At 33.3% G+C, this 243,793-nt stretch overlaps 2 protein-coding genes across 15 annotated transcripts; both read right to left on the bottom strand.

The window, feature by feature from the left end:
- Positions 1–897: 897 nt before the first annotated feature.
- On the bottom strand, positions 898–151,971 carry LOC127711645 (uncharacterized). 14 transcript variants are annotated; one of them, XM_052217754.1, is made up of 15 exons: positions 151,886–151,971; positions 129,857–129,957; positions 129,295–129,480; positions 123,912–123,983; positions 122,157–122,228; positions 114,489–114,502; positions 26,016–26,193; positions 22,492–22,689; positions 17,685–17,750; positions 12,324–12,392; positions 11,277–11,324; positions 8,131–8,199; positions 7,303–7,386; positions 5,056–5,124; positions 898–3,757 (listed from the first exon to the last, which is right to left on the bottom strand). In XM_052217754.1, exons 2-15 carry the CDS (start codon positions 129,948–129,950, stop codon positions 2,451–2,453), a joined length of 2,526 nt encoding a protein of 841 aa, XP_052073714.1. In that variant the 5' UTR covers positions 129,951–129,957; positions 151,886–151,971; the 3' UTR covers positions 898–2,450. The 14 variants fall into 14 exon arrangements, with proteins under 14 accessions (XP_052073714.1, XP_052073713.1, XP_052073722.1 ...); XM_052217753.1 differs by lacking the exon at positions 151,886–151,971 and adding an exon at positions 144,367–144,447; XM_052217762.1 differs by lacking the exons at positions 114,489–114,502; positions 122,157–122,228; positions 151,886–151,971 and adding exons at positions 30,699–30,761; positions 34,195–34,210; positions 144,367–144,447 and having other exon boundaries at positions 26,016–26,207; positions 123,937–123,983.
- LOC127711647 (uncharacterized) lies at positions 82,078–112,733 on the bottom strand. The gene is made up of 10 exons (XM_052217768.1): positions 112,405–112,733; positions 105,243–105,290; positions 103,613–103,669; positions 102,639–102,695; positions 98,044–98,112; positions 96,968–97,051; positions 89,827–89,895; positions 88,147–88,194; positions 86,801–86,869; positions 82,078–83,757 (listed from the first exon to the last, which is right to left on the bottom strand). The coding sequence occupies exons 1-10, from the start codon at positions 112,634–112,636 to the stop codon at positions 82,457–82,459; spliced, it is 2,034 nt and encodes a 677-aa protein (XP_052073728.1). The 5' UTR covers positions 112,637–112,733; the 3' UTR covers positions 82,078–82,456.
- Positions 151,972–243,793: the final 91,822 nt, after the last annotated feature.

Here is a 243,793-nt window from a genome sequence, read left to right as displayed (position 1 = left end):
CCATAGTGCGTCAAAATTTCACGGTCGGGAATAAGAAACAATTGTTTAAGTTACAGGCCAGACGCATATTCCGGTATCTAAACAGATAAGCATGCGAAAAACATGAGACACACACATATCGTAACGATCAATTCATTCGTTATTGAGAGTGTAAAACAATGTTGGAGTATTGTTTGTGTCAGTAGCAAATTTCAGCTAATGAAGTTTGTATAACGTGAATGAATTTTACACTTTATAAATTTGGTGAGTAGGAAGTGCTGTATCGAATTTTCATACGAAACACTCAAACAAAGTTGAAAAACAGGAGTTAATAAATAGCTGAACGTCATGTGCTATATATGACCAAAAGTAGCCGCAACCAGTATTTGGTCAACTTTGCATGAGGGAGATGGAACAAATTAGGTTTTAGATTATTTATAAATACATCAACGGATAATTCAATAATTCAATGCTGTTAATCCTGTCCAAGTCGAAGCACTGATTAGCATGCACGAGCGTAGCGTATTAAGAAAGATATATGTTACTACTTAGAAACGAGGAGTTTGCAATTGGAAAGCTAATATTATCGTGTATGTAATTGATTTTTGTTTTGATTCGACCGTCTATGTCAATGTCAAGAAAAGATAAATATGAGAAAGAGACCAGTTTTTAGTTACGGTTGTCTCCCTACTCTCAAGTTTACTGGGATATTTAAGATATAAGTACTTACTGAGATATGGGTATTGAGTAATATTTTGCAAGTTTTTGGTTTGCTTTTTGAAAAGGTTCTGTATAAATTCTGCTGCATTTGAGTACTAAAACAAGTCGACCAGTAGAGGTGCACAATTACTACGCCGTTGAATACCGATTTTTGTTATATCAATTCAACAAACATTTTGTCGATAAACAAAAGTCCAGTATTTTTTTTTTTTTTTTTTTTTTTTGCTTTTTTGACTTTATAATAAGTATGCTTAAAAAAGTCCAGTATTTTGATGGCTTCTCCTAATATGTTCCTATTAGTCGTATGACTCTTGACGTGGCTTGGTATTTGTACATCCAATGTTCGGGTTTTTGGCTTACGGAGTTCCAGATGCAGTTGGTCTAGCGGTACGATTCGGAGACATATCTGGTTTTTATTAGGTATTTATATTGTTTTAATTACTTGTATATTTAACTTATTTTGTACTTTATCGGGAAAGTGTGTATGATTGTTAAAAACTATAAAAAAAAATGAAGGCGTCTTTGTCAGTTCTATATGTATGTTTGTTTGGGATTTTTTTAGTCATTTTAGTTGTATTTCTAAGGTGTATGTTTACACAGTTTTGGCTGCTGGATCCAAATTATTGACATTTAACCAATTATATCTATTGAGGTTGCTCACCCAATCTTGTCAATGTAACGGAACAATAAAATACAGTCATACAAATGGGAGGTTTAGCTAGCTATACAACCAGGTATAACTCAACTTTTCCATCGAAAAATGCCTGTACCAAGCCAGGAATACGACAATTGTTTTCCTTTTCCTCTGTTGGTTAATATAGTCTATCGATTTGAATTTGTCAGCTTTTGTGGACTTTTTTTAAATTACCTTGGAGTTCTGTTTATATTTGTTTCTCATAAACCTAATGCGTTTATTAAAGGACTTATATCTAATTGGAAGTAGCTGTGTCTTCATACTCCTAGAACAGTCAATTGTGCGCCTACAGCTGATGATTCTCATTGCTGGCAGGATAAAGTCCATGATCCATATTTAAACCCTTGGAATTTAAACAATCTAATAATATTTATATAGACTGTAGGCAGTTGACCTCAATATTAAATTCTTTAATAGAAAGAAGCTTTGTCTATGCTACGAGTATGCTACGCTGTACGATTTTGATTTATTACGGTTACCTTTCAATAAAAATCGTGCTTAGTGGTAGTCTTTCAGCAGAGACAGAAACGCATACCTTATACGTTGCTGATTATTGTGAATAATGATCTACAATCAGGATAAACCATCGCATTTCAGTTTTACCAACGCAATTTGGAGTCATTTTTTTTATTCAAATACATTCTAAGATATTGAAGAATTAATGATTGTTTGTTGCTGTTAAAAACCACTTTCGACACTCTTAGCTATATCATGGCGGTTAGTTTTCTATTAGTAGACGTAGTCTGAAAAAGTGTCATACATACATACATGTAGGTGATAAATTACTAAGAAAGGATAAAAGTACCAATTGGTAACGATAAAAAAGATACTTAGAAATACATCAATGCATTCACTGTGTCATCAATATCGCTTGACAAATAACACCAATGTGTTTAATTGTACACCGAAACTTTCGCCTAGAAAGCAGGCGAGTTTTGGTTTAATTTCACATTTATATACATGTAGGCTAATGTTCACCAAGTCATCTTGTTCTGATAAAATTACTTTGTTTAATTACGGTAGCCAAATTTCTTAATATTCCATTTAGTTTGTTAAGCTACATAACACGACACAATTTTCCTTTTTTTGTCAGTTGTTTTTCCATCTCCTTCGACTTTTTTCTCATTTGTTCTAGATACATGCGATGATCAGAAAATACTTTATCCATTTCAGAATGTAACTCGTTTTCCTCTCTCTGTAATTGTTGTTGGATGGTCATATTTTGACGATTTCCTTCCTCGTTCATTTTCTTCGCAATTTCTTGAAGTTTTTCGTCGATTGATTTCATTTCCTCAACTGCTGAATTCATTTGATCATAAAAGTCGGTGTTTTTCAATGCTAACATTCGCTGGTTCTGTTTCGTTTTAGTTTCTTTTACCATCTCTTTAAAACCTTCCTTAACTTTTTCATAATTATCTTCTGCCTCTTCCTTCTCTCTTTCTTTCTCATTTAACAGGATATTGGCTTTGAAAATTTCGTTATAAAGTTCTTCAATTTCTTCGGAATCAGGTCTCGGAGTATTGCTTTCATCTTCACCTTTTTTAAAAGACAATTGGGAATTTTTCATCCTTTTCTTCTGTTCCTCAAGCTTGTGTTTACGTTCTGCTTGCATGTTAAATTCTTCTTGTTTTTGTTTCTTTTTTTCTCTATTTATGTCAACTTGTTTTCCGTACACGTGTTCAATTTGCTCAATTTCTTTTAAGTTTTCCATTTCTATTTGTTTTCGTGATTCACGTACACTTATTTTAGCGTCTTTAAACATATTGTTTGAAAAGCACATGTTCTGATTTTGTTTGACAACAGTGTCGATCAAATTCAGTAATTTATGAACCATTTCCCCTTTATTTTCCGCTGTAGCTGAATTGTTTAGAGCGAAATAACGCCCGTGGCATTTCTCAATGTACCCTGTTAATGGCGAGCCCGATTCTTTTATATAATCTTCAATAGTATCATTTTGATTTTCCAATTCATCCATTTTAGTAAATAGAATAATCGAAAAAGCTTCCATTTCCTTTCCAAATATATCAAATAACTGGTCAAGGGATTCAATTTCTTCTGTAGTAAATCTACCAATCTGGAGCACAAGTAAAAATATATGTGGTCCCGGAAAAGTCATATGAACACAATTAAGTATATTTTCTTCAATTTCTATAGGTGATAATTTGGTATCGAATAATCCGGGAGTATCAACTACAATGATTTTGCGATCACCTATTTCGATTTCACCACGTTGACACTCTTTAGTAACAGACAAGCCTGCCATTTTCGATTTGAAGTATTTCTTTCCAAGGATAGCATTACCAGTTGCACTCTTACCCGATCCTGTTTTTCCAACCATTACAATTCTTAGTTGTTTGAAGTTGTCTAAAATTTACAAATATATGTTAATAAAAAGGAACTTAATGTCTTGATGATACGACTAGAAAGTTCAACATGACCTCATCATTTAAAAAAGGTAATGATAAAAAGAAACCATTTATTTACGAAACATTAAAAAGAGAATCCTAAAATTAATGTTAAAGCAAAACTTAGTCCAATGGAAACCAGATATCATTTTCTTATACAAAAGAAGTGTCAGCAATTATATGTTGCTTGCGTCAGTGGACATGTCTAACGTACATATCATAATAGCAAACAACTGCATGTGAGTAATCAATGATTATATTATTCAAATTTGAAAACTGCAGATGATAATTTCATAAATTAACATTTAATTTTTGCTCGTTATAAGTTTTTTCTACTGTTTTAAACTGTTAAGGAACCGAAAATATTCTTTTTCTAATTGTAGATCTAGTAAGTACCTTTGTGTGACCACGAAATACACATAATTTGCTGTAATCTCATTCTAGGAAATATTTATACTCTTCTCATATTGTAAGTAATGATATGAACGAAAAAATAAAAAAAAAATTAAACTTGCTTAAAGAGTAGTCCCGCTAAGACTCCTTTTTGGCCCTAAAATAAAGCGTATTTACAAGGTTATCAAAATTTAGCATAAAAAAATACGCAAAACTTATTTATCATATACAAGCTACAATGCATGTACATTAGTTAAATGTTAGTTTCATTCAGCTTCTCCCTGAGTCAATTTAATCTTATTCTTCAAAATATGCATCTTTGAAAACCTGACTCAGTCTACCTTATTTTAGCCAACACTATCTCTGATTTATTTTTTACATATACCTGAAATCCCCCTGTATCCACATGATGATATGTCAGTGTAATAACTTCAGTAATGACATCCATGTGCCAATGCTTTTTTGGGTAATGATCTTGTCAATGATGTAAACATATCTTATGTGGATAGCAATGATTTCTATAAAAATCCTATGCTTATGAATACGATTTGTCAGTCAAAAATTATGAAGATCACTTCAATAAATAAATACAAGTGTTTTCAGATAACCCTCTTCTTCTCTCGCTGTAGTAATACACATACATTTTGAACCTAGATCCTCAAAAGTCATCTATCTTGTAACGGTAGTTTTCTATGGATCAAACGATAAACTTTCTTTACAGATTTGGCTATATATTTGTCAGTACATGTCACATTTTTTAGAATTTAAAAGGAGATTCCAGGAAATTGTTAAGGAACTAATGTTGTATTGATATTTGTATTTGTCATTGTACTGTATTGTATTTAATTCAACTCCTACTCTCACCTATATCTTCATAAATAGGTTCTTCACCGGGCTTTTTTTCAGAAATGTCTTTTGATACATTGACATAGCCTGAAATAAAATAATACTTTAATAAATAAATGTGTAGAAATAAACGCATTACACTAAAGGATGACGTTGAGCATGTCATGCAAAATCAGATGAAAAGTCGCATTGGGCGAGTATGTTTTCAAAGCGGAGATAGAAAGGTATTGTGAAAGATATTGTCTTGATTCTAGATCTTTATAATTTTTCTGTGAAATATATACACAACTTGTTCACAGTTTGACTGATGGATTATGAGTGTTCAGTTTAACGTTTCCTTTAACACAATTGGTAATGAGAGTATATTTTATATTTTATTGGTGGACTAAAAAGGTTTACACAGCGAGAACCACATGCTTTTGGCAGGAAAAGTTACAATCCTAGTCAATTAAGATCGTAGTCGAACATACCATGCAGAATCAGGTTTCAAACTGGTTTAAGGTGTTGACATATTGCGAAGACGCACGTCTTATTTTGAAAAGTGTATTTTCCATGTAGATGGCGCTTGCTTATTTTTGACGCTGAGTTGTTGTCTCATAGGAATATACACATCTATATATATTCCACCTTCATGCCTAATATATCATGTACTGTGTTACAACTCTACTGACGAGGACAGGTAACACTAGGCCACCGAAAACTGAACTATTAGTTCAGTCTAGGTTGCCGTGTGGTCTAGAGCGCCGGACAACAGTGCAGGCGGTATTGTTTCGATATCCCAATAGAATGAGTTCGAATCCCGGCCAGGGAAGAACAAAAATGTGCTTCCGCAAATTTACAGATCTAACATTGTTGGGCTGTTATTTAGACGAATTATATATATATAAATATATATATAACATTTTCCAAAATATCAAAAAAGTGAATAAGTATATTTTAACAAAACGCATTTGACTAACAGGTCGAACAACAAATGTTCTTAAACCCTGCTGACTGCCATTGGAGATTGCCAAATAAACGGATCACCGATGTAATAAATGGATCTTAATTGTAAATTTAATTATAAACAGAAAACAATAAACTTGCGGAAAAGATGATATACCGCAAACAAAAGGTGCAAAGGTTTTTGTACACCATATCCGGATTTCGACAATTAATGTCTCTTCAGTGATGATAGGAATCGAAACGGTATTTGGAAAGCCATACAATTTACATCAATTTAGGAAAGACTCGTGAATTTCGAGGAGTCAAAATAGGGTGAACGGATCATATAAACCCGAAGGCAAATATAATACAAGCCCAAACGAAAAAATATAAACAAGTCTAAATTGAAAACAACGTTCAAACCTATGATTGCGTTGGATAAAAACCGCAATTTTTATACGTGTGCATGCAAAACAAATTTCTTGTTAGAGGGGTCTAAATACAGCACAAACAACATTTTCCAAAAGACCAAAAAAGTGAAAAAGTATATTTTAAGAAAACGCATTTGACTAACAGGTCGAACAACAAATGTTCTTAAACCCTGCTGACCCTTGATCCGTTTATTTGGCAATCACCAATGGCAGTCAGCAGGGTTTAAGAACATTTGTAAGCAGTGTATGCTAATGATTTATCATAAATTCAACTAGGTATATATTAGAGTGTTTAGAAATCAGCTTCAAATTGTGAAAACATTTCAAATATTGTCTAAATTATTTCTGAAAGCAACATTTATTTAAAGAAACAAAAGCTCTGTCTGAACTTCATGAACTTGGATTCATTTCTACTTTGCTATTTCATATATCTCTCACAAAGGAAGTTGGAATACAGAGTTAACGGTTTTGCTTATTCTTTTTCATACTCGTGGCTTTCATCTTATTCATTCTTTTTCAGCTTTGCTTTTTTGAAAGATTGCTGTGTGATTCTTTATTCTACTTTTGCTAGATGTATAGGGGGGGGGGGGGGGTTGAGCTCTCACAAAACATGTTCAAACCCGCTGCATTCTTGCGCCTGTCCCAAGTGAGGAGCCTCTGGCCTTCGTTAGTCTTGTATGTTTTTTTCTATTTCAATTTATTTATATGTTTTGAAGTTTAGTGTGACGTCCATTTTCATTGAACTAGTACACATTTTGTTAAGGGGTCAGCTATAGACTGCCTCCGGGTGCGGGATTTTTTTCGCTGTGTTTAAGACCCATTGGTGGCCTGGGCAGTTTTTTGTTCTTTGGTAGAGTTGTTGTCTCTTTGACACATCCTCCATTTCCATTCTCAATTTTATAACTTGTACCTTTATTAATCTTGGGATTAAAATCCGCGTAAGCGTAATCGTAATCCGACGGTTTTCCAGACTGTTTATCATATGATGTCGGGTCTGAAAAAAAATTAATATAGAAAATAGAAGATTGGAGAGGTTTAAGGTTGATAACACACTAGATAATAAAAGTATAACGACACAATTCGATACTAGAAGCGGAGAAACGTCTATAACCTTGCAATGTTGCTACTTGATACGAACGTAGTTGCTCGACAAGTTAAATGGTATTATTAAAACATGTAAAACGATTACAAAAAGAGATATTTTGAAAAGAGAGGGTAAATTTGTCTTGCAACAGGCCACATTCAAACTGTTTTTAAATTATTTGTTGGAAGATAACTTGAACACAAAGGTGAGGGTTTACTTTTTCACATTAAATATCAAGAGTTGCATTTTAAGAAAGTACGAACTAAGTCATTTAAGATCAGAGTCAAACGCATATTGCCGAAGCGGGGCACAATTTCTCATCAGTGTTGACTGGCTAGTGATCACTTTAGAAACTACTTAAACCTATTTATAAACAGTACATACAAATGATTTAGAAAAGAGAACACCTTTTTTAATGAGTTAGATGTTTAACTGAAGATTTGAGGAATCCTCTGGTAGCGATTCAATCATTTGAATAATTGATAGCAATTATTGGTGAACGCAACATTGAAAGGAACAAAAACTGTTTCTATACTATTATTTGCTCGATCCTACGCTGTTAAAGCTATATACATATCTAAACACAGGCATACTGGTGTGATTTCACTAATTTCATATTTTTGCGTATTGTTTTAAATAAACTATAACTTATACCTTCGTAAATCTCCTCGGAATCGTAATCCGATGATTTGTCTAACTGTTTATCATGCGAACCAGTTTTGTCTGAAAAAAATCTTTAATATAGAAAAGTAAGGTAGATGATAGAAGGTGAGCGATATTAAAGGTTGTAGACATAAAATTATTAAAACACAACCACTCGATGCAATAACGTCTACATGCTGCAATATCTCGACATACCACAAACAAAATTCTTGTCGGAATGACTGATGGAATGCTTAAAATGCCATTAAAAAAGAAATGTGTTTTTAAAACAGACAGCAATTTTACCTTGCAACAGACAACCTTCAAAATCCTTAACGATTTGTTGAAAAGAAACTTGAACCCACTCTTTCGGATGAAACACCTCGAGTTTCACTTTGAAATTTACGCTAATGGTAATGTTGAATGCATTCAGTTTGGTAGGTGCCATCAAGATTTGGTTGCCCAACATGGAATATGTGTACCTCAAATGAATACGAATGTCTCGCACAGCATTTCGAATTTTAGATTTTGACATCACCGACTATGACTTATCTCAGAATTTACCGGAGCTACTTTTGCAATCAATCATATGACATGTACAGTCCTTGGATGGTGTAAACTTCCCACTAACTCCATACACCATTACATCATTCACCCTGTGCTATTACACCATACACGTGACACCTTTGCACCATACACGTTACACCTTTGCACCATACACCTTTGCACCATACACCTTACATATTACACCATAATGCAATTTGATTTCAAAGAAAGCGTACGACTACAAAATTATTTATTTATTTAAAAAAACGAATTTTGATCACAATATTAATATATTTTGTAAATTAATGTATAAAATTAAAAATCAATATTTTGCATAGTTTTAAATGTCGTACACCATTCATTCACACCATTCGCACGTTACACCATTACACCATTCCCCTTACACCATACAACATAGCACCATACACCTTCTACCATTGCACCATATGCCATACACCATTACACCATACACGTTTTTTTGGGAAGTTTACACCATCCAAGGGCTGTACATGACAAGCTAGTGCAAACACATGTAAGAAATTTCTATGGGTTAATCATGTTTATGTTATTATGAATTTCAACCCTTGAGATTTGTTAGATACAAACAGACACAATTATTTCGATTCTAATAGGACAAATACGGTAATTTAAAAACTGAAACGAAGGTAAGATTGCCGTGTGTATGGCTGTTCTATTTTACCCCCTGTAAGATAAAAGCTACACATTTCAAATAAATCTAAGTCTTACATGAATTATTTCTCAACTAAGCACTAGAAAAAATGTGTTCAATTCTCATAATTCTTAACCCAAACCTATTTTTCCGTTGGCTACTATTTACTGTCAAATCCAGAGTTGACATGTCGTAACTAAGGAGTAAGCCGCCATGTTGACTTGCTGAAATCCACAAATGTGCAAATAATGCAATGGAATAGAAAATGAAACGACACCTACCTCAAAACTGCATTTTAATGCAATATTATCCGAATTTTGGGCGTATACGTAACGGAAAACCTTCAGCTTGAGAGTTTTCATTCGTATGACGTCATGTTATGACATGACGTTAATGCGCCAAGATTATTCATGAAATTTCGCGGAATTTTATTTTATTTTGATTTTATACATTTTTTAAGCTCTCGTGCATTAATTCTTTTTGTTATGCATTATAATAGGAATAACGGTTCTGTAGTTTCTTTTTCAATTTCAATTTGAACATAACGAAATCGACATAGTGTTTGCACATAGGTTACGATACATGTGGATTTACGTGGGAGGTAAATAGTAACAGCCACCAATATGCACATCTCTGAGCCTGCGCTAAGTATAGATATATCGAGAATTTAATCACGGTGTTGTTTACAAAGCGAAAGAAGCACGTCATATTAGAATCACAAACAACAGTTCAAATGGATTACTAAAAAGGGCATTTGAAATCAAAACAATATGTACCTAAGCGCGTTAAATCCAAAACACTAAAAATTTAAGCGCCTAAATCCCTTATCACATAATCTAAAAAAAAAAACTTAACGTGCTAAGTTAATAAACGTGTTACTGTGCTGATTCAGTGGACTTTTGGGTATCACAATATCAATGGCTAAAACAGTATACAAATTTGCAGTTTGAATTTTTCTCCCACAAACTGATCAACTGGTATAAAATTTTTAAAAATTGCTTAAGTGAAAAGTTGTTCGTATGAACATAATGAAGTGAGAGCTGTGAAATAAAAAGTAGTACTTACCATCCAGCTCCAGTTAGTTGAAGGCTTTGTCATGAATTTCAAACAATATAATGATTTACTATAATATGAGTATCTGAATTAGAAGGTCTAACACACAATAGACGCCTCCTCAGGTGTCATTTACCGTCCACGCACGGAGCCCCATGAACAATTTACTCCGGCCACACACACCAACATTGCATACATACGCAGGTGATTGTGGACAATATAAATTGTATACGATTCATATTCAATGGTTTTTCTATGACAAAAGAATAATACTCAACAATTTAATGTATTGCCTTCAATTAGGACAGGTTTTTAATGAGATTTCCTTTAGGATTTTGTTATTTTATCTGACAAAAAAAAATGTCGCTGTCCATCGTTACACCATATAGGCGTCAAAACAAAGAACTGGAAAGGGAACTACGAAAAAAAAAGACCACACTTGAAGGCAGTGGTAAATATGTTATGTCTGACCAAATGACAATACCAATATAAATTATGATATGGTAATATTAATTATACAACTGTTTACAAAATTTTGAATTGTTTGAAATTCTTAGGATTTTTGTTTACCACATGCAAATGATCTTATCTGTATTTGGCAAAACCTTTTAGTAGTTTTTTGTTCTCAATGCTTTTTAGCTTTGTAAATTATTTGAAATTTCAAATGTTTTGATTCGAGCGACACTGATGAGTCTCTTGTACACGAAATGCACATACTATTTTGAATCATATCAATGTCAACAATAATTTCAACAACAATCTTTATGAACTACCACTAGCGCATTAACCAAAGTAAGTAAGGGAGGGTCAATATAATTCTACTGGACAAATATAAGCACCGATACAAATACATTTATCTAAAATATTAACTATATAATTTCTTACATACTTTTAGCAGTAACATAGTTTCGTTCTGGAAGTGGTGGCGGTGCATCACCTAAAACAACGTGGAGTTTTTTTTTACCACATGAGAAAAAAATAGACATAAGTTGATATATAAATTGAAATGAATCTTGCATGTTGGGTCCTATTTCGTAGACGCGCTTGGGAATTTCAGGAAAAATTGTGTGTATATTTAACATACACTTGTTTTTCCTTTTTAGTACATGTTACGAGCATTTTGAAATTAAAGTAGCGTATTGAAAAGCCTAATATAGACGTATACTATTTTGGCTTTTGATTGATTTGTGTGGAATGTAATAATTTAATTTCATTAACATATTCAAATGAATATGGTATGAAAGTTTCATCTTATTTCATTGTATTGTTTTTTTCAACAACTATTTTGCAAGTTAATACTTGTTGATCCTTTGCACCTGTGCTTTTTCTATTTTACAAGGAACACAAAAGCGAAGCGGGGCACAATCTCACATCAGTGTTGAATTGCTTGTGATCACTTTAGAAACTACCTAGACCACTCGGCTACCGAGGCCCTTCGGAATTATTGAGATGTTGATATATTCCAAAGACGCACGTCTTATTTGAAAAAAGTGTATGTTGCACTCCCGATACCCGTTTTTTGGTCATAAGTTGATGTAGAAACATATTATCTTTAATATATCATTGGTCACCAGTGATTATGACATTTGTACAATTTTAAGAGCCATCTCTTTACTATTTACAAACGCTGGTCCTTAGTCTATTTATAAGCAGTACATACAAATGAGTAATAAAACAGTCCACATTTTTTCATAAGTTAGATGTTTAACTGAAGATTTAAGGAAACCTCTGCTTGCGATGAAATCATTTGAATAATTGATAGCAATTATTGGTGAACGCAGCATTTAAAGGAACAAAAACTCTTTCTATACTATTATTTGTTCGTTCCTACGCTGTTAAAGCTATATATATATATACATATCTTAAAACAGCCATACTGGTGTGATTTCATTAATTCCTTATTTTTTGCGTATTGTTGCAAATAAACTACTTATACCTTCGTAGATCTCCTCGATCTCATAATCCGATGATTTATCTAACTGTTTATTATGTGCACCAGTTGTTTCTGAAAAAATAATCTTCATTCGTAAATATAAATCAACATGCAGACATCTTATACGTTCAGGTATTTCACATCCAATATTTTATGGTAATATTCTTTACAAAGCACAAAAATGTCGGCATTCACCTCAATAGGCTGTTGTCTGCTCTTTGGTCGGGTTGTTGTCTCTTTGGCATATTCCCTATTTCCATTCTCTATTTTATTCAATAAAGAAAAGTAAGGTAGATGATAGAAGCTTTAAGATAAGTCGTGTTAAAGGTTGTAAATATACAAATTAATAAAACACAACGACACAATGCAATACCGTCTACAAAGCTGCAATATCTCGACATACCACAAACAAAATGCCTAGTCGAGATGACTGATGGAATGCTTAAAATACCATTAAAAAGAATTGTGTTTTTAAAACAGACAGCAATTTTATCACCTTCAAAATCCTTAGCGATTTGTTGAAAGGAAACTTGACCACACTTTTTCAGATGAAACACCTCGAGTTTCACTTTGAAATTTACGGAAGCAAGGGCTGCTAGTGGTTGAGTTGAATGCATTCAGTTTGTTAGATGTCATCAGTATTTGGTTGCCCAACATGGAATATGTTTACCTAAACTGAATACGGACATCTTGCACAGCTTTTTATTATACCCCACGCAATTTATTGCGTCGGGTATAATGTTTTTGACCTGTCCGTCTGTCTGAAACCACACAAAAGAATTTCATGAAACTTTGTAGATAATAAGGACATACTATGTAGATGTGCATATCGACAGGAAATTATGATTCAATTTTTTTTCTAGGAGAAATGCCCCCTTTGAACTTATTGGCCTCAATATACTACAGTCCGTCAGTCCTGTTCTTGTCATCGCAACTCCTCTGAAACCACACAACAGAATTTCATGAAGCTTTGTAGATAATAAGGACGTACTATGTAGATGTGCATATCGATAGGAAATTATGATTCATTTTTTTTCTAGGAGTTATGCCCCTTTGAACAGAATTTTGAATTTACTACTGGAAAAGTTTGTAATCGCAACTCCTTTAAAACCACACAACAGGATTTCATGAAACTTTGTAGTTAATGAGGACATAATATGTTAATGTGCATATCCACAAGAAAATGTTTATCAGTTGACTTTTGTAGAGCTATGAGTCTTTGAACTTAGGAATCTGGTGAGATTTTGTTTGTCAAGTGACAATGTGGGGGCGTGGGGTATGTGAGCGTGCTCACATAGGTTCTTTAATTATATTAGATTTTGACATCTTCGACTATGACTTATCTCAGAATCTTTACGTGACATTACAATCAGGATAGGTATTTGGTATCGTCACTAGTAAACCAAATATGAACTGAAATGTCATTTTGATCTTCAAAGCTGTTAAAAGATTAAAAAATGAATTGCTAACTCTTGTTCTTTGTATCTATTTAGTACGATTTTAGTACTGTTACGACAATTCACTTGTAGTTAATTAAGACTGTTAAGTCTGTATTCGGACAATTGTCTGAAAACCTACTGAACAGTTTGATTGCAATACAAATGTCGGAACAACTCTGACTTTAAAGTAGGAAAATATCAAAAACAATTACTGAAACTTATAAAAGACTTGACGGTAGGAGAACTAACTATCTAAGTCTGTTAAGATTGGAGTCGAACGCACATTGCCGAAGCGGGAATGGCTAGTTATCACTGAAGGTACTACTTTGACCACTCGACCACCGATTTCCTTCGAGATGATTGCGATGTTGACAAATTGCATAGACGCACGTCCACCGAATTGAAAAAGCTGATAAATGAAGCTTAATTTTCATCTAGGGAAATAAACTCATCATAGATACCAGTATTTAAATTTTGTATTTGCGCCATACGTGCGTTTCGTCTACAAAAGACTAATCAGTGACGCTCGAATAAAAAAAGTTAAAAAGGCCAAATAAAGAACGAAGTTGAAGAGCAAAGTTTTGCCAAATACAGCTAAGGTAATCTATTCCTGAGGTAGATTGATTGATTGTTGGTCGCTTAACGTCCAGTGGCAAATATTTCATGCATGTTCAGGACGAGAACAAGTTAACAATAAATACAATAGGTAGGTCTTGTAATAGAGGCCATCCGGGATGAAGGTCGGGGACATTTGGACTGCCACTGGAAAATAAGGGTTTTTGGAAAGGGACAGAAATTTTGCCTTGCATCAGGCCACCTACGGACCCCTCAAAGAGTTGTTGCAAGGATTCTTAACGTGCAGAGAGCGTGGCACTCTCTACACGAGGCATCGGAGTTAACGTCCCCATTCTGATCGGACGTGGCTGCAAACTTGTACATCCCGCACAGCCAAACGGACGCCTCACTTTGGCAAGAGTTTTACTGCCGGTCGGAAGTAGACTAAGTGACCATACTTCTATTCCCCAGTCACCCTTTTGGGTCCTGAGGTAGAAAAGCCTTAGTATTTTAGTTAATTTTAGTTAATTTATAACTATGACCATATCAATGATAATTCATGTCAACGTAGAAGTGCTAACTACTGGGATGGGAAGATATATTTATTGACGTGGGACATGCCGTTACATGAATGAGGGAGAACATATTATTTTCAAAACCGGGGATATTCATGATAGGAAACTGAGGCTCTGGAATATCGTAACAGCTAGGAGATATTATGTGTTACATAGTGTGATAGTGACCTACTACGATATATATCCCGATGGTCAGTAAATTCCATATGGGGGTGACAGCGAAGCTCGAATCCCCATTAGGAGTTAACTGACCCAATATATATCGTATTAAGTCACTAGCACACTGTTTAACGAATTTATAATAACAACTATCTAAACATGTAGTACTTAAACTAGTGGCATATCAAAGTGATCAGGTTTTCAATATTAAGAACCTACTTCCATTGGTAAATACAAAACAAAAATGCCAACAATAACAGCTTGTTAGATTTTAATGTGTTTTATGAATTTATTTCAATCGTCAATCATCAATTTCTTCGTCTGTTGAAACTTTTCAGATTTTTCCTCAACACCAAGTTGTTTTCACAAAGGGACGTAACACCACTACTAACCGTGTATTGAAATAAACCACGCCTACATATGTTGCTTCATAGAAATGGAAAGTCTCAATTTTGACAAGCTGAAATACTATAAAGTATAATTAACAGTCCAAGATAGTTTTTGTTTATTAAATTATTTAAGTTTCGGTTGAACACCACCTGACAATTCGAAATTTTTTCAATGAGATTATAAAAGTAAGCAGTAATGTCAAGTATTTGTGATTTTTGATTTCTGATTTTTCACTCTACATATGCACGTAAGGGTTTCGCAATTGTTTCAAATATGCTGGACGAATAATTATTAAATTTCGTACTAATTTGGCATGAATATTAACTTTAAACTCATTTATTGATCATTATTATTGAATTTAAGTTTTTTTTTCTGTAATTCATCTACAGCTATCACTTCCCTGTCAACACTGCATGAGTTGTGAGTTCGAACCCCGTTCGTGCGTTTGACTCCAACTTTAATTGATAAGACTTGCCAGTTTTTCTGGCAAAGGTTGGTCGTTCTCACCGGATATTCCGACTTCCGCCACCAATAAAAACCGACCGCCATGATGTAATCAAGAGTTTTTAAAGTGCCGTTAAACACAATCAATCAATCAATTCATCACGGATTTGAAAGTTGTCTTTCTCAACGCATTATGATTGAACAATGGACGGAGTCTAAATGCTTCTATATATATTTTAAAATATATAAAAAGTATTATTTTATTGATCTTTAAATGTGTGACTAGTACCCAAAATAAGTTAATAATGCAATACATATTTGATGTGAACGCAATTTTCAGTTATCAACAAAACATGTAATATATTCCATGATGCAAATAATGCATTTGATTTGAAACATCAACAAATCGACTTTTTTCTTATTTAAATTTGATGAAGGGACGTTATAATCGTACTACACGACATATTTTTTTTCTTTTTTTGCATTAACACATTTGCTGTCGCACCTTGTCTGCTCGTAAATGAGAAGCTGCTCTAGGAATTGTGTGAACCGATCGCGAGAAAAAGACTGATATTTGTGGTGTGTTGCTATTCCCAACACGGAAGCAGTTAACATGAACCCTCAATCATCGCGTTGATAAAGATTAAAGAGTCAAGCGCTATTTATTGAGGAATATAAGCTTAATATCAAGATAATTGTGTTTATAAGATGTAAAATGATTATTATTGTGGTAAGCTAGTTAGGATTTTGAATAAATTATGGTTTAAACAGTACGATATAATATAAAGAGATAGGTTATGCTTGTCAATAAGAGAAGTATCAACCGAGTCAAAGTGACGCGGATTTAATCAAATATTGGTCACCGTACGACCTATAAGAATGAGCTAAACCCATACCGTATAATCACCAATAACAGGCCACGGCATGCCACAAAGTGTGACAATTCAAACGTCAACATTCAGTGCCTGATTTATGGAAACACAAAAAAGCGAAAAACAAATACAACAGACAGCAACCAACGAGAACCACTTAATCACAGATTCCAGGCGTAGGACAGGCACATACAGAATTTGGCGGGGTTAAACATTTTTAGGAGTGTTCCACTTCTCGTCCCCTAACCTGGTACAGTTGAGTAACAGCAAAAAAAATAGAACAACGGTACAAACCAGCTGGGCATAGATTGTAGATTGAATCATCATTTTGACATAAAGCACAAAAACAACTCACATAAAGACAAAAGACACAAAGTACTCGTATTGCAGGAAATCAGGCGAATAATTACTCCCAATTGGAATAATGACTGATGGTCCGAGGACACAATTATCGTCCTTTGGTTTTCGTTATCTACGAATATAGTCCCTAGTGTGTACAGTGTATAACTTTTTTTTTCATACACTTTCCAAATTTATTTCTTGATATTTTTTGCATGAAATACTAAGTAAGGGGATGAAATTACATGCTGAATCTTTATGTTAAGTAGTGATTTGGTCCTGTTAAAAAAGGTCAAAATTAGTATGACTTACCCACTCAAACTGAATTTTAAACCCCCTTAACATAGAATTGTCCATATTTTGAGTTAGAGCTGGTAGTCTTTTCTATAATTTTGATATTATTTGTCCCAATAGTAGTACACTACACTGTAAAAAATCTTTTTGAGATAGAGCAGGTGCGATTTTTTTTTTAATTTGAGTTTATTGTCTAAAAGAAATGCACTACGAAATAACTGTGTTCTCGTGCAGCAAAATTGACATAAAACGCTCCATATATGTTGTCTTCATAAAAATTAATTAATCGTAGATTACCTTCCTTTGAAATATGTTCACTCCTTGCATCAAATCTGTTTTGTGATGTTTCAATATGTGCTTGAGCTGCAGTTTTTTTTAAAAACAAAATAAAGTGACAGTTAATGTAAAGCATAAAATATTGATAACCATAAGTAGACTGGAGACGTCATTTCACACTATCAGTATGTATATTATGGAACGCCACAGCTGTCTTATGTGGAACTCTGATATTACTTTATGTTGTTTTATTATTACTTGATGATATTTTGTCTTTACATAATATGGTTTTGACATTACGTTATGATGTTTTGATATAATTCAATATGGAATAGTCATTACTTAATGATATTTCGATATTACACGATATGGTTTCGTATTGACTTGAAATAGTTTTGTCATTACTTAATATGGTTTTGTCATTTGATATCCCTAAACCACTTGGTCCTGCCGTTTTTTTCCTTAGTTCTCAAATGGAAGCAGTTTTATAATAGATTCGTAAAAGATTTCACGGAACCCTGTGTCTCGCCTGATATTGCTGCTGATAGTGTAAAAGCGTAATGTTAACTGTACATTTGTCGGTACATTTATCGGTAAAAACAAAATTTAAATAAAAATGTTTTTCTGTAGATGCTTTATCTTGATCTTGAAGAATAACTCGTATACAAGTTTTATAACAATTCATGGAGGTTTACAAATTTATCATGTCAAAACAGTTTAATTCGGTAATATTTAATGCAAAAAAAATCCTGGTATAAAAATAAGAAAATGTGGTATGATTGCCAATGAGACAACTTTCAACCACATTCCAAATGACGTAGAAGTTAACAACTACATGTGACTGTGTGGTCTTCAACAATGAGCAAAACCCATACCACATAGTAAGCTATAAAAGGTCCCGAAATGAATATGTAAAAACAATTCAAACGTGAAACCTAACGATCTAAATGATGAAGACGCCGACGCCACTACCGTCGACGGAATATAGGTTTGTTGTGTCTTACTGCCGCTACATTAATTTCTCAGGCTCGACACAAATCAAATGACTTGTACTTTATTGTCAACACATGAGATACTTTAAATCAACTCACAGTAAAGTTACAGGGAAATGGGGGGGATTGGACTAAGCAACAAAGCATCAATTCTATAAAATAAGAATTCTCCGGTTTTTTTTTAGCGTGTATGATCATTTAAACATATACGAATATCAATCTTTTATTTTTTAGAATTGCATTCTCTGATATACCTCGCACTAATTGAAAAAAACAAACTTTTTGGAAAATCTGTTTCACAGTTGACGACGGATATGTTCCAGTTGTCGTAACCACAATCCCGTCATCTTTTCTTCGAATGCGAACTACCAAATAAAACCAAATCACTGGGTTTGTACTTTCACGAATAACACAACGGGTGCCATTTGAGCAGAATCTGCTTACCTTTCCGGAGCACCCGAGATCGCCCCCGATGGATTTATATTACCCAGTCATACCGATCTATTGAGTTAAGCCAATTGAAACTGTTTTTTACATTTTTTTCTTATGTTGTGCTGTTACACTACAGTCCGATGTTAGGTTAGGGTTTAGCGCTCAAATACATGCACATACAAAACTCCACCACGTGCACTTTCTTTATGTGCCTGCCCCAAGTCAGGAGCCTGTAGTTCAATGGTTGTCGTTGTTTCATGTGTGTCATATTTGTTTTTCGTAGGTTGTTTAGTTATAAATTAGACCGTTAGTTTCCTCGTTTGAATTGTTTCACATTTTCACGAGGTGGCCTTTTGTAGCCGACTATACGGTGTGTTGAAGGCTGTACGGTTGCCTATGATTGCTTACATCCAATTTATTAAAACTCTGGTGGATAGTTGTCTCATTGGCAATCACACCATATCTAACTTTATTTCAATTTCTATGTTGTGTTTTGTATACTGTAACATTGTTTATCTTTTGTACGTATACCCCTGAGCCCTCTTTTCGGAAGCCCGAGCAAAAGCCCTTGATCCGCGATAGAAAATTTAAATACCAACTCATATTAGATAACTCGAATTTCAACTCGAAATATTAATCTAAATGAGACTCAAATTCGAGTCTAACTCGAACTCTACCTCAAAAGGTGACTCAAATTCAAAGTTGAAGTCGAATTATTACTCGAACTCTACCTTTAAATGTGACTCAAACTCGAAGTTCAACTCGAAACTCAATGCTAACTAGAACTTTAATTCTAATAATGGCTTGTATTCTAACTCGAAATCGAAGACTACTGTAACTCAAAGTTTAACTCGAACAGTAACCCGAACTTTAATTTGAACTCTTACTCAATGGATGGCCACACTCATCCAAGGCACATAAAATATGGAAATCTATTTAAAAATAGAACTAGTTTTTTTCCGAATTGGTCACGTGGTTTTACCTCATCAAGTAATGTGATAACCACATCAAAGAATGACAGGACCACATCAAATACTGAAACAAACACATCATGTAGTGTAAAATCGTCAAATTTTGAAACATCATTATGTAATGTTAAAGCCATATAAAGAATTGGCAAATCATCATTACGAAATAACAAAACCACATAATGTAATGAAATAATTACGTTAAGTCACATACACATCAAGTAATGTTAAAACCTAATTGCCTAATGACACAACTACATTAAATAATGGTGAAACCACACCGAGTAATGACAAAACCATACTAAGTAATGACAAAATTATATCAAGTCAATACGAAACCATATCATGTAATATCGAAATATCATTAAGTAATGACTATTCCATATTGAGTTATATCAAAACATCATTACGTAATGTCAAAACCATATTATGTAAAGACAAAATATCATCAAGTAATAATAAAACAACATAACATAGTATGCGAGTTACATATAAGACAGCTGTGGCGTTCCTAAGTATGTATTAACTGTTTCGTAATAATAAATAATACGAAAAACACTTTTGCTGCGTCCGAGGCACTTTCCTTCATAACGTTCAAAGTAAAAAAAATGGTAAGCAGATTTGTATTGATTAACAATGTGCTGTGTCATCAAAAGAGGCCAGATAAGATCAGATTTGCCAGTAGTTGGAACTCATAACGTTTACATGTCATTAATTTGAATGTTTCCTCTAGCTTTAGATTTCTTGCGTTAAAACTCTTTAACACATATTTTCATGTAGCATGTTTAACTGTTTTGAATCAATGGTAAAACACTTTATTGTAGATATTTCGAAACCTAAAAAACACATTATTTTGTATCTTCAGTTAGATTCATAAATCAAAAACATATAACCTTTTTCAACAGTAACATGACATTACAATCGTCTGGCCGATTTGTCATCCTCCTTATAAGTGACTTCTTTTAAACAAAACGGAATGTTGGATATATGTTTATAGACAGCAACCCCTGTGTTGGATCAGTTCCATTATTTTATCTACACATTATGTGTAATCGTATTCAGGATCATTTTATATTTTTTGGAGTAAAATCAGGACATCAACGTACACCATTTTAGTGTTACTGAAGCCTCATACTCGTCTTTTGTAAATCAACCTTGCCATGTACAAACACTTGACAAGGACTGTAGCAGGAATCATTCTTAATCCAAATGTGTGGACAACCACAGCGTAGCATTTAAAAAATCAAATTAGATGCTTTCAAACATTCAGGACTACGCCGTATTGGAGTATTTAATTGCTACATTCCTAACTACTCCGTTGCTCCGTACTAGATGATTTTATAACTTTCATAATTATTTGAGACATTGAAAAGTCGTACTTTATTTTGTATTTTAGTTATTTACCATTTTTGGATTAGTACTAGAATAAAAGTTAGCATCTGATTCTTTATCTATTTTTTTAAAACATAATCAACTGGTTTAAATTGACTGTTCGAACCAGCACAGTAAATAAGCTACAATATGCCTGTTGTGTCTCTCAAAATACGACACCTTGCGACAGTGACAACGCCTAAAACCAGATGTTGGCTTTGCTTCGACACAAAGTAAATTGAAAACAACCTGTCTTCATATATCCTGACTAGGAAATTCAACAAAACATCGTTCGCAAATGTTATCTTGACACTACGCAAAGACGACACCGAAAAAGAACTCCAGACAGAAACGGAATTTTAAGTAGATCCTGGACAGCCTGCCGAAAATTAGTATGATATCACACATATTGATGAAAATCCTTTTTTATATTGTACCACTTTTCGAACCATATTAAGAAAATATGTAAAAAAAAGTGGTTGGATATATCGATTTAAGAAGAGATAAAGAATTAGATGCTGACTTTTATTCTAAATGTATAAAACTACTGGAGCATTCACAGAGAAACGTGGAAAGTTCTGTAAGTTGGTATAGACTCTCTGGTCAGATTCAGAATTCCAGTTATTGGACGTTTTCAGCAACTGCTCACAGCACAGGAAAAGATTATACGAATCCGGTACTAACTATTGCAGTCTCATCGAGGAGTACCTGAATTTCCGAAGAAGACCAGGACGATGGACAGTCTTGAGGACATGGACACGTGTAACCTTTTATCAGACATTCGACTGTCCACAGCGGACAAAGTGGTCATTGAAACACTACTCGAGCGTCTCTTCGCCATGAAAAAGGCTAAATCCACCAAAACAAAGAGCAAGAAAACCTTCTACTGCGGAACCTGTACTACACTTGGACTCTTCAGAGACTTGAGCACGAAGAATAAAGAAATGTTTTCTACATAAGGGTTACTAGTAAACAGAGATAACATATTAAAGTAAACAATTAATCCTTTTGTGGACAATACCTTAAATGTTATATTATTTGTCAAATGTCTTTATATGTATGTACCTGCAATACTTTCCTTATCTGTTTTCTCAACATAGTAGTCAGGAATCCATCCTTCTGAATTACCATGAACAACCCATATCCAATTTCCATCACTTGTTACATGTATATGTTCCACAACATCACCTTTTCTAACATTAAGATTATCCGTGTCGTATTCGGATTTGCTTTTGAAGGCCTGTTTCACTATGTACATTTTTCCTTTAATAAAACATGTTTATAAAAACATTTTTCTATATTATTTTTTGTTTGCATCTTTAAAATTTCCTGTTTTTATCTTTTTTTTCCTTAATCTAACAAATCCAATTTAAACTAAGACGGCCCTTTTTTAACTCTAAAGTGAATGGATTTAAAATGACATTATATTGTATATACAAAGTCAAGTTATAAATAGAAAAGTACATTTTTACATGCATTGTTTCACACCTTCATTGTTTTTTGTTTTTAACATTTCCTCTTCTTGTCGTTTATATGAGGAGAAAGTCCTCAATAACAATAAGAAAAGCATTAACAAGACAAATCAATATATTAGTAAAGCCAACGTTCTCAATTTAAATGTAAGGTGTTAGTCAGTCTTTTGCATTTTCCAAGAAATCTGTTCCAATTTTTGTTTTTCTCTGAATTTGTCCTAAAAACCCATATTGGGATACGATTTCTCGCAAATTTCAATATTATTATTCAATTAAGTAGCATATAATTTCCCGCAATTTTATATATTTGACTATTGAAAAATATAACGACAAGCACTAAAGCAACAAAAGGATAATTTGTACCATTTCTCTTTCAACGTGTTCGATACTCTACAGCTACATTTGACTTTGATATCGAATTATCGCTTTTGTTTTCCTATTGAAATATATAATTTTTAATTCATTAAGTTTTATTGTTTGCATATGATGCCATCAAATAAAAAGCTTTTTAGTATGGCCAAGATCGAGGACGATTCCCTTTTCTAGCTTATCTTCAAAACATTTGGTGCGAGAAATTCGGTAAACCTGGTGATTATTTTTTCGAGCCTCAATCATGAAGAGAGTGGCATATGGTTTTACAACTTGATATGTTAAAAATAAATATCGTAGAAGATGTTTGTCATTGCGTCAAGTAGCTGTTCCTAAGTAATAAAATTGAAAATTATTGCCCTATTTTGATTTAAAAAAGAAATTAGTGTGGCTGTTTGATAAGTTGCTTACGGTTTCTTCCTCTTTCACAGGTAACATCTGCCTTATATTTGATTGATACATGGAGTTTGGTCAAGGAAAACGGTGCAACAATATTAAGAGCGCAATTAAAAATTATTCGACGAATATATTCAGTGCTCTTCAACATTGTGTTTAACTGTTATGATTCGAGCGCCACTGATGAGTCTTATGAGACGAAACGAACGTCTGGCATTACAAATGATAAGCCTTGTATATTCGATGAGTTTGTGTTATACATCATCGAATGCAAAATGGACGTACTTGTCATAGTCTAGCTTGTATTTAGGGATATAACACCCCACTTTTTAACCGTGCATGAATTCAGAAAACCTTACATGTTTTAAAAACTGTTTGTTCTTTTCTAACTTAAAGAGTAAATGAGATTTCTCTGCAGAATATTCACAGAAATGGAGATGGAACAGAAAACTAGAATTCGGTCTGTAATACAGAAATATATTTAAGTATCAGGATAAAACCACATAATAATTGCATATACGTAATATGTCAGCGTCCAAAGATCGTACGGATGTGAACCGAACCAAAAAGCGAACTCAACTTGTCACAATTCACATAAACTAAAAATCTCTTTAATTTCTACAGGACTTGGAAATTAAAAGAAATCCATACTTATTTTGGGTATGTGTAGGACGGGAAACAGGTACTTGAAATTGAAAGTGCATAAAAAATCACCTATAATTTAAGAAAGTAACACATGATATACTAGTTGAAAAATTGATTTTAGTCTGAAATGATCATTTTAGTCTCATATTTGATTTTTAACATACCTAAACGTATATCCAAATTAAAAAAGTCTAAATTAAACAATTTATGATGCATGTACTCGATAATGTGTATCAGCATTTTGTCTGTATCATAGTCTAGACGCCATTTAATTAACCATCAGGGTGACCTACGAAGACTGTCGACGGTCAAATATAAACATAAATATAGATATAAATAGATAACAAACACGTGCAATTGAATTTTTCTAGGTCTGGTCGATTTCATATAAAAAGGTTTAAAATATGTTAATCATCGTTTTAATTTTACAAGAATGAGTTTTTGTGGATCGAATCTGTCAACCAAATGGTTTACCCTTCTTTCACTTCTAATATTGACGTTCTTTTCCTTTAAATAGCTTAAGACGACTAGTTTATGCGTTAATAATCTCTAGTTAAGGGGTTAAGTTGAATGGCAATGTTTCTTAGCTTATTTTGACAAAATTTAGCCAAACTCGCTGCTAAAAGCGAATAAATATTTTACTATTTCATTTACATTTATTATTGAAAAAAACAAATCCTTTTTTTATATATATCGTAGCGAATGTCCCTGAGATCATCTGAATAGTCTGAACAATAAATGATACGTATATTATCTACTGCTGTAAATTCAGTAATGATCAGACAATTCGTTTACATTCAATTCAAAACTGTTCAGCAGCTTTCCATACAGTTCAGTATACTGTTGATGTATACAGGTGAATAACAACTACTAAAATGACTGAACATAGACTATTGTTATGCTGCTGTAGTCTGCGCTTATTTATTACGTAATCGTGACATCCTTAGAAATCCAAAAGAAATCCAACCAGCAGAATAGTTTCATAAGAAAACGACCGTTCATCTTTTATTTCTTTCGGGGAGGGGGCAAATAGCATTTTTTTCTTGGGACAAAGAATTTGTTCTAACTTTAAAACAGGAAGAGGAATAATTTTTTGAAACTCAATATTTAATATTTGTATCCATGATAGTCAATGGAAACAGACTTTTTTTATCCCTACCGAAACAAATATTTTTTTCGAAGAAACTTTTATTGAAAACAAATTATAACAAAAAGAACATCTCCCTCCTACCCCACCCTGAAAAAATAAAATATTATCGGTGCCAACAGAAAATGACAGAGAAATCTTCATTTTAGTTCTATGCAATGTACATTTAAATAAATTAGATATGCGTTTTCTCATTTGAACAATTGTCATTAAAACCAATGTACAGATGAGAACAAAGTTAGAATCAAGACAGTGTTCATTACATGAAAAGTCTTGTAAATAGGTTAACAGTATGCGACGTTTGGTGTGAAAACGGCATTAATCAAGTAAGCTCAGCAAATTTGGTTAACAGGCTCATTTGAAGTAGCACTTGTAAAATACGTTATGTATGACATTTATTTCGAACTAAAAACATTCTAGTCAGATCATTACGTTTCATTACTAAATTTAGGTTCGATTAGTATAAATAAAAAATTTGGTTCATAATTTTGAACAATAAGTATGCAATTTGTATTTTATTTTCTTTCGTCATTGTAACATTATTAACATTAATGTATTACTTTTAAGTGTGCTGATTTCTGTTGGTTCAACAAGACTAGTTTGAATCCATCCTTCGGTATCACCATGCTCTACCCAATGCCAACCTTCTCGACTATCTACTAGTTTGACAACATCCCCTTTTTTAACATTCAGATTGTCTGTGTCGTAATCGGATTTACTGATAAAATCACATAACACCTTTAATAACGTTCCTGTAAAATACAAGATTTTTCCTAATATCAATTTGAAGTTAAAAATCGAGACAGTTTCTTTAATCACAGTTGCTAACCTAAACGGCACCAATAAAGTAAGTAATTTAAGTTTGAAAAACTGCCAAATTATAATCAAATTCATGGTAATAAAACTGGTACATTTATAGATAAAAATAAAACTTATCAATAATAATCACTCTTTATAAACAAATCTTTCTATAAGAAAATGATGTAAAGCTACTTTATCAATCGAAGACTAAAGATAGCTTCAATCGGTAATTTATTGCTCCATTGGTCATGATGATGTTGATCAAATCTTCTCAACACTGTCTACATTAGTAAAATTACCAGTACGATATATGCAGTAGGTAACTCAGATCAAACTCTACTGTATACAATTGGCTGCTGCTTGTAAGGAAGCTTTTAAAATAAAATACTGTTTTTGTGAACCTGTGTTTGCCTTTTTGTCCCTTTTTTTCTTTTTGGAATTATGTGTTTCGATTTCGCCCCTTGATACATCTATTTTCTGTTTTTTAATCGTCCCGTACATTTTAAAAGTGGTAGACTTTTTCAGATATGGAAGTCATACATTTTAGTTGATAAGTCCATCCAATCGACTTATAACTTTGAATGTTCCTTTGGTATCTTTCGCCTTTCGATAAGGAACTGACAACGCCATAGCAAAAGACGACGAAGAAACAAACAAACTATTACATGTAAAAACTAAAGACTACGAAACACAAACCTCATAAAAACTGGGGGTGCTCGAAAGGGTAAGGGTAACTTTGACTCAATTAACGAAAGAAGTACATGACAGCAAGAGGAGCATAAAGATAATAAGAAGTTGAAAATCAATACCATGCAAAAATAGGAAACGCGAAAATCCATACAACAGTCTACCTAATGTAACACAGAAAACTCAACACTGATCAACTCGAACATCTATAAAAATATGGGGTAATTCTCAGTGGCGTCGATAGGATAAACAGACCTTACTCCTTCAATGGCACATTCCGTGTTGTTAATGCTAAGTAAATATCCGTTAACCAGTCGCATCCGGTGATGTCACAATCGAGATCGGAATTATGACTATGGTAATCAGAACATGTCAGCGGAACAAAATCATGCAAGCGTCAATAAACCTTCAACATTTTATTCCACACTTTATACGACAAGACAACAATTTTGTACAGTGAAATTAAATGTACATCTTTCAGTATATCTTTAAATAATTGGTGCTTGAATGGGAATTATATTTGTTTTAGTTGATCGCTGATTTGTTCTGTCTTGAATCGAAGAATAACATTGATACAGTAACAATTAATGATAAGTAAAGTTTTAAACTTAGGACAATGAATTGTTCAAACGTTTGTAAGCAACCAAACCAGAAACTAGTAAACAAATCATGAACAGACGTATGTAGTTTATGAAGTGTTATTTTAATTTTCTATCAAGTAGTCGATACCACTACTGGTAGACTCTAAGTCCACGAGAGTATCATCAGCTCTGTTTTCCGCGCTTTGGTACTGACATGATTTGTAATATACTGGTTTTAAATTTTCCGTGAAAAAATTAAGAAATAAATGAGAAACTAAGATTCAAACTACCTCAAGCAAATTGACCTAAAATAAATTTGGATATTCTATTCAATTTCCCTTCCGACATATAGCTCCTCACGGTTACAGTATATTTATATACCCTTGATTTTCAAATGATTGACATTAGGCGTTCTTGGTGAAGATAGTCAAAGAAAAGCGCGTCAGATTTATGTAATATATATAATTAATAAACACCCTTCTACTGGTTAAGATTGTAACTTTTATATGTCATTTTGTTATGTACGTTGACTGAGTGCTCAATTTAATGTGTATCCAAAATCTGTATTCCAATTAATTGCAAATTTATGGATGTTTGAAGCATGAATTCATACACTGTAGGTGACGAAGACGTTGCGTCAAACAGAAGTTTTTAGTATTATCCTTATTTGAACAATGCTAAACAATAGTAAGAACTGTTTTTGCTACAACATTACAACATTCATATTTTGCTTTGATCTAATTTTAGATGTTTGTGCCCTGAATTGGCAGACACAAATGTACAGTTCTTACAAGAAAACTAGAGGCTCTCAAAAGCCTCTGTCGCTCACCTATATCTACTGTGGTTTTGGAAATCATGCAAAATAAGGTTAAAATCATAATGAATAGTATTAGATACCCTAATAATGATTGAGGTCAAGTTTTGTTTAATTTTACCAAGTAGTTCAATTAAAAGCAGACGATTTTTGAGAAAAAAAAAACATTTACAAAAATTACCAATTAATTGCAGAAAATAACTTTAAAGGACAATAACACCAATAAGATGTCAATTGACGATTTTGGTCATGTTGACTTTTTTGTAGATCTTTCTTTGCTTGATATCTTTGCTGTTTACAGTATATCTCAATTTATAATGATATTCAAGATGATTAATAATTGCAAAATAATGCTTTCATGAAAGTCTCCCAAACGAACACCAATTGAATACACCTCCTCTCCAAAATTTATTTCACCCAGGGCCTTATGAAGCTGGAAATGCCTTTAAATGTTTATTTGGAAACATTCACCCCATATAAGTATGCTGAAAGAGACGATATAATTATGGTTTATAGAAGAGAAACTGAATAATTCTGAAAATGGAAAATATCAAGCAGAAATTTATATAAGCACCCCCCCCCCCCCCTGAAAACAATTGCACCCTCCCATGGAAAAAAAATCAAGTCATCCCACTGTAGTCTTATTATAGTTACTGAAGACCCCTTATCATTATTCAAATTAGTTTTTAAGTTGTGACCATTTGAAATTGCTTTTTTACAATTTCCCCATAGTATTCTATAGCAAACTCCTATGTTCTATTTTTAGCCATGACAGCCATGTTGGTTGGATTGCAGGGTCATCGGATACATTTTTCTAACAAGATTATGGCTCAGTGTAATTCTATTTGGCCGAGAAGATTTTTGTAAAAGATTACAAAAATTTATTAAAAATTGATTATAGAGGGTAATAACTCCTTAAAGGGTAATTTACAAAAGTATGAATTATTCTAAATACTAAGGATTTTCTTATCCCAGGCATATAACCTTAGCCGTATTTGGCACAACTTTTTGGAACTTTTGGTCCTCAATGCTCTTTAACTTTGAACTTGTTTTGGCTTTCGAACTTTTTTGATCTGAGCGTCACTGATGGGTCTTATGTAGACGAAACGCGCGTCTAGTGTATTAAATTATAAGCCTGGTACTTTTTGATAGCTATTATTTGTGTGTGTCTCTGTCCTGTATGTTCTCCCATTTATTTGTATTTTAGTCCTGTCATGTAATCTTTTCATTTTAATGTTATGTTTAACATTGCCATATGAGCGGGAGGTTTGGCTAGCCACAAAACCAGGTTCAACCCACCATTTTTTCTTAAAATGTCCTGTACCAAGTCAGGAAAATGGCCATTGTTATATTATAGTTCGTTTCTGTGTGTGTTGCATTTTAGTGTTGTGTTTCTGTTGTGTCGTTGTTCTCCTCTTATATTTACTGTGTTTCCCTCAGTTTTAGTTTGTAACCCGGATTTGTTTTTTTCTCAATCGATTTATGAATTTCGAATAGCGGTATACTACTGTTGGCTTTATTTACAATTTTAGTCAAGTGACTTATTAGTTGATCTTACTTTGCTGAATGTTATTGCTTTTTAAAGTTTATCTCCATCTATAATAATATTCAAGATAATAACAAATTGCAGGGCAGATATATAATAACCTGATGAACATTTTTACCCAATCTCAAATTTGCTCTAAATGCTTAAGTTTCAGAGATATAAGCCAAAACCGAATTTTACCCCTATGTTCTATTTTTAGCCATGTCTGGCCATGTTGGTTGGCAGGCGGGTCATCGGACACAATTTGTAAACTAAATACCCTAATGATGATTGTGGCCAAGTTTGGTTAAATTTGTCTCAGTAGTTTCAGAGGAGAAGATTTTTGTAAAACATTACAAACATTTACGAAAAATTGTTAAAATTTGACTTTAAATAGCAATAACTCCTTCAGGGGTCAGTTGACAATTTTGGTCATGTTGACTTGTTTGTACATCTTACTTTGCTGAACATTATTATTATCTCTATCTATAATAATATTCAAGATAACAACCAAAAACTGCAAAATTTCTTTAAAGCTATCAATTCAGGGGTAGTAACCCAACAACGGGTTATCTGATTCGTCTGCAAAATTCAGGGCAGATATATCTTAACCTAATGAACATGTTCACCCAATGTCAGATTTGCCCTAAATGCTTCAGTTTCAGAGATATAAGCCAAAAAATACATTTTACCCCAATGTAAATTTGGGCCAGTAGTTTCAGAGAAGATTTTTGTAAAAGTTAACGTCGACGTCGACGGACGACCAGTGATGAGAAAAGCTCACTTGGCCTTTTAGGCCAGGTGAGCTAAAAAGTATGTTAGTACAATTGCCTACCTGTTGACGAGCTATCGGCTTCTTTTTTAGCAGTTTGGGCTTCATTAGATTTAATGGATACCTCTGAAAAAAGGACGTCAATAAATACAAGTTATATCTTCATTTTTGATATGTTTAAATCATACTAGTCATCATAGATACCAGGATAAAAGCTTTGTTCGCCAGACGCGCGTTTTGTCTACAAAAGACTCATCAGTGACACTCAAATCCAAAACGTTAAAAAGGCCAAATAAAGTAAGAAGATAAAGAGCATTAAATGTTATAACCGCACTCATTGAGATCTCAACCGGTTTTTAGTGGGATTCGTGTTGCTGAGTTTTTAGTTTTCTATGCTGTGTTTTGTGTACTGTTGTTTGTTCTGTCGTCGTTTTTTCGTTTTTTTGCCATGTCATTGTCAGTCAGTATTTGACTCACTAGTATGAATTTGAATATCCGTTTGATATCTTTCCCCTTCCTTTTTCATCGCTATAATACCTTACTGTCACAAATCATAGATACCAGGCTTGTACTTTTGTGTGTAAGATATTTCTTTATATAATCGCAACCACGTCTTTTTTGTGGATTGTGACATTACCGAATACGAATCATTAGTAGATGTTTACATCCGTTATCAACACAGCGGAAGCAAAAGAACAAAAACTGATAGGTACCTAATTTTAACCCCAGTTTTGGTAGGGTTTATGGTGCTTTATCTTAAATGTTATTTATTATGTTTGATAAATGTTTATTGTATATGCGTTGTTCTTTTAAAAAAAAACTGAAAGTTGTCTGTTTATATGGCCCCAAAATCCCTGTCTTATTTAGCTTTAGAATGTTCTTTCTGTAATAATGTTTGAAATGCTTTAATTCAATAATGTTTGCTACTCTCGTCTATCAAGTATCTGTCCCTGGGAGTACCAATTTAACTGCTACTGATGCGCATTTCGACAATAAATGTCTCTTCAGTGATGCTCAAGGCAAACATTTTTGAAAATCCGAAGGGCTTAAAAATTTAAACAGACATAAAGTATAGCCACAGCAGGGAAAGGAATCAGAGATTCGCATAAGAAAGATATATTCCCTAAATTAAAATATTTTCCAAAATTTTGTTAGAGCAATTTTTTATCACACAATATCCGTATTTTCATGCCAGTACAAAAGTATTGGTTTCTGGGCTAATGATATAATCGGGATACACAGTCCATTTACAGAGGCATAAAAAATGTGATAGTAATAACATTAAAAAGTTTTGTTTAATTTGGCCCAGAAGTTAAATTAAAAGCAGATTTTTGAAAAAAAAACATTTACAAAAATTACCAATTAATTGCAGAAAATAACTTTAAAGGACAATAACACCAATAAGATGTCAATTGACGATTTTGGTCATGTTGACTTTTTTGTAGATCTTTCTTTGCTTGATATCTTTGCTGTTTACAGTATATCTCAATCTATAATGATATTCAAGATGATTAATAATTGCAAAATGATGCTTTCATGAAAGTCTCCCAAACGAACAACAATTGAATACCCCTTCCCTCCAAAATTTATTTCACCCAGGCCTTATGAAGCTCGAAATGTCTTTAAATGTTTACCTGGAAACATTCACCCAATATAAGTATGCTGAAAGAGCCGATATAATAATGGTTTATAGAAAAGAAACCGAATAATTCTGAAAATGGAAAATATCAAGCAGAAATTAATATAAGTACCCCCCCCCCCCCCCTGAAAAAATTGCACCCTCCCATGGAAAAAAATCAAGTCATCCCACTATAGTCTTATAATAGTTACTGAAGACCCCTTATCATTATTCAAATTAGTTTTCAAGTTGTGACCATTTGAAATTGCATTTTTACAATTTCCCCATAGTATTCTATAGCAAACTCCTATGTTCTATTTTTAGCCATGACAGCCATGTTGGTTGGATTGCAGGGTCATCGGATACATTTTTCTATCAAGATTATGGCTCAGTGTAATTCTATTTGGCCGAGAAGATTATGTTGAGAAGATTTTTGTAAAAGATTACAAAAATTTTTCAACAATTGACTATAGAGGGCAATAACTCCTTATGGGTAATTTACAAAAGTATGAATTATTCTAAATACTAAGGATTTTCTTATCCCAGGCATATAACCTTTGCCGTATTTGGCACAACTTTTTGGAACTTTTGGTCCTCAATGCTCTTCAACTTTGTACTTGTTTTGGCTTTCGAACTTTTTTGATCTGAGCGTCACTGATGGGTCTTATGTAGACGAAACGCGCGTCTGGCGTATTAAACTATAAGCCTGGTACTTTTTGATAGATATTATTTGTGTGTGTTTGTCTGTCCTGTATGTTCTCCCATTTATTTGTATTGTAGTCCTGTCATGTAATCTTGTCATTTTAATAATGTTATATTTAACATTGCCATAAAAGCGGGAGGTTTGGCTAGCCACAAAACCAGGTTCAACCCACCATTTTTTCTTAAAATGTCCTGTACCAAGTCAGGAAAATGGCCATTGTTATATTATAGTTCGTTTCTGTGTGTGTTGCATTTTAGTGTTGTGTTTCTGTTGTGTCGTTGTTTTCCTCTTATATTTGATGTGTTTCCCTCAGTTTTAGTTTGTAACCCGGATTTGTTTTTTTCTCAATCGATTTATGAATTTCGAATAGCGGTATACTACTGTTGGCTTTATTTACAATTATAGTCATGTGACTTATTAGTTGATCTAACTTTGCTGAACGTTATTGCTTTTTAAAGTTTATCTCTATCTATAATAATATTCAAGATAATAACAAATTTCAGGGCAGATATATAATAACTCGATGAACATTTTTACCCAATGCCAAATTTGCTCTAAATGCTTAAGTTTCAGAGATATAAGCCAAAACTGAATGTTACCACTATGTTCTATTTTTAGCCATGTCGTCCATGTTGGTTGGCAGGCGGGTCATCGGACACAATTTTTAAACTAAATACCCTAATGATGATTGTGGCCAAGTTTGGTTAAATTTGTCTCAGTAGTTTCAGAGGAGAAGATTTTTGTAAAAGAATACAAACATTTACGAAAAATTGTTAAAATTTGTCTTTACAGAGCAATAACTCCTTAAAGGGTCAATTGACAATTTTGGTCATGTTGACTTGTTTGTACATCTTACTTTGCTGAACATTATTATTATCTCTATCTATGATAATATTCAAGATAACAACCAAAAACTGCAAAATTTCTTTAAAACTATCAATTCAGGGGCAGTAACCCAACAACAGGTTGTCTGATTCGTCTGAAAATTTCAGGGCAGATATATCTTAACCTAATGAACATGTTCACCCAATGTCAGATTTGCCCTTAATGCTTTAGTTTCAGAGATATAAGCCAAAAAATACATTTTACCCTAATGTAAATTTGGGCCAGTAGTTTCAGAGAAGATTTTTGTAAAAGTTAACGTCGACGACGACGACGACGGACGACAAGTGATGAGAAAAGCTCACTTGGCCTTTTAGGCCAGGTGAGCTAAAAAGTATGTTAGTACAATTGCCTACCTGTTGACGAGCTATCGGATTCTTTTTTTGCAGTTTGGGCTTCATTAGATTTAATGGATACCTCTGAAAAAAGGACGTCAATAAATACAAGTTATATCTTCATTTTTGATATGTTTAAATCATACTAGTCATCATAGATACCAGGATAAAAGCTTTGTTCGCCAGACGCGCGTTTTGTCTACAAAAGACTCACCAGTGACACTCAAGTCCAAAACGTTAAAAAGGCCAAATAAAGTTAGATGATAAGGATCATTGAATGTTATAACCGCACTCATTGAGATCTCAACCGGTTTTTAGTGGGATTCGTGTTGCTGAGTTTTTAGTTTTCTATGCTGTGTTTTGTGTACTGTTGTTTGTTCTGTCGTCGTTTTTTCGTTTTTTTGCCATGGCATTGTCAGTTAGTATTTGACTCACTAGTATGAATTTGAATATCCGTTTGATATCTTTCGTCTTTCTTTTTCATCGCTATAATACCTTACTGGCACAAATCATAGATACCAGGTTTGTACTTTTGTGTGTAAGATATTTCTTAATATAATCGCAACGCCGTCTTTTTGGTGGATTGTGACATTACCGAATACGAATTATTAGTGGATTTCTACATCCGTTATCAACACGGCGGAATCAAAAGAACAAAAACTGATAGGTACCTAATTTTAACCCCAGTTTTGGTAGGGTTTATGGTGCTCAATTTTAAATGTTATTTATTATGTTTGATTGATGTTTATTGTATATGCGTTGTTCTTTTAAAAAAAAACTGAAAGTTGTCTGTTTATATGGCCTCAAAAACCCTGTTTTATTTAGCGTTTGAATGTTCTTTCTGTAATAATGTTTGAAATGCTTTAATTCAATAATGTTTGCTACTCTCGTCCGTCTATCAAATATCTGTCCTTGGGCGTACCAATTTAACTGCTACTGATGCGCATTTCGACAATAAATGTCTCTTCAGTGATGCTCGAGGCAAACATTTTTGAAAATCCGAAGGGCTTAAAAATTTTAACAGACATAAAGTATAGCCACAACAGGGAAAGAAATCAGAGATACGCATTAGAAAGATATATTCCCTAACTTAAAATAATTTTCAAAATTTTGTAAGAGCAATTTTTTATCACACAATATCTGTATTTTCATGCCAGTACAAAAGTATTGGTTTCTGGGCTAATGATATCCTCGGGATAAACAGTCCATCTACAGAGGCATCGAAAATGTGATAGTAATAACATTAAAAAGTGTGTCCAGGTACATATTTAACAGCGCCATTTTAATTGCAGAAGCTGATAGTGAAATATTTTATCCACAATGATCCAGTAGCACATATGTATGCAGGTTGAGATTAGATTAAATCAATCTGTATAACGAAAATTGCATAAAAATGTTTACAAGGATGAGCAATTTTGACTATCATTTAAAGAGTATATATTGTCTATAGTCAGAAATAGACTTTTACTTTTACATTTACAATTGTTGCTAAGTACTTTTATAAGTGATTCAAGAACCAGTAACAGGTAAAACGTCTTATAGAAAATAATCATATGTATGACACATAATATATAGATATAAGAAGATGTGGTATGAGTGCCAATGAGACAACTTTCCATCCAAGTCACAATTTAAAAAAGTAAACAATTATAGGTCAAAGTACGGTCTTGAACACGGAGCCTTGGCTCACACCGAACAGTAAGCTATAAAGAGCCCCAAAAATTACTAGTGTAAAACCATTCAAACGGAAAAACCAACGGTGTAACCTATATAAAAAAACGAGAAACGAGAAACACTTCAGAACCACATCAACAAACGACAACTACATAAATCTATATTTATGAATAAAAAGACATTTAAGATCGTACAATCTTTGATTGTAAATAACAGAGGTCCAGATTTTCAATCAAATTAGCAAAATTTGATGAGGAATGCAGATAACTAATGTTAATGTTCATTTAAAAGAACATATCCATAAGATTTTAACTTATAAATATTAATACTTTTAAAAGGGAGGATTATTTTTGCTTGATTTTTAATGTTTTTGAATTGGCATTTTAAGAGGAAGTAAAGTGCATTTTCTGAAGGAATCTAAAATAAATGTTGCTTTTTTATATTTTAGCCGGAAAAAACATACGGTGACATTGATATTTTCAAAGCATTTTCTAAAAGCTATCTTCTCCTATTTTAATTTACAATTCTATCATTTGGTTTAGCTTTTAATCAAATAATGATGTTTTTCCTGTTTAATCCTATAATCCATACAAAATGTGACATTTTGTCACACCTGTAGCTTGAGAAAATGCACGATGACCTATCATTTTTATTATATTTTTTAATATATCACAGTATATACTACGTTTTGGCAAAGTATGAACAAATTCTATCATTTTTAATTTATACTCCCATACCACCTTAACGTATACATCAATAAGACGATCAACATTCAATTTTGCTATTTTATTTGCCTAAAAGAAAACAAAAACTACATTTCTATTTAAAGGCCCATTTATTTACAAATCAAAACAGACAAAACCATTTAAAGTAACTTTTACATATATCATCCCATTGTTACAAGCTTACATTGTGTCAGATTTGGCGAAGATTAATAATGTATTCTAGGAAAACATGGTTCAGTTTACAATTGAATTTTGTTTTGTAGTAACATTCAGTAACTGCGGCGAGTATCCTTAGATCGATGTTTTAATTTTTCTTTATTTTAGTTGTTTTTGTGCTTAGTACTGATCTAATGAGTCAAGTCATTTTCGATATATTTTCCAGTTTGTTTATATATCATGCTGTTATACTCCTGGCCAGAGTTAGGGACTGGATTGATCGATGTCAAACATAATCAATCCAAAGACTTCTTGTATTTCCTTTCTCAAATAAAAATAAAACCTGCAAAGTAGTGATTTTCATGTGTGTGCTGTCCACTATAACTGTTTTTTTTTAATTATTTTTAAGCATAAATCGGGCAGTTGCCTCTCTGGAATCATTTCACATTTTCTCCTTCTATAGGAATAGTTTTTCGCTTACTTGTGAGGTCTGTACGGTTCCTTACAGTCTTTTAAATTCTCGTCCTTTAACATTTGTGGAAAGGTGTCTCATACCACATCACTTTATTTCATTTCAAAGGATTTTATAACAAAAGAAATTAGATGAAATTGTAAGAAGGTAATATCACTTACTAAAAAAGTAAAATGCAAGGTAATTACAATAAATGTAGAATGTTTCCATGGGACAAAGATGATGCCCAAGCTTGCATGTAACGTTATAAAGGGACATAACTAGAGAACTTTGAAATTTAACACTCAACTTCGAGCTTGATCTGAGTTTTGTTGTAATAAGCATTTTTTATAAGTTTCATAACATTTGGATGAGGTAAAAAAAAATTAGAGAACGGAAACGAAAAATTTCGTAATTTTTCCATTAGTGTCATAAGTCAAGAACGGTAAAGGTGACGCCACCCAAATTCGAACTTGATATGTGTTTTGCAGTAATAAGCATTTTGTATACGTTTCATAACATTTGGTTGAGGCAAGCTAACGCTAGAGAACGGACACTAATTTGAGACGTACATACGGATGTATGGACGGACAATGGTAACACGTAATGCCCCGCAGCAGGGGCATAAAAACTCATCCATTGTGCATTCGAAATCCTACTCGCAGTGATATACCACTCATTCTTGTATCATGATTTGTATTTAATTTGATTTTATCTAATATTGGTGTGCTGTTTCCGTTTTCATTTTTCTGTATTTTATCAAGAATTTAAATACAGGTAAAATAATGATAACTGTAGGAGACAGTAGTTTACCGATCTGCAAATCTCGTAAATCGGTTGAAAGACAAATGAAGGTTATAAACAGACCTGGTACAGCGACATGGTAAGCGTCTCCTACCATGAATGCATATCAGTACAAAAAAAAGGACACAATAGATAAAATTACAGATTCAGTCTGTAGTGAGTTGAAAAACCGACATATCTGTAACCAATTTGTTATGGTTATCGTAAAAATATGTTGTGTCGATTTAAGTCGTTTAACCTCATAACTCAACTGGAACAGTTTTGTAGAAGGAACACACTCCTGCACAGTTTCAACATGCACAAGCGTAACTAATTATTAACTGAGATATGTAAATAGCATACGACGGATCCATAGATTATAGTACTACTGAACAATGGAAAGCTGACATTTGGAAAACATACCTTTAGATTTTCTTGTTCTTACAACATGTAATTTCGGAAACCATCCCCATTCTTTATTTCTGAAGCCACACCACCAATCACTGTTATTTTTTTTAGCTACACGTATAACTTCCCCATGTTTTAAAAAAAGCTGTTTTGTAGGTCCTTCGTCGCAGAAAGCGTCAAAAGCTTTAACAACTTTCCATCCTTAAACAATAAAGTAAAATCCTTATGGCAAACGAACAGTATTGTTAATTAAAGTTCAATTTAAGATCCAATTGTATCATAAAGTTCTTTAAGTACTTATGAATCATTTGCTATCTTTATTCATTTTTTATCAGGATTCATTTTTCTTAGCAATATGGTGAACATTAACAACATATCTTTATACGAGTCATATTTTTCTTTCACACAATAATATCTGTGAAAAAAAAAATCAAAACAAATCAATAATCGACATTTTATAAAGCATTCATGCTGAGTGAGTTACAATTTCAAACAATGTTCATCACATTACTCAGTCTTTGTATAACCACAGATCTGCAAGGAAGCATGAATTTACCTTCAACTTTTTCACAATCTCTATCGTTCTTGCATTCTGTACATTCTTCATCTCTCTCCTGATTTCGACTATAACAAATGGCACATACCCACATCGTTATTCTACATAAATAAACAATTTCATAATATATAAACATTGATAAACGCTAAACGAAACTAATATGTATATATGTACAAAGCAGTTATTTGAGATATACTTAAGCAGACCACAACTAATTTTACAGTGATTTTTTTTAAGTTTCGCTGGGTTTGACATGAAATAGATTCACCTGCTAGAACATTATATTATAATTTACATAAATATACATATTCAATGAAGATTTATCGATATTTTTTTCTCCTGATACCCGCGCAAACACCCAAAGGGTAGACATATGGTTACATAAAGGTCGAAAACTATTTTCTACCCTACTTTCACTGTAGCTGATTAATGTGAATGTCCCGACTACGATAGCGGTGGTGTATTGTCGATCTTTTCCCTGTCCGTCCGAAAATCAAATCGTATGTGTGTCCGTTCCATAGTAGGTTCAGGTTTCAATTCAAGTTATACTCACATCATATTGAAATATAGAACAATGGCTCATTATGATGTGAAAGTATATGCAAAGTAACGTTTTTGAACCTAACTATACCAATTTATTGAGTTTACGAGCTTTACTCTTTTTTACATGGATGTGATAACCGTCTTACATGAATTTCTAATTTCCTGTGCTGTTTTTACAGTCAAAATGTGTTGCATATGAAATTGAATTATTCTTGGAGCTTTAACCTTGCGAATATAGAGTGGGTATAGCATTATTTGTTGAATTCGTAATTAAAACTGATTTTGATTTTTTTCCTTTCGAGAAATGACTGAATTCTAGGTTACATCTAGTACATTTAAGGTTTATCATTTACGGGTATTACTACAACTGATTCACAAATGGTCAATTTCTTTGTTAAATTTCCAAAAACAATCCAAAACAATGTTGTGCATAAACGGTAGAAAGTGCGGTTGGACGATGCCATACACATGTCGAAATTTTTTATTTCTTTGTCAAGCTCAAAGATCAAGCAACAACCATGAATCGAACACCATCACGAACTCTTAAAGCTGTTGCGGAACTCATGTACTACGAAAGGATCAGCAGTTTGAGAGAAATGATATTTTAAAGGAACCCTTTTAACTTCAGTTATATGTTATTTTTTTATATAATTATGTTATTCGAAAAAAAATTAAAACATCTAGTACGCAAGTAAAATTTGCTAGATAGCATTATTGAACACGAAAGAAAAAAAAATAAATGTGTACAACATCTTCTCATTAAAAACATACCATTTAATAAAAAGATTTTTATGATTAAAATATCTCAAACTGATCACTAAGCCTCCGTTTATGATTGGTTGGTTTTATATGCTGTCTCCCTGATTTATTTCATCCCACTTTTACATATTGCAAAAATATCGCTTACTTGTAGAAAATAATGAGATTGATTGATTGGTGTTTAACGCCACTTTAAACACTACTGTGCTATATCGTGGCTGTCAGTTTTTATTATCGGAGGAAGCCGGAGTGCCCTGAGAGAACCATCGACCTTCGGTAGGAAAACTGAAAATCCTAGTCAATTAAGATTAAAGTCGAGTGTACCTGCCCCATGCGGGATTCGAACTCACAACCTCAGTGTTGACTGGCTAGTGGCAGAGTAGTTCGACTACTTAAATCACTCGACCACCGAGGCCCCAAAACTACTGAGAAATGTCATGTATATTATATTGTAATGAATACCATAATACACGCAGTAATCGTCATCAACAACAACAACAACAAAAAACGAGGAAAAAGAATATATTAAATGCTTTTAAAGCTTCATAATATATATAATGGCTAACATTTTGAGAGAAAATTACTGCAAAATAAATGGACGTTTTTTCTATAGACTTACATGTAAGGAACTCGATGGTAACTGTTTTATCCGGACTACTTTAGTAAAAAAAATATCAAAATGGCGCTTTTTGTCAACAAGAGAAACGAAAAACTATGTACGTCAGAATTATATTATTATATAACATAATTATATTTTAATTGAAGTGCATGCATCCATAAAATATGTGTGATTAGCATTCCTACTTGTATTGATTAAAAATATAGACACCTTAAACTACCGTACCGTTAAAAGATCATACAGATATATATCGATTTTGTTCTATTGTTGGTATTTAAATCCTAATTTTGACGTATAGTCGGTAAATTGGTGTACAGAATTTTTCTAACATAATATGTTAAAAATTAAAAAAAACTAGATGTGTCGGAACCACACAAACATGCATTGGCACTCATACCACATCTTCTTATATCTATGAAGAGTGACAGTGTACTAATTATATAGGCAAAATTTGACTTTTAAATATATATTGCCTTACTGAGTATTTTTGTGATTTAAAGTGTTTATATATCTATTATAATCTAAATCATATAAGGCATAACGAAAAAAAATGTTTCTCTCTAAATATCATAGTTTTTATGATAATAGGCAACAAAGGAAAAAAAAAATGGTATAATTTGTCAATTATGGGCAATAACTCCTATAAGAATTTGCCTAATAGTTTTGACGTATATGGACAATTGGTAGAGCTCATTATTCTGAACAATTTTGCTCTTTTCAATTTTTCTCTATTTATAATGGTTCAAAAAATAATAGACAAAACTTGCATTTTACCCCTATGTTCTATTTTTAGCCATGTCGGCCATGTTGGTTGGTAGGCGGGGTCATCGGACACATTTTTTAAACTAGATACCCTTATGATGATTGTGGCCAATGTTGGTAAAATTTGTCTCAGTTGTTTTAGAGGAGAAGATTTTTGTAAAAGATAACAAAAATTTACCAAAAATAGTTAAAAAATTGATTTTATAGGTATAGAACCACTAATTCAGGCCCGGTCGGAAAGAACATACAAGAAAGTAGTACATATTTTAAACAAAATAGTTCCTACGCATAGCTGTATCTTTGTCAATAGTGGGAATATTTGGGTAGTTTTAGTATCAAATGAAAGCTTTGGGACTTGGGATCACTGTAGAACCCTTGTTGAAAGTTTATTTGAATAATAAAGAAGTATATGAAATTTTGATAGGAGGGCTCATTTGGCCTGTTGTTCAGATCAGAAGTTCCTGTTTCTGTACTATCAAACTTCCGGGAACCAGTATGCTCTAATATGCAATTAAAGGTATGTTGATTTTTTCAGCACAAGTCAGCATAAGGTACAGTTTTGACATGAAATAACTGCCACTTAATTTGAACTTAAGACAAAGTAGCCATTCATGCTTGAAATTGCAGAATTTAACATAGAAAGCAATGGGGCTATGAATTAGTGGTTTTATACCTATTACTGACAGGCATGTTAAATTCTATTTTTAGAAATCATACCCTTTACAGTGAAAATTGGTCACATTTGTTGTCAGAAATCATGTTACATTATTTTTTTTATGTGACAATTATGTTAGTGTCAAATTACAGCCCTCAAATTGCTACAATAAGGTATTTTAGCCTTTTTTTGGTCATTTAGCATGCACACAGTTAAGATTTTACCTGAAATTTAAATTTTTGGATTATCTAACACTGAAACCAATGAAACTTGTATATTATGACTAGTTTATAGTATAAATATTGTTTTTGGTCAAATTATCTAGTGAGTGTTCATGTTTTATTGTGTTTCTTGGTGAGGTATTTATTTCAAGGAAAATTGGTGTATACTTATATAGGAATTCCAAAATCTCACTTGAAATGCTTTTTATAACCATTTTAGCAAGTTGTCTATCTTGGAGATATACGAATTGCTCTTGTTGATCCATGTTTATACATAAAAGTATGTTTTTTTTTACCAAATCACTATCCTTTTCCAACATGTAGAAAAAAGGGGGGATAAAATTATCAATTATATTTTATGTTTGGACCACTGTATTTATATTCAAGGAAGAATCCCTGATAAAAATAAGACATATAGGTAAGAACACTGTTATTTGAGTAGATATTAACAAATCAGAACTGGTAAAAATTGAAAAAGTGTCATATCTGTCACTATTAGTATCCATATGTAGTTTTCTTTGTTTAACGCATATGTTACTACCAGTCCAATTTGAGCTTGAATTCAGTGATATATTGTTTTGACAAAAGCTTTATGTGTTTTTCTATGCTAGAAATAGATCATAGAAGGAAATTAAGTCAAGCAGAAGTCAATTTACAAGTTTGGTGCTGTTATAGGTATAGAACCACTATATCAGGCCAAGTCGGAAAGAACATACAAGAAAGTAGTACATATTTTAAACAAAATAGTTCCTACGCATAGCTGTATCTTTGTCAATAGTGGGAATATTTGGGTAGTTTTAGTATCAAATGAAAGCTTTGGGACTTGGGATCACTGTAGAACCCTTGTTGAAAGTTTATTTGAATAATAAAGAAGTATATGAAATTTTGATAGGAGGGCTCATTTGGCCTGTTGTTCAGATCAGAAGTTCCTGTTTCTGTACTATCAAACTTCCGGGAACCAGTATGCTCTAATATGCAATTAAAGGTATGTTGATTTTTTCAGCACAAGTCAGCATAAGGTACAGTTTTGACATGAAATAACTGCCACTGAATTTGAACTTAAGACAAAGTAGCCATTCATGCTTGAAATTGCAGAATTTAACATAGAAAGCAATGGGGCTATGAATTAGTGGTTTTATACCTATAAAGAGTAATAACTCCTTAAGGGGTCAATTGACCATTTTGGACATGTTGACTTATTTGTAGATCTTACTTTGCTGTACATAATTGCTGTTTACAGTTTATCTCTTTCTATAATAATATTGAAGATAATAACCAAAAACTGCAAAGTTTTCTTAGAATTACAAATTCAGGGGCAGCAACCCAACAACGGGTTGTCTGATTTGTCTGAAAATTTCAGGGCATATAGATCTTGACCTGATGAACAAATTTATTCCATAACAGATTTGCTCTGAAAGCTTTGGTTTCAGAGATATAAGCTTAAATCTACATTTTACCACTATGTTCTTTTTTTGGCTATGGCGGCCATCTTGGTTAGAGGACCGGGACACATTTTTTAAACTAGATACCCCAATGATGATTGTGGCCAAGTTTGGTTGAATTTGGCCCAGTAGTTTCAGAGGAGAAGATTTTTGTAAAAGTTATGGACGACGACGGACAACGGACGCCAAGTGATAAGAAAAGCTCACTTGGCCCATTGGGGCAGGTGAGCTAAAAAGTCTGTATAACTGTGATTTTCAACAATTTTTAAAGTCAAATACCTGCAATTTCAGCCAAAATCAGCAGAGCGGAACGAAACTTAAACTCCATCTGTAACACATCATGGTTAACTCACATATCAAAAATCAGCCCAATATTTCAAAGCGTTTAGAAAAAAAGTCCAGATAACTGATTTTGAACAATTTATCAAAGTTCAAAGTCCCTAATTTCGGCAAAAATTAGCAGAGTGGAACGAAACTAAAACTTGTTCTGTAACTCATCATGGTTAACTTACATACCAAAAATCAGCCCAATATCTGAAGGCGTTTAATGGTTTGTTGCGGAATGACAGAATAACAGACAAAGGTAAAACTATATGGCCCCCACAACTTTGTTGCGGGGCCATAAAAAGTTTTAAGTATGATATCTTTTTTATCAAAACACAATATCGTGTAACAATTCAGAAGTATCAGATCGTAATTTTCGAAAAAAAACCCATTAGTCCCCCTATTTATAGGTATATCGCGAGAATGATAAATTGATTGGCTACTATAACACTGTCTTTATCGCGTCAGAAAAACGATATATATAGAAACTGTAGAATTATAGAAGAAGGAAAAGCTTACGTCTTCGGTATAGATACTGATACTATTAGTTATACGGTGTGCTAGTGACCTAATACGATATGTTCGAGCTTCGCTCTCATCCCATATGGAGTTTACTGACCCCATATATATCGTATAAGGTCACCAGCACACCGTGTAACGAATTTATCTTACCGACTATCTTAACATGTGGTATTTAGACTAGAGGCCCATCAAAGTGATCAATGTTTCAATATTAAGAACCTACTTTCATTGGCCTATACAAAAACAAATGCCAACAATAACAACTTGTAAGCTTTTAATGTGTTTAGTGAATTTATTTCAAACGTTCATCATCAATTTCTGTGTCTGTTGAAAACTTTCAGTTTTTCCTTCAACCCTGTGTTGTTTTTACAAAGGGTCGTAACACCACTACTAACCGTGTATTGAAATAAACCACGCATACTAACCCCATATGAAATATATACGGTCTCCACGCGGTTGATTTTAACCAATCATATTGATAGAAATGTATAGGAGGTAAGAAATTATCAATATTTCAACTTTAAATCATGCCAACCATCACAGATATTTAGATAAATATCCCGTTTAATCTTTGTAAACGCATATAAACTAATGTAACAAATCGTCGCAACAACAGTTAAGCTAATTATTCATAATCCAAGGAACTACATAAATTTGGACATAGAATATCTCCTAATTTTGCATAAATCTTTCCGACTTAAAAAGCATCCACAGAAAAGCGCATAATTTGAAAAAAAAATGTACCATAGCTAGATTCAAATGTAATGGAGAAAGTGGGGAAATTGGAAGATACGGAGATATTCGCAGTGAGACATGTGAAGACTACTTTTAAATAACTTAGATAAAATATAATGAATAATAACAAAAATATCGATCTACAAGGAAAATTCATCGGGCGAAGCCCATAAAAACTGACAAAACTAACGCCCTACTGTATCCAGTCGTTTCGACTAGAAAACAATTGTCATATTTCAGACATGGGTAAAATGACTCAAGGAAAATGGTAGGTTAAACCAGATATAATAGCTAGCTGAACCTCCCATTTGTATGACAGTTATGTATTGTTTCGTTTTATTGACAAATCATGTGAGCAACCCAAAAACAGACAAAAATCAGAATTTAATGAATAAATCGTTTACTGTGAAAGCATATATATATATATATCTATTTAATGACTGAATAATAGTCAACGATAAATATTACGGGGCGATGGATCATATAATTATGATACAGTACACTACAAAATCATATATAACAAGTCTAAAAGGGTACATAAAAATAATAAAATAATGAACAAATGTTAGATATTTCGGATAGTTCGGATAATTCTGTTTGTTTTAACATACAGTCCCGCCTTTTCTAACCTTTCACGTTTGATCCGTGCCAATTGGCAAATTATTGCCAAGCACCCAAAATTATCCAGGATTCTTCCCAAACCTCCTGTCTTAGCATTTCGGAGACCAGCAAGTCTGAAAGACTTATTTGTGAAAGCTGATGTCTCCTCTAATAAAAGCTGTTTAACTGCAGGATGGTGCAAGTCGTGTGGTAACAGACGATATCTGACTTGCCAACAAATAATGAATACTCAAACATTTACTTGGCACTCCACTGGGTATGTGTACACTATATTTTGCAATGTAACATGTGTAACTTGCAAAACCCAGAATGTTGTATACCTTCTTCAGTGTCGATGTGGCATGCAGTATGTTGGCGAGACAGAACAGCCATTTAACAAACGCATGAATGGTCATCAAGTTTGAGATCACCTGGGCACGCCCAAGCTGATCTCAAAAACCTTACCATTACTATCATAGACCACAATGAGGGTTGGTCAAGGTCCGACAGACTTTCTCGGGAAAGGTTTTGGATAAGAAAGCTAAGGACAGTTTCCCCAGAGGGCATAAATGAAACAAACATAGAATGAGTCACTCATTTTCCCTACCATCACTCATTTTCCTACTATCACTTGTTTCCAGTAACTCAGGCTTCCGTACTGAACTCTTACAGTTTTAGGAATATATTCCTCCTCCCAAACATCAATATTGAAAAAATTTACCAGCGTATTGATTATTGATAATTTGTATAGCGATCAAGATTATTATTTCATGTCAAGATAAGATTCATTTTACATCTTACTGATGAATAATATTAGTTATCCGAAATATCTTACATTTGTTCATGATTTTATTAATTTTCGGTGATGTACCCTTTTAGACTTGAATTGAGGTAAATTATATGGCCTTCCAAATACCGTTTCGATTCCTAACATCACTGAAGAGAATTAATTGTCGAAATCCGGATATGGTGTACAAATTTTTGTACCTCATGTTTGCGGTATACCATCTTTTCCGCAAGTTTTTTGTTTTCTGTTTGGTAATAAATTAATAATTAAGATCTATTTTGTTACATCTTGTGATCCGTTCTTTGGCAATCGCTAATGGAAGTCAGCAGGGTTTAAAAACATCAGTTGTTCGACCTGCTAGTCAAATGCGTTTTGTTAAAATATACTTTTTCACTCATTTGGTCTTTTGGAAAATGTAGTTTGTGCTGTATTTATACCCCTCTACCAAGAAAATAGTTTTGCATGCACACGTATGAAAATTGCGGTTTTTATCCAATGCAATTATAGGTTTGAACGTTGTTTTCAATTTAGACTTGTTTATATTTTTTCGTTTGGGCTTGTATTATATTTGCTTTCGGGTTTATATGATCCGTTCATCCTATTTTGACTCTTTCAAAATTCAAGAGTCTATCCTAAAATGAGGTAAATTATATGGCCTTCCAAATACCGTTTCGATTCCTAACATCACTGAAGAGACATTAATTGTCGAAATCCGGATATGGTGTACACATTTTTGCACCTCATGTTTGCGGTATACCATCTTTTCCGCAAGTTTATTGTTTTCTGTTAAGTAATAAATTAAATATGATCTATTTTGTTACATCTTGTGATTCGTTTATTTTTGCAATCGCCAATGGCAGTCAGCAGGGTTTAAAAACATCAGTTGTTCGACCTGCTAGTCAAATGCGTTTTGTTAAAATATACTTTTTCACTCATTTTGGTCTTTTGGAAAATGTTTTTTGTGCTGTATTTAGACCCTTCAACCAAGAAATTTGTTTTGCATGCACACGTATAAAAATTGCGGTTTTTGTCCAACGCAATCATAGGTTTGAACATTGTTTTCAATTTAGACTTGTTTATATTTTTTCGTTGGGGCTTGTATTATATTTGCCTTCGGGTTTATATGATTCATTCATCCTATTTTGACTCTTTCAAAATTCAAGAGTCTATCCTAAAATGAGGTAAATTATATGGCCTTCCAAATACCGTTTCGATTCCTAACATCACTGAAGAGACATTAATTGTCGAAATCCGGATATGGTGTACAAATTTTTGCACCTCATGTTTGCGGTATACCATCTTTTCCGCATGTTTATTGTTTTCTGTTTGGTAATAAATTAATGATAAGATCTATTTTGTTACATCTTGTGATCCGTTTATTTTTGCAATCGCCAATGGCAGTCAGCAGGGTTTAAAAACATCAGTTGTTCGACCTGCTAGTCAAATGCGTTTTGTTAAAATATACTTTTTCACTCATTTGATCTTTTGGAAAATGTTGTTTGTGCTGTATTAAGACCCCTCTACCAAGAAATTTGTTTTGCATGCACACGTATAAAAATTGCGGTTTTTATCCAACGCAATCATAGGTTTGAAAGTTGTTTTCAATTTAGACTTGTATATATATAAGGAAGGCCATATAATTTACCTCAATTTAGGATAGACTCTTGAATTTTAAAGTGTCGAAATAGGATGAACCCGAAGGCAAATATAATACAAGCCCAAAGGAAAAAATATAATAAGTCTAAATTGAAAACAACGTTCAAACCTATGATTGCGTTTGATATAAAATTCTATATATTTATATATAAGTGTTAATGAATATGGTGTTTATTGTGAAATTTTGGTTTTAATGCTATATTAAATACATTTGGGATTTCAAATTGTTGTTCAAATTTCTAGCCAAAGTATAACTGTCATTAAAATAGTTCCTAAATTGATGAACTATACTAGATAGATACAGATTCATGTCTAAGTTAGTTAAGCAGCTTGTCGGGTTTTTGTCTCTTTGAGACATTCCCCATTTCCATTCTCAATTTTATTGAGATTAGGTTAAATCAATTTGTATGACCAAATTGCATAAAAATGTTTCCAAGGATGAGCAAACTTGACTAACACTTAAAGGGTATATTGTCTATAGTCAGAAATAGACTTTTACTTTTACATTTACAATTGTATCTAAGTAGTTTTATGAGTGATTCAAGAACTAGTAATAGGTGGAACATCTTATGGAAAGTAACCATATGTATGACACATAAAGCTTTATTTATGAATAAAAAGACTTTTTAGGTATACATCAATAAGACGATCAACAGTCAATTTCGCTATTTTGTTTACCACTAAGAAAAAACTATTTCTATTTAAAGGTCCATGTTTAATCAAATCAAAACAGAGAAAAACAATTTTAAAAAACTTTTACATGCATCATCACAAATATTACAAGTTTACATTGCGTCAGAATTTGCGTTTTTTGGAAGCGTGTCTTAAACATCATAATGCCGATTTTGTCGCTAAGGAAACAGGAGTTAACATGAAGAGTGTAGTGCTTTTTTTAGGTTGAAGAATCCTTGCAACAATTCTTTAAATGTGGCATGATAGAAGGCGAAATATATGTTTCTATTTAAATTCTTGTTTCTAGTAGCTGTCTGCATTTTCTCCGCCCTCCAACCCAGTCGATCTTTTTTTACAGAACCTTATTACTGTGCAATTTAGATGTGACGTAATACTTTATTTTTTTCGTGAATGTGATCCTTTCCGCCGTAATTGACTTGAAAACCATGGCTCCGTGTTGAAGGCCGTACTTTGACCTACAATTGTTAACTTTTTATACATTGTGACTTGGGTGTAGACTTGTCTCATTGGCACTCATACCACATCTTCTTATTTATATTAAATGTATGAACACCAATTGTGTTAATAATTATGTCGATACTTATGATTTGGCATGTTTTCTTAAGAACGTTTATGGTGTCATATATACTAAATCTGTTTGAGGTGTCCTGATTGATAATGTATTCTAGGAAAACATGGTTCAGTTGTCAATTGAATTTTATTTTGTAATAGCATTCAATAACTGCGGGTATCCTTAGATCGGTATTTTGTTTTATTTTTAACTCACCTGGCCCAAAGGGCCCAGTGAGCTTTTCTCATCACTTGGCGTCCGTCGTCCGTTGTCGTCGTCCGTCGTCCTCCGTTAACTTTTACAAAAATCTTCTCCTCTGAAACTACTAGGCCAAGTTTAAGTTTAATCAAACTTGGCCACAATCATGATTGGGTATTTAGTTTAAAAAATGTGTCCGACGACATCGGCTACCAAACAACATGGCCGCCATGGCTTAAAATAAAACATAGGGGTAAAATGCAGTTTTTGGCTTATATCTCTGAAACTAAAGCATTTAGAGTAAATTTGACATCGTGTAAAAATGTTCATCAGGTTAAGATCTATCTGCCCTCTAATTTTCAGACGAATCAAGAAACCCGTTGTTGGGTTGCTGCCCCTGAAATAGTAATTTTAAAGAAATTTTGCAGTTTTTGGTTATCATCTTGAATATTATTATAGATAGAGATAAACTGTAAACATCAATAATGTTCATCAAAGTAAGATCTACAAATAAATCGAGATGACCAAAATTGTCAATTGACCTCTCAAGGAGTTATTGCCCTTTATAGTCAATTTTTGAACAATTTTTCGAAAATTTTTGTAAACTTTAACAAAAATCTTCTCCTCTGAAACTACATATACAAATTCAACCAAACTTTGCCACAATCATCATTAGGGCATCTAGTTAAAAAAAATGTGTCCAATGACCCCGCTTGCCAACCGACATGGCCGACATGGCTAAAAATAGAACATAGGGGTAAAGTGCAGTTTTTGGCTTATATCTCTGAAACTAAAGTAAAAGTATAATGGTTGCATTATTTCATGCATCAATTGTAAACAAAAATATTAGTTGAGCAACACAGGCTCCTTGGAGCCTCTACTTCTTTATGTTAGTTGTTGTTGTGCTTAGTACGAATCTAAAGAGTCAAGTCATTTTCGATTGATTGTCCAGATGATAGATTTTATATCATGCTGTTACACTCCTGGTCAAAGTTAGGGACTGTATTTATCGCTGTCAAACATAATCAGCCCAAAGACTTCTTGCATTTCCTTTCTCAAATTAAAAACCTACAGGGTAGTGATTTTCGTATGTTTGCTATTCACCATAACTAGTTTTTTTATTACATTTTATCATAAATCAGAGAGTTAACTCTCTGCAATCATTTCACATTTCTCATGACGGGGTCTGGTATACCTTTCTATAGGATTTTTTTTTGCTTGTTGGTCTTTTATGTTCTCGTCCTTTAACATTAGTGGAAAGTTGTCTCATACCACATCACCTAATTTCATTCAAAAGGGTTTTATAACAAAAGAAATTAAATGAAATGGTAGGAAGGTAATATCACTTACTAAAAAGTAAAAAGCAAGGTAATTAAAATAAATGGAGAATGTTTCTATGGGACACAAATGATGCCCCAGCTTGCATGTAACGTTATAAAGGGACATAACTAGAAAGCTTTGAAAGTGAAGCCACCCGCATTTGAGCTTGATCTGAATTTTGTGGTAATAAGCATTGTGTATAAGTTTCAAAACATTTGGATGAGGTAAACAAAAGTTAGAGAACGGAAACGAAAAATTCCGTAATTTTTCCATTAGTAAAGTGTCATCACTCATGGACGGTAACGTGACGCCACCCAAATTCGAACTTGATCTGTGTTTTGTGGTAATAAGCATTGTATATAACTTTCATAACATTTGCTTGAGGCAAACTAATGCTTTAGAATGGAAACTAATTTGGAACGTACTGACGGACAAGGGTAACACTCCGCAGCGGGGGCATAAACACTCATCGATTGTGCATTCGAGATCCTACGTGCATTGATATACCACTCACTCTTGTATCATGATTTGTCTTTAATTGGATTTTATCTTATATTGGTGTGCTGTTTCCGTTATCATTTTTCTGTTATTTTTTTTTATTTAATTACAGACAAAATTACGATAACTTGAGGAGACAGTAGTTTACCGATCTTCAACTCTCGTAAGTCGATTCAAAGACAAATCAGGGTTATAAACCAACCTGGTACCGCGACATGGTAAGCGTCTCTTACTATGAATGGAGATCAACAATCAGTAAAAAATTAAACACAATAGATAAAGTTACAGATTCAGTCGACTATACTAGTATCTAGTGAGTTGAAACACCGATATATCGGTAACCCAATTTGTGATGGTTATCGTAAAACATATGTTGTGTCGATTTTATTCATTTCACCTCATAACTCAGCTGGAGCAGTTGGCAAGGAGCCTACTCCTGCACAGTGTGAACATGCACAAGCGTAATTTATTAACTGAGATATGTAAATACCATACGACGGAGCATAGGGTTTATGAAAAATGGAAAGCTGACATTTGAAAAACGAACCATGAGATTTTCTTATTCTAACAACATGCAATTTCGGAAACCATCCCCATTCGTTATTTCTGAAGCCACACCACCAATCACTGTTATTTCTTTTAGCTTCACGTATAACTTCTCCACGTTTAAAAAAAAAAGCTGTTTTGTAGGTCCTTCGTCACAAAGCGTCAAAAGCTGTAACAACTTTCCATCCTTAAATAATAAAGCAAAATCATTAATGCAAACGAACAGTTTTTTCTTTATAAGTTCAATTTAAGATCCAATTGTATCATATAGTCCTTCAAGTACTTATGAATCATTTGCTCTCTTTCTCCATTTTTTATAAGGATTCATTTTTCTTAGCATTATGGTGAGCATTAACGACATATATTTATACAAGTCCTATCTTTCTTTCACACAAATATATACTATCTAAAAATAAACGTTTTATGAAGTATTTATGCTGAGTTACTATTTCAAACAATGTTCATCATGTTAACCAGTCTTCGGATAACCACAGATCTGCATTAAGGAAGCATGCATTTACCTTCAACTTTTTTACAATCTCTATCGTTCTTGCATTCTGTACATTCTTCATCTTCCTTCTGATTTGAGTGATAACAAACTGCACACACCCACATCGTTATTCTACATTAATTTGAAATTTTATAATATATAAACGCTGCATGAAAAACATATGTCTTTACGTACAAGGCAGTTATTTGATATATACTTAAGCAGAAAACAACTATTTTAACAGTGATTTTTTGGTGTCACTGGGTTTGACATGAAATAGATTCACCTGCTAGAACATTATATTATATTTCAAATAAAATATACATCTCCAATTAAGATTTATCGCTATTTATTCCCCTGATATCCCTGCAAACATCCGAAGGGTAGAAATTTGGTCTTACACAAATGTCGAAAACTATTTTCTATATATAAAGAAGAAGATGTGGTATGAGTGCCAATGAAACAACTATCCATCCAAGTCACAATGTGTAAAAAGTAAACAATTATAAGTCAAAGTACGGCCGTCAACACGGAGCCTTGGCTCACACCGAACAGCGAGCTATAAAGGGCCACAAAAAGACTAGTGTAAAACAATTCAAACAGGACAACCAACCGTCTAATCTTTAAAAAAAACGAGAAACGAGAAACACTTATGAACCACACCTACTTTCACTGTAGCTAATTAACGTGTATGCCCCGACTATGATAGCAGTGGTGCATTTTTGTCGGTCTGTTCCCTGTCCGTCCGAAATTCCATCATATGTTTGTCCGTTCTATAGTAGGTTCAGGTTTCAGATCAAGTTATAGTCAGTTCATATTGAAATATAAAACACACGCTCACTATGGCATGTATGATGTGAAACCATATGCAAAGTAACGTTTCTGAACCCAACTATACGGTTATATTAATTTTACAAGCTTTACTTTCTTTTTGTTTACATGGTTGTGATAACGTCTTACACGAATTTTTAACTTCCTCTGCTGTTTTTTACAGTCAAAATGTGTTACATATGGAATTAAACAATTGAATTATTCTTGGAGTTTTAACCATGGGAATGTACAGTGGCTATAGCATTATTTGTTGAATTTCCTAAACAATGTTGTGCATAAATGGTAGTTGGTACGGCTGGACGATGCCATACACATGTCGAAATTTATTAATTTCTTTGTCGAAAAGTCTAGTAGCCAAAAAATAAAAATAAAAACAACACTTCATTAATTTCATGCGTCAGAGGCGCTTTTCTGATCAACCTTCATCAGGAGAGCTCAAAGCCGAAAATATGAAAGCCAAGGATGTATAAGATCATAATCAGTTGAGGAGATATATGACCGAAAAATACCTAAAATAATAGACAGATCAATCGAAGGCCAATTGTGCCAGAAGGCATTGAAACATGAGTTTCACGATAATTTTTAATTTATAAACGGACAATTTCTGAAATGTTTGTTATAAATCATATCAGTACCGAAGTCCTGCATACTGAGCTGATGATACGCTCGGGACTTATAGTCCACCAGCAGCGATATCAACCCAGTGCTGTAAAAAAATGAAATCAAAACTTTATGGTTTCATGCGTCTGAAGCGCGTTTTTGGATTTCCCTCCATCAGGAACGCTCAAAGCCGAATACATCTTTTTAGGAAAATTCCTAGCTCGTAAAGTTTTGTTAGTCTTAAAACATAGTGTTTATACAAGGCCTAAAATCATGGTTAAGAACATCTTATTATTAGTTCGTTAGGGTTTCATGGCCTTTTATTCCCCCGAATTTTAGAAAAAGATAAAAAGGATCAAGCAAAAACCATGAATCGAACACCATGGTCACCAAAACAAAGACGACAAAACTAATAAGAGATTTTTAAACATGACACAGACCAGCAAAGCATGATCAACTCATGTACTACGAAATGATCAGCTGTTTGAGGGAAATAAGTATTTTTATAGGAACCATTCTGACTTCTGATATATATTATTTCATATATATCATTTAGAAAAAAAAATTAAAACATCTTATACGCATCAGGGGCCTCGGTGGCCGAGTTGTCTACATAGTCGAACTACTGTTTCACTAGCCTGTCAACACTGAGGTTGTGAGTTCACATCCGGCACGGGACAGGTGCACACGACTCCAATCTTAATTTATAGATACTAACATTTCTACGCGAGCATGATAAATTGATTTGTTACTAACACTGGCTTTATCGCGTCACAAAAATGATATATATTGAAACTAGAATTATAGTAGAAGGAAAAACATACCTCTCCTGTATAGATACTGATACTCATCAATATTTGAACTTTAAATCATGCCAACCATCACATATATGTATATATATAGACAAATATCCCCTTCAATCTTGCTAGATGCATATAAACTAAAGAAAAAAATCTTCGCAACAACAGTAAAGCTAATTAATCACTATCAAAGGAACAAGAAAAATTTGGACGTAGAATATCCTCCAACTTTGCATAAATTCTTCCGACTTAATTGACTTATCAATATTCACAGAAATGCGCCGAATTTGAAAAAAAAATGTACCAAAGCTAGATTCACATGTAATGGAGAATGTGGGGGAATTGAAAGATTCGGAGATCGTCGCTGTGAGACATGTGAACATTACTTTTAAATAACTTAGACAAAGAATAACAACAAAAATACCGAATTACAAGGTGTATTCATAAGGAGAAGTCCAGAAAAACTGACAAAACTAAACGTTAGACTTTATCTACCAATAACTGGAATTAACTGTCATATTCCTAACTTGGTCCACGCATTTACCAAGGAAAATGGTAGATTAAACCTAATTGTATAGCTAACTAACTGAACCTCCAAATTGTATGACAGTTATATATAGTTCCGTTTTATTGACAAAATTATGTAAGCAACCAAAACATTCATCCATCAAAATTTAATGGATACATTGTTTACTGTAAATGACTGTTTATCGTGCTTACTGGATCTAAATTCATGTTTTATTTGGATCACAGCTGCTTTCTGTCGGACAACTACATGTATAAATATTCAATAATGTTGTCTTGTCATAGCCTGTTTGTCTTATATATGTTATTTCCGGTTTAAAATTTGATAGTTTAGATATTTAATCACACTTTAGAAATACTAAACTTAACGTGCAGTTTTGATCATATCGCTTTCTGGAAGTTTTTTTTGTTGTTGATTTTTGATTAAAATCTAAGAAAGGACTAAAAAGTGGGTACCTGCAAAGTTCGAAATTGAATAAAAACGGAAAGGAACGAAACGAAATTTATTAAAACGAAACGAAATATGACGAAATAAAACGAATTTAAATATAAAGAAATAAAACGAAACGAAATATGACGAAACAAAACGAAAAGAATATCTTTTGAAAAACTAGATATAATATGAAACAAGAGGCTAACTTGTTTGATCTACAGAGAGAAAATAAGAAATATGTTTCTTTAAATCGAAAAAATAATAAGTAAGACCTGATTTTGAAACACTTTAATTGTCTAAATAAATTAACCATATGCAAAACTTACTAGTTGACTTTGTAATTACTGCTCTAAATAATTTTATTGTTTTTTGGCTTTTAACTAGCTTTCAGTAACTGCGAGTACTCTCAATTCGTACGTTCGTGTTAATTTGACCTGTTGATACAATTTGTAATGTATTTTTGTTATTTGATGTTTACTTATTCAGTGTTATGTCTAGTCTTACTATTTTTAATATATACCACCTTTGATAAGTGTTTAGTATGACGATAAATTTTCACTTTTGTTCTCGTACTAGGAACAACAAAATTATTTATTTTGTAAAAATTATTTCCATAGTCCATGCATACCTTACAACAAAATAATTTTTATTTACCTGTTTACGTTTTTTTATTTGACGGCATTATGTCCAGGTTATGGTAATCTTTCTGATATTGTTAAACATCTAACCCCCTTGTTTTATTAATTTTGTATTTACATTGTGTCATAGATCAAATTTATTCGTTCAGTGTATGTTCACTAGTTTTTGTTGATATGTCTTTTGATTTAGTTAAGCCATTTCAATTAATATTTTACAGTGTGTCTTTCTATGTTGTGATGTTACACTATTGTTTCAGGTAGGGTGAAGGTTGGCGCCTATTAAAACGTTTAAATCCGCTGCATTTGTTTGCACCTGTCCTTAGTCATGAACCTGATGTTCAGTGGTTGTCGTTTGTTGATGTGGTTCATAAGTGTTTCTTGTTTTTTTATATAGATTAGACCGTTTGTTTTCTTGTTTGAATGGTTTGACACTAGTCATTTTTGGGACCCTTTATAGCTTGCTGTTCGGTGTGAGCCCAGGCTCCGTGTTAAAAGCCGTACTTTGGCGTATAATGGTTTACTTTTACAAATTGTGACTTGGATGGAGAGCTGTCTCATTGGCACTCATACCACATCTTCTTATATCTATATCCAGTTCATGACAATTTCAATAGTTTCTGACCTTAGAGTGATCCAACTTGATACCCACAGAATTAAGTTCTCTTCACAGCTTAACAAACCATATATATAAACGCATATAGTGCATATCCAGTTATATTCTGTCCAATTTTACGTAAATATACTCTTGTGTCTCTTGATTCACCGATGCATACTTCATAAAGTTCACTAGTTTTTGTTAATATGTCTTTTGATTGAGTTAAGCCATTTCAATTGATATTTTACAGTGTGTCTTTCTATGTTGTGATGTTGCACTATTGTTTCAGGTAGGGTGAAGGTTTGCGCCTATTAAAACGTTTAAACCCGCTGCATTTGTTTGCACCTGTCCTAAGTCATGAATATGATGTTAAGTGGTTGTCGTTTGCTGATGTGGTTCATAAGTGTTTCTCGTTTCTCGTTCTTTTATATAGATTAGACTGTTGGTTTTCCTGTTTGAATGGTTTTACGCTAGTCATTTTTTTTATAGCTTGCTGTTCAGTGTGAGCCAAGGCTCTGTGTTGAAGGCCGTACTTTGACCTATAATGGTTTACTTTTACAAATTGTGACTTGGATGGAGAGTTATTTCATTGGCACTCATACCACATCTTCTTATATCTATAAACCCCTAACGGGAGGGATTGTGCTTGATTTTCATATGATGAAGACATAATGTTTCAAGGTTATTAAGGTCTAGAGCTGGCATGTCAGTAACTGCTAGTAGTCCTTTGGTATAATGTATGTTGATTAATGTCATTTTGTTTAGTTTTTTTTCTGTTACCTATTCTAGCATCTGACTCCGACTTCTTTTGAACTGAATTTTAACTGTGCGTATTGATGTGTGTTTGTTTATTTCATATTGTCTAGAGGTATATGAGGAGGGTTGATAATATGTTTAACCCGCCGCATTTTTGCGCCTGTCCCAAGTCAGGAACCTCTGACCGTTGTTAGTCTTATATGTTTTTAAAAATTTTAGTTCATTTATTGGTTTAGGAGCTAAGTGTGACTTCCATTTTCGCTGAACTAGTATACATTATTGTTTAGGGGCCATCTGAAGGTCGTCTCCGGGTGCGGGGTTTTCTCGCTGTGTTGAAGACCTATTGGTGGCCTTGGGCTGTTTTCTGCTCTTTGGTCGGGTTGTTGACTCTTTGACACATTCCCCGTTTCCATTCTAAATTTATCATTCATTAAATATAAATGTTCAAAAACAAAGGTAGCATAAAATGAAATTGAAAAGATTATGAAGAAAAATTCAAAGAAAATTGTGCGTAGTTTTTGCTTAAAATATGTATAGTATTCAGAATAAGATTAACAGTCATGAGTAAAACCATTAAACTTGCGAAATAGCATAGCAGGAAATTGATTTGAGCGCATTTAATATCAACCGAAAAAACACGATCTCAGCCGGACACTATACCTAACGTGTTACATGACATGTTGCAATGAAAAAGCAACCAAAATAGTTTACCATTAAGATTGGTCACTTCAACTTACTAATATGTTTATCGGTGATGTGAACTGTAAAAATAATATATCAAATTACGGTTTAGTTTAAACAATGTGTTTTTTTTCAAATATATTGAATTAGATAAGGAAACAGGCTAGGTATCTCAAAGAGAAGGAAAAACATTGCATCTCAAACATATGACAACACAAAAAGATATTTCATTATCAAAACTACGTCACAACTGAATCGTTAAAATAATGAACATGGTGTTGCTCATATAGTTAAAACTGATGGCACGCATTAATCAAAATGCCCACAGCCACATATCTATAGATGGGCGCTTAATGTACAACGGCAACTATTACATGGATATTCAGGCTGGGAAAAAAATGTTTATGTTGAATGAATGTACTAAGCTTTTACAAGACTGAGTTCGATATTCAATGTTCTACTTCTAATCATTATCTTGGCTCCAAGCTAATAATATTTAGGCTTACTCTTTAATGCAGCGTGTGTAACGGATAAGCAGTGTAAATAAGATACCAATATAAAAAAAAACGATCTGATCCGATTGGAATCAAATTCAAAACCTCCTACATAAGAGGCGAGAACAACGTTCAATGCGACACTATTGATTCAGTATTTCACCTACTGTACCAATACGTAGACTTGAAATCAATAAGAGGCAACATATGATCGTCATACAATCGATAAAAGACTAAAGATGATCGTTCAAAATATACGTTCAATGATTCTATCTGCCGACATGGATGCAGATTGAAAGCCGTAAAGCAATACAAAAAATCTGAAAGCAAATTTGAGTGAATACACGTGCAGTTACCAATTTTGGTTGATTGAGTATTGCTTATCTTACAGTACTGTAGCAAATATTTACATACTCAATCTTCCCATATCATTCGGCTTACTGCGAGTTGATCAGTTTTCACTGTTACTCCTAGATGATGGACCCTTTATCAAGCAAGTGACGTCTGGGCAAAAGTGAAGAACAAAAAACAATAGTGAAAATGGACAGAACTATCCAAGCTAGAATTCTTTTTTTTCCATTACGACCAATAAATTCGAAATTCGATTGTTATATTTTTATGAATTGTGAAAACCAAAAAGTTCTGAATGAATAATCAGTTACGCTCAGCTTATATTAGATATTTTTTATTATAAAGTAAAATAAATCAGTTAAATGTAGCTTAAATAGGTTTAAATTTTTTTTTCAAAAGATGCTAAATCTTAAAAATTTCAGGATACTGATAATTTATCCTCGTTGCCCAAAAAAATAACAAATAGATAATAAGGTTTTTGCAATATTTGGCCATAGCTTTATCTTGAGTAAAATATAAACTATAACATATATGGTATATAATTCAATCTTGCTCTGAAATATATTTATCAATGTCTGTATTTAATATATATGTAAATTATAATGTGGCTACCGCAAATTGTGGCAGATCACTAATATGAATTGTTTTGTAAATATGTGTCTCATAAACCAACTCAATGGCTGGGTATTGATTGTTGTAATGTATATTTTTATTATGATATTGTATAATGTTCAATCAATATGTGACACAATAATAAAATAAAAATGTATTTATAAATATATTTAAGTAATATGTCTGGTACGAGGAATTGACTGATGAGCCCTAGTAATCAGAGGCTACCATTACTCACTGAATATATGAATGTTTAATCCAGCGCAGCGAATTGTGCCGATCAGAGTAACAACATGATCTGGTTGGACAACCGCCATTGAAAAGAGGGTGTGGGGCTGCACAAAGCTGTGCTAAATACAATTTAATATATCGACTTTCAAGTTACTTCCTAGTAACTTACTTGTAAGGTCAGATATAAAATGTTAACATAACAGTTGTATTTTTTTACAGTCATAGAAGCTTAAATTAATGCCAACATTACTGATGATCATTTCTAATCCTCCCAGGAGGGTATTTAAGAAAATGTTATTTCCCAAAAAACGTCAAATGCACTCCATTTTTCATTAGGAATGATTCATTAGCCTTTTTATCAGGGTAACGGATGTAACAACCATCTGTTTTGGTTAAAAATGGTATTTATCCTCATTCTACATTTTTCTAAGGCATTAATATTGTCAGGGTAACAACAAAATATTGAAAGAGGTGTTGTATGTCTTTAAACAAATCGGAAATTAAATAAAATGATTTAAAATCCACAAGTTTAAAGTCCGTTATCAATTGGCACAAACTCGAATATCTTAATTTGGGTAGGGGGTTGTTCACTGTTGGGTATTTTACATTTTTGTTAATTTGTTTGATCGCAACCTCGCTTTGGTCTTTTCAAAATACGACGGCAAGGTTGCAGAAGACGAAAATTTGGCGAGAAAATAATCTTCTTAAAAAACAATCTTATGTGATGTCCGATTTGTTTAAAGAGATACGACCTCTTCTTTAAATATTTTTTTTTTTTGTAATCAAAAATGAATAAATTCGTTCTTTTTACTCTGAGGACCTCGACGACCTTGAGGAGGTCATCTGAAGTAATGCTATGGCAATTTCCAGATTTCTTGAGAAATATATATATGTAAAACATCATGAATATTATAATACCGAGTGTGTACCTAGATAACATGGGTCATCTTAGTACCAATAATGCACGCGGATGAATTTTAAAAATTGCATGTTCCTTGTATAAAATATGACGGACGTAATTCCTCAGATTTATCTACCTTTTTTTAATTATAATACTAGTTTTGTTACATCATCAACCGATAAGGTTTCACTTCTTATCAAAATACATTTGTAACTGGTAACTCTAAACTATGGATAAATACATGAAACTGAATGCATTTATTTTGTACAATAGTTCTTATAGAATAATTGTTTCAAAGACAGTATTATGTGTGCGTCCGTATTTTTAAGCAACTGTTATAAGCCTATATGTTTTTTTAATTTAAATCCAGTTTCCAAGAGTGGTAGTATATCACGACATGTTTCAATGATATTTATTTATAACTGAGATTACTCTTAGTTTATCAACATAACACTACGGAGACAATATATACGCTCATGTCATGATTGTACATAATTAATATCTATTTATTAGCATATGGTATTCACAATACATGAAGAGTCCAATACACAGCTTGCTTATATTATCATTTTATAGAGGGAGTGTTTGATAACATAAATAAAATAATTTCAAGTAAGCGTTAAGAAAACAGTAGTAAAGCACTATCTCTTACCTTATTAATGTTTTGTCACATGATTGTAAGGATCAACAGGGGTGGATCCAGAATTTTTTTAGGGGATGTCAGTAGTATACAAAGGCCGATTCTACACCACCTCCAATTTTAAAGTAGAAATTCAGCATCTTACCTCGAAAATGAAACATAGTATGGTAAATGAACAGTGTTTGAATTAGTTTCTAAGTAAATATACAACATGATGTCATTTCTTAAAACAAAAACGGGAAGAAAAAAACATTTAAAAGGACGTGTTATAACTAAATACATAATTATGGCTTATTTAAATAATCTTAAAGACACTTTAAAAAGAGGCGCTGATACAAGTACATGTAAGATGAAATCCAAAATTGAAATAAATAAAAGAATGACAACTGATAATAGATTGATCTATAAAATGTTAGAGGTAATAGAAGTGGATGGTAAATTTGGTAAAAGGAAAATACTCACCCTGCAGAGAAGGGGAAACAATCACGGTGTGGGCCTGTAGTGGACTAAACCTTTGGAAGGAGCCATTGTGAGAAGCATAGGTTTTAAAATCATCAAAAAGACCAAACGATCTTATTAGAAAGTAAATTAAAAAAAAAGTTTAATTTCTTTTCCACTGTTGCTAAATTAGAAATTATTGATAGTGGTAACGGAACATAATCGCAAAGCGTAGCGAAGTGATGTGTGTAGTGGTGATTGAACGCTTTCCTTACGGCGTAAAGTCCTGCCTAGGTTGTCGTAGCTGTTGTTTTTCATCGTAGTAAAGTGCAAGCATTTTACGATACCTGTAAAATCTATATCACTGATATCATCATCATCCAAAGCCTTGCTGACTGCATCTTCGATTTTAGATCTGGAGGTTCTGATAAAGTGTACAGTATTTTTATGTCTTTTTTGTTTTTTGTCTATATGTAAGGATAATACTGGTAAACCCACCATTCCCAGCGAATTAATGACATCTAGTGAACTCAAAGGAATGCAAGCAATGACTCCGATCAATGTTGCAGCTGTGCTGAATACACCGGTTGTACAAATAACGTTTCGAACAGAACAGGTTCCTAATGCGATGGAAAGCACCTCGTCTAGTCTGTTGTATGTTTTTAGAATTTCGGTGTATTTATGCATTTCTATCTCTAGCTCATGTGCAACGGATCGAATTTTTTCTTCTCAATACATTTACTTCCCAGAGTCTACTTTATACATTTATTTACAGCCTAAAGGAGCATACTTAAGAGATGAATGTTTTGACCTAGAATCAATCTGACCATTATAGAACTGTTAATCATGTTTTATGTACTGACCATTTTCCTAAGTAGAATATCATTGACCTCGAGTGAGATACAGACCTTTACCGTGAGCCTTTACACAACACATATTGCCTCCGCGTTTTAGGTAGAGACCAGAATCAATGGCTTTGCTCATAGCAGCACTACCTAAATTACTCAATGCACCAACTCCCAAAGCAGGTAGTATACTTTTTGCTAACATGGGAAGAACTCTCATATCCAAACCGGCCAACATGGGTAAGAAACCACCCTCTTTTTCCATGTTTTGTTTTAGCTGTTTTATACTTAGCTCCAAGACCATACCACCCTCACGTTCCTAAAGGAGCTTGATAATCTTTTGAACCTGTCGGGCGGTAGCAGCATCTTATGTTCACCTTTCAGGTTGGTGTGGGAAAAACGACTGGCGACCGGACAACCATTCTTTGCTGCTTTTTGTAATTTGTTCACTTGACCTTGTGTCAAATTCAATCCATATGTGTGATAACTCATTTATGTATACCTCACGAAGATGGAAAACGTATTGTTAAATGTTCACCTCTGAGATCAATGAACATTCCATATTGATCCGTCAGAATAGTACTCATGCGATGGATGGTTCTCAGTGTGACTGGTCAATAGACTACGTTTTTAGGGTTTTGAATGATTTTCATACCACGTGACACATTTGGAAAGAAACTGTGGATGGTGGGTTGTTGTGATCTATTGACATAGCTATTACTGATGATATCACTGAATGCTGTTGACGCTGATGATGTTCTATATGGTCTCAACCTCGGTCTGTAGATTCTTTGTTCTAAGCCCAGCACTGTTTTGATACTATTTATCACATTGAAGCCACAATTATCACTAGAATATCGAAAAGTGTTGTTTCCTGTATGAATATATAGCAAGTCTCCAGATTTTACCAGAGCCATCTCATAACTCTTTTCATCTTTCATTTGCATGGGTGAATTAAACTGGGTATCGATTCTGTTGTTTTTAGCAGACACAATGAAAGAGAACCCATGCTTAGGCGCTGTAATGTCGGCGATGCGTTCTATCAAGTTATCCCTTTATTTACACTTTAGAACACAAAATTCATCTTTTGTACATCAGTCTCGAACTGCAGAACTCTATTTGAGATAACCAGTTCAAATGCTTAGGTGTTTGCTGGAACATTGCGCTCGAATTCTGCTTGATTTGAATGTCAACTACAGACACTTTTAGCTTTTCAGTATGGTGACTCACATCGATGAGGAACAAGGTGTACAGGTCTGAAAAGTCAGAGTGGGTGATGTTACTATTGCTAATGAGATGATCTATGTTGAAGAAAGTCGGCGTCTTCTTTGTGCACCCTAGATACTTTGCATTGGGTGAAGGTGGTGTTGAAGTCTACTGCTGGATAACGTTTTGCATTAAGGGTGACATGGATATTTCGCAATTGACAGTGAACACGGCTGCGTTATGAGTTTGATCGTTACTTTTGTCGGTTTGGAAGGCAACGATGATGTAACTGGGTTTAATCCGTCCACTTTTGGCAGATAATCGCAAAGTGAATTTTCTCTACTTTGGGGAACGGATATGGAATCGCGCTGTCTCATGTGGAAACCACAGTCAAATTTAGTCTTGATTTGGATTGTCTTGTATAGTTTCATCATGTTTTTATCGTATGATACAACATGATGAACAAACCAGGATAGTGTACTTAGTATAATTTTTTGTCACATCGTTGACTGCCAGTCCACTTAACACCGCGTTTGCATCAGAGTAGCTTGTAGTTAGCTTTAAAACCAGGCGTAAATCACCATTTTCTCCATAAGAAAATGCCTGTACCAAGTCAGGAATATAACAGTTGTTATCCATTCGTTTGATGTGTTTGAGCTTTTGATTTTGCCATTTGATTAGGGCTTTCCTTTTAAATTTTCCTCGGAGTTCGATATTTATGTGATTTTACTTTTTTTTCATACCCATGAGTTCTTTTTCAAGAATCATGATGCTTTTGAAAATAGGTATAGCAAACATCGCTCGGTTGTCCAAATATTTGACGTCTTGGGTATTTAAAATTTTTATTAAAGTCACATTCCCCATAATAATCCTTTTTCAACTGTTTGATGTAGTGTTCTATAGAGCACCTTTTTACACCTGTCTTCCCAAGGCGGTAATCTCAATCCGAAATTTTCGTACAGGAGATAGTCTTTTCGTTTTTAATACTAACTTCTTTTTCCTCATCCTCGTACTACTACATCAAAATATTTTTTTGTGAGCTCAGTATCATATTGTGTTGTGAAAGGTCGAGCAGACTATACCCGCTAATGCTTTGATAATAGTTCTTGTAAATTTGTATATCTTTTATAAGCTATAATAGGCTGATGATTAAATATGTTCACACATTCAGGGTTTAATGAAATAAGGTTCCAGTGTTTTGTAATTATTTTTTTTAATTTCTGTATAGATGGGTTGAATTTTGTTAACATAACTAGTGGTTGTTCCCGTTTCGTTGGGCGTTGTATAAGCAGGTTTTCCCTTTCTATATTTTGTGTTTGATAAACAATTTCGTTGATTTCAGATATTTTATATCCTCGTTTGAGGAGACGTGTTTTAAAAGCTTCCAACTGTTTTTTAAGTTCAGTTCTGCTACTGGTGTTTCTGATGTATCTCAATACTTCACCCTTGATAAATCCTTTGAAAACACTTTTCGGGTGTGAGCTGTATCTGTGTAGGTATTGAAATGTTTCAGTTGGTTTGATATGGGTTTTAATGTCTTGTATGCCTTCGTTAAAGAATCTTTCTCCTTTGTATATGACAGTGTCTAAGAATATTGTTTCATTACGGGAAAATTCGTAGGTGAACTTCAAGTGCGGGTGTGCAGTATTAGCTATTGTAAATAGTTCGTGTATTTCCTCTATAGGTCCGGAATATATAATCCAGCCGTCATCCCTAAATCTGGAAGTCATTATCATTTTGTTTCTGTGCTGAAAGCGTTGTAAAACGTTTTCAAGAATGACAAACATTGTAAGGTCAGCCAATTCAGCAGATGCCGATCCGCCCATAGGCACGCCCAAGGTTTCACGGTAAAGTTTATTGTTAAAAATAAATTCATTGTTCTCTAGAATAAGCCTTAATAGGCGAAGTATACTGTCCTTTGGTGGAACTTTAATTTCATACTCGCTTGGTTCAATATTGGTCAGTGCCGCGTTAGTGGCTTCTAGTATTTCATAAATGTAAAGCAAGTGTACATATTTTTTGCATCGAATGTTACTAGATAGCAGTCTCGTTGGGGTTTTATATTTTCAATCGAATTAATAAAACTTGACGTATTTTTTATATATGTATATTGTTTTTTAACAAGTGGAACAAGAAAATAATCGATATAGTGCCCAATATTGTGTAGGGGCGTTCCACACAGTGATACAATTGGTCTGCCCGGAATAAAATTTTCTCGTCTAGCTGTTTCATTTCTCTCCATTTCTGATAGTATATTTTGAGATAGTTTATGTATTTTAGGCAACAAATAGAATTTTCCTACTTTAGTTGTATTGATGTTTTCTTTCAAATATTTGAATGTTATATTGTCAATATAATTATCATTATGTAGGTCTCTGATAATACTGAAAGCCGTTTCAGCTACCTCCTTTACTTTGGATTCAACAATTTCTTCGTAATGTATATTATGTACTTGTCTTAAACCTTCACGTAAATAGTTGTCTTTGTCAAGAATACACAGTGTTGAGTTTTTGTCTGCTTTACGTATTATAATGTTATTATTTTTCTTTAGATTCCGAATAGCCGACAATTCCTCGGCAGATATATTTCTGGTGTGTTTGTTTATTTTCATTCTACTAAGTTCTATTTTTGTTGAGAATATGTAATTTTCAATTGCTGGACAAGAATCCAACGGTTTATATCCCGAATTTATGTAAAGAGGGTGTCTCTTGTAAATTCTACCATCATTAAAGAGATATCGACATCTAAGTTTTCTTGAGAATTCGTCAAAGTCCTTCATAACGTTTCTTATGGCATTTTTGTTCGAAGGGTTAATTATGAACTTTACACCTTTTGCAAGTAATAAGGTTTCGTGATCCGTCAAATTATGTCCCGATAAATTTTTCACAAATAATTTGGCATTTTTTACTACCTTGGTATGTAATTTACTCCTTTTATTGTTGTTGTTTTCTACAAGTTTATGTCGTACTTTTTTGTTTTTAATAGTGCGTTTAAAGCGTCTGGTCATGTTGATTGTAAAGTAGTGAACTGATTCTGTGCACGTGCTATGTTAACCTCATTTCTCGTATTACATAGCGATCACCTGCAGATAATGTAAGGGTCAGAATTGGGATAAAAATAGAATGACTTGCAGAAGGTTAATTAGGTGAATAGTTATGAATGGAATATCTGACCTCCTAAGATCTGCACATAGCGTAAATAATTGTAGTTTGTGGTTTTGCATAATATAAAAAATTTATAAATTTTACATTTTTCTGCACATCCCTGAATAATAGATTTTAATATAATTGATATCGTTGATTTTGTTACATTGTATAGTGTATAGATATTTGATTGTTGTAATCGTTACTGAAATGTTGTGTGTTTATCTGTCTCAACTGGTATACTCTGCATTATAGTTAATGGGTGCAGGGTTAAGAGATATTATATTGTTTCGTTTTAGGAGTAATAAATAAGGTTTAATTATAATATGTACAGTGGTAGTTGATATGGCCAATATTAATATAATTTTCTTCATAAATTGACTAGCCAGTCGTAGTAAATTCAAAATAGAAATAAATACCAACATCTATCATATACAAGTTTAATGTTTTAATCTGGAGGTAGACTTACATTTGTATAGTGATATAATAGTCCAAAAACTAAGTAGGAACAAATAGCGTAATATATTCAAATGCACAGTTTATCTTCTTCTATTTAGTTTGCCGGTAGATTCGTGCCTGTTGTAGTAAGGGCGGTTTCGATCCACATTAAACTTGGTGGTGTTTCCCGATGTTGAGTTCATTCTGTTCACACTTGTTCTGTATTCTTCCGTCCACTTGTTTTTAAGTTTAAGTAGTTCATCATTGAACTCGGTGATAGCCTTGTTACCACTTTCAGAACCCGAGTTTAGTTCTTTGTATAGATCCAGTTTAAGTTTATCGGCATCGAAGGTACATTTGGTAGTAAACTCCTTGCAGGATGCGGTTAATTTTTCCATAATACACTGGTCAGATTCTTGACGTATATCCTTTAATTTTCCCACGAAGAAGTCTTTCGCTTCATTTGATCCATAAAATGGTCTAAAGTCAATGTTTGTATTCAAAAATATGGGTGTTCTAGTTGATTCTTTTCTCATTGTATACTCTAGTGTGAGAATGTGATGTCTTTTCTCAAGGATGGTGTTTATCGCTTTGATGGTTGCTCCTACTGTAGGTGTTGCATTTTGAATTGGAGATGTCAAGTCGATGTCGAAAAAGTTTACTGGGTTGTCATTCTTATTGGTATCCATACTGAGGGATTCTGGCAAAGGCATGTCCCTCTGGGTTAGATGTTCTAATGTAAAGTTCATGTCAGTTTGGTCCATGTTTAATTTTTCCAAATTTTCTACTGCTACTGCTGTTTCTTTGTCTGCTTGAGGTTTTTCACACAAATAAATGTTGCCGTCGTATTCGGTCGTTGTTAAGTTATATTCCTTTTCAAGTTTTAGCAACGGGCTATTGTACGTAGTTGTATTAGTTTTGTTGAGAGAGAGTTTGTTATTGTAGCGCCACATAATTCCAAGTAGTAATGTGAGCGAACTTCGAAAATTTAAGGTTAAAAGGTTGTATAAGAGACACGTCATTCAATGATTAGGATATCACAGAAGTACCAGTTCTGTAGTTTGACAGTTTAAATGCAGTTTTATAGCGTTGTAATTTCCTTTGTAAAAATTTACGGTAGAGATTGCTAACTGTGGTTTGTCATCTGTCATCTACTAAGATAAGTTTGAAGCAACTTGGGTGGTGTCCTGAGAAAGTTATGTATGAACGATGTAAATAAGTGATTTGGTAAAATGTCGGTTACAATCCAAAGACAACCAGTTTTGGAGTCAAATAATTAGGATATATGGTTATAGTTATATCTTGTTTTAAATGTACGTTGTTATTTTCATTTCTAAGTACATTGTTGAGTTAGTTTGGCGGGACTAACATTCAAGCCCATGAGGATCACTGCAAGCAGTGATTCGCGAGTAGGATGAGTCGCGGGCTAGGCCCAATAATAATGTATTTAAATAGCGCATCCGAGCTCACCCATGAGCATGAATGTTAGGCCCGGTGTTTCTGCCGTGTTTGGGGAAAAATCCCTGAGTCCGTCTTCATCAGTGGTCGACTCAATAAGTTGTATATTGGCGTGTTATTTATGTTTTTTTGTTTTATTTCGTATATTATATTGGACCAAATATAATAGTATTTAAATAGCGCATCCGAGCTCACCCATAAACATTTCAATACCTACACAGATACAGCTCACACCCGAAAAGTGTTTTCAAAGGATTTATCAAGGGTGAAGTATTGAGATACATCAGAAACACCAGTAGCAGAACTGAACTTAAAAAACAGTTGGAAGCTTTTAAAATACGTCTCCTCAAACGAGGATATAAAATATCTGAAATCAACGAAATTTTTTATCAAACACAAAATATAGAAAGGGAAAACCTGCTTATACAACGCCCAACGAAACGGGAACAACCACTAGTTATGTTAACAGAATTCAACCCATCTATACAGAAACTAAAAAATATAATTACAAAACACTGGAACCTTATTTCATTAAACCCTGAATGTGTGAACATATTTAATCATCAGCCTATTATAGCTTATAAAAGACATACAAATTTACAAGAACTATTATCAAAGCATTAGCGGGTATAGTCTGCTCGACCTTTCACAACACAATATGATACTGAGCTCACAAAAAAATAAATCATAATCCACTAATATGTTATCCAGAGACAACCGGTGTATGGTCCAATATAATATACGAAACAAAACAAAAAACATAAATAACACGCCAATATACAACTTATTGAGTCGACCACTGATGAAGCCGGACTCAGGGACGCAGAAACACCGGGCCTAACATTCATGCTCATGGGTGAGCTCGGATGCGCTATTTAAATACATGAAAATAAGCGAAAAAAAGTTTGATTACTTAGCAATTTATAAAGTTACACAAAATTTGAATTTGTTCTGGCCGATGAGAAATCTATTCCATTTCTAACCTGTCGCCATCTTTCGATCAGTCCGCCTTTCTTTGACACTAAGAGAGTTTCCGCTAGAAACAGCTGTATATTGAGGTTTTGCAGCTGACAAACGTACCGTACCACTATCTGCAACTACAAACTTTAGGGATCATTCAATGTTTGTATGTTTAGATAAAACATCGATTGTTGTCGATATGAGACGCAAAAGAATTAACAATAAATGTGAAAAAAGGGAAATGTGTTTTACATATCTTTTCAACAGCGAAAATAGTTTTGATATCATTTCTTTAGTATTCTCTCACAAATTGTTTATCTACATGTTATATAAATCATATAATAATGTTAAATGAATGTTTTTGTCTAAAATGAATGTATACATGCTTGTCTTTTTTAATATTATCTTGTTTGTAATTGATATGTCCCTTTAATTAAGAAATAAAATGATTTGATTTGTTTTGATTTGATTTTAATTGATTTTAAAACTAATGAAATATTTGACATTGACTAATGTCAGACTTTCGATTTTGATTTAATGTATGAAACCTCCATTGTCCCACTAAACTGAAAATTTCTTTGCATACCGGTCCATAGTTTAAATTTTAGCATTAAACCTAATAAATATATATACTTTTTTTAGCAAAACCAAGAAATGGAGCAACTACTATAAATGAGAAGGAGTGGTGCTACATGTACAAATGTATGTACTTTTGTACTAAAAATAGCACTGTGCTTTCCTATACATGTATGTAAAGTATCAAAATTATAGGACAATTGCTTTAAACCATATGAAATCTAGTTCATTTTGAATCAAATGTATCCTTATTACAAAATATAGAATTGTGTTTTGTGCAACAGTCTCTTATGAATATACAATATTGTGACCTTGTTTCAGTCCTGACCGCCAGAAGGTCATGAGGTCCACATTTGTCACGTTTAAGCCAGTCCGTTTATCCGACAGGGAAAAAGTGTCATTCTGGTTTGTTCCATCACATTGGTAAATGTAGTTTGTCAAATCATGGACTCTGGTTTCCTGTTTTACCTTGCGTTATTGTCAGTCCTTGGTCTGACAGAAAAAAAATTGAAGTTTCACGAACTCTGCAAGAGTGATTGAATCCGTCCTGTCACACTTATTGTGTTAAATCTTTTAATTGTGGATACACTTAAGTTTATGTAACAATAAATTATCATATTATACAAATCTAGTTTCCTATGAATAATCTTGAAAGAAAACATCAAGATTGAAGAAAATTTAAGAGTAAAGTGCAGAATTGAAATAAAGGTATGAAATAAATTTCTCTTGACATGGATATCAACATTTTATATAATGATTGATTGGTTGATGATTTTTGGTGTTTTACGCCGCTTTCTGAACTATTGGCTTTCATGGTAGCCCGTTTTTAATGGTGGAGGAAGCTACATCTTGGTCCGTTTGCCCAAAATCATGATCGCACCCATTCATGTTCGCCCCTTTTCACATTCGCACACCACACGTTCGCACCCTGAGTCCATTCGCACCCCTTTTAAAGGTTATGTGTTGAATATAAACATAGCGTATTGCTATAAAATAAGGATAATAAGTTTTTTTTATTGTTTTGAAATAAAGTGACATAAACATAAAAAGGTTTCCTTAAGTGTTGGGTGAATAATTTTTGACGAAAGCTTATCCCATTATTCAAATCATTCACTATTCCAAATCAAAAAGAGCATTTAAATATTTAGGACAAAGACAAGACAGGACTAATCTCGGTTATTATACTAAGGCTAGTTGTAACAACAGTCATGATTTTCATACACATAACAATAATACCAAATTAGCAAACCAATTAACAGAAACCAAACAATTAACATTATTTATAATTGATCCTCTAATCTCAATATATTTGATTAAAAAAATCTCGGATTTTTATTCAATGAAAATATTAATATTTTGATATATACATCTTAAAAATCTTAAAAACATGTAATAATTCAAACTTTACTTGAATAAAAAGTGGTGCGAACGAACTCAGGGGGATGACATGTTGGGTGGGAACATGTAGGGTGCAAACGGACCCGATACTGAGGAAGCCTGAGTGCCTGGAGAAAACCACTAACCTTAGGCAGGAAAACTTGCAGTCCTAATCAATTAAGATTGTAATGCAGGAGTTCGAGGCTCCATTGAAACACTCTAACATGAAGACATTCATTTGAATAGGTATATGTGATATGTAAGTGACTGCAGTGGGGAAATCCCTTTGAGACACAGAATTTATGTGTCTCAAAGTGATTATCCCAAAAAGGGATAACAGTAAGAATGGTTTCTCAGTAAGGGGATCTTTGTAAATTAGTCCTTCATTGTCTTTCCAAGCAATATTATTATAAATCCATCATGGCCGGTTTTACAAATACATACGTTCTGTAGCCGTTTCTGTAGTTGCTCTTTCTACAAGACTTAATATATAGGGACTAGCAAAAACAGTGATGCTGCCAGAATCCGCAGCAGATAAACAAACTCTACTGAATTTCGTAACTCACCTATCTTCCGTCTGTCAGGAACCAGGAGATATGAAAATAAGCGAAAAAAAGTTTGATTACTTAGCAATTTATAAAGTTACACAAAATTTGAATTTGTTCTGGCCGATGAGAAATCTATTTCATTTCTAACCTGTCGCCATCTTTCGATCTGTCCGCCTTTCTTTGACACTAAGAAAGTTTCCGCTAGAAACAGCTGTATATTGAGGTTTTGCAGCTGACAAACGTACCGTACCACTATCTGCAACTACAAATTTTAGGGATCATTCAATGTTTGTATGTTTAGATAAAACATCGATTGTTGTCGATATGAGACGCAAAAGAATTTACAATAAATGAATAACTAAAGAAGGGATAATGAAAGTGCAAAAGAGAATATATATACGAGCTATAGATACAGAAAAATCTGTATTTTCGAAGTGGGAATTATTTACCCTTTTAAGTCTTGTTGAAATGCCAATTTGGTCATGATACTTAATCTGTGGAAAAATCCTTCTGTGCATTATATCAGAGACCAAGAAATAATTCTGCTGCTGTTTGTTGTTAAAAAAAATGCGTTAGACATGTTAGGAAGGTTAATCTTAGACTTGTTCAATATTCGAATGAATACGGTTTGCAAAATGCGCCTTTAAGTCACAAATCCAAGTATGTTTGACGTGAGTACATTGTAAGGGAGTTGTTATATTGAATATTACTAAAAATTCAAATTTGAAAGAATGATTACACTTCACGAGCGATTTAATCAAATCACAAGGGTACATAAAAACTCACGTGCAAGATAAATTTATATGTGTGCACGTGTTTTGCAAAAATGTAGGAATTAACATATAATAGCAATACGCGTGATTGTACTTAATTGGTGATGTCAACAACTTCCTAACCACTAATAAAGGATTTTTGTTTCTGTTTTTAGGGGATTAATATTTTAGTCACCAACAAGTATTTTAGTTTTCAGCCAATTTTTACTACTTTCATATGAGAATTTTGGAAAGGGCGCTGCTTGTTAAAAATACGTTATCAATATTTCAAAGTGCGTTTGAAAATTGACTGTAAATCTATTCTAAAAGTTTTCCTTTTTTTTTCGTACATAAATTCATTATTCAAAAGACAGAATATATAACATAATGCAGATATCTTGAAAAATTTTACGACAAGGCAAAAACGGTTGTACAGATGATGTGCCTTTGAAATGTATATGATTTGGCCGTGTATTTGATGGGATCAATTAAAATTGAATTTAAATGGTTAATGTTATTCCACTTAAAAGCAAACATCTTTAAAATGGAAGTCTTATTACATGTGTGACATATCACATGCCGGAAAATATTTCGATAAAGGTCAGACATATACTTTTTTCTAATTCTAAGCTGATTTATTCTTTTCCTGAACTGTTGATAATATCTTATTATTTAATCAACGTGTGGTTCGTTGGAATTCAATAATGACGTCACATTTTCTTGCTAAATGAATCATACTATCTACGCAATTTTTTTTTGGGGGGGAGGGGGGGGGAGATGGCGGTTGCATTTTCTATATTGTGGCCAATTTTAAAGAATGAAATCGTTTTATCATATGAATATTTGAAAATTATATCAGACCCGCTTTTGGTCGGAACATTTCCTTTTACCTACTAGCAAAATGTATTACAAAACATAAAATACTTCATATTATAGTGCATAGATGCAGATAATGTTCAATTGTTGAAACTTTATGTTTAAAATCAAACGAAGTATTATGTACGATTGGTTAACTCCGTGGTGAGTCCTTCGTCTCTTATCAAGAAAAAGTTTAGTACATATTCATATTCTGCTATGAAGCGAATAGATTGGGTTAAATGCACATGACTTAAAAGTAAATGCGATTATTTGATTTTTCAAATCCGGACAATCGAAAGTTTTATTTCCAGATCAAAATGTATTTACTCGGAAGAGAATATCATCCAACATATTCCCTTTTTCTATAGTCACAGTTAAAGTCTCCGGTTCTTCGTCCTTGTTGGTCGATATTTTAAAACCTTCAAAATTTAATTGTTAGTTTTTTGGTTATCTTCCTGAAATGCACGACCTATTTCACACTGGGAGTCAACTAGAAAACGTTTGTCAATGAGGACAGTTGTTGAATTTTACACAATGTAGTATTAACTGTTCAAATTATTTTTGTTCAGTTGTGTAGGTCAGAAGAGTGGCGTTCTATGCACGATTGTCACAATATGTTACGCTTTACTAGTATTTAAAGCAGATTGTAGTGTTGATGAAATATAACCAATATTGGAAATGCCTTCATAAGCAACACGCTGGCAAGTTCACAACGCCTTACGATACGTATATTTCTTCGCATCAACCTTCATTCTGTACAAATTCCTTACACATGGATATGATAAAAGAACGATGTCCGATATATTTAAATCATGTTACTTCATGTTGTGGTTCCGAAGTGGGATCGATGAATGCAGCTGTTTCCACGAAAAAGGGAGATGCCGTTCTGGTCTGCCATATTGGAAAATACATGTTCAGGAAAACCACTATGGTGACTGGATTTATTTTCCCTATTACCATATTTATTGACTAGGAATTATTAAATTTCGTTCCAATTTTCCATGTGGTCTTATAATTATAAATTAACCGTTTACAAAACTTTCAATTTTTCGAAATAATAAGGATTGTCTACACCAAGGAATAGATTACTTTAGCTGTATTTGGCAAAACTTTTAGGTATTTGGGGTCTTCATTACTCTTTAATACTCATTCTCTGTAACCACTTAAACTTTTTCGGCACACATAGTCACCAATCTTCCTGAAAATTGGCTGATATGTAGATCCTATTAGACTAGTCAGAAAAATAATGCCAACCGATATATATATTCGTTGGTTACCATGGTAACAGCAGAGAAAGTTGGGATTTTTGAGAAAAATACAATATTTGGTGTAGTGTTGTGAAATTATGCGGCTACATCTATTAACAAGCAACACAAAAACAAATGATTTCAGTCTTGTTTTAGTCAAAAATCAGAAAAAGTTATGGGGAATCTACTTAGAAACATGCGAAATTAATTTCTAAAAAATGATCATTGTGCAATATTCCTCACAATACGAATTATCTCCCTTTGGTGGGTTACACTAATGACTTGACCAAAACGAAAACGATAATCACTTTTTTATTTCTCAAAGGATTTATGTCAAATTTGAATTGTTATAAATTTAGACCATTCAATACATAAATATAAGAAAAAATATAGAAAACTTTTTTAAATCTTCATTAAACGTGACCTGACCAACGCTGACAATGACAGGACCAAATGAAAATGCTAATAACTTTTTTATTTCTTCAAGGATTATGTTAAATTTGAAATATAATGAAATTTGATCATTTTATATATAAATTAATAAAAAAATATAGAAAAAAGTATTAAAAATTCAGAAAAAATTCAGAAAACGTGACCTTTCTAACGTTGACAATGACCTGACCAACAAAAGAAATGACCTGACGATGAAAATTTCTGTGTTATTTTATATTATTAAAAAAAAAACAGGAAATATATATGTTTTTGGGTAAAAAACTTGACCTGACCAACGTCGATTGTGTCCTGGTCGTTGTACTACCTAATACTTATTTATATCTTATAGGATTTGCTTAAAATTTCTAAAAAAAATAACATTAAGATTGAATGGTAAAAAACTGGGAAAAACAGTGTAGGGTACTGTGACACGCACCGGATTATTTAAACTTTTTATGGTATTGAGTAGTATATTGTATTTAACTGTGCTGTAAATTATGTTGTATATTACCGGTTATAATTTGACACGTTTGATCACAAATATAAAGTAACACACAAAAGGTGTGATTGAAGTAGGCTTTAAATACATGTAAGTTGATAAATCCAATATAGTTTGTTTTTTAATATTTTCTTACAGTAAATAATTATGTCCACGTACTACTTCAATGCCCGAGCCTTGTGCAGGATATCTTGGTAGTTTTAAATATTTTCATAAAAAACAAATACACATTTCGCAGACTACTTAAAGTATGCCCGAGCCCCTGCATGCACGATATCTCGGTAGTTTAAAATATTTTCATATAATATAAGTAAACATATTCGCGGACTTAACCTGAGGGTTGCCAGAGCCTTGTCTTAGTTTTAAATGTTCCCGAAAGTCAATACATTTATTGTTTGCTAATATGTTTGTAAAGCATTTTATATTTTCTTATTTGATAAAATTAATGGTTCAATCTAAGTGTTTCTATAAATTTGATGCAAAGCCTATTACATATAGATAGGTATAAAGTCATTTTTGCTGGTCATGATAACGGCAGAATGTAGGACAGAAAGTCACAGACAAAAAGTCGCGGACAAAAAGTCACATGTATAATATGTTATAAACATTGACTCCTGTTTCAAAGTAAAATCTATTTTTTTTTTAAAAGAAAGACAATATACTAATTTTGAGAAACATCTTTCTGTAATGGGCTTTCAGTGAAAATCAAAGTATATGTACATGTATATAATTCTTTTAAAGTTACCCTGTGTAAAGAGTTATCATATTGTCAACATTTTTTAATTTGCTGCTAAAAATCCATTAAGATAATTGTTATTTTCTCAAATTTCAATAATCAAATGCCTATTACTAATGTTAATATAGTGCTACCATAGGCGGATCACGGGGCCCTGAGGGCCCGCCCCCTCCTTTCATTGGAAACATTTGGTTGATTAAATATGGAATCACTGAAGCATGAATGTAGCGGGCCATCTCTTAAGGCAGTCAGTGGGACCCCTTGTATGAAAATTGTCTAGATGGTATATTTTCCCCCTGCTGCTCGTTGTAAGACCCGCAGTCACCCGCTGACAGATTTTCCGCGGGTCCTCGTAGAGAAATGGAACTTTTTGAAAAATTTCGAAAATTCCTCCCCGGCCAGAACGTCAAACAAGAAATGTGTCGAATGGATTACAGGGACCATCGGGTCGACGGCTGACCGCACCTGCCCTTGTTTGTTATGCCCTTTGTTTACTAAAGAACCCTTGTGTTAATTCTTTTAGGGGCTCCCTAGTTGACCTTTCTGTCCTTGTCCAATTGATCCCGATTTCCAGTGATATTTCAAATTGTCCGCCTTCATCCCAGCGTACCCCTATTGCAGGACCTTATTGAAATTTTCCATTTTTTATAACTTCACCTCAAAAAAGATCTTCATGTAGATACTCATCATCCAATAATACAATATTATTCAAAACGTATAGCTATACATGCTTTGCCATTTCAACATTGAGTTTAAGAATGAATAAAAAAAATAAACAGCTCATAATAAAGGTATTTTTTTCCTTTATAGAAAAGTTAGATGGTCAATTATCATTTATTTAGAGGATCAACGTCTGACTCTTTTGGTTCTATTTTTTATTGTGTTGAATTGTATCAAATTATTGACTTTAATTAATTTTTGGTCAGTAGACTAGCACAGGACCTACAATGTTGCTATTAAATTTATTAATTTTGTTCTCTTCTGAAATATGCATGAGATGTTTGACACTGGACATAAAGCAAACCACAACTAATAGCTATAATTCCAACCTGTCAACACCAAGTGGCACTTTGATCTTTAATCTTCACTACAGAATTTGAATAACAGTTGATGGAATGACTTGTAAAAACCATCATTCTTTGACACTGCATTAAATTAAAAACTTACAGAAGAGAGTTTTTGTATGAGAGATTTAGTCTATTTTAAAGCGTTTTCCAAGTTTATGTTTATAATTTGTTGTTTCTATGGCAACACTATCACTAATAATGCCTGGAATATTATTAGTATTTCCTAAATACAAGAAAACCTGCATAATGTAAGCAAAATTGTATACATTCATTGCTATATGTATCGAAGTTAATTAAACGAATTTGTAAAAATTAGCACTTATCAGTATTTTTGCAAATGGACTGTTTGTTTCCATGGCAACACATTCAATGGCAAATATTGCACAAATAAATATATAATGTTTTAAATGATTTTATTTGTTTTTTTCTAGTTTTTCTTGTATATTTTTCATGAACTTATGAAAACAGACTGAAATTTCTTCATAATCAGCACTTTTATCCAGATTAGAGAAATTGTATTTGTTTCCTTAATGTGGTAACACCATTATCGATATACTATACTAGCAAAATTATTTATACTTGTTTTAGTTTTCCTACTTTTATGCACATTTAAGAAACTAACTTAAACTTTTTCAAAATTGTTTTAAACTTGTGTATCATCATGAAATTGTTTCCATTGCAACACAAATAAAACTATAATACCGTTATATATGAATATGTTTAAAATTTTGATAATTACAATAATTTCTACAAATTGTATATTTATTTATCTTTTTCTGACTGCAGAATTAGGTTTTAAAACATTTTTTCAAAATTTTTCAAATTTTTTTTTCAGAAAAAATGAAAGCTAAGCATTTTGTATCCATGGTAACAAAAAAATGAGACATAGTTCCCCATTACTTCTTCGCATCATTGATAAGATCAGACTATGGTATTTATGAATTCATGGTTGACTTTAACTCAGGTGTCCGCATAAAATTATGTTGAGCATTCAAAAATGACCTCAAAAGGGTATTTTTTACCTAATGCAAACCATATTAAAAGGGGGGTATATGTGATTATGATTCAAAATGAATATGAAAATATCAGTTATTAAATTACATTAATAAAATACATATATTTAATAAAATCATAAAAATTATATTTTCTCTTAATCATTTATTATGAAAAATTATGTTGAAAATAGCCTTTTTCAGCTTAAAATCATAGATATCCAGAAGAGATAAAACTGGTAATCGGTTGCTATGGCAACCGATATGCTTAGCAACCAAAATTTTGTCATTTTTTGTTTGTTTCATCAAGAATAGTAAGTGTTTGAAGTTTGAAGAAAATCCATGACCATGCGTGCCACACTCCCTATGTAAGAGTTTAAATAGTTACAGAGAACCAGTATTAACTTCGTACTTTTTTTCAGTTTTTTTTTTCGAGCGTCACTGATGAGTCTTTTTTCAGACGAAACGCGCTTCTGGAGTACAAAATTTCAATCCTGGTATCTATGAGGAGTTTATCTAAATATCAAGTTGATCATAATATTTGAAATATTTATTCATTTTTAAGTTGGTAATTTTGAATCAAACGCATGCCCCACATTTCCTTTTAGTCACTTGAGTCCAATTCTACTTTTTCAGTTTAATACTTGTGTTTCATTACTCTCTTACAAACATAAACATAAACATTTCCAAAGATAATGTCGTGTACCAGTTCATGTTTAACATTTTTTTCACAAACTAAATGCAAGAACATCCTGAACATTTCTCCGCTTATAACGGTTATTCCATGTTCATCAGACCTACGATATATGCACAGGAATATGGTCACCTGGACTTTTCATTTTCGCAGTTAACTTTTGCCAAAGATGTGAGTTCATTCTGCTGGTTGGGATGTATACATATGTATTCAAATACGAACATAATGGAGACGCTTACATTCCATATGCCTCGTTTAGGGAGATTGACACGTTCTCTGCCAGATATAAGTATAGACTCTTAACGACCTGTTAGAAAGGTCCGTCAGGCAAATTGTATTCTTCTTTTTAATTTCTCTTTTTTTTGAGTGACCGTTTAAAGCCTCATCCCCGATTTTTCATCTATGTTTGCCTCCGTAGGTTCAGCAAATAACAACTAAACAATGATATTTTCTGTCTGTCAACATTTGAACTTAGAAATCTTTTAGCCAAAACAAATATTCAAATGTTAATTATTTTGACTTCATACACGACAAGGCGTTTAAAGACGCAATTTCTTGTTCATTATCAGACAAAAGATGACTGATTTGCAATAAAAAGTTTCGTCATTCGTTCTCAATGTAAGAAAACATATCTTATATTGTCCATGATTGATTAGGCCCAATGAATCTCGATGGAACAATTGCTGATAACGGAAAAAAAAACCAATTTGAGTGTATTCATTCATGTGGTCAGACGGTATTTCGTGGTTTATCAAAATATTTCATATGAATATTTATAAATCTATAACCCTTAATGAAATGCGAGAAATATCGAAATCTAGTGGAACAAAATGTGTATGGTCAGAAATTTTGCCCAGTTCACTTCCAAATTAGAGGCCACGGTAGTGTACCGATGTTCACATCTCATACATCCACTAAGAAGATACAAACCAATTAAAAAAAAATACTTTGGGAATTGCAAGAGCGAGTTGGTGCAACGATAGGGTAAGAATCTACTACTATGCATGCATCATCCTCCATGAAAATCCACAGTGAGTCAAAATTTCACATGTCGGGAATAAGAAGCAATTGTTTAAGTTACAGGCCAGACAAATATTCTGGTATCTAAATAGATAAGCATGTGAAAAACATGTTGCTAGTGACTTGAGACATACACATATCGTAACGTTCAATCAATTCTTCATTGAGAGTGTAAAACGTTAAAGAGTCGATTTCAGTCGTTCCTTCTCCCAACTCTGTTGGAGTATTGTTTGTGTCAGAAGGACATCTCAGTTAATGACGTTTGTATAATGTGAATGAATATTTCACTCTATAAATTTGATGAAAAGGAAGTGCTTTACCGAATTTTCCTACGAAACACTCAACAAATTTTGAAAACCAGGGGTTAATAAATAGCTGAACGTCATGAGCTATATGACAAAAAGAGACCACAGCCAATATTTGGTCAACTTTGCATGAGGGAGCTGGAACCTAAGTTTTTAGAATATTTATAAATTCATCAACGGAGAAGTCAATAAGGTCTGCTGTAAATAATGTCCAAGTCGAAGCACTGATTAGCATGCACGGTCGTAAATTATTAAGTAAGACATATAATACTGCTGAGAAATGAGGAGTTTACAATTGGAAAGCTGATATTATCGTGTGTGTAATTGATTCTTGTTTGCATTCAACAATCTTTACCAATGTCAAGGAAAAGATAAATATGAGAAAAAGACCTTTTAGTTACGGTTGTCTCCTATAAGTTGCATTGTATTTACAAGTGATCATTGTCAATAATGATCTACAATCAGGATAAACCATCGCATTTCAGTTTTACCAACGCGATTTGGAGTCTTTTTTTTATTCAAATATATTCTAAAAGATTGAAGAACTAATGATTGTTTGTTGCTGTTAAACACCACTTTCGACACACTTAGCTATATCATGGCGTTTAGTTTTTATTAGCCGAAGTAGTCTGTATTAAAAAGTGTCATACATACATAGGTGATATATTACTAAGAAAGGATAAAAAGATACTTAGGAATACATCAATGCATTCACTGTGTCATCAATATCGCTTGACAAATAACACCAACGTGTTTAAGTTTACACCGAAACTTCAATACGTTTTGTCAAGAAAGCAGGCTTTTGTCGTTTTTATTTCACATTTATATACATGTAGGCTAATGTTCAGTAAGATGTCTTGCTCTTGTTGCATAACATTTTTCTAAATTTTGGTAGCTTAATTTCTCAAGTTCTCTGTTTAGTTTCCTTAAGCTACATAACAAGACACAATTTTCCTTTCCCATTATTTGTCAATTGTTTTTCCATCTCCTTCGACTTCTTTCTCATTTTTTCTAGATACATGAGATGATCAGAAAATACTTTATCCATTTTAGAATGTAACTCGTTTTCCTCTCTCTGTAATTGTTGTTGGATTGTCATATTTTGGAGATTTCCTTCGTCGTTCATTTTCTTCGAAATTGCTTTAAGTTGTTCGTCGATTGCTTTCATTTCCTTAGCTGCTGAGTTCATTTGATCATACAAGTCGGTGTTTTTCAATGCTAACATTCGCTGATTGTGTTTCGATTTAGTGTCTTTTACCAACCCTTGAAAATCTTCCTTAACCGCTTCATAAGCATCTTCTGCCTCTTTCTTCTCCCTTTCTTTCTCTTTTAACAGGTCATCGGCTTTGACAATTTCATTATAAAGGTATTCAATTTCTTCCGAATTTGGTCTAGGAGTATTGCTTTTATCTTCACCTTTTTTAAAAGACTTCATCCTTTTCTTCTGTTCCTCAAGCATGTATTTACGGTCTGCTTGCATGTTAAATTCTCCTTGTTTTTGTTTCTTTATTTCTCTATTTATGTCAACTTTTTTTCCGAGCACGTGTTCAATTTGCTCAATTTCTTTTAGGTTTTCTTTTTCTATTTTTATTCGTGATTCTCGAACCCTTTCTTTAGCGTCTTTAAACATATTGTTTGAAAAGCACACGTTCCGATTTTGTTTGACGACAGTGTCGATCAAATTCAGTAATTTATGAATCATTTCCCCTTTATTTTCCGGTGTAGCTGTATTGTTTATAGCGAAATAACGCCCGTGACATTTCTTTATGTACTCTGTTAATGGTGAGCCCGAACCTTTTATAAAATCTTCAATAGTACTATTTTGATTTTCCAGGGCATCCATTCCAGTAAATAGAATAATCGAAAAAGCTTCCATTTTCTTTCCAAATATGTCAAATAACTGGTCAAGGGATTCAATTTCTTCTTTAGTAAATCTACCAATCTGGAGTACAAGTAAAAATACATGTGGTCCTGGAAAAAGCATATGAACACAATTCAGGATATTTTCTTCAATTTCTATAGGTGATAATGTGGTATCGAACAATCCGGGAGTATCAACAACAATGATTTTGCGATCACCAATTTCGATTACACCACGTTGACATTCTTTAGTAACAGACATGCCTGCCATTTTCGATTCGAAGTATTTCTGTCCAAGTATAGCATTACCAGTTGCACTCTTACCCGATCCTGTTTTTCCAACCATTACAATTCTTAGTTGTTTGAAGATGTCTAAAATTTACAAATATTTGTCAATAAAAAGGTAATTTATGTCCTGATGATACGACTAGAGAGAACAACAGGACCTCCTCATTTGCAAAATAGGTAATAGTCAAAAGAAACCATTTATTTACGAAACATTAAACAGAGAATCCTAACATTAATGTTAAAGCAAAACTAAGTCCAACGGAAACCAGATATCATTTTCTTATACAAAAGAAGTGTGAGCAGTTATCTATTGCTTGCGTCCGTCTGTATGTCTAACATACACACCATAATCTCAAACAACTGCATGTGAGCAATCAATGAGTACATTATACAAGTTTGAAAACTACAGATTAGGATTTTATAAATCTAACATTTAATTTTTGCTCGTCATAACTTTTATCAACAGTTTTAAACTGTTTAGAAACCAAAAAAAAACTTCTGTTTGTGCAAAATTCGAAAATCAGTTAGCTTATCAATTATTTACTCAGGCATTCCTCATTTTAAACTTGGTTATAATGAAATAATTACAAATAGTCTAACTTCATTTTAATACGTATCTTGTTGTAGGAAGAGGCACGTTATTATATATAAGAAAAACACCTTTTTTATCCTGACAAAAATTTCTCAGCACTGACATCATCAAAAACTTTATTGACATATTTTTTACCTTTTGTTGTCTTAACTCTAACAACATGCACGAACGGATACGTATTAACCCTCTTAATGCTGAGTTGAAGCGCCAAAACTGTCCAGACGTTTTAATTTTTGACGTTGCAAAACTTGTGCTTTGAAGAAGTTATCGAAATTTGGCATGAAAATTACGCAAAACTTATGTCTATACAAGCTACGATGTACATGTACCATGTACATAAGTTAAATGGTAGTTTCATTCAGCTTCTCCCTGTGTCAATTTAATTTTATCCTTCAAAACATACATCTTTGAAAACCTGACTCTGTCTACCTTATTTCAGCCAACACTATCTCTGATTTATATTTTACATATACCTTAAATCCCCCTTTATCCACATGATGATATGTCAGTGTAATAACTTCATTAATGACATCTATGTGTCAAACGGTTTTAGAAAGTAGCATTAGTCTGTGTCAATTTTATAAATGCGAACCAATATAACAGATACATGTTGAGCTTATCTCTATAATAGTTGCATGCTTTTATTGATTATATAGAGATTTGTAACACTGGTTTCAAAACATACGTTATAGATTAAATCAGCTTTCAAAACGGAAGGGGCAGTGCATCTAGTTTGTTTTTGAATCTGAGAAAGGTTGAAAATACCATTCATAAAATTGAGAATGGAAATGGGGAATATGCCAAAGAGACAACAACCCGACCAAAGAGCAGACAAAAGCCGAAGGCCACCAATGGGTCTTCAACGCAGCAAGAAAATCCCGCACCCGGAGGTGGTCCTCAGCTGGCCCCTAAATAGAATTGTGTACTAGTTCAGTGAAAATGGACGTCACACTAAACTCCAAAACATATAAATGAACTAAAAGTAAAAAAACATACAAGACTAACAAAGGCCAGAGGCTCCTGACTTTGGACAGGCGAAAAAATGTGGTGGGATTAAACATGTTTTGTGAGATCTCAACCCTCCCCCTATACCTCTAGCCAATGTAGAATAAAGAAACACATAGCAATACGCACAGTAAAACTCAGTTTAAAAGACATGTATTCTTTAACGAACAAGGGATTTGAAAAAATACATATGAATTCTGCTTTGCTATTGCCTGTTTTCAAAAAGGAAAAAGAGTGATTGGATAAACATCAATAATATAACGTAACATTTGAATATATAAAATGTCGTATAAATGATCAATACTACCAGAACTGGTTTGCTATTTTGAACGATTGTGAAAAACTGTGTTTATATAGGAAATTGAAAAATGAGTTTTGTTTAGAAGATTACTTAAAATATGATTTTGATAGTAATATACTTACTAAACTACGTAGTGGAACATTAAAATTGAATATAGAAGTTGGTCGTTTTGACAATATTGTAAGAGAAAATCGTATACGTATATGCTGTCATATGAATTGTATTGAAAATGAGTACCATTTTGTTTTAGTATGTCCTGCCTTTAGATCATTGAGGCTACAGTTTTTACCAAAATTTTATTGTTCATAGCAAAATCATAGAAAGCTTGTAATTCTTTTACAGGCTAGCTCAAAAGAATTTAACTAAACAATTGTGTAAATTTCTTAATGCGGCATGGAAGTTAAGATTACAAATTATTATTGCATAACAGTTGTAGTTCTGTGCTTGTTATGACCTTATTGTGTTGTTCTCTGCATGTTTACTGTCAGTATTGTCATTATATATTATGTTATTTTGCTAAAGCATTATGTTTGCTTCTGCAAAAAAATATTCATTCATTCATTCATTCAATATAGTATTCCTTTTTCGTTGGATAGTGCTGTAAATTACGAATTTTTAAATTCTGTATTGAAGCCTTCGATGATGCGAGATCTTATATGATAGGTTGATAAAAATAGAAATTAGGATAGGAATACCGCATTGTGGTTATGACAAATAAAATATATCTATAAAAATTATTGATTCTGAAAAATATTATTGTAGAATATGGCGTATTTCATTAGTAACAAGTAGTTGTGATATGTAAAATGTTTTTTTTTTTGGCAAATGATCTTGTCAATGATGTAAACATATATTAAGTGGATAGTAATGATTTCTATAAAAACCCTATGCTGATGAATACTATTTGTCAGTCAAACCTTATGAAGGTCACTTCAATTAATAAATACATGTGTTTTCAGATAACCCTCATCTTCTCCCGCTGTAGTAATACATATACATTTTGGACCTAGATTCAACGGTCACCTATCTTGTAATGGCAGTTTAATTTTCTACGGTTCAAACGATAAACTTTCTTTACAGATTTGGCTATATAGTTGTCGGTACTTGTCACATTTTTAAGAATTTAAAAAGAGATTCCAGAAAATAGTTAAGGGACTAATGTTGTATTGATATTTGTATTTGTATTTTTCACTGTACTGTATTGTATCTAATTCAACTCATACTCTCACCTATATCTTCATAAATAGGTTCTTCGTCAGGCTTTTTTTCAAAAATGTCTTTTGATACATTGATATAGTCTGAAATAATATAATACTGTAAACAAATGTGTAGAAATAAACGCAGTACAACAAAGGATGACGTTGATCATGTCATGCAAACTAAGATGAAAATTGGCATTGGGTGGGTATGTTTTCAAAGCGGAGAAAGGAAGGTATTGTGAAAGATATTGTTTTGATTGTAGATCTTTATAATTTTTCTGTGTAAAATTAAAATAACAAAAATTCAAATCGGAAAGTCCCTTATCAAGTGGCAAAATTAAAAACTCAAACACATCAAACGAATGGAAAACAACTCTCATATTCCTGACTTGGTACCGGTATTTCCTTATGTAGAAAATGGTGGATTAAACCTGGTTTTATAGCTAGCTAAATCTCTCACTTGTATGACAGTCGCATAAAATTCCATTATATTGAAATATATACACAACTTGTATATAGTTCAATTGATGGATTGGGTGTTGAGGTTTAACAATTCCTTTAACACAATTGGTAATAAAGATTATATTTCATTGGTGGAGCAAATTGGTGTGCACAACGAGAACCACATAGTTTTGGCAGAAAAACTTACAATCCTAGTCAATTTAGATCGTAGTCCAACGTACCATACAGAATATGAATTCAAACTCCCATTCTAAGTTTGTATTTGGCAGTGATTACCTTACATGATTCTTAGACCACTCGGCCACCGAAACTCTTCGTGATGTTTAAGGTGTTGACATCTTGCGAAGACGCACATCTAATTTTGAAAAATTTATTTTCCTTGTAGATGTCACTAGCTTATTTTTGGCGCCGAGTTGTTGTTACATAGGTATATATACATCTCCCTTCTATATATGCGACATGCCATCGGTAATAAATATATCTAAATCGAGCCATGATGGCATTTGTAAAACTTTAAGAGAGATCTCTACAACCTAACCATATACAAATGCTTTGTAAGCAGTAAATACTAATGTTAAATAATAGATCTAACTTGATAAAAATATAATAATATACCCCTTTTCAAGAGTTAGGTGCATTACAATTACTGTAGTTTTCATGAATCATCTGCAAATGGTAAAATAATTTCAAATAATGTTTCAATTATTTCTGAAAGCAACATTGAAAGAAACAAAAGCTCTGTCTGTACTTCATGTACTTGGATTCATTCCTACTTTGTTATTTTTTTCCCCATATATCTCTCAAAAAGGAAGCTGGAATACGGAGTTAACGGTTTTGCTCATTATTTTTTATAGTGTTGGCATTCCACTTATTCATTCTTTTCAATTTTCTTTTAAATATTCTTTAACTTGTACCTTCATTAATCTTAGGATTTAAATCCGCGTAATCGTATGTTTCGAAATCTGAAAAAAAAATCATTAATGTAGAAAATTGAAGATTAGAAAGGTTTAAGGTAATAAAGTTATAAATTTCCAAAGAACTTATTTTGCGAAAAAAGAGATTTTTTTCCCTCGAGAAGTCGCATCACAAAAGGCTTTCCAGGTTGTGCTGAATTATGGAAAAATGAATCTCACTTCGTACCCTGCAAATTTAACCACATATGTGCACATGTCTCAGCTTCGAGACGAGCCATCGTACATGTTCAAGTGTACGATATAGACAGATAAATGGAGGACAAGGCTACCATAATCACCTACCTGAAATGAATTGCGCATCGTTACCCAGGAGCTGTTTATCCTTCTGCAGTACCCTAGATAGCCACCGCTGTTTGGTGGGTTTCGCATTTTTTTTTCTTTGTACTATTTTCTTGACTGCTGTCTGTCTTCTTGTTTTTCTTTTAGGTCATTGTGTTTTATCTTTCCTTCATTAACTATTTATTTAATCCCCATTTGATATCATGGTATTTATACACAACTGGTTCGTACTTTAATTAATTTATTGATTGTTGGTGTTTTTATTGGTGGAGAAAGCCGGTGTACCCGGCGAAAACCACAGCCCTACGACAGAAAAACGTACGAACTAAGTCATTTAAGATCAGAGTCAAACGCATATTGCCGAAGAGGCGTACAAACTCACAACATCAGTGTTGACTGGTTATTGATCACTGTAGAAACTACTTAGACCACTCAGTTACCAAGGCCCTTCAGGATTATTGAGATGTTGATATATTTCATAGACGCACATCTTATTTAAAAAAACAAATGTATGTTGCACTCCAGATATGGTTTTTTGGTCACGAGATGTTGTGTCATACGCCAGTTCCGAGATAGGTAGTTAGTTATATCTGTCATGTGACTTTCATAACCACGTGACAAAAATGTAGGCATCGTCACTTATAACACATGTTGAGCGAATGGGTGAACAGTTTGACGCTATGCTGCCCGAAATATTCGGGAAATTGTAATCTTATTAGTTGGTCACCCTCACTTTATGCGTATGGGATTCCGTAACTAAGGAACATAAATTATTTCTAGATTACCCTGCAGAATGTCGATCCTGAAGTTGCTTGAAACTTTAATAGCTGCAGGGATACAGGCGCGCCTTCTATCTGGTAAATTACGTCATAAGAGAGTGCGTAAATGTCGATCTTTTCCGGTTAAAGACATGATTCGAAAAATAGCCTATTGATGTATAAACATCTTTCATATATCATTGGTAAACGGTGATGATGACACTTGTAAAAAAAGGAGCCACATCTTCAATCTAACTATTTACAAACGCTTGTCCTCAGTTAAAAGCAGTGCATACAAATGATTTATAATAAATTTAACTGAATGAAACAGTACACCCTTTTTCATGAGTTAGATATTTAAATGAAGTTTTGAGGAATCCTCTTTTTACGGTGAAATCATTTGAATAATTGATACCAATTATTAGTTAACGCAACATTTAAAGGAACAAAAACTCTTTCTATACTTTTATTTGTTCGTTCCTACGCTGTTAAAGTTATATAAATATCTAAAAACAGGCATACTGGTGAAATTTCACTAATTCGTTATTGTTGCGCATTGTTTGAAGTAAACTATAACTGTTACCTTCGTAAAGCTCCTCGAAATCGAAATCCGATGATTTATCTAACTGTTTATCATGCGAACCAGTTGTGTCTGAAAAAATAATCTTTAATATAGAAAAGTAAGGTAGATGATAGAAAGTGTTAAAGGTTATAAACATACACACAAATTAATAACATAAGCAACACGACGGGTGCCACATGTGAAGCAGGATCTGCTAACCCTTTCGGAGCACCTGAGATCACCCCCAGTTTTTGGTGGGGTTCGTGTTGCTTAGTCTTTAGTTTTCTATGTTGTGTCATCTGTACTATTATTTGTCTGTTTGTCTATTTAGTTTTGTCCATGGCGTTGTCAGTTTGATTTCGATCTATGAGTTTGACTGTCCCTCTGGTATCTTTCGTCCCTCTTTAATAAACCACAGCGACACGATGATATACCGTCTATAACACTGCAATTACACAAACAAAATTCCTAGTCGGGATGACTGGTGGAATGCTTAAAATGCCATTAAAAAGGGTTTTCTTGTCAAAGGGACAGCAATTTTGCCTTGCAACAGACCACCTTCAAAATGCTTAACGATTTGTTGGAAAAAAACTTGAACGTACAGATAAAGGTCCACTCTTTCAGATGAAACACCATGAGTTGCACTTTACAAGAAACTCCCATTCTTAGTTTTTATATGGCAGTGATTAAATTACTTGCTTCTTAGACCACTCGGCCACCGAGGCTTTTCGAGATGATTAAGGTGTAGACATTATACGAAGACGAACGTCTACTTTTGAAAAGTGTATTTTCCCTGTAGATGTCGCTTGCTTATTTTTGGGCCCGAGTTGTTGTCACATAGGTATATACACATCTCCCTTATATATATATATATATATTATTAAGTGCCTATAAATAGCAGCACATGACATACAAATCTATGGGAGTGTGGATTAATCAGTACAGAGATTAATTCAATTACACAAATAAAATTATAGATTGCCTAACAATGTAATTTTAACACACTATTTAGTATGTAAATATAAGAATGTTTAAAATATTTACAAAATGATGAAAATAAACGCAATATTTCGCTAGACTAACTAGCTTTATCAAGCGTGCATCTATCCAGGTGAAATAGGATGTAGATGATAAGAAACTTTTGCAGCTCAATGTATATGTTGCACTTGAATTTAGCTGCCTTGAAAATAATACATAATTTGGATGAAGTTCAAGATTTTTACAAAATTGATAGTTGAAGTTATCAACGTCCATTGGCCAATATTACAGGATAAAAAAAGGACGATGCTGTGTACTAAATTATTCTTTATCTTTCCTGTATCTTTTCTCATCTTTTTCGTTAAGACCATCAGGTTCTAAAGTGTGGAGTTGGTGGATCCAAAAATTTTCTCTTCTCCTTCTCGCCGTGGTGTCCCACTCGGTGTTGACTTCTATGATTTGGAAGGTAACATTATCAAAAGAATGTTTCGTTGAACGAAGATGTCTTGTGAGAGGACAGTTTTTGTTGGTTTTGTACCATGAACGATGGTTATTGAGCCGAATATTAAATTTGTCCATTGTTTCTCCCACATACTGAATGCCACATGTGTCACATGTTAATATATAAATTGAGTTCTCCGTTTTACAGTTGGAATTTGAGTAGATGGTATAATTTTGTTTAGTAACGGAGCTGATGAAAGAACTGCTTGTATTGGCAGCTTTACAACACAAGCAGTTCCTTCGACCACATTGTTTGTAGCAACCGGGAGATGGAGTAGGCTGCTTTGCTAATACAGATGTCACTAATTTGTCACGGATGTTTTTAGGTCTTCTGAAGGCCATGACTGGTGGTGAGGAAAATACTTTTTTAAGATTTACGAGTTACATCAAGAACGGAACCATTATAACGGACCTTCATACCAAACAAACGGACAAACATCAATTCCTTTCTCCTAAAAGTTGCCATCCTAAACACTGCTCCCGTGGCATCCCATTCAGCCAGGCATTGCGAATCAAGAGAATATGCTCTACTGAAAATACGCAAAATGCTAGACTTGGACAACTACGTAAACATCTAGTTATTCGAGGATACAATAACAACATCATTGATAGCGCTTTCGAAAGAGCAAACAAAACTAGTCGCCAAGAACTTCTAGAGTACAAAGATAAGAATAAAGCAGCTAACAGAACACCCCTTGTACTCACTTACCATCCTGATTTTAAAAATGTGTCTTCCATTGTTCAGAAGCATTGGAAAATTATAGAAAATGATTCAAATCTTAAAAAAGTATTTTCCTCACCACCAGTCATGGCCTTCAGAAGACCTAAAAACATCCGTGACAAATTAGTGACATCTGTATTAGCAAAGCAGCCTACTCCATCTCCCGGTTGCTACAAACAATGTGGTCGAAGGAACTGCTTGTGTTGTAAAGCTGCCAATACAAGCAGTTCTTTCATCAGCTCCGTTACTAAACAAAATTATACCATCTACTCAAATTCTAACTGTAAAACGGAGAACTCAATTTATATATTAACATGTGACACATGTGGCATTCAGTATGTGGGAGAAACAATGGACAAATTTAATATTCGGCTCAATAACCATCGTTCATGGTACAAAACCAACAAAAACTGTCCTCTCACAAGACATCTTCGTTCAACGAAACATTCTTTTGATAATGTTACCTTCCAAATCATAGAAGTCAACACCGAGTGGGACACCACGGCGAGAAGGAGAAGAGAAAATTTTTGGATCCACCAACTCCACACTTTAGAACCTGATGGTCTTAACGAAAAAGATGAGAAAAGATACAGGAAAGATAAATATAATTTAGTACACAGCATCGTCCTTTTTATCCTGTAATATTGGCCAATGGACGTTGATAACTTCAACTACCAATTTTGTAAAAATCTTGAACTTCATCCAAATTATGTATTATTTTCAAGGCAGCTAAATTCAAGTGCAACATATACATTGAGCTGCAAAGGTTTCTTATCATCTACATCCTATTTCACCTGGATAGATGCACGCTTGATAAAGCTAGTTAGTCTAGCGAAATATTGCGTTTATTTTCATCATTTTGTAAATATTTTAAACATTCTTATATTTACATACTAAATAGTGTGTTAAAATTACATTGTTAGGCAATCTATATATATATATATATATAGAAGTCTATAAAAAGGACCAACCAGCAAATTTACTATGTACCGGATCGTCTAGAATAGACGATACTGTGCAGATAAGGAAAAAATTATATAAGTCTAGAGATTTGCACAACGATACTAATATAAGATGGTATTATACGAAGATGTTGTTAATAAATCGTGTTGACAAATATTTCGGCTTAACAAATAACCTTCTTCGGTGTCAATTATTTTAACAATACTGATAATATGTATAAAAATAGCTCAATAATACAGGTAAGTTTTGGTCTATTGATTTAATCCAAAATCCTGAACATCATAATATAAAACAAAACTCAATACTCAAATATACGTGACTGTGTATATTTACAACCCAAAATGAGTGAAAAATAAAACTTAATATTTTTTATTGATGCCGTTTGGATGATGTACATTTAGTTCCTTTATCCAAAAGCTTTCCCGAACCTGTCGCTGGGCATCACTCCAGTGAATGTTCTGTTCAATCACTAGGATCTTCATGCGGTTAAAGTCATCAAGTGTGTGACCAGACTGTCTGAAATGCTGAGAAACTGGGAGAAGTGGCTTCTTAGAGATATCACTCCTATGGCCATTGAGGCGTTTGTGGAAAGGCTGCTTTGACTCACCAACATATTGGAGGCCACAAACCGAACATTCTAGAATGTAAATAACATTCATACTTTTGCAGTTAACATTGCAAAATATCTTATAGTTATTTTCGGTTGCCTTACTGTGAAAAGTTGATGAGTGATGCATCTGTAGGCAGCATTTGCAGCGTTTTTCATCACACGAACGACATTCTCCAGAAGTACTTCTATTATCAGACACTTCAGCCCGCACTAGCAGGTTACGCAGACTATTGGGTTGCCTAAAAGCTATCATGGGAGGCTCGGGAAAAATCTTGGATAGTTTGGAATTCTTTTCAACTGTTTTCCAATGCTCACGAATGACACCGAAGCTGTTTTTGAGAGATGGGTGGTAAGTAAGAACACATGGAGTCCTTTTATTTTTCTTTTTATATTTGTATTCTAACAGTTTACTCCTTGGAATAGTTTCCGCTTTCTGAAAGCCTTTTTGGATAGTTTTGTGTTTGTAGCCCCTTCTCTTCAAGCGGGTTTCGAGTTGACGTAGTTGTTTTTTAGTTGTTTCTGAGTTGGAACATATTCGCTTGACTCTGAGTGCCTGACTGTACGGGATGCTCTTAGTACAATGAGCAGGATGGCAACTTTTAGGGGACAGATATTGGTGAGTGTCAGTAGGCTTAGAATATAGATCAGTGGATATGATGCCATCTGTGAGCGAGCTGGAGGTATCGAGGAAGGTGATTTTGGATTTAGATTTCTCATGAGTAAATTTGATACTTGGGTGTATGTTGTTGGCATGAGTGATGAATGTATCTAAATCCTCGTCACTTTTATTCCATTTCATATCCACATCATCTATAAATCTAAACCAGGAAAGCGGTTTTTCGATGGAAGATTCAAGGAGTTGTTTTTCTAATTTGCCCATAAATATGTTGGCATATGATGGAGCCATTTTGGTGCCCATAGCAGTTCCATTAACTTGCAGATAATGGTCTCCATCAAAAGTGAAGTTGTTGTTTTTGAGTACCAGCGTGAGCATTTTGACCAGGCATTCAGTAGGTGGATATTTCACTGGTCGGGAATTCCAAACTTCTTTACATGCATCAATGCCATCTGCATGTGGAATATTCGTGTAGAGGGAGGTGACGTCCATAGAGACAAGTGTCGTGTCGGAGGGGAGTGGATTTAAGGCCTGCAATTTTCTAAGATAATCGGTAGTATCTTTGATGTGAGATGGTAAGTCCTCAACATGTTGACGAAGATGGAAGTCAATGAATTCCGATATTTTTTCCGTCGGATGACCGTTCGCTGAAACTATAGGTCTTCCTGGGTTGTTGGCCTTATGAATTTTAGGTAAAAGATAAAATCTGCCCGGTTTTGGATTTTCTGGTTTCAAATATTCTAGAGTCTTTTCATCGATGAAACCATCGTTGTGCATTTCTACCAAACTATCAGTTATTTCTCTGCTAAAAGATGTTGTAGGATCAGAAGTGTCTGATAATAGAAGTACTTCTGGAGAATGTCGTTCGTGTGATGAAAAACGCTGCAAATGCTGCCTACAGATGCATCACTCATCAACTTTTCACAGTAAGGCAACCGAAAATAACTATAAGATATTTTGCAATGTTAACTGCAAAAGTATGAATGTTATTTACATTCTAGAATGTTCGGTTTGTGGCCTCCAATATGTTGGTGAGTCAAAGCAGCCTTTCCACAAACGCCTCAATGGCCATAGGAGTGATATCTCTAAGAAGCCACTTCTCCCAGTTTCTCAGCATTTCAGACAGTCTGGTCACACACTTGATGACTTTAACCGCATGAAGATCCTAGTGATTGAACAGAACATTCACTGGAGTGATGCCCAGCGACAGGTTCGGGAAAGCTTTTGGATAAAGGAACTAAATGTACATCATCCAAACGGCATCAATAAAAAATATTAAGTTTTATTTTTCACTCATTTTGGGTTGTAAATATACACAGTCACGTATATTTGAGTATTGAGTTTTGTTTTATATTATGATGTTCAGGATTTTGGATTAAATCAATAGACCAAAACTTACCTGTATTATTGAGCTATTTTTATACATATTATCAGTATTGTTAAAATAATTGACACCGAAGAAGGCTATTTGTTAAGCCGAAATATTTGTCAACACGATTTATTAACAACATCTTCGTATAATACCATCTTATATTAGTATCGTTGTGCAAATCTCTAGACTTATATATATATATATATATATATATATATATATATAAGAAAAATAATATAAGATGATGACGGTTTCAATTCGTCACTTTTACTAGCGCTTTCACTGCTTTCACAGATCTTCAGGTAATGTGACTTGTATACATAAATGTTATAAAACAATTGATTGACGTTAACAATAGTATGACGTTAACAAATACAAGGGAGACTACTAATGTCATTTTAAAATTGGAGTATTATGTGCAAATTGTGAGGAATTCTATATTGGAGAGACAAAAACAGAACTGCGGATTAGAATGACTGTACATAGACAGCAAACCAACCATGAAGATTTAACAATCATCAGGGCTAACGACCATTTCCATTGTTGTTCTAATGGACGATTTAAAATATTTCCGTTGTTTATGGTCAATCGTCAAAATGATTTTCTCCGGAAGAAGAAAGAAGAATTATTCATAAACATTCTCAACCCGGGATTAAATGATAAATAATATTTTAATTTTTAAGAAACATTTTAAAGACTTTACTCCAATTTTAAAATGACATTAGTAGTCTCCCTTGTATTTGTTAACGTCATACTATTGTTAACGTCAATCAATTGTTTTATAACATTTATGTATAAAAGTCACATTACCTGAAGATCTGTGAAAGCAGTGAAAGCGCTTGTAAAAGTGACGAATTGAAACCGTCATTATCTTATATTATTTTTCTTATATTTTACCAGCATACGGATTCTATTTGACTTTTCTTTATATACATATACATATATATATATATATATATATATATATATATATATATGACAGGTCATCAGTGATAAAAATATTTCAATCGAGCCATGATGGCATTTGTAAAACTTTAAGAGCGATCTCTACAACATAACCATTAACAAAATGCTTTGTAAGCAGTGTATGCTAATGATTTATCATATATCTAACTTGGAAAATATAAGAGTTTTCATAAATCATCTTCAAATGGTGAAAACATTTCAAATATTGTCTCAATTATATCTGAAAGCAACATTTATCTAAAGAAACAACAGCTCTGTCTGTACTTCATGTACTTTGATTCATTCCTATTATGTTATGTTTTCATATATCTCTCAAAAAGGAAGTTGCAATACAGAATTAACGGTTTTGCTTATTCTTTTTCATACTTGTGGCTTTCATCTTATTCATTCTTTTTCATTTTTTTTTTTTTTTTTGAAATATGCTATAACTTGTACCTTTATTAATCTTGGGATTAAAATCCGCGTAATCGTAATTGTAATCCGATGGTTTTACAGACTGTTTATCATATGATGTCGGATCTGAAAAAAAATCATTAATATAGAAAATGGAAGATTGGAGAGGTTTAGGGTTAATAACACACTAGATGATAAAAGTACAACGACATAATTTGATACTAGAAGCGGAGAAGCGTCTATAACCTTGTAATGTTGTTACTTAATACAATTGAGTTGCTCGTTTAGTTAAATGGTGATATTAAAACATGTAAAACGACATAAAAACAAGTGGTATTTTAAAAGAAAGAGTAAATTGTCTTGCAACAGGCCACCTTTAATCTGTTTAATTATTTTTTGGAAGAAAACTTGAACATAAAGGTGAGGGTTAATTCTTTCAGACGAAACATCAAGAGTTGCACTTTAAAAATGTACGAACTAAGTCATTTTATATCAGAGTCAAACGCATATTGCCGAAGTGGGACACAATCTCACATCAGTGTTGACTTGCTTGTGGTCACTTTAGAAACTACTTAGACCACTCGGCCACCGAGTCCCTTCGGAATTATTGAGATGTTGAAATATTGCACAGTCGCACGTCTTATTTGAAAAAAATGTGTATGTTGCACTCCAGATATCCTTTTTTGGCCATGAGTTATTGTCTCATTGATGCAGAAATACATCGTCTTTCATAAATCACTGATCACCGGTGATAATATTTGTAAAATTTTAAGAACCATCTCTTTAATTTTACTATTTACAAACGCTGGTCCTCAGTCTATATATAAGCAGTACATACAAATGAGTTATAAAACAGTACACCTTTTTTCACGAGTTAGATGTTTAACCATGTTAACTGAAGATTTGAAAAATCCTCTTCTTACGATGAAATCATTTGAATAATTGATAGCAATTATTGGTGAACGCAACATTTAAATGAACAAAAAACTCTTTCTATATATTATTTGTTCGTTCCTACGCTATTAAAGCTATAAAATTATCTAAAAGCAGGCATACTGGTGAGATTTCACTAACTCTTAATTATTTGCGTATTGCTTTATATAAACTATAACTCATACCTTCGTAAACCTTCCCGAAAACGTAATCCGATGATTTATCTAACTGTTTATCTTGCGAACCAGTTGTGTCTGAAAAAAATAATCTTTAATATAGAAAAGTAAGGTAGATGATAGAAAATATGTGGTGTTAAAGGTTGTAGACATAAAATTAATAAAACACAACGACTCGATGCAATACCGTCTACAACACTACAAATACTCGACATAACACAAACAAAATTCCTAGTCGGGATTAATGGTGAATGCTTAAAATGCCATTAAAAAGAGGTTTTTTTTTTAAAGGGCAGCAATTTTTGCCTTGCAACAGACCACCTTCAAAATCCTTAGCGATTTGTTGGAAGTAAACTTGAACGTACAGATAAGTGTCCACTCTTTCAGATGAAACACCTTGGGTTTCACTTTGAAATTTACGGAAGCAATGTTTGCTAGTGGTAAAGTTGAATGCATTCAGTTTGGTAGATGCCATCATGATTTGGTTGTCCAACATGGTATATGTGTACCTCAAATGAATACAGACATCTCGCATAGCCTTTCTTATTTTAAATTTTGACATCACCGAATATGACATATCTCAGAATTTTTTCGTGACATTACAATCATGATAGGTATTGGTATCGTCACTTGTAAACCAAATGTAAACTGAAATGTCATGTTGATCTTTAAAGCTGTTAAAAGATTAAAAAAAGAATTACTAACTCTTGTTCTTCGAACGTATTAAGTACGGTTTCAGTACTGTTCAGACAATTCACTTGTAGTCAATCAAGATATGATCAGTCTGTATTCGGACAATTATCTGGAAAACTACTGAACAGTTTGATTGCAATGCAAATGTCGGAACAACGCTGACTTTAAAGTAAAAAATATAAAAAAAAAATAAAAAAATACTTAAACTCATAAAAGACTTGACAGCAGGAAAACCTACAATCTAAGTGAATTAAGATTGGAGTCGAACGCACATTGCCGAAGCGTAAATTGCTAGTTATCACTATACGAGATGATTGAGATGTTGTCAAATTCCATAAACGCACTTCCACCGAAAAAAAAACTACTATCTAAAGCTTAATTCGCATCTATGGAAGATATATTAACGACGTGTTACATGCCGCTACATAATTAAGAGAAAAATTATTATGTTCAAAACCGGGGATATTTTTGAAGTGAACGCAAAAATGAATTGTTAATCCCAGAACTTGATTTACTTGTCTAACATAGAAAACTACATTGGACAAACTTGTGATACACTATTCAGCCGTGTAAGAGTACAATTTTATAGTGTGTCTTTCTATGTTGTGATGTTACACTATTGTTGCAGGTAGGATGAAGGTTGGCGCCTATTTAAACGTTTAAACCCGCTGCATTTGTTTGCACCTGTCCTAAGGTAGGAACTTGATGTTCAGTGGTTGCCGTTTGTTGATGTGGTTCATAAGTGTTTTTCGTTTCTCGGTTTTTTATATAGATTAGACCGTTGGTTTTCCTGTTTGAATTGTTTTACACTATATGTCTAGTCATTTATGGTGCCCTTTTTAGCTTGCTGTTAGGTGTGAGCCAAGGCTACGTGTTGAAGGCCGTACTTTGACTTAAATTGATTTACTTTTACAAATTGTGACTTGGATGGAGAGTTGTCTCATTGGCACTCATACCACATCTTCTTATATCTAAAAACAATATCTCAAGACCCGTCCTTACGAAACACGCCATGAGTGAACATTTTGAAATAAGTATAAACCAAATTTAAACTGAGAGTTAAAATAGACAGCTGCCTGATTATTGTTATGTTGCTGGATAACAACGTTCATTTACTGTCTGAAGAACTAAATAAACGAACGAATGCGCTAATAGGGAAATAACAATGTTATTTGTTTGTGTTATTCCGTTTTTATTTTTAAATATTTATTACTGTACCGAGTACTTTAATTTTATTTCCATCTGAATATGTGACAAATTTACGACAAACGTTCTCCATCGGATAACCTGTACTTATACACGGCTAACACCATAATTTTTACATACTTTGTCTCAAATTTAGCCAAAAAAAGTTAGATCTGTAAATTTGCGTAATCAAATTTTTGTTCTTCCCTTAGCGGGATTCGAACCCCTGCATCTGAGACATCGTGGCAACACCGCCAGCACTGTTAATGTCTTTCCTCGTTGGCTTTATCTAGGGTTGTAACACAGTACAGTGTCTGTCGTAAAGGATCATAATTTTACTACTATCTTCTTTTTTTTTATATAAATCACTGATCGTCGGTGATATATTTATTTCAATGGACCAACGGTATTTGTAAATATAGAACGATATCTTCAACCTCTTATATTTACAAATGCTGGTCCTCTGTCCTTTTTTTAAAAAGTGCATACTCATGTTCTATATTAGATTTAAGTTGAAAAATATACTCCTTTTTAGGAGTTAGATGTTTAATTGTAGTTTCAGGAATCATCTTTATTTTAAAATTTTCAGCACAATAGTACATATGACTAATATGACACCTCTAGGGTCCTGCGAGTCCTCTATATACCTAGCAAATGATATAAAGTGTGGTAATTTGTTTAATACCTACGCACGAATGCCTTTTTACCAGTCAATACATTGATTATGACTGGGAATAGTATACTGACAATATATCATGTCCCAGTCAACGATTATGGTAAACAAGAAGGAATTGAAAACATATTTTCATCCATCCGGAACTGTTACGGTCTAATACATATATTTTTTATCCAGTTTCAACTTGAAAAATGTTGTATTTTATATGTAGTTTCAGAGACGATCTGAGAATGTCTACTTCAGTTATTGCGGAGTCCGTAATTCTCATTTGTCTCTAGTTTCAGATTGGAGTTGTTCTTTGTTTTTATTGTGTCCCATGGTATGGTAAGTTTATGTCTCTTATGATCCATCTTTCGGGACTGACGCTTCATTTTTCGGACTTTTCATCACGGACCAGTTTGACCTACAGTGTTAAAATGGCGCTTTTGATTTATTGATTGATTGATTGTTGGTTGCTTAACGTTCAGTGGCAAATATTTCATGCATGTTCAGGACGACGCTTATGATTTAAACGTCAGTGTTGCATGTTTAGTTCTTAACATGTTTAGGATTTTGTTTAAATTCTATGCGGATGGCACCTTAAACTTATATTTGATCATTGCACGTTTAGATTCTAAACATGTTATGCATATTGTGTTTAGATCCTAAATATGTAATGTCTATTGTGTTTAGAACCTTAACCTGTAATGTTTATTGTGCTAAGATTCTAAACGTGTTATGTATATTTTGCTGAGGATTTTGACCCATAATGCATCTGCTAATAAATACAATTTGAAATCAAACAAGGGAAAAATGAGTTCCTGTTGCCAAATATTGATGCCGATACCAATGTGATTCATTCTTTACTTCAAAAGTAAACTGACAGTTTGCATCTGCTTCGTGCGTTAAATACAATTTGTTTTCTTTGTTGTATAAAAAAGAGTGATAAAATTTAGGTCGTCATATCATGTAGACAATTGCCGCCAACTACGCGGCGAGTGCATTAAAAAGCCCACACGATCGACGCCACCTCTGAAGTCATTTACAGACCACGCATGGAGCCCCAGAAAAAATTTACTCCAGCCACAGATACCTACATTGCATTATTACGCAGGTAATTGTAGACAATATGATTCATATACGATTCATACTAGGACACAAGAATGATGCTCAACAATTTAATTAATTGCCTTCAATTTGGAAAGGTTTGGAATGAGATTTCCCCTAGGATTTTGTCATTTTAGGTGATAAAAATTACCCATCTCGTTGTCCGATCGTTACATCATAAAGGCGTCAAAACAAAGAACAGGAAAGGGAACTAAAAAAAATGAACTTGCGATTATCGGAGTGTCGGAAATATGTGGAACTGTAATAACAAAAAATCAAATTGGCCTATCCTTATGTAAATTTGTTCGAACTAATAGTGCATACTTGCATTACCATCGACATCTCCCCTTTTCCGCACACACGTTTATACATGTATGTGAGTTTCCATCTTATAACACTAGCAATAAAATCAGAAAAAAATGAAAATGTTCGATATATTTCACTAAGACGTTCAACATTAATACAGTTCACCTGAACCAAGATATGATTAGGATACATTTACAACCACACTATAAGGGAACGGTGAATGTTTTATGTCTGACCAAAAGACAATACCAATATAAATTATCATTGATATGGTAATATTATTAAATCAACTGTTTACAAAACTTTGAATTATTTGAAATACTAAGGATTTTGATTTACCCCAGGAATAGATTATCTTATCTGTATTTGGCAAAAACCTTTCTGAGTTTTTGGTTCTCAATGCTCTTCGGCTTTTGTAAATTATTTGACTATCAACTTTTTTTATTCGAGCGTCACTGGTGAGTCTCTTGTGAACGAAACGTAAATACAATTTTGAATGCTATCAATGTCAACAATATTTTCAACAACAATCTTTAGGAACTACCACTAGCGCATTGCCGAAAATAAGCAAGGGAGGGTCAATATAAATCTACTGGACAAAAATTAGCACCGATACAAATGCATTAACCTAAAATATTTAACATAATATCTTACATACTTTTAGCAATCACATATTTACTGTAGTTGCGTTCCGCAAGTGGTGGCGGTACATCTCCTAAAACAACATGGAGTTTTTTTACCACATGAGAAAAAATATATATGTTGATACACATAAATTGAAAGTAATCTTGCATGTTTGGTGCTTTTTCCGTAGACGCCTATGGAAATTTCAGTGTTAAAGTATACATTTAACGTACACTTTTTATTCATTAGTACCTTTTACAAGCATTTAAATTCAGTAGCGTATTGAAAAGCCCAACATATACGTATACTTTTTTGGCTATTGTTTGATTTGTGTGGAATGTAATAATTGAATTCCAATGACATATTTAAATGGATATGATATTAAAGTTTTACACGTATTTTCAACCTATTGTTTTTTTCTTTCAATAATTATTTTGCAAGTTAATACTTGTTGATCCTTTTCACCTGTGTTGTTGTTATTTTACAAGGAACACAAGTCAAGTTTTCAAACAGTATAAACCTTTTATATGGCTTTTAAATATATGAATTAGTAATAATTCTGCTAAATTTAATAGTTCCTTTCTTCTGGGTTACATTTGAACACTTGAAATCCATATCAATTAAGAGGTTGAAGAGCATCTTGAATTAGAGGAAATGTCCGTATCCATGACATTTCATTTCTGATGAGAAGTGCTGACAATAGACCTGTTGCACTAGTAGTGATGTTGATAACCACGTAATAAGAGTGAACAACGCAGTTTCTATATTGATATGCAGGCTTTTTATCTTGCGCAAACGTCCGAAATTTGTATTGTTATTTTTATGAGAACGCAAATACTATTTTGAATGCTATCAATGTCAACAATATTTTCAACAACAATCTTTTGGAACTACCACAAGCGCATTGCCGAACATAAGTAAGGGAGGGTCAATATAAATCTACAGGACAAATATTAGCACCGATACAAATACATTAATCTAAAATATTTAACATAATATCTTACATACTTTTAGAAATCACATATTTACTATAGTTGCGTTCCGGAAGTGGTGGCGGTACATCACCTTAAACAACATGGATTTGTTTTACCACATGAGAAAAAAAATATAAATAAAAGTTGATATACATATATTGAAAGTAATTTTGCATGTTTGGTACTTTTTCCGTAGACGCCTAAGGTAATTTCAGGAAAATAACGCGTGTTAAAGTATACATTTAACGTACACTTTATATTGTTCAGTACCTTTTACGAGAATTTTGAAATTTTGTAGCGTATTGAAAATCTCAACATATATGTATATTGTTTTTGCTATTGTTTGATTTGTGTTGAATGTAATAATTTTTATCTTACGCAAACGTACGAAATTTGTATTGTGTTCTTTATAAGAACTACACATTACCAATAGAATAAACACATGTTTAAATTTATCAAACTTTTCAATGGAATGTGGTAATGCAACATTATATATTAATATTGGTTTTTAATTGGTCAAGTAGTCAGTATTCAATATATGTACATTAAATATTCGTGAAAAATCAAATTCAAAAGCCTTTTTATTAAGACGCTCAAAACGCCACAAAGAACAATAGTTACTGTGTTGCTATGTCTGAACATAGTTATTGTCTAAACTTATATTCTAAACATGTACTGCATATTGTGTTTATATCCTAAACATGTATTGACTATTGTGTTTAGAACTTAAACGTGTAATGTCTATTGTCCTTATTTCCTAAATGTGTAGTATCTATTTTGCTGGGGATTTTTACTCATAATTCATCTTATAAATAATATTTGAAAGGGAAGATTAGTTCCTGTTACCAAAAATTGAAGCCGATACCAATGTGATTGATTCGGTTTACCTCAAAAATTAAAGTGACAGTGCAACTACCTTCGTGCGTTAAATGCAATTTGTTTTCTTCGTTGAAAAAAATCGGATCAATAAAATATAGGTCGTCATATTTTCAGTTTACTTTTGCAATCAATCATATGATATGTATGACGAGCGAATCCAAATACATCTTGGGAATTTCTATGGGTTATTGTTATTATAAATTTCAACCCGGGAGATTTGTCAGGTGCAGACACACAATTTATCACAAACAACAGTCCAAGTGGATTACTAAAAGGAAAACTTGAAATCAAAACAATATGTACCTGAGCGCGTTAATTCCAAAACACTAAAATTATAAGCGGCTAAATCCCTTATAACGGAGTGTCTGGAATTGCAATAACAAAATCAAAATGGCCTAGTTCTATGTAAATTTGTTCAAACTAGTAACGCATACTTGCATTACCATCGACATTCCTCCTTATACGCACACACGTATACCTTTCCCATCTAATAATACTAACAGTGAAATCAGAAAAAAAATTAACATGTTCGATATATTACACTAAGACATTCAAAATTAATACAGTTCACCTGAACCAAGACATGTTTAGGATACCTGGTTAACTTAATGCATGGGGTTTAAATTCGACATTCAAAGTTCTGACACTGTCCCTACATCTAAAATCTAATTTGTCAACCTCAGCATCCAGAATATACCTTCTCGTAACACGTCTAGTCATTCCATTCTTGTAAATCTTAAACTAAATTCTTATTTGAAATATTTACTATATAATTTCTTACATACTTTTCGTAATAACATAGTTTCGTTCCGGAAGTGGTGGCGGCGCATCGCCTAAAACAATATGGATTTTTTTTTACCACATGAGAAAAAAACATAAATTGATATACATAAATTGAAATTTTTTTCGTTGACGCGTGTGGGAATTTCAGGAAAATAATGTGTGTTTAAGTATATAATTACCATACACTTGTTATTTATTAGTACATGCTACGAGAATTTTGAAATTAAAGTAGCGTATATGAAAGTTTTCCACTTTTTTCAATAACTATTTTGCAAGTTAATACTCGTTGATCCTTTGCACCTGTGTGTTGTTTTTTTTTTTATTTTACAAGGAAAACAAGTAAAGTGTTCAAACAGTATTCTCTTTTATATAACTTAAAATACAGGAATTAGTAATAATTCTGCTACGTTTGCTAGTTTCTTTCTCCTGGGTTACATTTGAATTATAACAAACGCTTTTGATATATCGCTCTAATAATTTTGTACTCCGGGCGAGCGTTTCGTCTACACACGACTCATCTGGGGCGCTCAAACCAAAACACTTGAAACCCATATCAATTAAAAGAGGTTGATGAGCATCTGCAATTAGAGGAAATTTCCATATCCATGACATTTCATTTCGGACAAGAAGTGCTGACTATAGATCTGTGGCATTGATACAACGTAATAAGAGTGAACAACGCAGTTTCTATAATGATATGCAGGCTTTTTATCTTGAACAAACGTTCGAAATTTGTATTGTGTTCTTTGTAAGAACAACACATTTTCAACAAATAAACACATGTTTAAATTAATCTAACTTTTCAATTGAATGTGCTAATGAAAAAGTATATGTTAAGACAAAGCTGTTTTTATTGGTCAAATTGTCAGTTCTCAATATATGAACATTAAATATTCGTGAAATATCAAAATCATTCAAAAAAAGTTTTTCTATCGACAAGAATAGAAAGCATGAGAGATATTGCATCAGGATAAAGCTAATGTCACAACTTGGAGATACTTCCCCTAAAACAACACATTGGAAACTAATTTAAATACCGGGATTCCAGGGATCAAAATTATTATGCAATACAAGGGTAAGTGGTTTGTTCTCCCCTCAGTGCTTCTTTCTCATTACGAGTAAACTACGACATTAAAGTCGAAATTGCATAAATGATGAACTGATTATTTATTGTTTGTCGCGCCAGTGTGAATATTCCGCTACAAAATCCTAATGTATGTTTGAGCAAACAATCATGTGGATTGTTTTCAAATAAACAAAAGGTCCAGCATGAAAATAAGATGTTTTAGACAATGCCATCAAGTGCCTTGCATATTAAGGAAATAACCAAAATTATTAGTAGTCAGACCTTTAAATGACACTCTTATCATATGCATGAGTCGATAAGAACCTTTAAAAACTGCATTGACACACCTAAGAATTCTTGATTAAGCACATTTTTCCTTAAATTCTTTGACGAAGCGTACTTCTCTTCGTATTTAAAAAAAAAAATAAAACATTACCCTTCCAGATCACCTAGTACGTAAATCCCTTTTTGTAACGTGGTTGTGTCCTCAATGTTTAGTTTTCTGTGTAGTGTTTTGTAGACTGTTATATTGTTATATGGACATTAAAAATCATAAGTCGAACATATAATGACAACGCAATAGCGAAAAAGAAGGAAAGCACAAAGACAAACAGGTCCACAAAACACTACTTTGTGAACTATAGACCAAGTATCACTAACACAACCAAAAACTGGTGACGATCTTATGTGCTCCTGGAAGATTAAATAGATCATGTTCCACTATTGGCATCGTTCATTTTGTTTATCGTAAGTACATTTTCGATGATATAACACTCGACTGGCTTGTGGGTACGATAACTCGAACATATCCGTGGTCATCTTTGGCAGAAATATTCCATACTGGTCAACTAACTCGTTATGGCGTTTGTAAAACTTTCGAAGGAAAGTTTTCAATTTTACCATTTGGAACCATTGCTTCAATAACTTTCTTGAATCACCAACCCTCTATCATGGAATTCATGATAGGAAACTGAAGCTCTGGAATATCGTATTAGCTAGGAGATATAAAATCCATATGCAGACACTGCTGCAATGTTGCTACATAGAAATAGAAAGTCTCAATACTGACAAGCTGAAATACTATAAATTATTAACAGTTCAAGGTAGTTTATTGATTAAATTTTTTAACTAACGTTTTATTTGAACTTAAAATGATAATTACAAAATCTAGCGTTGTATATTGGTTTGTTTGAGAATAAATATGTAGTCACTGTCTGTAGATCTGGGATGAGTTGGATCGTACTATAAACGACGGGGTCTTTATAAACAATTGGTGATCCTCAGGTAGAATGATCAATCTACTATAACAGTGTTACTTTGCATTTGGCAAGTTAAAAGATTACAAAATGCAGCAGACTAAGCTACAAGTAGCATTCTAAGAAAAATTGTACCGTAAGACTTCGACGGTTCAACTGAAAATATCTGGTAGAGAGAATGCGATCAAGATATCCAATGCTACTGCTTAACATCGTTTCCTGTGATTGTTAAGGTGACTTTGCATAATCTCAGCGAATCTGCAAATTACTTAATGCATTTAATCTATTGCTTGAGGACACTCCTTGCTCTCTTTTCTCGACCTTTTAAATGTTACCTTTTGAATATTGCCCATTTCTTCACTTTGATCACTCATTGGAAAATGAAATAACCGATTGAGTCTGACTTTTGATTTAGAATTTTTTTCACGAGGACACGGCTCCCTACGGAACTCATTTGTGATGTGTAATCTTAAACAAGATTTAAGCCTTTTTTCAACTGTCAGACAATTCTTTTCCTTTAATACTTGTGAATTTTATCCCTTTGTACTACCGTAATTACAAAGAATATTGTGTATACTTTGCTTTGGATAAGAGCAATCTTAGTATATCTTGTGATAACTATTACAATTGTTATACAAAAGTTTCCTGTTCTAATTGGCCAATTAATGCGTTTTTTTGTTGATTCGTAAATGAAAAGTATTTGGTCATGATGGTATACGACTTGAAAACCATTTTAAACATAAACTGTTTAGCTTCAGAATATTTAATTTTAATCATTATTTTTGTATATGTCAGCGTTTACCACGGTTCCCTTTCTTGTCAGACGAATAAAATAAAGCACAATTTGAGATGAAAATATTTAAGATACCCGGGGTTCGTGTTCAAATATTATGTTTTTCTTTTATTTTTTTATATTGGTTCTTTATCTTACAATTTCAGTAAAAATCCAAGACGATCATCACAAATGTCATATCATAGGTAATCGTTGACTAATCTGATACAGCTATAAAACCCAAGAAAAATGCACTCTCCCCTCCTCCAAAAGTAAATTAAAACAAAACAAAAACCCAAGAGCAAATCAATGAAAATCAGAAGAGGGACAACAATCTGCAAATGGAACGTTAATTTGTCATACATCATCAATCGGGCGTAGTGATCTAATTTTCTTTGAATAATAAAAGAAAAAAACAATTTTCGGTTGAACATCACCTGACAATTCGAAATATGTTTAATGAGATTATAAACATAAGCAATAATGTCCAGTATTTATGATTTTTCAATCTACATGCGCACGTATATAGATTTGAAACATCAACAAATCGACTTTTCTCATATTTAAATTTGATGAAGGGACGTGATAATCGTAAGACGTGACATAATTTTTTTTTACGTTTAACTTAACACCTTTGCTGTAGCACCTTGTCTGCTCGAAAAATGAGAAGCTGATCTAAGTATGAACCAATCGCGAGAAAAAGACTGATGTCTTTAATATGTTGCTGTTCCCAACACGAAAGCAGTTAACATGAACCCAAATCATGGCGTTGACAAAAATTAGAGAGTCAAGCGCTATATATTGAGGAAAAGAAGGTAAATATCTAGATAATTGTTTATATAAGATGTTAGGATTTTGAATAAATTATGGTTTAAACAGTACGATATAATATAAAGGTATATGGTATTCTTGTCAATAAGACAAGTATCAACCTAGTCAAAATGACGCGGATTTAATCAACTATCGGTCACCGTACGACCTATAACAATGAGCAAAACCCGTACCGTATAATCACCGGTAAAAGTGGTTCTCGTTTCTGGTTTTTTTATATAGATTAGACCGTTGGTTTTCTTGTTTGAATAGTTATACACTAGTCTTTTTGGAGCCCTTTATAGCTTGCTGTTCGGTGTGAGTCAAGGCTCTGTGTTAAAGGCCGTACTTTGGCCTATAATTGTTTACTTTACACATTGTGACTTGGATGGAGAGTTGTCTCATTTGCTTTCATACCACATCTTCTTATTTATATTATGTACATAACGTTGAAATGTCAGCAATTTGAATGATTCCTCGAGCTTTAGATTTCTTGCGTTACATCTTGTTAACACATTTTTTCATGTAGCATGTTTGACTGTTTTGAATCCATGGTAAAATACTTTATTGTAGATATTTCAAAACCAAAAATTCACATTATTTAGATTTATATATAAAAACCTATAACATTTTTCAACAGTGAGATGACATTACAAGTGTATGACCGATTTATCATCCCCTTTATGTTTTAAGGGACTGCTGTTTAAACAAAAGTTAATGTGAGATATGTGTTTATAAGCAGCAACCCCTGTGTTGGATCAGATCCATTAATTTGTCTACATGTTTTGTGTAATCGTATTCACGATAATCTTATTCGGAGTTAAATCTGGACATCACTGCTGGCACCATTTTGTAATTACTGAAGCCTCATATCAGTCCTTTGTAAATAGACCTTGCCAGGTCGTATCACTTGACAAAGGACTGTTGCAGGATTCATTCTGGACCACAATTTGGTCAGATTTAGAATACCAGTTATTGGAATTGTTCACGCCTCCTGACGAGCTCAAGCAACTGCTCACATCACAGTACGAAAACAGTACAATCCGGTACTTATAATTGCAGACTCACCGATGAGAACCCGAACTTTCTGAAGAAAACCAGGACGTTGGACAGTCTTGAGGACAGATGGTTGCAGTCCTAACCTGTACAAAAGTTAACGTAGAGAAGTCCTTATGACTGTTCTCTAAGTTAACTTCAGAAAATTTTTGCAGACCTGCAAATTCACATTATCCATATCAGACCAGACCTAGGTCTGCTTTTTTTAATACTGCTGCAGACCCAACCTGAGGACATGCCAGCTTGACCAGACAAAACCTTTGGAAAGATCAGCTTGACCAGACCACGCCTTTGAACAAGTCTGCTGTTAATTTGTAATGCTGAAAAGTCTGCTATTAGACAGAGCAGTCACGTCATTCATAGGAACAGGTCTGCTTTATAATCGGTCATATGTTTTCACTGATCGGAAGTCGATGCTCAAATGATATTCATCAATCAAAGCGGTCCTGTTAACTAATTAACTTTGGATCATGTTAAATTTATCTCGGAGAAGATCAGACCAAAGTTAACTTTTATTAGAACAGGTCTGGTTCGGACAGAGCAGTCTAGATCAATGACTGCTTTTAATAACACATATGGTCAAAACTTGTGTGTAGGACTGGTTTTTGCAATGTTTACATCGTCCAGAGTTTCAAACATATTCAGTATTGAACCTGTCATAAAGTTAACCTTTCGGACAGTCAAATAACAGTCCTAGGATCAATTCTACTCTTTAAGTTACTAGTAAAATGAAATCTGTCCTAAGACCGGTCGGATCAGTCATAAATCCTGTCCCAAGTTACTTATCACTAGTCAAAAAGTCTGGTCATCAAGTTAACTAGCTGTACAGGTTAGGAATGCACAAATATGTACTAATCTTTTATCAGACATTCGACTGTCTAAAACGTACAAAGTGGTCAAGAAACAAAACACGAGCATCGACTCGTCCTGACAAAGGCTAAATTCACCACAACAAAGAGCAAGAAAACTTCACTCAACGGAAGCTCCAACGTCTCCGCTATGTCAAGCCTAGCACAGAGGAAGCGTGCCAAAGCAGAGGTTTCTAAATCAAAAATAACTTTTGCCGAAAAACAAATTCCGATCCTTAAACAAGAGGCAATTTTAGAGGAAAGGGCTCTGTACAGACACACCGAAATCAAGGCCGAAATGGAACATGAAGCCATCAGAGACGAACAAGAAGCAATACACAGAAAGGCGCGATTGGAACAGGAGACCGCACGTGCCGTCCCTAAAAAAGCCGAGCTTTACCGGATCGTGACATTGATAAACACATACATTGTAGCACGTGAAGTACGTGACAAATAAGTAAACTGATATGTTGTTTTTTTTTTATATCCATGCGTTCCCATTTGTTAATTAAACTTTTCTTTATCAGTTGTTAAATGATCTTGCGTATTTAATTTGTTTTTAAAGAATCATGTTGTTAATGTTTACATGCTAGTGCACATTTGCTTACATTCTTCGTCACGAGTTTTCCTCGCATCTGCGCTATGCGGTGACCGAAGTACAAACGAGAGGTCTCGTAGTTAATTATATTAGTTCACTACATACGGGAAAATATTAGCGAATTAATGTACGGGACGACAATAATTCAATTGAGGTACATTTATGAAGATTTTGATAATATAAAGGATGTTCTTTTACGAGAAAATTCACTACACTTTTTTTAAAGTATAACTGAGCCATTCAAGTATATCAAACATTAACAACTTTTTTTCTAAATTGACATATTGTAAAATTGTATCTTATTCTATTTTTTTAGTTATTTACCATTTTTGGATTGGTACTATAATAAAAGTGCGCACCTGATGCTTTATCTCTTCTTATACCCAACCACTTTTCTTACCTATTTTCTTAATATGGTTCTAAAAATTGTATAATATAAAGATAAGAAGATGTGGTATGATTGCCAATGAGACAACTTTATTCAATGGATGTTGATAACTTATGTAAAAATCTACGAAATGTCAAGTAAATGTCCGAACTACAATAGTTTGTTTCTAATACTGACACTGACAGGTAAAAAGACATCACCTGTTTTACACTTGGACTTATCAGTGAAGTAAGAATGAAGAATAAAGAAATGTTTTCTACATAAGAGTAACTATTGAACTCAGAATAAATATTAAAGTAAACTATTAATCATTTTGTTGAAAATATCTTAATTTTTATATTATTTGTGAAATGTCTTGATATGTGTGTACCTGCAATACTTTCCTGATCTGTTTTCTCAACATAGTAGTCGGGAATCCATCCTTCTGAATTACCATGTACTACCCAAATCCAATTCCCATCACTTGTTACGTGTACATGATCAACAACATCACCTTTCTTGACATTAAGATTATCCGTGACGTATTTGGATTTGCTTTCGAAAGATTGTTTCACCTTGTACATCTTTCCTTTGATAAATATGTTTATAATTACATATTGCATTTTCTGTTTACTTTATTTTATAAATTTCAATTTAATTATCATTTTCTTTATTAATTTATCAAATCCAATTTAAATGAAGATAGCCGATCTTCAACTCTAAAGTGAATGAATTTAAGATGACATTATATTGTATAAAAAAAGTCAAGTTATAAAGAGTACATGTTTACATGCATTGTAAAACATTTTCATTTGTCTGTGTTTTCTACATTTTCTCTTGTCATAATTATGAGGACGAAGACATCGATATGAGGACGATGTTCTAAAAAAACAATAAGAAAACCAATAAAATAAAATATCAATATACTAGTAAAGCCAACATCTTCAAAAAGAGGGACGAAAGATACTAGAGGGACAGTCAAACTCATAGATCGAAAACAAACTGACAACGTCATGGCCAAAAATAAAAAGACAAACAGACAAATAATAGTACAGACGACACAACATAGAAAACTAAAGACTAAGCAACACGAACCCCACCAAAAACTGGGGGTGATCTCAGGTTCTCCGGAAGGGTAAGCAGATCCTGCTCCACATGTTTTACACGTAAGGTGTCCATCTTTTGCAATTACCAAGAAATCTGTTCCAGTTTTTTGTTTTTCTCTTAATTTTTCCTAAAATCACATAAAGGGATACGATTTCTCGCAATTTCCTATATGATTGCTCAATAAAGGAGCGTGCAATTACCCGCAATTTTCACGCCAAAAAATATAATGCCTTATAGTATGGCAACATCGGGGAAGATTTTTAGCTTATTTTAAATCAATTGGTGCAAGAAATTCGTTAAACCTGGTGATTTAATTTTCGGACCTCAATCATGAAGAGACTGGCATACGGTATTGCAACTTGATATGTTAAAAAACATATCGTAGAAGATTTTTTTCATTGCATTAAGTGCTGTTCCTTAGTAATAAAAATAAAAATTATTTCTCATTTTAATTTAAAAAAGAAATAAGTGTGACTGTTAATAAGTTTTTACATGTTTCTTTCTCTTTCACAGTTAGCATCTACCTCATATAAGACTGATGCATGGAGTTAAGTCAAGTAAAAAGATGCAATGATATTAAGAGCGCAATTAAAAATAATTCGACGACAACATTCAGTGTTCTTCAACATCGTGTTTGGTTTGACCTTTTAACTTTTTTTATTCGAGCGCAACTGATAATCCTAACTAGACGAAATGCAGTTCATGCGTAACAAATGATAAGACTTATATATTTAATGAGTTTTTGTTATACTTCATCGAATACTAAAATGGACGTACTCATAATAGTCTAGCTTGTCTTTAGGGATATAACACCCCTTTTTTTAACGGTGCATAAATTCAGAAAACTTTACTTCATGTTTCAAGAATTGTGTGTTCTTTTCTAACTTAAAGAGTTAATGAGATTTCCCTGCAGAATATTCACAGAAATAGAGAAACAAAAAAACTCACAAAAATAGTTATCGACGCAAAAGAAAACTAGAATTCGGTCTGCAATTCCTAATCGTACATTTACATTTATTGTTCAAACATTAGCGTAATGTCTATAAGTATCACGTTTCGATACTCTATGACTAAATAGGGGTTCATTTAGCATCAATAAAAAAGCATGGTTTTGAAAATTGAACAATAAATATGCAATTTGCATTTTTTTTTCTTTCGTCATTTGAATGTTATTAACATTAATGTATTACTCTTTAGTGTGGTGATTTCTGTTGGTTGAACAAAACTATTTTGAATCCATCCATTGGTATCACCATGTTCTACCCAGTGCCATCCCTCTTGACTGTTTATGAGTTTGACAACATCCCCTTTTTTGACATTCAGATTTTCTTTGTCGTTATCGGACTGACTGATAAAATCACATAACACCTTTAATAATGTTCCTGTAAGATATAAGATTTTTCAGAAGATTAATTTAGAAATTATTTTTCGTCTTCATTTTGATATTTTCATATAGATTTAAATCATAGGTAAGATATCTGAACAATAAAGTGGTTGTTTAGAAATCCAATGAGTAGCTATTGTCAATTTTGAATCGAGACGGTTTCAATTATAGCAGTTGCTAACACTAACGGCACCAATAAAGTCGGTAATTTAAGTTTGAAAAACTGCCAAATAATAATAAAAATCGTAACTGGTAAATTTTATAGATAAAAAAAAACAAACTTATCAATAATAATCACTCCGAATAAATAAATGTTTCTATAAAAAACCAAGATGTAAAGCTACTTTATCAAAGATTAAAAATCGCCTCAATCGGTAATTTGTTCCACCATTGGTAATGTTGATTTTGATCAATCCTTCTCAATACTGTCTAATCCCCAAGGGTGACTGGGGAATAGAAGTATGGTCACCATTGGTCTTCCTCCGACCGGCGGTAAAACCCTCGCTAAAGTGGGGCGTCCGTTTGGCTGTGCGGGATGTACAAATTTGCAGCCACGTCCGGTCAGAATGGGGACGTTAAATCCGATGTCTCGTGTAAAGAGAGTGCCACGCTCTTTGCACGTTAAGAACCCTTGCAACAACTCTTTGAGGGGTCCGTAGGTGACCTGTTGCAAGGCTAAATTTCTGTCCCTATCCAATATACCCTCATTTCCCGTGGCAGTCTAAATTTCTCCGACCTTAATCCCTTAATCTATTACAGAACCTACCTATTGTATTTATTGTGAACTTGTTCTCGTCCTGAATATGCATGAAATATTTGCCACTGGACGTTAAGCAACCAACAATCAATCAATCAATACTGTCTACATGTAATTACCGGTACGATATGTGCAATAGGTTACACATATCAAAGTCTGCTGTACAGAATTGAAAAATCTCTTTTATTGCAATAGCACTCGGAATAACAAGCATAAATCTGCTGTACACAATTGCCAAAATAACTGTTTTAATAGAAATCGGGAAGACCGATCACATAGAATCTGCCGTACCGATAGTCGAACACTGATAGAAGGTTCATATGTTGACCCACTTATCAGACAAGATGAATATGCGAATGTGCTTATTTATTAGAATAACAATCGAATATTCTAATGACATTAATGAAGCTAGTGTAACTATAAAATGTTCGGATATATTGTTTCTATAAATTCAATAGTATTTGAATAGTAATTTAAGGTAAACTTAAGGTAGACATTTAAAATCAGTGACAACGACTCTGTTAATTTTCGTCATTGTTTCATCATCCGGAACTGCACAGATGAAGTTATATCTTTGAGTATGTTCATATCAAACGTCATATACATTCCCTTTATACTGCAACTGTGCTATCTTTGCAGTCAAATTGCATTGACCGTATATTTACTTTTCTATGACGTTCTTCAAACGCTTTGGGTAAAAACCCGTGGTATAATATGAATATATTGATATGTCAGCTGATTGTCAACGTGATGGATTGTTTGGGACCTAATCTTACTCCCACGTCATTTGCTTACTATCAATAAGTTACCCGAGATCAGAAGGTGTAAATGACGTCATTGAACAATTGAACAGTGACGTAAGAATATAAGGATTCTACGGGAAAATGCACGACTTTAAAACTGAAAGTCGTCAAAGCATGAAAACCAAACAAATGATGATAAGAATTTGTTGAAAGCCCATTTTATTAAATAAAAGTAAGATAATCAATCAACTTCGTCGAAACCTGTCTTAGTATGTAATGGTAAATCATTTAAGCATGTCACTTATTCAGTTTTCTTCGTATTTTACGTTAATAGTGTGTTTAAATCAGGGAACAGCAAACATTTCCCTGCACCTAGAGCGCTTTGAAACAAAAGAAATGCTGTCTTTGTCCTATAAAAATAGAAATAATCCATGAGGGCTTGAATTTATTTTGATTTTACCACGGGTTGGCCCTTTATGCTGATATTGTTCCCCTTGCTATCGCTCGTGGTAAAATATTTAGCATGTTTCTAAGCCTTGTACAAATACATTTCATATTTCGAGATAATGTATGGTTGTTCTATATGAATGTCATGTTGAATTCGTTAAAACACTATTTCTAAAAACGACTAAAATGTTTAAAAGAAGGGCTTTTTCCACTGAATAGTGTTATTCTTTTTATTTAAGAGAATTTAAAATGAAATATGAGCTTTTGATTTTGCCAATTGTTACGGGACTTTCCGTTTTGGATTTTCCTTGGAGTTCAGCTTTTTTTTGTTTTTGTTTTATATTTTGGTACTGACATGATTTGTAACATACTGGTCTTAAGAGGCCGTGCCAATAACCATTGAGCTTCGAACTGTACAAACCTTGAATGCGCAAAAATTTAGAGCTCTTAATTGATTTGTTATATCATAAAAAACATGTTTACGACAAAAAAAAATTCAATCACGTCCTTATATCTTGTATCTAAGGAAAATGTTTCCTTAGTTACGAGTACAAAGAGCGTACCAAAATAAGAGAAAAATCAACACATTTGCAGGCTACCTAGAGCAAAAGTGTGAGTAGGAATGTGTTTGTTGTTACAAATACAAAGTAAGGTAACCATTGCCAATCATTTAAAACATTTTATCAGTCATGTTGTTTTTTAATACGTTGCTATGGCAACGGGAAAATGCAAAGGAATTTGAATTGGAAACATTAAGGAATATGACCCAGTTTGTATCATACGTATACAAAAATCCGGACTAACAGTGATATGATGTATATTGTATTCCTTATATAAAATATCTATATTGTTAATCAAACAAAAAAATTAGATTGGGTAGACTTTGAAGATCATGTTTTTGCTGACGGTTTCAAAAATGCCTTTTTCTCCCTTTTTTCTAAGTTTTTTTTAAGTCTGCCAGAAATGGTCTGTAGACTGAGATGACCTGGTGTCATCCTACTGCTTATCTGCTAACATTATTCTACTATTTTGTTTCATGATATAATTGTTTATAGATGGAATACGCCAATTATTAAGTATTTGTGACTAATAAAGGCGGGTTCAGGGTTTGAAAAGGGAGGGGGGGCACAGAGGGCATACATTTTTTGCTTCAAAAATTCGTTAAAAATGTCTAAAATATTGACCTTTATGGGCATTTGAAATTCACAATTTTGAACCCTCTTTTATTTCACCAACCCTGGTTATGCCCCTCAAATGTGATATTAAGTCCTAAATTTTATAAATAATTTTGATTTTTTTTTTGAAATATTCAGATCATTCATTCCAATATTTCCACATAAACATGATAAACAAATGAGATTTTTTTTTATGTTTAACAGATGATAACTTTACAGAGTTGATCTCGATTGAATTCACTCTAATTATTGATCTAACTTCCTTTTCTAAGCAAAGCACCCACAACACCCTATTAAAATAACCTAAATGTTAATTATTTGCTTTATTTCAACTATGGTCAAGCATCTTTAATTTAAAATCTGTTGACTCAATTAGTCAAATTACATGATATTTGCTGGAAGTTGCTGAACCAATTTTGTTGCGAAAATTTACACTATTGTTCAAGACTAGTAGAGTTGAGCACTTTTGAACAAATTACCCCCTCGCCTCACACATTCGTTAAGTGCCTGTCCCAAGTCGGAAGCCTGTGATTAAGTGGTAGTTATTTGGTCGGGTTGTTGTCTCTTTGACATATTCCCCATTACCATTCTCAATTTTATTTTTATTGGTTGCTGTCTGCCATAATTATTTCTTATTATAGTTTAAGCCTAAATCAGGCATGGGTTTTCTCATTTATTTGTTTTAAACATTTGTTCATGCTGTTGGCTTTTATCATTGTTTATAGCTTGCTATAGAGTATGGGGTTTGCTCAATGGTGAAGGTTGTATTCCTACATCATTTTTGGTATTTTGTGTATATTTGTCTTATTGGCAATTATACCACACCTGAATTGAGTTCATTTGACACAAAAAAAAATCTGTCATTTTATCGAATCTACTCTCATTTTATAACTGATATATTTCCATGGAAGGATTATACCTTAAACTTAAATTTTTCTAATGTTTAGTCTATTATATTAGTATATAGAATCATTTTTTTTATTTTTTCATCAGGGACGGTTTTGAATACAAATATTGTTAGGTCCAATTTGTTCCAATATCATACATTCTTTTCTATACATGTGATCTCCCTAATATCTAATGAATTAGCTTTAAAAAACCTCTGATTAAAATATATTTGCGAAGAATAGACACTTTTCATTGCAGTTGTATCCCTTTTCATCAACGCCAACTTGAAAGAACATTGATCAATTTTGCAGGATAATGTGATGCAGAGATTGATCACCAAATAAATTAGAAATATGAAGAGATTGTCAAACATTTATGGAGTCCCTTAAGTGCCTTGTAAATATAATAGATATATTCATATGCCGGAGATTTAATGTGATGCGGACCAGTTTGAAAAATTGTGCACACGACTTTTTAACTCGTGCACAACTTTCAATAAAATGCTTCGCCGAGCGCAGCCTGATACGACCGCTGAGGTCAAACCCTGAACAGCTGGTGCATTTTTGGACACAATGTTGAAGCTTGATACTGTCTGAATTTAGATTGTGATCAAAATTTTTACATAATATTTAGTAATTAACATTGAAATTGGTCAAAATATTTTTATTAACTTTCAAGTAAAGATTTCTTGCTATTGCGCAGTACTTTGTAATCTGATATTTTTTGCTTATTGCGCAATACTGTGGAATTGAAGATTTCTTGCTATTGCGCAATACTGTGCAATTAGATAATTTTTGCCATTGCGCAATACTGTGCAATTAAATAATTCTTGCTATTGTGCAATACTGTGCAATTGAAGATTTGCTGCTATTGGACAATACTGTGCAATTGAAGATTTGCTGCTATTGCGCAACACTTAGCTTTTGCGCAATACTGTGCTATTGCACAATACTTAATATAATAATTTACACATCCTGTTTGGTGTTTATCTCCTGCCATATCAGCATTTTTTGCTTTTATATATAAATCAGAAATAATCAAAGAAAAATGGAAAATTTTAAAGGAAAAAAAAAATAATTAAACCCCTCCCCCCTCCCCCCAAAAAAACATTTTGAACCCCCCTTGGGAGTTATTAAATCCCAAACTTTCCCTTTGTAGTATGGTACCTTACAACACAAATTCAGAGAGATTCATACACTTAAACACAAGTTATTGTCTAGAAACTAGAAAAATAGCTTGTTTTTTTGTCCCTTTTTGGCCTCTAATTCCTAAATATTTATGGCAATTACCCCCAAACTCAATCCAAGCCTTTCCTTTGTGACATGGAATTTTGCAGTAAAATTTCAAAGAGATCCATTCACGTAACACAAGTTATTGTCTGGAAACTAGAAAAATGCTTGTTTTAGGACACTTTTTTGCCCCTCATTTCTAATATTTTGAGGAATTACCCCCAAACTCAATCCCAGCTTTCCTTTGTGATCTGGAACCTGGTGTTCAATTACAGAGCGATCCATACACTAAAATACAAATTATTGTCCAGAAACTGCAAAAATACTTGTTTTTGGCCCTGTTTGGCCCCTAATTCCTTAACTGTTGGTCCCAAAACCCCAAAAATCAATCCCAAGCTTTCTTTTTGGGTATTGAACCTTCTGGTAAAATTTCATAGAGATCCATTCACTTTAATTAAAGTTATTGTCCGGAAACCAAATGTGTCTTCGGACGACGCTGACGCCGACGACATCATACCAATACAAAATGTAAACGACGCAAAAAATATATTTGCGGTCGTATAAAAACATGAAAAACTAGTGGGCATGACTTTAAAACAAAGTTTGACTGATTCTATACGGAGGAGCGCACAAGTTTGAAAGTCGTGCGAACTATTTTTGAAAGTTATGCACACAAGTTTTGGAAACTTATGCGCACAATTTCAAAGTTGTGCGCATGACGTTCGAAGTCGTGCGCACCAGTTGAAAAGTCATGCACACGATTTTTCAAACTGGTGCGCACCTGATTAAATCTCTGGTAAACAAAAATATTTATATTTACATGGCACCTAAGGGTCTCTGTAAAGATTTAACCACAAAAGTTTAAAAAGGTAAAAAGATCAAACCTTTAATGTTCACTTTAATTTCTATTTGATATGACAACCCTACAATAAAGTCAGTTGAGCATTTTTGTTGACAATCTTATTTGACAAAGAGGGAGGTATGATACAAGCCATTATTTGAACCCTGAAATTGCAAAAAAAAGAAAAAAGTAAAATTATTCAAGCCTATCAAAATTAATATAACTTTATTGATAAATCAACAAGCTATTAGACATTGAATGATTTTAGACCAAGTTTGGTTTTATTTGGCCCAGTTGTTTAAGAGGAGAAGATTTTTGTAAAAAAATACAAAATTTACGAAAAATGGTGAAGAATTTACTTTAAAGGCAATAACTCTTTATGGGTCAATGGCAATTTTGATTATGTTGACTTATTTGTATAAACTACTTTGCTACACATTTTGCTGTTTACAGTTTATCTTTATCAATAATAATATTACCAATTTAGGGGCAGCAACTCAACAACGGTTTGTCTAATGCTTAATAAAATTTCAGGCAGCCAGAACTTGACTTGATGAACATTTACACCAGTAAGATTTGCTCTAAATGCTTTAGTTTCAGAGATATAAGCAAAAAAATGAATTTCACCCCCATGTTATATGTTTTGTCATGGTGGCCATCTTGGTTGAAGGTCGGGGTCATCGGATACATTTTTTAAACTAAATAACCTCAGGATGAAAGTGGGGCGAAAGATACCAGATTGACAGTCAAACTCATAGATCGAAAATAAACTGACAACGCCCTGGCTGAAAAATCAAAGACAAACAGATAACTATAAGCACACAAGACACAACATAGAAAACTAAATACTAAGCAACACGAACCCCACCAAAACCTGGGGACGATTTAACCAATCGTTTATAATCTTTAATATTTTTCACTTTCCACCTGAAGCTCTATGCTTATTGGCACAGCCTCTTAAATGCTCCGTTAAAGAATTAAGAAATAATTGAGAAAATAATATTCAAACAACTTTTTCAAGAAAATTGATCGTAGATAAATTTGGATATTCTATTTAATTCCGTTTTGGTCATAAAGCTCCTCACAGTTACAGTTATGTATATACCCTTTACTCTCAAATGATTGGTATTGAGCGTTCCTGGTGAAGGGAGTTGACGAAAAGCGCTTTGGACGCATGAAACTTGTATTTAATAAACACATTTCTACTGGTAAATACCGTAATTTGACTTTTATAATCTTTGTTTTGTGTGTTGACTGAGTGCCCAATTTAAAGTGTATCCCTCATCTGTTTTCTAATTCATTGCAAAATTATAGATGTTTGAAGCATGGAGTCGTACACTGTGCGTGACCAATACGTTACGTCAAACAGAAGTTTTTAGTATTATTCTTATTTGAACAGAAATTACCCTTTTTAACAATGCTAAACAATGATAACAACTATTTTTGCTACAAAACAACAACAATCATCTTTTGTTTCGATCTACGAAAAACTGTTTGTGCCCTTAATTGGCTGGCTCAAATGTACAGTTCAAGTCTTACAAGAAATTAAAGTATGTCAGTAAGATTGCTTACCTGTTGACCATGTTGACGAGCTATCTGCTTCTTTTTGTGCAGCTTGGTTTTCACTAAATTTAATGGATATCCCTGAAAAAAGGACGTTAATAGATACTTGTTTTTTCTCCTTCATTTTTGATATGTTTAAATTATACTTTGAAAAAATAGATGTCAATCGAGGGATAGTTCTCGATTGTTTATTCCATCCAGTAGCAATAACTTCGTTAAACGTACTAGGTTGATTTAAATGATATATTGTGATGTAAATTCCTAGCTTATAAATACTGTTTATTGTGTAAATGTATAGAAACGAGGACCCCAACAAACTCGGTAAATAGTTGTTCATAGAAAGATGGTAGTTTCTTTGTATAACAAAGCTTACAAACTTATATACAATCGCAATCAACAGGATTTCGCTTGGAAAGTACCTTGTAATTATTTGGTTTCAAGTTTGAAGCATAAATACAATGGTGGTTCAATATTGAACAACAATTCCATGTGCGTACTTTCAGCGTAAGACATCAAGAACATATCGTATGTTTTTTTAAATGAAAAATGAACATGACCGGTCCTAATGAAGGGTCTGCTTTTGAACAGAAATGTTGGCAGGTCTTGTTGTTGATCTACGTTTGACAGAAAAGTCGTTTTTTTAAATCAGTGAAACAAATGAATATTGTATTTTATTTTTTAAAAGTTAAATCAGAATGAATCTAATTCTATGCGGTAAACTTGATATCGAGAAACAAAGAAATCGATGAACATTTATACCAGTCTGATTAGCTCTAAATGCTTTAGTTTCAGAGATATAAGCAAAAAAATGGTTTCACCCCCATGTTATATGTTTTGCCATGGTGGCCATCTTGGTTGATGGGCGGGGTCTTCGGATACATTTTTTAAACTAAATAACCTCAGGATGAAAGAGGGGCGAAAGATACAAGAGGGACAGTCAAACTCATAGATCGAAAATAAACTGACAACGCCATGGCTGAAAAATAAAAAGACAAGCAGACAAATAATAGTACACAAGACACAACATAGAAAACTAAAGACTAAGCAACACGAACCCCACCAAAACCTGGGGGTGATTTAACCAATCTTTTATGATCTTTAATATTTTTCACTTTCCACCTGAAGCTCTATGCTTATTGGCACAGACTCTTAAATGCTCCGTTAAAGAATTAAGAAATAATTGAGAAAATAATATTCAAACAACTTCAAGAAAATTGATCGTAGATAAATTTGGATATTCTATTTAATTCCGTTTTGGTCATAAAGCTCCTCACAGTTACAGTTATGTATATACCCTTTACTCTCAAATGATTGGTATTGAGCGTCCCTGGTGAAGGTAGATGACGAAAAGCGCTTTGGACGCATGTAATTTGTATTTAATAAACACATTTCTACTGGTAAAGACCGTGATTTGACTTTAATATATCTTTTTGTTTTGTGTGTTGACTGAGTGCTCAATTTAAAGTGTATCCCTCATCTGTTTTCCAATTCATTGCAAAATTATAGATGTTTGAGGCATGGAGTCGCACACTGTGCGTGACCAATACGTTACGTCAAACAGAAGTTTTTAGTATTATTCTTATTTGAACAGAAATTACCCTTTTTAACAATGCTAAACAATGATAACAACTATTTTTGCTACAAAACTACAACAATCATCTTTTGTTTCGATCTACGAAAAACTGTTTGTGTCCTTAATTGGCTGCCTCAAATGTACAGTTCAAGACCTACAAGAAATAAAAATATGTCAGTAAGATTGCTTACCTGTTGACCATGTTGACGAGCTGTCTGCTTCTTTTTTTGCAGCTTGGTTTTCATTAGATTTAATGGATATCTCTGAAAAAGGACGTTAATAGATACTTGTTTTTTCTTCTTCATTTTTGATATGTTTAAATTATACTTTGAAAAAATAGATGTCAATCGAGGGATAGTTTCCGATTATATATTCCATCCAGTAGCAATAACTTCGTTAAACGTACTAGGTTGATTTAAATGATATATTGCGATGTAAATTCCTAGCTTATAAATCATGTTTATTGTGTAAATGTATAGAAACGAGGACCCCAACGCCCTCGGAAAATAGTTGTTCATAGAAAGATGGTAGTTTCTTTGTTAAACAAAGCTTACAAACTTATATACAATCGCAATCAATAGGATACCGCTGGGAAAATACCTTGTATTTATTTGGTTTCAAGTTTGAAGCATAAATACAATGGTGGTTCAATATTGTACAATTCCATGTGCGTACTTTCAGCGTAAGACGTCAAGAACATATCGTATGTTTTTTTAAATGAAAAATGAACATGACCGGTCCTAATGAAGGGTCTGCTTTTGAACAGAAATGTTGGCAGGTCTTGTTGTTGATCTACGTTTGACAGAAAAGTCGTTTTTTTTTTAAATCAGTGAAATAAATGAATATTGTATTTTATTTTTTAAAAGTTGAATCAGAATGAATCTAATTCTATGCGGTAAACTTAATATCGAGAAACAAAGAAATGTTAAAGAAATTTAATTAATCGAAACAAAACAGTCCTGATTACAAGTTAATTTTAGCTTCGAGCATACAAGACCAAAACTTAGCGTAAAAAAAGGTCTGGTTTAATCTGCTAATCTGGGTCAAAATTAACCCGTATGCAGGAATATGGTTTCTGGTAAACTTTATCCAGACTTACTTTGAGTAGCATTCCTTTTAAAATCAAACCTTTTTATGTGTCATAAAAACTGTTTTTTTTTAAATCCGCGAGCGCAGTTATAAGCATGACGCAAGTTATTTTAGACATGTCAAAATGTCCGGTTATCAAATAATCTCATCATAGATACCAGGATTAAAGCTTCGTCTGCCAGACGCGTGTTTTGTCTACAAAAGACTCACCAGTGACGCTCGAATCAAAAAAGTTAAAAGGGCCAAATAAAGCATTGAAAGTTATAACCGCATTTATTGAGATCACCCCGGTTTTTGGTGGGATTCGTGTTGCTGAGTCTTTAATTTTCTATGTTGTGTTTTGTGTACTGTTGTTTGTCCTATTGTCGTTTTTCTTTTTTTGTCATGGGATTGTCAGTTTGTATTCGACTTATGAGTTTGAATTTCCCTTTGGTATCTTTCGTCTTTCTTTTTCATTGCTATACAACCTTACTGTCAAAAATCATAGATAACAGGCTTATACTTTTGTATGTAAGATATGGAATATCTGTGTCATATATGACCACGGCTTTATTTCGCTTAAATTATCACAATCCCGTCTTTTTTCGTGGATTGTGACATTACCGAGTACGAATTCGAATCAGTGGATTTTTACCTCCTTTAGCAGAACGGCGGAAGCGACATGTGGAACAATAACTGATAAATACATAATTTCAACCCCGGTTTTGGTGGGGTTTATGTTGCTCAATTTTTAATTTATGTGTAATGTTTGATTATTTTTTAATTGTATATTCGTTGCTCTTTTTTAAACTTTTTGTCAAGATTGTTTGATTATGTGGCCTCAAAAACCCTGCCTTATTTACCTCATCAATGTTCTTTCTGTAATTATGTTTGAAATACTATAATTTAATAATGTTTGCTACTTTTCGTCTATCAAGTATATGTCTTTTGGGAGTCCCGATGAAGGTAAATTTAAAAGGGCGCTTCGGAAGTATAACATTTAAAAAGTTTTTAATTCTATTTGTTTATATAACTAGGGCAATATCGCTGTTAGTAGAATTTTAAGTCTTATTTTACTAGAAGTTACGATGATCTGAATTGTAAATCTATAAATGTCGTCTACGGATTAGAGTGTAACCTTTGCGGATTGGTTTACGTCGGTGAAACGAAAGGAAGGCTAAACAAACGTATGTGCGGCCATAGATCAGATATCAACCTCAATGCAAACGACATTCTGTACCAGCATTTTAATCAGCCTGATCATTCCATCGTTTCTATGACAGTTCGTATTATCGAAAAAATATACCACAAGACTAACATTCCTCAACTTGCAACGACTCTCCGTAGACAAAATTAGGACTACTGGATTCGACAATTGGGAACTGCGACACCATATGGTTGCAATGACAAAATTGATGGTATAGGTATTTTATCTAGTCCTTCCTGTAGATCGGTGAATGTGATGAATATGTTCAACTCTTCTCCTCGACGTAGACGCAGTCATGTTCATCGTCATTATACATCACCTACCTTGCATGATGTCTCTATCAATGACTTGCTGCCATTTATACAATAGCCGTTAGGTATTCGTCACATTCGCACGAAACTGTATTCATTACCCCTTTCAAAACTTCATTTTCTGTTAAATTTATGTTTGGAAACCACTGTTACAAACCCTCATTCAAACCAATACAAACTTACAGCTATCATTTCGGATTTTGCAAGTCACAGTCTTTTCAAACCAGTTCGCATTGGAAAAGATGAAAAAGAGAAAAGATCTTTTCTTAAATTTTCCTTTTCCAACAAAGGTCACGATGGCGTCAATTAAGGCAATATCCTTCATCATAAATTAGTTCAGTCGAAAATACCTCCTTATTTTAAAGATCAGTCTGTACCAATAATTTCTTATATCTATACCAAACCAATTGCAACTAAACTGTTCAATTACAAACACGTTTTGCAGGATCTCAACATTGACGACTTCAAGTCTAAACCTCCTGATTGCACCTGTGCTAGTTCCCAATTCACATATAATCCGTCTGGCCACGTTATTACCGGATACCTCAACATTGTCAATAACACTTCCCTGCGAAATTCGTTATCCAAAGGTCCGAAATATCGTGAGCCTAAATCCATCAAATATTTGGAAAAACAACTTCAAAATACAGATGGATTCAGTCGATGATTATGCCAGGCAATGGGCTAAACGCAAAAAAGAAGACGTAGATCCTCTTTCCGAACGGATTAAGGCTGGGAGGTCATTGATACAAATCCGAATTAAGAAACAAAATGGGCCTATCAATACCCACGCTACGTCAATTTTTAAAGACCCAAATGTTGCAAAACACTTGTCCTACCTCCATGACAAATATGTTGTTGTCCCCGCAGATAAAGCCCCAAACAACATCGTTTTTGTGTGTAAATATCATTACATAAACTGCTTGATAAATGAATTAGGTATTGACAATTCACTTGGAAATTCAACATATACCCTCACGACACTTACCAAAGAGGAAATTCTGGATAATCATAGGTCTGTTCTATGTTCCTTTGGGATTTCAACCAAAGATGAAGAACTGGATCTTCCATCACTGTATTGGATACCTAAACTACATAAGTGTCCTTGCCTTGTCTTGGGGAGGGATAAATTCTACTTTGTAAAGAATCACTCTGATTCAAACAAAAAATTCTCTGAAACTGACATTATCAAGATGCTTGATTTCTTGATTGACAACATATTTGTTACGTTTGAAGGACGTGTTTTTCAACAGACTGTCGGAATTCCAATGGAAACCAATTGTGCCTCTCTTCTTGCCGACTTGTTTCTTTATTATTATGAGGCTGACTTCATACAGGAACTTCTTAGGAAGAAAGATAGGAAGTTAGCAATATCCTTTAACTTTACGTTCCGCTACATAGATGATGTTCTCTCACTAAATAATACAAAATTTGGTGACTATGTTGAACGAATCTATCCCATCGAACTAGAGATAAAGGATACTAAAGATACAGTTAAGTCTGCCTCATATCTTGACTTACATTTAGAAATTGACAATGAGGGTCGGTTGAAAACAAAACTTTACGACAAAAGAGATGATTTCAGCTTCCAAATTGTGAACTTTCCATTTCTATGTAGCAACATTCCAGCAGCGCCTGCATACGGAGTATATATCTCCCAATGTATACGATATTCCCGTGCTTGTATTTCCTATCATGATTTCCTTGATAGAGGATTGCTGCTCACAAGGAAGCCATTAAACCAAGAGTTCCAAATGGTGAAGTTGAAATCATCCCTTCGTAAATTTTACGAACGCCATCACGAGTTGGTTGACCGTTATGGAATAACCGTTTCACAGATGATATCGGATATGTTCCTTATGTCGTAACTACAATACCCTTCCCTTTTCACGAATGTGACCTACCGAATTAGACTTTTTACCGGATTTATTATAACATGAGCAACACGACGGGTGCCACATGTGGAGCAGGATCTGCTTACCATTCCGGAGCACCTGAAATCACCCCCAGTTTTTGGTGGGGTTCGTGTTGCTTAGTCTTTAGTTCTCTATGTTGTGTCATCTGTACTATTATTTGTCTGTTTGTCTTTTTATTTTTGGCTATGGCGTTGTCAGTTTGTTTTCGATCTATGATTTTGACTGTCCCTCTGGTATCTTTCGTCCCTCCTTTAGCATACATCAGGCAGGTGCCTCTCCTTGGAATCATTTCACATTTCTCATGACGGGGCCGCCTAATATATCTTTCTATAGGATTGTTTTGCTTATTGGTGAGGGCCATACGGTCACTTATAGTATTTTATGTTCTCGTTCGTTAACATTGGTGGATAGTTGTCTCATACCACATCACCTTATTTTATTTTAAACGGTTTTATAACAATAGAAATTAGATGAAATGGTAGAAGGTAATATCACTTACTAAAATGTAAAATGCAAGTAGTTAAATAAAAAACTCATCAATTATCCATTCGAGATCCTACGTGCATTGATATACCACTCGCTCTTGTATAATGAATTTTTAAATTTAATTACAGATTAATTACGATAATTTGAGGTGACAGAAGTTTATCGACCTTCAAAGCTCGTAAATCGATTGAAAGACAAACTTAGGTTATAAACAAACCTGGTACCACGACATGGTAAGCGTCTCCTACTATGAATGCAGATCCGCCATGGGAATTGCCAATCAGTAAAATATAGGACACAATCGATAAAATTGCAAATTCAGTCGACTATACTAGTATCTAGTGAGTTGAAACACCGATATATCGGTAACCCAATTTGTGATGGTTATCGTAAAACATATGTTCTGTCGATTTTAGTCGTTTTACTTCGTAACTCAGCTGTAGCAGTTTTTTGACAAGGAGCACACTCTTGCACAGTGTGAAGACGCATAAGCGTACCTTATTAACTGAGATATGTAAATACCACACGACGGAGCAAAGGGTATATTAGTGCTGAAAAATAGAAAGCTGACAATTGGAAAACATACCTTGAGATTTTCTTGTTCTTACAACATGCACTTTCGGAAACCATCCCCATTCGTCACTTTTGAAACCACACCACCAATCACTGTTATTTTTTTTAGCTACACGTATAATTTCTCCATATTTTAAACAAAGCTGTTTTGTAGGTCCTTCGTCACAGAACGCATCAAAAGCTTTAACAACTTTCCATCCTTAAACAATAAAACAAAATCCTTCATGCACACGAACAGCATTTTCTTTAAAAGTCCAATTTAAGATCCAATTGTATCATACAGTTCTTTAAGGACTTATGAATCATTTGCTAATTTTATGCATGTTTTATAAGGATTCATTTTTCTTAGCATTATGGTAAATATTAACTCATGAACATAAACAACATATATTTATACAGTCCTATTATTCTTTCATACAAATACTATCGGTAAAAATTAAAAACAAAAAATTAAATAAAAATCAACACTTTATAAAGTAATTATGCTGAGTTACTATTTGGAATAAAGGCAACACTGTTCATCATATTTATCCTTCTTCGGATAACCACAGATCTGCAAGGAAGCATGAATTTACCTTCAACTTTTTCACAATCTCTATCGTTCTTGCATTTTATACATTCTTCATCTTTCTTCTGATTTGAGAAATAACAAACGGCGCACACCCACATCGTTATTCTACATAAATATATAATTTTATAATATATAAACGGTGCATGAAAAAAATATGTATAAACGTACACGGCAGTTATTTGATATATACTTAAGAGCCAATCTGCCAGAAAACCATGCAAAACCGTCCGAATGTCACTTTTTCCAAATGAGTTCATATTTGGCATATTGGTGCACCTTAGTAATGTCAATAACCACACAAATTTTTTTGGGAAAATATTTAACCGATCTGGATATTTTTTGAGCGCCATGTTTTAACAGATGAAATGGCTCGAAAACAGCAAAAATAAGCCTTTTTTGGCATATTTCGCTGGTTTACATAAAAAAATATGGTAACATTTATAATTTTTTGATAGCTGTTCCTAGTAATACATCACTTTAAGTGTAAGAATGCATAGAATTAACAATGCTGTCTATTAAGTGTATGTATAATCTAACTGTTTCAATATGTCTTATTTAGCTACATGTCCAAAATGGCTGATTTTGGTCATCTTTCAGAGCCAAAATACTCCAAGACCCGTTTATTATTGTAAAACAACATATCTACTTGCAAAGTATAACTATATATACCCAATCAAAAAAAATATCAAGCTCGGCAAATAATGTTGGTGTCTGGTATATGCCACAACAAAATGGGGTAACCTGCATATTCAAATTTTCTCAATTTTGCCGTCTAATTTGTAACTACTGACATATGATAGGATCTGGACTTATAAATAAGTATAACAACAAATGGAAAAGAATAATTAATGTTTCATTTAATACATTAAGAAAATAATCATACATAAATACAAATTATTCATTATAAATCTAGAGGCTCCCAGGAGCTGAAATAGATCGTATTGACAAATTGTGCACCTAAAACGATAAAAAACACATATTTCAAACGCAATCAATTTAAATTAGAAGTTAAACAATTCAGAAGAATTTTAGACTGTAAAAAAAAAGTTTCTTCTGACCACTTTTGCAATTTATTCTTATAATATATTGATATAGTTGTCGGATAGTAGCAGAAAACTGTGAAAATTTGTAAATTTACACATTTCAGGGACAATAGCTCATAGATGTTATGTCCAATTTTTCAGAAAAATTTTGGGTATTTAGATCTTGTCATGTTGATAGTTTTTATCAATATATATATATATATATATTGAAAAGTTTTTAAATTTTGTATACATATATATATATGTATGACACTTCTTCTAAAGTTATTAAGATGATGGTTTAAAAGTGAAAACTGTAAACAGATGATTTTAACAGACAGTTAGTAGGTTAGTGATGGAAATTTTTTTATGACCCTTTGAGCCTAGTATGCTAACAAGGCAAGATTTGCCAGGTACCTATATCTATGTTGCTGCAATGTGGTCAATACAAACATGAAAATCATGAATGCTTCTAAAATGAAGGAACCTTAGTGAGCGCGCTCACATACCCCACGTCCCCACATTGTCATTGGAGAAATAAAATAAGTGTAAGAAAAAAAAATTGTATCAGAAAAAAAAATTGAATCATAATTTCCTGTCAATATGCACATCGACGTAGTATGTCCTTATTATCTACACAGTTTCATGAAATTCTGTTGTGTGGTTTGAGAGGAGTTGAGATGACAAAAGGTTGCCTTAATATATTGGGCAAATAAGTTCAAAGGGGCGTAACTCCTGGAAAAACAATTGAATCGTAATTTCCTGTCGATATGCACATCTACGTAGTATGTCCTTATTATCTAAAAAGGTTTCATGAAATTCTGTTGTGTGGTTTGAGAGGAGTTGCGATGACAAAAGGTTGCAGTAGTATATTGGGCAAATAAGTTCAAAGGGGCGTAACTCCTGGGAAAAAAATTAAATCGTAATTTCCTGTCGATATGCACATCTACGTAGTATGTCCTTATTATCTGAAAAGGTTTCATGAAATTCTGTTGTGTGGTTTGAGAGGAGTTGCGATGACAAACTGTTGCAGTAGTACATTAAAGTAAATAAGTTCAAAGGGGCGTAACTCCTAGAAAAAGAATTGAATAGTAATTTCCTGTCTATATGCACAACTACATAGTATGTCCTTATTATCTAAAAAGGTTTCGTGAAATTCTGTTGTGTGGTTTGAGAGGAGTTGCGATGACAAGAAACAGGACTGACGGACTGACGGATGGACGGACAGACGGACGGACGGGTCAAAAACATTATACCCTCCGCAACTCGTTGCGTGGGGTATAAAAAAATCCCATAACTAGACGAAAAACAAATTACTTAGTCTATATATACCAGTGCAAAATTTATAAAGAATTTTGAATGAAATTGGATAGCTGTTAAGATTACTGTACCTATAATGCTCTAAATCACATCCTCGGAGATAACAGAATTAAAATAAGTCATATGAATCTTCCAATTTCAATAAAGTTGAATATGTTTTTTTATACTTGAACAGCTATAGGTTTTACTATAAAACAAGTGTACATTAACTTTCTTGTAAAAGAAAAACCATAACATTAAAATCTCCATAAATGATGAACTGTTATTTTTTGAGACATCATCCCATGGAAGATTTAACTGATGTTTTAAAGTTGGAAAGTTTTTGTTGCTTGTTTGGTTGGTTGAAATTGTTTCTGTTAGAAGCATTATCAGTCTCCCAATCTGATGTTGACTGCTGTGAAAGTTCAGTTGTTGTTGACACTGACAGAAAGGTTAGCTGCGAGTCTAGATCTGAAAACCACAAAACATACATACATAAATCAGGCTGTTAGTTTTCATATTTTTTCATTTTCTTATTTTGGGGCCTTTTATGGCTGAATATATATGCAGTATAGGTCTTGCTCATTGTTGAAGGCCATATGGCGTATGAAGACCTATAGCTTTACTTCTATTTCATTTGTTCTCATTGGCAATCATACCACATTTTTTTTTTATTTCATATATACCACTGACAGGAAATAAAATTGACAACTTTTACTCTAAGTGGATGCAGTTACAAAATTCTCCCAACTAAAGCCAAATCATTTTTGCAGAATAGTTATTATCCACACCTTTAAAGCATGTCCAAATAGCCCTTAACATCTTTACAACAATAATAAAATGCTCCGCAGGGCGCAGCTTGAAACGACCACAGAGGTCGAACCTTGAACAGTTGGGGCAAGTATGGACACAACATTCAAGCTTGATACAGCTCTGAATTTGGATTGTGATTAAATATTTGACACAGCATAGGTTTCTGACACAGAATGAATGTGGTCTAAGAACTTAAAAATTTTAAATTGGACATTCACCTATTATGGTCCAATATCCAAAATCTAAATACATGGTTAGATTCAGCTTATCAAAGAACCCCAAGAATTCAATTTTTGATGAAATCAAACAAAGTTTAATTTTGGACCCTTTTGACCTCAATGTGGACAAAGTTGATAACGGGGCCCAAAAATCAAAAATCTAAATACATGGTTAGATTCAGCATATCAAAGAACCCCATATATTCAATTTTTGTTGAAATCAAACAAAGTTTAATTTTGGACCCCGATTTGGACCAACTTGAAAACTGGGCCCATAATCAAAAATCTAAATACATGTTTAGATTCAGCATATCAAAGAACCCTAAGAATTCAATTTTTGTTAAAATCAAACTTAGTTTAATTTTGGACCCTTTGGACCTTAATGTAGACCAATTTGAAAACGGAACCAAAAATTAAGAATCTAAATACATGGTTAGATTCCGCATATCAAAGAACCCCAATAATTCAATTTTTGATGAAATCAAACAAAGTTTAATTTTGGACCCTTTGGACCTCAATGTGGACCAATTTAAAAACCGGGGCCCCAAATCCAAAAACTTAATACACGGTTAGATACAGCATATTAAAGAACCCCAAGAATTCAAGAATAAAACCCCATTGAAATTGGTCAAGAAATAAGCAATTTATACGAAGTATCTTCTTTTGCACAATACTGTGCAATTGAATATTTCTTGCTATTGCGCAATACTGTACAATTGACAATTTCTTGCTATTGCGCAATATTGTGCTAATGGATATTTCTTGCTATTGTGCAATACTGTGCAAAGAATAGGTTTCTAACACAGAATAAATATGGTATAAAGATAAAAAGTTTAATAGATTCAGCATATCAGAGAACCCCAAGATCAAATTAAGATTTAAAATTTAGTTTAATTTTGGACCCTTTGGACCTCAATGTAAACCAATTTCATAATAGGGCCCAAAAACTAAATACAGGTTAGATTCAGGCTGAATCAGCATCTTTAAAATTATTGTTGAAATCAAACACAGTTAAATTATGGACCCCATTTGAACCAACTTGAAAACTGGGACCAAAATCATAAATCTAAGTACATATTTATATTCAGGATATTTGATTATTTCTATTTATCATACAAAGAACCCTAATTCATTGTAATTAGAGTTCAAGTTTTGTTAAAATTAAACTAAGTTAAAATTTGGACCCTTTGGACTTTAAAATGTGGACAAATTTGAAAACCGGACCAAAATTAAAAATCTAAATTTAAAACATTTGCATTTTGTATATCAAAAGAACCTCAAGAATTCAAGTTGTGTAGAAATAAGAAAAAAAATTTTGGACCATTTTGAAATCAATGTGAACCAATTTAAAATGGGGCCCAATTGCAACATCTTAAATTATTTAAATACATTGTTAGATTTAGCATATTAAGAACCCAAATAATGTATTTATTTTAATTTGTTCTTGTCCTAAACATGCATGAACTATTTGCCATTGGACATTAGCATTACCAACAACCAATCAATTAATCGAACAATTGAAATATCTTCAAAAGTACCAATAAAAATCTCCCCCTTTTATATTTGAAAAAGTAAAATCACAAAAATACTGAACTCAGAGGAAAATTCAAAAAGGAAAGTCCCCAATCAATTGGCAAAATCAAAAGTTCAAACACATCAAACGAATGGATAACAACTGTCATATTCCTGACTTGGTACAGGCATTTTCTTATGTAGAAAATGGTGGATTGAACCTGGTTTTATAGCTAGATAATAAACCTCTCACTTGTATGACAGTCGCATCAAATTCCATTATATTGACAACGATGCATGAACAAAACAAACAGACACAATAGGTAAAATTGTCAAAAATAGGGGTACAGCAGTCAACATTGTGTTATCATCTTAATCACTATAAAAACAAACAAATGTAACGAAGAAGCACAAAAAGGCATACATGTACATCAAATTTAACATCCTCATTTTGCTTATATTATACTATTTTATATATCTATGAAAAATCCACCCATAAAGGATGGAAGGTTTTAATTAAGTACTGGCGTAAAATCGCGCGTTTGAAATTCGTACAGGTAGACATAAAATAATTTTGTCGTTCAAAGTATGACGGGATACATAAATACAGAGTCACGTAAAATGGATATCACAAAAAACAGACTTAACAATAAAAGTAATACGTATTAATAAATAAAATAATTGAAATGGAATGTATGAACAGTTCATTAGTCATTGTTAGTTATTGAATGGAAACTATAGGAGCCGCCCAATATAGTACTACAAATTAAAATTAGCAAAGTGATTTTTCAACGGGAAAACCAAGTTAACAAAGACCTGTTTAATAAAACTGATGTACAAATGTATAACATGTAATTGTATAATTATGTTATTATATAAGTGATTACATATACTTTGTATGATTACCATATTATACAAACAGTTAAATTAATATATATAAGTTAATAATAACTTACCAATATCTTCTTCTATACACATGTATTTAGTTTGACCTGTCTATTGTCACTTTTACAAAAATTCATCTTAATTGAGCATTGCTTGCATATATATATAGCCCTACAAATAAAAAGTGTTAAACTATAAAATAATTCTTCAATTTTGTTTTACATGAAATAAAATATATCAGACAGGAAATGTAGGGTAGTGTAGCATCACTGTGCATGTAGTTTAAATGTATGTTTTTTTCTTTTAAAAAGGGCTCTATAAGTAATCTACATACATGTACATGTAGGGTCCTAAAATTGAACCTTACAAAAGTTTGCAATGCTTTTGATTTTTTTAGTCTCCATGGCCTATTAGTTCATTAAAAAAATATTATTCTCTGGATAAAGTTGTCTAGTGTTACATGTACAGTTTGTTGTATGTAAAACATGTATTTGTAGGAGGCTTTTCCACGAGATAAAACTTTTTTTTGTACACAAAGAGCTGAACAACTTCCAGTAAGAACTGAAAATATAACTTAGGGGAAGAGAATAAAAACCTGACCTGCTAAACGTTGAATATGTTGAAATAGATTTTGATTATTATCATCATGATCATGATTCTGGTCTATAAATTGATTTTTTAAAGCAGAAAATAAATATATATTGTACCCTGGTTAATAGCTTGAAAAATAAAATTCTGTCCTAAGCTGACAAGGACATAAATATTTTGACCATTCTAACCCTCCCCTTGCTTTTTTAATCAAATGGTCCCAAGACAGAACAATGTATATACGGATATATATTATTTGCTTGCACTTTGCCATAGGAAATAAATAAGATGTCCTAGAAACAGGTCAGGTGTAAAAGAATATTCACATGCCCCTTCAACACCCACCTCCCCCTTTTTTTAATCTAGCTAATGTATCAATTGTTGGTCCCCTAATTTCAGATTGACTATATGGAACAAATGAAAATTGATTGTAAGATTTGTACCTGTTCCTACTGGAATAACTCGTCCTGTATACAGCCTGTTTTGAAAGGGTGAAGATCCTTGGTCAGCTTTGGCTTTGCTGGAAGAGGGTTGGACGAGATGTTGACATCTTGCTTGACTATCATGTCAATGAATTCCAGAAAAGTCCCTGTACTTCGAGCATATTCAAAGACAAGATGATGTAACAACCATAGGAAAATAAACCACTCCTTGTCTTATATAAAATAAGGAGTCCTGTTGGAAATTCTACACCATTAAGTTTTCAGTATTATTCAGACTTCCTAAATGTAGATGAATGGTAGTCTGTATCTGTACGAATATGTTTGGTTACCAATGCTGGATTCAATACCACGGTAGAGTCTACCGTAGAGAGAGTGTCGTTGATTTATTGATGGTGTGCCAGAGCAGTTTTGACACTCTCAATCTCAATTTTGGTGCGAGCAAGGTGGTTCCACTGGCTCACTTTTTTTTTTACGAAGAATGATTTAGAATACTTTTGTTTTGCTCGTTGAAATCTAAAAACACTTTTTGCTGTTCATGGACTTATTTTTCCAATCAATATTTACCATGTTTATTCACTAAATTATTGTCATGATTGTCAAATTTCTTGGCAGTAATTATTTTTTTTGGAAATGCTATTTTGGTCTTTAGTGCATTCAGATATCTTAAATAGTTTGTAATATGTAGATGTATAAGGCTAGAATAGCCCACATGCTCATCCTAGATTATTAAAGTCACAAACTTCACTGTAAACATTTGTCTGCCAAACCATCACTGGGAGCTGACATGTTTGAAATCTTACCCAAGGGAGATAAGTCAATGGAAGAGCATAAAAGATGGACTCCCTGGTTTCAGACAATTTATTGATTTTTGGACTTGCAGTACAAATACGTCTTATTTCATTTTTCAGATAAATTGATTTAACTTGTTAGAATGATTTTATGAGCCATTTTAGTACCAATTGTGTTTAGAATTTAATTAAAATCAAAATCAAAATGTGTCAATTTGGGACTAAAATCACCATTCTTCCAAGGCATAAATTAACATATAATAGTTATTTGCCAAGCTTAATATTTTGTTTTGATATAAAACATACCCTATAGTTAAAACCGATATAAGTTGCAAACAAATCCGGAATGGGTCTTGCAAGATAGAAGCGAATGAAAACCACGTAAATTCATGTATGAAAAACCCCGCCTTTGTGTGCTTGCTCCTGGCAATGTGCCAAATCGTTTAAATTTTCATTTGTATTGATCATAACATAGTAAAATGGATGAGTTTCAGCTGACATTACTCTAAAAACTCAACTACCCCATTTAATATGCTTCTGGGTCATTCTTAAAAGGCATAAAAAAGTTGGATTTTTCCTTGGTTTCATTATGAATTTACAGAATTATGCAAATGAGGCTGTTACTAAAAATAGATACGATTCTGGGAAAAATTAAGTTGTCAAATTCTTTTATTTTATATCAAGGATTAAGATGATGTATAAAAATTTGTCAAGTTGTGATTGTCGATTTGGACGATTTTCTGAATATTGCATGGTTTTCTGGCGGATTGGCTCTTAAGTAGACCACAACTATTTGGACAGTGATTTCTTGGTGTCAATCAGGTTTGGGTAAAATCCGGGTTTGATGAGTATTGCCCAGCCCAGTGGGAAATACTGGGAAAACCCGAGTTTTACCGGGTAGTACTGGGCAATACTGGGTTATATGAAATACTGGCCTGAATTTTAAGGAGTATCAGTGATCAATCAAAAATGCAATGTATTAAAAATATTTATAAAAATAAGACATAGTATTTTGATTTATAAATAAGTTTACTTGTTTGAGAATCTTATAATACAAGTGTATAAATCTGAGAAAGTATTGTCCCAGCATCACTAAGAAAAGGGTACATAAAGACAAATAAGACAAATGCGAAAATCTTAAATCTTTTCTCAATAGTCCTAACAATCTATTAAATCACCATTCTGTCTAGATTGGTCAAACTGTTAACATAAAGCCTAAGAATTCAATTTGTTTTTTCTTTCAAATATATATAACTAATACATGTAATATTAACAATTAACAATTATCTGTAAAGAAAATTACTTTTAAACAATTTCTGTTCATTGCTAAAAATGTTTACTTTAGTTTTAGCATATTTATATGTAAATCACTAATTAATAAGTAATTATTTAGATTATAGAACACAGATTTGTTTATATAACAATAATCAGCCTTTTGATTTCTATAACTGTTCATAACTTGTTCCCTTAGGGTGTTTATTTAGCAATATGATTGATAACAATTAATATTTATAATTCACAAACACTGCAATAGAATGCATTTTTTCAAAGTTTGTATTATTGAAACAAAGCTTGGAAAATAACAAAGTATTCTAAAATGTGCAAAACTTGTATTCTGCCTAGTACATAGAATTAGTGAAGAAATGGAAGAAATTGAAATTTCAATCTTCTAGAAATGACTTTGAATGGTTATCTGTATAAAATGTATTTATTTAGCTATAATACTATGAAACTACAACAATTCTCTACTATTTTGTGTATAAATAAGCCCAAAAAATCATAATGCCAAGTATTGCCCAGTATTACCCGTTTCTCGGAGTATTGCCCAGCCAAGGAAAAACCGGGTTTTCCCGCCTGGGTAAAACTTTGCCAACCCTGGTGTCAACGGGTTAAACATGAAATAAAGTCACCTGCTTATAGCATATATATCAAGATTTATCGCTGTTTTTCTCCTCATATTCCTATAAACAGCGATAAAGTAGAAATTTGGTCTTGCATAAATGTCGAAAACTATTTTCTACCCTACTTTTACTGTAGCTAATTATTTTGCATGCCCCGACTACGATAAAACTGGGTCCTTTTTGTCGGTCTGTTCCTTTGTCAGTCCGGATTTTCCATCGTCGGTTTGTCCGTTCCATATCGGGTTCGGATTTTAGATCAAGCTATAGTCACATCATATTGAAATATAGAACACATGCTTATTATGATGTGAAATAATATGAAAAATAACGTTTTTGAGCCAAACTATACGGTTATATTGATTTTGCAAGCTTTACTTTCTTTTTGTGAGTCGATAAATCATGCCACAGAGTTTTTACATGGTTGTGATAATCGTCTTACATGAATTTCTAACACCCTGTGCTGTTTTTAGAATCAAAATATGTGACATATCGAATTAAAAAAATGCGTTATTCTTGGAGCTTTAACCATGGTATCGACCTCACATATATGGGAATATTGAGTTGGTAAAGCATTATTTGTTGAATTCGTAAATAAAACTGATTTTGATTTGTTTGTCTTGTTTTTTTTTTCATTTTCGAGAAGTGACTGAAGCTTTGGTTACATCCAAAGGAAAAGTACATCTTGGGTTTATCATTTACGGGTATTACTACAATTCATTTAAACACAGTCAGCTTCTTTTTTAAATTTCCAATTCAAATTTGTGCATAGATAGTAGTTGGTACGCTTGTACGATGCCATACACATGTTATCAATTTCTTTGTAAAAAAATCAAGTAGCACAAAAAAAAAAAAAAAGAGAAGAAAACAGCACTTCATAAAATTCATGCATTTGAGGCGGTTTTCTGATTTACCTTCATCAGGAGAGCTCAAGCCGAAAATTTGAAAGAAAAGGATGTACAAGATTTGAAATAGTTGAAGAGATTTATGACCAAAATAGACCTAAAATAATAGCCAAATCAATCTAAGGCCATCTGTGCCTGATGGAGTTGAAACCTAAGTTTCATAATATTTTTCAATTGATAAACGTACAAATTCAGAAAGTTTCATATAAATCAAGTCAGTACCGAAGTCCTGTAGACTGAGCTGCTGATACCTTCGGGATTAATAGTCCAACAGCAGCGGTATCAACCCCGTGCTGTAAAAAATGAAATCAACACTTTATAGATTTCATGCGTCTGAAGCGCGTTTTTGGATTTACCTTCATTAACGAACAAATAACGAATACAGTAGTTGATTAATTTGTCAGTTTAGAAAGAGTTAATATTCAGGGGTTTAATAAAAATTCAAACTATCGTCGATGTTGAAGTGACTGCCCGGCAAATATGAAATCATTTACACGGTACATAAAGGCAACAGTAGTATTCAAAATTCATAAATCGATTGAGAAAAAAAAAACAAATCCGGGTTACAAACTAAAACTGAGGGAAACACATCAAATATAAGAGGAGAACAACGACACAACATAAACACAACACTAAAATGCAACACATACAGAAACAAACTATAATATAACAATGGCCATTTTCCCCTGACTTGGTACAGGACATTTTAAGAAAAAATGGTGGGTTGAACCTGGTTTTGTGGCTAGCCAAACCTCCCGCTTTTATGGCAATGTTAAATATAACATTAAAATGACAAGATTACATGACAGGACTACAATGCAAATAAATGGGAGAACATACAGGATAGAGACACACACAAATAATAGCTATCAAAAGGTACCAGGCTTATAGTTTAATACGCCAGACGCGCGTTTCGTCCACACAAGACCTATCAGAGACGCTCAGATAAAAAAAGTTCGAAAGCCAAAACAAGTACAAGGTTGAAGAGCATTGAGGACCAAAAGTTCCAAAAAGTAGTGCCAAATACGGCTAAGGTTATATGCCTGGGATAAGAAAATCCTAAGTATTTAGAATAATTTATACTTTTGCAAACAGTAAATTTATAAAAATTACTATATAATAGATATACATTTTACATGTAACACCGAAGTGGTGACTCACTACAGAATAAAAACGAATACGTAAAACAACTTAAATCAGCACACAAAAAAGGCACAGCCGAACAACGTATCATATGTTAGCCGAAGAGATCAACGCACAATGTGACGTCACATATAATTTCTATAAGTTTCCAAAAAATAGGATAGAGTACAATATTAAGTTTGTAATACTGATATAACATGTATAAATAACAATGAAAATTACAATACTTATTAATATACAATTGTGGTAGTAATTAGGTAATTAATTGTAATATCAAGCTATGTTGGTATTTCTTCTAAATCAAACTAAACCAAATACATCGTACAAATTTAGTTGACCCAAACGTAAAATCTTATAAATGAACTGGATGATTAATTATCTTTACCTTAACACACGAATAGAACAGAAAAAAAAGATTTACAACTACAAACGATAAGACATTTGACAAAATCCTAAGAGAATAACAAATATAACATCAAAACTAAATACATGGATTTTGGATAGAAAAATACCGTGACACGTCTTATAGCAATGCGAAATCACACTCAGCAAAACAGTCACAATCGGGAATGAGCTACGTTCGGTACTTAAAAGATCATACGACGTAATGGCAAACCACAATCTAACACGTGGTAAAAATGTCCTTTGTTAGTTTGGACAAAGACACATCGTATGAATCAACCAATTCGTGATGGTGTCCAACGTTTCTGCTTTAAGAGCACACTCCTGCATATGAGGTCCGTATAGTATAAACATGCACGAGCATAACGTATCAACTGAGATATGTAAACACCATACGAAGGGGCAGCGGGTATGTTACTGCTGAGAAATGGGAAATTGATAATTGGGAAGTTGAAATCGTCCCGTTTATCATAGATTTTCGTGTGAAGTCGTCCATCTGTGTCAACATTGAGGAAAAGATCAAGGTATGAAGCAGTCCTTCTAGTATCAGTAGTATCCTTAATTTCAAGTTCACTGGGATATATGAGATGTAAGTATTGGCTGAAATATGGGTCATTCAATAAAAGGACATCATCAATATATCTGAAAGTAAAATTAAAGAATTTCGCAGGGTGCTTTTTTTTTTTTGTCTTTTAGAAGGTTCTGAATGAATTCTGCTTCATACGAGTACAAAAACAAATCGGCCAGTAGGGGTGCACAATTAGTACCCATTGGAATACCGACTGTCTGTTGAAATATCAATCCTTCAAACTCAACAAATATATTGTCAATCAAAAAGTCCAGCATTTTGATAATATCATCTTCAGTATATTTTCTTGGTTCTTCACAAAATATGAATTATTGTAACCCAAAAACAAGAAATTTGTATTTACGATTCCCATTTTTATAGAAAAAGCTCTGTTTAATGAGATGATGAAGTCGATCTTTCAACTGAGCATGGGGAATATTAGTGTAAAGCGTAGAAAAATCTAAATTCTTTATGTTGCTGTAAAACTGCAAAGATTGTCATCGAAGATTAAGCAGTAGATCTTTCGAATTTTTGAGAATCCACATCTGGTTAACACCACTGGTAGAATATATATCATCACAATATTTTTGAAGCCCATCTTTTACTGTAGAAAGAATAGTAGTCAGTACTTTAGAAAGATGTTTAGTCGAACATTATGATGACCCAGCTATGTATCGTTCTTTCTATGGAGTTTTGTGAAGTTTTGGTATCCAGTATAATGACGGTAAATCTTCTTCGTTTTCTTTGATGTTGATACCAAAAGAAAGAAGGACAGATTTGTGATTTTGTAAAATTTCGTCCTTGCTAAATGATGTTAAAGAATATGTAGGATTACCAGTTGATCTATTTATTCCAAGCTCTTTTGTGAGACATTGCAAATAATGGGTTTTACATATGAAGACAATATTATTGGAGGTTTTATCTGCTGGAACAACGACACATTTGTCATGCAAAGAGGATAAAGCATCCACAACCTCCGGATTCTTAAAAGGGTTAGTAAAACTTTACATTATATTACAATTAAAATATAAATTTATTCCTTAATACAGAAGCGGAGTTATACGGAGCAAAAATACGGAGGACATATCATTATGTTTCCCATAGGAGATTGATAACATGTTTCAGTAGCCATATCCGTCTATTTAAAATTTGTAGTTGCAAATTTAATTTTTTGAGGACTTTGATGGACATTTTTTCCATTCCTGCAGAAGGTGTAACTCGGACTTGGTGGGTCAGTGCAAAATCACCCTCCGCCCTCCGGTCGTCGGGCTGATCTTACACTGACACACCTCGTCCTCATGGGATAACTATTTTACATCCCACCTCTTCTAGATTATATGAAAAAAACATTTACGCTTCATAACATTTAGTTCAAAATGTCATACAATAATTTTAATATACTATATATATAACTATATAGTATATGCCCTTTATAAGCACCGGATACAATGTTTAAATATGTTAAATTAACAGTGAGTTTGTATCCAGTCGTCCTGGTGTAGAGGTATGTAATATAGTTGCTTCATATGCTTAAGGTCTTGAGTTCGATTCCCCGCATAGACACTGGACATTGAGTGGATTTTTTCTACATAAATTTTGAAAGTTAGTCTTTATTCCGCAAACATCATGTACATATTTCTAAGTTTTATTGTGTGTTCGACATTCCCGCCAAAATGTTACAGAACAAAAGAAAGCATGCAGAACAAAGAAACTCAAGGTAGGGTGATCTGGTAGGATCTCTAAGGTGACCTTTATGATTGCTTGGTATAAAATGCTGTCTCCCTGATATTAACCTTATATCTCACTTTTTTTTATATTGCAAAAATATCGCTTACTGGAAGAAACTACTTAAAAATGTCATGCATAATATATTGTAATGAATAATATAATATATGGAGTATACGTTACAAAAACAAAAAACGAGGAAAAAGAATATAATGCATGTTGTTTACGCTTCATACAATATCTAAAAGCAAACAGTTGAGAGAAAATTACTGCAAAATATATGATCTTTTTTTTTATAGACTTACCTGTAAGGAACTCGATGTTAACTGTTTTACCCGGACTACTTTAGTAAAAAAATCAAAATGGCTGTTTTTTTATCATCAAGGTAAACGAAACACTATATAAGTAGCCATAAAACTATCATATACCACCTTCAGTGATAGTATTTCAATTGAAGTGCATGCATCCGTAAAAAAATGTGTGATAAGCAATCCTACTTATGTCAATTAAAAATATAGACACCTAAAACTACCGTACCGTTAAAAGATCATACAGATATTATAAGTTACATAGTGTGCTAGTGACCTAATACGATATATATGGGGTCAGAAAATTCCATATGGGGTGAGAGCGAAGCTCGAATTCCCATATGGAATTTACTGACACCATACATATCGTATTAGGTCACCAGCAAACTATGTAACGAATTTATATTACAGACTATCTTAACATGTTGTATTTAGACTAGTGGCCTATCAAAGTTACCAAGTCTTCAATACCGTTAGTATTAACAACCTACTTCCATTGGTCTTTACAAAAACAAATGCTAACAATAACAACTTGTTAGCTTTAAATGTGTTTTATGAATTTACTTCAAATGTTCATCATCAATTTCTTCGTATGTTGAAACCTTTTAAGATACCGCTACTAACCGTGTATTGAAATAAGACCCGCCTACAAACATAATATGGAATATACACGGTCTCCACGTGGTTGCTTTTAACTAATCATATTCCTAGAAATATCCTCGATATTGTTCTGTTGTTGGTATATAAATCCTAATTTTGACATCTAGTCGGTACATTGGCGAACTTTTCTTAAATATGTTAAAGAATTTAAAAAACAAAAACATTGTATGATTTCTTTTTTATTAAAACACAACATCGTGCGACAGTTCAGAAGTATCAAATCGTAATTTTCGAAAAAAAAAAAACCAAAACATTCGTCCCCTATTTATAGGTATACAAACACGAGCATCATAAATTGATTCGTTATTAACACTGGCTTCATCACGTCAGAAAAAAAGTGATATATATAGAAACTGTAGAATCATAGAAGAAGGGAAGGCATACCTCTTCTGTATAGATGTTTATACTGATCAATATTTGAACTTAAGATCATGCCAACCAGCACATATACGTAGCCAATATCCCCTTCAATCTTGCTAGACGCATATAAACTAAATTTACAAATCGTCGCAACAACAAGTTATGTTTGATAAGGCCACTACCAAATATTTTTTTAGTTTTTCGGAGCCCTACTGTATTTATTTGAATTAGTATCACGATCGTCAAACCAACCATTGAAGAAAAATTTGCACAGAGAACTTTATAAAAAGGATTTAAGAAAACCATATGATTTGCAATATCTGAAGCAATCGTTATAAAGTGGCGCCTTGTGTCACATTTTTAATATTTAGTCAATATAGGTCACGATACAATAACTCCTACATATAGGTGGTCCAGCATTGTATTCTATTTCAATTAGAGCGGGGTAAGTTTTATGTTTTGTCATTTGTAGATACGTAGAAACAAGTATCTTGTCTTTGGGAGGGATAAATCGTACTTTGTACAAATTCATTCTGATTCAAACAAAAAATTCTCTGAAACTGACATTACCACGATCCTTGATTTCTTGAGTGACAACATATTTTTCACCAAACTATTGGCATTCCCATGGTAATCAACTGTGCTCTTCTTTGCCAACTTATTCCTTTATTCATATGAGGCTGGCTTTATACAGGAGCTTCTTAGGAAGAAATAAAAGGAGTTAGCATTACCCTTTAACTTTACTCTCCGTTATATAGATGATGTTATCTCACTAAATATTCAAAGTTTTGTGACTATATCTCCAAGTTGATACGAAATTCCAGGGCTTGTTTTTCTTTTCATGATTTGACAGAAGTTTGCTGCTCACAATGAAGCTATTAAACCAAGAGTTCCATGTGGTTAAGTTGAAATCATCCCTTCGTTAATTTTACGTACGCCGTCACGATTGGGTTGACCTATATGGAATATCTGTTTCACAGATGACGACGGATATGTTCCAACTGTCGTAACCACAAACCCGTTCTCTTTTCCCTAATGTGACCTACCGAATTAGACTTATCACCGGGTTTGTACTAACATAAGAAACAATATGACGGGTGCCACATGTGGAGCTGGATCTGCTTACCCTTCCGGAGCACCTGATATCACCCCTAGCTTTGTTTTACAGGATTTCCTGTTGCTTGTTCTGAAGTTATTAGTGTTGTTCATTGTGCTTTTTAATTTTGCAATGTTTGTTTTGTTTATACCGGTAACAGTGTCGTCTAAATTTAGTCATGAAAAACTTGTTTTAATTTCAAAATTTCACATTCGGTCAAGTTTTAGTCAGAAAAGTTTACATCACTGATGGTCTAGAATTTGGTGTTGTCTTAGGGTAAGATAAGGGTCAAAAACCGGATTTTCCCGCCTGGGTAAAACTTTGCCAACCCTGGTGTCAATGGGTTAAACATGAAATAAAGTCACCTGCTTATAGCATATATATCAAGATTTATCGCTGTTTTTCTCCTCATATTCCTATAAACAGCGATAAAGTAGAAATTTGGTCTTGCATAAATGTCGAAAACTATTTTCTACCCTACTTTTACTGTAGCTAATTATTTTGCATGCCCCGACTACGATAAAACTGGGTCCTTTTTGTCGGTCTGTTCCTTTGTCAGTCCGGATTTTCCATCGTCGGTTTGTCCGTTCCATATCGGGTTCGGATTTTAGATCAAGCTATAGTCACATCATATTGAAATATAGAACACATGCTTATTATGATGTGAAATAATATGAAAAATAACGTTTTTGAGCCAAACTATACGGTTATATTGATTTTGCAAGCTTTACTTTCTTTTTGTGAGTCGATAAATCATGCCACAGAGTTTTTACATGGTTGTGATAATCGTCTTACATGAATTTCTAACACCCTGTGCTGTTTTTAGAATCAAAATATGTGACATATCGAATTAAAAAAATGCGTTATTCTTGGAGCTTTAACCATGGTATCGACCTCACATATATGGGAATATTGAGTTGGTAAAGCATTATTTGTTGAATTCGTAAATAAAACTGATTTTGATTTGTTTGTCTTGTTTTTTTTTTCATTTTCGAGAAGTGACTGAAGCTTTGGTTACATCCAAAGGAAAAGTACATCTTGGGTTTATCATTTACGGGTATTACTACAATTCATTTAAACACAGTCAGCTTCTTTTTTAAATTTCCAATTCAAATTTGTGCATAGATAGTAGTTGGTACGCTTGTACGATGCCATACACATGTTATCAATTTCTTTGTAAAAAAATCAAGTAGCACAAAAAAAAAAAAAAAAGAAGAAAACAGCACTTCATAAAATTCATGCATTTGAGGCGGTTTTCTGATTTACCTTCATCAGGAGAGCTCAAGCCGAAAATTTGAAAGAAAAGGATGTACAAGATTTGAAATAGTTGAAGAGATTTATGACCAAAATAGACCTAAAATAATAGCCAAATCAATCTAAGGCCATCTGTGCCTGATGGAGTTGAAACCTAAGTTTCATAATATTTTTCAATTGATAAACGTACAAATTCAGAAAGTTTCATATAAATCAAGTCAGTACCGAAGTCCTGTAGACTGAGCTGCTGATACCTTCGGGATTTATAGTCCAACAGCAGCGGTATCAACCCCGTGCTGTAAAAAATGAAATCAACACTTTATAGATTTCATGCGTCTGAAGCGCGTTTTTGGATTTACCTTCATTAACGAACAAATAACGAATACAGTAGTTGATTAATTTGTCAGTTTAGAAAGAGTTAATATTCAGGGGTTTAATAAAAATTCAAACTATCGTCGATGTTGAAGTGACTGCCCGGCAAATATGAAATCATTTACACGGTACATAAAGGCAACAGTAGTATTCAAAATTCATAAATCGATTGAGAAAAAAAAAACAAATCCGGGTTACAAACTAAAACTGAGGGAAACACATCAAATATAAGAGGAGAACAACGACACAACATAAACACAACACTAAAATGCAACACATACAGAAACAAACTATAATATAACAATGGCCATTTTCCCCTGACTTGGTACAGGACATTTTAAGAAAAAATGGTGGGTTGAACCTGGTTTTGTGGCTAGCCAAACCTCCCGCTTTTATGGCAATGTTAAATATAACATTAAAATGACAAGATTACATGACAGGACTACAATGCAAATAAATGGGAGAACATACAGGATAGAGACACACACAAATAATAGCTATCAAAAGGTACCAGGCTTATAGTTTAATACGCCAGACGCGCGTTTCGTCCACACAAGACCTATCAGAGACGCTCAGATAAAAAAAGTTCGAAAGCCAAAACAAGTACAAGGTTGAAGAGCATTGAGGACCAAAAGTTCCAAAAAGTAGTGCCAAATACGGCTAAGGTTATATGCCTGGGATAAGAAAATCCTAAGTATTTAGAATAATTTATACTTTTGCAAACAGTAAATTTATAAAAATTACTATATAATAGATATACATTTTACATGTAACACCGAAGTGGTGACTCACTACAGAATAAAAACGAATACGTAAAACAACTTAAATCAGCACACAAAAAAGGCACAGCCGAACAACGTATCATATGTTAGCCGAAGAGATCAACGCACAATGTGACGTCACATATAATTTCTATAAGTTTCCAAAAAATAGGATAGAGTACAATATTAAGTTTGTAATACTGATATAACATGTATAAATAACAATGAAAATTACAATACTTATTAATATACAATTGTGGTAGTAATTAGGTAATTAATTGTAATATCAAGCTATGTTGGTATTTCTTCTAAATCAAACTAAACCAAATACATCGTACAAATTTAGTTGACCCAAACGTAAAATCTTATAAATGAACTGGATGATTAATTATCTTTACCTTAACACACGAATAGAACAGAAAAAAAAGATTTACAACTACAAACGATAAGACATTTGACAAAATCCTAAGAGAATAACAAATATAACATCAAAACTAAATACATGGATTTTGGATAGAAAAATACCGTGACACGTCTTATAGCAATGCGAAATCACACTCAGCAAAACAGTCACAATCGGGAATGAGCTACGTTCGGTACTTAAAAGATCATACGACGTAATGGCAAACCACAATCTAACACGTGGTAAAAATGTCCTTTGTTAGTTTGGACAAAGACACATCGTATGAATCAACCAATTCGTGATGGTGTCCAACGTTTCTGCTTTAAGAGCACACTCCTGCATATGAGGTCCGTATAGTATAAACATGCACGAGCATAACGTATCAACTGAGATATGTAAACACCATACGAAGGGGCAGCGGGTATGTTACTGCTGAGAAATGGGAAATTGATAATTGGGAAGTTGAAATCGTCCCGTTTATCATAGATTTTCGTGTGAAGTCGTCCATCTGTGTCAACATTGAGGAAAAGATCAAGGTATGAAGCAGTCCTTCTAGTATCAGTAGTATCCTTAATTTCAAGTTCACTGGGATATATGAGATGTAAGTATTGGCTGAAATATGGGTCATTCAATAAAAGGACATCATCAATATATCTGAAAGTAAAATTAAAGAATTTCGCAGGGTGCTTTTTTTTTTTTGTCTTTTAGAAGGTTCTGAATGAATTCTGCTTCATACGAGTACAAAAACAAATCGGCCAGTAGGGGTGCACAATTAGTACCCATTGGAATACCGACTGTCTGTTGAAATATCAATCCTTCAAACTCAACAAATATATTGTCAATCAAAAAGTCCAGCATTTTGATAATATCATCTTCAGTATATTTTCTTGGTTCTTCACAAAATATGAATTATTGTAACCCAAAAACAAGAAATTTGTATTTACGATTCCCATTTTTATAGAAAAAGCTCTGTTTAATGAGATGATGAAGTCGATCTTTCAACTGAGCATGGGGAATATTAGTGTAAAGCGTAGAAAAATCTAAATTCTTTATGTTGCTGTAAAACTGCAAAGATTGTCATCGAAGATTAAGCAGTAGATCTTTCGAATTTTTGAGAATCCACATCTGGTTAACACCACTGGTAGAATATATATCATCACAATATTTTTGAAGCCCATCTTTTACTGTAGAAAGAATAGTAGTCAGTACTTTAGAAAGATGTTTAGTCGAACATTATGATGACCCAGCTATGTATCGTTCTTTCTATGGAGTTTTGTGAAGTTTTGGTATCCAGTATAATGACGGTAAATCTTCTTCGTTTTCTTTGATGTTGATACCAAAAGAAAGAAGGACAGATTTGTGATTTTGTAAAATTTCGTCCTTGCTAAATGATGTTAAAGAATATGTAGGATTACCAGTTGATCTATTTATTCCAAGCTCTTTTGTGAGACATTGCAAATAATGGGTTTTACATATGAAGACAATATTATTGGAGGTTTTATCTGCTGGAACAACGACACATTTGTCATGCAAAGAGGATAAAGCATCCACAACCTCCGGATTCTTAAAAGGGTTAGTAAAACTTTACATTATATTACAATTAAAATATAAATTTATTCCTTAATACAGAAGCGGAGTTATACGGAGCAAAAATACGGAGGACATATCATTATGTTTCCCATAGGAGATTGATAACATGTTTCAGTAGCCATATCCGTCTATTTAAAATTTGTAGTTGCAAATTTAATTTTTTGAGGACTTTGATGGACATTTTTTCCATTCCTGCAGAAGGTGTAACTCGGACTTGGTGGGTCAGTGCAAAATCACCCTCCGCCCTCCGGTCGTCGGGCTGATCTTACACTGACACACCTCGTCCTCATGGGATAACTATTTTACATCCCACCTCTTCTAGATTATATGAAAAAAACATTTACGCTTCATAACATTTAGTTCAAAATGTCATACAATAATTTTAATATACTATATATATAACTATATAGTATATGCCCTTTATAAGCACCGGATACAATGTTTAAATATGTTAAATTAACAGTGAGTTTGTATCCAGTCGTCCTGGTGTAGAGGTATGTAATATAGTTGCTTCATATGCTTAAGGTCTTGAGTTCGATTCCCCGCATAGACACTGGACATTGAGTGGATTTTTTCTACATAAATTTTGAAAGTTAGTCTTTATTCCGCAAACATCATGTACATATTTCTAAGTTTTATTGTGTGTTCGACATTCCCGCCAAAATGTTACAGAACAAAAGAAAGCATGCAGAACAAAGAAACTCAAGGTAGGGTGATCTGGTAGGATCTCTAAGGTGACCTTTATGATTGCTTGGTATAAAATGCTGTCTCCCTGATATTAACCTTATATCTCACTTTTTTTTATATTGCAAAAATATCGCTTACTGGAAGAAACTACTTGAAAATGTCATGCATAATATATTGTAATGAATAATATAATATATGGAGTATACGTTACAAAAACAAAAAACGAGGAAAAAGAATATAATGCATGTTGTTTACGCTTCATACAATATCTAAAAGCAAACAGTTGAGAGAAAATTACTGCAAAATATATGATCTTTTTTTTTATAGACTTACCTGTAAGGAACTCGATGTTAACTGTTTTACCCGGACTACTTTAGTAAAAAAATCAAAATGGCTGTTTTTTTATCATCAAGGTAAACGAAACACTATATAAGTAGCCATAAAACTATCATATACCACCTTCAGTGATAGTATTTCAATTGAAGTGCATGCATCCGTAAAAAAATGTGTGATAAGCAATCCTACTTATGTCAATTAAAAATATAGACACCTAAAACTACCGTACCGTTAAAAGATCATACAGATATTATAAGTTACATAGTGTGCTAGTGACCTAATACGATATATATGGGGTCAGAAAATTCCATATGGGGTGAGAGCGAAGCTCGAATTCCCATATGGAATTTACTGACACCATACATATCGTATTAGGTCACCAGCAAACTATGTAACGAATTTATATTACAGACTATCTTAACATGTTGTATTTAGACTAGTGGCCTATCAAAGTTACCAAGTCTTCAATACCGTTAGTATTAACAACCTACTTCCATTGGTCTTTACAAAAACAAATGCTAACAATAACAACTTGTTAGCTTTAAATGTGTTTTATGAATTTACTTCAAATGTTCATCATCAATTTCTTCGTATGTTGAAACCTTTTAAGATACCGCTACTAACCGTGTATTGAAATAAGACCCGCCTACAAACATAATATGGAATATACACGGTCTCCACGTGGTTGCTTTTAACTAATCATATTCCTAGAAATGTATAGTAGGTAAGATAAATTTCGATATTGTTCTGTTGTTGGTATATAAATCCTAATTTTGACATCTAGTCGGTACATTGGCGAACTTTTCTTAAATATGTTAAAGAATTTAAAAAACAAAAACATTGTATGATTTCTTTTTTATTAAAACACAACATCGTGCGACAGTTCAGAAGTATCAAATCGTAATTTTCGAAAAAAAAAAAACCAAAACATTCGTCCCCTATTTATAGGTATACAAACACGAGCATCATAAATTGATTCGTTATTAACACTGGCTTCATCACGTCAGAAAAAAAGTGATATATATAGAAACTGTAGAATCATAGAAGAAGGGAAGGCATACCTCTTCTGTATAGATGTTTATACTGATCAATATTTGAACTTAAGATCATGCCAACCAGCACATTTACGTAGCCAATATCCCCTTCAATCTTGCTAGACGCATATAAACTAAATTTACAAATCGTCGCAACAACAAGTTATGTTTGATAAGGCCACTACCAAATATTTTTTTAGTTTTTCGGAGCCCTACTGTATTTATTTGAATTAGTATCACGATCGTCAAACCAACCATTGAAGAAAAATTTGCACAGAGAACTTTATAAAAAGGATTTAAGAAAACCATATGATTTGCAATATCTGAAGCAATCGTTATAAAGTGGCGCCTTGTGTCACATTTTTAATATTTAGTCAATATAGGTCACGATACAATAACTCCTACATATAGGTGGTCCAGCATTGTATTCTATTTCAATTAGAGCGGGGTAAGTTTTATGTTTTGTCATTTGTAGATACGTAGAAACAAGTATCTTGTCTTTGGGAGGGATAAATCGTACTTTGTACAAATTCATTCTGATTCAAACAAAAAATTCTCTGAAACTGACATTACCACGATCCTTGATTTCTTGAGTGACAACATATTTTTCACCAAACTATTGGCATTCCCATGGTAATCAACTGTGCTCTTCTTTGTCAACTTATTCCTTTATTCATATGAGGCTGGCTTTATACAGGAGCTTCTAAGGAAGAAATAAAAGGAGTTAGCATTACCCTTTAACTTTACTCTCCGTTATATAGATGATGTTATCTCACTAAATATTCAAAGTTTTGTGACTATATCTCCAAGTTGATACGAAATTCCAGGGCTTGTTTTTCTTTTCATGATTTGACAGAAGTTTGCTGCTCACAATGAAGCTATTAAACCAAGAGTTCCATGTGGTTAAGTTGAAATCATCCCTTCGTTAATTTTACGTACGCCGTCACGATTGGGTTGACCTATATGGAATATCTGTTTCACAGATGACGACGGATATGTTCCAACTGTCGTAACCACAAACCCGTTCTCTTTTCCCTAATGTGACCTACCGAATTAGACTTATCACCGGGTTTGTACTAACATAAGAAACAATATGACGGGTGCCACATGTGGAGCTGGATCTGCTTACCCTTCCGGAGCACCTGATATCACCCCTAGCTTTGTTTTACAGGATTTCCTGTTGCTTGTTCTGAAGTTATTAGTGTTGTTCATTGTGCTTTTTAATTTTGCAATGTTTGTTTTGTTTATACCGGTAACAGTGTCGTCTAAATTTAGTCATGAAAAACTTGTTTTAATTTCAAAATTTCACATTCGGTCAAGTTTTAGTCAGAAAAGTTTACATCACTGATGGTCTAGAATTTGGTGTTGTCTTAGGGTAAGATAAGGGTCAATTACCAATCCGCTATTGCGTTATGTCCAATCTAGATATCCTTGATGAATATAAAATGTTATAACTACATCATAGATGTAAAAAGGTTGTAAAATACAAATGAAAAATAAAAATAAAAGGAGATATTGAGAATATTGCTATGATGAGACATCAACCCAACACACATAAAACAGTTTTCTAGTGTGCAAAGTATAGTTTTCAAAAAAAACAAATCTTTACTGGAAAACAGTCTTATAATTTTTAACTAGTGGATGGGGGTCATGATTTTTAATGTCATACTTTTTCTGTAGACACACTGAATTTTCTCCATAGTATTTTTCGTCAGAAATATGTATAATTCAACATATACATGTATACAATGTATGATACTGTCAATACCTCTTTCTTAAAGTGAGTTGATCTGAATTTGTCCTAGTGACTACGAAAAACTGAATTTTTTTAAATATGTATATTATAGATGGTAAACAGTTCATTATATCGATTGAAAGAAACATAACATACACAAAGGTGTATATATAATGAATGAGTGTTATTGTGTCTATACATCAAGTGGTTAAGGTACACCCATAGTGTGAATGATAAAAATATTCAAACTATTATTGTTCTCCTCAATTTCTAGACCAAAAGGAATAGTATTTATATTTTGATCACCGAATTGTTCATTTGATCGTAACATAGTTGTTATTAAATGATTACAACTACTGCGAAATGAACAAAAATGTCAATGATTGCCTGAGTTACTTGATGTCAATTAGAATAACAATACAAAATCTGATACATTTGATTATAGTGTTTGAATATACAAAAAAAAAACAGTAATGTGTGAATGTGTGTTCTTATAAATAATATAAGATGCAACAATAATCTTAAAGTTTGTGACATCTGTTAAATAAATTTGAAGGAACTTTCACAATCATTGTAATGAGAATTGGTTATAGCAAATTTGAGTTATCGTACGACATATTGACATACGGATGGACAGACAGACTTCGGTATACCATAATATATGGAACGTCACAGCTGTCTTATGTGGTACTCTGATATTACGTTATGTTGTTTTATTATTACTTGATGATATTTTGTCTTTACATAATATGGTTTTGACATAACGTAATGATGTTATGATATAACTCAATAGGGAATAGTCATAACTTAATGATATTTCGATATTACATGATATGGTTTCGTATTGACTTGATATAGTTTTGTCATTACTTGATAGGGATTTGTCATTACTCGATGTGGTTTCACAATTATTTAATGTGGTTTGTGTCATTGGGCAATGTGGTTTGTGTTGCCCTTATAAGTACTATTGGTATTGGTGAAAAACAGCCTCTATAGAGTTGATGTCAAGAACTATTTTCTACTTGGTATTTGGTTTGGTTACTATAAGCCGTTGCTGAGTGTTCTAAATTGCTAATTTCTCCGTTTTTTGCTATTCTTTAGTTTAATGTCTTCCCCGATTCTGAAAGATTCTTAAGCATCGTCTCTTTTTGACAGTTTCAAATTGGGGTTTTTACCTCTACTCTAAATGCAAGTTTGAGATGCATTTACTTACCTTTTCCGATGTTGGAGTTCTTAAAAGTTGAGCAACTGAGTAAACGTATTATTTGGTGCGAGTTGTTCTTGCTTCATATTTCAGCGTTTATTTGATGTCTGTATTGTCACTTCCTAAATATCATGGAAAATTTCATTTTTCATTTAAAAATGTCACATAAGAACAAGTTTTAGTTCTAGAAAAATGTACCTTTACCAATGTTTCTTTACTATTTCCTTGGAAACAATTATCAATAGTAAGAAACTTTATACAGCAAAACTGATTAGCAGGACACATCTTACAAATATGTCAAACATGGTCAAAATTGTCATTTCACTGTTTATTAACCTCAAAACCCCGATATTTAACATTTAAAAAAAAGTATTACAGAAAAAAATTTATAAATTAGAAAAATGAACAGCAAGACAATTCTTATACATGTCAACAAAGCCGAAATTGTAGGAGTTATTGCCATTTAATGATAATTTTTACTCATATTTTGCAATTTCAGCTTTGTTGACCTATTTGTTAATCTCACCTTCCTGATCACTGTTATCCAAAATGTAAAATAATTTGAAAATTGTAATTTAAGGGCAATAACACAAAGAAGGAGTCAACTGTCAATTTCAGCTATGTAAACTGGTTAACTGATTTGTAGATCTTGTCTTCAAAATGATCATTATTGCTGTTCACAGTTTTTTTTCATCTACATGAAGGTCAACAAAGCGGAAATTGTCAATTTATTTCTTGTAATAGTTACTGACCTTGAATGATGTTTTTACCAATATTTTATGTTTTGGCAAACACTATTGTAGAAAGAAACTGTAAACAGAGAATTAATCAACAAAAAAGAGGTTAAAATCGTTAATTATATTCTATTCTACAATGTTGGAAAGTGGCCATTGTTGGAGATGCACATAGATCCGGGTGAGTGACACATGCTATTCTGAGCATCCTGTTCTTCGACTAATTGTTTATGAATGACCCCTTGGTATTTTCTCACTCTTCTCAAGGGAAATAAAATATAAAGTAATAAACACAGAATGTATATCGTCTCAAACTCAGAAAAGGCTGACTCTAGATTAAATTGCTATTCATTTTAGGTCCCTTTTGGTCATATAGCTCTCAATTTGAAATCTTTTTATACACCCATTGCATTTTAGCATTTCAGAAAAGCAGCTCGGATGCCCGAACTTAGTAGCGTTATTTTCATTTTCTTCTTTTTGCTAGAACGAAATTGAATTTGCAGAATTGAGTTGCGATGCTAACAACAGAACGCCCTATGCAAGAAGACAAACACCGAAAGCTTATAATACCTAGATATCAAAAACTTTTTTTTTTATGAACTACTTGTTTTAAAATTTTTGATTTGTTGTAAAAAAAAATGAAATAGATAAATCAAATAAAAATAATGGTGGATTACAATGTTCCCAAAATAGGTGAAATTGCAAAATAATCTTGAACTGCTGCACAATAAATATTTAGGCAAACTCATTTTAATCCGTTTGATTTAATCATAAGTTGGTAAACCCAATTTTTGATAACAAACACGGTATGATTTTAATATGTGGCCCTGTTTTATTCTCAATCGGGATTATCTTAAATATTCGAACTGTGCAAGTTTCCGAACATAATAAAATTATAAAAAGTTGAATATGTTTTATATACCATAAAACACGTGTACATGGACTTATTTTAAAAGAAAATCCTTTTTCCTATCAAAATCTTTAGAAATAAACTACTATTGAATGTCTTTCTGTACTCCAATTTCGCCGCAAGCCTTGCCGTATGCAGTCACCTTAACCACGAGACCTCTCGTTAGTACTTCGACAACCGCATAGCACAAGATCGTGGGGGAAACCGTGATGAAAGAAAAGCTAAACAAACGTTAAGTTAACATATATAAACACATGAAAAAATTAAACATTGCTCTCTTTTGCATATCTATCATCTCACTTATTTTGCACGTGCTCCATGATTATGTGTTAATTGTTCAAGTTTGGTACACTTTCGCAATAAAATACCAAAGTAAATTAACAGAAAAAATGTGCACTTAATGAAATTTTGTTAGTCCATCATAGGTAATGGTAAAGTAAAAAGTCGTATAGAGAGGACTATATACATGTATTGGTTCAATAATTTTTCTTAACATTATAATTTAAAGAAACTCAATTAATGTGACTCTATAAGAGATTGTCTGAAACTTGGATGCGAATATTCTGTTTTTGAATACTTACTCTTTCACGCGTCCATTTTAAATTTTTGATTTAAAATTCCGAACTACGTTTATTTAGATATATGGGGTATAATTATATCCATCATAGGTGCAATCTTGTTTTTTTTTTTTAAGTGCAGATTTTTATTGAATAATTTTTTTTTAAAGCCTCGGTTTTTTTTGGTTTTTTTTTTTGTCTCCCGCGCAACTCGTTGCAGGGGACATAGAAACACAGAACATCTGGCCGTTTTTGTTACCGGTCTCACTTGGCCAATTCCTGCTACACTGTCATGAAATTTTTTATCAGCAATGTCCCGGACAATTTTATAAATCAGTGCCCAACAACCGTTTGTAAAATGGTTATTCCCTTGGAATTATAAATTATATGGCAAATTGCATTGTAAGTGCTCTCAAGCCTTCATTTATTGTAGAATTGGTATGGAATTTATATCATAGGTTTATATCACCAATGCCTTTTTATAGAACATTGCATTGTAAGGGCACTGAAGTGTACAATCCTTGCCAGATATTTATATCAATAGTGTCTCGGAAAAATTCGAAAATTAGTGCCGATCAACTATTTTTAAGAGTTATGCCTTTTAGAAATATTTACATAAATAATTGCATTGTAAGAACTAACACTCCTACATTTCTTATAAGATTTGCTTTGAAATTTATATTTTAAGTTTATATCAGCAATGTTTTGGACGGTATGTCTCTTTGAAGATTATCTTTGAAATGTAATTCATATTAAACATTGCATTGAATAAATACACTCGCAACTACATTTCTTTCTTGTCAATTTTTTATCAAGTTTAAATCAAAGGGAGGCAAGAGATACCAAAGGGACATTCAAACTCAAGCTCATAAGTCGAAAAAAAAAACTGACAACGCCATGGCTAAAACAGAAATCAGACAAACAACAGTACATAAAATACAACATAGAGAACTGAAGACTGAGCAACACAAACCCCACCAAAAATTTGGAGTGATTTTAGGTGCTCCGGAGGGGTAAGCAACTAAGTCTTGAAGGAATGCCAACCAACTATTTTTACAGGAGTAATGTCCCTTCCGAAATTTATCTTATGGAAAATAACATTATCAGTAATCTAATTCCTACATTTCTTGTTAGATATTTATTATTCAAAAGTTAAAATTTTTTTTCAAAGTTATTGCCCATGGACAGATAAAATATGTGCAACATGGGGTACATTGGAACGCTGTTCTTTCATCATTTATTTATCAAAAGAAGTTGCAATCTTACAGGAAATAATAAATACATATTACAGTCAGATACAAAAGACTAGATACATGATAGTTGTTATTGGCTTTGAACTAGCTGTCAGTAACTGCGAGTACTCTCAGATCTGTACTTGTGTCTTTTTTGTTGTTAGGGCTGAGGGATTTTTGATTGATTGATAGTTGGTTGCTTAACGTCCAGTGGCAAATAATTCATGCATATTCAGGACGAGAACAAACTAACAATAAATACAATAGGTAGGTCCTCTAATGTAGGCCGCCCGGGAAGAAGGTCGAGGAAATCTAGACTGCCACTGGAAAATGAGGGTAAATTGGATAGGGAAAGCAATTTCGCATTGCAAGAGGTCTCCTACGGACCCCTCAAAGAATTGTTGCAAGGGTTCTTAACGTGCAGAGAGCGTGGCACTTTCTCTACACGAGGCATAGGTTTTAACGTCCCCATTCTGACCGGACGTGGCTGCGTACTTGTACATCCCGCACGGCCAAACGGACGCCCAACTTTGGCAAGGGTTCTACTGCCGGTCGGATTAAGATCTGTAGTGACCATATTTCTATTCCACAGTCACCCTTTGGGGACTGGGATGAGGGATAGATTTATACCTTGCCACGTCCTGTCTGTGGTTTCTTTGATGTCTTTCTTTGTTTCGATCTGATGAGTTTATCTTTTTCAACTGATTTTTATAGTTTGTTCTTATGTTATACTGTTGCACCACTGTCCCAGGTTGGGGGGCTCTCACAAACATGTTTAACCCCTATCCCAAGTCAGAACCCTGTAGTTCAGTGTTCGTCGTTGGTTCATGTCGGTCATATTTATTTTTCGTAAATTATTTTGTTATAAATGAGGCCGTTAGTTTTCTCAATTAAATTGTTTCATATCGGATCCTTTTAGAGCCGACTATACAGTATGGGTTTTTCTCATTGTTGAAGGCCGTACGGTTGCCTATAATTGCTTACATCCACTTCATTTTAGCTTTGGTTGATAGCTGTCTCATTGGCAATCATACCACATCTCTTTTTTATTATAGATTTAATTATTTTCGTTAATTCGTACAAGTTCAATATGTTGAATTTGGACCTGTATATGGGAATCAAATACTATTGAATCCTCATGAGAATCGAAATCTGCCGACATTGGTGACACATAACATGCTGATCAGGAAAGAGCACCGTTAATACTTAACTGGTACATTCACGTGCTATCATTTGCATATATAATTGGGTCAATGAAAATAAAGTCAGCTAGAAACTTGAATCCAAGACGAGTGGCCATAAAATTGAGAAGTGTAAAAGAATATGGAGCACTAGGGACGTCAGTTTTTTAAGTGTAAGAAATTGGTAATTGATCGATACCTTTCATACAATAATGGAATTGGTACTAACAGTTCTAAAAAAGGAAAACTCTATAGTTTATTCATCTCTATCGATTTTGTTTTCTTCTTCAAAATAATATTGTATACAATTTACTGATTAACCAAATGATTACCTTGCTCACTACATAGGAAAAACTCAATGACAAGAATTCGGGCAGCCTACCAAATAAAGGAAGGGAAAAAGTACAAACACATACCTGATCTAATACTCCAAGTGGTAAAAATATGACAGGGGAAAAGGTTGGAATGATCAACGCAGCAGACGATACGAGACGATAAGAAGCGATTTGCATCGTTTTCCTCTATAACCAACATTACAGATTTTAAAGGAAATAAATCAGGAGAGAATTTTATACAAGTCTCAATCGGGTGGTAGTAATTTGTTATCCAATTCCAGATGTTATATTTTTATCTGAAACAAGAATAATCTGCACAGGAAATCTAGGTGGTTTGGCTCGTGTCCCATTGCTGAAGTCTTTGATTAATTTTAGCATTTCTTTGAGGCTAGCATGTCTCTTCCTGTAACTTTTATACTGATCTTTCAAGTTGTCAGAATTAAATTTCTGGTTGACTGAACATTGCTTGATTAATGTCCAGTGGTAATTATTTCATGCATTTCCAGTGGAAGAAACCATAAACAATTAATACTATAAATGTTCTGCACGCCCAGATGAAAGGAATTAAGGGCGAATATTATGGACTGTTCCTCGACAACAATGGTATTGTTCGATGACCCCCTCCAGTGCCAATCATGTGAGGGATATTCACGACGAGACAAAATATACAAAAAGAAGTTTCTGCAAGGTTTGCCGACCGGGATGAAGGACGGGAAATTGCATTGACATTGACTTCTGAAAATAGGGCAGAAATATTCCCTTTTAGCAGGCCATCTACATACGCCTCAACAACTTGTTCCATAGGTTCTTAAACAAGAAGCGAGCAAGCCATTCTCCATCAGGAGGCATCAGACTTAACGTACCCTCCCTTTTAATCTTATGAAACAATCAACCATAACAACTGTAAAAATTGGTTTGAAAAAGCTTGACACTTCAGATCAGTAGAAAGCAGTGATTCTTGCGTTCAGTAACTGCATGAAAGCTGGTTCAAAGTCCTAATCATTTAAATAAGATTTCCCCCAACTCAAAAATGAAGTAGTACACCTCCGATAAATAATGTTTAATTGATTGATTAACGTCCAATGGCAAATATTTCATGCACGTTCAGGACGGGAATAAATTAATAATAAATACAGTAGGTAGGTCCTGTAATTGAGGCCGTCCGGTATGAACATGATGAAGGTCGTGGAAATTTGGATTGCCACTGAAAATGAGGATATATTGGATAGGGACAGCTGTTTTGCCTTGCAACAGGTACCTAATACGGACCCTAACGGATTTGTTCCTTAACGTCCTCATTCTGACCGTATACGGCTGCTGTAAATTTGATATACAACTAATTTTAATATGTATCGTGCATAATTGAAAAATACATATTAAAGGTGAAATCACAAAGTAATAACGGTAGTAGAACCTTTTGACTTAAATCCGTAAAACTCCGTAACCTCTTTCATAAACTTTGCCGGAAAATTACTAAGTTCCCGTCTGAAAAAATGAGAAAAAAAATCCTCCAAACAATTCTATAATAACAGACACACAACTTTAACATATGTAATCTTCATGTGAAGTTTCATGGATCTTGGTTGAAAACTATAGGAGTTGATTGCACAAAACGTGTAAACTTTTTTGAAAAATTTCCTGAAAAATACTAAGTTCCCAAGTCTGGGAAAATGAGAAAAGTTCCTCATTAGGATTCGGTAATAGTAGGTGAACAATTTTCAGCATATATGAAATCTTCCTAGAAAGTTTCAGGGATCTTGGTTGAAAACTGTAGGCCGATTATTTTATACAAAACTTGTACACTCTTTCATAAATTTTGCTGGAAAAAAAGCGAAAAAAATCAACAAATTTCGCAATAGCAGGTGCATAACTTCAATATATATATACAATCTTTCTATGAATTGTCGGGGATCTGGGTTGAAAACTGTAGGAGGAGTTGATAACAGAAATCGGGTACCCACTTTCCTGCGCCCGCCCATCGCCATACTAAAAGCCGGTTTTTCTTTGTCATACTTGTACTGTTTGGGGAAAATAGATACGATAACATAACCCTGTCTCCATGTATGTTTCTTGTAAATAATGTATTTACTTGTGTAAAATTAAGTAAACAGCACACGAAACAGTCTGTTAAAATTACTTAATTGGGTGAAATCCTGATGGTTCACGCATACATATTGGATTCTCTTGTAATTTTTCCGGAAACCGTAAATTTTAAACTTGCTATAGAGATAGGTGTTAATAGAGACTGATTGATATCCTACATCAGTAGTTAATTAAATTCGAGTCACATATGTAAAGTTTTCTGAAATTCACATTTCACATTGGAGATTAGATTTTAAACTAAAAAGTTACATTTAATGGATAAAGTTTGTTTAATTTTAATACTAAGCCATTTAAGCGAAATTAGAAAAGAGCTCAGTCCATTTAAGCAGCAACTAAAATCAATGTCAAGGTAAGATGCGAACAAATAAAGAGTTTCTAAAATTGTTCCTATTTCAATTGAAATTGCAAATATGGAATTATATTATTCTCGTATATTATTTATTGGTTTAACATGTTTAATATTGGAACAAAATATCCTTTCGTGTTATCAAAATAAAATTTAATATTAAAAGAAAATAGATTATAGAAAAATAAACTGAAACTGAACTCGTAAATCTTTGTCTTTCAAATCCCATTTGACCACCAAAGAACCGTTGGGATGTGTAAAATGCAGACATAAGATGCTACAAAGAAACATTTTATGTTGAATATACATTAGAGTTAAAAAAGTATATAATGACTAGAAAGAATAATTAAATATTCGGGCATCAGGTGATAACCATAAAGTTAATTATGCATATGCAAAAGCAGTGGTTAAACAATTCTTTTTTTGTTGGTATGTGAAACCCCATCAACCCCCCCCCCCCCCCCCCCCCTTCCCCCTCCCAACAAAAAAAAATCAGATTAAAGTTACAGGTGCATAATTTATAATCATACCTAAAGAATTAATCGCGCAAGTTAAGCGAATCAAAAACTTTAATTTTTTCTTAAAATCAATATCCGTATTCAAAAAGGACTTGCGATTGCAAGACCAGGATTTTTTAATTGCGCACTGGATATGAGCCATACTGCATTGGTCCTGTTATTCCTGCTTCCTTCTGTCTGTCACACAAGTACTTTTGTAGGTTTCGTCGACAAAGTGATTTAAACAAATGAGGTGGAGTTGGCCATACGTATTTTCAATATTACAAGGTATAAACTTGTAGCCTGTGTCAAAGGCTATTTATACTTTGACAATGATCGCAAACTAAAGAAAAAGTTTTAAAAGACATTTATTGGGTACCTTCTGGAGTATTGATAAAATCGAATTCCTAATTCAATCAAAACTTTACGTCTCACCACCAATTTAAAAGAGCAAGATTTAATTCGTTAAAGAAAATTCCTTTCAACTTATTGGCATCCAAGATTAGTTGCATAGACAAAATGATATTGCATGAAATTAACGTTAATATGGTATTTTAAGCGTATCTAGTCCATCGTACTTTTCTAACGAGTAAGGCCATATTTGATTACAAAGAATACGGAACCAGTTTGAAAACCAACACGTTATTTCACAAAAAACCAAAACCGGATTTTCTCGGATTCAAGAAACGGTGAAACCTGCCCTGAAACAAAATTTATCGGATTCAATATGGCGACTTAATCTTGTCGATATTTAGACAGAGTGAATATTTTTTGAATGTTGTGAAACAAATGATAAATTCCGCTTATCATGTATTATCTATTTTATTATGATCAAAGTAATATTAATAGGTTTAGTTGCAAACTTTCATGTACTTGCAATAAGTAATTTTAAAAGAAACATTTTATTCTATTTGGTTGTAAACGCAATGAAACTTATAAATAAAAAGATGTGGCATGAGTGCCAATGAGACAACTCTCCATCCAAGTCAAAATGAATAAAAAATTGACAATTATAGGTCAAAGTACGGCCTTCAACACGGAGGTCACAGAAACCGGTTTATTAAAGTACATGTGATGTTCATTTTGCTACATAATTGAAATAGTAAATGTGTATCTAATGTTTATTGTAACACTATGGTATTAGAAGTTGTTTAAACCGAACTATAATCGTCTGTGATATATTATATTATGTTATACTGAACTATTATTAATACTGAATCGTTAGTACATGAATCGTTAGTACAGTCTTGATTATATTCATGATAAATGTCATTCCTAAAAATATTTTATTCCAAAAAAGAACTTTACATAATTCTATTGCATATACAGATGCATTTTAATGAAATTAAGGCGTTATTTTACGACGTGCATTTTCCCTTACAGTTATTCTGCCTACGCGCAGTTACCGGGGAAAAAGGGGTTATGGTAAAGTATATAGTATATAATATATGTGTATACGGTTAAGATACATTATTGTTTCGTTAGACTTTTTTTTTAAAACAGAATGGCTTTGGTTTTGTTGATTTTTAAATACAACCCTGTCTTGTCCCATAGTATGGAGGACAAACTCATTTTCATCGTGTTTTTTTTTTTTAGTTTTTGCCAAGCTCATTTTTCATTTTCAAAATTACCCCCTCCCCCCTTGTGAATTGTAAATGGTCTTCCACTTAAAAGCTAAATGGACAAAACTACCTACGGATGCTGTTAGTGCGTATTCGCTGCTTATAACGTCATTCGACATAAAATGTGCAGAATGAAGCAGCTATTTTATTAGTTTGATAACGTATCTTTGGCCACTTGATAACCTTCTGCAAGTCATCATGTGGTGCACTTAGAAATTTGTCCGCAATCCGTCTAATTGTTTCCTGAAATCCCAAATAATACAATCCAACAAGAATGTTTTTTTCATCGAACACAGGCTTTTTACCTCCGCCACGAAGGTGTTTTTACAGCATTGTTACCAATCATGCACAAAAGTTCTTCAAACAGTGATCTGCTTACACGGAACACAGATCTGAAGTCATCTATATTATAGAAATGAAGCACATTTTCAACATAACCTTCAATACATGGTTTTTGTCCCTTTTTGTTCTTCCAGCAGCAATAAAATAGATCATTGGTATACAATTTAAATCATCATCGAAGAGAAAATCAAGCACAGGATAACTTGTAATATCTATATTCATTAATTTGATTTAGGTCGTGTTTGATTACAAGATAATCAGGTACGGTTTCATAATCCGGTTTTTCAAAAACATACAAATGAAATCAAACGCTAAAACTCAATACGGGTTTTGTTAAAGAAAACCAGTTTTAGTTTCAGTGTTTGATTTAATTTGGAGACCAAAGAATATTCTAAATCAAATAAATGAATATGGATATCACAAGTTATCCTGTGCTTGATTTTCTTCTCCGAAAATAGGAGTACAGCAGTCAACATTGTGTTATAATTTTGATCACTATAAAAACAAACAAATATGTCAACAAATAGAAACAAAAAGGCATATATATAGGCAAAGCACATAAGCAAAAATGAAAGAAAAGAATATAAAAATGACGATCGCATAATAACACAATGGCGGGATGTACAAGTACCGAGCCACGCCAAGAGGATAGTACAAAAAATGGACTAAACAGTAAAGTAAATAATTTACAATGACAAATAAAAGAACACTATAACACGTTATTAAGATGACAAACAACGTCAGTACCTAGTATCTATACTTCAAGATCAAGAACATAGTGTATTAATTGAGATGTTGATACGGAATATTTATCAACAAGGTCTTGGTGTCTTCCGATGAACTTTTTTTTAGAGGACGAGACGTTCATTGACATAACCATGTTTCATCAACTTTCTGCTCAGACACTGGTGACGTTTTAAAGAGTCTGAGGAGCAGCTGCATACCAAGTTGATATATTGTTACTAGGGTTGGAAAAATTGATAATTTCAAAATCAAAATCGTCTCGTTTGTCATAGATTCTGGTACTGAGATGACCGCTTATGTCAAATTCGAGGTATAAGTCTAAAAATGAGGCGGAGGAAGCCGTGTCTGTTGTTTCTTCAATTTCTAGTTCTGGAGGATAAATTCATGGAACCCAATCAGAAAAGTTTGGATTGTTAATGGAAAGAACTTCAATATATCTTAGTGTGAAATCTAATGATCTGGCTTCTTTGATCTTCTTGTTTTTGACAAGTGTCTGAAGGAACTCCGACTCATATGAAAATAAGAAAAGGTCGAAAAGGAGAGGCACACAGTTCTTTCCCATAGGAATGCCGACAATTTCGTTGAAAAAGTCTACCTCCAAATTCAAAAACTATGTTGTCATTAAGAAACTCAAGCATACTCATCACGTGTTCCTCTGTGTAGCAAGTTTTACCTTTTTTGTTCACTATTTACAAAATATACCATATGGTATCTCAAAGTAATTCATTTATAGCGTATGCTACCATTTTTATATTGAACATCATACATCTCCACTCTCAACATTTAAATATTTAAAATATGCTGCAAGCCTTACATGTTAAATTTTAAATCTAACTATCTTGAATGGAGAATTATTGTATCGCACTTGATGCTGTAGTATAACCGGATAATAATATATGTTTCAGAACGAGTGAAAATTGGATATTGCTTGATATTAACTCGACTCATTAAATTTCAATATAACAATATACGAGCGTTTGCATTTTGTCGAATTTATTATTAATATTTAATTTAAATAACGAGAGTTGATATCAAGCGATATCCAATTCTCACGAGTTATTTAACATATTTCTGTTAGGGTAAACATTCGCTTTGTGCTAAAAAAGAAAAATCCGCGTATCATTGATATTATTCATATGATAAGTGTTCAATGTTTAGTTATTTTGGTGAAATTACATATCTTCGTTGACATGTAGGAAATGTACAACGTTTTGACATTTAAAAGTCATAAATGACTGAACGAATAGCCAGTGAAAATGTCGGAGAATCGCTTCATGATGTTGGTTAAACCATTCAAATTAACGAATTTTTATTATCGCTCCGTGAAGTGTGATACGAGAAATATCTCATCATGTGAAAAGATAACAGTCCACAACCATAAGAGAAAGTATATAATTAAAATCAATCAAATTAAAGTTAAGTATTGTATACATTCACCTGCAGCAGTTGTCATCTTCTTCATGAATTTTCCTAATTATAATCCAGAGGCCAGATTTTTCTCTATTCGTATTGTCCTGAATGTAAAAGGGGTCAATATTTCAATACTTGAGTGGCTGTTTTTATCTATGGAGTTTATTGGTATGAGCATGTCATTTTAACTCGTTTTCAGAATTTTCCGATGCCCTTTGTGGGTTGTCTTTTTTGCCTTTTAAATTTGTCTGTTCTTGTTTTTGTGTTGCGTTCTTTCATTTGAAGATACTCCAGTCTTGATGAATTGTTCCCGAGAAGTTTAACATCACCCCATGTCATGTGGTGGTGTTCTGTAACTCTCATTAAACCAAAGTAAATGGTTTTTAAAAAATTATACAGTGTGAAGGACATGAAGAAGGATTATCTACACCTATTTCTTCTGCCTTCATTAGCTGATTGATATCCTGGTCTCACAGAGTGTCTGCAGTTTTGTTTCCATTCTCTTCTCCTCATTTCTTGTTAACGTTCCAAGTGTTGTGTAGTTAGGACATTCTTTACCCGAGAAAACTATGCACTCATATTAATTTGGTAGTTATTATTGTGTTGTCTTAAATATCTGTCAGAGCTACAAAGCATAGCTTTCAGTTATGAAGGTAGATATTGATCGTCATCGTCTTTCATTACTGATATCAAATACTGACATAAAATTCGGATAATATATATTTCCTTTGTTTCTGACTATGTGACAAGAAACTGCCTTAACGACTGCTTGTCGCTTTACGTCTTTCTTACTGTATTTTTACATGTTTAATTTTCCTGGGCATGTACAAAATCATCGACACTTTCATCTGTAACTATGACAAACTGTATTTTTGGGGCTTTTGAAGGGAAGGAATTCATGTTAAATTCAAGTACAAGTGGGGCGACGATCTATTGCTGAAAACTAAATTTCTATTGTGTGAAAGAGATTGCTATGGTTATTTCTGGTTCAAAATATCTAGTTTGGACTCGGTCTCTAAAAATATCAAATCGCTATCTGGTCTCCGTTACCACATTCCCACTATCACGTTTTATGTTCCAATGGGGGAAATCAAATTTTATAATTTTCCATTTTATCCCGCTTAACTTTGCCCCCAATGTTCAAATCATTTTTTAACTTCTGAAGCCATTCTGTTTTACCACAGACATTCGCGAGTTTGTTAATATGTTGCTATATTGTAATTAATCAATTCCGAGAAATCCAAACAGAAAAGTAATCCAGGCGGGTTATGACCTATTAACTTAACCAATCATCTACTGAGATCATCGGCAACCACCCGTTGATTTAACTTTTTTATACAATGGGGCTAAAGAGGGTTAGATTGCTAAATAATAAGGAAAACTGAGATATCTGACAATTCGACTTTAATATCTTGATGAGATGACCCACATATTTGAGATGTCCACTAAAACGTCAGAAGTGTTGAACAGTTTCTTTTTTCCCCTTTTTATTTTAACTATCCACCAGAGATAAAAGAACAAGGATGTAACGTTAAGGTCTTCCACATATAACAATACTGTATGAAATGAGATGTACCGACTTTTTTGGGATAAGTTATCACATTTTTCCGAACTATCCCACTTCTTTACAGGTAATAGGTATACGATCCAGGTTCCTTGTAGCATCTACTCTAGATTGTATTGATACAATTGACTGATTGTTGCTTGCGAAACGTCCAGTGGCAAATATTTCATGCATGTTCAGGAGGACGAAAACAAATTAATACAAAAGGTAGATCCTGTATAGAGGCCGGCCGGGATGAAGGTCGGGAAAATCTAGACTGCCACTGGAAAATGAGGGTAAATTGGATAGGAACAGAAATTTTGCCTCGCAAAAGGCCACCTACGCACCCCTAAAAGAGTTGCTGCAAGGGTTCTTAACGTGCAGAGTGCGTGGAACTCTCTCTACACGAGGCATCGGATTTAAGGTCCCCATTCTGACCGGACGTGGCTGCGAACTTGACACACCACGATCAGCCAAACGGACGCCCAACTTCGGCAAGGATTTAACTTTCGGTTGGAAGAAGACATGTAGTGACCATATTTCTATTCCCCAGTCACCCTTGGGGATTGTATGTATACGAAATAATAGGAGGTTCTGTGTTGTCAAAATAGGAAGGTATAAAGTTTTGAATGGAAGAGTCTTTAAATATACTAGATAATTTGATAAAATCAATACCTCTGTTAATATATTCAATTTTTAGAAAATGCCGTTCATGAACTTCAGGTATATCGATACGCGGGAACTGCCATCGGTGACAAAAAGCTGCAATTCATGTATTTTCACAACTTTCATAGACTTGTAGAACAATTTAAAGCGTGCTATATAATAATGACACCTTGGCACTCAAATCGTTGTACACTCGCAATTTGAACTTGTAATTGTGAGGTTAAAAGGCCCGTGACCCCCAAATACGTTGTTTGGTTTTATTGCGAACATTGTATTTAAACGTGAAGGTACCCATAATTGAATCCTGATATCTATGACGAGTTTAATTGAACTATTTTTAACAAATTTTTTCACCCATGCTTATTTAAGATCCAGACAAAAGCTTCTATTCGGTATTTATTTTGTAGATGTAACCTTACTTGCATAGTTCAACACATTTGATTTTGAATCCAAAGAAAAATGTATTGGACCGATTTCCAAACGATCGAAGATTCCGAAATGAGGAGTACAGATACCTAATTGCATTCATACTTAAATTCACATCCGTAAAAATCGAATAACTAATGTTTTGTTTTATTTCTCCACATTTTTAGAACAAATTGTGAATAGTCTATGCATACTATTCATTTTGTAGGAAATAGATGCCTCCGACATATTTTAATTACTCGTTTTGAAAGTTTACTTTTTGTGGTCGTTGCATTCGACGTTTCCGTAAATTTAACTTTTTTCACTGGATACTTCATCTGCTGATATATATAAATGTGACTGGTTTGTGCATATTTAAATATGTTTAGCTTTGTTGACAGACGTGCATAATAGCAAATGACAAAATATCATATTATTTAGCCTCTAAGAATATGTTCGCTGCTTTATTTGCAAAATGAGTGCAAATTGGGAACTCGGTGCCAGTCCAAATATCTAAATGTTGAACACTAATTCTGTTTATAATAAAATATATGAAAAGTTTTTCTTGTAAATAACGTTTCACTAAAGATTTATAGAAAGATTAAATTAAACTACACTCATATTATTATTTGAAATCGAGTATCTTTCATTCCAGTAACTGGTTATTATAAAGTAAAATTACAAAAATACCGAACTCCAAGGAAAATTCAAAATGGAAAGTCCCGTATCAAATGGCAAAATCAATACAAAAGATTTTTAGAACGTCTGGATTTTCACAGCCCATTAGCATGATTAGCTTTATAAAAGATATTTTCTGAATTACAATTATTTTTTTTAAATTAAGATATGTATTACAAAGGTTTTTGATGTATATTTTTCTATTAGATCCTAAATTTTTACAATTGAGGTCAAATGATCTCATCTTCCACTTCCTCCTTGCAAAAAAACATACGTTCAGAAGCTAGAATGTTTTTGTGTTTACCGTTTTCAATTTCTAGCTGTTCATTCCAATTCTGAGTTTTGTTAATATTTGTCTTTGTTTAAAGTTGAACAGGTTTAAGTAGGGTTCAAAATTAAAATATATATTGAAAAAACGAAATGTACGAAGTTTCTTTTTTGATTATAATTCCATACGTCATTAAATACTTCAACTTTCCACTCTTTTATATCTATTCCATTAAGTTTTTCTATTATAATAGTTTTAACACAAGAGTTACTTATCTGTAGTAAACTATATTTGGTGAGATCCAGTAGCTCCAAAGTTTCAATAAAAAAACTATACCATAAAATGTGGGACTTCTCAATAGTTAACCAATATTTTAGAGTGCTCAACAAAATAGAGAATCGTATGACAAAACGTCCCTGCTCGGCTATGACTGCATTGTTTGAACTCTTTCTGTTTACACCCAGTATATATTTACAACTTTTGACATGCAGTTTTTCAAGTATATAATCGTTACATAGTTTGTGAAAATAGGAAGACTCCTTGTGTTTTGAGGGACTGCAAGCACCCCATTTTTCTGACCAGTAAAATAAATATGGCTGAATTGTGGTCAAATACGTGTGGAAAGGTCGACTTATTTTGAAGCGAGTCACTACATGATCTTCTTTGTTTACAAAAGACTTTAACCACGTTTTGTAAAGTTCAGACTTGGCCCATATAAAAGCACCAGATGCTGAAAACATAACTGCCAAATATCTATTATGTTTAACGTTTAAAAGTATTATTCTTGATTGTAAACTTCGAACATGATAGTCAACAGATCCGTTGAATATCACACGTTTAGTTTGTAAATAGTTTATTTGCAGATTCCACTGTGAGCAATGTGATGATAGCTTATTAAAAGAGGTCTGCAGTCCTTTTTCACTCGAAGAAAACAATACCATATCATCAGCATACAGCAAACAACTTAGTGGCTTTTCATTTAAAAGTGGTAGAGATATCAAAAACATTACTTCGTTAATATCTGCAGATTAGTCAAAGTATGACCTGATTTTACATAGAGTTGGGTATTGGCATACATGTTTTACAAGATATGGTAAAAATTTATCACCAATTTCTCAAATTATAAAAAAAGCCCCTAAAGCCAAACTGAAACAAAATCGTTTTACAAAATTAACAAAAACATGTATACAAAGGTTTACTACCCTCTTATGTATGTTTTTCAATAAGGGACAATCTGAAGTCAAATATGTGGTCTACAGTTACCTTTTTTTATAAATCCTATTTGTTCCCGAGGTTTAATGTTGAAATCTATCTAATCATAAACTGAGAGCTTTTGTGAATAATTTTCCAATACAGCTAATTATAAATATGCCGATATAATTGGATGGATAATCTTTACTTCATTTTTATGAAAATATATAACCTCAACTCCAACTGAGATGGTCACTCCCTTGATGAGAAAATGATATCAAATAGTTGATCAAGTGTTTTTCACCATACCTGATTGGCCACATTTGAACATCTCTATGATAACATCAAAACCTGCTGCTTTATTATTCTTCAACTCTGTTATTACATAAAAATGCTTGTATTAAGTCAGGAATATGACCGTTGTTTTCGTTTCATGTGTTTGAACTTTTGATTTTGACGTATGAGAACTTAGAAGGGTCTTTCCGTTTTGAATTTCATCCTTGGAGGTCGGTATTTTTGTTATATTAATTTTTAATATGATATACACATTCTCAAACGGTGTAATCTAATTCATTAAATATATTTCAGTCTTTTCTAATTTATCTTAATGTATTCGAGTATGTCTCTTTGTTCAATTTCCTGAAATAACCATACCAATCATATTCTGATATTATTGTTGTTATATATACAACAAATAAAAAAAACATCTATTTTTTATATTTTAGACCCTGCCCCCACGCATTATACCTTCTGAAGATTTCATTCAATTTTTGGGAAGTCACGAAATTGTTTACACAATATGACCAGATTATTGGCTAAAGATTTTACTGCAATACAGCTAAAAGTTTAAGGCTTCACATCTTAGCGTTCATCAACAATTTATTGTATGTAGTTCAAGATTGATCTCAAATGAAAAGCGTGTTCAATCGAAAATATGATTATTTGTTATCAGGCGTTTTTTTTTATCATAGTTGGAAACATTCAGTCTCTCAAAAAAATCATGTGCATTATCTCGTCAATATTAAACCACACTGAAGATCAAAGGACACTCAAAACAGCACCGCAAACATTATGAAAAAAAAATCTTCGTGTGCCTTAAACATTTAGATGAATCCCATTAGCCATTAAGAGTTGTTTTTTTATTGACTGCTTATCTGGACTTATGGTACCAGAAGCTGACTGAAAGATTGTCGAAAACTTCCAGGAAAGTACTGGTCAGTCAAATATTTTCCATAGTGATATACTAAATATCCATTTCTCCGTAAATATCTGGCAAAATTCTCACAAACTACGACATTTTCTTAAATGATGTGTTGTCTGTAAAATACCATTTAAAAAGCGAACATTTTCCATCTACCCTGCAATAGCAAAGTTAGTAAATCAAGTCATTGCCACCTATTTGCTTCACAATTTCTAGAGGAAAACTAATTTCATTGCGTAACCCTTTTCTGTGCGTCCTCCAAAAGTCTTACATATTTGCCTCCAGGAACACCTAGGCTAAATTAGAATATCGGCATCTTCAAGGTTTAAATTCTGTACTCAAAGTTTTATCCATGCAATTAAGGATATTCTTAAACAAGCGTTTTATAAAACTGAGACTCTAAATTAGAATTCCGGTGGACAAAACTTTTACTTAACGCTTTTAAATTTAAATAAAAACCAACAAATTCAGATTTCATTTTGCTGTTTTGTAATTGCAAGACTCCTTGATAGCAGTATGTTTCTGTGATGCTTGTATCACACTCCGTAATGAAAGAATAGGGAATCAATTTGACAAATACTTATTCGTGTTGGCTCTAGATTTATCCAGGTCATCAGACTTTGTGTAATTGTAGAAGGCTTTGTAGCATTGAGTTTATACAGTAGGTTTTCAATTTAAATAGATGTTTCGTGCTACGCATCCTCCTTTGAATATATCTTAAATAGCTCTAGTCGGTCCTCTACTTTAACCCTTTCATTTTTAATTTTGTCTTGCTTCTTTCAGGTATACAGCAGATGATTCTTGCAGCATAATTTTAAAATACATACAATGAATGTGACAAAGATTCGTTAAAACTTCTCCAAGTCTGGTTGGAGGTATGTCTTTTCGAATGCTACGTGAAAGCAAGTTTCAAAAGATAAAATTTCAACAGTAGCTGTCTTAAGTTTTTCATCTTTGTAACACATATTGTCTTTAGCCGAATAGCACAGTGCCTTCTTCATCTGGAACACACAGTTTTATGAATCACATCTGCAATGAAGAATTTTTGTTAGGCTGCTTGTCTGGGACTATGGTACTAGAAGCTGACTGATGGATTGTCGAAAACCCAGGAACTATACTGGTCAATTAAATACTTTCCATGGTGATAAACTAATTTGCCTCTCTCCCTGAAAGTCGTGGAAAATCTTCCAAACTATGACTTTTTGACAAGATATGATGTCTGCAAAGTACCAATAAACAATCGGACACTTCCATGTACCCTGCAATATCAAACTTGGTACGATACAAGTAATTGCCACCTATTTGTAACACAAAAGTTTCTGAAGGAAATCTAAGCATTTCAATGCGTGACCTGCGTCCTTTATTTGTCAACTTATCTTGCCTCCAGAAAACCCTCGCATCCTTAACAGTCCACCATCATGTTGGAGGTTTAAATTCTGTACCAAAGTTTTGACCAAGCGATTAAGGATATTATAACAAAAAGTTTTATGAAACTTTGCCCCAAAATTGGAAGTCTAGTGGACATTATAATAAACATTAAAATAGCTGCTGACTGCAAATAAGAAATATCAAATTGAAAGTTATTTTTTCTGTTTTGTAATTGCAAGACTCTTGATTGGGGACTTTCCTTTTTGAATTTTCCTCGGAGTTCAGTATTTTTGTGATTTTACTTTCTGATAGCAAAGGGTGACTGGGGAATAGAAATATGGTCACCACTGGTCTTCCTCCGACCGGCAGTAGAACCTTCGCAAAAGTGGGGCGTCCGTTTGGCTCAGCGGGATGTATCAAGTACGCAGCCACGTCCGGTCAGAATGGGGACGTTAAATCCGAAGCCTCGTGTAGAGAGAGTGCCATGATCTTTGCACGTTAAAAACCCTTGCAGCAACTCTTTGAGGGGCCCGTAGGTGGCATGTTGCAAGGCAAAATTTATGTCCCTACCCAATTTACACTCATTTTCCCGTGGCAGTCCAAATTTCCCCGACCTTCATCCCGGACGGCCTCTTTTGAAAGACCTATCTACTGTATTTACTTGTTCTATTCCTAAACATGCATAAAATATTTGCCACAAGACAATAAGCAACCAACAATCAATCAATCAATTCGTTTCCTCCCTCTAACTTAGGTTTTCTTCATCCAAATTTGATGAAAATCAAACTCCATGCAGGTTTTCTTCATCCAAATTTGATGAAAATCAAACTCCATGCTAAGACCCAAAACTCGTTATGTGGCCTGTTGGAAGGCTAAATTTCTGTCCCTATCCAATATACCCTCTATTTCCCGTAGCAGTTCAAATTTCCCTGACCTTCATCTCGGGCAGTCTCTATTGCAGGACTAACTTGTATTTATTGTTAACTTGTTCTCGTCCTGAACATGCATGAAATATTTGCCACTGAACTTTAAGCAACCAACAATAAATCAATAATCTTTGTAATGCACATTTGTTGTTCACATATCCTGCAAATTCTATTTATCAAAAGGGAAACAACTGTCTTATCTTTAATGTTCTTTGCAGTGAACACATCCAGGTTGTCTACCTTCACGAACAATATCAGTGTTATTGTGATATATTGCCTCGGGGATCGTTGTTTTTTTTCTCTCTCTCTCTTTCGTACAAATGACCAACTCGGGTGGAATATTACGTATAGTTGTCTTCTGGTTATTGTGTAATGCATTGTTAAGTATGTTACTATAGCCACCTGAATGGTCAAAATATAAATATGCTTTCGAAAAAATTACACTTGTCTCTGTTCTTAATTTTGTAAAATAATTGAATCTGATTGATCGAAAATTACTTGTAGATATTTTTCTTACGTTTATACGATAAGAACCAATGTTTTAACATTTTGTATGACAAGAGAATTATTGTAATGATCAGCAGTAATCACTACAGAAGAAAAAACAACTAATCTTGTAATATCATTAACGGTGCTAATTTTATTGCACCCGATGCAACATTGCGACAATAAGTGTCTTAAGTGAAGCGCGATGCAAAATATTACTAATACAAACTTTAAAGAGCAGAGGAAAGTAAAAAGCAAAACCGGTTGTCGTAACCGTACTAAATAATTGTCTTTGTATAAATAAGATGGTATCCTAACTTCCTTTGGCTAAATTAAAAGTAAAACATGACTTTTCATTTGAATTCTTCTACACAACCCAAGGTTTGACTGGGGTCTTCTAGGATAAATGGTCTTCTCAGTGTTCTCTTCTTAAATACTTTTTCTAGTTTTTCTCTTTGGTTTAATAGAACTTATTACACAACCCAAGGTTTGACTGGGGTATTAAAAATATGATCTCCTTGACTTTTCCCGGTATTGAAGATATGGTCATATTGACTTTTCCCCGGTATTAAAGATATGGTCACCATGACTTTTCCCCGGTATTAAAGATATGGTCACCTTGACTTTTCCCGTTCCAGCAGTAAAACCCTTTATATAGTGTTGCTTTCAAGGGTGACTGGGGAATAGAAACATGGTCACTTAGGTGGTCCGACCGGCAGTAAATTCAAAATCCTTGCCAAAGTTGGGTGTTTGTTTAATTGTTTAATTACATGTACGTAGCAACGTCAGGTCAGAATGGGGACGTTATCTTCAATTCCTCTTAAAAAAAACCTTGGAACAAGTCCTTGAGGGTTGGATGTATAAATACGTAGCCACGCCCCTGCGCAATCAAGCCGTTAAATCTGATGCCTCGTGTTTAGAGCATGATCAAACTTCCATCACTGTTTAAAAGTCTCACCCATCATCCCGGTCGCCCGTACCTTGCAAAACTTCGCTATTGTCTTTATTGTTAATTTGATTTTGTTCTGAACATGCTTTAAATATTTGCCACTGGACGTTAAGCAAACCACAATCAATCGTTTTTAATCATTTCAAGTCCTACCATTATATCAAAACATATATTTGTTATACATGTTATAGGGAAGTTACATTTTATTTTCTTGCCCTTTTAGACATGTACAAACAGAGTAGAAAATATGCTGATAGTTCTGTTTTTCAGGACAACTCTGGTTAAAGTTATTGAATATCATGTTTTGAAGTTGTCATTAATTGTAGTTTTTAGAGGGTCTAATGAAATTCTCTGAAAAACATAATTATATTTTTATTATGCTAATTGTGTAAAATATTAATGATTTGTTTTAACTGAAAACTTAATATTTCTATAGTTTAAATAATTTAATGGACACTCATTTAATTTCTAATCCACCATACCCCAAGGGTGATTGAGGAATAGACATACTTTTACAAATTGTGACTTGGATGGAGAGTTGTCTCATTGGCACTCGTCATGCTCATACCACATCTACTTAAGTTGTCCCATTGGCACTCAGCATGCTCATACCACATCTTATATCTATATGTGGTCACTTTGGTTTTCTTCCGACCGGCAGTAAAACCCTCGCCAAAGTGACTCGTCCGTTTTGCTGTGCGGGATATACCATTACGCAGACACATCCGGTTAATACCCTTGCAACAACTCTGAAGGGTTCGTAGGTGGTATTTTGCAAGACAAACTTTCTGTCCCTATCCCTCATTTTCTAGAGGTAATTCAAATCCCCAGATCTTCATTTCAGACGCCTCTGTCACCTAAACTACATGTCTTTTTGTTAGTTTGTTCTCGTCCTAATCACATGAAATATTTGCCACTGGACGTTAAGATCCAACAATCAATTAATTCAATACACCATTATCACAACATTAAGAAATTATATTTACATATGGTGATGCAGTCATCTTAACAAATTAACATTCCGCAGCAACTTGATGAGAATGGGGAGGTTAAAACCAATAAGCCATGAAGAAAGCGTGACTCTCTACACGTTAAGAATCCTTGCAACATCTCTTTGATGGGTCCGTAGGTGGCCTGTTGCAAGGCTTAATTTCTGTCCCTATCCAATATACTCTTATTTTCCAGTGGCAGTCCCGACCTACCTATCATATTTATTGTTAACTTGTCTCGTCCTGAACATGCATGAAATATTTGTCTCTGGACATTAAGCAATCATCAATTCATCTTTCCCGATAGGTCAACTGTGCTATAGAATGATCTGCAAACTGGAACATTTCAATTGGTGTTGAATATGTTTTTCATAATTAAGCATTATTTAAATTAAAATATTCATTTTAGTAAAAATGGATGACATCGCTAATTGTTTGTGTATCATGTATTCATAGTTACCTAGAGCTAGTTTAAAGCCAATAATAACTAAGAATTAAATCATGTTCTCCCAGACTAAAGAATGGGTTTGATAAAAAAAAAAAATTTAAAATGTCACCACAGACCATTCAAGATAAATGGGTAGTGCCGTGTTGTTAAAAATATGTAGTTGTAGCTTAAACCAGTACTGACAGATGAGTTTAATAGAGGACATAATGTAGTTCTTATTTAAATAAGGCCAATTATGAAATATTGTGTGTAACCAAAATAGTAAATGTCTTAATTTCGCATAGTTTTGGTTATATTTAGTTTCCTTTACTTTTATTCCATATTTCTTTTTGCAATTTTTGGGAAACACACAGTATTTCATTTCATGACTTAAGGGTCATTGTTGAAGACATACAGTTTCTTTAACTAAACCATGTGCATTGTCTCATGTACGTTATATCAAAGGACACCCATAACAGCACCGCGAAGATTATGGAAAAATCTTCATGTACCTTCAACATTGAGATGAACTCCATCGGACATAAATAGTTTTTCCTGGGCTGCCAGTCTAGACTTGTGATACCAAAAGCTGACTGACAGATGGTCGGAGAACCCAAGATAAAAATACTGGTTAATGAGATACTTCCCATGGTGGTATACAGTATAATCTACCCCTCTAAGACTCCGCCTGGGGAAAATCTCACAGACAACAGCCTTCATTACATGGTATGATGTCTACAAAATACCAATAAACAGACGGACATTTTGCCTGTATTCAGCACTATCTAAATTAAAACGATTCAGGTCATTGCCACTTATTTGTAAGACTACAATTTCCGGAGGAAATCTATTCATTTCATTTCTAAGCCTGTTCTGCGCGTCCTCCAGAAGTCTCTATATTCCAACCAGGAAAACCTAAAAACCTTACCAGTACACCAGCATTTCTGAGATTTAAATGCTGTACCAAATTTGGTTTCCAGCGATTTAGGATATCCTTGTACAAACTTTTAATGAAACTGTGACCAAAATTAAAACTCTAGTGGACATATTATAAAACTTACAACTTGCTGAATTTAAATCTGCAAAAAAAAAGCCAAGCAGTTAAAAGTCATATTTGCTGTTTTGTAATTTTAAAATTTGTTTTAGTGACCATATACATTCAACAAAGGTTGCAATCCAATTATCCAATGTAAAGTATTTAAGTTAGCATTGGGTAATGAAATGTCTCTTATAATGGAGGTACAGATTAATCAAAACTATATACCATATATTTCGTAGCGTCTTATATAACAACATAGGGCAGTTCTTGTAAAAGGATAGTATTATAACATGTACTTTTTTATCAATAAATCTTTTTTTTTTTTGTCAAAGAAAACAAACATTACAAATCAACAAAATACACAAATTGGTACCTTCAACATTGAGATGAACTCCATCGCACATAAATAGTTTTTCCTGGGCTGCCAGTCTAGACTTGTGATACCAAAAGCTGACTGACGGATGGTCGGAGAACCCAAGATAACAATACTGGTTAATGAGATACTTCCCATGGTGGTATACAGTATAATCTGCCTCTCTAAGACTCCGCCTGGGGAAAATCTCACAAACAACAACCTTCTTTACATGGTCTGTCTATAAAATACCAATAAACAGACGGACATTTTGCATGTATTCTGCAATATCAAAATTAAAACGATTCAGGTCATTGCCACTTATTTGTAAGACTACAATTTCCGGAGGAAATCTATTCATTTCATTTCTAAGCCTGTTCTGCGCGTCCTCCAGAAGTCTCTATATTCCAACCAGGAAAACCTAAAAACCTTACCAGTACACCAGCATTTCTGAGATTTAAATGCTGTACCAAATTTGGTTTCCAGCGATTTAGGATATCCTTGTACAAACGTTTAATGAAACTGTGACCCAAAATTAAAACTCTAGTGGACATATTATAAAACTTACAACTTGCTGAATTTAAATCTGCAAAAAAAAAAGCCAACCAGTTAAACGTCACATTTGATGTTTTGTAATTTTAAAATTTGTTTTAGTGACCAAATACATTCAACATAGGTTGCAATCCAATTATCAAATGTAAAGTATTTAAGTTAGCATTGGGAAATGAAATGTCTCTTTTAATGGAGGTACAGATTAATCAAAACTGTATACCATATACTTTGTAGCATCTTATATAACAACAACATAGGGCAGTTCTTGTAAAAGGATAGTATTATAACATGTACTTTTTATTCATAAAGCTTTTTTTTTTGCCAGAGAAAACAAACATTACAAATCAACAAAATACACAAATTGGTACCTTCAACATTGAGATGAACTCCATCGGACATAAATAGTTTTTCCTGGGCTGCCAGTCTAGACTTGTGATACCAAAAGCTGACTGACGGATAGTCGGAGAACCCAAGATAAAAATACTGGTTAATAGGTCCCCATGGTGGTATACAGTATAATCTGCCTCTCTAAGACTCCGCCTGGGGAAAATCTCACAAACAACAACCTTCTTTACATGGTATGATGTCTACAAAATACCAATAAACAGACGGACATTTTGCCTGTATTCTGCAATAACAAAATTAAAACGATTCAGGTCATTGTCACTTATTTGTAAGACTACAATTTCCAGTGGAAATCTATTCATTTCATTTCTAAGCCTGTTCTGCGCGTCCTCCAGAAGTCTCTATATTCCAACCCGGAAAACCTAAAAACCTTACCAGTACACCAGCATTTCTGAGATTTAAATGCTGTACCAAATTTGGTTTCCAGCGATTTAGGATATCCTTGTACAAACATTTAATGAAACTGTGACCCAAAATTAAAACTCTAGTGGACATATAATAAAACTTACAACTTGCCGAATTTAAATCTGCAATAAAAAGCCAACCAGTTAAAAGTCATATTTGCTGTTTTGTAATTTTAAAATTTGTTTTAGTGACCATATACATTCAACATAGGTTGCAATCCAATTATCCAATGTAAACTATTTAAGTTAGCATTGGGTAATGAAATGTCTCTTATAATGGAGGTACAGATTAATCAAAACTATATACCATATACTTTGTAGCGTCTTATATAACAACAAAATAGGGCAGTTCTTGTAAAAGGATAGTATTATAACATGTACTTTTTATTCATAAATCTTTTTTTTTTTTTGCCAAAGAAAACAAACATTACAAATCAACAAAATACACAAATTGGTAAGGACTTGCAAAACATTACTGTGTGTGTTAATACTCCAATGTTAAAACTAAATATATAATTTTACAGTTTAAAAGTAAAAAAACTTTAACGAAATGTTTCAAACTAAGGAAGAGTTGTCTTCCATGCAACACTAAATGTGTTAATTAACCAGTGTCATTTTAAGGTAAACGGAGTTATCTCTCCCATGTCTGTATTGATTTTTAAATGAGTGGAAAAGCAAGGATGAACTTTTGGAATGAAACTCTTATTTCAATTCATTTGTTTTAAATTGGATTTTTATAATGGTTTTTACTTTTCATGGGCTTTTAAAAGCGATCTGAAATTCAAAACATCAATTCAACAATTTCAGAAGAATTACATACAAAATGTTGGAAATAAAATAAAAGAAACAATTTAATTATCAGATTAAAAGCATTCATTTTCAAGAGCATAATTACATTATTTACATAAAGAATAACTATAATAAAGATACATTAAGTCTTTGTCAGTCACTATGAGTCATGAAAATGCCAAAAACATGATGGACCAGGACATGCTATAAAACTTTTATTCAGTTCACTTATCTAAATTATAAATGTTGTTCTACATAGAGCAAAGTTAACTGGGCTTGGGCCTAATAAATATGATCTTAGAAGGATCTGAAGTCATCATATTACTGTAATTAACAGCCTTCGGTACATTAATTAAGGATACCTTAAAAAGGATATAAAATTAAGACAGTGTGGTATGATTGCCAATGAGACAACTATCCACCAGAGTTCAAATGAAGTGGATTCAAGCAATGTTAGTATTAATGTGAATTCAATATTTAGGAGAAATAATTGAAAATTTGTCATCTTAAGAATTTTAAAATGCCTTCTTTCTGTTGAAAATTATAACTAAAGGTCCATGGTCATTTGTCAGATGTTAATTGTTGATCAGTAACAATGTTATTCATGGGTACTGGAAAAAAGAGTTAACAAATAAAGAACAATTGTTATAGTCTCACAAGGTGATTTCTATATATATATAAAAAAAAAATAATATACCATATAAGGAATGTGATCTTAAAGTTAAAGGATCAAAGGGAAAAATTTTATTATTAATTTCATTTTGTTTAATTTTTTTTTTATTTCATGGGGCTCTTTAGGGGGTTAATAATAAAGTATTTGATATAATCATATTTATAATGAACGTGATATTAATTATGGAGGATCAACAGGGAAATTTTAACTATTCATTCTATTTTGTTTTACTTGATGTTATAGGACAAATGATTTCATTGTAACGAGAGGCCACCTTAGACTAAGAGGACTTCTAAATAGGGTTTTAAAGACAAATTGGTAATGTTTCATAAGATAAATTTCTATAAATTGTAATAATAATTCTATAATATTTGATATTATAATATAAGGAATATGATCTTACAGTAAGAAGGCTCAAATGGAAAAATTTAACTTAATTTCATTTTGTTTTATTTTATGTTTTAGGCCCACTTACATATTCAGGTACTCAAATGGGATTTTAATGGGATTTATAAAAAAAATTTGATATAGTCCTATGAGGAATTTGGTCTTAAATTTAGAGGGGCTTTGTGAATCAGAAATTGCATGGGGCTTTGAGGGGGGGGGGGGGGGGATAAATAAATAATTAATATAATCCTATTCAAAATGAATATGATATCAGTTAAAGGGTCTCATAGAGAGACATTTTGACTATTCAATCTATTTTGTTTCATTTGATGTTATAGGACGAATTTTTCATCTTAACAAAAGGTACACTACCCCCAGTTTTTTTTTGGGGTTCGTGTTGCTTAGTCTTTAGTTTTCTATGTTGTGTCATCTGTACTATTATTTGTTTGTCTTTTTATTTTTTGGCCCCTCTTTTACATTATGAGGAAATCAAAATGAAACTTCAAAGAAAATTATTAGGGCCTGAATAAAATAATTTCATTTTAATATCAATTTATAATAAACTTTGAAGTTAAATTTTAAACAATTTTTGATTTTGTCTCATTAAAAATCGAAGTACAGTATAAATGTTAATGAAGTACAGTATGCATATATGGTTATGACTACATTAATCTGTAGTTAATGCAAAAATGTAATTCTCAAAAGTGTCCCAGTAGTTTATGTAAACAGTGGATGTATTTCCAGATGTATCTGCTGAGAACTCATTAATGTCTGTTTCTGAATCAGAATCATAGGAAATGTCTTCTTCGTGTTCACTGTCTTCTAAATCAGAATCTGGATCATCAACAGCTTGGTTCAGCTAGGTTAAATGGCAAATTAACACAGTTGACACACTTGCAACTTGGTGAGCAGTACATGTTTGCAGATTTTTTACAACTACATCTAAATGTTGTACAACCTTTTTTACAGGAACAGTCCTTGGTATACCACTGTATGGTATCATTAACTTTTTTCAAATTTATTTCAGTGTCCCAGATAACTGTAATATCTCCATCAGATATATTCCATCCAAAACTGTTAATTTCTGGCAATGACATAAACTTGTTGTTCCCTTGTATCCAGTATTGCATTACCCAGCAACATCTTAGCCAATGCAATTTAAAAGCCTCTGCATTGGGAATTATTTCGACTTCTGACATTACACACTCCCACATCCTTTCACGAAAATCCTTTATAAGTGCAACCTGCTTATCTTAAACACTTTCACATATGGTTTTGTCATACATTTCCTTTACTGAACTGACTGGTTGAAATGCTGTCCTGTGCTTTGTGAAATATACACATAGAATAAGGCGAAAAAAAAACACAATCCTTGGATGTTTTCCTCATCACAAATGGAAAGATCACTTGAAATAAAGTCAGCTTTTGACGAAATATATCAAAAAATGTTTTCTTTCCATATCCATGAAAAAAGGACACAAAATCACATCCACTGGCTATGTACACCATCTGCAAACAATCTACTAATTTTGATAGTCCTTTCAAACACATCATTGGACATTTGCAATGAAAACATTCTCATATCTACAAATTGATGGTCAAAGCAAGATCTTTAAGCTGTAGATATATGGTCTTGTCACCAACAGGATCAATGAATGGTAGTCCAACAAAGAATGTGTCAGTATCGGGACTGTAAATGATGATTCGTTGTGATTTTGACTATTGCATGCAACCAAACTCTTGTATCACTTTCTTCATGGTTACTATTCAGATGACATCATTCAACAATACTTCCATCAACCAACCACCACCAAGTGAACCCAAAGCCTTGTCCACATTAACATCATCAAAACCTCCAGCTGTAACAACAACACATTCATGGTTTTGAAATCTCTGTAGTGACAGTGTTATAAATTGATAACGCAGGTAGTTCACCAATTTTCTTTTATGGTATCGGACATTAAGGAAATGTCGCCAGTTGTTAGGCAGAAGCACATCAGATGAAACAGTATTGTATGTTTTTTCTGATACAAAATCATGTATTCGTCTTGATCTTTCAATATCTTTAGGACTTGTACCATTTCTTTTAGTTCTATTAGGATGATTGAATACAACATGAATCTCCTGAGCTTTAAACTGAATGTGTGATTTCACAAACCATCTCTTAAACAAAAATTCTGCATAATCAACGAATGTCCTATGTGAGGAAAGCGGGATTGTGTTGATCGGAAAAATTCCTTCAAAAATTACAATACTCTGAACAGCATCACCAATGATTGGAAGTGAAGTCAAAAAGCAGCTTCATAGGTAGATTTTATCACTTGTAACGCATTCGATTTTGTACCTTTTAGTGGTTGGCATGAGGCATCACTTATTGCTCTTTAAAGTGAAATTAACTGATCCAAGTCTGTCACAGGTTTCTGAGTTTGCTTTGAAATCTGTTTGCAAAGGCAAGCAATCACAGTTTGGTTGTATTTAATTTCATTTTTCTGTTTATGCATACTGATTTTCATTGGAGCAAAGATTTTTAAATTCATTCTCTTTCTCCCATGCATCTGTTTAGAAGATAATTAAGTGTATTTAATAAGACAGCATGTGATATACTTTTGCATGTCTGTGATCCCAAACTCCCTGTAATCTAACATGCAGTCAGACTGGTCTGTCGTTGCCACTGTTTTTTGTTTAAAATATGCACAAGTGGACACTGAATTCTCCTGGAATAATGATGTAGTGTTGAGTTCACTCAAATAGTGCCTAATAGTAATTTCTTCAGTTTCAATGAAAGGCTTGTTGGTGCCCCTGTATTGTGAATTATTTTTTTCTATACACAACTGGTTCTTAATGTTGTGCAATGTTTCAGCTCTATGTGGCAAGTAATGTGTTGGTGAAGCCAGATATGTTGTGCTAAATGAATTTATTGCCTGCTTGGTTTTGAAATTAATTTCCATTTCATGAGTCTCATCCAAAGCAACACAGTAATAATTTATTCCAGTGATGCAAACGGAAAAACATCCAGCCTCCAAATGGTCCAGAACTGATTGAGGAAAAGTCTGAAGATCAGCTAAGTGGTAAGGAATTATACGGAGGTAGTTGTGTCTGTCAAATGCATAAAATAAGCATTTAGCGATACATTCTGTAAATTCCAGTTTCTGCTTTTAATTCCAATATATAATCCCAAATAAGCCATAAAATCGGTGTGGACAAATGTGTTCCAGAACTGAAATGTAGCACTGGTTGTACAGTTTTGGAACCTCCACCGATTAAAATTAGTGCACACACCACCAAGCAAGGTTTCAAGTTTAGATTTCTCTTGTAATAAACTTTTCGATACCTCAAAATCTATATTATCTCCGTTACACTTTTCACTGGTGTGGGGTGTATGATCACAAGAGCTCAACACAGTATGCAACACACTGTCTAATTCTTTACGCAAATCAATTACTGCCTCTTGTTTTTTTAAGCATCTATTTGGCATCTGAGCATGGCTTCCCATAAATGACACACGAATCTGTGGGTAACACTAAACTTTGTACAGTCTGTCAACACTTTAAGTATAGCACCATGATAGTAAATTCCTGCTAATTCTTTCAGTTCGGCAGCATAGAAAACTTTGATAAATATTGGCAAGATGTTTTTCAAAATATGCCAGTCTCCTGGATATGGCAAAACCCAGTCTAAAACACACCCATATTCTGCTTTCAATTTAATGAGATGATCATATGACTTGCCATCCACAACAACAACTAGGTATTGTAGTTGATTTCCAATCTGAAACCGGTCATGCAAAATGTTGAGTGTTTTGACAACTGTCTCCTTGGAATCGGCGGGATCATCAAGCACTGCAATTGAATGAAACGGTGAAGCTTCAGTTGTCTTTTGTGAATATGATAAATATGTTTTTAGACCTGGTATGACAATATGCTTTTCCTTTACATGATCCTTTACAAAGCCATAGGATATCAACATACTCTCAAATATATTCCATTAATGTTTTTCTACTTCAGATTCATTAAAATCCACCAGTTTTAAAGCTTGAAATTTATTATACGTTGCCTCATAGGGTTCACCAATTAAGCTGTTGGGTTCTTTCAAGGATTTGATTATGTCTGATGGTAAGGTTCTATAGCTAGACATTTCAATTGGTTTTCTGTTGTCTGTTTTTTTTTAATTTGTTCATGCGATACAATATCTAGAGTTTCATTCTTTTCACTTGGCTAAGGTATCACAGCGTGAATAGTTGTACCATGCAAACCTGACGTCTTTTCCAGATCCCACTAATGCAAAGCTCTGATTTTTGTCGATGTTATCAAAAGAAGCTACGGCGAACCTTTCAGAACTGATGACATTATCTCTGTTTGTAATGTATCTCTTTAATGTGTCTTTGAAATTCCGGCACCAAGTCTGGATTTAATAGTCAAAAGATCGGATGAAGATTGCTGTACTTATCTAATATATCAGATGCTAGTAAATGAAGCGGCTGAACACAATGTGAGCTGTTGGCATAAAAGATACAACTGGCAATGTAAAGTCTAGGAAAAAGCCTACAATTTTGCTGTCTATCCTCCGTCATATACTAGTAATGCTTATTCCATGAAAAGTAACTTTGTTTCCAAATTTTCTCTTCTCCATCATTAGATGTTAACACATAGATTAAGATCTATAATGTGGGATTTATTTTCTTTATTTCCTCATATAAATCAAAGCAGTGAATGTCTGGTAGTTGTGTCTTGATTGCATCTTGAACATAAAGCTTAACATGAGTTTTCATAAGTCTGGCAGTCTTATTCAGGCATTCAATGGTATTTAAGGAGGAGCTTGATGCTATGTTACTGTTTACTTTTTTTTCCAGACCACTCATCTTATGGTTAAGCTCATCAATCTCTTTATGGTGGTCAGAAATAGTGGAATGTAAACACTGAAGCAAGTTAGTTCCAAGCCTGTAAATCATTCTTCCTTGTTTTTTGCTTTTTGAAACATGTAAAACAAGAGCTGGTCCCAGACAAGATTTCAACATTGTAAAAAGCCAAGTCGCACTATGCTGTATTATTCTAAGACGATCATCATTAACAACTAAATTGAAGTCCTTAACTGCTTTGTCCACATCTGATGCATAAACATTGTATATTTTTTATAGTAACAGTGGTTTATATGATGAAAACTGCTGACCACATATTTCAAGATGTTTTGATAGCAGTATGAAGCTATGTTGTTTATATCACACTCCATAATATCAATACTAGAGAGACAGTCTGTCAAATACTTATCTGTTTTGGCTCTAGATTTATCCCGGTCATCAGAATTTGTGTAATTGTTAAAGGCTGTGTAGCATGAAAGACATACACACGGTGTATATTCATAACGCTTTCTTTCCGATTGTATATTCATAACGCTTTCTTTCCGATAGAATCTGCGTTTTCCCTTCCTTTCGAGTCAGAAAATGCGTTCTTTCGGAGTTCCGATGACGACATCGCACAGGAGCACGAGCTAAAAATCAATAATGCTGCCGTCAAGAGGTAAGTTAAATAAAAATATGTAGCTCACGGAACATTTGAATGTTTTGTCTTAATTTATACCAAGTTGATTTCATTAAAGAAATAATATAAACCAGTTTAAACAGTTCCACAATCTCAGCGTCGTTGACGATTACAGATAAAAAATACATTTGTTTCCTCAGAAACTATTTTAAAATGCATGAAGCATATTGATTCGCAAACTTTTCATTAAATTTTTACTTATCAAATGGTTTCACCTTATCCCGCTAACCTGAAACATCCGTATAACTCTTTTTTTTTAAAATCAAGGAAACACTTCCTTTCCGATAAATCAGTCCCAGCGTCAATTTTGGAAACGCTTACTTTTGGAGTCTAAGGAAACGAATCCTTTCAGGTTCACGTATAAGTAATGTTATTTTTAAATAAAAAAGTAGCCGTACGCGCAGGCTAAGAAATAAGCACGACTTTAACTTATTGTTTTTACGATATAAAAAGTATAAGATATGGACTTTGTGACAATGAGACAACATTTCATTAATATAGAACATGATAAAATGTCATCGTGAAAGATCATATTTTTGGTCAAGGTTGCATCTCCCATATCCTTTCTTATACATTAGTAAAATTGTAAGGCAGAACTTTGTATTTTGGCATTATTTAAAGAACAAAGGGCAGATCTCAATGAAATGCATATATATATACTGTTACTTTCAATTCTAAAAGAAAAAAGAGAGGACTCTGGCTTCATGCACCGAAGAGAGCAAAGGTAACTTTTATATCTGAAGAAAACCAGACAACACCAGACACAGAATCAAGACAGTTTACGTCTGATATAATTGTTAAAGCTCCTATTAAACGCCAAAATGGCTCAGCCTGGAATACAAGGAGAGGCCTTTTCCCCTACTTATGAGGAAAACATACTAGATGAAATCCTGTTACTTATTCCCTCAGTATTAAAAAACTTGAACAAAGAGGGATTGAGGGAAGATTTTTGTCTTTTATTAAAAGGCATTAGCTCTAGGAAATTTCATGGTCCACAACATCGCGTTCAGATTGTTCCTTGATGTTGCGAAATGTTATTCATTTAAAAACACCACACAGATGGAATATGGATGTGAGTCCATGAAGTTTTGGAAGGTCGTTAACCGTTTATTTCACGGTAAAACCTTACGTTTTATGTCAGGTGCAAAGTCGGTTGGCCAAGTAATAGATGGATCCTCTTCTAAAGGATTCTACAATCCACAGACAACAAAGATCAATTTTTGTTCTACCAATTATCAATTCCATTAACAATTTTGATCTTGTTGAAACAAACATCCCAAGAGAAATGTATCCTGGTGTTATTGCCCTAGCCTTAAAATTCATGCCACGCGACGAAAATTTTGTCTTATCAGTTGACGGAAAGAAGTTAGCTCCAGGTTTAACAAACACTCATGGAGATCAAGACTTATTTGGCCATGAGGAGGGTAATTCGCTTTAAGATTTGAAGGACCGTCTTGAATCAGAAATTCAAGAAGATGAAACCGTGAAACACGATTGGAACAAAATGAACGACACTGATAAAAAGGACAGACTAATAAGTATAGTTAGCATAGTTTCAATCAGGATTAAGGAGTTGCGATTGCTTTTCCAAAACCAGAGTTTTGCGTTAAGAAGGTTTTATAAAGAGGCAGGAGATGACTGGCGAACTTCACGCTTTGTTTATGCCATCAGCAGTGTGCAAGCCGTTATATATCAGATCAAGTCAATAGTAAGAAGACTTCTCAAGACAAACAACATGATTTTTGAATTTGTTGCAAGAATAAATAACAGCAGTAAGTCATTTGTATGTGGTACAGAAGTGGACCAATATTCACAAGCTAACTGGATTTCTCTCAAAGATACTGAAGATCTCCCAGAAGGTTTGCTAAGTCATACAAGGTACGTAAAACAGAGGTCTTAAGAATGGTTTGAAAAGAGGAAACAATTTAGATTAACAGGAAGCAAATTGTTTGAGGGATTAGGGCTAGATAGCTTCAGAAACATTACGATAAAGTAATTAGGAAAACGAATTTAAAGAAAACCTTTCCAAATGAAGTCCAGGAAAAAAATGGAACGAAATCAGAGATTCACGCGATTGCGACTTTAGCTACACAAATTTTACCTGTATTTACCCAAGCATGAGTTATATAGAAGAAGGTGCATTCATCATATACAAAAATGAGCAACCTTTTATTATGGTGTCACCCGATGGGAGCATTGGTCGTCAAGATTTAGGAACAACATATGAGGGTCCAACTCCAATACTTACCTGTGAATTTAAGTGTCCTTTTCCTAATGAGAATACAGTACCAGTCCATTATGATATTCCACTAAGGTATGTATTGTCTACAGTATTGTACAATGTTATTGCAAATAAGATATAAATTATAGATTTATAATGCATTCTGTTTTCGATATCAGCATTATTTGTTATTTTTCTGTCGTTGGGGCCTTCATTCATTTCTGAATATACTGAAACATGTTTTTTTTTTTTTCATGAACATAATTATTTCTAAAAATGAAATCTCACAGGAAGCCGACATTTATTCAAATGATATTAGCCCTTATTGCCGATATCTCTAACGAAAAAAGACAAGACAGTGGCAGTCAAGGTACATCCGACGGATTCTTTTAAAATGAGGATAGTTTCAAAATTCAATGAAAATAATTATCACGAACTAACTTGCAACTGTCAAAATGATTAATCTTGGTATGTTAACTATAAAATTTGAGGCTTCTCATAGTGTTTATTTATGTGATTATCAGTCCATTTTTTGAAGTATTATTTGAAAATTTATGATTACTACAAAATAAAACACTTAATGATTATGTGATAACATATGCAAAACACAGTGATTAAGGTGTTAACTGCAGGGTAGCCTCATGAGTGACCTCAAAAGTAAAATGCTTTTAAATATTTTATATTTCAGGTATATTCATTTATCCCACAGATACTTGGTGAGATGGCATCATCACACACTTATCATAATATATATCTTTCCTGGTCAGCAGAGTCGTCAACAGTTTTTCGAGCAAAGTTTGATGGGGACCTTTGGGAAATGATGATGAATGAAGCTATTGATTTGTATGGGCAGAACATACCAAAACGACCTAGACGCGTATCAGAAAATGCAAAAGAAATAAAGCAAAGAATGGTCAAATATAGAAAAACATGTGTTGAGTTTCTTTGTGAAATTCCGTCCATCAAATGTACATCAAATGGAATATCCCAAACTACCACTGAAAAACCGTATGTATTTCCACTGCATGTCCACAGGGAAAATGAAGAAATCGAATCAAACATTGAAATAGTTTTAACTGAATCTGTTTACAACATAAAAAAATCTTACCAAATTTGCAAGTGAAAAGCAAGCGAAGTACTCGTGTGGCTTTAAAGTGACTCTGACAGAGAGTGGCATCCTGAAATGCCAAACTCGGTGCCAATTGCTTACGCTATGAAGGGTTATAGTTTGTCAACAAATATCATGCGATAATTCCGAATACATTTATGGACCCATTTCCCATGTTATAACAGGAGATCTTAACATCGTTCAAGACCTAGAGTTAAAATCATTCCTCAGTAAAGGACCTAAATATCGTCCCCCGTCAATTATTAATTGGAATGAGTGTCGTAATATCATCCACGACTCACTCCATACTTACTGTTTGAAATGGATAAAACGGGAAAAAGCTGACAAAAAATCTTTGGACTCTTTTTTTAATTCAGTAATGAACATAGTTGATATACGTATTCAACATTTTAAAGAACATTTTACTCTTAACAATAACCACAATAAACCTATTTCTCGTATCAAACATAAACTAAAAGAACTAGCCAAGGAATTTGTTTTTGTCCCGGCCGATAAAGCTGCTAATAATATTATTATTGTTTGACGTAAATTTTACATTGAGGTTCTGAAAAAAGAAATCACCAATTCACCAACATTCCAACTGACTCCATTTTCAGAAAACGACATCTGTAACAAACATAAACTTTTAGCTACCGCTTTACAAGCAGAACCAAATACAATGAAAGTCCCAACTATGTATTGGCTTCCGAAGCTACACAAAACACCTTACAAATATAGATTCATTTCGTCTTCAAGCCATTGTTCCACTACTAAATTGTCTATTCTTCTTACCAGTACACTTGGTACAATCAAAAACCTGATAATAAATTGTTCAAATAAGGCCTTCGAAAATAGTGGAATTAATTACTTTTGGAGTGTCAAGAACTCGTTGGAAGTACTTGATAAATTACATGCATATGTTGGTGATTTTGAATCTGTTCAAAGTTTTGATTTTTCTACCCCTATATACCACATTGCCTCACATTCTCATTAAGAAAAAATTCACACACCTAATTAAATGGGCATTTAAAAAGTCAGAATGTGAATATATATATTCAAACTCTTTTAGGTCATTTTTTAGTAGCAATAAACAAAAAAACTATGTCAATTGGACATGCTTTGATACTATATATGCCCTTGAATTTTTATTAGATAACATTTTTGTTCGCTTTGGAGATTCCGTATATCGTCAGGTTATCGGAATTCCAATGGGGACTAACTGTGCACCACTTATTGCGGACCTTTTTTTGTATTGCTATGAGTTACAATTTATGACAAAAATCAGCAAAGACCCATCGAAACAACATCTGATACACAAATTTAATAATACTTTTAGATATTTGGATGATATTTTGGCTCTCAATAATGACGACTTCAGTATGTATACTAAAGAAATTTATCCTGTTGAACTTACTTTAAATAAAGCTAATACTAACAATGACCACTGCCCTTTCCTCGATCTTGATATCTTTATCACTAATGGAAAGCTTAATACTAAAATATATGATAAAAGAGATGATTTTTCATTTCCTATCGTTAATTATCCTTTTTTAGATGGTGACGTTCCCTTGTCACCATCTTACGGTGTTTATATATCTCAACTTGTACGATTCGCTCGTGTATGTAACAATGTTTTAGATTTTAACGAGAGAAATTTATGTATTACTGAAAAATTATTACACCAGGGTTTTCGATATCACAAACTAGTCAAAACATTTACTAAATTTTATCATCGGTATAAGGACATCATTCGTAAATATAGCACAACATGCAGACTTCTTATACGTTCAGGTATTTCACATCCAATTTTTTATGGAAATATTCTTTATAAAGCACAAAAATGTCAGTATTCACCTCTGAAGCTAACAAAACCTTTAAACAGACTTATTAAGAAGGGATATAGTTACGATACTGTTGTCAGGTCATTAAAGATTGCATATTTTGGCGTTAATATTGATTCACTTATAGGGTCTTTGCATCGGCACTAAACACATTTATTTAAAAACTAGTTGTTGGCATGACACGGGTTATGTTCTTCTCATATATGTTATGATGGTATGATACTAAACCCCTAACGGGAAGGATTGTGCCTGATATTCATATGATGAAGACATAATCTTTCAATCAGTTTAATTGAAGTCTGGAGCTGGCATGTCAGTTAACTGCTAGTAGTCTGTTGTTATTTATGTATTATTGTCATTTTGTTTATTTTCTTTGGTTACATCTTCTGACATCAGACTCGGATTTCTCTTGAACTGAATTTTAATGTGCGTATTGTTATGCGTTTACTTTTCTACATTGGCTAGAGGTATAGGGGGAGGGTTGAGATCTCATAAACATGTTTAACCCCGCCGCATTTTTGCGCCTGTCCCAAGTCAGGAGCCTCTAGCCTTTGTTAGTCTTGTATTATTTTTAATTTTATTTTCTTGTGTACAATTTTGAGTTTAGTATGGCGTTCATTATCACTGAACTAGTATATATATTTGTTTAGGGGCCACCTGAAGGACGCCTCCGGGTGTGGGAATTTCTCGTTGCATTGAAGACCTGTTGGTGACCTTCTGCTGTTGTCTGTTCTATAGTCGGGTTGTTGTCTCTTTGACACATTCCCCATTTCCATTCTCAATTTTATGATAATATTTTGGAGGTATGCTCAAGTTATGGAATAAATGTGATTTGCAGTTGCTTTGACGGACAATGGGTAAAATTAGGAACACGAAATGGTGAGAACAAGCCTATGACATTACTTCAATTGCAGAAAGATGTCTGGGAAACGGCAAAGAAAACAAGTAGGGAAAATATTTTAAATGCCTTTGTTAGCATTCCGATCGTCAGGAAAGTTGAAACCGATTTAGTTTCAATGAAGTCTAGTTTTGGCTCATTATGAGTATCTTGTCCATTATACGCCAAACATATTAATGTGTTTCGTAAACAAACAAACATTTCTCAAACTAATCCAAGCCATAGTAAAACAGAAGATTCGTCAGATAACATTGAAGAGGTAACAACTCTCTATCCAAGTCACAATGTATAAAAAGTTAACAATTATAGGTCAAAGTACAGCCTTCATCACGAATCATTAGTTCACACCGAACAGTAAGCTTTAAAGGGCCCCAAAATAACCAGTGCAACACAATTCAAACAGGAAAACCAATTTTTTATTTTATACTAGTCACATTTTATGCCCTGTTTTTAAACTGAATAATACATTATAATTTTTTTTACAGGAATCATTTTTTCAACAGTTCTTTGCGGAAACGAAAGAAACAAAGACAGGCTAAAACAACGGATATTTCAAAGCCTCAAGAAGTGACTCGTGGATGTTTGCCAATTAGACAATATCAGAAATGTGATGAGAGTAAAATTCTTCCCACAACTAGACTTGGAATAGATCTTTCTTAGATGAGTTCCGGGGGGTTGGATGGGGGGGGGGGGGGGGGGGACTTTTTGAACCTAATATTTTACTACTCTTACGCGATTAATTTTACATTTTGTACTTATAGGGGTTTAGCTAAGTTACCAGCTAGTTTGGGAAAGTTGAACTTGATTACAATTTTGAATCAAGATTATTTGGTTGATATGGAGAATTCTGCATGCTTTAAAATTAGTCTCAGTGGATGTGCGTCCTTTTTATCGGACCATTAGAAGTACTACAACCAACAATGACTATACACTAGCATGTGTTTTTGTATTGAAAGGCGAATAAATATTCTCTTTAACGCAAATTTTATTATTGTAACTGTACTTACATGATTCTTAACAAAACAAGTAATAATAACAAACTTTTATGATATCCTATACTATACTGCCCATAAAATTTGTTCCCATTGTAATTTTTCTAGTACATTATCCTGTACGATAAAGTAAATTAAATTTAATAACAAAAAATAATAAAAGATTAATTTCTGTTTTGAAACATTTTGCCACAATTGAATACTAAATTAATAAATATCTAATAAATGAACAAATAATGTATCCCACTTGCATGTAATAAAATGTCAAAAATCGGAATGATTCTCTTTTTAATGTCCGGTATTTTTTGAGTGCTTGTACAACCCGGATCTGTTCTGGTAAAAATTACCACATACTGTGCACTGGTACCTATCCGGGTTTGTGTGACTTTTCACGTGTTCTTTAAGATATTTCAGTGATTTGAATACTTTCCCACATGTGTCACATTTTTATGCATAGTCAGATTTCTTTTTTCCACAAAGCCCTTGGTGCACATTTCGGCTGCTTTTATATTGAAATTTCTTTTGACATTTTGAACATTCAAAATTTTTTTCACCATCATGGCCTGCCTTATGGCCATCAAAATCGCCCTTGTAATTAAATCCTTTACCACAGTAGGGGCATAAAAAACGGAAATTGTTGGCATGTCCTCTTTCGTGATAAGTTAATCCAACCTTTGATATTTGAAAGTTTTACTGCATGTTGTAGTCATAGGTTATATTTTTATGTACATATTTAAAGTGACGGGCTAAGTCATAGCCACTAAAGAACAGTTTGCTACATTCATTGCAATTTTTAATTTTACCATCATGTTTTTTCATATGCTCATGAAGATTACATTTTTTGGTGAATTCTACGAAGCAGATAGTACACTTAATTGAAGATGATTTACAGCTACTGCTTCTCCCATCTGTAAACAAATCAGGGATATCATCGACCTGGTCTTCGTTGTTTTGTTCTGCTTCACCGGGATTTGAAAGGCCCTCGGCCAAATCATTATCCTCGTCTGACGTCAAAAACTGTACCCGCAGATAGTCTAAAACAGTTTTGTTTACTGGAACATTCATCTGAAAATATAATTGATAGTTTCTGTCATGTAAGATTTTGACATTAGTTATCGTCTGTCGTCCGTTAACTATTATTCTTCCCCTCCGAAACCGCTATGAAAATTTTGAACCATAATTATGTTTAATGGTTCGTTTGTGGTTCTCTTGTGTCCGGTACCCCAGCATATTATAAACAAGATGGATGATATTACCAAAAAATAAGAAAGAAGGAAAAAGGGGGATTTAGACAAAAAACAAAAAAAAATTATTTGGTCAGTTGGAACACAAATTTTAGAAATGGTGATTGTGATATAAAGAGAAGACAGCTTTCTGATGGACACTATGTATACAGAATTACGGATAATTTCTATAATTTCTAAATTCATGCAGATCATACAACCATGTGAAAGTAATAATACATTAAAAGCCGTGTATTTACGCAAACACTAGAACCTATAGTATCTACCCTTGGTAACTTCTGCATAGAGGATATTAGAATAGTCTTTCAGCTCTTGGTCTCTTTTTCCTCCTGAGCAACCGGTATAGCTTTCATATTTATACAAAGGATGAGAGTTGGACCTATATTTTATTTTATTGTATTTTATATGTATATCTGTTTTTTCACATAAGTAATTTATAAACTCATCAGTGTAGGGACAATATAATTTGAGAGATCAACTGTACAATATATCAGACATTTTAAAAGAAAACATATCTGAATGTATCTACAATTATCGAATGTATTCTCACACTGTAGTCATTTCATGCTTTTTAAATGGGGCTAATAAATGGTTACTACAACTTGTAGATTGTATTCTTTATTCTTGTATACAATATACGAAATGGGTGTTCTTTTGGCTAGCCGGGAAGACAACAAAAAAAACAACAACAATGCTTAAATTTCTGTTTTTCATCTTGAAAAGATGGATGCCTTTATGTCAAGATTAATTTAATAGTTTCATTTGGTCCAGGCGCTTCAGAGAAGAAGATTACTTGAAATGTGAAAAGTTAATGGTCAACAGACACCACTACGCATTATTTACCCAAGCACTACATTAAATCGGTATTTAAAACTTAAAATGAGAATTATCCGACTACATGAAGAGAGAAAGAAACAGGAGAGGAAAATAATCTTGGTTTTTGTATTTTATAGAAATTCTCATAGATTTAATACTCGAAATTTCGGTCAGCTTAGAGGCAAGTAGAATTTCTAAGACGTGTTTCAGAATAGTGTAACTTTATATTTTTAGTTCCCTACCAACGAAGTTGAAGGGTACTTTAGGTTTGCACTCTGTCCGTCCGGCAAATCAGCTTTCCACACTTTTTTGTCATGCTTGAAGATATTGGTTAAATATTTAGTATATAGTATAACCATGAAAAGTTACAGATCAAGTTCTAATGTTGTTCCGGTCTGATGACATTTTGCAGAGTTATGGCCTTAGACTTAGGAAATCACATGTTATCTGTTTTTCGCACTTTTTTTCGTCATGCTTGAAGGTATTGACTTCATATTTGCCATATAACCATGACAAGTTATAGGTCAAGTTTGAATTTTGTTTTGATCTGATGATTTTTTGCAGAGTTATGGTCCTTGGACTTAGAAAATTAACTCAAATAGTCAGGCTTGACTACTGTTATATTGATTTTATATTTGGTATCTATAAATTTTCACAATTTATTTTGCTAATTCTTTGTACCGGTATATAGTCTGAAAACAGATTTACTAAGTACTGCGCAACAGCACAGTGATTTGCACAACATCAAAAAATCTTCAATTGAAAATTAATTCAAATCAATTTCAAGTTCATTGACTACATTTATTCTGTGTCAGATCTTATAATGTGCCAAATATTTAATTACAATCCAAATTCAGTCATGTTTATCAAGCTTGAATATTGTGTCCATTTTTGCCCCAACTGTTCAGGGTTTGACCTCTGCGGTCGTATTCAGCTGCGCTCGGCGAAGCACATTTTTATTATTACTTTGTTAAGAAAATGGAAATTTCGAGTCTTGAAAATGCTGTCGGCACAAGTGCACTCTAAATTATTGCAAGTTCCACTCCTCCCCTGCATCCCCTTCTACTCGGATGTATCGGTCAATGTGGATTTGTTTTTCTATAAAATTTATCTTAAACTGTATCTCTAGATCTCTCTAAAATGATATGCATGTAAGTAAAAGTAGAAAAATTTTCGAAATTAATTATTACAAAAAAAGAATTTATTATGGAGCTCAATGTTGTATTACTTAATATTGCTAAATTTTCATAATGTGGGTTATTAATATTAAGGGTTAATTATTAACAGAGATGCACTGATCATTAAAACGTGAATTTAAAAAAAAAGAATATAAAATACGGAATTTCAATGCCATGCATGTCTCTGGATTAGTAATTATCTTAGAACGTCAAATGTTTGCGTGGGTGTTATCACGTCGCTTATGTACAATATTGATTATAGTAAATCCTGAGTTGACAGACAAGACAATTCACATGAGGTTTGTTAATATGATTCCTTAAGCAATGAAGTCGGGAAAATCAAAAGTTATCAATTAAAATTTAAACAGATCTAAATTTGTTGCATAAATGTTCACTTTAAAATATTTTAACAACATAATGCTGATCAATGCTTATATGAGATCCATCGTTTTGACTTTTATAAGCCCCGGGACATCAAAATGTTTAAACAGAGTTGCATCTATCCACAGTCTGACCGTTGGTATAAACATTTTTAATTTATCTGAAAGGATGCGTTTCCTAGTAACTTTTATCTCAAAGGAAGCGTTTCCAAACTCTTAAAGGAGGCGTTTTGGTCGATGTACAGAAAAAAACTGTTTTTGCATGCAGGAAAAGGTCAGGAATCTTATAAAATACAAAATGAAAACTCCGAACTTATATTATAATCTAATTAATTGTATATTGTGTTAAACGGTCAATTGTTCTTGCATTCATGACTTTTATTTTTGATAAACTTGTACTCGTCGACGCTGTTGTAGTGTAAACCCGTATGCTTTCTGTAATCGATTGAAGACATTAGCAAATATTATACTGGTTTATGTACTGTGTTCCGTCACCTATCAATTCTTTCAAGAATATTAGTATTTCATTGATAAATTGGCATAAAAGGACACCTACCATTCAATCATTGTAATCTTTTTCTGTGTACAGTATCGGAAAGGACGCGTTTTCTGACTCGGGAAAGGAAGCAAAAACGCCGATTCTATCGGAAAGGAAGCGTTATGAATATACACCGTGATACAGTGGGTTTTCCATCTTCAATAGGTATTTCGTGTTGTAACTCCTCTTTCAAATATGCCTTAAATAACTCTAGCCGGTCCCCTACATTGACTCTTTTTAATTTTGTTGTGCTTCTTTCACATATACAGCAGTTGGATCTTGCAGCATAATTTTTAAAATTCATATAGTGAATGTGACAAAGATCAATTGTTACTTGTTCAAGTCCAGGTCGGAGATAATTCTTGTCGAATGCTACATGATAGCAAGTTTCGAAATATCCAATTTCAACAGTGGTTGTCTTAAGTTTCTCATCTGTGTTACACATGTTGTCTTTACCAAGATAGCACAATGCCTTCTTCTGAATTGGAGGACATTCATGTGGAACTATTGTTTTACTGGAGTAGCTTCATCCTGAATACAGAGATTTTGCGTTTGTTCATATTTTCTGATGAATTTGTGTTCACAGTCTCCACAAATGCAACCTTCATCCTCAATAAGGTATATTTTTTTTACAAAAGTGTAAAACTCAGGAGCACTTTCCTTTTTCTGTACCAGATGGATATATCGGTCTATTCTTTCGTGTATTCTACAGTGAACGCATGGTCCAGATTGTCTGCCTTCATGTACAATATCACAGTTCTTCTTGCGTGGCATATTTACATTTGAAAATAAGTCGCAAAAGAATAATTAAATATTGAAAAAAATTTAACAAAATAAAAATTGAATTATACGATTAAAAATGAAATTTTTAAATGATATATTTAAACAAAATATTTTATGACTATCAGTAAATTATTAATCATATTATATATTCAAGTGTAAATTGAAAAAAAAAAATACAGGGAAATCTGGTCAGATTATAACTTATTTAAGTTGTGGGATGAGGTACCCTAAACAGCACAATAACAGTAAATCAACTAGACAAAGTGATGCCCCCGTAATCCACTTTGAATTAACTGTATTATAACAAAGTCAATGTAGGACTTTCTTTGGAAGACACAATTGATGCCCCCGTAGAGGCAAAGTGTTATTTTAAAATAACTATAACATTTAACCGCTTATACCCCAAAAATGACAAGTTCAACTATCTCACAAAAGAGAAAATATTAATAAAAATTATTACCCTGACCCCTTCAATATATGTACAAACAGCCAGCAAAGTGAAACTTCCTAGCATTCAAACTGTAGGAGGAGTTATCTGGAAACGCTCCTCTTATGCAAGTAAATACTCCAAAAAATGACAAAGTTCAACTATCTCCCAAAAAAGAAAATATTAATAAAAATAAAAACCCTGACCACATGCACACCTTCAATATATGTACAAACAGCCAGCAAAGTGAATACTTCCTAGCATTCAAAATGTAGGAGGAGTTATCTGGAAACGCTCCCCTTATATATGCAAGTAAATACTCCAAAAAATGATAAAGTTCAACTATCTACCAAAAGAGCAAATATTAATAAAAATCAAAACTCTGACCACATGCACATCTTCAATATATATACAAACAGACAGCAAAGTGGAAACTTCCTAGGATTCAAACTGTAGAAGTTGAGCTGAATAACTATATACCCAAAATGAGACGGACAGGGGTAAAACAGTTGTCTTCGTTATTTTTAGTTCGCATATAACTGGTTCTCTTTGTTTGAGGTGTCGAAAAAATATTGAAATTTAAATATAAATGTTATAACAACAGATCAAAGGATACCATAAACAAAAATATTCGGATTAGGACTTTATCTTTAAGAGTTACAAAAACTTTTCAATAAATGTTTTTGATAGAAACTTTTGTATTAAAACAACCATTATGAATTAAAAAATTATAATGCATAAACATTGAAACATCAAAACCATCGCATTATATCTTGTAAGGCTTGTATAAATGCATTTATATTTGCTATCACTTACAGTTATTCTATATTTTCTAATTTGTGTTGTAAAACTGAAGATTTCATATTAATTCTGGGCCTGTTATCAAATACTAGATAGAGCTGTTGAAGAGGTAAATAAAGCCAAATTAAAATTGTAAAAAAATACAATGTACATATTTTAGATGAAAATAGGATGTAAACTATGAATTATTTCTGAGTGGTATTAGTGTTAATGCAATCTTCATAATAAATATTATGTGCAGGTTTTTAAAACTCTAATGTACTTATTGAATGAGTTAGAATATGAATTTCAATCACCTTTGAAGATCTTTGATATCATTTACAATTACTTTTGAAACATCCATAATTTCAACTTTTTCAGATGTGCCTAGAAATTAGAAGGTCACTTCTGAAAAGTAAACAATACGTTTACATTTGAGGGGAGGATATAAAACATTTCCAGAATCAAAGTTAAGAGACATTAAGAAAATGCTCTTATTTTTTTTCCAAATTTTTCCTATTTTTTTCTAACCGCAATAAGGAATCTTGAGTGAAAATGACCTATGATGTAAACAGTTTAAGCCATTGTTTACACAAGTAAACAAGTAGTCACAAGGTAATAAAAGCTATATGTATACTAAAAACATATAACAAAAATTTATATTATTTCAATTTATTAAAGTCTCTTCTTTATTTGCATATAATATTTGTTTACCAAACATTTTAATTATTCAACGCAACTGCTACTTTTTTCTTCCTGCAATATATCTTGTAAAATAGGACAGCACTAACGTTTAATTCTACATTAGTTGTTGGTTCTAATCATGGATCACCAATAAACTTACTCTTCAAAAACTGCAACGTTTTTTTCCCTGGAAAATAAGTAATCAATTGTTTTCAGATGATAAAAGTGAACATTGTAAATGATATGATGTTTGATGTTAATACTGATTTTATTAATCATATTAGTTAGTTACATATCAAAATTGTACATATACATGTTGAATCTCTTTACTAAGAATAAGAGGCACTTTTTAAATCTAAAGGAAACATAAAATTGATTTTTTAAAGGTAGTCAAAATAATGTTTTAGCATTTTAGCCTATGAATAAAAATTATATGTAATTGAGACAACAACCAGACAACTTTTAAGTGGTCGAATTGATTATTTTTAACTAACCAGTTACTTGAATATTGTTTTGGACTTTTTATGACTTGTGTTGTGTTAGATCTTGTTCGCAGCATTTTACAAATGATACAATGTATTGAAGTTTATTATGACACTACAAGTGTATTCGGTATTTTAAGCTTCCATCTGGTTCCTGTTAAAATTATTACATTTGTTTGATATGACTTTTGTGTTCTAATCAAATGTTATTTGCCATTGAACGTCAAGCAAACAACAGCCAACCTATCAAATTTGTAATATTTAATTGATGTGTATATTACCTTAAATGTACATGAATCAATGCTGAATGCAGATTTCTTTTTTGCATTCAGCAACTTCCTTTGCACATCTGTCATATTTTGCTCCAGCCTGGTCATTCTATTTTGTAGACTCCTCAACTCTGCCACTAAGGAAACTAGAGTTTGTTAATTCATATAATATAATTTATATTGCAATTGGTACATTAATTAAATGACTAAACACTGAAAGTACAGAAGCAATTTACATATAAATATTATAACTGCATGGATACCTTAATCTCATGGTCAACTGTTATACTAATAAATTTACGCATGGTTGAATCAGTGTTTAATGAATTTTTTCTTGTTCCCAAAATATACATAACTGGTTATTTATTCATTATAAGCATGGAATAGAACATTGATATACACAGAATAAATCAAAACCCATATATCATTACCAGAATATTTATTTTAAAATATACTATTATGAACATCATTACTTGCCCTAGAACGTTAATATATCTGTCCTCCAACACTTTAAGATTATTTATAACTTCCAGTTGCGTGTTTTCAAATCATCATGTTTCCTTTTCTTAAATACCGGAGAATTTCTTTTGTTCAGCGATTCGACATCCCCCATGTTTAATGTAACCTGATCTGCAACTCTTTCCACTCAGCTTAAGGGTAAAATATACTGGAACATAAAGGTAAGCAATAAAAAAAATTCATAAATGATCATCAATTTTATCGTCACCCTAACACTAACCCTTACCCTCCTCCATGAACTTTCAAACAATCAAATGTAAATAAAGCTTAATTTTGAGGATTTCTCGACTACCATAACAATACAAAATAAATATCAATGCGTCATATTTACAACAAAAGACCAGTAAAATCAAAATAAATCAATTTGTGCAGATTATACCAGGGATACGAGAAAATTAATTCATATAATATAAGACACTCCAATAAATATTATTTAGTTTATTTGTGAACCCTTTTTTAGATGAATTGTGTTCGTAGTTCCTTGATTTGCAAAAGATACTCAATAACATTCCTACATGCAATTGATGAAGAAATTTCTACCTCTGTCAAGTCTAACTCCAGTATTCTTTTTTTATCTTTTGTGCTTTCTTTCGAATAAAATTTCTGTAACATGTGTAATAAAATGGCAGTTAATAAACAAAACTGCAAAAGTTTTTCATTTTAAATCATGATTTTTCTGTCGAAATGCAAAAAAAATGGAAGAGTTTCATTTATTCAATGATAACAAATAATTTGATTGCATTGTATGAGAGTTCATTTACACAATTTCAAGAATTTCCAAAGTATCATGTTCTTTTGAAAATGATTAACCAATCTCTGAGAACCAATGCACTATCAGTGTTAATGGTGCTACAATTGTGATTGTAATAAATTTCAGCTGTTGAAGTGTTCCTTTTAAAACTAAATTTTATTCAGAACCCAACCATTTTTGCAAGTGTAACAATCAACTTTTTGTTATATACGTGGAGAAGCAACATCAATTGTCATCTCTATTAACCCCCTAATAGTGACTGGGGAATAGAAATATGGTCACTTTGGTCTTCTTCCGACCGGCAGTAAAACCCTTTCCAAATTGAGCGTCCGTGGGTTGCGCGGAATTAACAAGGAACGTCCGGTCAGAGTGGGGACGATGAATCCCGATGCCTTTTATTGGAGGTTTCTCAACATCTTACGAACGACTCTGCACGTTAAGAACCCTTGCAACAACTCTTTGGGGGGTCCGTAGGTGACCTGTTGCAAGGCAAAATTGCTGTCCCTATCCAATTTACCCTTATTTTCCAGTGGCAGTCTAAATTTGACCGACCTTCTTCCCGGATGGCCTACATTACAGAACCTACATATTGTATTTATTGTTAATTTGTTCTCGTCCTGAATATGCATGAAATATTTGCCACTGGACGTTAAGCAACCAACAAACAATCAATCTTACGAACGAACGAAAATCGCCCTAACTTGACGCAACTTGCCGTAACGAAAAAAGAGGGAGCGTTTATTTATTCACTAATTTGGACTAGCGTGCACTTCCTTTAGAAATGTCTTTTACATGAAAAAAAAAACAAAACATGCAGGGTTCTTTTAAACCGTTCTGAGTTTTAGACATATTCTATTGACTACAAGTAGTCTCAGAGGTGTACTTAGTGTATTTTTGTTGGAATGGGAGAGGCAATCAATATTTTTGAAAACTTATTTAGGGTCAAATTAAAGGTAAAAAGTCAAGCGCAAAAAAGAGGTAAAATAGATCTTGGAGTGAACGCCTCTAGGGATAAGCCGGTTTTTAATTTGAAAAAAAACCTCCTCGCATCCGAGATAACTTTGTTACTCCAAACCTCTTAAATCCAAATGTACACTTCTTCGCCTTAAATGATTTATAAGCTAAATTTGCAAGAAGATAAATAAAGGGAAATGTTGAAATAAATGTTTAAACAAAGCCAGTTGACTTGTAAATGATGTTCAGTAATGTATATTGTTTGGCCTTTGGTTTGTTTTGATTTCATGGCCATTCTTATTTCTCTTTTTTTATGATTTTATTATCGTAAAGGCGTAAACATATTAGTATTAATATATTTCTACTTGTTTTCTTGTTTATTTTTTTCGTTGAGCTTTTATGACATGTTTTTAAAATTTATTTCTGTTTTTATTTCCTATTTGTTTCTATCTATTTTAGGCAAGTAATTAAAAAAAATGTAAACGATTAATAATAACTATATGACTATCAGTTTTGTTGGTGCTGTATCACTCATATTTTCAATTCGAATATACAAAACTATTAATTTACGATATATCGAGTGCACCTTTATATATATCTATTACTGACACCCCCCCCCTCCCCTTCCCCCCCAAAACAAAACTAAAAAAAAACATTTTAAAACAAATAAATATATAGCGGTGTTGAAACCTTTTCAGCTATTCCTGCATATAATGTAATGGACAATTTTAAACGGACCATCCTTAAATTCATAGCTGTGACTTATAGTTTACTCCGATTCTTATCTGTATACCTTTTTATGATCTTCGTCACTATCAAAGTTGTGTTCACTGACAGTATACTTATACTGTATCCCTTTGATCATAGAGCCCTATTGGTCTAATGCAGATATCAAGATGTCGTATTTAGAGTCCAGCGCGCTGGAGATGTAAAGTCAAGCGCTGGAGGTGTTGAGTCCAGCGCAGGAGATATGTAAAATGGACTTTAAATCTACAGCACTTGACTTTACATTTCTAGCGCTGGACTGTATATCTACAGCGGTAGACGTTAGATCTACAGCGATGGACCTTATATCTACTGCGCGGGACTTTTAAATTACATATACAGCACTTGACGTTAGATCTGCAGCACTGGACTTTACATCTCCATCTGTTGACTTTAAAAACATCAACTCTATATCTGTATGAGACCAACAGGGCTCCTTACTTTTACTATAGTATATAGTTTGCACATTGATATATCAAATTATCAGCCGCGAGCCATAAAAACAAGAAACTATAATAAAAAATTTCAAGAATAAAATTGAGAATGAAAATGGGGAATATGTCAAAGAGACAACAACCCAATCAAAGAGCAGAAAACAGCCGAAGGGGTCTTCAACACACCGAGAAAATCTCGCACCCGAATGCGTGCTTCAGCTGGCCCCTAAACAAAAAAGTGTGCTAGTTCAGTGAATGGTCGTGTTTTTTTTTTTGAAACAAACATTGATACCGAAATTGGAAAAGCATATTTTAAAAATCCTTAAACATTGAAATGAAATATTTTTCACGTCACAAAAAAAAATCAACCTCCTCGGCAATCAAATTATCCTGTTTGGTTAATCTTGAACAGTCCTGCACATTTTCATTATTCAATAAAGCAGAGCATAGAACTTAGATTTAACTAGAGAAAACAAGAAACCAAAGTCCATACCGAGTCAGGCTACTCTTACACTCTCTTGAAATTTAACATCATATATCTGTGTTTGTGTTAGATGTACTAGTATTTTTATTTATATCCATCTGATGAGTTAAGCCTTTATCAATTGATTTTTATAGTTTGTTCTTATGTTGTACTGTCACACCACTGTCCCAGGTTTATAGGGGGTGGGTTGGGATCCCGCTAACATGTTTAATCTTGCCACATTCTGTATATATGTACCTGTTCCAAGTGAGGAGCCTAGCTGTAATTCAGTGGTTGTCGTTTGTTGATTTGTTACCTTTTTTTGTTCATTTTTTGTTCATAGATTAAGCCGTTATTTTTCTCGTTTATATTGTTTTACACCTGTCAGTTCAGGGCCTTTTAAAGGTGACTATGCGGTATGGACTTTGCTCATTTTTGAAGGCCGTACGGTGACCTATAGTTGTTAATTTTTGTGTCATTTGGTCTGTTGTCGAGAGTTGTCTCATTGGCAATCATACCACATCTTCTTTTTTTTTTCAATTTATAATAACTAAAACATTGACTGCTTAACAATCTGTGTAAACTGAACACCTAATAAATTCAAACAAATCCATCATTTTCAAACGATCCCACCATTTATTTTTATCTAAAAAGCGGGCAAACAAAAACAACAAAGAGATTTTGTATTAACCAATCATACTGAAATCATTTTACATAGACAAAAATTTGTCCATACACTTCGACATTTTATCTTCGAATTGTGGTACACGTTCCTGCATCTTAATATACTTTTCATACGCATCTCGTGCAAGTTATGAAAAAGGTTTCCTCTTTGGTGGGGTTTGGCCGTTATTTTGATCGTCTGTACATTTTCATTCACCACCTGATCGTTATTCAACACTGCCTGATCATTATTCACCTAGTCGTTATTCACCCCCGCTAGATCATTATTCACCACAGCCTGATCATGATTCACTACCACCTGATCATGATTCACCACCGCCTGATCACGATTAACCAATGCCTGTTCCTGATTCACCACCGCCTGATCATGATTCACCACTGCCTGTTCCTGATTCACCACTGCCTGATCATTATTCACCACCACCTGATCATTATTCACCACCGCCTGATCATGATTCACCACCACCTGCTTTTGATTCACCCCCGCCTGATCATTTGGCACAGCATCCATTTCATCATCTATTGGAATCGCAACTTCTCTATGATCAGCTATAAGCTCACCATTACCTTTCTGTAATAAAAAAAAATACAAGGTGACGAGTGTTACATGTATGAACACACTGTGCATGGAAACATATAGAAAACCTATATTTATATCCGCAATTTGTAGATGTTATTGTGATCCAGCATTTGAAATGAAGGGGGGGAAGGCGGGTAGGGGTCCGGTATGTTTCTGGAGAAAAGAAAGGGATTTGAATGTGTTTTTTTTATTTTAAATACTGGCCAGGAGTAAATACGTTGCAATTTCAAATTTCTAAGTTTAAAATTGAAAATAAAATGAGTAGAATTTCAGAAAATATGTTAAAATTTCAAGAAAAATTTCAACAGATTTTTTAAAAATTTTCATGAAAGTTTCTTGAAATCACAGAGTACAGTTTCTTAAAATTTTAACAAAGTTTTTTGATTTTTCAGCATTTTTCCTTATATAGATATAGGAAGATGTGGTATGAGTGCCAATGAGACAACTCTCCATCCAAGTTGCAATTTATAAAAGTAAACCATTATAGGTCAAGGTACGGCCTTCAACACGGAGCATTGGCTCACACCGAACAGCAAGCTATAAAGGGCCCCACTTTTATAACATAGTTTTTTTAATTCTAAGCATACTACATGTAGTAGTTTCTTGAATTTATTATATATTTTTACCACATTTTTTAAAATTATCAAAATTTCTTGAATTTTCATGATGAAACTTAAAATCAGATTGTGTTACATGTATGAGCTTCTATACCATTTCTTAAAACTTGAAACTTTAACTTATACATAGAAAATTACCTTTTGGTGTTTCGCTTTAAGTCTCTTCTAGTTTGGATGGCATTTTTTGGTGTATCTCCTATCGTTTGTCTTTATTTCAGCTATAAGCTGAGATGACAATTTTGTTATCTGATCTAACATTCTTCTTTTAATCTTCTCAAAAGGCACATCTTTGTAGAGAGCTTGGCATTTTTCAGGCAGTCGTCTATGGCCTGTTTCACGTCTGCGTAAACAGATGGCCAGTTGCATCTGTTTTTTACATATCCTCTAACAATAAGAAGTTGTTCCTCCACTGAAATTTCCACATGCGTTCTCTTCTTTTCAGCCATGATTCGAAGACAAGCACATGTGCACAGAACGGTCTGTTCGAATATTTATTTTCCGTTTCGGTTGAGATAAGCTTGAAGACCAAACGTCGGTGGAAAAAATTGCGGGATCGAAAAAAAAATTGAGCTGTTGGACTTTTTAAAAGTAATAAATAGATGATTGTTTTCTTCATTTGTTTACCCCCAAGGGTGACTGGGGAATAGAAGTATGGTCACCATTGGTCTTCCTCCGACCGGCAGTAAAACCCGTGCTAAAGTGGGGCGTCCGTTTGGCTGTGCGGGATGTACAAATTTGCAGCCACGTCCGGTCAGAATGGGGACGTTAAATCCGATGCCTCGTGTAAAGAGAGTGCCACGCTCTTTGCACGTTAAGAACCCTTGCAACAACTCTTTGAGGGGTCCGTAGGTGACCTGTTGCAAGGCTAAATTTCTGTCCCTATCCAATATACCCTCATTTCCCGTGGCAGTCTAAATTTCTCCGACTATAATCCCTTAATCTATTACAGAACCTACATATTGTATTTATTGTGAACTTGTTCTCGTCCTGAATATGCATGAAATATTTGCCACTGGACGTTAAGCAACCAACAATCAATCAATCAATCTTCATTTGTTTTGGGGATTATTTTTCAAGTGTTAATTTCAGTTACATTTTTAAAAAGAAATATGATCTGTTACTGCTCATAACAGCGTCATGTTTGTATACAAGAGAAAAAAAATCGTTTTTACATGTTTAAAATCAGATCAAAGAATCCTTAAAAAAAGACTAACTGATTTTACTGACACTAATGGTTGAACTTTATCATATCCTAATCTAAATATATATATATATATATATAAACAGTAATGTCAAAAATATTCAGCATATGCGATTTTATGCAAATGATTGAGATAATTTTGTTGATGTGTACTGAGATAAAATTCTTATATATATATATATTTTCAGCCTTATTTTTTTCCTATATAAATATATAATTGTTATACAGTTTTAGTTTTAAAATTGAGAATGGAAATGGGGAATGTGTCAAAGAGACAGCAACCCAACCAAAGAGCAGAATACAGCCGTGGGCCAGCCGTAGGTCTTTAAAACACCGACAAAATTTCGCACCCGAAAGGCGGATTCAGCTGGTCCCTAAACAAAATCTGTACTGGTTAATCAAATTGTTGAAATCAAATTAGTCGTTCAAATATTTGAACTGATAACAATATCGAAAATGTTTTAACAAACTCAGTTGAAACCAATTCCGGTATTTAAAAAAACTAATGCATCTTCAGATTATCAAATTCCTGAAGCCGGAAAGGAATAGCAAAACGAGAACACATTTGTCGTTGGCTATTCAAATTGCTTAACTCACAACAAAATCGATAAAAATTAAGCAAGCCGAGTTAAAAGCACTGTTTTCGGAGACAAAATCGCCCGTTGTATACATGTATACCATTCGAACAGACCTCTTGTTATTCAGTCCAAGATGAACGGAGAAGAGAAAACGTTCGCTTTTTTGCTTTTGATGTATTCTCACTTAAAACTGATGGCTTGTCCACCACCGCCATACATTCCAGACGAATAGTTCTTTTGTATCTTACTGCTGTTTCAGATGTACCAGGAATATTTGGGACTTGTAACAATGCCTTTACCATTTTTCAATATTCGCCTTCGAGATAGAATTTTAGAAAATTTTAGAATATTTTTTCAGGAACCACTAGCAACGAATAATGTGTACGCAACTCTCTGCAACCGTCCCTATGAATTTTGGATTCTTTCCGGAGAAACTGTTCGTTCTTTTAATAATTTAGTAATTATGATATCACAAAGGATTCCCCAGATTAGATTTGGAAATAGTTACGTTTCTCTCGAAAAAAGTGCTTTTAACATTGATCTGGTTACGACAATATCCGACGTATACCCTGTTATCTCTATCTTTTGGACTTAGTGTTGCCAATGTAGGCAAAATCATTAACAACATGTGGGTATTACTTTGGGAAGTTTGTTCACCACTTGTTACTTGGCCGAGCGTACAAGAATGGACAGCGAAGCAAGGACATTGGAGAGAAATGGCAAATGTCGTGGGGTCCATCGATGGTACTTCTCATGAGATTCTAGTTCCAATGGTTGAACCTCAGCAGGAATTTTACAGTGGGCACCGTAATTATCATTGTATTCACACACAGGTGAGATAAACGGTTACCCGTATATAAATAACATGAAAAGCTAAATGTACACACACCTGATTTATCAAAATAAATATTAAAAAATCATATAGACCTTTAGGAAATCAATGTTTTTTCCCATTTATCTTATTTTCATATTGTCTTTAATGAATCACTCTCACAAGTGCCTGCTGTGTTTTCATAAACTGGAACACTGGTTTTCATTTTCATGTACCCCCTTCCTTTTCCTAAAAATTACTTCGACCATAGATTTCATCCAACAATAAAAAAAAATAAGGAAAAGGGGGGGTACATGTTTAGTGCACAAAATGTTCATTTTACACTTTAGTTCTAAATGAATTTAACAATTAAAGAAAAAGTAAGAGACGTCGTCGTTTATTGGATAATTACTCGAACTGGATTCACCCTGTTGCTTAACAATTAATGTATACATTTAACCTGTTGAAAAGAATATGCGAACAGATTGAAAATTGAGCCGGGCATTTGGTTGAAATCTTAAAATTGTACTATGGTTACTTTGGTATAAAAAATGGTCAATTATATATAAAAGCTATTGTTTTAACACAAAAAGTAAATACATATTTTTGATTTTTCAGGTGATAATTGACAACGAAAAGAATATTTGCTATATCCATTCTGGCTTTCTTGGACACGAAAATGACGCTCATGCGTATCAGCAACTCGGACCAATTGGACCTGGCGCATCTTTAGACTTTCCAGCAGGGTACTTCATTTTAGGAGACAGCATATACCCAAACACTCCTCCTCTAATCGTTCCATATAAGGCTGCCGAAATTTTTCGGGCAGATGCAAGAGAAAAAAGGAGGATGTGTGTATGTAGAGCATGTCATAAAAGAATTGAAAACATTTAGGGTCATTGGTTCGTTGTACCGTCACCCAAGATGGCAATTGTCATGTGTTGTAGAACTTTGTGCTGGGTTATCAAAAAGACGTGTGGATATAATAAATGAAACATACTAAAGTTTTGTCATCTCAATCACTTTTCAATCCATTAACAAATGCTAATCTCGTCGTGATAGGCATGGAGTACTTGCCACTGAGCGTTAAACATCCAAATGCAGACAGTGACACAAAATGCAAGTTTTTTTTTAACAACTTTACAAAAACAATGTTCTTTTTTTAATGGGTAAGGGAGATAAATCGAACGCATATGCGACATGTAAACAAACATAACTGATCGTAAGATTATGCAACATTCAACAACACAAAATCAATCGGAACACTAATCTTTAACCACAACAATAAAATGAAAGGTTGCAAAAAGAATATATAATTGTTTATTGTTGTCTTTAAACATGCTGCAATATCGTTAAAAAAATGTTACTGCACAAAATGACTGCTCCTTAACGATACGTTCGTCGAGTTTCGTCCGTTCGTAAGATGTTGAGAAACCTCTATTAAGAGAGGGCCACGTTACGAACCGTTACAGTTACTCTTTAAGGGGTCCGTAGGTAGCCTGTTGAAAGGCAAAATTTCTGTCATTATCCAATATATATTCATTTTTCAGTGGCTTTAAAATTTCCCCGACCTTCATCCTGGACGGCCTTCATTACAGAACCTTAATATCTATTAATTGTGAACTTGCATAAAATATTAACCATTGCTCGTATTACATCCAACAATCAACTCTATTTTAACAACTGATAACCTATGGAAGGGAATATCCATAATTATACATTTCATAATTTGTAAAATGCAATTTCTTTATTTATAACATGCAATTTCTTAGTTTATAAAATGTAATTTTTCCATCCGTTTCATGAGTTTCTACATTTTTTTATTTCTTGATTATGTAATTTCTTATTTGTCAATTGTTTATGCCCCACCAATGATAGTAGAGGGGCATTGTGTTTTTCGGTCTGTGCGTCCGTCCGTTCGTCTGTCGTTCCCGCTTCAGGTTAAAGTTTTTGGTCAAGGTAGTTTTTGATGAATTTGAAATCCAATCAACTTGAAACTAAGTACACATGTTCCCTATGATATGATCTTTTTAATTTTAATGCCAAATTAAGAGTTTTGACCCCAATTTCACGGTCCACTGAACATAGAAAATGACAGTGCGAGTGGGGCATCCGTGTACTATGGACAAATTCTTATTCTGATGGATTTTGAGAGCAAATAATGTTGAGCTCTACCAATTGTCCATATACGTCAAAACTGTCAGACGACTTCTTATTGTTATTGTCTTTAAATAACAATTTTTTTCATTTTTTTTTTTCATTTTTGCCTATTATCTTGAAAACTACAATAGATAAAGAGAAACTTTAAATTGAAAAAATGATCAGCAGAACAAGTTCAACAAATAAGTTTATTGGTTGAAATCGTCAGTCGACTCTATATTAGAGTTATTGACCTTTGATGACGGTTTTTTAATTTTGTTTTGCGTTTTTGCCTTATACCTTAAAAATTATAATAGATAGATAGAAAATTAAATAAGCAAATATGATCAGAAAGGCAAGATCTACAATTAAGACAAGATGGTGGAAATTGTGAGAAGACTCCTTATTGGAGTTATTGCCCTTTAATGACGATTTTAACCATTTCTATTGCGTTTTGCCTTATATGACAAAAATTATAATAGATAGATAGAAACTTAAATAAGCAAAAATGATCAGCAAGACAAGATCTACTAACAAGTCAAATTTCGCCGATATAGTTAGTAGACTATAATTCTTTATAAGAGTGATTGCCCTTAAAATTGGGAATTTTGTTTACCCTCTTTTGTGTTTTGAGCAAAAATTAAAGAAGACAGAGAGAAACTAAACAGAGTAAATGATTAGCAATACAAGATCAACACGACAGAGATTTTTGTCATGAATTCTATTCTCGTCTACAATGTTGGAGAGTGTCCTTTGTTGAATATGCTTTATAATTGCCAGACATCTACAATGTTTCGTCTAGATATACTTTTATGGCAGTAGTGTTTTTATATACCATTGCTTACATGCACACCTTAAGCTATTATTTTACCTAATTGATTGATAATAATTCGTTTTGAACATTCGTATCGTTTTTCCCAGTCGGTATATCCATAAATTCTTTTTCTTACTTCGTTTTAAAATTTTGGACCACTAGTTCTTGGACGAATTTTACAAATATTTCAACAGCATCAGTTTGTTTACTTTTCTCGTAGTCAAAAGTTTACTACCCATATGTTGTCACACCTTCAATAACATACCTATTTATTTCCTCTCGTCCGCAATATCCATGAAATAATTGTCACTAGACGTGAAGAAAGCAACAATCAATCAATTTGAAATAAACGATATAAAAGGGATATGAAAGAGGGACGAAAGATTCCAGAGGGACAGTCAACATGCTCTGCTCTGCATCATTTCGTCCGTCAAGCCTGTAACCAGGTTAATTTGTTTGCTTAATGCCTAAGTCACACATTCACGGATTTGACGCCGGATTAGCTACGGATACGTAGGCCCGAAGGATTTCTGCGGTTAGTTCCGGAGAACTACGTACTAGTACGGTTACACTATGTATTTGTTAAGGATACAATACGATTTGTTACGAATTTGTCACAGAACAGCACGATTTCATTACGTTGCAATACGGATAGCTGGCGATAAGCCAGGGTTCTCAAAATCTTTTACGGTTTACTTCGTTACAATACGACAAAAAAAAACCGGAACATTATGGTCCACGACAAACTGACATCAGGCTTCTGTATAAATACTCCCTACTTGTAGGGCCTAACGTAGTTTGTGTCTTGCCGTAGAGGTACACATAACATTATCCAACATGAACAATCAAAAACTAATGCTTGCAATTGTTTGGCTAGAATTGGATATTGATATGGCACAAAATGTCAGGGCAGTGGTCGAGCTACTTGATGACAGACGTAGAGGTGACCGGAGGCAGATGATATGGTGGACTAGGGACTAGCTTCTCTGAAGACCTATTCATGGCCAGTATGAGGCCCTCATGGCTGAACTTTGTGCGGAAAATCAAGCTGATTAAAGAACTTTGTCAGGATAGACCCAAATATGTCTCAAGAACTGCTACATGTTGTTGGTCCGATGATTACAAAGAACACCACCTGGTACAGACAGACTGATAAATAATTTAAACTAATAAAAGAAATCCAAAAAATCATCGACTCACTGCCATAAAAAAATGATAAATCACAAGCTTAATTAGAAATTATTATTCCGTATTAGACCATACTCATTCGTACTAACCCTCACTAATACCGTAGCAAACCGCTGTTTATCTGCAGTACATACGCCCTGACACGTGTCGTTGCGTATTGAACCGTGTCATTTCCGTATTAAACTGTGTGGTTCCGTAAGAATCCGTATCACTCATGTCGCCAAATGACCCCTTTCATAAATTACCATTGGTAGATACGTCAAAACCCGTAGTCACACCATTGTGCATCCGTATCAAACTACGGAAACTGCATACCGAGATCATCCGTGAGATTTAATCCGCAGTGGAACCGTCGAGGTGATCCGTGAATGTGTAACCTTCTAGGCATAAGGTATCTTTTAATCACATCTACTTCATATTTTTTTCAGGTGAAGTTTGAGGGTCGAAAATTCACATAACGAATTTTAGGGTTAGAAAAGAGTCGATTACCAACCATATCAACACATATTTTATAGTAATACGACGAGGATCTGCTAACCACAGTTGAACTATAGGCACCCGACTTGCAACATTTTTTGTTCTATATATTTCTATTTGATCATGATAGCAATATTTTACACACTGTATATACAATCACATTCATAGAACAAAAAGCATATTCAAAAACAATGTTTAATATAAAATACCAGATTCTTTTGGTTAATAAAAGTCTAAATTTCAACAAAATATGCTTCTTTGTCTAAAAACAAATTCACTTTTTGAACAAAATGGCAAGCCCCTTCTGCATGTTATGTTAGTGGTTTGAGAGCTAAACCACGCCTTATATACCCACTCTGCCTTATACTTCTTATTTCTTGTTGTGAGTGTTAATCTTCACAGAAACATCGAACATTTGTCAACACTTCTAGAAGAAAGAAATGTATTTTACAGCTTAAATGTGAAAATTAAAGCTAAAAATGTTCAAAGATAACTCTTTCTCTGCTTATAATCTAATACTATAAGAGTTATTTTACTTTGTACACTATAATCCCAATTTTAATTGAAGAATATAAAACATATTGACTCTTTCAAATCTTATTCCAACTATTATATTGTGATCATAACTTTAATCATGTATGGAATTCATTACAAAAATTCTGAGATAAATACTTGACAACTTTGACAAGCTGTAGCTGCAGTGAGCCAAGGTATGTGTAACAGCTCTTCAATATTGGTAACATATATTTTAGTATGCCCAACAAATCGATGCAAGTTATTTTTGAAGGCAATTAGAAATAAATAATGACGATAAATTTAGTGAACTCAAACGCACTCTGTTATATCAACACGATACATTGGAAACCCTTTTTCTTTTTCGTTCTACAGATAAACACACAAATATTTTTTAAAAAATCAACCCCAAATCATCTTGATAGGAAGTAATTTCATCCCCACATAGTAGTCCTATGACATATAACCTCGGGTGGCGATATTTACATTTTCTTTTTTTTTCGTTACTTTTTTTGCTATTTCCTATTTGTTGGTTATTACTATCAAGCTGCCGTCCGAAAAAAGAAAATATCAGTATAAATTGTTAAATAATGAAAAGGTAATAAGACCACCCCACATACAATGTAGCTTACTAAACATTTAACAGGTATAAGCACGTTTTTTGGTGGTGTTCGTGTTGTCCAGTCTTTGTTCTTCTATTATGTGTACTGCTGTTTGTCTTTTGGTCGTTTTTCGTTTTTGCCATGTCAATGTCGGTTAGTATTCGACCTATGAGTTTGAATGTCGATTTGGTATTTTACACTCTTTTAATAGGTAATCTCAGTTTATGACTAAACTCAGTTAATACACGTCATTGTTACATTTGGTCGATACATTCAACAATACCTTCCGTTATCTAGATGATATTTTTTCGTTAAATAATCCAGAGTTCTCTTAATATTCTACCGAAATTTACCCAAAAGAACTTACTTTAACAAAATCTAACATAAACAGCAGTAGTTGTCCTTTTCTAGATTTGGACATTTCAATCTCTAAAGGAAAACTCCATACTAAAATTTACGACAAAAGAGACGACTTTTCATTCCCTATTGTTAATTTTCCTTTTTTAGACGGCGATGTTCCTTTGGCTCCATCATACGGTGTTTATATATCCCAACTCGTTCGTTACGCCCGTGTGTGTAGTGATGTCATAGATTTTAACGAACGTAATCAATGTATCACTGGTAAATTATTAAGTCAGGGATTTCGTTACCATAAATTACGTAAAACTTTTAATAAATTCTTTTATAGATACAAAGATTTGATTAGTACATTTGGCTGTACCTGTAGAAAACGGTATTTCACATCCTACATTTTACGGTGATATTGTACTTAAAGCGCGGAAATCACTATGTGACCCGTGTAAACTCATCGAACCTTTAAACAAACTTATTAGTAAAGGTTATCTTACCAATGTTGTAATTAGATCTTTGAATATACACAAATGTAGTTTATATTGGCACTAATATCGACTTTGTCATCAGCAAATTAAAAAATAACGAAATTTGTATTCTTTTCAAACGGGATGTATAAAGAGACACCCACGTTCATTTTGATCTATAAAGAGGTTAACTCCTAACTATCCTACTGCCCGTCGATACATTTATTTTTGGCATTGCACAAGTCATGTCTTCTTTGACTGTCCATGACGTTAAAATACTAAATCCCTGGGATGTGTTTTAGTTGATTTTAGTTTCTGATGCATGATTTTTTATTATTAATTGTTTTTGGCTTTAAACTAGCTGTCAGTAACTGCGAGTACTCTCAAATCGTACTTTCTTGTTTATTTGATCTGTTGATACTAATTGTAATGCTTTTTTGTTATTTCATGTTATTCAGGGTTATATCTGGTCTATATACCAGCTTTGATAAGTGTTTGGTAATACTATAAATTTTCACTTCGTACTATGAACATCAAAATTATTTAGTTTGTAAAAATATACACTGGTGTAAAACTGATAATCGTAACTGGAATTACGACGATCCAAATATGGCGACGGCAGAAATAGGTAATTCTTTTCAGTCATTTTTCTCAAATGTAGCCCGTTGTTGTCAAAAGTTACTCAGCTGCAAGGTTTTTCTTTACCATTACATCATATTTGAATCGTAACGGTGCACTATAATTGTCTAAGCGCTTAGAAAATTGCCGTCGAAAAATTCGGGATGATAATCGTAACTCGCAAAAATGATAATCGTAATTTCGGTATTAATAAATAAGAAGATAATCGTAATTTCGGTATTAATAAATAAGAAGATAATCGTAACTGGATAGTGTTTGATTGGTATTGACACGAAAAACGTCTATCTAATAGCATATGATGAAAATATGGTGATGAAATAATCATGAAAACGTTCCCACATCTTATGACATTTCTTTTTTTGCATATATGATTAACAGTTCTAATGTAAACAGCTACATACTAGTATATATCATAAAATTGGAAGGGGAACCAGCTTCAATAAATTTGTAATCGGGGAAACACGAACTATGTTAAAATACTGAAAACTCCAGGAACTAGGACCGTCACAAAATATGGGAGAAAATTTAAAAAAATGTCATCATGATCTCTTCATGTTTAGAGTTAAAAAGAAATATTGTTTGGTATTCTATTTAAATACGGACTTGAAAACAAATGTCACACCTTTTTGAATATGTAAAAAGTGGTATAGCCCATAAATACTATAAAAATGCTTAGCTTCTTCATGACCGTCACTGACATTTCGATATCTCAGAAAAATAACTATAAATTTTAACAACACCAATTAAGTTTGGCATCCTAATAATATGACATCCTTAAAACGTTTAATGATAATATAACAGTAGAAAAAAGTTGGAATGCTTTGTGTGTTATGGAGTTAAGCACATGGTGACGTGGAGAACATTGGCAAACATGGATTTGTGTTCTTTAAAAGTTTGGCCAAAAGCCCGAAGATCAAAAAATCAAATTGATGTGGCCTTAAATTAACTTACAAGCTATATTTATTCAAAGAATGACTGCAACTTTAAGAAATCATAGCGCATATTCCGCCATATCAGAAACAAACTGTTTCAAGAAATCATAAATACTTGGTATATGAAAAATATGCTGCATAAATATGAATGGAAGTTATTGTAGAGAAAAAATATTGAAGGTAACAAAGAACATTTTTGTACTTGCATAATTACCATATACTTAGTACTTTTCTATCAAATGAAAATAAAAATTAGCCTTTCAGAATTGTCATGCATTTTTCTGAAGCACAAAATATTTGTTTGATTATCTATTAAAGTCTTTGTAATTAAACAAGTTTCGACCGTGATGATCTACATATTATGCCTAGTGAGGACCAATACACATATATATAATATATATTTGTGTTTTTTGTCAGTCCTTCAAATGCAATAAACACAAGTAACAATAAACACAAGTAACAATAAACAATAGTAACAATAAACTGGTAACTATCCTTTACCATCCACCCTGTTTAAAAGAAACGTCCTAAAATACATGGGTATTTAATCAAAATATTTGAATTTAATTTTTAAATCATATAAAATATCAGTGTAAAACAGAACAAAAGTGAATTCACTAGAACAATATGAACGGCTATTTTAACCGGGATACATTTCACTCCAAAATTAAACTATATGTATTTCTATTTAAATATAAGGAAAAGGGCAAAATGAAAATTCATATACACCAATAAAAGTATCAACTGTTTGTTAAATCCAATAATGCAGTTAAGTAACTGATTGTAAATTTTGTTCATTTCTCGCAGAAATTTAGTATTAACGTTCAGTTTATAGCACCCCAGCACCCCCCCCCCCCCCCATTTCCCTTTCACATAATTTGTGGACCCATCCCCGAATATAAACAACAGGGAACTCAAAACTGACAGCGATCTTATAATAAATGAGGTCTGTATAAGGCACGGGGGAAGGGGTGGTGCCACTTCTGGCGTGATGCTTAAATTTAAAAAAAAATATCCCCTCTCATATATTGCCGAAGACCAAAAATCTGATCCATGTTATAACTTATATATTTATATAGGAAGTAGCCCACAGCCACCCCCGTGGTATAGGGAATATTGAGATAGGGGAGGTTAACTTGCCCTTTTTCATTGATTTAAAAGTCGATTGGAAATATGCAATATTTGAGGCAAAACATATGGCATATTGAAATGTGGTATACGGGACTTTCATTTGAAAGGATTGAACTTTTGGGACATGGGATAATGCTAATACCCCCCCCCCCTTTCCCCACTTCCAAAAAAAAAAAAAAAACCTAAATGCGAAAACAAAATAGAAACTTTGAAAGAATTTAAATTATCTATTTACCACAATAACTGACTCGACAGCTGCTTCATTTTCCATATCTTTAACAGTTATAAATCGAGATGTATATACATGTCCTAAATATTAACATGCAAGTTGTTTCATTATTTTTTATTTTGCGCGTTAATGTCATCGTTTATCTGGACATTGCCGTTTTAACACACAAAATACCATTGACAAGCTGGAAGACATATTTATTATTTTTCAGTTACTATTATTCCATAAAGAAATTTCGATTATCAAACAAGAAAAATGCCATCGAATTACGATTATCATCCCGCATTTTAGGACGGCAATTTTCTAAGCGTTTAGACAATTATAGTGCACCGTTACTATTCAAATATGATGTAACGGTATAGAAAAATCTTGCAGCTGAGTAACTCTTGACAACAACGGGCTACACTTGAGAAAAATGACTGAAAAGATTTCACCTATTTCTGCCGTCGCCATATTTGGATCGTCGTAATTCCAGTTACGATTATCAGTTTAACACCAGTGGTATACCTAACAAAAAAATTATTTTCGTTAACCAGTGTTTGAAGTAATTGCAAATGGCTGATATGTTTGTCAAGTATATTGCATTTCACAGCGATATAACATGTTACTTTTATTATTCTTCCCTTAGTTTATTTATTTTGTATTTACATTGTATCATAGATCAAATTTATTTGTTCAGTGTATGTTCACTGGTGTTTATATGTCTTTTGATTAAGTTTAGCCATTTCAATTGATATTTTATAGTGTACGTGTCTTTCTATGTTGTGATGTTACACTTTTGTTTCAGATAAGGGTGAAGGTTTGGTACCTTTAAAACGTTTAAACCCGCTGCAATTGTGTGCACCTGTCCTAAGTCAGGAATCTGATGTTCAGTAGTTGTCGTTTGTTGATGTGGTTCATAAGTGTTTCTCGTTTCTCGTTTTTTATATAGATTAGTCCGGTGGTTTCCCCGTTTGAATGGTTTTACACTAGTAATTTTTGGGGCCCTTTATAGCTTGCTGTTCGGTGTGAGCCAAGGCTCCGTGTTGAAGACCGTACTTTGACCTATAATGTTTTACTTTTATAAATTTTGACTTGGATGGAGAGTTGTCTCATTGGCACTCATACCACATCTTCTTATATCTATATACATTCCTTCTTCTAGCTGTTAACCATTGTCAACACGATGTATTCCAGTTGAATGGAGTGTGAACCTAATGATGTTATTAAAACTGATGACGGTTTAGAATGCCTGCATCCAATTGGTTCTACGAGTTTCTCCTTTCGTAACAAATTTACAAAAATATTCAATACCAACTGTATAGTATCTTTTTATATCCCCGCTTAAAAAAGTGGGGGTATAAAAAGAGTCAGCTATACCGTGTGATGGGTTTTCAGATTCATCACTCAACAACTTCCTGTTTACCGAACACTTACATATTTTTACACTATTAAAATTATCCAGTTGCGGCGGGGGTATCATCAGTGAGATGTAGCTCGCAGTTTCACTTGTTCTTCCATTCGAGTGATAATCCGTCAACCGTGAAGAGACACAATATTGATAGATTTGGTCTTTATCGTTGCCTTTACCCTATCGAATGCCTCTTCACAACATCTGGTTTTAAGAGGGTGTGCCAATAAGCATGGAGGTTCACACTACATATATGTGGAAAGTGAACAAATTAAAAAACTGGATTACTGGAAAGTGAACAAATTAAAAAAAAATGGATTATAACTTGTGGGAAGGTTGCATATCAAAAGTTGTTACAATATGACAATGGTCATTCATATATTTGTTTGCGTGTCCATGGTTACCAGAGGTGATATGAACAAAAGGGTTGTTATGCATTTCTTTATATTCTAAAATGGTATCCACATGAAATGACATTTATTTATTGAAAAAGTGAAAAAAAATCCATTTGTTTCTTCCTTTTACTAGTTTTTAAAAATAAAAGGCTATAAATGTTCAAATTAAAGCTTTAGCTGACCGGTAGAGAATGTTCCATTCCCAAAATCCAGGCCTTATATTCAAAACAGTATATATCAATAAAAGCAGTGTAAAGGTCTAAAAAGGAAACTATTTTAAAATCGGGTAGACAGAAATTGGCTTCTGTTTTAAATGCAGTTTATTTGAAACAAGCATACTCACTGCCTCCCTTGTTGAAAACTCTCCTAAATTAAAAATAGCAAAGATGTGATAAAAAAAACAGGATTGCAGCAGATGACCAGAGGCATGGACATTTGGAGTGACAATGAAGTGATAATTTTGACCAAATGACGACAATAGTACCAGTAAGTTATTTTCTGATGTTTCTTTTGATTTTTGTGTGATTCATAATACATAAATGATAGCAGAAGAAGATTGAAATACATAATTTTCAACAAGCAATTGTCTTCATAGCCAGGGAATTTTTCAGTTGAGACTTTCGATCTCAGTTTGAACTGATTCAAATCAAATTTGACTGACATAATTTCAGTGAAGTGTTCTGAATGTCCGAAAATGACTCAGCTTCCACATATGCCCATGATCTTAAAAAATGGGGGACAATTAGTGTGAAATGTGTCGAAACGCAAATATTGGACCAAAGAGCGGAGTTTTATTTCAGTTACCTTGAGTATGTAGGTAAACAGTCAGTAGTGTAGAACAGAAGAGAAATTCGGAGATATCACACTTCCTCTCCATGATTATAATATATGGTCTGTTTTTGCTATTGTTTTACTATTCTGTCAAATTTTAATTTACATTTTGAAAGATCATACATTTTATAATAACAATATATGAATTTGGATTTTATCAGACTAAGTCTTTGTTTTCGACTCTTCATAGTGTTAATAATTTTCTAACTTTCACAGCCATTATAAAAATCTCACGATTTCCATTAAAGTTTTTGGTGAAGGTAGTTTAGGGTAAAGTTTTTAGTCACACCATCTCGAAACAAAGTACACATATTCCATATAATGTGGTCTTTCTAATTAAGGATTTGACCCCATTTTCATGGTTCACTAAACATGAAAAATGATAGTGCGAGCGGGGCATCATTGTACATATTTGTTTGTTGGTTTAATTCTTGTGTCCTAGACTTCAGTTCTCTAGGTCAGTAAGGTCACTGTAAGCATCATTTCAACATTTAGTGACTTAAGTTAAGGATTTGGTGAATGTGTAGAGTAGTTTTTAATTTCATGTTTGTTGTTAAAAGTTAATAAATTTGTGTCTCATGTACATTTACTCGATATCCATCCTGTTTTGATTTAAAATTACATGTCAACTGTAAAAATTAAACAGCATATATATGAAGTTATAATATATCTATTTTTCACTTTGTCAGACTTATATCCATATACATGCACTGAAAAAATTAAACAGCATATATATACAGTTACAATATATATGCATGGCTTGTGTCTTTTTATCAATGTAAATATGTTCTTGGCTTTCAGAATGATACCTGTTCATTTAGCAGATGGGTTGGGGGAGAACATATTTCCTATGGAGCGAAAACCAAAGTACCATACATTGTTGTTGTACCATTGTACTGTTATGCAAGAGAACTATCATCTCACATCTTTCATACTTCAACTTAAACCAAAAGGCAGTTGAAAATGAGGGAGAGCTGAACAAGCTGCGTGGAGGGCTATTCTTTGAGGACATATAAACCCAAACTATATGCCCGAATCACAGACAAAAGATGGAAATAGGTTGGAGCTGTGGAAATTATGTACATTGTCCTATTGTTCTGGGTTCAAGAGTTTGACAAAAGGGACAATCACCAAAGATCAGGCCTGTTATTTCTTCCTGAAGGAAAAATAGATATAGGAATTGGCTGAGGTAAGGTCAAAATAATGGCGAAAATGGTATGTTTGCCAAATCCATATACTGACGACTTTTTAATTCCACAGACTTAAGCAACTTTCTTGATGTTTGAGGAGAAAGTCAAAACAGAATATAAATAATAAACATGCCAAATTCATCCAGCAGTGTTCATTCATGAACCTACTAATTATATAATAAAGCTTGTTCTACATGTAAATTTACAAGACATGCTTATATTTCATGTATTTTATCAATTTATGTAATAGAGTACTGTGAAAGTATTTTTATTCGTGGGGTACCAATTTTCGTGGTTTTCGTGGATGGCTTTATCCACGAATTTAAGTGTCAAACGAAATAGAACAACTGATGTCCAAATCAAGACACGGATTCACCATGCAAGTTTGACTACATCCATACGGGCAAATAATCTAGAGAATACATCGAATATCAGCAAACTCATTATGAACTATATATACAACTTGAGACACGACTTTCTCTTTTTAATCTTAAAAAAACTTTAACTGTACCACTTTCAACCTTTTAATTTTCATGAAAAAGTAGTTTTGATCGATGCAAGTTTGACTTCTGGTAATGACATGTGATGATGAAGTGTTCATTTTACCTCCTCATAATTGTTATACGAAAAGAAAATCATTATGGGATTGCTTTTTTATTTCATAGGAATTCATCCTACAATTTAAAGTACATTTGTTGCATTTTCTAATGTACCTGTTTTCATTAAGTGACATGTTTATAGCCCAATTAACACCTTTGATAATCGTTAATCTGTTGATCATTCCATCTCTGGTTAATTAGTGTCATCACTTCTGATTACACGTGTGCAACAATTAAAATGCTTACTTTGCAATTTCCTTCAATCGAGACACTTTATTAGCATAGACGAATCAGTTTATTTCCAAAAGGAATTATTTTGATAAAATTTGATGAATCAATAATAAAAGACGAACAAGTGAGTGAAAAGGAACACTTTAATTTGCAATGTTCCATACAACATATATTTATTTTCAAGAATCTTCGTTTCTGATGGCTTCACATTCTTCACTCGTTTTTTTTTTCTTCTTCTTTAGAATACTTAAATCCACGAATTCAAGAACCCACGAACATGTAACTTTTGCAAAAATCACGAAAATTAGTAACCACGAATAAAAGTACTTTAACAGTAAATAAAATTTATTGTATATATTTTATGTATGAATGAAATGGTTTAACTATGGGTTATAATGAATTTACAACGGTCACTTGCCAATCATTTTTGCAAATTATGATATACCCACAACTAATTGGAAAACATGTAAAACATATACATATATTTCTGGTAAAATAGTGTAAAATACTTTATTCTGTCATAATTTTTAAAATCATACCATAATTTTTTATTTTACAAAATATATTACATTTTGGTCCAGTTAGAATAATATACACTGGATGTGTGCATGATGTACATAAGGCTTTCCTAACAATTTACCATTTAAAAAAAAAAACATGAATACATGAATATATGAATATATATATAATTCTCTTATTCATGCCCCTCAGTTTGTGTGTGTGAATGTTTAGTTGTGTGGATGATATATGTTCACTTATTCTTTTCTTTTCATGGTTATGCTTCCCTCTTGTGTTGAGAGCATTCAGATGTCTGTCTGTGTATGTGTATGTATGTCTGTATGTCAAACTGTATGTACATCAAGATGTTAGTTTCTATTCAATACATTGAGTTTGCCTTATAGAATCATTGAATTTGGAATTGTTGTTTTGGGCCACAAGACAAGTTTGAATTCAATAAAACTAATTTCTGTGTATTGTGTTTTAGATATGGGATGGTGCAACGGACACATTCAGCCTCTTTTTTTTAACTCATCTGACCTAGCAAAAAATACGAGTTTTTGTCATCACTTGACGTCTGTCGTCGTCTGTCTGTCATAAACTATTTCAAAGATCTTCTGCTCTGAAACTAGTGTTTCAGTTTCAGCCAAATTTGGGCTGAATGAATCTTAAGTTATCTAGTATCATTTTGTACCTAAAAAAAACATGGCCTTGTGGCTATGAATATGACACAGGTGTAAAATGAAGTTACTGGCTTTTATCTCAAGAACTAAATCATTTAAATCAAACTGACAGGTATAAGTGTTCACAAGTGTACGATCTACATGTCATGAAATTTTCTAACGAATTGTACAATGTTTTTGGGGTTATTGCCCCTGAATAATTGATTTAAAGGAAACTTTGTTGTATTTGGTTATTATTGTCAATATGATTATAGATGGAAAAATGAAATCAGCAAAATTGTTCATCAAAATTAAAGCTTTAGAACCATTTTCTACATAAGAAAATACCAGTACCAAGTCAGGAATATGACAATATTCGTCTGATGTGGTTGAGCTTTTGATTTTGCTTATTGTTAAAGGACTTTCCGTTTTGAATTTTCCTTGGAGTTCGGTTTTTTTGTTGTTTTAATTTTTACAGTAATTGTCAACTACCCGCTTATACGAGTTGTTGCCCTTGAAAGATAATTTTACTAGTTTTTTTTTATCTCAGAAATTTAGAATGGCATGTTTCAATACACATTATTAAGCAGTACATGGCAAAAATAATCATTGATGCAAGATTTACACAAAAAAATTAAAAGTTAATGATTCGGGCTTTTTGCATATCCTGTTCTTTACTTGTTAATATTCCTGTTAACAGGTAAAATAGCTCAAAAGGAATGGAATTAAGGTATTTTAATAAACATACACAGAGAAATAATGCGTTGAGGACAACAACAACCGATAGAAGGATACCCTAATGTAACTTCAGTCTTTAACAAGCCAAATGCCCATTGTTTAGAGAAACAGTGTCAAGAATTTTTGCCATAAATACAATGTACTATAATATCAACAATAAGTTTATATAGAAATATTATTCTACAACAATAGTTAAATAATAATCTCAAATCAGCATTATGATTGCTTATTTAAATCACAAATTTCGTATATTAAAAATACCCTTTAATATAATAAAATTGCTCTATAATAAAACACAATCATCAGACAGCATATCATTTAGTGCAAATCTTATTAAGTTAAACAAAATATTCATTTATAGTGAAGATTCCAACACCAAAGTTTTTTTTTTCCAAAACAATTAAATGAATACAGACCTGGTAGAATAAGACAATGACAGAGTTGTAGATGACTAAAGAAATCTTGGAACAAAATAAATTGAATGTTATTAATCATAATGTATAAAAAGTGTTCAGATTTAGAAATTAAATATTTACCTCTTAAACTATGTCTTTTTTCAAGTTTGAGATGTTGAAAGGAATCTTTTGTTGGCCTTTTAATAATTTCTTGTATTATAAATGATACATTTTTTCCTTTAAAAATAACTAAATAATATCCTATATTTATGGTCCTTGTGTACTATATAATTTTATGAATATATGGTGATTTGGGGTAGACATCAATGAGACAACAACCCACACACACCAGCTTTAAAAGCAATATATATAAAAATTAAAGGGATATGGAATGTGCATGTGACAAATTCATACAATACATAGAAAAGATACCACTTCTCAAGAAACATGGTCCACATTATCGCTCTCCACCCTGACAGAAGACGGAGGGTCTTCAAGAATGACCAAATCATTCATAAATGTATTTATATTGGAAATCTACATGAGGTATATTTAAAATATGGAATAAAAATAAGTAGAAAATGCTTTGAGGTCTTTATAGAATATTTTTTTTGCACGCATAAAACAACACAGTTTGTAAAATGTATTAGTTCATCTTGAAAAAATCCAAATGGTGTCACCTTTGCATGAATAGCAACACAATTGTGAAACCCGTTCGACTTTTCAATGTGATCAATCTTTTATAAATTGTGTTTTATATGTATAATATGTAAAAATATTCCATAAAGACTTGAGAGCAAACTGAAAGTCTACTTTTGCCGTGGTGAAGCCAGGATTTTCAAACCAATTTTATAGTCACTTCTCCTAGTTTCTTAGTCCTACAACATCTAAGATAAAATGCTTTGCCGACCGCAGCCTGATACGACCGCAGAGGTCAAACCCTGAACAGTTGGGGCAAGTTTGGACACAATATTCAAGCTTGATACGGTTCTGAATTTGGATTGTGATAACATTTTGGACATAATATAGGTTTCTGACACAAAATAAATGTGGTCGATCATCTTGAAAATTTGAAATGGGACACAAGTTATTGTCTGGAAACTATAAAAATGCTTGTTTTTGGCACCTTTATTGCCCCTAATTCCTGAACGTTTAGAGCAATTACACCCAAACTCAATCCAAGCCTTTCCTTTGTGGTATGGAACCTTGTGGTATAATTTCAGAGAGATCCATACACATAAACACAAGTTATTGTCTGGAAAATAAAAAAATGCTGGTTTTTTGGCCCATTTTTCCTGCACGTTTGGAGAAATTACCCCAAAAACCAATCACAACCTTCCTTTTGTGGTATTAAACCTTGCGTTTAAATTTCATAGAATTCCATTCACTTATACTAAAGTTATTGTCCGGAAACCAAATGTCTTCGGACCGTCGACGACGACGATGACAACGTAATAGCAATATACGAACGCAAATTTTTTGCGGTCGTATAAAAAAAATATGAAAAATGACTAATTTTGCTCATTTTTGGGCAAAATTAATTAATCACTTGACAATATAATTAGTTAAAGAGTAAAGCTTCTAGCTCTAGCTAGATCACTGATAGTGACAGTTTGATATTTGGCAAAATGTAAAACTAGGAGACATTTTCTTGGCCTGAATATATTTATTTTTTTCATTTATATGCAAATCCATTTTTTTTAATTTACATGCAAAAGTAGAAATAACATTCAGATGTCACCACATTTATATCTTCAACATGTGGAACCCACATCAAGCTGAAAGTTAGCTCTGAAGGGCCCAAACAAATATATAGTCTATGGTCATGGCACAATATGGCGATCAGTGAATCTATGGCCAACAAAATTATGATCCCCCTCCTTGATCAACCTGGAAAGGAGTGCCCCCTTCTATCAGTTTCCACCTTTTTTTTTCATGACCCCACCCCCTGGAAATAAATAATGACCGGTCGGTCCCTAAGAGCTGGTAGCGTCGTCTATCCCATCTGCAAACAAATTACTTAAAAACAGATGCCAACCTTATTTAAATTTTTAGGTGAAAAAGGGTTTTCATGCTAGAACATCAAACGACAGCAATTGACTTTTTTACTATAAATACGCTAATTGTACACATTACTTTATTTCACATTTGTTGTGCCGAAATATTTGCCTTAACGATTTAATTGCATCTTGTTATAAATTATTTTTAATTGGATAAAGTTCAAGATTACCTGTTTAAATGCGCGAGCTTTTTTAACATACAAAGAACTCATAACTCCTTACCAGGAAATTTGTATCGGGTACACTTCGTGACAACCTCATCTAGAGTAGTTATCTATATGTCAATTATATACATTACATTACAGGTTTAATCTCGGTAAATCACCGGAATACGGGAATATCAATGTTTCACATATCACTGAATTAACCTCATTTCATTTTAATGTCCATGGATCGGCATCTTTGCTATATGTAACTCATATGAAATTTGCCTGCATATTGCATCTAATTTAAGGGTATTATCACAATTTTCTTTTAATCTATGATAAAGTACAAGCAGTCAAAATTACTTGAATTTTGAGAGACTAATGATATTAAGTGAACAATTTCACCAATCTGGTGAATATAACAGGAAGGGACACATAGTCTCATCGTCCAGATCGCATAGTTTGCATATCATCAGCTCAGTAGTCAGTACTTCGGTACTGACATGATTTATAACAAACTTTTCTAAAATTGTCCGTTTATAAATTTTGAAATTATAAAGAAACTAAGGTTTCAACTCCCTCAGGCAAAGTTGACCTTAGATGGATTTGGCTATTTGTTTAAGGTATTTTTGTCATATAGCTCTTCAACTGTTTCGGTACTTATACATCCCTCGGATTTCAAATGTTTGGCTTTGAGCGTTCCTGATGAAGGTAAATCCAGAAAAGCGCTTCGGACGCATGAAATTATTAAACGTGTTGTTTTCAATTTTTTACATCACTGGGTCGATACCTCTGCTGGTGGACTATCAGTCCCCGAGGGTATCATCAGCTCAGTAGTCAGTACTATTATATATTATTTTCAACTCCCTCAGGCAAAGTTGACCTTAGATGGATTTGGCTATTTGTTTTAGGTATTTTTGTCATATAGCTCTTCAACTGTTTCGGTACTTATACTTTGAGCGTTCCTGATGAAGGTAAATCCAGAAAAGCGCTTCGGACGCATGAAATTATTGAACGTGTTGTTTTCAATTTTTTGCAAGTTGGTGTTTCATTTTATGTATATTTTAACCTCTTATTTTGTAATATATTGGTACCTATTACAATTTTCAGTTTAATTGCTAGACTCGTCGTTTCTCTCGTAGGATCATTTGTGATATTCAAGTCCAATAGATGGTGATATTTCCAGGATTGTATGCTTCTATATTGATATGGCGCAGGGATGCATAACTTTTACCAGATGTAACTATTACTTCTTACCAGTACTGTTTATAGCAGTTTGAACAGTTCTTTTCCTTTCTAATTACTTGGGTGCACAGTCAAGTAGTTTTAACAGAGACGGCTGTCCGAATTTATATATTATTTTCTTAATTGCAACGAAACTACTGTTTCTAGATTGATCTTTTATAGATAATTGTCTTATAGCCACTCTCTTTTCTAAATTTGATTCGTCATTGTGTGATCACATTTTGTAAAGGAAATGACACTGACGAAGACCATTTGTTGTGCCAAAATATCTGTCTAAATTATTTCGTGTTAACTTGTTCGTATGTTTTTATCTTTGAAAAATATCGTTGCATAAATCTTAAAGACATTTTTTATAATTTTGTTTGTTTGTTTTGATTCCCAAGGGTTACTGGGAGTAGAAATATGGTCACATAGGTCTTCTTCAGACCGGCAGTAAAACCTTTGCCAGTGTAGAACGTTCGTTTGGCTGTGCGGGATGTCCAATTACGCAGCCACATCCGGTCGGTATGGGGACGTTAAATTCGATGCCTCGTGTAGTAAGAGTGCCACGCTCGCTGCATGGTTAGCTTAATTGAGTGTTGGTTGCTTAAGATCCAGTTGTAAATATTTCATGCATGTTCAGGACGAGAACAAATTAAACGAGGCTGTCTGGGATGAAGGTCGGGGAAATTTAGATTTCCACTAGAAAATGAAGGTATATTGGATAAGGACAGAAATTTTACCGTGTAACAGGTCACCTACGGACCCCTCAAAAAGTTGTTACAAGGGTCCTTAACATGCAGACAGTGTGGCACACACTACACGAGGCATCGGATTTAACGTCCCCATTCTGACCGGACGTGCCTGCGTACTTGTACATCCCGCACAGATGAGTTTATTCCTGTGACTTTCATGTCAACAGTTAATATAAATATGAATAAAAGGCTATTTGGGAGACGAGCTATTGAGTCAGTAACTTAAAGAAGCACCAAAATGACGACTAAAGTTGAAGTCTTTAACTGAAAACAGGTGTCCTAAAGGCTTGCCAATTTCTAATACAAGACAAGATGTGAATAAAAGAATAATATCATAGTAATTATGGAGGTCTTTCTATAAAAGTCACTACTAGTAATATTAACCTCAAATTTGGCAGATTTAATATGTAGATATAACTTAGTGTGATGAGTCAAATGGTGCTTCATATATATTTTAATTGACCTTGAGTTCTCTATTCAGAAATTCATTCATCATGTCCATCTTGGATGTTGTTTCTGTGGCATCCTCTGCAGGTAACAGTCCTGTTCTATGTGAGGTCATGATTTCACCGCTCTGGAAGCCAGATGGAAATCGTTTTAACTCACTTCTAGTGATTATTTTTCATTAATATCCAAGAGTTTTTGATATATTTGATTCATCATTATAATGATTATTTTTACTTCTATTATTTCTTTATAATTAGTACAAGACCTAGCTGAAAAAGTCCATTTTTACGTGTGGGCAGGTATTTTCTCTTGAATAATACACTAATTTTTGTCTTTTATATTTGTTTAAATATTTTTTTTTTCCTGAATTTCGTAAACATGAATAGATCTTTACGAACGTATTTGATGATGTCAAAAAATTAAAAATACGTTATTTCACACTTATTTACTACCTTTGGCAAAGTTGATCTTACATTATTTTTTCTATTCTGTTGGGGTCCTTTTTGGTTATATATAGCTCCAAATGTTGAACCGTTTTTACATAGCCTTGGTTTCAACTGTTTAGGTTCTGATGAACAACCAGAAAATCAATTATTATTGTAAACGTTTTGCAAACTATCTAAACTTTTTTTATTACACAATTGTCACTCTTGCTACTAAACCATGGCCAAGAATGAAACATTTTTGGTGGTGATGATTGTGAAACGAAATCATGTCCATATTCCAGTTGCTAACGAGTACAGATCCGTCATTTTCCCTAATGCCGACTCGCCTAGCCTGGTGACACAAACCCTCAAACATAACGGCCTTTATATATTCAAACTTAAAATCTGCATCAGCATAGATTGCTTCAGTTGTGTAGCTTTTTGAGAAAAAAGCCTTTTTCATCTGTAATAAGAATTTTTTTAAATTATAAAAAAAAATTACAACTGTAGTCCTTAATGTTATTCAAAATAAAACATGGAAATAAATTGCTTCGAACTTTACTACAAATATACAATATAACAGATTCATATTGGATTCTAATTGTAAATGATTACAGTATTTGGACAAACTACAGTTATGAGTAGCTATATTCAGGAAATTGACTAAAGTCTATCAACAACATAACCAAAAACTAAATCTAAATTGCAATAAAACTTTTGTATTGTCTTTCACATTCAAATAATTCTTTTAGATATAGTTATTCATTTCAAAATTTTACTGAGATATATTGGTATTTTCTTTAGTGTATCAAAATTATTTTGACCAGTTTCTGGCGCTTAAACAGATATTTAATTTAAGGATTTAGGTACTATTGTTGAAAATACCAATACCTTTCCCACAAAGATTAAATGTCATGACGTCGAATCCCCAAGGGTGACTTTGGAATAGAAATATAGTCACTACAGGTCGTCTTCCGTTCGGCAGTAAAATCCTTGCCAAAGTGGGGCGTCTGTTTTACTGTGCGGGATGTATCAAGTACGCAGCCACGTCCGGTCAGAATGGGGACGTTAAATCCGATGCCTCTTGTAGAGAGAGTGCCATGCTCTCTGCACGTTAAGAACCCTTGCAACAACTGTTTGAGGGGTCAATAGGTGGCCTGTTACAAGAATAAATTTCTGCTCCTATCAATTATACCCTCATTTTACATAGGCAGTCCAAATTTACCCCGACCTTCATTCCGAACGGCCTCTATTACATGACCTACCTATTGTATTTATTGTTAATTTGTTCTCGTCCTGAACATGCATGAAATATTTGCCACTGGACGTAAAGCAACCAACAATTAATCAATCATGACGTCGACGTTACTTTTATTGTAAAAGTAGAACATATGCAGAAATATATTCGAATTGTTAAGTTATGACCTTCACCTAGATCAACACATGACAGTTTTCACAAATTAAAAAAAAATAAAGTTCATCTACGTTTCAAATGTCAGACTGAAAACAAAAGTAGTTTGAACATTTAATATACATGATATAGATAAGAAGATGTGGAATGAGTGCCAATGAGACAACTCTCCATCCAAGTCACAATGTATAAAAAGTTAACAATTATTTACAGTTAATGTGTGAATATATAATAAGTTACTTTTGCTAGTGACCTAATACAATATATATGGGGTCTAAATTCCATATAGGGCGAGATTCATGCATATGTGTACAGTGACTTATCTTCTATTGAAGACCCCCCAAGGGTGACTGGGGAATAGAAATATGGTCACCATTGGTCTACCTCCGACCGGTGGTAAAACCCTCGCTAAAGTGGGGGGGGGGGGGGTGTCCTTTTGGCTGTGCGGGATGTACAAATTCGCAGTCACGTCCGGTCAGAATGGGGACGTTTAATCCGATGCCTCGTGTAGAGTGCCACATTCTTTGCACGTTAAGAACCCTTCAACAACTCTTTGAGGTGTCCGTAGGTGACCTGTTGCAAGGCTAAATTTCTGTCCTTATCCAATATACCCTCATTTTCCCGTGGCAGTCCAAATTTCCCCGACTTTCATCCCAGACGGCCTCTCATACAGGACCTACCTTTTGTATTTATTGTTAACTTGTTCTCGTCCTGAACATGCATGAAATATTTGCCACTGGACGGTAAGCAACCATCAATCAATCAATCTATTGAAGAAGTTAGACAACTACATGATACAATTTTTAAATAAGAAAACCAAACTAAAGTGTTAAAAGAGATCAAATATACCACGTTTTATCCGTAGTATAGAGTTTAGATAATTCAAAATATTTGCATGCTCAATTATTTACTGAAAGACAAAGTGAAGGAATAAGACAAACTTTGTTTCGTCAAAACCTATCGACGTTGATATAAGTACATATTTTGTTTTGGAACGGACAAATTATACTATGTAAAAACAATGAGTTTGAACTGAGAAACTGACTTGTGCTTGATTTTTGTCATGACAACTTTTTTTTTCGTTTGGTGGACGTGGTTTTCAACAGAAGTCGGCATTCCTATATGAACCAACTGTACTCCTCTTCTCATCGACAGGAACCTTTACTTATATGAGACAGACTTCATAGTTCATCCATTTATAATCTATCCATGCATCCTAAAACTGCGAAACCTATGAGGTTTACGGGATATTTGGTACCCCTTTATTTATTTTTTAAAAATCCGTATCACAAAAAAAAAAAAACAAGAATAAGATAGATATATTTAGGGTACCACCTCATATACATCTGATTACTAGTATTAAGGATACAGTTTCCTATACATCTAATTACTAGTGTTACGGATACAGATTTATTTTTATTTAAATACTAGAATAAGTGATTTTATTGTTTGGCAGATCTTTTTCTGGTTTTTTGTCATATGTATTTCTAAAGAGAGACGAAAGATACCAAAGGGACATTCACACTTATAAGTCGAAAACAAACTGACAATGCCATGGCAAAAAAACGAAAAGAAAAACAACAATACACAAAACACAAATTTGCGCTGATTGCTGTGTAAAGCAAATATGAATCCTTGAATTTTGTACTCTCGCAATCGTATACAGCAAATTATTCGACTTCCTATTGTTTAATTTTTTTGTGAGCCTCAAATTTTCTCACCGGCTTAGATGTGATTGATTTTTTAGCACATTCCAGTCATCCTTACCCTTCTTGAACACCTGGTGCCACCTATGGATATTTGTGCCGTCAAGGCCTTTGTTTCAAAACTCCTTGAAAAAAGTGGGCAACAAATAGTCGTCGCTTTGTCAATCCGTCCTTCCTTCTGCGTGTCCGAATCGAATGCTTCCCAGAAGGTTACTAGAGTTTCTCTTGCTTTATAGAATGGAAACTCATATATTTGTAGTTATGAGCTCAAATATGGTATTTAAAAAAAAAGTTGATAAGCTATAAGATGGTTTTGAAAAAGAATAGTTAATCAACCAATTGCCTATTACTGAGTGATCATATACAATAATTTGCAGTTAACTAATAATTATATACAGAACAAGTATTGCTTGTAACATTATAATTTATTTTACCAAATGCATTAAACAGCCACGTAAACAGTAACAATATATAAACAGCAATAGTAATTATAAAATGATTATAAAACAATGTTAAACAATAGGACTGTCTGTGTCCATTCCAATTAAATTAGAAACTTGAGATGAATTGCTGCTCTCTTCTGGACACGAGACATTTTCGCCAGATATGCGAATTTCTTCAGTGATACTGTCTTCATAATCGCCACCCTTCTTGCAAAATTTGAATGTTGTTTTATTTTACAATTTCGGTACTATCATCGGATAGCGGATCAGTTCTAAATTCAGATTAGCTTTTACAAGTACCGCGTGACAAACCAGGCTGAAAACAAGCTTCTTCGCCTACTTTCTTATTATTCAACAACGCCGATTTTGTTCCTTAATCGCAACCTCTATGGGTAGTCTAAATACAGTATATAAGGGTAGCACTAAAGACCTAAAAACTTCGTTTCCTTGCATCATTGATGAATGTTCTGAAAAATATGATATACTTTCGGCCGTAATTCCTCATATCGCAATTTCCGAATAATATCATCAGGCATCAAGTCCGTACTCACCCCAAAAGTATACTAGGGGTATGAAAATATGATAATTCCTTTGTCATCTTCCGACCTGCAGTAATCTCTTGCTAAATTAGGGCGTCCGTTTGGATGATTGAGATGTATTCATTCGCAGTAAACGTCCAGTAAGAATGAGTACTTTAAATTCGAAACCTCGTTATTAGAAGGTGTCGGTCGCAACTAAAACTTTCTGTCCCTATCCAAGATTCATTATTTTTAAGTGGCATTTCAAATTTTTTGCTCTTCATCCTTGTCGACCCCCTGTTATATGAACTACTTTTGTATTTATTGTTAATTAGTTCTCGTTCGAACATCCAGGTATTTGCTACTGGACATACATCAAAACACAATAATCAAGTCCATACCAGCTGAACTAACCGTTTTTGCAAACGAAAAAAAAAAAACAAGAGACGGGTTCTGGATGCTTTGGCAGCTGTTGCAAAGTAGTTTCAAGTTCAAGAGCTACATGTACATATGCGATATTTTAAAAATGTTTTACACTTCGATACATTGCATTGAGGGTATCCTAAATTTTGGATACTGAAAACAAGTGAGGTAATATGTACATGTGACCGTAAAATATTAAAAATTGAAATAGTGAAACCTAACATATTAGTCTAAATAATAGAGAGACAGGCCTGTTTTATTATAGAAAGATTTTATATGTGTTGCATAATATTGAAGGAACTTGTCAATGCAAGCTTCAGCATTTTAGGCCATTTATGATTATAAAACTTGTCCTATGACCGCTTTTTCCACTAAGATTGCCGCCACTACAAGCTTCAAATGTTTTAATGAGTATTGGCAGACAGAAGTGCCATGCAAGAAGTTATAAAAATAATGTTTGGTCATCAAACAACTTAAAATCCTCCATTTTGACATTACCACAAAGATCTGGATGATCAAGTTTAACAATAATTTTCAATGCAAGTGCCAAATTAATGTACAGGCTTGATTTTAACGTCTGCTCTGTTCAATCTTGATGTCGATGTAATAGTTATTGTCGCAGCTAACTGGAACCTATAAACTAAGACACAACTTAAATTTTGTTGACTAGAAAAAATACGAAACTTTTTTAGTCTCAGAGACGATGACAGTTATTAGGATAAATGAAATGCAGGATAATCACAAATGAACATCGATGATTTTTTTTATAAATGAAAAATAGCGGCCAATTTGAAACACGATGTCCGATAAGCCTATTTAAACAATCTTGGTATCAAAATAATTGTCTTGAAAGCAGCTTTTCTTGATAACAATACATTTGACTTTCACCATTAAAGAAATGCTACTGGTTTGGATTTATCAGGATAATTCACTTTCATAAATAAATGACAGAAAACAACAAAAACCTCAACTCGTGAATACCCCAATGGTCACTTGGTCTTCTTGGCACTATAACCCCTGCGAAAGAAGGGCGTTCGTTTGTTTGTGCGGATATATAAATTCGCAACAACGTCCGGTCAGAATGGATAAGTTAAATCCGATGCCTCGTGTAAAGAGAATGCCTCTGTACGTTAAGAACCCTTGCAACAAATCTTGAAGGAGTCAGTAGGTGATCTGTTACTAGGTTAAATTTCTGTCCCTATCTATCCTCATTTTCTAGTGGCAATCCACATTTCCCGCTTTTCATTCCGGTTGACCCCCATTACAGGACTTTCCTATTGTATAAATTGTAAATTTGTTCTTGTCCTGAACATGCATAATATATTTGCCACTGGACGTTAAGCAACCAACAATCAATCAATCAATGACTTGGTGTACATATTGGCAATAATACGTGCGAAGATATTTCACATAACCTCTCGTAAACATTATTTCCAATTCAATTATTCATATCTTAACCGGTCCCTTCAAAATAAAAAAATAATACATCGGACTTCAGGAAGCTGGCAACATTTTTTGGCTCCGTCGCTACTTAATCTGATCGTTTATTATTAAACCGCAAATTAATCATGTATCAAACAGAACTTAAGTTATGGTCCTGGTAGTTGCCAGTTTAGAGAAGCTTTGCTGTACTCTCTATGACTTTGAACTTTTAAACATGGAAACGATTTGTTTTGGTAGGCAAACATTAATTGAACATAATTATATTAAGGGCATGACGAAATAAAATATGTTGCTACTGTTTAAATTAACAATTTAGACCATAAAAACAAAATTTAGATATTAATTAATAAAAAAAAATATTTAACTGAAGTATGTTTTGCTGAGTGTTCTTTCTGTTCTCATCTTGTACTGTCAAATAATTGGTAACGAACCAAGGCCTTCTGCCGACATGATTCAGTCTTTTTTACTTATTGCATTTTGTCTTCAAGAAACTCATCTAAAAGAAAGTGACAATGTATCTTTAAAAGGATACAACATGTATAGCACATTTTCTAAGGTAGATGAACGTGCTGCAGGCGGATCATCCATTTTTGTGAAAAACAACGTCATTCATAGCACAGTCCAACTCACCACGGATCTGTAGGCAGTTGCAATTCGTTTATCATTAGATAAAACAATTACATTATGTTCTATATATATTCCACCCAATTCAATTATAGATAAAGCAAAACTCAAAAACCTCACTGATCAATTACTCTCACCATTTATATTTATGGGCGACTTCAATGCGCACAATTGTGGGGATGCAATTCTCATAATGTCAAAGGTAGGATCATTGAGGACTTTGTCTCTCACGAAGGATTATGCATTTTTAATGATGGATCTAATACTTATCTTCATCCTGGAAATGGGTCTTTTTCTGCTATTGATATCACTATTTGCGATCCCTCTCTTCTTCTGGATTATTCATGGCGTGTTCATGATGATATATGTGGAAGTGATCACTTTCTAATAGTACTTGAACATCTTTTTACTTCTGCCCAACAGAGAGTACCACGTTGGAAACTTGACAAGGCGGATTGGCCCTTGTTTGAGAATCTCTGTAAAGCGGAACTTCAGTCAAAGATGTTTGAGACTGTACAAGATCCAATTTTAACTTTTAACACATTTTTAACGTCAATTGCTGACAGAACTATTCCTAAGACCTCGGCAAATCCAAAACATCCCAGCAAACCATGGTTTGATGACGCTTGTGATCAAGCAATAGATGACCGTAAAAAATCTAAAAGACGGTTCAATCAACAACCAACGACCGAAAACTTGTGTAATTTCCGTATTTTTTGCGCTAAGGCACGTCTGACTTGTAGGCAAGCACGACGAACGTCTTGGAAGAAATTTGTCTCGGGGATAACATCTCGCACTCCGATGACAAAAGTATGGAACATGATACAAAAGATCAAAGGTAAAAATTCTAAAGCCACAGTAAAACATTTAAAAATGGCAATGATTTATTAACATCTGAAAAGAATATTGCCAACAAGCTTGGTGAAACTTTTGCGAAATCTTCTTCTAACAACTACAGGGAAGATTTTAAAAAAGTTAAAAAACAAAAAGAAAAAATAAAGTTGAACTTTAAATAAAAAAAATGGTGAAAATTATAATAAACTCTTTTCTCTTGAAGAACTTAAAACATCTCTGTCAAAAGCCCATGATACAGCTTGTGGACCTGATAATATTCACAACCAACTCTTAAAACACCTGCCAGATTCCTCGCTGGAAGCTCTTTTGCAGCTCATGAATAACATCTGGGAATCTGGTGATTTACCATCAATCTGGAAGCTTGCAACCGTCGTGCCTATTCCAAAACCAAGTAAAGATCACACGGATCCTATTAATTATCGGCCAATTGCTCTTACCAGTTGTGTCTGTAAAACACTAGAACGGATGGTCAATGATCGCCTTGTTTGGTTCCTGGAATCAAATGGGCTTTTAGCCAATATCCAGTGTGGATTCCGACAAGGTCGCAGTACTCTTGATCATCTTGTTCGATTCGAATTATTTGTCCGTAATGGTTTTGCGAAAAATGAACATGTGGTGTCGGTCTTTCAACCTTGAAAAGGCCTATGATACTGCATGGAATTATGGTATTTTAAAAGATCTGTTTGATATGGGGTTGAAAGGCAATATGCCAAATTTTATTTCGAATTTTCTGTCTAACAGACAATTTAATGTTAGAGTAAATTCAACCATGTCTGATCTGTATGATCAAGAGATGGGTGTCCCTCAGGGGAGTATTTTATCAGTTACATTATTTAGTCTTAAAATCAACAGCCTTGTTGAAGTTTTAAAAAGTAATATTGAACGTTCATTTTACGTTGATGATTTTCTAATATGTTACAGAGGCAAAAATATGAATAACATAGAAAGACAATTACAATTATATCTTGGAAGAATTGAAAAATGGGCCTCGGAAAATGGTTTTAAATTTTCTACTTCAAAAACGGTCGGGATGCATTTTTGTAACAAAAGGAAATTGCATCTTGACCCAGAACTCACTTTGTACGGAAACCCAATTAAAATGGTTGATGAAACCAAATTTCTTAGGTTAATTTTTGATAAAAAGTTAACCTTTCTACCCCATATCAAAATGTTAAAATCGAGATGTTCAAAAGCATTAGATATTTTAAAAGTTGTCGGCAGCACTGACTGGGGTGCTGATCGCAACATTTTACTTAATTTATATAGATCTCTAGTTAGATCTAAACTAGATTATGGCTCTGCAAGGAAGTCCTACATACAGATTCTCGATGCTGTTCATCTCCAGGGTTTGCGTCTTTGTCTTGGCGCCTTTAAAACCTCCCCAGTTGAGAGTCTGTATGTAGAGGCTGATGAGCACTCACCCTCTAACAGACGTTTGAAGCTTGGACTTCAATACGCTGTCAAGCTAAAAGCATATCCAGAAAACCCTGCCTACGACTGTGTTTTTAATCCAATTTATGAAGATATATGAAAATAAAATTCCTCCATTAGGAATTCGTTTTAAACCACATTTAACCAACTTTGATTTAAAATCTGTTGCACATGTAGAAACTTGTAAATGCCCTCCATGGGAACTTCCCAAACCTAAAATGATTTTTCATCTCCGTAAATACCAAGAAAATGAAACAAACCATCTTTTAATTCAACAACATTTTGCTGAAATTAAAGCAAATTATACAAATTTTTCAACTGTTTATACTGATGGATCGAAGGATGGTAACCGAGTTGCATCTGCTGCTGTCCTTGGAGATAGAGCTGCGACTCTCCGTTTGTCATCTGACGCATCCATATTTACTGCTGAAGCACAGGCAATAATTTTGGCTTTGAAATTTATTGCTACTTCAGACAAATCCAAATTTATAATCTGTTCTGATTCACTTTCATGCTTACAAGCTATACAACATAATAAAATTAAAAACCCGATAATTCTCAAGATTTTATCAGTAATGAGGAATTTACAAATTCTTCATAAAGAGATATTATTTCTATGGGTACCGAGTCATGTTGGAATCCATGGAAACACGGTTGTAGACCAGGAAGCTAAAAATGCCCTGGATGACCCTTTATCTAATTGTGATATACCATATACCTATTTTAAATCTAATATTAGAGAATACGTTTTTAATATATTGAAAAATGAATGGAGTAAAAAAGATGATAATAAATTACATGAAATTAAACCTCATTTAGGTAAACCTTTCAATAATTTTATGTGCAGAAAAGATCAGTGTGTTATTTCTAGATGTCGTATTGGTCATACTAGAATAACACACGAGTATCTTTTAAAAAATGAAGATGAACCACAATCACTATAAAAGTCAAAAAGTCTGAAAAGACCATTTTTTGTCTGAATTTGCATGAATTTTTACTCGACATTCTTAATTTGTCTGAATAATTTTTTTAAATTCTTGACATAGTATGAATTTGTCTAATAAGGTTCTTGATTTTTCTTGACAAGTGTCTTGACAGTATGAACATTGTCTTAAAATTTCTCGACACTTCCTGTATCATCTGATAAGAGTCTGGATTAGTCTCGACCAATTCTTGACTGTCTTAAATTTGTCTCGATCTGTCTTGACATATTCTTGACATTCTTAATAATGTCTGAATATGTCTCGACATATTCTTGACATTCTAAATAATGTCTGAATATGTCTCGACACATTCTTGACAGTCTTAAATATGTCTTGACACTATCTCAACAGTATAAATTTCGCCTGAAATGTGAACAGACTTAT

The sequence above is a fragment of the Mytilus californianus genome, unplaced genomic scaffold (genome assembly GCF_021869535.1).
Source record: "Mytilus californianus isolate M0D057914Y unplaced genomic scaffold, xbMytCali1.0.p SCAF_8, whole genome shotgun sequence".
Classification (NCBI taxonomy): domain Eukaryota; kingdom Metazoa; phylum Mollusca; class Bivalvia; order Mytilida; family Mytilidae; genus Mytilus; species Mytilus californianus.
The sequence above is the reverse complement of the archived record's forward strand: the minus strand, read 5'-3'. Positions and strand labels throughout refer to the sequence as shown.

Coding starts and splice junctions, on each gene's coding strand:
- LOC127711645 (XM_052217754.1), bottom strand. CDS start 129,950: ATGTGGGTGTGCGCCGTTTGTTATTTCTCAAATCAGAAGAAAGATGAA. Junction 11,325..12,323: donor GATCGAGGAGATCTACGAAG/GTATAAGTAGTT, acceptor ACGTTGTTTTAG/GTGATGCACCGCCACCACTT. Junction 3,758..5,055: donor ACCTATTTATGAAGATATAG/GTGAGAGTAGGA, acceptor TGTAAATTTTAG/ACAACTTCAAACAACTAAGA.
- LOC127711647 (XM_052217768.1), bottom strand. CDS start 112,636: ATGCAATATGTAATTATAAACATATTTATCAAAGGAAAGATGTACAAG. Junction 102,696..103,612: donor TAAATATGTGATTTCTAAAA/GTATGTAAGATA, acceptor ATGTTGTTTTAG/GAGATGTACCGCCACCACTT. Junction 97,052..98,043: donor TTTCGGGAAGGTTTACGAAG/GTATGAGTTATA, acceptor ATTTTTTTTCAG/ATCCGACATCATATGATAAA.